General features: G+C 44.6%; 1 protein-coding gene across 1 annotated transcript; it reads left to right on the forward strand.

Annotated features, from left to right (window-relative positions):
- Positions 1-9971: 9971 nt before the first annotated feature.
- Positions 9972-232735, forward strand: NFIA (nuclear factor I A; the record flags this gene model as incomplete). The annotated part of the gene is given in 13 exon segments (XM_082003188.1): positions 9972-9998; positions 15630-16161; positions 145364-145429; positions 171307-171381; positions 180920-181037; positions 183551-183678; positions 199754-199840; positions 200880-200918; positions 209391-209519; positions 222446-222624; positions 225154-225319; positions 232526-232692; positions 232694-232735. Coding segments are annotated over 13 exon segments (1755 nt in total).
- Positions 232736-281345: the final 48610 nt, after the last annotated feature.

The following is a 281345-nucleotide window of genomic DNA, read 5'->3' on the forward strand; positions in this document are numbered from 1 at the left end:
CTGCCGTGGGGCTGGCAGAGCTGGTGGGCTGCTGCCCCCGGGTCTGCGTCCCACCGCGCCGGGCAGGATGCCACCGGCCCCAGCGCCGCGCTCCAGAGCACGTAAACCCCCGCTATACCCATACCCATATAGGTGTAGCTATAGCGTGTGTGGTTCCGCACATACACATGCAGCGGCGGCGCGGGCAGCTGCCGGCAGGCAGGGCCGGGCTGGGCGGGAGGGCTCGGTGGGCCCCCCCCGTGTCCCCCTCCCGGGAGGGGCGGTGGGGGGGCGCGGCGGCTGCCAGGTGCCCCCCTCCCTCCATCCCTCCTTCCCTCCCTCCATCCCTCCCTCCATCCCTCCCTCCGCGCCGCCCCGCTCCGCCGTGCCCGCCGCCCCCGCGACTTTTGTTGAGACTTTATTTTGCGGCGGGGGTCGGGGGGCGCCGGCTCTCCCCTGGATTCCTCCCTCCCCCTTTTCTTTTCGCATTTATATTTTTTTAATTTTTTTGGGGGGGGAGGGTGGCTCCGAGCTGGCCAAAAACTCCCCGTTTTCCGCATGTGCGTGATTTAGAGTGACATAACTGCGAGCCGGGGGCTGGAGCGGCGATAAATCAGCCCGTCCCGGCGCGGTGCTGCCGTGACTCGCCCCAGCGCCGGACGGAGACTGCGGCAAAAAGGGGGGCGGAGGGGGAAGGGAAAAAAAAAAAGGGTAAAAAAAATCCGCAGCCCGCGGGGCGGCGGAGCGCGGAGCGAGCGGCGGGGGTTGCGCGGGCGGAGCGGCGGCGGTCCCGACCTGTGCTGCGCTTCTCCCGGGGTGTTTTTTTCTTCTCCTTTCTTGTATTTCTTTTTTTTTCTTTTCCCCTTTTTCTTTCCTTCTCGTGTACCTTAGATGAAAATGGCTACCACTGGCTTGGCGAACGTTTGCGAAGGCAGAGATGGCAGGTTGCGAGATTTATTTATTTTATATTCCGCCCCCTAAAAACCAAACAACCAACCCCCCCCCCAACTAAAAGCCAGAGCAAAATCAAACAGCAAACTTTGCTTTTCTTCTTTTTTTTCCCCCCTTTTTTTCCCCCCCTATTTTCTATTCCCCCCCCCGGCGATGCGGTGCCCAGGCTGTTGCCGGAGCGGGGCACGGAGGAAGGGGAGCTGCGACGCCCATCACCGCCGCCCCTGCCGGGCAGCCTCTGCTCGGAGAAGGGGCAGAATCGGGCAAAACCGCGCAGAAACCGCCGGGCTGCGAACTCCCTTGGCGAGTAAAAATGGTGCCGCGGAGCGGGCGGATGCTGCGGCGGACACTGCGCTCCCGCGTAGGGATTATTCACCTTTTTATCTTTTTTTTTTTCCTTGTCATGCCACAGATCTACAACTGTACGTGCAAATAAAAGCGAGAAATCACGGATACCGCTTTCCTTACCAGCGAGGACTGAGTAGTTAATCCAATAAGTATATGTGTTGTTTGGGGGGGGGTGGGAGGCAGTTAATGTATCACAATATATGGCTAATATATATGAAGTGACGTGGGGAAGGAGTCTCGGCGAGGGGGCTCCTTCTGGGGAGAGGACAAAGAAGAAACTGGAAACAATCTTTTGAAATATTTTCCATTCATAAAAATGGCAGAGGGCTTATACACCAGTCTATTTCTGCGTCTGACTGAACAGCTAATATGTTATTGCCAGCTTCAAAAGATAATTGTAGTGTCGGTAGAGACCTAATAATACAGTAGCACATGTAATTTTAAACAACACCTCATTGTTTATTGGGATGTAACTTTCCCAAAGTTTATTTGTAGCATTAAGAGATTTTTAAGTGCAGAACAAATTGCAAATGAGCAGCTGTGGGGCGATGCACGTTTTGTATGGCTACAAGAGTTTCTATATTTAGTGACAATCTGAATCTGAAGAGGATAAAAAAAAAAAATATCTGTAAGGAAATGCTTATTTCCTCCTGGAGGAGGGGGGAGCTGGGCTGGGGGATCTCCGGGCTCGGCTTTTCAATTTTCTGAGGGAGGAATAATATAGTCTGTGTGTCTCTGCCCGCGAGCTTCACGACCGTACGTACACCTGCTCCATAGGCTCAGCAATAACCTTTTCATCCAAGAAGTTAACGAAGGGGTCGGACATACGCACGCGGGGTGGTGTCGTGATTTATGTGTTTTTCCAGGAATCCGAATAAAACCGTAGCTGAGCGTGTCTCTTTGTAAGGGCCACCTGTGCATCGCGCCCGGCTGTTCCGGGGGTTACCCTATGGAAATAATCCCAGCCCAGTATAGAAGTTAACACAACAGTCGGGTGAGCAGAGGATGGTCTCACCTTCTCCCTGCTGCTAGGAGAGGAGAGCAGTGATTGTGACAGGCAGCCCACACGGATTACACTTCTTTTTTCTTTTCTTTTTTTTTTTTTTTAAAGAAAAACTTCTCTTCTGCAAAAAACAAAGCAGCCTCTCCAGAGAGATCCAGTACCAGCGCAGGGTGCCCAGCCCAGGGATCTATATTGCCAGGGTTTACGATGCGGCAGGTCAGTGAATTACAGTAATAAAGACCTCAAAAAAAAAAAAAAAAAATTCAGATGCTGAGAATAACACATTTCTTTCGCCGTTTCGAAGGAGCCGTAGGCACTGGGAAAGGCAGAGCAAGCAAAACAGACTAGGTACGCTTCGCTGTGTGATTTTTTGGTGACATCTTTTAGGCAGAGCGATGGCTCTCGTGCAGATTTGAGTTCTTACAACCAACATTTGCACGTGAGGCACACACGATTTTTACGACTCACTCCTTGCACGTTATGAAGTTGCCTATAAAATTAGAAAAGGTGGAGAAATGAAAGGTTACTAATCACAGTGGGAGAGTTTTACTTTTTATTCCCTACAGTTTAATTTAATTCAAAGTTTATGGGATAAAAGTAAGTTTTCTAAAATAGTTCTACTAGATAGTGCCTGTCCTTCCAGCCAAGAACATGGACCTTGCCATGTTTTAAAGAATACCTAATTTAAGGCTGAAAATGGTAACTTTTATGGCAGAAATGAGAGAAGCAGAGTCAGCAAAACTTGTGATGGAAAACTTTCCTGCTCCGTATCCGCGAGGAACGCGATCAGACCTCACGTGTGCTCTGGGTTAGGGCTTAAACTACTTTGAAAAAATAGTTGCGGAAGAGATTTGCAGATGAATTATGTATGCCATGGACAATGCCAGAAAAGCAGTAATAAACCTGCACCTGTTACCGTGCCCTCCTCGCCAGCCTCTAACCTAGGTACAAAGTTGTCTGAGTTTTTGTCTGAAAAGGCCATTCAGATTTTTTTTTTTCCCCTCCCTTCCCAAAACTTCAGCAAAGATGAGAAATGTGAAAAATGACTTAGTACTTAAACAGATTGCTGTTCGGATTTTTGTTTGTTTATTTATTTTGGGAAATAACGCACATCTCATTTTGCAAGTCACAGACCACAGAGAAAAGCACGCAGCAAAGGGCAGCAGGCAATGGATGTTACTTAGGGTTAAAATACCACGGCTGCTTCTAAGCAGCGTAGGTGATGTTGTTGGCATTTTTGCACTATACTCCTGTTTTCTCTTAGGTGTAACTAAGTTTGTGTTACCTGGCTCTTACAAAGTCCAATTAGCAATTCTTAAGCTTTATTTTTCACACCATGTATTGAATCTCAGCTTTTAGATCACGAGCGAACCCTGAATGTGAAATGTTCTCGTATGAAAACCGGCGACAAAAGACACACTTTCCTTTTGAGAAATGCGTCGCACAAATACAACAATGCATAGATATACAATATGCTAAATAAATACTGCGTGTGTACGGGCGTATAAACATTACTTGCCACACCATGTTTATACCACCCTTGCGCAAACTTTATTCACGCAAAACTTTCATCGAGGCCTGCAAGATTAGGTCCAAAGTGTTTATGCCAAACCGTCTGATAAACCGTGGGATTTAGGACGACGGCAATATCAGTACCGTACGCTGTAATCACTCGCTATCGCTGGGGAACGATTTCGTACCATTGCGAGAGGTGTCCACCCGCTTCCCACAGCAATAACACCGCGGGACTCTGTACAAATAAAACGTATCTGAGGGCGACCGTCCGTATTTGTGTCCTTTCCCGGTTGCGAACGGGGGGTTTATCCAGGCGGATGGAGGCATCGACACGGTGGGCAGGGACTTTTAGGCGCACGCTGGCACACGGCGTAGCCCGGCTCTGCCGCAGGGCTGGGCCAGCGGACACTGCTCAAACCGACCAGTAAATCACAGCGAGCTTATTAAACCGCATTCACTTGAACTTTCATGTTGCGGTATTGCGGTTTTTTTGTTTGTTTTGTTTTTTTTTTTTCCCCAAATGAATTCTGCTCGTGAAGCAGTATTTGTGTTAAAATAGCATTACCATTTATTTTGCTCCCCATTAGAAGATCTACAGCAAAACAAAAGGGGAAACACTGCATAGCCTGCCTCTCCCCATTCTGTTTGCTTCCTTTCCGTAGTCTGCACGCTTTTGCTGGGAAGTTATTTCCCTCGCAATGCCTCTCGCAATAGACTCCAGACCCTGTAGAAATGCATTGCAAGTCTGCAGGCATTTCTGCGATACGCCCAGCTCTGGAGGAGCACCCACCCAGGGAGCAATGCCTCCGGTTACTCATGCTTGAAGTAGGAGATTTCGCAGAGAAATGGAAAGAATTGACCAGTTTTTAGTGCGGTTTTTCCTACTTGCCCTCAGCACAGTTACTTTAATTCCCATCCCCACGCGTACGTGTTGGTGATGCATCTATGGGCCCAGACCCCGAATTCTGGTGCAGCCACCCTCATCTGTCAGATGGGGACCGCAGCATCTCTTCATCCTCCCCGCTCTCCTGCTGGGAATCATGGTGATGGGCAGAAAGTGCAAAACCTTTATTATTCACCCATATTTAGTGGTGTAAGGTGAGAATGTCCATCAAACGTTTTAGTCCGCTTATTTAAGCTACCCCCTGAACTTTGGAGCCTGGAGATTGAAGCTTCTGCCCGCCTGCCCTCTCATTTAAGGGTGACGGACGTGGTGTTTATTTATATTGCATCAGGGTTTGGAGCCTTCAGAGTGAGGAGGAAAGCCCCGTTACGCTCAGCTTTCTATGTACAGGTGGAATAAAAAATCAATCTCTTCCCGGGGGAGAGTCTTACAGACTACTCTCATTTTCAGTATCTTTGGCTGATATAAATTTCACGAAGGATGGTGGGACCAGGTTAGGCACCGCACTGACCTACGGCTCCTCCGTGACATTGCTGCTGGTCTTTGGAGCTAATTCCATAGCGGGTCATGGGATGACACAGAAACGTCTGGGCATTGATTTCCATCAACCGGAATGGCATTTACGTCTCTAGGTTTGGAGATGTGAGTCGTAATAGCGTGTGCCTCTAAGGACTTGATGGGAAGGGGGTTGGGATTGAGCCCCCGGTGATTTCGGGGAGCTTTCTGGCGAGCAGCCATGGTGGCTCTCCCAAAGCCACTAATGTCGCTCGGGGCCCTGAAGAGCCCCATTGTCAGGATCAGGCCTTTAATGATCGCTGCTGTATGTTAACAGGCCATACCACATATAGACCAGCTATTGTCAGCGCTGATCCTTGTCCAACTTGACGGGCTATTCAAAGCGCTTCTCAAGCCTCTCCAAAATCCCAGCTCGTTCTACCCCGATGACAGCCATCCCTCCCATTCGGAGTTTTCTTTGTACGCTTGATAACATGGTGGAAATCCCTTATTATGCTTCTTTTAATAATGCTTTCACATGGCAAGGGGACATGATGTTTTAATTTATGCAGTACACATCATCCTCCAACAATTTGCTAAGAGGAACCCTCCCAACCTAAGCCTTGGGCCGAATAACAGAAATTTATGCAAAACCAGTGGTTTCCAACCTGTGGTCTCCAGACCGCTGGGAATTGGTGGGTTCCTTCGGAGGGGTCACCAGGAGGTAACCAAGAAAGCAGAGCCGCTGCCGGGAGGTTCAAACGCGCCGCATACGGCGCCGCGCTGTCACCAGCGCGGGGCCGAGGCTCCCAAACTTGAAACTGAAAATCACTATCCGAGGGGTTTTTTTCTTTCTTGTTTCTTTTTTTTTCTCTCCCTGCTCAATACGCTGGGGCTGCAGCCCTCTGTGTCTTTAAATACCTGCTCGAGTCCATTAAAAGCAGTAATTTTGGAGGGATAGCCATGCCACTCGTTAAGTTAGGAGAGAAGTTGTGCGAGTTAAAGTCCCACTCTGTTGTAAAAAAATAGTAATTAACCTTCAAATCCACTTGCTTCCCCCCCACCCCCCCAAATTAATTTTGCAGTATTATCACGCATCTTGAGGCTTCCAGTTTTAAGAATATAATGCTTCTGCTGTTAATGAAGCGGGTATCCACGATCAAGGGGAGCTGAGAGCTACAGACAATTGTTTGTTTGCCTTTATTTCTCACGCCCTTTGAAGGTTTTTCTTCTTTTTTTTTTTTTTTATTAAGTGACTTTAGCAGATTGTACCCTCGGAGCTGTGAATAATAGGGTTATTCTACAAAAATGGCCAAGGCTAGTTAAGACACACAAAGCCAGGAAATCCTTTCAGGGATGAAATCAGGACTATTTTAGGGGTGCCGTGTAAGTTGGAGACTTTGCAGCTCGGCGCTCGGCTGCTGCTGCATGGCTGCCAGACACGGCCGGGCTACTGGGAGGAAAGTTGTTCCCCCCCCCCCCGCGCCCCGACGAGGTGGTTGCCCGGTGCCGCGGACCGGGGGGGGACTCCCCCCGCACTCCGGCGGGGCGTGCAAAGCCGAGGGGTGTGTGGGGATGTGTGGGGGTGCAAAGCACGGGGCGGGGGGGGGCAAAGCAGGGCTGGTGTCCGTGCGAGGGGGGTGCTAGTGCCAGGTAAGTTTGCTCCTGCAGCAAAGGAGCTTTCGCTGGGGCGAAGGACGGGGGCTCCCCGCCGGGAAGGGGTGCCCATGCGGGGGGTGCACACGTTACCCGGGCAAGGGAGGGGGGCTGTCCGTGCAAGAGGGGGGTATCCGTGCAACGGGGTGTGTGTGGGGGGGTGTGTGCGTAATCCGTGCCAAGGGAAGGTATTCGTGCAAGAGGGGGGTATCCTTTCAAGGGGGGGCGTATCGGTGCAAGAGGGGGGTATCCATGTAAGAGGAGGAGGTATCCGTGCAAGGGGGCCGTATCCGAGCAAGAGGGGGGCTATCCGTGCACGGGGGAGGTACCCGTGCAAGGCGGGGTTACCCGTCGCCCTCCCGCAGAGGAGCCCTGCGGAGAACCCGGCGGCTGGGAAGGGGCTTGCCGGGGGCTGGGGGGACGGACACGACGACGACACGCAGCGGGGTCCGCCCGTCCGGGGGGTGTAGGGGATGTCCGTGAGCCCCGCCGCGCCCCCCCCCGGTGCGGGGCTCCCGTGCTAATCGCGGGGATTGCGGAAATAAACGGGGGGGGGGGGGAGGAGGAGGAGGAGGAGGAGGGGAAGGGGAGGAGGGCGGCTGCCGAATCGCTCGTAACTTCTGCAAAGTCCCGGGCGCTCGTAGCACGCCCGGCAGCGCGGGCAGCGCGGGCAGGCAGACCCCGCTCCGGAGCCCCCCCCCGCCGCCAGCCACCAACACAACCCCCAAAACCCCAACAAAACCCCCAAAACCCAAGGAGAAAAAAAAAAAAACACCACCAAACACACCCAACCACCTAACGGCAGGCGGCAATTGGCTGCGGCGTTTATTCTCTTCCGGGTTCCCAACGGTTGCAAGTTTATTTTAGCTATTAAAAAAAAAATTGGAGGAAAAAAACCCCCAAAAAACAAACAAAAAAAAGTGTCAACAGCCGGAGCCAATCGCCTCAGCCCCGGGAAGTTTCTCACGTACTCGTTCTACCTGTCCATGGTACGTGGCGCTTCTTAAACTCCTCTTTTTTTGTTGTTTTTAATCTGATTTCCATGCTTTTGCGGCGGGCAGCAGCTATTGTCTGGGCGGGAGCTGCGCGGGGTCTGGGCGCGGAGGAAGCGCGCGTGTCTGCACCGGAGTTGGCTTTTTTTTTTTCCTCCTTTTTATTTTTTTAAATCTTTTTTTTCCCAGGGATTTGAGAAAAACCGCTGAGCTTGACAGATTTCTCCCCCCCCCCCCCCGCCCCCCGCGCGACCGCCCGTACGTGCGCGCCCACCCCGTACGCGCCGTCCCGAGCGCCCGCGGCCGCGCACAAAGAAACGCGGCTGGGCGCGGGCTGTGACGGACCGCGGTGGGGGCCAATCGGTGGGGCGGGGCGGTGTGACGTTACCGAGCGCTGCCCAATCAGCGGAGGGGGTGGGTGTTGCGACGTTTGAACTCCCCCGGGGGGGAGGGGCGCGCCTTCTCCCCCCCCCCCCTTTTTTTTTTTCCTTCTTTTTTGCCTTTTCCGCCGAAGTTGGCGGCACCCCGCGGGGTCGGGGTCGCTGGCGGGGACGGCGGAAACCTCCGGCTTTAGCACCCAAAAATAAATTAAAAAAAAAGAAAAAGGAGGGGGGAGAAAGGGAAAAAAAGCATTACAAATTATTTATTTTTTAAAGCGTGCTTAGCAAAACGCTGAGTTGGGAAAAAATAACTTGCGCGCCCACCCCTTTAGTGCTGAAAAATACCGCGGGGTGTGGGGAAAAGGTATTTTTGTTCTCGTCCCATCCCCCCGCCTCCCTTTTTCCGGGGGGGGGGGATGTCCGCGGCTGCGGAGGGGCTGCGCTTGACCGCGGTCCCTGCCTAGAGGGCGCAACCAGCCGTCCCGCGGCCAGAAGTCTCCCGAAGGGCGCCAAAAGTTACTTAAAGATAATGCTGCAAACCGCAAAAGGTTGGCAACGGCGCAGCGCGGCCGCGCGGGGGGATTTTTCCCCGTGTCTCCCCACGGATGGGATTTTTCCCTGGGTCTGTGGTGTGTGCTCCCCCCTCCCGCATGACTACGCGCAGAGACCGCCTAAACGCCCTCCAGCATCAGTGGGAAGCGCTTGTTCCCGAGGTGGGTGGGGGACACGCACACGCACGACACACGGGACACCCCACGAGTGGGCTGGAGAGTATCCAAACCCCAAACCCAAAGGCTGCCGGTGCCAAAACAATGCGCTCGAGAAGTGGCAGGAGGCGCGGGGGTATTTTTCGGTTTTAAGCGCTTCACTTTTAAGGAGTGATTTTATTAGTAAAGGGGGGAGGGGGGATGCGCCGTGCAGCTGGAATTATTTTAATAATTTTTTTTTTGTAAGTGGAATAAGCACCCCCCGACCGTGAAGCGCTTGATTTCAAATGACAAGTGCCAAAAGGGGACGGGGAAAGTTCTGAACGCAGCGCCGCTCCCACCCGTGTCCGTGTCGCGTCCCCCCCCCCCAAGCGGAGTCGCAGCCGTCTGGGGAAATTACAAAAAAAAAAAAGAAAAGAAAAACCAAAACAACGCTAAAAGAAGAAAACTTCGAGCCCCGCACCGCTCGCCTCTCCGCGGCTGCCCGCGCAGCGGGGCGGCGGGGCGGGGGGAGGCGGCCGCGCCGCAGCCCCCTCCCCGCCCCTCCCCGCCCCCGCGGGCGGCGCGGAGCGCTTGAGCGGGGCGGCGCGGCCGCAGAACGTCGAGGCGCGGAGGGGGCGCGGAACGAGGGTGGCGGCGGCGGCGGCGGCGGCGGCGGCGGGGGGGGGGAGGCGGAGGAGGAGGAGGAGGACGACGACGACGACACCGACACCGACACCGCGACGGCGGAGGAGGCGCGCAGTGCTACGCTATGCCTTTAACGGCGCGCGGGGCAGGCATGCCGAGCGCGTAGTGCGGGAAAGTCGAGGCGGGGTTAAAGTTCAGCCCGTGGAGCGGCTCCGCGCCCGCCGCAGTTTGGCAGAGTTGGAAATGTGAAAGCAAGCGGCAGCGCGGGGCTCCCCCTCCTCTCCTCTCTCTCTCTCTCTCCCTCTCTCTCTCTCTCTCTCCTTTCCCCTCCTCTCTCTCCCCCTCTCCCCCTCTCCCCCGCTCCCGCTCTCCCCGCACACGCACACCTCCGCACCGCAGCCCCCCGCAGCAGTCATGTACTCTCCGCTCTGTCTCACCCAGGTAAGCGGCTGCCGGGGCGCGGGGGGGCCGGCGCTGCGCGGGGCTGCGCGGCTCTGCGCGCCGGGGAAGGGGCAGCAGCGCAGCTCGCCGAAACTAACTTTGTTGCCTTTCGCTTGTATCCCACCCCCCCCGACACCCCCCCCCTTCCCGCACGGCCATTTGTATCGGCACATGGCTAATGGCGCCTACTTATTAATGGTTTAATTAATAGAGGGGGGGCTCTGTGTGTGTGTATGTGCGCGTGTGCCCGCGGGCGCGGTGCTGCGGGACGCCCCGCACGGCCCCGCCGTGCTTGGTCATCCGCGATCGATGCTGTTGCCGCCGCCGCCGCCCGCCCCGCTCCGCGGCCGCGGACAGCGCTGCCAGCCGCTGCGCCTCTCCCAGCACCCCCCTGCCCCGGAGTCCCCATTCGGGGTTACGCGGGTGGGATCGGCCCCGCTGGCTCCCACATACACCCCCCCCTCCACACACACCCCCCCCTCCCCGGGCACGACCCGTCCCCCGCACCTGGGTACGCTCCCGCGGTGCAGCCGCCCCTGCGCGGAGTGCCCTCCGCACCCGCGCAGCCCCACGGAGGCCGCCCCAGCTGGAGAACGGACCGGGAAGGAAAGAGGGACACACACACACGACACGACGGACAGACACCCGCAAACTTGTCTCGCGTGTGTGTGTGTGTCCCCGCCCGCGGATCGGGCCCCCCCGCGGGACTCGGCGCAACTTTTGCGCCCCCCGCTTGCGGCGGGACGAGGCTGCGCGGGGGCGGGGGCTGCGCCCCGCGGTGCCCCCGAGTTGCGCGGCCGCGGAGCGCCGCCAGCCCCCCCCCCCTTCCCCGTGCGCTGCTGCAGGACGCTAAATTACACACCTTCAATTAGCAGGATATAATGGTTTAACGAGGAAATGCTTTGTGGTGGACTCAAACCCCAGATTATTTCCTCCTGCAGGAGATTTTGACTACATTATTCTTATTAATTTAATTTGAATATTTTTTATTTTTTTTCCCCTCCCGGTGAGAAAGCCTCTCCAGGCTCTTTCCGTCGAGAAAAAAAAAAAAAAAAAGGCGAGGAAATGCCGGGAGAAGGGGAGGCAGCTTCCCAGGCAGCCTCAGGAGCTGCCAAAGTTTCGTCCCCCTCCCCTGGCTGCGGTCGTCGCCCCCCCGCTTTTCCCCAGCCTCCCCCAAATTTCTGGGTGCCTGGCGAGGAGCGGCCGGGCCGGCACGCAACGCCACCGGGCTCAAAACCCCGACGCTTCGTCCAAGGCCGGAGGGAAAAGGGGAGCGGAAGGAGTTTGCGGAGGACGCGGGATGCAACTCCGGGCTCTGCCTGGCCAAACTTTGAGCCTCGGATTCCACTCGGAAAAATACCTGCTTTTTGTCGGCCCCGCTTCTGCGGGAGGGACCCCCGGCCGCTCCCCGCGGGGCCGGCGGCGGAGCGCGTCGCCTCGCGTCCGCACGTGCAGCTCCGTGGGCTTGGTAGGCCCGCTTGCACGTTAAGGAGAGAAAAAGCAATCCGTGGGCAGGTTGCTCCCCGTCCCGGTGTCCCCCCCACCTTTATTTTTTTTTTCCCCTAATAAATTAAAAGAAAAAAAAAGAAAAAAGTCAGGCGCTGTGCTTTTACTCGGTTGGGAAAATCTCGCATTCTTGTTGCACGTTTGGAAAAGTAATAGGAGGGTCAGAGGCCTCCTGACAAACTCTTCCCTCCCAGGGATCAATGAGGTGATTCTGTCATTTTTGGTAAAAAAAGGGGGCGAGCCCGTAGCAATTCCAAGCAATTTCCTATTTCTCATTTCAGGAGCTTTTATTGATACGAGTTTGGGGACAGAGGTTTTTTTTCTTCTTCTTTTTGTCTTAAGTTTTGGTTCAGCTTTAAAGGGAAGCTTTCAAAAGCGGGGTTAGAAAAGGAAAACAAACAGAAATCCTAGTTATGAGCGTATTTATCCCGGTGCTGGAACTGAAATGGCAGGAGCATTTTATGTCATCTGTCAGGAAAAATCTAAACGTCGTTCCATTTACATATCTGCTGAAGATCTAGGAAATAGTTGGGGAACATATGCACATCTCCTAATAGATTTACAAGCAAACGGATTGTAAAAATATTAACAAGGGTCCCTGTAGCTGGCTTAATTTCAAAAAGATCAGCAGAAATATCTTGTTGCAAAAGACTCCTTTGCAGTGTTACATTATTGCGGGCGCCTTTGGGCTGGGGTTTTGGGGCTCTTTTGTTGTAGTTTTGGGTTTTTTTTGTGGTTTTGTGTTTGGGTGGTTTTTTTTTTTTTTTTTTTACACCTTTCTGAGAGGCAGAGGGGAATTTCGGTATAAGCAATATAGAATCGTGCGGCCCAAATTTTAGGTGCTGCTTAGAAACAGGCTGCTCTCGGAAGAGCTGTATCAAACTTTGGAGAGTAGTGCAATGAAAAAACAAAAAAAAAACCACTTAGTTTTTATTCTCGCTTTCCCAGGTTGCTGGTGCCTTTTATTTTTAGGTGACCCATCAAATGCCGAGGGGGGAAAGCAAACGTCTTTAGCAAATACTCTGAAAGTTTCCCTTAGAGCTAACTTGGGGAAAGGCAAAGATCATCTCCTTTTCCACCAGTTACTTAAAATCTCGATATTTTGCAGCAAGTCTGCACATCTGCTAGCACGCTTGCACTGACACGTTTCCAAAACTTTTTTTTTTGGGGGGGGGGGGGCTATAATAACACTGAAATAAATAATTGTATTGTGCAGAAGCTGCTCCCCCCCCGGCCCCGCTTCCAGCCCGATTTGGTCCCGAGTGCTTTTATTTCCACTTCGTCTTCGCTAATACCTCGCCGCCGAGATTGAAGCGGTGCGATTTTTACGGAGCGGCGTGTTTACCAAGACAGTTTGAAAGTTGGTCTGAGTCACTAACCTTTTCTCCTCGTACACCATTTTGTAAAGACACATTGGAGCCTACGAGGGACGTGCGCACCTCGCGCGCCGAGCAGCGGCGCTTTTCATTTACTTCAGCCTCGGACCCTGACTTTACACCAAAAAGCACCTTTTTTTTTTTTTTTTGGTGGTTTTTTGTTTTGTCCTCCCCCCCCCCTGCTTCCTCTGTCAAGTGTTTTAAAGTGGGGTTTGTTGTTTTTTTGGCAGTGCTTTTTATTTCTTTTTTTGGGTGTTGTTTTTACCTCCCCTTTCAGGTTCACATCGTAGGAATCGGCTTTAGCGCAGGTTAAAGCGCCTCGCTCTTGGATAGCATCCAGCGTCGAGCCAAAAAAGTCCCGAGCACATGAGATCAGGCAGGACAAAGCGCTGCCGAAAGCAGAAAAGTTAAAATATTTCAGGATGTACCAAGACGCGTGTAGCACCCAGGAACGCTGGAAGCGCTCCCCTGGCTCGCGGTGGGTCTGTCGAGCCTCTCCGCGTGCACCTTCGCAGAGAAACTTCCACTTGACAAAAGGCCTTTTTTCCTCCGCTCTCCCCGAGTGGGAAAGGACAGGAGGGATCGGAAGGGAGGGTTTATTATTTGTAATAGCTTGTAGGGACCTGTAGGTTTTCTGGTTTTCTTTTTTTTTTTTTTTTTTTTTTTTTTCCCCCCGGTCCCCCCCCTCCGTGAGAGCTGTTTCTGGTGGGTGCAGCAGCTCCATGTGCTGGGATTGTGCCTCCTCTCACTTTTTGAATCTGCCGACTGGAAACTCGCAGCAATCTTTTTTTTTTTTTTTTTTTTTTAAACTTTATTGAAATTTGAAACTTCTGATCTTTTCCAGTGGGGGGGGAGGGAGGGAAAAAAAAAAAAAAAAAGAGGAATGTGCCAATCATTGGAGTGATTTATTTTATTTTACCTGCTCTATATTTTAATAATCATGCGTATTACTTGTGATCGCTGCCGCTCTGCTGTGCTACAGCGGAATATCTTGTGCTGGTTTTGGTAGTTTTTAACAATCTGTGTTTAAAATAAAAACAAATGCTGTGGTATCACCTATAGATTTTAAGTATTTACAATTCAGGGGCCGCTCAGAATAAGTGCAATGAAAGCTTTTGGGAAGTCAGCAGAACGTCTTGAATTACGACAGGATTTTGCTGATAGATATTTCTGCTATTGATTTCTCATTTTTTTGTAATTTTTGAAAAGAAAATGCAAGTTAAGGTGTTGAAAGGAAGCAAGATGTCTGTTTTAATAACAATATTTGCACTACCTGAAATGATTTGGGTAGGAAATGTACTCCAGGGGATAATTACCAAAAAAAAAAAAAAAAAAAAAAAGTTAGTTAATCTGAAAAATCCCCGGTGTTGTCTGGGAAGGGTAGGCAGCGGGTGGCTTTTACCATGCTGGGGGAAACGTTGCACAGATTACTTTATTTTTCCCTCCTGGAGGACCCAATCCTGAGCAAAGGAGGCACTCGGCCCCTGGAAGCGGGGACGTGCCCAGCACGCGGTGCTGGATCGGGCCCCCGCGGGCTATATGGGGTTTATGTGCAGCCTGGAGTTCGGTCACTCCTTTATGCAGAGAAAAGCAAGAAGCGTGGCCCCAGTATATTATAATACATTTTGATCTCTCTGGCTGATTTATGCAGTACTTTTTGAGGTTGGGGGGGGGAACCCACAACAAAATTGGGATCTTTCTTGCATTTTTTTTTTTTAATTGTCAGCATAGTTTTAACCGTGCTTGTTTTTGTGCCAAGGAAGAGGGGTGATCTTTAACTCCTCGTTACACAAAGCGAGCGGTGGCTCTGGATGGCCAAACTAACTTTCCAAGTAGGGCATATTCTTTTTAAATGTACGAAAGTACGACACAACGTGTAAAGAACAAAATAAACCGTTGCGTATTTGCACAAGTCGTGCTAAGGTTTTCTGTTACCGCGCTTTTCAATTTTTCCTGTTTATTTTGTAGAAAGGCTCAGAGTTTGATGTGTCCTAAAGTGCCCGCGTATCAGATTTTTATTTTTTTCTTTTTGACTAAATATAAACAAAACTTAAAAAAAAAATTCTGAGACTTCCCTTTCCTCGGATTTTAGCGTTAGCTCGTGCTGCGCGCGGGGGGTAAAGCGGCCGCGTTACTTTCTGCTCCCTTCCCCGGTTAGGAAACGGAGAAAAAACCACCCTTCATTGTATTTGTATATGCAGCTATATTGGCATTTTTGCTATAGTGCCTGCTGCTATTTCCAAATATATCTTGGGGAAAGTTTTACTATACTTTAGGCTTCCCCATACAAACATTGATTGGCATCCAAATGTTTAGGATTTGCCAAATTGGCGGGCATACGCTGGCTACGCCGCAAGCAGCGGGGTCAGGGAGAGAGCAAAGGGAGATACGCGCTCCGCAAGTGGACTTGCAGCCGGGTCTTTAGCTTTTAACTCCTTCTACCTTTTTTTCTAATAAAAAAAAAAAAAAAAAAAGTTCTGGGGGTTGGGGAAAGGGCCCCGTCGTGGCACCATCTCTGCCCGGGGGCTTGTTTGAAGTCGGGCCCCGCTTTCGGGGGGTGGGAGCGGAGGTTTTGGGTCGGCGCGAGGTGATGCGACGGGGTCCGTCGGCGAAGGGTACGAGCTCCGCGGTCCGTAAAACGTAGAAGCCCCCTCCTAATCCTCAGCCTTAGCGTCTCGCCAAAGCCCCGCTTCTGCAGGCTTTTTGTTGACGGTTTCGGTGACATCGACCCTCTCTGTAACTTTTTCAGGATGAATTTCATCCCTTCATCGAAGCACTTCTGCCTCACGTCCGAGCGTTTGCGTACACGTGGTTCAACCTGCAAGCCCGAAAAAGAAAATACTTCAAAAAACATGAAAAACGCATGTCAAAAGAGGAAGAGAGAGCCGTGAAGGACGAACTGCTAAGTGAAAAACCCGAGGTAAAGCAAAAATGGGCATCCAGACTTCTGGCAAAGCTCCGGAAAGATATCAGGCCTGAATTTCGGGAGGATTTTGTTCTCACAGTCACAGGAAAAAAGCCTCCGTGTTGCGTTCTTTCCAATCCAGACCAGAAGGGCAAGATGAGAAGAATTGACTGCCTTCGCCAGGCAGATAAGGTCTGGAGGTTGGACCTTGTTATGGTGATTTTATTTAAAGGTATTCCGCTCGAAAGTACTGATGGCGAGCGCCTTGTAAAGTCCCCACAGTGCTCTAACCCCGGGCTGTGCGTACAGCCCCACCATATAGGAGTTTCTGTTAAGGAACTCGATTTATATTTGGCATACTTTGTGCACGCAGCAGGTAAGTGCCTTTCTATACCACCTTCTACAACTTTTCGGTTTATCTCCGTGCCGGGTGCCGGCGGCGGCTGCATGAGCCGGGGAGGGAGCGGGGGACGCCGGTTATCGCCCTCCCAGGGCGGCGAGGGGAGTGCCAAAACTCCCCCCCCTTTTTCTTTTTGTTCTTTTTTTTTTTCTTTTTTTCTTTTTTTGTGTTTTTTTTTGTTTGTTTGGTTGGTTTTTTTCCATGGGCTTTTAAGGTGTAGCCACGTAAAAGCGGCTCTCGTTTTCCCGGGCGTAACGGCGTTTCGGGCATCCTTTACAGGTGTTAACCTAAGTGTTGTCCTAGGGAGGGATCGCAGCCGCACGCGGCTTCCTTTATCCTGATTTTGGGGGAAAACAGATAGATTTTAATTTAAAAAACCCCAAACAGCCACGAACAACGTTTGTGTACATTAGGCACGGAGTAGTCTGAGAGGGCGAGAGGTGCCCGAGGCCCCGTGGGTCAGGAGCACCGGGTACCCTCACCCCACGGGGACTGGGAGCCTAAATCCCACGGGATGGGGCTGGGAGGGGAAGGAGAAGACGGCCCCTCGGTAGCAAACCTGGTCGTCGGGTGAGGGCGGCCATGAAAGGAACCCCCGGGTGATCCTACGGGGAAAGGCAGGCCTTTAAACCCCCCTGAAACGTCACAATTTATACCCTGCGAAGCCGAGCAGGTCTCGAAACAAATTCCTGGTTTGATCCTATTGTGCTTATGGGGGGGGCTGAGCTGTTTTTGCGTGTGATGAAAGTCTCGGGATCTCTGACTCCGGCGCAAAGCACGGCACGCAGCGACTCGCCGGGCGCAGAGGACGGGTAGTACGTTGACGGGATAGAATAATACGCTATTGTAGTTCTCCTGAGGGTGATATCGCAGAAAAACGTGCGCCTGTGAAGCGTAGGCCCCGGTCTTCACGTATGGTATGCATAGGTCCCGCTGGGTTTCAGCCTGACTTGCAAGTTGAGGGGCTGGACAGGCTGGAAAAAAAGAGGAGCGGGGGGGAGAGGAGTCGCATTAGTAGAAACCCCTTCTATATAAATACTTCTGGGTAAGAAAGCTGAGCAAATTGCAGCACTGGCAGCCTGCACTTCCAGTGCCGCCTTCTTTCCGAGGGTCCTACAGAAAGTTTTGGCTACCCCAAAGTTTTTCTGTGCTGGTATTTCCTCCAGATAAGCTTGCGAAATTCGCTTTGCGCTTCAGCGCGATGCTGTAAAATCCTATTGCGCGTTTATGGCGCAGGGGAGGTAGGCAAATATTGTGGAAAATTATTTATTTACCCTGCGATTTATTATGGGGCACGGTGAAGGGAAGATCACCGATTAATGGCTAACCGAAGGGAGACTGGGCTGGGGCGTTGCGCGTCCCCTCCCGTCCGTCACCGGCCCCGAGGAGACCGGGCGCTCGCTTCCCTTTTGTCTGCCCCCGTCGCCTCCTCCGCACGCCGGAGCGGGGTGATGCGCTTAACTTAGCGGCAGAAAACTGCTACGTGCCGCTGTACGGCACGCGGGGTTTTATTATCGAGCTTTCTATATCGCGTGGGGCCGGTAAATACTGGTCCGTATTGTGCTTCCGAGGTGAAAAGCAGCCTTCTGCGGAGCGCGAAAGTTGTCTGTGGAGACCATCGGGCTTGGTTCAGCCTGCGTGTAGGGTCACGGAAAGGTAGGACGGGGATGAAAGGACCAAACCCAGGGGTGTGAGTGCTCCGGGGGGCTTGAAGGGGTCCTCTCCCTGCTGTAAGAGTTGGGCAATAGACATTACAAAAGTTCAGGACCGTGGCTGGGGATATACCGTCTTATCAGCACGCTGTCGGCAAACGGTAGCCTTGATAGCGAACTCTTATTTATTTCTGCCTTCGCCGTCAACGGGCAGCAATTGCACTAATCGTCCTTCGGACTAGATGTTTGCCGCGGAAACTTAGCGCGGGGCTTGGGCGCCTTTTTCTGGGATCGATTTGCGGTTTCGTGTAAGCAGTAACGCGCTCGTCCAGACCGCGCCGCTTCGCGTTTGCGGCCGTTGTTTGCTGATTGCACGCATCGCATTGTGCTCTTAATGCAGTAGAGCGTGTGCTGGCGTATTCCCTGCTAACCCTCACCGGGGAGGGGGACGAGATGATTTTTAGGAGGTAGCACAGCGTGGTTGCCCTCTATGTGGCTTCACAGAGGTGTACCGAAAGCCTCGCCTATAGGCTACCTTTTTTTTTCCCCCCTTTTTCCCCTTTTTTTCCCCGCTCCGATGTATCCCAGCAGTCTTTGTTACACCTGAACATTGGCCAAGTTGACAGCCATTGGTTCCCGCAGACCCGCAGTAATGGCAGCTTGTGCCGGGTGCGCAACAGGAAAATTACAAAAGAAAAAAAATATTAAAGGTCCTTTGTCTCAAACTCCATCAGACCTCGCTCCCCAAACGTATGGACCGCTTATTTATAAGGAGGAAGCCACCAGCGCAGATATTAGGTAGGCTGGTCAACTTACGTATAGCGGATTTGACAAGCATCTGCTATAGTACAGAAGATTTGTAAACACTAAACAATGTTTTTACCTCCTTAAAAGTTTTGAGAAGTTGCCAGTATTGGCAGGAGGCACAGACTCCGAAACGTGCTTGAAGATACGTGCCAAAACCATTGTGACCTTTTCACCCATAGTGCTCGCTTCTCTTTTTCTTGGTCTTTTTTTCCTACTCTTCATCTTCTTTTCTTTGGGGGGGAGTATTCTCTTCCAAGATGCCCTTATTCGAGGTGACTTCAGCAGCGAGATGTCCCTTTCCTTCGAAACATGTACGATAATTATTGCTTTGAATCCACGCTTTTTCTTCAGTAGGCACTATCATCTGTAAGGGAACACATGTGCACAGATTTAAATAGTGCTTCTTACAAAGCTACTGAAATCAATTATTCTCTTTAAGAACTGGCTAGAAAGAGGAAACAAAAACATGCAAATAGGCAAACTACATGTCATTTTCGTTAAAAAGAAAACAAAAAAGGAAAAAAAAAAAGGAAAGGAAGATCCGTGTTTTGTGAATTAGAGGTTGACCAAAAAATGTATTGAAATCTAGAGTATTGCTCTCAGTTTGCAGTTTCTAATCTGCTTAACTAAAAGCAGGCGGCTTTTTCATACCCTGAACTTGGGTTTGCTTTTTAGTTTTCACTTATTCTGTGCTTGTATCAAATGACAAGTTGGAAACCATTGTGGCAAACCGTTTTCTTTGTGGGAGTCGAACAGTAAAGCTAATTTATGACCGGTCCTTTACCAGATGATCTGTATCAGAATCTACAATATACTAGGCACGTGGCAAGGTCACAATTTAAGTTGTTAAGGTCACAACCTTAGCCACCAGGCATTTGACCTTTTAGATAAAGTTAACCTTTGTTCATTAGTAGGCACTCAACCGAGAACTTTCTGGAGTTTTTTACTGCTTTGGAGTTCCTTCTGCTAATGTGATCAGATTGGAGAACAGATTCGCAGTAGAAGTAGTTAAATTTTGTGAGAGGTCACAGTTTTTAGAGACTTCTCCAGTGGACGAAGCTGGATGGCAGGCCAGGAGGTGATGCTGCAATGCCCGATTTATTTTTTTGGACGGCCATCGTTGTGTGCTTCGGGCAAGAATTAAGCTAGCGAGGTATTTGTGGCAGAGAAAATCTTTTAATCTTTCAGAAGGACATCTAAAAATCCCAAATTTAAGAAAAATCTGGGGATGTGGTTTTATTTACATGGGCTCATTTTTCTGTTGGTGTTTCGAATAGAAGCCAGCGAAGGTGCAAGAAGTCAGTCGTCTTTCCACGACTCTGAAAATTTACTTAGTGTCTAAGTATGCTCTATGGCTAATTGCCTGGGCAATAGTGTATAGCACACGACCTTGAACTTTAAGCAGACCAATTTTATGTTCCTGTCGGCGGATTTGGGATATTTCTACTCGAACCACCACAGAGAGGCATCCATGGGAATAACCCAAAGGTTGGCCAATGCGGGAGATGACTGCAGGTAGCCAGAAAGCCCGTGGAGGTATCAGGGAGTCCGAAAGGTATATAAGGCTTTGCGCCGTAATCTTTTAGTACAATTGGTATTGATTGTTGCTGCATTAATCCTGTTAATGGCCGCGGCCGCTTCGGCGTGTTGCAGGGATGTGAGAGGTGTCCTGACGACGCTGTACATCACCAAAAGAGCTGTCGCAGCGTCTTCAACTCCCGGTAGCTGCTTTGCAGAAGTGGAGCGTTCGGCGGTGGAAGCTATTGCTGGCTCGTATAGAAACACACGCGATATCGTTTGCTTAATTATGCCGTAGCGGAGGCTCGTTTTTAATTACTTAGCTGACTTTCTCGCTTTGCTGTGATACCGCATTTATTATTTAATTTAAAATCAAAAGGGCTGCGCTACTGTTAGGTTTTGATGCGTTTTACTTTTGTTTTGGCTACATTATCGTCATTCCATCGTACAGTAATCCAGATAGCCGTGATATGCAGATTGGCCAGATGGTCATGTTAACAGATTGAGAACCCACTTCCCACTGCTAAAGAGCAGGTGTAAGATCAGTGGGCTTTTTTTTTTTTTTTTCCTCCCCCTCCCTCCTTTCCTCCCAAGTTTCGACCAAAACGGTCTTTAGACAGCTCATAATGGTAGTTAAAAAGGGGCACGTTTCAAATGGTGTTTGTTCTGTGGAGATAATACGTGATATATATGTCGGTTTTACACGTATCTGAAGACTTTTAAGACATCCGTGACATTCCCTCTGTACATAAGGCTTTTGAAAACCTACTTCCAGCCCGTGGCCGTTCCAACATACGTCCAAAATGGTCCATAAAGTTTTGTTTGTGATTTCTACAGGCGGGTTACACTTACCAAAAAGTATCATCCAGCTTCGCAGCAGGTATTTCCCACGCTCTCCCTGTGCACGCCCGGGGGAACCTGACAGTTCAGCTGAGAATTTAACGTTTGGGGGTTCATTGGGGCTTTTTTTCCTCCACTAATTTTTGCCACGGTGAGAAATCTGTAGTTTTAAAGAAAAAAGTGAAATGAAGAGGTCTGGCGGTATTTCTGCCCTCAAGGAATACCAGGAGAAGGCAGATTTTGCATTGCTTTAGCCTTATAAAAGGTGCCCGTAAAAAGTCAGTGGTGGGAGCCTGGGTCTGTATCTCTGTCGGGAGAGGCGGGGAGATGGCAGCCACAGCTCCTCGACGCCCCAGATTTCGCGCACCCGCCACGGCCCGCGCGCCCCGCGTGGCGCAGGAAGGGCTCTCCGTCTCCCGATGCTCTCCGCTTCGGGGAGCGGGGCTGGCCGCCTTCTGCAACCGCGGGCAGGGCGGTAGCTGACAGAAGCAGGATTTAGGTGGGACAACTGTTCCCCCCGTGCTGTTGTAACTGAGCCGGTGCGTATCCGTGATAATTCAGATACTAACTGGTGCGGCACTTGGGACGGTCTGCTCTATCACGAACCCCTGGCAGGAGTTCAGTCGTGTGGTTTAGCTTTCCCTTTTCTCCAACAACAACAACAGCCACAACAAATAAACACGGGATGAAGACGTGTTTCGTGTGCCCAGGATGTTTTCCAGGTGATGGGTTCGGCCGGTATAAGGGCGCGTTATTTCCATACCTCCCTGCCCCGGCGGGCTTCGAGGTGCAGAAGCAGGAGAAGCCGTTGCATGGTAAGAAAGTTGCCCGACGCTGCTGGCTTGTCTACAAGCGACTGCACTTTTATATTTCCCTTCTTTTCCACCCAATGATGAATAGCATTAATTTAGATCTATTTAAGGCGAGTGTGGGAGAAACCACAATCTTTGTTGTGGTCACTGCTGTACACAGCAGGGCTGAATGTTTCTCTTGGTTGAGGCCTCAAAGCTGAATCTGGAGAACCCAAAACATCGTGTCAGCTTTTCAAACCCTTCAAAGAGACAGTAGAATCCTAATTGTTCATAAACCCCATTATTTATTATTACAATTACGTATTTTCTCCCCATTCGGATGTAAAGGAAAAGGCTTTCCATGCCTCAAGCTTCCTCACAGCTCCTCCTCCTCCTCCTCCGCGCGACGTTTCGGGTTCCGGCACCAGCCGAGGTTTTCGCAACCAGCCAACAAACCCCGGCCCCCTGCTCTGTAAACCCTCCGCCCCTCCCCAGAAGTCTGCGCTTTGCCACGCACCTCCCAAAGTGGGACCCTGCGGGGCTGGGGGGCTCTCCTGGCGTTTGGGGCACCCTCGTTGGGAGCCGCGGGTCCGGCTCTGCCCCCGCTCCCTCCCGCGCAGGCGAGGGCTGGAGCTACTGATTAAATTACAGGCTGCAAATTCAGGGCAAATTATTTTAGCCTCCTAACAGCAGCCGACCCCGAAGGTTTCCTCACAACAGCCAGGGCTCTCGGTAGACGCGAGCTGCTGGTGGACTAAAATTCGTTGTCATCGCGTTGGGTTTTCTTTCCGTTCACGCGATGCTCTTCCTTCATTTCGTCTTTGGTTGTTGTTAATTATCACCTGCAATTACGGTAGCCACCGAAAAGCCCAGCCGGGACCAGCACGGGGCTCACGGTGCCCGTGGTGCGTGGGGCGGTGTCATTCCAGCGAGCCCTTGGGAGGGTTGCGGCATCTCATGGCCGACTGCGAGGGCAGCGCGTCAGCCGATCCCCTCGCCGCGGCGTAATTAATTTTGAAGAGATAACAGCGTATTTATGTGTTTTTCGGAAGTGTTTCTAGCTTAGCGTCGCTCCGTGTCCCCACCCAGGGGATGGCTGCGGGCGCCCGAGCTCGGCCCCGCGCGTGGCATCGGCGCGGCTCGGCGCGTAGGAGGAGGACGCGGCCCCCGTAGCGCGGGTGGATTCGGGCCGGATTCGTAGCCGCTGCTTGTGAGACACGCGAGGGCCTCCATTTTGTGTGCCGGGCTCTCACGTGCGAGCGTAAAATGGAGAGCTGCGCAGTTGGGTTTTGCCTACAGCGAAGCGTGTGGGCGTACGTTGCCCGCCGTCCCAGGCGAGGCCCAGGAGGGGATACCCCGAGCTCATGCATCCACCGGTTCCCCCTCAGGGGGTCTCGGTCTCTTCCCCCGGTCCTTAATATCCACCCTCGCGGTCCGAGCGCTCTCCCGGTGTCGGGGCAGGCCGGCACACCGGCTCCCGCGCCGGCGCGGAGGGCCCCGGCGTGGCGTTCCTCCTTCCCGCGGGCCTCGGTGCGCACGGCGCCATTCGACGAGCAAGCGAAAGCCAGGGCGGGTTTAATGACGGCTGTTCTGAGAGTTTCCCGGGCTTTATTGTTCATAACTTGGACCCGGGTCGGGCTGTTTGCACATGAGGATTAAAAAGCTGCGAACAACGGTGTGATTTTTAGGGGCTGGAAGCAATTAGCATACGTGGGTAGGAGGATGCACTGCATGTCTGCGTTCCTTTAAAATATAAATCACAGTTATTTAATTACGTTTCGAGAGGGCAGATTTAAGGATATACTGCAAAACGCATTACCTATTATACCAACACGATAATCTTATTAACCTTGCTTTCTACTTTTTAATTTTATTGTGCACCCTGTACAACTCTTACGATATCAGAAATAATTACGGGGAGAATACATGATGTCAGAGGCCCGATATGACATTTATCTTCGCGAGCGAGGAGACGGCTACCTCCTGCATGGCACGGCAGCGCGGGAGGCGTCAGGCAGGTCCGCGCCGGGGAAGGGAGGAGAAGACTTGCACCTTGCGTTCTCCATCCCGTCCCTCCTCAGGGCAGCCCCTCCCTCTCTCTTTTTTAGCCCATCTCTCCTAACGTTTGATATATGTTGATATTTCCCCCTTTATTTTGCGAGGGAATGGGTGAGGGGAAACAAATGCCATAATAATATCCCTTTTCAGAAGAATATAGTTTAATTTTGTGTGTGCGTGCAGCAGCTGCCATTGGCAAGCTGTCGTCTTTGTTGCCATGGGCTTTTTTTTGTTTTTTTTTTTTTTTTGGCATGCGTGCCAGAACATGATTGGATGTTTCAGCATGTTCATGTTTTGGGGTGAGATGTATCTGTAGTGAAGCACAAATTTGTCATGGGGTTGGTGGGTGTCCAAGGCAGGGCCGTTCAGCCAGGTGAGCTGGTTGCGCTGGAGAGGGCCATGCGAGCGTGGTACCCGGTGGTTGCTTGGTTGATGAGATAAAACTCGCTGGTGCTCTGGATTTTTGGATGATGTAAAGAGGTCGTTCAAAAACATCGCGGGAGGGTGTATCACCAAGGCTGCCTCCGTCAGGACGCCCACGGGGCGCAGCAGGAAGCCCCGGGTGCTACCTGGGGGGACCGGTCGGTGGGTTCCTCTTGCCCATCTCGTTTGCCTGGTGACCCCGTGGGAGGCCGTGTCCATCCCCGGCTCTTGCTGGTGCCGTGGGGACCTCTGTGGTGGCACTGATGAGTTTGTGCTGCCGGAGCCCCCGACCGGTGATACACGGGCTCCCGACAGGGCTTGCGGCGCATGTGGGGATGGAGCACACCTTCCACGGGACCTAAAACTAATGGGGCATCGCTCACGAGAGCTGCAGGTGACGGCAAATCCTCCGGCCCTGCCACCATGGCACTTAGCCCTGGCCACAGAGGTGTAGCTAGTGCTTTTCGTGCTCCTTGGTGTCATCTGCTTGTCTTATAATATGCATCATTGCATCATCCAAACAAAGTCTAAGCCTGCTCTGCGCCGACCTCCGTGCTGCACATCTCTGGTCTCGTCCCCGCCGCTGTCGCCCCACGTTAAGCACGGTTCGACTCGATCTTAAAGGTCTTTTCCAACCGAAATGACTCAACGAGTCAAAGTAACACACAATGGGAGAGCAGGAGGGTTCTTCAGCCCAGAAAACTCACCGCGCGGCCGCGGGGATGGTCGCTAGGTACAAAATGCATTTGCAACCTCGGGCATCTCTGTACAGCCCTCTTAGGCTTGGGCTAGTCCTAGGCTGGGAGGAAGAAAGGACGGAGGAGTAAATGCGAAGTGTTGAGACAGCCTCATTCACGTTGTATCTTTCTGCCTCTGCAGATTTAGTCTTGTGTATGAGGCACAGATGATGAGCTGCGTGAGCTTTGTCGTAAGCGTCGCGTCTGGTTAAATCACCTTTTTTGTGTTTTAAGCCGGTACGCGCGTCGCAAAATACCTTGTGATGCACCGAAAGAACAGGGATGAGCCCCTGTAAAGGTATCAGAAGACAAGTTAGGTAGTTGCTACCCTTATTGTCAAGATGAACGCTTACTGGAAATTTTAATGCAGAAGTACACCGTCAATCAGATTTCATGCTAAGAATATTCACTCAAAATTTTGTCTGATCTTTTTACCCCATATGGTTTTAATTTGATATGGAAGAAAATGGCCAAATCCTTGAATGATGCTGGAAATTCAGGGTAAAATTTAAATTTAATTCAGGTTTTTTTTTTTTTTTCTTTTAAGGCAAAGTAGTTTCAAGTAAATCAGAAGAATGAATTCTTTGTACCAGGATGCTTTTCTAAAGCCCAGCTATTGTTGGGATCCCTTTTAGGGAGGATAGCCACTGCAATGCTTTTATTGTGTGATGACGAGGAGTTTAACTGACGTGATGAGGACTTCATTAAAAATAGCCAACAAACCTATTTACATTTGTTTCTGTGTTAAAAAGTAGATGTCGCCGAGCTAAAAAGTAAATCCCGCATCATATTATTGAAAAATTCACAAACAGCTCGCCTGGCTGTGGGGGGATCAGCCTCGGTAGCGGCCGAACCCTTGTGAGCGTAGGTTGGATATTGCTGGAAAAGTTGGAAAAAACACAGGGCGGTCAGGTAAGAAGTGGGATTTTTGTGGTCAAGATCTTTTTTTTTTTTTTTTTTTCTTTTTTTTTTTTTTCTTCTTCTTGCCCCCCCAGTGGAGGAGGCGACCAGCTTCAGCAGCTCTGGTTTGGGTTCTTCCTAGGCAGCTGCAGTTACAACCACCCAGCCGGGGAGCGCGGTGCCCTTCGGGGATGCACACTTGCATCTCGGAAGTGCATCCTCAGAGCGTCTGTCCTTTCTAACCTGGGCGCGCGAGCGTGACGCGTAGGTAGACACATATGCTCAGAGCCCGCTTTAAGCGGGGACTTTGCGGGGGACTGTGCGTCTGCCGCGGGGCGGGACGCGCACGTCCCCGGCGGCGCGCGGAAGGGTGCCGCGGGCGCGGCCCTGGGAAAAAACAAGTATATGGAGTTTTTATTCCCGAAGGGCCTGTTGGTAGGGCAGGTTTTCCGTGAGGTGGGTTGCTGGGGATGCCCCGCTTTTCTCCCCGTTCCCGGCTGGATCTCTCCCCGCTATTGCCCTTTGCAAGCAGCTTCGCTTGCCCAGGGCCCGGGTCCCGCGGCAGGGGTGGGCGAGGGGCAGGCGCGAGCGCCAGCCGCGCGGAGTCGGGACGCGCGGGGCGCCGGGAAAGGGTGAAACGAGTTGGAGCTTGAAAAGAAAACCGGGTGTTTCTCACCACGTGGTTCTGAAATACGAGGCGGCAGCATCTTCGAATTGATAAAGGTGCTTTGAAAGCCTCAGAAAACTTTCTCTGGTTGCATAAGCAGTATCTAGTATTAATAATATTTCCTCATTAAAAGGGAGGAAGGATTTCTCAGGCAGTCTCGCTCACGTGCATCTTTTTTTTTTTTTTGAACAAGCTTCGTCTACCTTGGCAACTTCTCCAGGGAACTTTCCAGCTCGGCGCTGGGGCCGCTGCTGCGGCTCGAGGATGGGTCAGTGGCCGTGGAGACATTTAACATTTTAGTTGCCTTCCTATACAGATTGCTGCGATGACCTGTTTGTTTGGATTATATATCTTTTTCATATTAAAAAAAAAGAAAAATAAAATAAAACAAAAAGAAAACAAAGGAAGTACAGTGCTGTGCACAGAACAGTTATTAAAAACAGTTGGGAAGCGTATAAAAGGTACTGTTTGTGTGAGAAACGGGACAGCTGTGATGGTCTATTGGGAAAGTGTGTACAGATGGTGGTAGGGAGGGGAATGATGACTACATGGCTGATAAATGAAATACAAAAAGCATTAAATTGGTGATCTTTTTAAAGAGTACATTTTTGGTTAGCATTTTTGGTGCATCATTAGGGCTCTTTGTCTCCCTCTGATTTAGCCAGGAAGTGTGACTGTCTTCGCGCATTTGTGGCTCTGATTTTTGTTTACAAATAAGGAGTCTGCTTAATAAATCACATACCACGGAATTATTAAAGAAGATAATTAAGTGCACGGTTTTCCCTACATTGGGAATGGCACGGGATCGTCCTAAAGACCTGACAAGAGCACAAATGCAGTTGGGCTCGAATTAGTTACGGTAACACGTGGGATTTCCTGGAGCCTAAACAGATTTCTTTGTTTTGCAAGAAGTGGGACCGGCGGCGTGAGCCGGGCTGGGGGAGCGAGGCTTTGGCCTTTCGAAACCGTGGAAAGCCAATCGCTCAGCTCTTTGCCTTTATTTTTAATTAGCTTACGGTCCCGAAGGCGCTGGCACCCGGTGACCGGTGCCTGGCCGCAGCACCTGGGGGATGCAGGGGCTCCTCTGGCCCCACAGGAGCCGCTTTCGGAGGAGGCAATGGAGGAAGGAGAGAGGGCGGGAGAGTCGGAGACAAAATTTTTCCTCGTAGCTCATAGGAGAGGGATCCCCATCTTCCGATCCTTAGCAGAGCTTTATCACATCCCTTATCGTGGAGCTCATTTATCGGGGGCTAATGGGAACGGAGGCAAAATCTGCGCATTTCTGCACGCTGCTGTGAAGTAGAGGTGGTCACTCAAATGCTGCCAACCTCGGCGCAGAGAGTTTTTAAACTAATAGGTGAAATAATCCCCCTCCTCCCGGCGTTTCGCCCAGATTCCGTCTGAAATAATCCTGGTTTCCTTTCGCCTTCCCTCTCACCCGCCCATTGCTTCGTGTTGCTGCTCCTTGTTTCTAGGCGCCATCAACGGACGAAAGCGTTTTCCTTAATAATAAATAGCCTTTGGTGATGCCGTGCTTTTCCATGAAGCAGCCCGGTGGCCGGCCGCCCAGTCGGCCCCGGCCACCTTGTCGTCCCTCCCTCGGGGGGACAGACCACCGGCAACCTCAGCACCCCTTTTCAGAGTGGCTTCGAGTGCTGCAAAAAGGGGGTTCAGCAAACTTCCATAAGAAGAACCTGCCCAGAGGGAATTTTTCCAAAGCCCTATTGGTTGCAGTTTTATTGATGCTCTGAATTTTGTTGATTTACAAACCTTCCAAAACTTTAACACGCCACTTTGGGGATTATTTTGCTCTCCTGACACAATATCACAAACTCCTCTTGTTACCAGACTTGATGAACGACATGTTTCACTGTGCCTTTTTTTGGGCCAAGTAAATCTTCTGCATTTTCTTGAAATGTAGGAAAAAAGAAAGATTTTTAAAAGGTTTAATGTGAAGAAAATGTATGACAACTTGATAGATGGCTTGGGACTTCAGTGAAGTAATTGTACAAAGTAGGTTGCAATTTTTTTTTTTACAGATGCGATGTATTAAAAAGAACAATAGACAAAGAGACATAGAGAACGGGGCTGGAGTGACCATCTTGGCCAACCTCTACATATTTGCTCCAAATTTCAATTTTTACGTATCACAAAAACATATTTATTGTCGTAACGCCGCACGTTTTCTTGGCTGATCAGGTCTTGAGCCGTTTGTGGGGTTTCTGCACACCTTGTCCGTACATACGCTTCACCCCTCACAGAGAGAAGAGTCCGTTCCGTTGGCGGGTCACGGCGAAGGGATGACTTAGCAACCTCTGGGCAGGTACGGAACGCCTGGAGTTGGAGACGATTCCTTCTAATAAACGTTTTATTTTTTGACCCGCGTGAACGTGCGCTCTCCTCGAGCGTCGCTAAGCAGACAAGTCCACGAGGACTTGTAAGAGCGGCGCTGGTGGGTGCCCCAGAGGCAGCAGGAACAAGCAGCTGGCCGAGACGCTGCTGCGGTACCTCTTGCTGAGACCGGTCCCCCTTCAGTCCTGGCCTTGCAGACGGCCACCGACGGCGCGACCTCGTCGGCGGGAGACGCGACCGAGGACGCGTTTCAGAAACGCGGCGCTCTCCCTCCGCTTACCGAAGCCAGCGATGGGAAGCCAGGTTTCTCTGCCAGCGTGCGCAGAAGTGGTTTTGCCCGCCGCCCCCGAGAGCAGGATTAGCCTCGGCGTGGCTGGGGCTGGGCGCCTGGACCTCCTCCGGAGCCTCATCCGAGCGGCCGGGCGCAGAGACCGGCGCCCGTAACTCAGCCGCTGTTCCGGTCTCTCCTTTGGGACGTGCTGCCCACCACGAGGGAGCGGGCAGCGACTACATCTGTGGGGTCTCTCGATACCGCCCCGAGCCTTGAAGGAAAAGGTTAATTCTTACTGAAGCAGTGATTTCTGTCTTTGACTAGTTACTAACTTTACGCTCACGAAAATAATTCTGTCGTGATCGCAGTTGAGGGAGAGCCGGGCCCTGTTGTACGGCTGCAATTTAAAACTTTTGCGTCCAAACTTTTTTGAACGTGTCTTTTGCTGTAGGGGACTGGGTCCCGCCGGGAACAGAGGTCCCTCAGCTTCCTTTGGGAGCGAGCAGTGCCCAGCCCCGGAGCCAGAGCCCCGTCCCCGGCAGGGCCGGGCCGAGCAGCGCTCCTTCCGTCAGCGGACGACAGGAAGGCAACTATTAAAAGTAGACGGCTATTAAGCAAGTCGGGGTTTTTATTGTGCTTTAGTGTTTTGTTTAAGTCTGCTCTTAATTGGTTGATTAATGTAAGCGAAGTCCTTTTCTCCCCCACCATCTCTACAGATGGCAAATGGTAGGTCCCAACCGTCATTGTGTGCGAAAAAGGTTATGGTTCAAAGTCGGAGATGCAGAGATACCACGATAATCCATCATAGGAACTTGTCGCGCTGTGCCCGGCCAGGCAAAAGTTAGGCTCGGTAGCCATATTCCCTCCAAGCCCCTCCGGAGGAATTTCTTTACACGTTATTTCGGGGGGGACGGGTTGCTGCAAACTTCTCGCTGCCGGATGCGGGGCGGCTCGAGAGGTGCAGCAGAGCCGCCAGCGGCCGCCGCGCCGGTGAGCGTGGCCGGGGCTTTCCTTCCCCTCGGCATCCTCCTCCTCCTCGGCAGGGTCGGCATGAGAGCGGGAGGCGCAGCCCGTCAGCCTCGCTGCTAAAAAGTGAGCCCGGAAGAAATAGGAGCATCGTGTCTGCTTTAGAGAATTACCTTCAAATACGTATCTTTTTAAACTTTTTTTTTTTTTTTTTAACCTAAGAGGATGATTTATTAAGGCTAACTTCCTTCTCAGGATGAAGCGTAGAATTATGTTTCTGGTATTGATCCATAAAGAGGATTTGCATTTTATTCATACTATAAAAGTGCTTTTAATGGAGACATCGCGGTAATTGAATTTATACTGTGTGTAACTATCGAAGTATCTTTTTAATTATTTTATGTTATGTAATACAATAACTAAATCTAAAGCCTGTGAAAGGGGATGGCTGTACTCTGTCCTTAGGAGTAACATATATAGCTTTTAATATTCTAACGGTGGAATGCAGTTAAGGACATCCTTTATTTGAGGGGGAAAAAAAAAAAGAGGGGGGAGAGAGAGAGAGGAGAAAGATTTCATTACATTCAGCACAGTATGAGACTAAGTCAAAGTAGTTTTGCTAATTAAATTCAATTGCTATCCATTAGACCAATGGAATGAGATGAATCTACCATATAGCTGACACAGCACAGGTATGCAATTTGGCTAAATGGCCGTTTCTGAGCTGCCGCACGCCTTTCTCCGCTCGCTCGTTTTTCCCGACTCACAATTTCTGCGCGGCGAGAGGCCGAGCGGCCCCCGACGCCTCTCGGGGGGCACGGACGCGTGTGGCGGTCGGCAGGCTCGCCGTCGGAAAACGTGCCGGACGAAGCTCAGAAAGTCCGCAGGCGACGGGGGTTTTTTTTTTTCTGGGTTCATTCGTGGATACTTTCCTTTCCCTGCCTGCAAACGGACCGCTGGAGAGCAAGCCTGAGTTACCAAAACGCTGGAAATGCAGCGAGCAGGGCTCGTTTGGGCATGGCGTGCTACTTGAGGAGATTTTGTACGTCGGACGGAGGAAGTCTCCTACCCCGGTGAAATGACAGGAATACCTCTCACGCACTGGCGGAGGCAAAATGTTGACAGCCAGCAAGCCTGCAGCGCTGCTGAGCGCACAGATTTACACTCCCTACCAAGATTAAAACAGGCTAAACCCAAAACGGGGATGGGGGATTGTCACTTTAGGAAGAAATAACGTGTTAGCGCAATGCGTGGAGGCAAGGGCGGCGATCGGCCTTCCAAGACTTCTGTTTCCTGGGACCTCGCGGGTTCACGCCTAACGGTCGGTGTCGTCGGGTCAGGACTGGCAGGACGGGAAAATAAAAACTAAACTTAGAAGTTTGAAAAAGTTTGCACCTCCCCTGCGTTGGCCCAAGCTCCAGTCTTGCCTCTTGTTGGAGCAAATCTCGGCGAAGTCTGGGGAGTTTGGTGTGAAGGAAGCCCTTGAACTTCACTTTCTGCTTCTGATTAACCGCTGCGGTGTGTTTTCCTTCAAGCTATATTTAGCGAAAGGAAAAAAAAAAAAAAAAAAAATCACCAAGTTGGGCTGAAAAAAGGCCTGGCAGAAAACTGGTCATTTAAGCCGCTCTTTGCTATATGGTATCCTTAAATTTCCTTCCGAGCGCGTCCGGTGATGCTTTTTATGATCAATCTTTCGGGTCGGGGTATTTGCTCAATAGAATCCAGACAAACAAATGTGAAGAAAAGCATCCTGCTTTAAAAGAAGGAAACAATTAAACCTCCTACTTTGTTATTTACAGTAACTACCTTTTTTTAACAATTGTAGAAGTTCGAATGAAAGTAGCAGCGTGAAGAGGGAAATGTGGGAACTTTCATTTGTCGAGACTTTGCATTTCTTCTGCTTTATAGCCATCAGAAAAGAGATTGTTGTGCATTCTATTAAATACTGCCAGTATGATTAATTTAAAGGGTTACATTTTATTGAACCCTGGTGTAGATGTTCTTTGTCAACTCACATTCACTGCTAGTTAGAGTGTGTGTCGCATTTATCAAAACTTTCTGGAGCCCCTCTCACCTCATTAGCATGTGAATCTCTATTGAGCAGTTAATGTCCGTTACAGCGAGAGTGCTCAATTCTTGTTTTCAATAAGCCAGTTGTAAAATGTCAGACTGTCACTTACAATATAAAAAAGCAAAAATGATGGTATTTGTAAAAATGTTATCACCTCATAAAAACAAATTGTAAAGACATGAAAGTGATCTTGGTATGCTTTGCTTTCAGAAGTGAGTTAGTACAGCTGCTTTAAATACCAGTTGTCTGGATTCCCACACTTTCCTACCAATGGAGAGGTTTACACAAGCATAATTTAAGTTACAATTACCCTAATTAACATCTCATTTGCATAAATTGTTGAAGTCAAAACAACAAAGAATTGCTTAAGAAGCTTAACCCTATTTGTCCAAAATAAAGAGATGAGTTTTCACTTTGCAATCGAAATTGGCAGGTTCATTATGTCGGCGCAAGAATCCAAACTGAAGTTATACTATTAATTAATGCTCTACATTTTTATGATCGGGCTGTGCTTCTCCTATGCACGAGGTGCAAGACTCCCGAGCACCCCGCTCTCGCTAGCGGAGGTGCAGAGCTGGAAGGCGGGGAGCCCGTGGAGCGTTTCCGGAATCGGTGAAACCCGGCCCCGCACCCCTCGTCCCGCTCCTTGCCCGCGCGCCGTGGTCTGCGCCCGCTGGGACGGGGCGGAGGAGGAGGCCGCGTCCCACGCGGGCTGGAGGCTCTCGTCCTGGGACGGAGGGCTTGTAAAACGGTGCGGGGAGGCCCAGCGGCAGAGGGGACGATGGCGGTGACGGGCGGAGGGACCCTCTGTCCTCCCGTGGCAGAGCTGCCTGGTCCACCCGGGTTCTCCGGGTGTTTTCACTTTCCAAGCATTGGCCCCTGTCTCGGAATAGAGAAACGCGGAGAAAGAGAGCGGCAAAATAAAGTTTCCATACTGTTTTTTCAGTAAAAACACAACTCATCTTCCAGTTGGGGCTTTGGGGCGTTGGTTTAGGGGAGCTCCAGTGCCTGTGGGTAGGTCCCGGTCCTGCGCTCTGACCCGTCTCCCTTGAACGTCTGAGCCCTGGTCGCTGCCTGCTGCGGGCGCAGCGGGCTGGCGGGGCTCAGGCCAAAGCTGCTGAAGGTACGGGGAGTTTTTCCCTCGGGTATTTACTGCCCTGGGTAGATTAAATGTTCCCCTGGCCAGTCCTGCTGCTTTTCTATGCCTCTTAGCCGTTCGCTGCAAAAAAGTCCCTTTTACGCGCCTCTGCCGCTGCGTGCGTGCGAGGCACCACACGCGTCGTTGACGTGGGCGGTAAATGTGGCGACGCTCGGGGGTTTTTAGCAGGGACGGGACGCGGGGACGCTCGTCAGCCCGCGGGGACGGAGAGCGGCGCGGGGTTTTTGGTCGGCTGTCAGGTGCCCGTGTGCCGAGGCTGATGAAGGCGTTGCCAGGGCCGTATTTCCCTTCCCTGTATTATCTCGTTGCAGCTTCGTTAGGTAAGTCGGAGCGAATGTGCACCGGCCCAATAAAGCCCTTCCTGCACCCCCGTGATTTAGCATCCCCTCCCACCAGTGCCTTCTGGACGGGGATTGTCCGCCGGCGTCTGCCAGTAGGCGCCGGTCGGTCAAAGCCCATGAGTGAATCGCGTTGCGCGTTGAGCTCGGGTTGAACTTGGGGTTGAGCCTGTACTGGAAAGCTTTGCAAAGCAAAGACCACAGCGAACTTACGATCGTATAACCAGCCGAACCAAAGATGAATCTCGCCTACCGGTTTTACATACTCTTTTTTTTTAAAGATCGCGTTGTAATCGGGCGGTTGACTTCCGCGCCGCGCTCTTCTTTATGAGCCGGTGATTGCACAGTATACGGTGCTTACGCTCTGAACATGAATGAATCTGCCAGTTCTACTACAGTACTCTTTATAAAATAACAAGGCTTACCAGGTGGCAAGAATTGCATAATTGAATTGGACTGAATCCTGGTTTTCCCAACCCAGAGCAGTTACACTTAGAAGTAAATCACAATTAAAAGAGACAGAATGTTTCCATTGTATTAAGAATCCTTAATAGCAAACTTTTCATCCATAAGGCTCTGTTCTCTTCCCGAAGCGTGAGAGAAATTGCTGTATGTGTCTAACTACCATTAACGCTAATGGGAGGAACATACATAAATCCCCGCGCGGCGATGGCAGAACAGACCCCAGATGCCTTTAAAGAGGAAAGTGCTTGTAGGGGATGAATAGAGGCACACGAGTCTGTTGGTCCTGTAACATCTGCTCTGGAAACGTGTAAGGGCTCAATCTGAGGTGCGGCTCTTCGGAGAGTCTTCTTGAGTTTCAGCCAGAGCCGCGTTGTGAGACCAGCCCTCTGCTCCTTCAGCCGGGCGCTTCCTCCAGGGCACTGGGCGCAAGCAGATCCCTAAAGCAGATAGGAAGATGCCACGGACAGATTCGAATGCCACTAAAACCACTATTCATTTTAGTCCTTCAGAAAGTTAAAAAAACCCCCAAACCGGCGCCGTTTGCCAAGAGTACCCGAGCTCCTCGAGTTGTGCTCACCACTTCCTACCCTTCGGAGCCGGGGATATTGAGAACATCTGTCTCCAAATGCGATGAGAAGAGGATAGTCTGCTTCCTTCCCTCCTTTCCAGAGGACCTTTGGGTTTCCCTGCCTCTTTGTTTCTCTATTCCCCTTCTCCCCGGGATGCCTGTCAACAGCAATCCCCATCCAGCCGTGCAGGTCAGGCAGCACAGAGAGCAATTCCTTCAGCCATCCCGAATGGCCAGGGACCAGCCCTCCGGTCCCAGCCCTGCCCCGGCCGTTCGGGCAGGGGGGTCCTTCGTGCCATACACAATTCACTCGAGGAGGAGAAGATGCAGAGACAAGCCTCATTTTTATTCAAAACCCCGTTCTTCATGAACTTTCCGATCTGCTCTCCTCGACGGCGGTGCGGTGCGCTGTCGCCTTGCCATTAGGGTTAGGGAATTAATAGCCGCCTAATAGAAGTGAACGTAGTTGCCCAGCGAAACGAATGATGTGCGCTACAAGGGAAAACATTAGAAAGTAAAGCGGAGCTGGAAAGTGTTTGGGGGTTGAAATTTCTGCTTGCTCTTCATTAGGAGAAGCTCCAAAGAAATGTAAAGCCTGATCACATTAATCAGAAGAACTGGCATCACGCGATATTCTTCTTTGTTATTTGGCATAAGTTGCACGGCATTAAATGATTTAAATTACGCGTATACTCGCCATAATTTTTTTTTGCTGATATTTAATGAATACCGTGGGTTGTCTTTGAGCACCGGTCTTGGAGCATTTGAACATACGGGCCGGTGAAGGCTGAACGCAGTCCCTTTTCCTGGCTGATGAAGTCTGGCCTCACGCGGGCTCCCAGCACAGATGGGTAGAAGGGACCAAGTTTTGAGTGAGTTTGTTACAACCAAGGCTCTGCAAAACAAAAATGCGTTATGGATTTTCTTCCTTTCGTTCTTTTGGTTTGGTTTGGTTTGGTTTGGTTTGGTTTGGTTTGGCGTGTAGGCTTTCAGAGGGCATGCGGTTGTTTAATCCCTCACCGATCACCAGCGGTGTGGTCACTAAGAAGCCGTGGCAGGTACCAGGCTCTCACACCCGTCCCTTCCTCACGCTTTTCTCGTAGCTCACTTTTTTGAAGATGAGCCCAATCCCATGAAGAACAAGATGGCTCTTACGGCACCTCCACTGTGACAGACTTTAACCGCTATTGTAGTCGTGAAATGGCCACAAAATACCTACGACTAGTCAAAGAGCAGCTGTGTTTTTGTAAGGTCTGCTTTGAACAAGTTGCAGTCATTTCTTTCCAGCCCTTTAGAAGCCCTGGCTGACATGAGCATATATAACGTCAGGAATACCTTTATATGATTTTTTCCATCCTGGTCCTGTAGTGTAATTAGCAGGTTCAGACTTGCTCGTGCTCTGTTCAAATGCAGCTCTTCTTGGGGAAAGAAATTAAACCGAGGGATGATGTAGCTTTTCGCAGCCACTCAGATGAAAGTAAGCGGTGGTTACAATTATTCAGAAGTACTTAGAAAAGTATTCAATATGGTAATCTTTGCTAGGAGAAAGCACTGGACTGGTTAAAGCACGTGGCTGGAAATGTGCAGAGGTTGGGTCCCTTTCCAGCCCCGCCACAGCCTTTCTTTGTGGCCTTGGGCAAACTATTTAACCGGTTCTGTAATAGTACGGCTCGTCAGGAATAAAAGTGGGAGTGCTGCTGTTTCTTTTCTTCTTTCTATTTGTCTGCTTAGGATTTTAAAGCTTCCAGAGCGTAGGCACCGTGTATTTGTGCCGTGCCCAGCCGCAGCACAGATATTGATGTTATCGCCGTTGCTGGCGTTCTGGGCTTGCAGGAGACAAGTACCAGTCTGGGTCAGAGACGTAGGAACTTACTGGAATGTAGCACACTCTAAAAATACGTGGTATGTCAAAAAATGAAAGTAAATGACGCCCATTCCCCATCCGCTCAGGTGTATGTTGTGTCCGGGATATCGCTGTCCTTGTTCCCGTGAACATGGCCGTGCTTTCTCTGGTGGATGGGGCTGGGGCCATTCCAGTCCACGCATCCTCGTGCACCTGCAAAAACCCCAGAGATTTCCAGTGGCCTTTTGCCACTGGCACATCTCGTTAGCAAGGAAGTCTATTAAAAGTCATGGAAGAAGTGTAATTTTTGAGGAGTGAGTGGTAGGACCCAACCCTGTTGTAGGGTTTCAGAAATGCTCCGAGATTTGCTCCCGCCGGCACACGCATAGAAAGTCACCACATGACTTTTTATGAGAAATGTTGGCTTTAGACAACCCAGAGCTCTTCTTGAGCTTGGAAAAGTTAAAAAAAAAAATCAAAATTTAAAAGCCAGTTTTTCTTGGCTTCGGCACGTGTACTTGCAGTCTCTTTGTTCAAAGTCAGGTGCAGCACACAACCGGGGGGTTGCGCCGGGGCCCATAGCACGTGACTGCTTGGGTGTCGTCTATAAAATCTGAATGGCAAATATAAAGGGGGCAAATAAAAACCGTGAATGGTTTGTCATGCGCACTCGGAAGAGAGGGCTCGTACGCAGCATCGGGCGTCATCAGGGTAACAGTGCTCAGGGTCTGTTCTTCCCAGAACAGGGGCGTGAGCTAGTAACGGGCATGATATCATGCAAGAGAGAAACTCAGCAAGGAGGGTCCCTGGTGGGACGGTCCTGGGGACCTCAGTGGGGTGGGACTGGCTGCTTTTTCTTGAGTGCAAAATCTCTCACCCATCCCCAGAGCCCTTGGCCATGCTGTTTTCTGTGTTTCAGTAGGGCTACTGACACCCTCGTTTTGCTGTGGGTACCGTCCCCACAGCACCATCGGAGAGGGTATAGCTTCAACGGAGAAGAAAAGCAAATTCCTACAGGATGTCCAAAGAGAACAGCCTGTTAGGAGCAGCTAGACTTGAAAAAAAGGTGAGGGGAGCAAGTGGATCTCCTGGGAAATAGCCGGCAAAGAAATACCTAGCTTGAGATTTTGTTGAGTTTGTTGAAAGTGAAAATTGAGAGAGGTCTTCTCCTCCTCTGGAACCACGTTCCCTCCATTATTAACACTTAACCAACAGCGAGTGGTGCTTGGTAGGAGGAACATACCCATAACCGTAACGCTGTTCTCACAAGCCAAAGAATTTGCATGTCCAAAAGGGATGTGTATCATAAATAGACTGTTTACAGTAGACTTAAATTATATGATGAGCCATATAACAGCAGTGAATATATCACAGCACAAGCCCCTGCCAACCATGCATGACTACTATTTGCTTCTCCTCAGGCGGTAAACAAAGTTTTCAGCTGACCTACTGTTTAGTAGAAGTGCACTGAAACAGAGATAAGCAATGCGGCTCGTAATGCTGTAGTGGAATAAAATCTGGCATAAATTTGCCTAGAAAGTAGAAGGAATGCATGAAATATTATTTCTTAGTTCACATACGACTTTTCTGCCAGCACGCGATTGCGTTGCTAATAAAAGGGGGTTTATTCCTCCTTCTGGAAGGGTTCATATTCCGATCGGGTGGTCAAGGCAACATGTACCATACGAACATTCAATTCTTTAAGATGAAGCATGAATTGAATATTCTAAATTCATGACCTGAAGGAACACACGAAGTGTACGAAGCGCCTCGTGTCGCACCGAAGTGCCTCGAGATTCCCGCTGGATTCAGCCGGGCTCCCAGCAACCCCTTCCCACTTCAGGTTGAACGCGTTAACCGAACGCCGGGAGGGCACATCTACGTTCCCGGGACAGACCGAGACTTCACCTACGCTTGAAAACGGGCTGCTTGGGGGTCCGCAGGTCTGTGTAACACGCTTTGGACTAATTTTCCAGTGCCTAATGGGAACATCGTGCATCGCAGCCGGTTGTTTGTTTGTCTGCCTGCTCCTAGCCTCCCTCTTACCCTATTTATATAGGCACACATGCAAAAAATATGAGAGTTAAAGAAAAATGTCAACCATATGTAACATACATGGAGATTAGTGACAGTAACAGTGAATTCATTGTGGTTTTGGCAGTCAGGACACCATCCAGGCCATATTTTAGAGTTTTAGACAAATCCACATGTATTCCAGAGATTGCTGTGGATTTTCAATATGTGTGGCTCATTAGATACGCAATCTGCCTGCTATTCTCTCCTGTCACACAAAGCTGATGGCAGCAAACTGGCATCTTGGAGATGTTGGTAGCGCTACAGATTTTAGCATTAATGCCAGACTTGGGCATCCTTGGCGCTCCGCGCTCTCCTGCGGCGCGTGCCGGCGGTCCGTGCTCGGCGCGAGGGGTGCAGGGCCGGCGATGTCCCATGCTTGGGAGATTACGGACAAGCACGCAGGAGGGGGCCGGTGCTGGTTTGGTTGTTATTCTGCTTTCGAGCAAAACACCGTGGTTAAAATCCGGCGTGCGTCCTGGGTCGCTGTCCTTAAAGAAGGAAAGGCTAAAAAGCTTGCCAGCCCTCAACTCAGATTTTGCTTTTCCCGAGTCTGTCACCGCAGCGCACCGACCAAGCTACAGCTTTTGTACGTTGTTTTTCTTTTATCACAGTCTGCAAACACTTTTTTTTTGGGGGGGGGGGCCTATAAGTAAGCATAAATCTTTTCTTAGATTCCTAATTTTTCCAGATTCAAAAATTCTTCTCGGATTCGTAGTTTTTCCTTCAAATCTTAGCAGCTCCATATCCCTGTGAGGACGCCTGTGTAGAGGTATTGCTACCAACACAAATCCGAGAACCACGTACACATGCGCAGCGTACAAAAGCGTGGGTTCGTTTCATAGAGAAAGCGCTAAGCTCTTGCCTAAACCCATCTGAGTTCAGGCGAGGCGACGTTCGACGCGGGGCTGAGTGCTTAAATATAGGTGAAGGCAATTCTGGTCTGCTAATTTCAGCAGAATGTTTCAAACAAAGTGTTACTGTTTAATCTGGGCACATGACGGGTGAATGAATGTTTGAATGAAATGACATAATTGTTGGTTAGCCTGTATAATTTGGAGAGCGTTCGCGCAAGTTTAACTCTCTCCGGAGGCAGGGATCCTCGATGCGGGCAGGATCCTTCCATAAAGGAGAGGATGGCTCGATCCTGCCTCCTTTTCCCTGTCCCAACCTTTCGAACGACGGGCTGAGACTGGCTTAGCACGGTGTTTCGGTCCGAGAGAATTGTCCTTAACCCCTCTCCTCGCGTCGTATATGATATTTAATGCGTCATCTTTGTTTTAAACAAACAATACACAAGCTGTTGCTGGCAATGGTGGGAGGCTGGTGGTCCATCTGGAAAGCAGGGAGATAGATGAGGGGAAAAAAGAGAATTAAAACTGTTTAGGGGTGTATTTGCATGTGTAAAAGCCTGGGATGGGAGCGGGGTGTTTAACAGCTTTTTAAAAAGCAGTTTGAAGACGGGGGGCATTCTTTGTCTGTAAAGGAGTCTATCAAGAATGGACGTTGCTTGTGTAATAAAAACGCGGGGTTTGATTGAAGCGAAGCAACGCCGTGAGCCCATACCTTTAAAAAAGTTGTTTATTCATTATTTCTACCGCATCAAATCCCTTCACTCCAAAATTAACCGTTTTTCCTTGACAAAAGTTCAGAATGGTATAAAATTAACCAGCGATATAGCTTATTAATTAAACCCGCGGCAAAACAGCTATTTCAGCGTGACGGGCTCCGCGGGACAGTTACAAGTGGGGTTTCTAGCCGGTTGCTTCTGTCGTTCCCAAAGACAGAGCACCCCACCTCAGCGTGCCACTGCCCAGCGTGCATCCAATACGCCGCTTAAAACCTTGATTATAACCAGAGAAGAGTTCATTGAAACCAGAAAAAGTTGCAAAATAATTAATCTTTCCTGCCATCTTGGATTCCCCCTCTCGCCAGAATCCAGCCAGATGTTCTGCAGTCGCTGCGCGCGCCGGGCGCCGCGATCCCGTTCGCGCAGCCCGGGTTTTTGGTGCTCGCCGCTTCGCAATGGCACGTTTTGCCTCTTGCTTTGGAGATTCTCCGTCGCTGCTAAAGGGCTTCCCGGGGAACGGGGGCGACTCTTTCGGCACGAGCGTATTTGCAAATTAAACTCTTTCATGCGCGCAGCGGTTCTGCCGCCGTCCTTGGGGACCGGGGCCGAGCGTTTTGGGGAGAAGCCCCCGGCAGGAACGCCGAGCGTCGCCGCCGTTACGGTCTTGCCGGGCCTGAGGGTGACACGTGGAGCGGGTGTTTGTAATTTAGGGTTCGCTGCCGTTCCTGGGGAAACGGGTGGAAAGAGGAGGGCTGGGAACCGAGCGCGAAGGCGGCGGGAACAAGGCTGGCATTATCCGCGCCGCTCCCAGCCCGAGCCGCGCGCCGAGCCCGCGCCCTGCCTGGCTTGGGAAGCTGCATCTTCCCCCGTTGAAAAGGACCTCGGTAAACGAACAGGCGAGAGACCCGAGCGAGGGAGCTTTTTAAAAAAATATATTAAAAAAAACCCCCAAAACCCCACACCTAACTGGGGCTCACTGAGCAATCTGACATCGCGGCGGCGTCCGCTCGGAAATATATGTGCTCCGCTTTCATGGCAGCACATAGAGTACTGCTGAGATAGTGGAAAATTTTACGGGGAGTTGTGCTTAAGGAATGGCTTTAACTCAAGTTACCTGTAGAGTACAGTGTCATATGGAAACACTTAGGGAGCTGTGGAAAACTTTCTGAAATACAGTGGAATTTATCTAGCGCAGCGTTTCGCGGAGGGAGGAGGAATACGGATTACAATGGAGTCAGGAAAGAGCGGGCTACGGAGCGCGCGGAGACGGCCGCTCGCGGCCCTGCTGCCGCAGATGAAAAGTACATGTGTAACCGGGGGGGAGCATTCCTGAACGGCCGCGTCTGGGATGCGTTTATGCTATTTGCCATGCACGTAACCTCCTTATACAAAACAGAGCCCAATAACCTTAAAAAAGAGGAACGGTTAAAAAAAAGAAAGGTGCAAGGAAGCAGATCTGCTTCCAGCTTTGCACGGCGGGAGTAGGGACGGCGCGGGGCTGGGGGCGAGGGGGGCCCGTCGTCGGCAGCTCGCCGCGGCCGCGGGGACAGCTGCGGCGGAGCCGGAGCCCCGGGGCGGGGGGACGCGGGACGGCGGCAGCGCCGCGAGCCCGGCGGTACGGCGCGGCCACGCGCGCCGAGGGGAGCCGGCGCGTCTGCCGCGGGGTGTCCCGGGAGGCGGCGAGGAGAGGGGACGGGGAGGAAGCGGAGATGTTTTCAAGTGCGTTCCGTTATATATTTGCTCCCTAAATGCTGATGGCGCTGGTCGCCAGAGCATCTGGGCACTTCACAATAATTAAAACTGACAAATCCATAAACAGTAAACAACAGGCTACCCACTCGGGCAGCCAAAAACCCACTACTGCCTAAGCTCAATAGCTGCACCCATCTGCCAAACGAAACCCCCTCCACCGCCTCCTCTCGCCTGCAAAGGCCGGGGCAGAGCCGGCCCCTGCCGCGCCGTCGCCCCGCGGCGGGGCACGGCCCGACCCCCTCGCCTTCCCCCGGGCGCCTTCGCCCTGGCTTTGGGAGCGGCAGGAGTTTATTTTTAATTTTTTTTATTTTTTTTTTTTTTTTTCTTCCCCCACCGCAAAGTGGCAACGAGTAATGCCACCCTTTTCCTTCTGACTTCTTGGCCCGCTAACCCTTTCGCAACACAATGGGAAGGCAACCGCTCGCGCCCAGGGGAGGGGATTTAATGACTAGAAAATAAAGAGAGAGAATTTACTTGGAAAAACTGTGGAATTAAAAGTTCTGGACAAAACACGCATCACTGATGCATAACATTTTTGTTAATTGGGTCTTAACAGGTCTGTGACTCAGGCTGTAATTATTTTAGAAATGGGTCACACTAGGCAGCGCCGGCCGCGCGTCCTGCCGCTGCGGGAACTTTCGCCTAGTTGTAAAACTACATCTAGACGCGCGTTTCCTCCGCTCCGGCAAAGATCCTGGGCTTCGCAGGAGCGACGGCAGCGTGCCGAGCCCGCCGGCCCCTGGGCCGGGCGCTCCCCGCGGAGCCCTCCCGGCGTGGGAGGGCTGGGGCGGCCGCGTCCCGCTCCCTTTGCGATGGCGAGGAGGCGTCTTATCACGTGCCAAACGCGCTGCCCCTTTCCCTTGCGCTATTGTTTTTACTTCTGATTTTTTCACGTGTTTTCCTGACCTGCCAGAGGCACTAAATCTTCCTAATGCCTCCCTGCCCTCAAATCGCAAAACGGGCCGCGGGAAGTTTTACTTTTTCTTTTTCTTTTTTTTTTTTTTTTTTTTTTGGACTGAAGCGAGATTAATTAAAATAGAAAAAAACGCACCCAACTGTGGTAAATCATTTCTTGTCTTTGCAAAACAATTGCTGTCCGCTCAGTCCACCTCTGCTTTCCGCTGCAGAAGTATCTCCACGCAAGCAAAAGTCTTCTAACGCTCGTAAAGTAACTGAGATATTATCTCTCTAATTAGCAGCTGGGGAAAAAAAAAAAAAAGAGAGAGATCAATTAATGCTATAATTAAACCCAGTGCCTTTAGATGTGTTGTTTGTGGCGAACGAATGCTTACGCTGGCAAGAGCTGTGCTGTGTTTCTCCCCCAAAAAGTTGGAGCGGGACCTGGCGCGGGAGCCCCCTCTCCAGCCGTGGCAGGAGGGACCCCGAGACGTTCGTGGCAGCGCAGCCCACCCCAGGGTGCTGGGGGGGCTCGGGGGGCTCCCGCGGACGACCGGCCCACCTCCCTGCGTCGGAGGACGGCGTTTGCCCTGGTGCCCGGCCGGCTCTGGGGAGGTGACGGGGTCTCACGCAGGGCTGGGGGATTTTTTGGGTTGTTTTTTTGGTTTTTTTTTTTTTTTTTTTTGCAGCTCTCGCTTGGCCCTTCCCTGCTCGGGGGTAAGCTGTTTTTCATATATTGTAGCCTGGGAAAGCTGTGTTACTGTTAAAAGAGTAACCATATCCCTTTCTGAGCTGTTGCCAAGCAGATGTAGGGTTTTGGAAAGTTCCCAACAAACTTCCACAGCTGATACTTTACCGACTTGCTCCTTCTCCCATCCCTCTACTTGCACCTATTTAAATAACCAGAGGACATAACTGGAGGGAGGGAGCGTTGCTCTGCATCTTCTACTTGTTCAATATAATTAATTGAGAGTGACCCGTTAGTCAACTGCCGCGTACGGCTTCGGAAAGAAACGCAGAAATGCCAAATATTACTGTTTTTAACCAGAAAAGCTCCCCGTTTGGCACTGAAGGCGAACCCCCCGAGTCGTGAAGGGAACGGAGCCCCCTCAGCCCTTTTGCAGTACGGGGCGGCCGCCCCCCTCGCCGGGGCAAATTTGCTTTCGGAACAGTAAGTCGCGGGGTGGCTGCTGGAGGAGGAAGAGGAAGAAATAAGGGCTTTGGAAGGCTGGCGTCGGTGTGAAACCCGGCGTGGATGTGGATCCTGCTTGCCGGTGCGGGGCGGGGGGGAACGGCAGGGCACGCGAAATGTGGAGAGCTCTCACAAATCATGTCTCACAGGAAAGGTTTACGGGAGCGCAGGGTATAGCAGAGGGGATGGATGTCAGGTTTTCCTACACAATAGAGGGTCTTTTGTTTCCGCGCTCCCTCTTGGCAGCAGCCCCCATGCCACTGCTGGTAATTTCCTGTCCATCTCTCGCCGAGCGGCAGAGCTGGAGCAGGGGAGTAGTCCCACGTTTTTGTTTAGACTGTGTTTTTTTAATGCTGAGCCTTGTCCTAAGCAGGATATCCCTGTGTATGTTTGGAGTTCCTGAACTTCCCTGGAGAAAATTATCCTTAAAAAGCCCCTTCCATAGCGCGGAGTTTCCAGCTTCTCTCTTAAAAAAAAACAAAAAACAAAAAACAAAAAAAAGAAGAAAAAACAGCAAAAAGCCCTCATTTAATTGCTTTTGCTTGTGAGAGCTTGTACCTTGCGGCTTAATCCGTCTACGTCTTAAACATCCGTCGGCGTTTTCCTTCCACCCGGGGGCTGAGCAGCAAAACCAAAAAGCGGAGGCGATGCAGTTGCCAGTTTTACTTTTGGCAGCTCGGGGACGGTTCGGCAGGATCCGGACCCCACGAGGCAGGACGACGTCCGTCAGGCTCCGCGTGTGCCGAGGGCTTGAGTTCATCTGTGTTTTCCAAAGCACTTTACATGGGTGTTTTGCAGTTGATGGAGCTCAAGGGCCTGCTCGAGGGCCTGGCCGATGGCATTTGGCTGCTGATCGGGGCTGGAGGTTTCTCAGAAACTCTCCAAACTTATGGACCAGCACCTACCTTTTATAATTTTTTTTTTTTCCCCCGGCTCTCCCAAACGATCTCCTTGGGTGGCCCCGTCTGCATTTGTTGACATGGCGTAGTAAAAACAAAGTAAAAGTAAAAGCAAGGAGCACAGTGGTTAGCTTGCACGGGGAAAGCAGGGTGCGCTCACAGCCGCAGGCTCTTTCAGAGTGAAATATGGAAAAAGATATCCAGTAAAATTAAAAAAAATGAGGCACTGCCATAACGAGCCTGAGTGACGGGACAGCTCTTTGGATTTTGGACAACGCCACTGCATTTTCTGTAAAACTCGATAAAACAGCCCAGAGGAAAGCGGGACGGGGTCTCTGACCCGGTGTGGCACCCGCTCCGTCGGGAACGTGGCACTTGCAGCCAATCCGCCGTTATTTCGGACCACCCCCCGGATTAGCACGCCGGCACGGCGCGGATTCCGGAGCCGCGGCGGCCGCCTCCGCGCCGCCGGCCAGGCTGCTACGCCAGGCGGCGATTAGCCTGCGCCGAGCACGCGCCGGGAGGCTCGGCCGCCGAGGGTTGGAAGCGGAGCGGCGGAGCTGGAGCCTGCCGGCGTGCTCCCAGAAGCCCCGTGTGGGTTAAGCTGCGGCACGCGCGGTGCTGCGCCGTGCTTTACGGTGCTGTGCGGTGCTGTACGGTGCTGTATGGTGCTGTACGGTGCTGTGTGGTGCTGTGCGGTGCTGTGCGGTGCTGTGCGGTGCTGTATGGCGCTGTATGGCGCTGTGTGGTGCTGTGCGGTGCTGTGTGGTGCTGTACGGTGCTGTATGGTGCTGTATGGCGCTGTGCGGTGCTGTATGGCGCTGTATGGCGCTGTACGGCGCTGTGCGGTGCTGTATGGTGCTGTACGGTGCTGTACGGTGCTGTATGGCGCTGTGCGGTGCTGTATGGCGCTGTGCAGTGCTGTATGGCGCTGTACGGCGCTGTGCGGTGCTGTATGGCGCTGTGCGGTGCTGTATGGCGCTGTATGGCGCTGTATGGCGCTGTATGGCGCTGTGCGGTGCTGTATGGCGCTGTACGGTGCTGTATGGTGCTGTGCGGTGCTGTATGGCGCTGTATGGCGCTGTACGGTGCTGTATGGCGCTGTGCGGTGCTGTATGGCGCTGTATGGCGCTGTACGGTGCTGTATGGCGCTGTATGGCACTGTATGGCGCTGTACGGTGCTGTATGGCGCTGTACGGTGCTGTATGGCGCTGTGTGGTGCTGTATGGTGCTGTATGGCGCTGTACGGCACTGTACGGTGCTGTATGGTGCTGTATGGCTGTGCGGTGCTGTACGGCGCTGTACGGTGCTGTACGGCGCTGTACGGTGCTGTATGGCGCTGTGCGGTCCTGTATGGCGCTGTACGGCACTGTACGGTGCTGTATGGTGCTGTGCGGTGCTGTACGCGCTCCCCCGGCTCAGGCATTCTTCTGGGTAACTTGATCTTACTTCTGTCTGCTCTTAACAGATAGGCCGGGTGAAGTTATGTTAAACATGTCGCAGTAAGTTTGATTCGCACCGCTTCGGTCTGGTTTTCTCCCCTGATTAGCTTTAATCAAACCCTCCGCGTTACATGACCTTAATAAAGCTATTTTTCCCGACAAGCGAAGACCGTCTTAACAAGCAAAACTCCTCTGGCCTGAAACTAAAGCCAAGTCAGGATGGTGTTTTAGGTCCTCATTAAAGTCCACAGCGTGAAGCGAGAGGGGAAATGATGAAACGGTGCTCCACCAAACCACCTCTCCTTTACCTTTAATTAGAGGAATTATACGCAACCCCATAGATGCCTTGGGAGGGCAATGGCCACTGGGTTCGTCAAGAGCCCGGCAGTATAAAAGGGGGCAGCTGAGGCTTTAGCAAAGGGTAAATTAACACTAGGAGCTGGGCAGACTTTGGGGTCAACTAGGAAAAAAAAAATAATAATCGTACGGTGTTAATAGGAAAAGAGCTCTGAAGCCGCGCGGCCCCGCTCCGGAGCTCACGCGGGCAGCGTACAGCGACCCTGAACTGCTTCGGAGGGAAAGTTTCCAGGCGACGGCGTGTTTATTCTCCCTTCAGCCCTTTCCTTCGGTTACTGCTGACTCACGCAGGTTGGGTGAAATACCGACGGCCGCGGAGGGCCGAGCGGCGAGGCGAGGCGGCGAAGGAAAAGCCCCGGCAGGGAGCGATGCCACGGGGCTTGGCAGTGGGTGAGGAAATCAGCCACATGCAGACAAAATGCGGTCAAGCAGCTGCCCCACACAGAGGATGTCCCTTACACTCATTAGCATTGTGTTTGTAGCAGAGCTTATCAAAAAACAGCCAACAGACATAATCTGTGGTTTACGCTTTCTTTCGTTCCCCCCCACTTCTTTTTTTTTTTTTACTCTCTTGTTTTCCTTTTTTTTTTTCCTGAGGGTTTCTAACGGGATGTAATCCACTCTGGTTTTATTGGACGTGCTGCAGCTCCAGCCAGCAGTTATTCCAGCCTCTCCAGCCTCCCTGCGAAGGTCTGCGCTGCTGCTGCTGCTGCTGCTGCTGCTGCTGCTGCTGCTGCTGCTGCTGCTGCAGGCTTGACTGCTACTAAATCCTAAACCACAGGGCTGCCTTAACCCTTCGCCTCCCGCGCGGCTCCCCGGGTTGGGGCTGTCGCAGGGAGAGTCGCCGGCCGAGGGCAGCGGGGCCTCGGTGCCAGGCGGTTTGCTGGGAAAGGCTGCGCAAAGCCCCGGCTCCGGCAGCCCGGCGGGACACAGGGCCCCTTCCCGAACCCGAGCCCCCGCTCCCCGGGGCTTTCTCCCAGCTCCACCAAATTACATTTTTGCACTTTGGTGGCTCTTCTCTGCCCAGCCGAGGGGCTTGGGATCTGCCGGTCGAGCGGAGTCTCCCTGCGCTGCCGTCCCGCCGACTCCCTTGCACCTCTCCCAGCGGGCTCAGCGGGTGCCCCAAATCCACCAACGTCGCTAAACGCAGCCGGAGTCCCCTCCTTGCTGCCGGGGAGGCCCGCGGGTACGGCCTCACGCGGCGAGGGGGTCTGGAGGCCGCACCCCCAGGCCGCGCGGCAGCTTCGGCGGGGTTGGGGAAGCCCTCGGTGCTAAGGTCCCCGCGGCTCGCGAACCTGCGGTCTCCCCGCGCCTGGCACAGGCATCACCCCCAGCACCCCCGGTTTTCCTCGTCTCCTCTGTTTCATCCTTAAACTCCACGTTTCCCTCTTGGGAACAGGAGCGTCTTGCTGCGATACGCCCAGAGGCACCTTGGGCGCGCGGCTGCCTTCGCGAAGCGCTTTCCCGTCCCGTCCCTTTCCTCCGCGTCTCCCCGAATGTGGGGGTAAGCCGGGGACGCCTGTCCTCCCGCACGCCGTGAGCCCACAGGAGCGCGCTGTCCTTCCCTGCCCCGGTCCCACCGAAAATCAATTCTTTGCTCTCTTGTCCAAGAGGATATTTGCAAATAATTTCCTAAAAAGGCAATCGAAAAATGGCCCTGTTGTTACCCATATTTGTACACAGGCTCGGGAGCGACCGGATTCCTCAGGCTTGTCTACACGGGGACAATTGAAATGGATGTGAAATAACTTTAAAGTGGATTAGCTAAACTGCATTACATCCTCATGTAGACACTGTCATTTAGAAATGAAACGGCCTTAATTTGGTTTGGTTGCATTTTGCTTTAGCAATTTAATAAAGACACTTTAAAGTCTAAGCGAGTAATTTACACAGGGTTTTAATGCAGTTTAATTAATCCACTTTAAATTCACAATTTTAATTAATTAGGATGAACTTTCCTTAAGTGTTCCCCTGCTGAGATAGTGGTGCAGCATTTCCAGCCACCCGGCACGATGACCTGACGATTCGTGGCGCGGAAGAGCCGTTGCAGTGATGCACGGCCGATCCAGCTCCCAGCGCTGGGTACATAAAGAAAGTCGTTTCAAAGTCCTCCTGGTCTGGCCATGGCTGGGAAGTCCTTCCCTGCAGTAAATTACCTCTGGAGAACCCAAGTTCCTCTTATAATGAGCCACCATCCTCCCAAGTGCTTTAGGTTCTTGCGTTGCCCACGAAACCCTAAGCAGAAGCATCTGTCCCGTGTGAAAGGGGTTTGGAAGCACGTGGCCCGAAACAGAGAACGGCACAACAGCCTCCTTCAGCTCTGCGAGCGCTGCGCCGTGCCGTGCTGACCACTGAAAGGGTTTCAGTTTCTCACCCGGCTTACGCGGTGGTTTTGCAATGTTGGCAAACCCACAAAAAAACTTTCTGTGTAGGAGTCCTGCGAACCCGCCGGCACCTGGGGTGCGGCTGGCCGGGGCCGCGGAGCTCCCGTTGTCCGTATCGATCTCTCACCCGTAGCAGTTCCCTCTGTGCTCACTGTGCAGGTGACTTCTCCTCGAGGTGCTAGCCTCGCCGTAGGTTCGCATCATCAGCCTTCAGCTGCCCAAGCCCACTGGCAAGGGTGGGTTTTGTGCAGTGCTTTTGGTGGGGGGCTGCACAAAAGTTTCTTTCCATGAACTGGAACATCTTGCTCGGCTCTCCAAGACCCCTTCAGTCTCCTCCCAAACCCCTGCAGCTCCTTTGGGATTTGCTTTCCATGGGACCCCTTGGTGTTCTGGCTTCGGCATGCACCCCACGTCCTCCTGCCCAAGCCCCACAGCCGTCTCTTGTCCTTGGGAAATCCTCCAGCAGCATGAGATCTACCCACGGCTGTGGTTTTTTGGGCTATGATCTTCTACGTCCCTCTGTTACTGAGTAGAAGAGCGTTTCACTGAGGATTCAGCCCCCTCTTACAGCAGGTTGTAGGGAATACATGGTGCATGAGTGCTCGGAGCATCTTATGGCTTATTCAGAGCTTAAAAAATGCCAAAATGGTGAAATGTGATCCCCACGTGCTGCTGCCTGGTAGCTAATCAGTAAATTGTAGTTAAACACAGGGCTGTGCAGGGCTGTGTTCAGTTCCTACAGTGTTGCTTGGAGGGGAGGGTTGCAGGTAAAAGTAAGGGGCAATCAGCTGCAATTTGCTGTTATGAGGATAACAAGTCGACGTGAGAGATTAGTGGCGTACCCTTTTGCTCCTGTAACGGCACGTTGCAGTCATTCCCAAAGACCAGCAGAGAGTAAGGCGCAGTTTTACCGTAGGTTTATCCATGTGGGAGGTGGGGAAGAGCGTTCCTTGGCTTTTGTGCTCGGGCGTCTCTAGGCTAAACAAAAGAGGGGAAGTTTTCTGTTGCTAAATGCCTGGTAATCATGTGTTTATCCTAAATTTAGGGCTAGTCCATTTTCTCCGTCATGCGAGGGGACAAGGGAGTTAAAACCAAATCGATGGCAAGCATCTGGATAGAGATGGTCTTTCGAACCACCATAAAAAGATTGCCTTTGATAGGGATTTTGTTACTTAACTGTGGAAGTCATTATAAGGGAAGATCTCATATCACTGTAAAGTTAGCCACTAGATTAGCTATTCATATATTTTATTGGTAAAAAATATGACAGGGGATTATTGTGTGAGAACTTAGTGGAAAATAAAAGAGATAAAAGCAGTTTAACTGTCAGTACATTAAGGCTGTGGTTAGCTCTGCATAGTGTTACTGGATGGAAGGAGACCGGGTCTCCGAGGGCTATTGTTTCTCCGTTTAGATAGGCATGGACCACGCTAGGGGTTGCCAAGAGTATGAGCCCAGGTAATTGAAAGGCGAGAAGTTAAAAATAAAAAAGGGGTTGGTTTGGCCAAAGCGATGGAGACATTGAGGCATGTCAGCATTGATGCAGGAGCCAAGCGCAGCTTGCCCCCATGTCCTTGCAGAGGACAAGTCCTCGTCCAGCTGCAAAGGAGCTCTTGGACACATGAATGCAGGTGGTGATGGCCATCACAACACTTGTGTAACCTTCCTTGCTCATGCCTCCTGGGTTTTTTTCACCTTCTTTTTCTTTCATTTGTCCACGTGTTTGACTGCAGACATTCAGAAGTCCTGGACAAATGGCTGTGGTAAACATACAAATTGGTTGCACAGCGAGCATGCAGGGAGCACGCACGGGGCTCGCTGCAGCAGCCCACGCTGTGCATCCATCTGCGCAGCACATGTGCGCCGGGGCTGAGGCACCGAGTTGGCTTCTGGGGTGAGAGATGGAGCCCGGCTGCCCAGCCGCTCCTCTGGAGCAGGTTGACACGTTACAAGTGATTGTCATGTGAAGATCCTTTTCTGGAGGGATGCTGGATTAGCGGTGGGGAAGGTTTGAGTCTCCTCTGCTTGGCTGTTGGGAGCCTTGGGGAAGGTGGCCCACCGTAACGGGGAGGTAAGTGGGCTGTGGAAGAAGTCTCCAGGCGGGAGGCCCTTCTTTTTGTCTAGCTTGGATGGAGTGCAGGAGAATGGGTAATGCGATTTAGGAGAGTACTTGGTTTGGGGAGTTTGAGACATGTGCTTGGGTCCATGCTCTTCAGCACAGCACTGAAGCCAGTGCTTCGTAGAAAATACGGAGGTGCTGTATTGTATAGATGCCTTCATCGCTGGCTACACCCTACGGGAAATCTATGTTATCATTGTCAGCTGTGATGCAGGATCGTATTCTTAATTTATGGCTTCCTTTACATGAAATCAAACTGTTCAGCACCTAAGGCTAATGTTGTCCCTTGTTTAGAGTCCGGCCTTGCCGTGTTGCCATCCATCCATGCTCCTCCTAAGTGGAACTACAAAGTCCTGTTGTGTTTCATGGGTTGCGCTGCTTATAGTTTGCAGGTTTGGACACTTTAATGTCTTGATCAGTCCTGCTTTGCATGCCAAAGTGTTTTCATTAGCACAGCATTCATGCATGTGAGATTGTCGCTGATATAATTAACCAGTATGTCAAAGGATATTTGTTTATTGTACATGCAATGGCTTTTCTGGAGTAAAAAACCCTTTCTGCCAGCGCCGTGTGAATGAGAACACACTAAAACTGGAGGAAAAGCCCTGAGCTGGAGGTGGAAGTTATGAACAATGATTGTCCTTAAGCAAAAATAATAACACACATTTGAATGGGTTTGAGTAGATGACAATCAGTTTGTGAAGAAAGGAAGACAGGGATGAGGAAAAAAAGAGTTTGTCAGATAATTCCCACCCCAATTATTATTGTATGAGAATATAATGTTATTCAGAAATACAAGTGTCTTCTGTATCAGGTGCCATGACTGTGAACTCTTTGGGCCTGCTCTATATCATGTTGCTTTTCCATCTTTTTGGACATCTGTGCAGCTTTTAAGAGATCTTTTCAGGAAATCTTTCTTTTTACTTATTTATACATAAATATTGCTGGGGTGGTCCTCACAGTAGGACTCAGCAGTTCCTGCACTGTGAAATGTGAACTGTAGGGTCCACGTGTTAAGTATTAAAATGTGTAGTTTGTAATGAAAAGATGGGGGGGGGAGGGTCACATTCTTGAAGGTCTGAAGAAGTTTTGAGGGTTGACAGTGGTTTATATCCCAACAAATCTGCAGGATGCTGCTGCTGAAAAGCCCAAATATATGCCGAAGACAGCTCAGTAAATGTCAAAACCTCTCATCCCCTTGTGTTGCAGCTATCCCAAAATCCCCAATTAGGCTCCCTCCTCTATACCTTCTTTGAAACCTGTTGCTTCTGCTCCCATGGCTTCAGCTCCTGTAATGCCCAGTCCACTGCTCCTGTCCTGCTCTGCCTCCCTCCATTGAATCTCACGCCTCAGGCCCTTTCCATAGCTACGTCTCCAGAAGCAGTTAAACCATCAGCATTATTTAACACTATCAAAAATTACTTTCTTGCTTCCTCCTTTTCCCATCGCCGCTTCATCTCCTTCCTCCAGTCGCTGGAACCACTGCCAACTGATGGCCAAAAGCTGGGCTCCATCTTCAATTTTTTGTTCCGCAAACGTGCAAACAATTTGTACCTCCCTGTCTCTCTCTTGCCTTGCCCATCCCTCAACATATGATTGCTCTTTTTCACTAGTCACGGCTGCTGCAAAGCTGTAAATTCTGTGGCCTGGATTTTCTCAATCTCTTCCATCTACGCTGTCTCGTGTTGATGCTCGATTTTATCCGTGGCCTTTGACCCTGCCTATGCCATCCCTTGAAGTATCTCTGACTCCCAGCCATGCTCTTCCTTAGTACTTGTACGTCTATTCGCTGTTCTCCTTTCCTCTGCCCCCCTCTCCCTTCTCTCTCTTCCAGCCTTCCTTGCCCCTTGATTCGGAAGCACCTCTGTGTCTTCCTCACCCATCACCTTCCCTGACCTCATCTGGTCGTTTCCGTCCTGGCTGCAGCCTTATGACCCTCATCTCCCGTGTGTCTTTGGGCTACAGGGGTTGTTCGTGACACTACAGCTCGTAAAGAAAAATCACATACGTTGCATATCTGTGCATTCCTCCCCTTGTTAACTTTTCACCTGCTCCCTCTTAGCACTTTGTTGTTGTCTTTGGCTTATCTTGCACGGTAATCTCTTCAGGGCACAGTGGTCCGTGTGTTCCTATAATTCATACCGTGCTTGGTGCAATGCAGCCTTTATGCTGTTTGGTACATGGGAACATTTCTAATGCAAACAACTAATAGCTAGGAAGGGAGTTAAAAAATTAGAAAGGACTCCAAACCCATGTCACATATTCTTTTGCAAGGAATGGGGAAAAAAATTGTTTATTCTGGCCCCAAATTTTAATCACCCAAGGGCTGTTAAGATAAAAATAGTCAGTTCTGCCTTCTGTTTATGGTATACTTGGTTGAGTGCAAGCCAATTTTGAAGCTGAACATACTGTCTGCTATTTTTGCTTGATTTTAGATTCCACATTTTAAATAGTTTCTTTAACAAGAAGCATATTTTCACTGATACAAACTTAGCTTGAGGAGAAGCATCCTGAAGTTCCAGCCATATTGAAGATCAGTGAAATGTAGTAAACTCTGGTTTTAAGGGTTTTGTTTTCTCCAAGAGCTGAAATGAAGAGTGTGTTCTGGCAACAAGTGCTGGCACGTTGTTCATTAAAAGCTCTCTTCCGAGCCTTGGTTCCCACACACATGTGCCCTCATTCTTCAGCAGAGCTTCCAGGCAAGGGCATTGGCAGTGCTCTAGTCTGATCTTCAGCCATACAATTTGTCTTAATTGTCTACTAGCATCTAGGCAAGACTTAGCTCACGGGTGGCCACAGCAAGGGGCCACATGCAAACCGATGAGCTTCTTAATGTGGCCTGCCCGGCAATCGGATGATTTAATTATCTGTGCCCGTCGTAGGCTGCCTGGCTGCTCCCCATCCCGCCTGCCCTCAGGCACGGCGGGCTTAACCACATGCAGCCATGGGGGCAGCTGCATTTGATCTTCCTCGCCAACGCGAGGGTCCGGCCCTGACAACAGCCTCTCTGTTCGATGCTTTCTTTCTCCTTCTTTCTTTTTCCGCTTCGTTTGGCACCGTGCCCCCAGCATCATTTGTGTGTAGGGGAGGATGGGGGAGCTGGATGGCAAAAACTTAGAACATGGAGTTGGGTGTTGACAATCCCAATGATTAATTGATCCTCTGAGGATCCAAGATGATTTGCTGAAGCATCAATAATAGAAATCCTGTCATTATACACTGTTTACTTGGTCTTTCTGCGGGAAGACATCCTGTCTCACTATGCATCTGCATCGTGCGTCTCGCACAGGGCCAGCCTGCCATTCCCGGGGCACGAAGGACCGGGCTGTCGCCCCCGAACAGTCTTCCGTCACACAGCGTTTTCACGTGCTGTGGACAAAGCGAGCACGTCCAGCACATTGATTATTTTCAAAAGTCGGCTCAGCAAAGCCCTTCACTCTTGGTGCTTCTGGAAAATAACACAGTCCCCTTTAACTAGCACGGAGCACTCTGGCTGGGCTGGGTCTGGGTGGGACGTGGAAGGAAGAGGGGCCACGGTCCGGTGCCAGGGATGTTTCACTGCCGAAAAGCTGTTTGGACACTTGTGGCACATTTGCCTCTAGTGTCTCCTGCTCCTGCCGCGTGTCAAGTGAGGGCAGGAGACGGTGTGAGAGAAGCAGTAGGATCAGGATGACCTGGTGCCCAGGGCAGGGATGTCTCTGAGGATGACCTCTTGCCATCCTGATCTCCTTATCTGCCCAGGTTGAAATGCAGCCAGTCGGCTGTCTCACTCCTACCTGTGAAGTTGGCTCTACTACTGCACGTTAGCAAGGAAAGGAAAGTAGGTGACACCAGGTGGGACCGTGCTGAGCTGCGCGGCATCGGGGCTTTCCCCCGTGCGCTCTTCTGCCTGTGCAAGCTGAAGAGAGGAGAACTCTTTCTGATGACCGTTGTCGGTATGTTGAAGTGCCTGCCTTGCTTTTGTGCAGGGAGGGGTCTGCTTGAGTGCACATAGCGTATTTCTACTCTCCTTCTTAAAACGTGCTAACGACAGTGGCAGACAGTGCTGCATATCGATAGCGCTCTTCATGTGAGCATCTCAAAAGCTTTGGGGAACCTTGAATAATCCTTCTAACTTCTAGTCTCTACCACGATTGGGGTCTTGCCCCCCCTCCTGACGCTCTGACGCTCCAACCATGTAACACCAGTATCATGGATGCTTTAGAAATGTTCAGAGAAGGAGAGGAGGCCAGGCTGTGTCTGACAGCACCACGCACAGCCCTCGTGGGGCTGAGGGCACTTCCACATCTCTATGCCAAGGCAGAACTTTACCTGGGGATTTTGGGGTATTTTTCATCTGTACTGCGTGTCGGGGAGCCAAATATTTTCAGGTGGTGCAAATCTCTAATGCTGGGCCAAGGAAGACTGTCCTTCAGGTAGTTAGTACATCTCAGACGTCGAATATAAAGTCTTAAACATTATTAATGCTTTAGCAGACACCCTGGGAAGCATTCGTACTCCTCTCTGCGATTTGCTTTCATGCACGACGATGCCTGGGGTGAAAAGTATTTCATGGCGTTAGGAAAAGGGCATCAAAAGGGCTTGGTCCCGCCAGGCACCGAGCATATTTTATTCTTTCGCCGGGGTGGATCAAGTTGAGCTCCTGGATCCTGCTCGCTGGGCTCTTTTGGTGCGTTTCACTTTCTGAAAATACTGACAGTTGGTGTTGAGTCGTCACCAGGTTGGGAGGTGCTCTACCAACGTGTCCCTGCGCCTCTGGAAGTCCTCTTTGCAAAGATCCTCTGCGTGCCAGCCAAGCCCATGCCCAGGGAGAAGGTGGCTTCATGTGCCCAGGGCATTTTGGCCACCATGCTGCGGTGTGCACCGCTTTCCGCTCAGGTCCCAGCTGCGGTCCCTGCAGCCGCCTCCGTCACAGCTCCAAAATTATTCCGCGGCATGGCGTGCGAGGAACGAGCAAACCTGCGACGGCGAGATAGGGTGGCAGGATGGGACAGCTGATTTTAATTATTTTATATATAAATAACTTTCAGATAGTTTGCAAGTTTGGCAATAGCTGCCAGCGTAGCAATGTGACCTTGTTACTCTTACCCCATTCCTCTGAGTGTTTGTCTCACTTACTTGTTTTTCCGTATCTTAAATTAGATTGCAAGTGGTTGGGGAGGGGGCCGGGGCCGCCTCTGCCCCTGCGTGGCCCAGGGGGGTCCTGCCGCGGCAATAACAAATAGTGATAAAACACCGGTTTGGGATCTGTTGAGTCCGTGAGGGTATGAAAGCCCCAAGCGTTGTGTTCTTCCCCGGGGCGGTGCGGTCGCTCCCAGTCCTCCGGCTCTCCGTGGTTTGCCTCGTCGCCCCACATGAGGCTCGTTGCCGGGCAGGCAGGGCACAAAGCAGGGGCTGCCGGCATCCCCCAGCCCGCCTTCGAGGCGGGGGACGGGTGTCCTGGACTTTAGCACTTTGGGGAGTTTATTAGTGTTGACAGTGTGTGAACTTGACATCCTTTGTAATAATGCGGTTTTAAAATCTGCATTATTCATGCACACTTTTTGAATACAGGCCCACTGTGTAAGTTCGGGAGGAAAATTAATTAAATAAACGTCAGTATCCTTGAAGAGCACGTGAGATCTCACATTGCAGGGTAACAGCTCCGGCTGCTTTGACCACCAAGGGGAGTAAAGGGTGGGAAGAGGAAGGTCTGCACTTAGGTGTATATCCTCTTACTCACCCTTAACTGAATTGCTGATGAAAACTAAACAGATTAGTTAGAGAAAAATGAATCCGACCACACGGATCAGTAATATTTCATATTTTTGTTAATAATTGTACTTTTGTTCTCCTGCTTTTTATTTATGGCACAAATAAATATGTACTGGATGGGTCTGAATGAATTCATCACGGGAAACACCCTTTTGCTCTGAGGTTAACGTTTAAAATTAAACCGTAGAGCAGATGGCTAAAGGATGCACTGGCTGGATAAGCCAGACAACTGCACTGGCGGATTGAAATGTAATTACACCCATGAATATTATTTGCAAGCGTAACTGATAGTTATAAAAGTTGTGTTTCTTCTGAGGCACGCGGCGAGGCCAAGGTATGATGGGACAAGTAATGCCACGAGGGGTGAATACAAAAAGGGAATCAATGTTTTAAGTGAAACTCGTAGATATTTCTTGGGAGGAGGACTTACCGTTAGTCCTGTAGCTGGAGGCTGCACCTTCCCAGGCTGGGAGTGACAGCAGGACTGGCTGGGGACACTTCTCCGAGCAGAATGCTCCTGTGGGGTCACCCAAGCTGGAAAGAAAAAAGAGTCGGTATTGCAAGAGAAAATGCTTTGTAGTTAAAAAGTATGCAAAGGAAAAAAAACCTGCATGTTAGGTCAAATTACCACTTTATGATGATTACGCTAGTTGTTTTCAGAAGTTCTTGCTGAAGGAAGGTCTCCATCCCCGTGATGGAGATCACGGAGCTTATGGTCCAAGCCCTTGACTTTCCTCGTGCTTGGTGTTTACATTATCCTCCAAATTATTGAGGAGCCCTCTTTAATTTAATACGTCTGTGCGGGGCCTTCAAAGTAAAGTGTGCTTGTGTTGAACGGTAGAAGCCTTTCTTCCAAAGTAAAGCAGGGGAGGGCAGGACCTGAAGAACTCGCGTCTGCGCCGGCACGAGGATCAGGAGCTGCTCTTCAGGTGGGTGCACCGGCGACTGGGAAGGTCCCGTGTAAAATGAAAGATTCACGTGTAAAATAAAATGGAACGAAGCGAACTGAGAGAACTGCGGTGATTTTGCACAGGTCTGCATGGCGCGTGCTCGCTCACAAAGTCAAGTGTACGTGCAGTCCTTGCAGCACTCCAGTGATTCTGAATTGCCTAACGCGCTGGGAGCACTCCAAGCGCGGTCGCTTTGAAACTCAAGAGCCTTCGTGGTATCTGAAGCACAGCTTCGTTTTAAAGCCGAGGCAAACGGCATCCTCGTCTCCTGGTTTCGGACGCGAGGATGCGTTGTTACACACGCCCGTGCACGCAGTTAATGCGCGGGGCGGGGGGAGAGGGAGGAATCGGTGCGGGCAGGAGAGCCCGGCAGCCCTGACTGCGCTTCCCGCTACCGCTGAGAAGCAACAAAATAAGGTTGCGGCCCGTGAACGTCCCATCACTGAGAAAGGGGAGTTTAGAAATAGCCCCAAAGATAAAGGAGGGCATTTATCCCCACGATTGTTTGGCAGAAAAAAGCCATTTACATAGTCTGCTGATGGTCAATCGGGAACGCGCTGCGAGGGGCCTGCTGGTTGTCTCGGACGGAGCTGACGGTTTTACTGGTCGAGTTTTGTTTCAACTTAATGAAGTAAGTACTTTGCCTGCGTCCAGGCGCTGACAGGGAAGGTTTGTAAACTCCTTGCCTTTGTTGGGGTGACTGAAGTATTTTTTTCTTCCTTTTAAACAGCCATTTTTGTTTCTTCTCGAATTCGTTGCCATAGGCAAAGGGGACGTTTACTGTATTAAAAAAAAAAGAAGAGGGGAAAAAAAAAAAAAGGCTGTAAACCTGGTTTGCATCTTGAGTCCTGAAGGGACCATTTTTTATGCAGGGAAGAGGAGAGACTTAGAAAAGGCAGGGACGGAGGGCGAGGGGGTGGGGAGCCGGAGATTTACGGCCCTTTGAAGGCGAGCTTTTCTGCCGAGCATCCTGCCCGGGCGCCGCGGGACGAGGCGGGAGGCGCAGGTCCTGCCACGTCCGCCCCGCTTCTCGCAACGGCGCGGTTTCGGAGGCGATGACCCGGACCTCCCAGCGTCGGTGAAACTGCACCCACCTCAGCTGACGCAGATGTTTAGTTTGAAGGCATCAGACGACCTGAGGTTTTTGAGGTTGGGGTTTTTTTTCTTGATGTGGAAACGGCTGTCGCTGGTTTGCTGTCAGCCTACTTCGGAGCACCACAGCCTGCCCGTGCACGGAGAGAGGGGCGCATCGGCAGCCCAAATCCTGCCCAGCGATACAATAATAATTGAAGATATTTAAAAATGTATGTAACTTCCATCTTTCCCATATGGGCTCCTTAGGCAACATGACCTTATGTGGCCATTATCTGACCTCTCTTACACTTGGATTACTCGGTACAAAGCAAATTTATGGTTGTTTATTCTCTCCTCCTATCAGCTATTAGTGCCTAATCATATGGTCTATCGATCAAGTGATTAATCGCCTGCCTAAAGAGGCAGCAGGTCCCGGGGAATGCTGCACTGCACCAGCCTGAACTTCAACCTCTTATACAAACCGGCAGAGTAAAGGCATTAGTCACTGCCTGAAGCTCGGGGCTGGTATGCCGCGGGAACGCCGGGAGGTAAAGCCCCCGGCTTTCTTCAGCAGCCGACTTTGTATTTCCCTTTCTTAATGGATAAAACTCCACCTAGCTTAGCGGGCATACAGTTGTAAATGGGATGATTTCCAATGCATCCTATAAATAATGATCAAAAAGGAAAATATGTGGGCCTTATTACAACAGTGCCTGCTAGTGCTGCTATAATTAAGGGTCTGTCAGCATTTCTATTACAAACCCTTATTTTCAAGGGTTTATAACTCGGCCATAAAATTTTGCTCTAACTGAGACTTGGCATAAAACGTCCCAGCATGTGACCAGTTTTTCTTGTTACCAAATTGTTAAAAAACTAGTGATCAGCCCCGGTTTAGTTGTAACAACATCCATGCACCTTCGTGTTTCAGAACCGCTTTTACTTCTTAGACAAGCAGCTTACTATTAAAATGAAATTAGCATTCAAAAATCAAAAGTGTGCACCGAGCCCCTCTGCTCTTTATTTTAGCCAGACTTAAACCGAAGGTGTTTTTCCCTTCTGTGTGTTGTTGAGTTGATGGCACCCACACTGTTGCCATCAGCGCAACGTGCTATGGCCAACGTCTTGCAAGGGTCTTCCAGGGGTGCAGGGCTCGCGCCTGATCCTAGCCCTGCCTGGCTTTGCAAGGCTCGCTAGTTCCCTGGCAGGTACCTGCTCAAAGCCGCAATTATTAAAACCAGTGGGTTGATTTCAGCCGCCAACAATTCCGTGTAAATCCAGAGTAACCGGACATGGGTGCCCGGTGTGCTTCGATTTAGCCGGAGTGCTGAACTGCCTTAAGTAGATTTATTCATCTCCCTGTGATTCATGCCCGTTAACTCCTGCTGATGAGGATTACGGCTTTGTCGAAGAGGGGAATCTAGAGTTCAATCTGAGCGACACTGAGGGAATTTCACTCTAAAAACGCATATTAAATTTTAAAAACGTAAGGTTGCCATACCTGTACCTCTGTGGTTTCAATGGGAGTATGTTCCATTTCCAGAAACATGTCCTTGATGTGTTAGCAAAGGACAGCAAGTTGGCTCAAAAAGATGCAGCCACTTAAAAACATTGATTCTCCTGGGACACCACGCCAAAATGCAAAAATAAATTAAACATAAGCAGATGCTGTGCCTCCTTTCCATTTTTGGCTAGCACATCCCATTATGGGACTACTAGTGGGACAACTGAGAATGACTGACATTTACTCAAACTTAAGGCCTTATTGGACTGCCCTGGCAGAAGTGATAAAAATTCAGCTTTATGCTAGTATTCAATCTGAATGTTTCGCTGACTTGTGAAGGCATGTGTTGCATCAACATAGTTTTTTTCTTCTGTGCCAGTTTTATAGTATTTCTCTTTTTTAAAAGGAGCCGATCGAGTTTATTAACGTCGGCTTGGATTTTCAAAGGAGAGCGAGGAAAATAGGGACCCAGCTCCTACTGAAAATCCCAAACTCAAAAAAACCCCCAGAGTTCCTACCCTGGCAGGGATCCCACGGCTAAGCTCTTTCCATTTCCAGAAAAATCATTGAGCGGAGGCTAAGAACGCTCATCTGGTGCCTGTCGAGTATATTGTCTGAATATAAACACAATGATTCTGGAGCAGGGAAAGAGCCCGCGACTTAAATGGATTTACACTGGCTAAGAACCTGGCCTTCTACTCTCAACTTCTGACATTACTTGAAAGTAAACATTGAGCTGAACTATTCAGTGATTTAAGCGGTGGTTTAAGATGCGTGCGGTTACCAGGCAGTTGCTCTTACGGCGAGTCTCACAAGGTTTGATGTTTTCCTTAAGGTTCCAGGTACCCAAAGACTTCCATGTGCATCTCAGCTGTCATAAAAAAAAAAAAGCAGAAGAAAAAAGAGAAAAGCTCGAGCTTCTGACTCTTGAGAAAAACCTGAAAATGTTCCTTGCCTGCACTTTAATGGATCAGAAAGCAGAAGGCAAAAAGAAAAAAAGAACTTTGAAAATGCCATGATTTTTGAGATGTGACATATGCTTTTCCTGTGCTCCGGGTTGGCAGGAGGAGTTGCATGGTGGATGCAGCCCCGTCAGAAAGCAGGTGCGGGAGCCCAAACGGGCTGCGCTTCCTCCGTTTCAGTGGAGTCGGAGCCATCCAGTCTCCATTCCTTACTCCTGTGCCTCAGCGTGCAACAGATTGCTGCAGGTTGTTTGCAGGAGATACAATAAATAGTTGTGTTATGTGCCCTAAAATTATCATGTTGCTTGAACGTCGGTTAAGATGAGAGCCCTGAGGCTACTGAAGGGCTAATGCTGTTAGTCAGCACTGACAAGTCGTACGTACGGTTGCATGTCGTAGAGCTGCAGGAGGGCCAAAAAACCCTGGGACAGAAATAAACTCATCTGCTGGGCAACCCAAAACGCTCACTTTTATGTGTTGCGGGCCAAAAAGTGTGGGCGAGCAGTTTCCAGGGTGACGGTGGTGGCCCAGGTGCTCCTCCAGCCTGGCACAGCACGAGGTTGGACGGGAACGTGGGTTCCCAGGGGACCCCGAGCAGGCTGTGCCAGCCACCACAGGGCCGTTTCTTCTCCAGCCTGGGGTTTGGCCGGTGTAGCAGCGCGCGTGCCCCCAGCCCGCCGCCGGCCACGTGCGTACCCTCAAGTCACCCTTCAATGACTGTCCCTAAGCTGGAGGGGCTCCGCAGCGATGGTCCTTGAAGCCTTTGGTCCCTTCCCTCCATCTTCTGCAGGGATGCAAAATTTTGGGCTCCTCTTGCATCCACCTAGTGTCACCAAGGGCCAGTCCTGCTCGAGGACAAAGCCGGGCTTTGCCTCCCTCCTCCCCTCCAAGAGTGTTACTTATTTAACTTCAGATGAGGGAAGGCTCTTCTGGGCTGCACATTTTTGGGCTGCACGGCGGAGAAGAGCTAACGTCCTTATCCATGTGGGCTTGTGCAAATGGAATGCCGAGGGTAGAGTCTCAGCGGGTGCAAATTGCTCTTGCAAAGTCGTTGGGGGAGTTTTGTGGATTTATACCAGACTGGGAATTCCCCCCTCCCCGAGTCCTGGAAATGCTTTTCTCACTGCGTGAAAAGTGAGCTAAAGATTTTACAAATATTGAGTCTGGCCCCTTAAATATGATAATTTTAAAAGTTCGGCAAAATCTGGAGACTGGGGGTGGGCGGGGGGGTCGGCGTTCCTTATCAGGTTGAGGAATGGTGGGTTAGCAGCAATTTCTTCATCACAGTTAGTCTGGGTACCATTGGAAGCAGAATTTGTCAGTTCTGAAGTGCACAGATTAGAAAGGAATGTGGAATTTGGAAACGTGGCAGCTTGTAGCACTGTATGGTTTAAATTAAACCTTTTTTTGGAAAGCAGAATCGCTGTAGGCCACATTTAGGGGGAAAGCAACAGCAGAGAGGGCTGGCTGTGGTTTTTGCTTAGCTGTGTAACCGGTCCACTTTCTCTTGTTTTAACACAGATTTAAAAAAAAAAAAAAAAAGAGAGAGAGGAAAAAAAAATACGCCTTTGGACTCCTTCCGCCCAACCACAGCTTCTCTGCTGACCACAAAGAGGAAGCTTGGGGTAGCAGCCATAGGATTAATACCCACTGTCTCTTAACCCAACAGGGTGTGAAAACATTTTATAAAATCTGGGATTTTTTCCCCCCCTTTCGGATTGATAGCATGGCTGGGATTTAGACATCTTGAAACAAGCACATGGTTGCCTTGCGTTGTGTTCCTCAAGGGGGGGACACGACTCTAAATCACCCCGGCCAGATCTGTTGTTTAAAATCTGTTTACACCCATCTCCGGAGCTTTCGCCTCGCAAATCACCAACAACTTTGTTCGTCTTGCTGAAATGACAGGAAATATAAAAATGCGTCTGCTGTGAGGGCTGTGCGGTGTAGATCTTGATCAGTTGGAATATAATTGTTCTTAATGAAATGGAGATGACTAGCTCTTAACTGAACAGCCTTTTCTTCTTTAGAAATAATAAGATTAAGATTAAGGATTCTATTAATCATTTGATCAGCTTTATTCATTCATCTTATTTCCTTTACATGCAAAAAAGCCCTACTCTCTACATGCCTTTATCTTTTAAGATGATGACATTTACATATTTCCCGGCGTGGTAATGTCCCGGGCGTAATATACAGATTGCTCCGCTCCGGTATTGTAAACTGACTATTTCCATGTGCTAAGTAGTCTCGGTGATGAAGATCTTAATAATGTGATTAACTAAACTGTGTCTTTATGCTCTTCTCTGTGCCTCCCTTCCCCGCCACGGCCTCCCGGCCGGCTCGCTTACCGCGAATGGCATCAGCTGCCGGGACGTGCCTGTGTTTTGTGACCCCCGTGACAAGGAGGTGTCACATAGCACAGTGCAGAGAGGCTTGTGCGCCTCGGAGTCAAAGTGTAATTCAGATGACCCGTGCATTAAGGGAATCTGCTTTCTTGGCGTTATGCGGGAAAGATGCTGAAAGCATGAGTTTTGAAATGTTGAGGGAATTATTAGAAGAGAAATTTGTTCCTCCGCAGCGTAGCGACGGCATTGTTATTTCTTGCTTGGATGTGCAGTTGGGAAGGTTTTATTTTGTTGTCATTAGAGAAATCTCTCTGTTGTTATAACGCTTTCTATGTGTGAAGAAATACAGACATAATGTGTATCTAGTCCATTAAAACACTCTTTCGGAGCCTCCACCTGTGGCACAGCCTCACTGTACTGCCAATATTTTGCTGAGTAGTGTTGGTAATTCTTCTCCTTCTGCATTACACGGATTAGTAGTTACAGTGAGTTTAAAGAAAAAACCCCAAACTAGTGGCAGGTTCTCTATAACTTCTGTTAGCTGAACTGGAGAAGTTGCGTTGCGTCTTGATCTTTTTCATCTTGGTAGAATTATACTGTAACTAATTGAATCCATTGATCACTGTCTTGTTTTTTTCCATCTTCTTCTCAGAGGATTCATTTCATAGTGTTCCATACATCAGTCAAGAAAATGGCTGCGGTGGAATTACCAGGGTTGATAATAAAGGTAATTTAGCCCAGTTGAAATTATTTTTTATGTATATAAGTAGGGTAACGCATTCACACGTTGCTGCCTTAAATCTAGCGATGAAATACCTGCACGGTCTAGACTGCAGGATCCTGAAATAACTCTTCTTGATGACCATGGAAAATAAGAGTAGCCAACCGAAGGACCTTTTGCAGCCTGATAGAGACCGAACAATAACCAGCAACGTTAGTTTGATCAAAGAACTGGCCCAGAGCAGGATAAATAACCTCTGTTTTGTGCACTTCATGGGACAGGGAGTATTTTTGGATTAGATAGCAAGTGCTTAACAAGCAAGAATAGCAGTAAGTGTTAGGAGGAGTGGGGTATGTAGCTGGTACTTAGAAGTCTCCTATGATTCGGGTTAGAAGTAGGAGCCAAGTCTGGTCCCAGCCAGGAGGGTTTTACCATGGATGTCTGGTGGTGGCATTTAGCCCTTACTAAGTAACAGTTTGGAAAAGGATTCTCCTACTAGATTAGGGTTGGTCTTGTCAGTAATACGCAAGACAGGATGTCAGGAGATCGGAGCTGAGGTCTGCCACAGATTTCCAGTACGATTTAGGTCAAGTTATCTAATCTTGCCTGCTGACACAGTTTCACCCCGAGACAAGGTAATGGGAGAGTTTGTAAAACGTGCACTTAACAAAGAGGCATTTTTACCCTCTCATTCTCACCCAGGTCAAGGGCTGAAAGCAGGAGCACAGGCGTCTTCTGCTTGCAAAGCCACAGGCTTGCTTCTTGCTCCTGCTCCTGCTGCCGCCCTGAATTCAGCCTCCTGGGGCTGGCGGGCAGCGTGGCCACATCCAGCCCTCCAAGATGACCAAGTCCCTTGGCCAGCAGACTTCAGGCCCAAAAAGAGGGAGCCCTGCTCCCTCCCTGGCAGCAGAGCAGCAGCTCCTGGAGCTGCAGGGCTGCCTACGAGCACATGCCCTTTGCCTAGATCAGCACTTTTTTTGGACAACGTATAGTATTTGCAAATGGGAACTGACAATGGAAGAAATACAGCAGAGTGAAGGGTTTAATATAAAATATTTATACAGTAAAGATCTTTCATCTTTTGTCAGTCACAGGGTAGGGAAGTGAGGAATGTATCGGGAGTACATTACCAAGAGTATGTTATAAATTAAAATCTCAAATTGAATAATACTGGCTGCTAATGTGCGCAGCGTTGGAAATGAGTCATTTCTGAATCAATGTAATTTACTGTGCCAGCTGAAAGATATTTACAAAAGAAGGTATCTTCTTCTTGCTTTTTTACTTAGATTTTATTCAACACTTAGAGATCGCCTATGCTGTCAACACCGACTAATTTGTCATGGAGAGAAAGTCACAGCCGTTAATACAGAGCTGTTTCAAAAGCACTTAGAAAACAGAAAGGTGGGCTTTGGGACACATGAGTGATCAAACAGTTTACACTCATTGTTTCCTCTCAAATTTAATACTGGTAATTAGTAATAAGGCAATTTTGCAGAGATTAGTTAGTGGGAGAGAGCAGACTGACTGTTTGCTTGTAGAACTACTGAGCGCAAAAATGGCTGTTTCTGCTGCGTCCTCCCAGCCCACATCCTTCACTGTATTTCAGCTTTTATTCGGGCACTGTAACCTCAGTGAAGTGTTTGGTCCCATGTCTGTCAGATGGTTGCCGTCATCTCAGGAGTTTGGTCTGGTTGATGGTATTACACAGTTGAGGCCAAGGTAGGACTTATTACCTTGGAACACCCAACGTTTAAGGTGAAAAGTGGCATAGCCACAAGGTAGGACTTTGCAAAACGTGGATTTTGAAAGCTTGTTAGCCAAATGCTGTCCATGAGCTCTTATGTCTAAAAAACATTTTAGCAGGTATAAATAGTCCTGCTACAGCGCAGTACTCACGTGTGTATGGCTTCTGGTCCCTGGTGAGGGTGGCTGCTGCTATTTAAGACATTTTGGCACTGCACAGACCGCTTCATTGCATTGTGCAGACATGCCATAAGGTAGCCATATATTGGGAATGGTGGGTCAAACATCCAGGCACATGCAAGGTAACAGAAGAGAGAGGAATAGAAGGAAGCAGGTTTGAAAGGCAGTCTAGATTCAGATTTCTGCCTTGTTCCTCCTTCTGCCATTGATTTTTGCCACGTTGTCAAGAAAAGAAGGATATTTTGGGCATTTCTGTTCTAGTCTGAACAATGTGTAGATTATCATTCCGCTTCAGTTTTGCCACAGGCTCTGTGATCCAGGCAAATATTTTGTGCTTAGGTTTACCTCATCTAAGTTTATCTGTCTAAAACTTGTGTGCTTGGTCTAAGGTGGTTGTCTAGGCTGGTTCTGTTGTTTGGTGAAATGGGAGAGGCACTCCCTGAGGGCTTTTCAGCCCAGCAAAATCCTTTTGCAACCGCCTGGCACTCACTGTTGACTCCAGAAAGAGCAGAGGCACCTCGCTTTGAGATGTGCCCAACCATTAGACGGCCACATCTGGGTGAGAAAAATCGCGCCTTCAGTCTCTGTGCCCTTTAGTGTTTTATCAGTGCAATAGAAATAGTTTCAGATAAAGATGGTGAGAGTAAGTAGACTGAGAGTTAGGGGAATATCCAAAAGGAGAGGGACGCTTGCAGTAGCTCTTACAGAGAGTGATGGAACTTTCCTCTCCCTTTGCTCATTGAAGACATGTAAAGGTAACTGTAGACAGTACCAAATTAGTTGTAACTGTGGAGATGCAGGTGATCTTCTGATGGATTCATGGACAGGCTTCTATACATAATAAAATATGTATTAAGGTCATATTCTAGTAATGCAGTAGGGAAACTGGAGTATTCTTATGCCATACTTTTTGGTAGGAATATTTCTGCTGGGTTGCATCACTGTCTGTAAATTTTATTGATTATAATTAAGTCAGTCTGCATTGTCTCTAAGAACCTACACGGGTTTAAAAATCAATACTCCTTATATTCATCAGGGGAACCAGTTTGAGAAGGGATTATAGTGGGAATAAGCAATGCATTTATAGCTCTGAGTTTGTGTTTACAAACCATTAAATGCTGCCTTCTCGACAGTCCTCATTTAGGGTTCAGAAACGTTTTTTCCCCTGTCTTATCCCATGAACAATAGTGAAAATTCTCCCTCCATGGTTACCTGCCCTAGCTTGCACCCACTGCCTGGAGCTCCGCTGTCTCAGTGACCTTCCAGGGGCATGGAGACAGCCTTGGACAAGTAGGAGCATGTGTAAACATACTAAAAATGGCAGTGAAGCCACTGAAGTCCTGTCAACTGCTTCACTTCTATGGCAGCATCTCATTGACTTAAAGGGGTTCATCAGTTCTCTCACTTGGCTTGTTCCGCTACCCAGAAAATATTGCCTTTGCAGTTATTGGAAGCTCTAATGACCATACTCACAGAAAGTCAGAACAAAGAGAAATTGCAGAGGGTATCTGGTATTATTGATTTATGGATGAAGATTAAGGCCAGATTGCCCTGTCTTTATTTCTTTAACAACCTGGTCCATAGATAGACTTCCTCTAAGTCAATGGGTTCCTTATGTATGTGCTGTTTATTGAGAATAATGTTATCACAGTCTGGAGCACTAAATATGTACCACTCACCTTAGGGAGAAGATGTGAAAGATCTTTGATGGTATGAAGGGTGTGAACACTAAGGAGAGTGAAGGATAATTTAGGTTGGGACTTGGGAGTACAACTAAAACCATACCATCAAAGAGATGTAGTAGATTTGGAGTACCCCCCAAGGGTAAAATTAAATGCCCTTCAGTTTGAGTCATCTAAAAGTGGGAGAAAGAACTAAAAATGTCTGTGTAGGGATCATTCTGTGGACACAGAGGTGGGCTCGGTGATCTTATCAAGCTTTTCTACCTCTGTGTTTTGTGCTGTACTTTGATTCATATTTGATTTGGCCAATAACTGATCTACACAATGAACAACATATTGCAACAGTGATGCTGTTTTAATATTTCTGTACTGTGCCTTAGTACATACTACTGTGGATTTTACTAGATTTGATTCAATTTATTGTATCAATGATTTCAGTTTTAATGGCTCTCTAGCACAGTAATGAAATGGCACAAAACAAGGCGTACTCTTAGCTTGTGAAACCTTGCAGGATCCCAGGGGAATTAGATTCATGCATGGCTCCTAACTGCATTTGAGAAGCTGGTGATTGGAACATGTAGGCATCCATCCACATCCCCGAAATAACCATAGCAAAACTGGCATTTAAGTGACAGTATGAAAAGACCACAAAGGAAAGACCAAGGGAGACTGGGCTTAAGTGGGACTCAGAGTGGTTTCGAGATTACATGGCAAACCAACTTTCTCATCCTAGGCACTGCTCTTCCACATCATCGACATTTTGATTGTGTCTTAATGCAGGGAAGCTTAAAAAGTAACTGCCTGTTCTCTGGTTTTTGTGCAGAGCCATCTGATACTGCTCACCTCTAATAAATGCACACATATGCATACATACATAAAATAAAAAGAGCTGGATATTGCTGAAGAGACTGAAAGAATCCCATGCAAAATAGCAGAGCTTTTTTTTTTTTCTGGATTCCAGTCTAGGCAGCTGTAAAGATCTGGTCAGAGCTGGCTTTGGGCAATGGCAAAACTTGCAGGCTGGGCTTTAAAAAGCACACAAGGAGTTGTGAGAAATGTTCTACAGCTGCAGTTCTTTGAGACTGTCATTTAGATAGAAACCACTGCCCCAAGCTAGGATGCCCCAGAAAATTCTCAGGAAGATTTGAAGGGACCTAAATATCCAAGTTTACCTCAGGCTGCTGACAACTGAAGGTCTGGTGGTATCTGCCGCGACAATACTTCCCAGTGTGTTCACTCAGCTGTAACGATTCATGACAAAAGAAGTTTAGTTGTGGCCAGTAGTTGAGAATATTTCTTTGTACTCTCTTATCAATGTTTACCGTTTGCAGCAGGACTTGGCTTGTTTGTTAATATAAAGTTCTCCATTTGTTTGGAAAACAAGGTCTGACTTATCATATTGTTTGGCGGGAAGAAGAAAGCCAAAACGCAACCCCGCTAAAGCCCGAGAGCAAGTAAAAGGAAAAGTTAACTTTGAGGAAAAGTTGCTCAGCCAGTGGGAACTGGCACAGCTGAAGTAGGCAAATGAGTGTCCAGATCTCGTGTGCATCAAAGGTGTTCGCAAAATGATGGTGAAGAGACCTAATCTGACCAGTAACTCAGGAAGATGCAAGACTTTTACTCCTCAGAAGTGTTTTAAAAACCAAAACTAGTATGCTTGGACCTTAAAAAAATCACAGGCTTCCTCGATATGAAAAGTAAGATAATTTTTTCTCAGACTAGCAGTCTTGAAGTTCACAAGCTGCTGTGCAGCTTTGGCTCAGTTGTACTGCCCGGTGTAGTACCGGGTAATACCAAGGAATTACTGAAATTACTGAACTGTTGACGGGACTCTTGTAAATTTAAAGTGCACACAGCACTTTGAATTTTTCAAAAATGATCTTCCACAATGCGGGGTGGTGTTATTCCCATTTAACTGGTGAAGAAAGGGCAATGATAATTGGAATCTGCAGTGTGTGCAAAGCTGATGCTAGAGCCCACATCTCCTTAATCATAAACAATTCACTTTTAAACTCTTCCCATTGACCTTAATAGGGCCAAGGTTCGATTCCAAGTGTTTATTCTTCATTTCAAGCTCAAAGGTGCATATTTTTAATCTGAATTTGAATATATGTTTCATGGCTTATTCATGCTTGGAAATACTTCTTGGCAGAGTCACCTAGATTGAGCAAAACGAGAAGCTTCTTTTAATGCAGAAATATTAAACAATGTGTGCTGGAGCACAGAAAGCTATTTGGACACAGGAAAGCATTATAAACATAGATTTGGTTGTGATGGAACCAAAAATAGTGGTATTAAAATTAAGGTCTGTTTAAGACACTAAAAAAAATCCGCATTTTCCAAACTGCTAAGGATAAAATCAATCTGCAAAAGTATTTTAAGTTTGTAATAAAAATATCATTGACAAAGTAAAGTGAAAATAATAAAGTATATTTAAAATTACTTGGAGATCTTCTTGACAATTTATGACCTCTTTCCAATTTGAGCTCATTTAGCTGGAAAAGCCATTTAAGAGCCTGGAAGCAGACATTTTTGTGCCTTACAAGAAATAAGCTACAGGGCAAATGTTCACTTGTTTGTTCAGAAACGCAGGTACCTTTGATTAGACAGAACCTGTTGGTTTTCATTATTATACGCGAGCTGCAGTAATGCAGATTTTATATTTTCTTCGTGCAAAAATTAGTGTGATAAAGCTCACTTGCTTTACAGTGCAATGGACAGTTTAAGATCCACAGGATCTGCCCATACCAATGTGAGATCAGATCCGTGACCTTCCCCTCCCGTGCCCTCTGCTGCCAGCAGTCCTGCCTGAGGAACATCATTTTGAGAACGCCTTTGCTCGTGTCCCTCTCCCAAACACCCAGTGAGAGGGCAGCGATGGTTAGAATCAACCACAGACTGGTTCGGACCTCAGATTTGAGCTCTTTAGCCAGCAGGAACTGTGAAACTGATACCAACATCTTAGGTCGTCAATATTTTCCATTACCACAACTGCTGTTTAGCAATGTCTGGTTGGTACAAGGAGCATGTGATTGAGGCCATGTTCATCTCTTTGCAAGAGGAAGAATTATGGCATTCATAGATTGGAAGAGAGTGGGTGATAAATAAAACTGAGGCTATCCAGAAAGCCCCAGGGAGCTTCCTCTCTGCAGAAAGAATAAGAAATTTATAGATGTCTAGAAATTACAGTTGAGCTTTTTGCCTTTTCTTTTTTTTTTTTTTTTTGTTAGCCTCTTTCGGTCGTATGACTGGAGTTCAATTATCAGCACAGTAAATATTCCTGTGAATCGGAACTGTTTGTTGGCAGCAAATTTGTGCTTCTTAGAAAGGAAGGAACATTTAGAACTTATTAAAAAGAATAGTTTACCATCAAACTTGATTCTAGAGTCAGAAAGTGGCAGAGCCCAAAATATGTGTGCTAATGGGAAGTGTGTTCTGGAGGAGTCAAAAAAGGGCAGGTTAATGCAAATCTAGTTTTGAAATAAGATTTTTAAAATATAAACTATCCAGACTAAAAAAATACCATGCATCTGTATTGTTTTCAAAACAAAGCAAAACAGTTACCAAGAGGCTCTTTTTGCTGCTTTTAGCAAGAGGCTGCACAATAGGAATATCACCTGCAAATCAATTTAATAGATCAATCGTTATGCTAGGAAATACCACTCGTAATCGTAATGTCTGTCACCTAAGGTGGGTTGTGCTTGCCAGATGGGAAATGGGAGAGATTTTAGATTTTTTCCCCCATCTTGACCCTTCTGGGCTGGTTGCTGGACTCGTTTAGAGTATTCCCTGGAAGCTCTCACTGCTTCTTCAGTAGAGCACCAAGTGGCTGGGGCTGGGCTTCAACCCTGCTCCATCCTGAGCAGGAGATGAAGCGTGGAGACGAAATTTGAAGTTCCCGGATAATTTGGAGTCCTGGAACATTTTGATTCATTTCTCAACTGCTTAGGCTTGGCAAATGCTAGAAGTTCATGCCTTCCCCAGTATAGTCCATTGACTGACCCGTATTGCCTTGTTTTCAGCGCTGTTCCTGTTTGGCATTAAATTTCTAGATCTGTAAGCAGTTTCTCTTAATTTAAGAGAGACATGACTGTTCTGGGCTCAAGAAGGTCTGACAAGAGGGAGCAGAAGTCATCCCGACTGTACACCTTTGGCCAAGGGGACTGTAATTCTTGGATCCAGCTAACACAGGCTATTTTAAGAGAACGACTTGGCCTCTTCACAGTAAACTTCTTTGGAGGAGAGTTCATTGCACCTAGCAGGCCTCAGCCAGTCTGGATCAGCGTCTGATGTTTGAACTTGATGCTCTTAACACATTTGTCAGCTATACATGTACAGAGCGAGATACTAAATGCTTCGCTAGCTTCCCGTTTCCAGGCAATTCAACAAAACCTGACTAATTTTTAGCTTTTAAATTAGGCCCCCGTATATATATGTTTTATTACTATTTCAGTGACGCTTGCGTGGTGCAGGAACACAGCCGCAGTAGCACCGCAGTCACAAGAGCAGCTACTGAAGTTACAGGCACCCGCTGCAACAGTCTGGGGAGTATCGGAGTGGAATTTTACAAATGACAGTTTAAAGAGTTATGGTTGCCTAAAGAACAAGGCTGGAAAATTTGCAAAAATCTGTTTTCAATTATTGGGTTTTTTTTTTTTTTTGTTTAATTCCTCTGGAGGAGTTTCAGTGCAGTACCTTAGTTGTTCCTTTGTAATCCTGCATTCCTGTTGCTTTATTAAATACCTGGAGTTATAATCTTGTTTATGAAATCGTTATTATCTCTCCAGTTGCAAATTGCAGCATTACGTAGAGGAGTGATTATGGCACGAGGCATGGAAAAATTGCACATGCAAATGGAGCAAGTTAAGCATGGTGATGGTTCAGTCCCATAACGGGTGAAAAAAAACATCACTTTGCTTTTCAGTTGGAAGTATTCAGATTTATACCAACTTGCAAACTGACCCCATCTTTTTTATATAAATGCTCCAACTGGCTGAAACAAAACAAACAAAAGAAAAGAAAACAAAAACAAACTGTCCCAGAAAATATATTGTAAAAATAGATTCACTCCTATAAATAGAATACTTTTTCAGTGGTTCCAGAGCAGAAAACTGCATCTTTAGAAACCATAGATGCAGCAGCCTAAGCACTTTCGTTACATTATCTTGTAAAGGCAGATTTTTTTAAAAGAGAGTCATCAACTTCTGTTTTTGAGTGTACAGCATTAAAAAATAAGTGAAACCTAACACATATACCTACTTTTTTGATTGAGATTACTTCAGAGAAGTAAAAACTTAAAAAATTAAAAGATCAGGCTACCAAAATCCGTATCTACGATGTTTGATCCTTTGGCGTAACTACCTTGCTGCACTGAAGATTGTTGCCCTCTCATATTCTCACCCAGCTGCCGTGCAGTCGAGCTGGCCTTATCCCGGAGTCTCTGTGCCAGCCCTGCACGCATTCCCGTCTAATCCAAGTAGTAGGCAACCTCATTTTGAGGCTGTCTTTTTTCCCCCGCCTTGTTTTCAAGTGTAGCTTTAATGACGGGTTGCTTTGGACTCTTTTATGTCTATAAAGGGAACAGGGGAATACAAACAATAAATGAATCTTATTTTCTTGCTAGCATCTTTCCCTGGCAGTGGTGTTAAAGCTGTGGCTTGTGCTCCCCAGCATTAAGAGGATTGTTGACCAGCTTTCAGAGTTGACAAGGTCACTTGAGGTACTGTGACAGGGCATTTAGGTACAGTAGTTGATCCTGTGTAGTGTTAACCCAGGAAGCCGGGGAGAAATTGGGATGATCTTTCTCCTGATTTTTCTTGCCTAATTAAGGGTGTAGAAAAAGCAGGCATTGCAACATAACAAAATGTAATTACAGAGATGTTGCCTGGCATGTGTCCACTAAGCAGTTGCACCTCCCCCCTTTTTAAAAAAAGAATATTTTTTAGTTCCTTTCTGAGCAGTTTAAACCTTTGAACGACTCCACTGCTCATGCACGTATCACGGAGGATACAGCTGCATGCGTCGGGGACAATGTGCAGAGTTTACATGCTGGCTGGCCCAGGATTTCGGCACTGCGCGGAGTTCCCTCCGTCACTCGCTGCTGCCAGGATCCAGAAATATCGGGCAGGTTGGGCCAAGAGGAAGTCGGAGCTGCCCTGCTGAGGGAAGGAGACGTCTGGAATTCCTATTCCACCATTCACTGCCCTAAAAAGGGAGATTTTTTTTTTTTTTTCTAATGGTGCTCTGTCCCATATTTCTGCTCTGTCGCCTGAGGGAGAGCCAGAGAAGCGTGTTTCGGGGAAGTCGGTGGGGCCAGCAGATCCAGATGATGTTGGATGCTGACATGGAAGCAGCTGTGGCACTTGGTGCACTCAGAGAACACCATAGCTGTTAATTCGATAAAATAGCTTTTCCAATTGAGATATCCATCCTGGGACAGCTGATCTTTTGTACTGCGCAGCCCAATCATGTCTCTCAAGCAGCAGCAGCACCAGAACTTCCTGGAGGGTGCCTGCACTTCACTGAACAGTTTGGCAGCTACAGCACAGGCCTGAGGGATACTTTCAAATTTCCCTGTAATTAATGAGCACCTCTGCACTTATGGCAAATTACAGTGTCTGATGTAGAATGTTGACCTACAGCTGGCCCATGCCAAGTAGCCTATTTAGACCTATTTATTTCTAAATAGAGCCTGTAAATGGTAATGGGAAACTTCGCTGTTGATTCATTTACTCCTAAATGCTTCCTCTTTCAGGTATTGAAGTTGAAATAACTTTCCATAATCCTATACTTAGGCTGATCCTTAGATTTATTATATATTTATTGTGTGAAAATTCTCAAGCTATTTAACATTCCTGTAAAAGCCAAAGAAATTAGAGATGGGAAGGACTTGTTTGATCTTGTCTTGCCGGTACATAGCCTTTCCTATAGAGCACTGGTTATCTACTTTACCTCTAAATGTCCCAAGTAATGAAAAATCTTTCACTTCTCAAAAATGTTGGACTGCCAGAAGTTTCACTGACTTTTGCTACTGCCATACAACATTGCAAGCTCTTGTATAATCATCTCTTTGCTGTCATTGGTATGCTTATTTTGACATTATATTGCCTCATTTTTTTTGCCCCTGTAATTATTTGGTTTTCTTATTGTGTTTGTCCATTTTTCTGAAACTAAATTCATTTTGTGCTCAGACTGCTTCCAAACTTCTAGCACCTTTCTTTGTTTCTCTGTTCCACTTCTGGAAGTACATCAAACATCTGTTTCGTGGCTGTGCATGATTTTCATTCCCTGCCTTTTTTTTTTTTTTTTAAACAAAGATTTAAAATAAAATGGGGCTCTCTTTCTGACTATCTCCTTTCCCCGGAGTAGGTCACTAAATGAGTAGGTTCAGCTCAGGAAGTAATTGTTCAGAATTTTCATACATTACTGAAAGTTTTCAATCTGTACAATAACTTCAGAACCAAGTCAAAAATAATGCTGCGCATGCAGGATTTTATGAGAGTTTGTACTAAGTACTTTGCCAGAATCTAAATATACAACTTCTATTGTTCTATTAATACTGTAATTCTACTTGATATACACCATAGATATATCTAGTTTGTAAAAAAATATCCACGCTAAAACAGTAATACTAATGGGTTCAGGCAGCTCAGTTGTCTCACTTACGTGCTTTGATTTTGTTCTGTTAATTTTTTACTCTCTAAACATTGGTTTGGACTTTTACTGCCAGGATTGCTCTTCCCTTCTTTCTGGAGGATTTATATCACACTTACATTTTTCCAGTATTCTGATCTCTCGTTGTTTCTCCATGAATTTTTAGAAATAATTATTCATGTTTGGAAGGCTTGTTAGATAATTCAGTAAGAGTTTTTGTTCAATTAAGGACGGTAGGTTGTGGATAATAATTTTAAGCTTGATCAAAAGCCCATGGAAGCCAAGTCTTCTAAGGCTTGAACTACTGTATTAATTTTACGGAGATCTGACTCTCTCTCTTTGCCGCTGATTTTTTGTCTCACCTTTCACATAGGGCAAGTCACCTTTGACTTGGGATCATAGGTTAAAATAATGTAAATCAGCATAGGTCTGCTGAAGCCTATTGTGCCTTTTGAGGAACCAGCCCCTTAGGGTTAGGTGCCTTCCTTTCCCCATATATGCTGTTGGGATAAGAACTACTTTCCTCACAGGAGTGTTTAAGGCTTAATTTTTTATAGCATATAAAGTGCTCAGAGATGTTCGGATGAGGGATGTTGTGAAAATGCAAAGTAGTATTATTGTTGATAAATTATTTAAAATATTGTGGTCCATTGAGAAAATACTAGTTTGTAGGCAGTGAAGTGGTTAATATGATTGCATCTCTTACAGGTTTCACCAGATACACTCACTCACTTACAATGGATAATTGTTAGCTCTTGTTGTGCAGATGCTGTTGCAGATGGAGCCCTGTACCTGCATGCATAGCAAATGAATTAGACTGGCAATCCCCTTTATAAAGCATAAATATGTAATTTGTTCAGCTGTTGTAATTAAATATGTATGTGTGAAACAGCCACCATTCAGGTCATTAATGATGCGCCATGCCAAATTAGAGCTTACAGACAGTAATGTACATTGTTGTGCAATGAGGGAATTGCAAATAACATAGCTAAGCCTTTCCTAGTAAAGTGATGGATTCAGTGGCTTTAAAAGGAATATTTATATTTCCAGCATTTTGATTGCTTCGGTCTATATTTACATTGATGCTCAATGAAAAAGATACAATTGGATGAAATTTTTCCTATATTTGTTTTAGACTCTTTGAACATGATAGAATACCCATTAGGTACGTGTCACACAACATTTATTGGGTGTAACATTTCCTACCCGTTGGTAATATGCTGAATATGTTGCTATGATCATTCTTAAACATATAGTCAATTAAGACCTGGTAAGTACCTTTTCTTCTGCATAATGTAGACAAACACCATATCAAAGCACTTGGACAATTTCAGTGCTTTCCTTGTATCCGCTTTTTAATCTTTGGACTTCAAAGATATGACTGGTAAAGGAATCCTCACTGTGGTAAGCATATATATTTCCATAGAAATCCACCTGATAGAATAATTGTTGTAATGAATTAAGCTTGCCAGTGTAGTGTGTTTTTTTTAAAAAATGCGTGATGACTTAAACATCAGGCTTCCTTTCTTCTGCCTACATTATTTATTTATTTCTTTGTATTTACCAGAAAAAGGTAATTGTGCTTCGAAACAACCTCCTTGAATCTTCTTGAAATAACAAAAAGTTAACAGGCAGCTGTTGTTGCACAGCAGCTAACAAACAGAATGAAAATTCCTAACTCGCTACACCTTGAACGCATCTTAAGCGATCCTTCCTAAGTGCGTCTTCTTGTCTGTCTAAAACAGATGAAGGTTTAGCACACGTTTTGTTTTGACGGTCGGTTCCGAGTATACGAGAGCTAATCGTCTTGACCTTTCGGACAAACAGGGCAGCAGAAGGAAGCATCTCAGAGTTAATTCTGTCTTGTTCGCAGTGGGAACAGAACATTCCTCTGTGATCCTCTTTCACATGATTCGCTTGGGCCTCCTGGAAGCCCATCCTGATACTATTAGTGCCGGGCTTCTTAGGTCTAAAGGAGATCGACGGCACTGACATCACCCACCGCTTGCGGGCTGCCCTCCGGTTGGGCAGGGCGAGCAGAGTTGTTCAGACTCACACTAAATAAGAAAATGGCTTAAGAAATCTTCTCTATTTCTCATTAGATTTCAAATTTTCATCAAATTTCCTTTATTAACTCCCTCATATTTCATAAGAAAAGGGAGTAGAAAATGGGATTGGTTGATAGATTATTTGTGCGGGTTTACAGTGAATTTGCAACTTTTTAAACCTAGACTAAGAGAGGAATAAGGAGTAAAGATTTTTTTTTCCGGATGAGAGCTATAGCAAACTATGTAACTTGCTACTTTAGTGGAGAGCTACATAACATCTACTTTAGTAGATATACTCTGTGACAAAAGTAAAATATTTTAGTGGATTAAATGCCTATACTAAAGGCAACACCAGAATAATTATTTGTATAACTTTCTTCACATTTTAGTTAAATTATAATATTAAGTCTTGCTCCCTCTTTTTTCATTTCTTCTTTTCTTCCTTCCTTAGTAACTCCACATTCTTTCTTCCTGTCTTCAAGACGTTTTCCCAAAATACAGTTTTTCCTGGTTGTTCATAGCAAAGTCCGTTTCATTTATGGCAAGCACGAGTCATATGTGCAGGGTCTTGGTGTGTTCATTTACTGCATTTTAACACTACAGTTACTGGTGTATTGGGAAGCCATTTCAAGGGTGACCGCAATGATAACAGCCCTGATCACAGCCAGGCCTCCTGTAGGGTTCCCCTAGATTTTTTTTTCCTCCTTTCCTTACCTCTCTGTAGTGATTTTATGAATATTTGAAGCTGCTGATTCATGAGTTGAATTACTTGTATTTACCTACCCTTATTTGGTGAAGACTCCAAGTAATGTTTGGTTTGGAGGGTGGGAGAGGGGTGAGAAAATTTATTTTTGTATCCCTTCAACAGTGTTGCATCGCCAGCCGGCGCTGTATATTTCAAAATATATTAATTTTTGCTGCTGAAGACATCCCGTACGCGACTTCTTTTCTGTCGGTTCTTGCTAGCGCACGCAGGCAGTTGGCTCCGCAGAGGAGCAGCACTCTGCAAGTTTTTGTGTGCTTGCACGCGCGTTCGAGTCCAAGATAACGGGAACTTGGGAAGCTCAACTTCGGAAACGGGGCCGGGCAGAAAGCACCTGAACATTAGTGACATTCACTGAACGAAGGGTTAATGCCTTGGGAGAGACATGTTCGCCCTCTGCCACCACAGACCCCACATGCCAGGCCCTCAGTGCGGGCGAGGGCGAAAGGCGCGTTAAATGCATTAACCATTTCTGGGAAGGGTGGCAGGCGTGGGGAGGCGGCCAGCCAGGTGCTTTGTGATAAGGGCCGGCGGGCTGGGCCGAGGCGAGGCGAGCGGCTTGCTGGCTGGCAGTCGCTGCTTTGGCCAGTGCTGCAGTAAACATTTTCCCTTGGATGTTGGTTTTCTGTTGTGTCTGGCAGCCACAGAGGGCTGCTTGAACTTTAGCCAGAGGCAAATATTTATACATCAGAGCATGCAGTGTTCAACGGGTCCGGCCTGCGAGTGCGAGGCGCACGGCGTGCTTCGTCGCCGGAGAGGAGGCATCCCTCTTAATTGCGCCTGCAACGCGGCGAAGCGGGACCATCTTGGGGGTCGTGGCGGCTTTTGTGGCGGCGCGAGCTTTGGAAACCTGTGAAAACATTGCCTTCTCCACGCTTGGCGGAGGGGACATCCTGACAGGAGCCGTGTGTGCCTTCAATTCCTCTTGGAAAGTTTACAGTTAATATTTTCCCTGGAACGCTGTCAAGCTTTTGACAGTGCCTGAGTGTATGCTGAGCTGTGAAATTGAGACGCAGAGCAAGTTGTGAGAAATCTGTTTCTACTCAAATCTGTAAAGGTTTATAAAAACTTCAGCAGAGGGGGAAGGAGGGGGAAAAAAGAAAAAAAACGGGGAGGGAGAAAAAAAAGCCCTGCGGCTGGGGCTGGGGCTGGGGCTGGGCTCGCCTCGCCGGGCGCGCGGCAGGTCCGCCATTTTAAGAATGCAGCGAGGGGCGAAGCTCTCCGCTCCTTACATGGCGGCTGCTTCGGCTGCGGGGCCGGCCAATGGGGCGGGCGGTGCCAAGTCACGTGACATGCCACGACGGCACTGACAGCCATTTCCTCGTTTCTGAAAAACTTTGGTACCTCTGCGGAGCGCTTTACCTTGTTTTTGGTGCCAAATGTTCTCTGCCGCATGTGTCTCGCAGACTGGCATTTGTCCATAAAGTTATTTTAGTAGGTAAAAAGTCTCTGAGCACTTGAGCTCTGTGCGTTCTTTATGTAAAATGGATTTCCCTTGCTGGCCTGGGGCCAGGAGCGCGGAGCACGCGCTGGGCGAGGGGAGCGCTTCTCTGCAGAGGAACTGGTGGACTGACACACTCTAATTTTTTGGCTCCTGACCAGACAAGCTAGATGGATGCCAAAATTCAACAAAATAACACATTATTGTGTAATAGGAACAGTGCTCAAAGTGAGCAAGAGCTCACAGGAACTGAATACCAGCACTTTTTTTCCTTTCTTTTTTTTTTCTTCCTTTCTTTCCCGTTGTACGGCAGAAGCTCGGAACTGGCACTTTTAATATACAGCTTCAATGGAACAAGGAATAAATATAACCACAATGTAAAGAATGAGGAATAATGTGCAACCGGGAAGGCGATGGGGGAAGAAGACGGGGAGGAGAGAGCGAGGGAGGGAGCAAGAGAGCGAGACGGAGAGAGTTAAAATTACTTTTGTGAGACTTCCTTCAAACATGCTCCATAGTGCTCAGGGCTGGTTTAACCCTGTCTTCCCTGCAGCAGATCCCCAACCTGCCTCACATGTCCCGCTTTCTCATTTAACTCCTTTTCCCTTGGAAAACAAACGATCTCACATTAAAGGCGGCACCCAGAGATGCACGCTGCTGAACTGGGGCTATCAGAGGGGTTGGAATCGGTGCCAAAAAAAAAGTCTCTCTGGAACAAAAACTTGTTTTTTTTTCATGGTTTGTCTCTGAAAGAAGGAGAACCTACGTGAAACACTGGGTTTCCTCTTAAACTAACCAACATTACCTGGGTTTGTCATTACTGATCTTGCACTGTAGTAGCACCTCCTAGCACCAAACTAACTTTACGTTAATAAATTAATTAAGCTTCCCTGAGATGGTAAGCGGCGTTCCATAGCTTCATCTGCAAAATGCAGGTGTCTCTGGGGCTACACATGGCAACTCATGGAAAGTGCAAAGCAACACAATAGGAAGTGAAAACTAACACAGCGTATGGAAACTGCAAGGGGTCATTGGGTCAGCAGCATGTAATTACAAGAGTTGGAAGCCGGCCAGGACAAGTATGGCCATCGTGTTGGAGAAACACCATGTGCCCTCAGGTATTGAGAACTTTCTGGTTTCAAAGCAATGCCTTAACATCTCCTGGTTCCTCCGGCCAGCGGGGAGCCCAGGCGGGGAGAGCGTTGCCGGAGGGACCGTGCAGGGCAGGAGGGCAGGGCAAGCTCCCGGGGGGTCGTGCGGGCCAGGGCTCAGCTCCCATTCCCCACCGAGCGGTGGTGGACGTGCTTGCAAAGAATGGGAAACAACCTTCTTCAGCTCCAGAACTGCCTCTTCCTAGACCACAAACTAATGAGCATAAGCCTTTTCTACCCTCATTTTTTCCCTACCCTCTACATCTCATAGAGGCAGCTTGGTTTCCCCCCAAACGGATCAAAATCCATTGCAGCATAGGCCGATTAATATCCTCTTAGTGCTCCCGTTGGATTTATCCCTCTTATCAACCCGGTATATTCCTAAGAAGGCAGATACTGCTGCCATAGATAAACACCAAGACCTAAACCAGAGACCTTGCTGGGATTGCATCTTGAAATCTGTCTAAAGAGGGCAAATACAATAAGAGCATGCACGGTTCTCGTGCTGTATCTCAAATTTGACCTGCCAAAGAGAAAAACAGGGCCTGTGTGTTCTTGTTGCTTTATTAAAAAACCGTACCATAATTTTTTTTTGAGGAATATAGTTGCCAGATTTTTCATGGGAGGGATGCAGGTAGCCGCAGAGGGTGCTGCTTTGGGTTGAATCCCTGTGGTGCTGTGCACCACTCCTTCCCATTGCCCCTGCTCGGAGTTGCTTACAAGCGAGAATAAACCAAGGGTAAGCAAACTGGTTTGGTGTGTTTGTGGCCTTGGGGAAAATAAACTGTATTAATGATATGTTATATTATTTAATTTGGATTTTTTATGCCTTATCAAGTACAGAATAGAAAATGCAAAATAAATAGTAAATAAAAAATAATGATATGGGAGTTAGAGTCATCCTGGTGTGCAGTAACGTTAAGTGTGGCAGTAATTATGGTTTGGACTTTCCATGTAAAAAGCAGATTTTTTTTTCCTCATAACTGATTTTATATCCTTCTGGAACAAAGTTAAAAAAATCTGGCGGCTTTTTAATTGAGGCTTTGTAGCTTTAATGGTCTAACACTATAAAGAAGTCAACCCTTCTGCCAGTTTTTTAAGGCCAGATAAGGGTTTGACATCGTGTTAAATGCGTGTGTTTCTCTGCGTACATGTATCCACACACTTGCTCCCTTTCTCTTTCTCTTTCCCTCTCTGATTCTGGTAGAGGGAATAGGAGACCTGCAGAGCAAATATTATTACAGGATTCAGAATTGTAAAATAAGTTATTCTTCCCTCAGTGTATTTGGATTGTTCTCTCCGTGGAGCTGGCTGGATATACCTGTGGTATTATAGAAGTGAACTGAAGTGCTAAGAGGACATTTCTGAGAACCTGTTTAGGCAGATTACAGTTACTGTGTAAATGACTGAACCACTCCACCTCCACAGATAACTGCAGCACTGCAGAGGGTCCGCTGCTGCCCTACAGTTGCCTTTTCAGAGCAAACTCTTTCCCCAGCAGGCAGGGAGATACCCGGGACTCTGCGTGCCTGCTCTGGAGCTGTGGCTTTGCAGCCAGGAGAGCATTAGAAGTTAATACAAATTACATGAGCTTTACACTCAGAGATCTAACTTGCCTTGGGTTACCATTTTGGCACATAGGGTTCAGGGAACATCCAGCTTTGCAATGTATCCTCTCTGTCCGGTGTCCAGCTTTGCAGTACATCCCTCTGCGTGGTGTGCTCTTCCTCAGGAAAGACCTGGCTTTCAATACTTTAGAAAGCTATCCAAAGAACCCAAACAACCAAAAGCCCGAAACAACAAAAAAGCAGTAAATAAGGGGTGAGAAAAAGTAACTTACAGGGAAACACATGTAGGTGGTGTGCCCTGATTCTGGGTAGCATCCAGGCAATAATGTGGCACAGTTAAAGGTGTTATACAGTGTGGATGGCACAGGAGTATCATTGGACCAGTGTAACTCCGTCATCTTCAGGGACGAGTTTGCATGGATGTGATAGGAGAACCTTGTATTACTTCTCTCTCCTTTTTTTAACGTGCTCATGTGTTCTTTTTTACTTTAAAAAAAAAACACTTCAATAACTGAAAAAAAACCCAGGTGCAGTAACAATAGCTGATCCCAAACAAACAGTAATTCGCTTTTGCCACTCTGCAAAGATAAAGCATGTCATGTACATTAGCAAAAGATAACTGACATTAACACAGTAGGCAAGGTGATTACGTACCACACTATTGACTCTGTGTGATCATTATTGCTATTTGGTGGGTTGCTTAAGTGGATACCTGAAGGTTAAGTAATAACTGTAGTAAGAATGAGAGGGAAGCAGAGAGAATGAGAGAAAGGAAAAAGAAGACAGAAAACATTGACACAAGGTTAAAATGGAGGAAAGTGGATAAGTGGGGGTGTGGATGTCTGAGGAGAAAGGTGAGGTGGCTAATGCCCTGGTAAGTGATATTTTAGGGCTGGTGGATAAGTAAATAATGCATCCAGTTCTCTTTTCCTTGAGGTTTTTATATTTGTAAAATAACAGAAGAAAGACACAACTTTGGGGTAAACCTTTGATCGTTAAGAGTAAAAGCCAAAAGAGAATCATAATCACTTTCTAAATTTTCCGAGAGGCATTGTTCTCTCTGCGCAGCTTTAAACAAGACCCGAGAGAGTGCAAGCTCAGGATGTAGAGGTTTTTTAAAAAACTAGCCCTCTTTTAACCTGTCTAAATTTTTGTGTCAGCCTTTGAAAATGCTTTGTTTGTTTTCATACTCGTGAGTGTGTGTGGCCAGAGAATTCATGAGTCTTAGACGGCTCGCATCCAGCGCTGTGATGGAAGTCAATGGCGCCGCTCTCACAACATGCAGTTAAGGGTGCTTGCAGGGCCTAGTTAAGCCATTGACAACAACTCTTCGGGGTGGCGAGCATCTTCCTGTTCGTGTGGACCATGTAACGTTCTTGTGGGCATTACTGCTTTATGGTGAAATAGTAACTATATTCTGAAATCGATGATTAATGCCAGCTTTTCCTCTGGAATGCATTTCTGACATTACAATATCATGCCGCGGAATCAAGTTTAATTTCAAATTGTATTAACCTATTTACGAAACATATCAAGGGGACATTTTTCAAGGGAATAGTTCTCTTCTTTATATAGATTGGGAAATAAAATACTTCTTTTAATATTGCCTTCTCCAGGCACTAGGGCTAACTATTTCACTGAAATTAATATCTAAAAGGGAGTCGTTGCAAATTTTATATTGACATGCAGAATGTAACGTTATGGCTTTTTAGGGTGGATATGCACAAAATATGTATGTGCATTCCAAACTAGCTAATAGTTCTGCAACTGGTGAACATAAATTTTAATATCTATACTTCCCAGCTTGCAGCAGTGTTGTCTGAAGTCTGGGATGACTGATGTTAATCTCAAACTTGTTTGTGGCTTTCCAAAAATGAACTCGAAGTAGAATAAAATGTGATGTAATTCCCATTCGTATTTAAATTTCTAATAGAAAGTGCTATGTGGGATCTGTCCTCTATAATACTGCTTAACAAAACTTTAAAATATAGCCGTATTCTTGCATTGCAAAAGGAGGAACATGCACATATGTTAGCTGTTAATTGCATTGCTGTTCTTACAGCTTGCACTTAGATGCCTCCCATATCATAAATTCATCCTCTAGTGCTCTGAAGTTTGGAATTTTAAAACATTAAGCAAAAGAAAAGAAAGGTGGTGGTAATGCTGCTATCTCAGTTTCTTCTTGGGGAGCAGAATTTGGGAAACGGTGTCTTATTGAGACACACATGAGAACTCTATAATTTCGTTTTTACTATTTCTCTGGAGTTAGACTGAAATTACACAAGCCTTGTAGTTGAGAATTTTATAGGTAATCCCTTTGAAGACAGAGGATGAAAGCCTGGCTTCGCTGAAGGAAAGAGGCATTTCTGATGTTGATCTCAAGCTGGCTCACGAGTTGCTTCCTTGGTCTGTCCGCAGAGTAAGACATTACGCAGCGCAACGCTTCCCGGTATATCCAAATCCATGGCTTTTGTTAGGCTAAGGCGCGTTTCATGGCAACATAATGATTTGGAGCCAAATTTCAGAGATGCTGAGCCCCGCTCCTTTCTCTCTGCAACTTGCATTCAGGTCAGTGAAGCCGAGAGTCGAACCCTTCCAAACGAGCGGCGCGAGCGAGGCAAGGGCTCACAACCTGCAGGAGTTTCTTGGGTGTCTCTCTTGCTCTGTAGTTTTAGCCATGAGCGCGGATTTGTTTGAGAGCAAACAGAGACGCACTAATTGATGAGAGTGTTATGCAAATAGAAAAGAGAAATGGGATGGGTAAAATAAAGGAACTGTAAAACACTTCATTATGCCTGGAAAGCCAAGCTAATCCCAGAGGAATTCTGCTAGGATAAAATGTTAGCTGCTTTGACATTTTAAGCCTTTAAGAGTTGTCTTGGAATTTTCTTTTTCGTTTGCTTTTGTTACTTTGTTAGATCAGTCTACAGAAACATGGCTTACGTTTTCCTCCCTCTCTCCTTTTCTTCCCCCGTTGGCTGAAGGTAGCTGAGCACATGCTTGGCTTGCAGTGGAAATGAAATGGTTAAGCGAGTTGAACCTCAGGTGCTTTGTTCTTGTGCTGGATGCCTGCTGCTCAGGAGGCAGGCAGAAACTCCTCGCACTGAACTGCAGTGCTCCTGCCAAGAGCCGAAGACATTGCTTACCCTACAAGACCACAAAATGAGTGGCTGCAGTTGAGTAACCTGAGTATGCTGCAGAGGCTGAAGCAGGGCAGAAAGTGGGTGCATTAGCTCAACTCCTTTTGACCTTTTCTCTCACCATTTCTTCCACCTTGCTTGGACTTTATCCTTCTTTCACCTCAGATGGGTAGGCAGGCAGGCTGCTTTAATGAAAGCAATACTGTGTCAAGAGGGATTGCTGGCAGAACCCTTCCCAGCCAGTCTGACCTAGCACCTCAGCAATGTTCTTGGCTTTGGCCAGCAACAGCTTGAAAACCCAGGTCTGTTTCTGAATCCAGATGGTGGTGCGTTGCCATATGTCAACAACACATGTCATCCTGATTAAAATTTTAACCACATCCATTCTGCCATCCTCATAAACCATCCTCGGCCCACTGCGTGGCAAAGGCTCCTTCCACGCTGATCCTGTTCCTCCAGCAGACATGCGCTGTTGGCATCAGTGCAGGCGAAACCATTACTTCTGCAGTGATATCTGCCATTCCATCCAGCTCGTTGCCTGTGAGCTCCACCTGTGAGGGCGTGTTGTCCTTATCAGCACTGCTGGAGCAAGGTCTTTGCTTCAACTGACTCTGGAGTGCGGGCTTTAAATGTTGGAACAGAAAAGGAAAAGAAAAAATTACCCCCCAAACCTAACTTATTTAATCACTTGTTAGGGCCTGTTGAGTTGTCTGTTAGGAAGTGTCCTGCCCAGCCTTGGAAAGAGAGATAACATATTCCTGTTGAAATACAACCTTGTCAGGTTGCCACTGAAAGACATTCTGAAGTTGCCGATGTGTTGAAGACTAGCCCATGCTGTTCTGTACCTGGGGTGAACGCAGCTCCATTTGCTTTGATTTCTAAGCTCTAAGGTGTAGCCCTTTCCCTAAGCCATGAACGTGAATCCCTGCTTCTCCTGGGGCAGGGAAATGTCCTTCAAGGGATGTGCATAGAAAAGCTTGTTTGCTCTTCCCTTTGTTTGAAGAGACGGGGCTGCAGGGACAGAGCATGCTGCAGGCTGCTAAATTCAGACCCGGGGACTCACTTCGGTCAGTCGTTTGGGGACTGGGATAATTTGTGAAGTGGAAGTGGTTTCCCCAGCTGTGCCTCTCAGTTCTTTCACGTTTTAGCTTGGTTTCTGCAACAGCTTCCCCTCTGTCTGTAGGTAGTGCTCACATAACATTTATCCCTTTGGCTAATTTCATTCCAGTGTGACAGACAGATAAAAGCTCTCAAAGACACCAGGTTTCTACTTTTTTTCATTGAAAATGGTGGCTGAGCAGGGAAGAGACACCCCCATCCATATCCTCCCGGGAGGAACGTCGGCAGAGTGAGCCTCACCTTTGTCTGTCCGGCGTGTCCATCAGCAGGCACGGAGCTTGGAAGCAGCCACACGCAAGCTGCCTCTCGCTTCTCCAGATGTGAGGGCCAGAGGTCGGGAAGGGAGGAATCGCAGGGAAGGGGAAGATGAATCATAAAGGGTTTGGGGGAGAAGTGCAGGATGTTGTCCTGGAGGAATGAAGACATGCGATGCAAATCCTCAGGAAACGAGGCTTTGTTTGCTCTGATGGTTGTGGAACAACTCCTCTTTCTGAGAAGAAGAGGGACAACAGAGGAGGGGAAAGAAGCTGAAATAGTTCTGATTATTAAATATTTTCTTTTCTATATGTATATTTTTTCCCACCTCTTTCTAGTGTGGGGGATCTTACAACCACTTTTTGAGCTCTCTTCTGGTAAGGCATGCAAATGTACTATTAAAGTGTCTGGTCCAGAGCTTTTAGAAACTGGGAGAAATTGGTGGTAGACATCAGTTGTCCATATTTGAACTTGTTTACAGACTTTATGACCTGGGTTGTTTTAAAAGAGTTGTTTTAAAAACTGTGTTGCTCCTGTCCCCAAAGGGAATCTGGGGTGTTCACCTTCTAAACATAGGCATGGCTTGTGTGAGCAACCTCCCGAATCACTGCAAATTATTTAAAAGGTATATTATGAAACTTATAAGAATGAACCTTCTAATTTCCTATGGAGAGAAAAAGAAAAAGATGTTTTGAAAGCCAAGGGTGGTGAAGTGCTGACCTGCTCTAAGGTCTGGGACCGCATGAAGCACTCGCTTCCAAGCTTGTGTCTTCCCATTACAGAAACAAAAGTGCTATCCCTGTCCAAAGAGGAGCCCAAAGGCAGTACTTGGGCTGGACGTAGGATTTTGGATGAGAACTTGTAGGGAATGAACTCAGTCCCCTACCTCCTGTTGCCAGTTTGACTGCATTTCTAGACAGGTACCCCCAATGGTATTTTCATTTTCACATCACAAGTTGTAGAGCTATAACATACAGCCCTCAGTCTTTGTTGCGGTGCTGTCACACCTATCAGCAGAATTCACGAGGTACCCAAAAGAAAAAAAAAACCCCAAACAGACAGAACTTCTCTAATGCATTGTGCACGACTGTCTGCACAAGGAAAGGGATGTATTTGGATCTCATTTTTCTGGGCAGTCTCATTTTTTCAAGACAATGCCAAAAGCGTGCTTTCAGTTCTCTTTCAGCAACCGCTTGCGGGTGGGTAGTATGCCAGTGTAGAGAGATGCTATTTATGCAGCAGAGCTCATTGCCGTTTTTTATTTAGCATATATTTGTACCAGCTATTGAGTTAGATTCCTGGCTAGCATAATACAACACAGCTCCGTTGGCTCCTGTGATTTCCATAGTTCAGAGTCTGGCATATGTTTTATTTTCAATGTATATTGACTGTCCAGCCTGTTCAAACTCTTGCCATTAAGCCTATGCTGTTGTGTAATACACTGTACACTTTTTGCAGGGCTGCTATGAATAGTGATGGAGGAAATTAAGTAGCTGTTAGGATGACTTTTCTTACACTTTATAAAGTCTGCTCTAATTTGATATGAATACCAAATGTAAATGTCTTCCGTAAAGTTAGACATGGAGTTTACGTCCAGCAGAGAAAACAGCTTTTATGAAGTCCAGTCCCAGTTTTGCCTTTGACCTGCTCGGGGGTTTGGGGACTTGCCTGTGTTTCAGTTTCCTCTTCCATGAAATGGCAATAATGTGTGAGGATTAATTAGTCAGTGGATGTCAAACCCTGGATTTTGTAAATGCTGGTGTTACTGTTTCAAAAACTTCCTTTTCTGGGTTAAAAGGAAACCAGTCTAGGATTATTGAAGTCTTAAGCAATATTGTTGGATGTTTTTTCAGTGACGCAAATACAGATCTCATTTTTAAAAAGATCAAAATGGACGTCGATGGTAAATAAAATTGCCGGCCAATAACTTGCAGCAGTTAAAACAAATTTGATTAAGCATTAACTGTGGAGGAGCCTTCTTAGAGACAAGTACACTGTAACCCTTGGCTTACGGCTTGTCTGCATTTCCAATATATGCATATATTCGCAAGCTACTGAATAGCGTGCTGCTGGGGTGGGTCCCTTTGGGGTGCTGAGTTTGGGTGCTGTGCAATCGCAGTGAGCTCAGGCTGGATCTTGTTCCTTGTGTCCAAAAGCAGGACACTTGAGTACACGGAAGTCCTGGTGGGTTATTGCTGGCTGCAGAGAGAGGCTCTCAGGAGCAGTAAATGTTGTGTGGCTGTGGCTTTCAGGCTCGGCTGTACGCGGTAAGACAGCCTGACACTGGTTTGAGGGCTCACTTCCTTACGACAAACCTCCAGAAACGATATATAAATAATAGCCATTGTCCTGCTTAAACTCACAAAGTGGTGTAAACCTGAAGGAAAGGCCACTCCACCTTCAAGCTAATCCTCAAGGACTTGTTTGTTGCGCGTCCACAGTGATAGGTGAAAAATCACATTATTTATACCCCCTGCTTGCACCGGCCTGTTACACTTGCTGTCCTGACATCAGGCTTTGGGAGCCCACCTCTGAAATTCCTGCCTTTTTGCAGGCTTTGGGCTCATCTTTTCTTGTTTTCTGAATGATGACATTTGTGGTGTCATTCTTACCAGATTGTTTTCTTGAATTTAATGAGTTTTATCCTCCAGGTTTGAAAGGGAAATCCTCCTTTGGTTTTCTCAGAGTTAGGTGTTTTGTCACAACAAGTCACGTGCCTGTGTTTTTCGTCGGTGGAGGGAGACGGATGCAGCTGGAGAAGACAGCTCCAGCCCATGCTTGGAGCCGCGTTCGGGATAGGAAGGCTGTTTGTCTGCTCCCTGTCCACTGGTGTCCTGGGAAAGCTCGGGGAACTGGCTTTGACCGCGTGCCTCGCTGTTGTGTAGGTAAAGCTAGACAGCACACACTACGAAGGAGGCAGAGCTGTTGTACCTATCATACGTGCAGTTTATGATATGAAGGAGTTAAGTTTCCCAATCTGACACAAGGGTAGCACCCTGTTATTTGCTTAACAAAGATTTTTGTGTCTGCGTCTTTCTAATCCAGTGTGTTTTAAATTCACTGCAAATAATTCTTTCAGCTGTTTCCTAGACATCCTGTCACGCAAATGGATAAAACAATATAGCCAGCTCAGTGGAAAAAACAATAAATTATACAATAAAAATGTATACAGTGTACTCTTTGTGTTAGGGCCTGATTCTTCACTGTGTTACTCCAGTTTTACACCATCAAAACTTGGGAGTTTGCACGGGCAAAGAGTGGAGTGAGACAGTGGTGCATCAGGCCAGTGACAGTGAGAGTACGCTGAAGGAACAAAATACCCACGAAATCATGCATATGAAGTTCATTACTTACTGGTAATGGTGACTTCGCTAATATTAACATTTATGAAAATATTTCTTCTTAGAACATTTTCATATGCAGATGTAGAAACTGGAAATCCACTGTTTGCACAGGAATGCCATTAACGTCATAAATCAAACTGCGCCATTAAAGCACATACTCGAAACTCGAGGAATTAAGAGAGATGGTCTGTTTTTTAATCAATAAACCAGAGTAAAATTACTGTCCAGGCATACGTATTGCTACTTCTGCAAGCCATAAGCAGCACGTAACTCCATACAGGCAACGAATTTGGGTGCTGTCATTTTCTCTCTGGGGATACTTTCCTCTCTCCCGTGGTTACGTCTGGTATTGAGACTCCTAAAAGCAGGCATGTGGCCAGGCACCTGATGGAGCTCCAAGTAGAGGATAATTAAGTAAGTAAGATGAAATCCTGACAATTTTTATGGAGAGCGAAACTCAAATGTACAAATTACCTGGGAATGCTGGAAGTTGATTGTCTCCCCACGAGGTATGGCTTTGGCTCCTGGAGCGGGGAGGTGCACGTGAAGGACCATGTCAGGTTTAACTTATGGCAGTCACGATTTACAGAATGCAAGAACGGGGCATGCAACACGGTGCTTTAAAAGATCTTTGTCCCTCTTCCAGTTTAATTTCCTCCCCACTCTCCGCATACACAGGCAGCCCCTTTCCCACTCGATCTCTACATAGAGGCGAATGAAGTGTGTGAGGAGAGCTGAGGAGGCCGCTGAAGGGCCAGCCCGGCGGCAGTAAGTAGGTGATGCAGCGTGCCCCCCGAGGCGTTCTCCAGGCTGCTGCAGGGACCTTCTGGGAGCTGGTGGGAGAGGTGACTTTCCAGGCTGAACTGGGGCTCGGTCTGTGCAGAAACAGCTCGCGAGGTACCGGGCTGTGCTAATTATGGAGGTGAACATGGGTTGTGCAACCTTTCCGACGGGCTCAGGTCTCCAGATACCACATTTGTTTCATAGGAACCACGGAGCAGCCACCGAGCATTCGGTGTCAATCTGCTTGTGTTTAAGCACTGATCTGCCGCGAGGAGTGGGGGATTGGTGGCCCGGCGCCAGACCTGGGCTGCCAGAAGAGCTCAGAAGTTTCCTGATCCCGCTCCCCACCTCCCGTCTCCGAAGGGAGCTGCTGCCTCTTTCCCATGACAGCTTTGTCACCCGTCCAAAACGCAGGCATTTGTCAGGATGTTCTCTCCTTTCCTGTGATGGAAGAGACTCCGTTTCTGCCTTGTGGCAGGGAAGGAGTTGGGCTTTCGTGCTCTTCCCATTCACGGGCCGGTTATTTTAGGGAACGGGCGGCAGCGCGGCCGTGCTCGGCACCAGGGCTGCAGCGTGTGCGTGCAAAGGCCCCCAGATTGAGCCGGGCCGATTCGCTCACATGCGTGTGCAACGCCAGGATCTTGCGGGAGCGCGTACGAGAGCTGCCTTCATCCCCAGCCAGTTGGCTTCCTGAGAACCGATGCGTTTGCAAATATCCACTTAATCTTTTTTTGCCACAACATAGGATGATTTTCGGTGTATTCTCAAAGTCAGCATTTAATCCCCAAACCCCGACTGCACTTTTACTCCACTCTACACGTGCCATTTTAACTTTAGCCCACACGGATTCACGCAGGATAAAGAGGAACGGCTGCTTTTGCTACATAAAAGTAGACACGTAAGTCTGTGTTAGTATAAACACAAAATAGTAAAAAAGAAAAGTGTTTACTTTTCAGACCAAAGATCCTAGAAATTGGTTTACTGATAATCTCAGTGCCTGACCAGGTATCCCTTGCTCATGCCGGGACCAAATAGCAACCCAAGTGCACAGTGCACAGTCGGGCCCTCATTTACTAAATTATATAGTTCTCACTAATGTTACCCAGGTCAGTGGGTGAAGCAGCTGTGGGTTAGGACACTACAAATCTGACAAGAATTAATGCATTAGTAATTCTTCTTAAGCCCATAATGTATCCACAGCTTCCAGGGGAGGTATTTTCAGATAAGAAATGTAGAAGTCGGTTGTTATATTAAGCTGGCTCTCATTAATGGGAGCCTTTCTTACCGTCGTTTCCGATTGCATTAGTGGCAAATTCTGCTCTTTCAAAGATTAATGGTCTGAGTGTAATCTGTAGCGGAAATGTGGCCTTGTGGTAGAGGTAGTGGCCGGGGACACCAGTGAGTTGGCTTTAGATCATGCTGGGCACGTTGCTCGGGGAGGATCTCGGTACTTGGACTTGTGTTACATGGCACGGACGTGTGTGGATGGGCTCCGGGTGCTCGGGAAGCCCCTCTCACAGCGACTCGGGCTGAGAGTCTGATCCCAAACAAGCATGCCTCGGCTTCCTTCCCTGCAAACGGGGAGTAAATTGTTACAGCAGTCTCCTGCAGAATGGTCTCGAGGAGTTATATTAATTTCCGAGGTGAGCGATCCATGTTTGATACTGGTTATACTGGCAAGAGTGTGTGGGTGTGCATACGACACATATCCTCCCCTTCTGAGATCTGAAAATTCCTTTAGCAAAATCCCTGTGGCAAAACCGTGTCTCCAACAGCCATGTGGGAATGATTCTCCCGGGTTAACTGGTGTCCCAGGACTTACAGACCCATACGTTTTGGAGAGGAACGGGCACATGGCTGTAGCAGGGAGACTCCTTCAAGATCTTAAATTGTTTTCTGGCTGCAGAGATATTCATGATTCAAAATTATGTGCTTCAGCTGACTGATGAATATTGTCTCCCAAAAAAGCCATTGAATACCAAGTGTACTTTTCAAACAGGATATAGAAAACTATCTGTATGCAGGCAGTCCCACAATTCTGTTGTAAACAAATTTATTCTCCTATAGCACACCTATGCTGTGAGTCAAGGTACTGTCATGTGCAAGGTGTCTAGGCAAAGATGCCTTTGCAAACCCTTGTTGCAGCCTGCAGAAGAGCTCTTCAGGTGTTCCCAGATGGTTCTCTTACGAATCCCTCTTCAATTACGTTGAATTTTTGTGGCACTGACTTGTTAATATGTCTCACTTAGCTGTCCCTTATATTCAGAGCTCCTGTCTGCTTTTGGAGGTCCTCTCCTTGCTGCCTCATCCATCACAATGGTGTTTTCTTAGATACGTTGACTAATAAAAAGCCAATTCACCCCCAACTGCCCTAAATCATTAAACTAAGAACTGTCATTAGAAATGTGTACTTAGAAGAGTAGGGGAAGTGGCAATGGGAAAACGTGTCAACACATTTCTCATTGTGTTTTAAGTACAATCATGTCCCGTCTTCTTCATACAGATAAAATGTTTTTGTAACATTGAATTTTCATTAAGTCGCTGCCTTCGTTCACAGGCAGATGCAGGGGATGGGATTGCAGCCGGCTGTTGGGCTCCTCTGCAGTTGTCTGAAGGAGCCTTCAAGTTAGGCAAAGTTAGTTTTGCCTGGTTTCTGTCCCTTTTACCCCACAGCACTGGTGGTGTAAGAGGGCAGTAAACTGACTGAAACGGGGCTTAGGAACTTCAGTTGTGTAACACATCTGAGGAGCAAGCAGAGTGTGGTGGTAAAAGTGGCTTACACGCATTGCTTTGTGGTTAACAGTTGTGTTTCGCTCCGTGTGTTAGAGCCCACGCCAGGCACCCTCGGCTTCGCCCCCTTCCTCCTGGTTTCTTCCTTCGCCTTCCCTTTCCTCCTAATGAACTTGTTTCAGCATTCAGCTACCGTGTCCTCTGCCGGGCTCTGCGGCGTGAAACCTCCTCCAGATCTGACGTGATCTGGCAGGCGCTGCCATCCCGGGGAGCTCTTGACTTGTGAAATAGCCAAGTGTGGGACCGGTGATGGCTGGGGACCCAGAGGAGCTGCGTGGCCAGGCTGGCCCAGCCGTAGGGAAGTTTGTGCAAGATGGGGATGAGTTTGTAACAAGGCTGCTCTGCCGGCTGCCAGCGTTTCCCAAGGGCTGGTTTAGCAGCCTGGCCATGCCAGGACCCTGGGACCTTCTCTCCGTGCCCACTGTCCCCCAGCCAGCGGAGGAGGCGGTGGCCGTATGCCACGCAGGGATTCCCTTTCCTCGGGGCTGCCAGGTTAAAGCAGCTTAGTTCCACTGAAGCAGAAAGTAGCGGCGCTACGGTGAAGAATTGGGGCCTTTCAGCGTGTAAATAGCTAACGCCGCATGTGGATTTGATTTTCGGCAAAGAGGTTTCGCCTGGGTTTCTTTTTATTCGCTAGTCCAGACCCAGGCCTGATCTGCCGCTGCAGCAGAGCTCGCCTGGGTACAAGGCTGTCCCTCCGCCGGCGAAACGAAATATTTTCACGCTTTTATCTGTGTGCAAATTAAATGAGTTAATATGGTATTAAAAAAAGCGTTTGTTTACATTGTTGTCCTCCTCTAGGGTAACAATCTACAAATTGATCTAAAAAGATTGTATTTGCTTCAGGGAAAAAAAGAAAATTGTATTAAGTCACAATCGCACTAATTATTGACCAGGGGGAGCTGAGCTCTGGGTATGACTGAGATTATAATAATTAGATGGAGCTGGTTTTTAAAAGCAGTATCTTACATGGTGAAAGTTTTAAACCAGACTTCATCTCAGTTGCGAGTTGCAAGGTCTGGGTGAAGAACAAACAATAAACTAAAAAGTAATAAAAGATAAAAAAGATAAATATGAAGGAGGAGTAAAATAAGCGTAGTCTTTCAAATTAGCATTTGATCTGAACCCACGGCTACAGCAGAAACTTTAGCTCAAGTAATAACATTATGTATTACTTCTAAATTTGTCATTTTGTGTACAGCATTTGTGTACTGGCAAAAGGCTTAGTGTTAAAGGCATTTCTGTCAAAACAACCCGTTGCTTTGGGGGACCTAGTATGAACTTTATTGGCAAAAGCATTTTTTATTTGTATAAGGTACAATTACAGTCAAGTAGTTTGCCAGCAGAGCCGTGCAAGGCATTTCTTTGCCAGGCTGACCTAGCTGATAGACTTTTTCAAAGTAGCGGGTTGTACGTGGGGTTCGCTCTCCTCTTGTTAAGAGCAGAGCTCCTTGCGTTTGCAGAGAGCGCGGGGTTCGCGCTCGTCACTGTGCTTGGACTGTGGAAAGGCGCCGGTGCCGACGCGCTCGGTTGTGGTCCGTTGCTCGTGCTTCGCCGGAGCCCCGCTGGCTAAGGCAGCCAAAGCGACTGCCCTCCGTGCCAGGGCGCGATCGGGCCGCTCGGTGCCCGACCGATGGGCTGGTGCTTTGCCACTGGAACCGGCCCCATCAGCACCCATCAGCCCGCCCTGTGCCCGGTGCTGCGCCGAGGGCTGGTGGTGGGATGCGAATAGCGAGAACACTCTGGAAAACTGGAAAGGAGCAAGGTTTTGGTTTTTTTTTTAAGAAAGGGAAAAAAAGAATAGCTTACGGTAGTGGTGATCATTTAAGAACGTAGGCAGGACAAGGATCATACATGGAGGCATGGCGTTTCCCTAAACTGACTGGTATAATGGGAAAAATGAGACAATCTTCCAGGGACACAAACTCAATTAAAATAGATCTTTATATATCCCACTTCAGCCATTAAAACTTAGCCAACTATTGTGCTTTTAATGTGGAACGGTGTCACGCATCCATCGCATTCAAACATGCAAGCGATGTTTTCACCGATACGGTTAAGTAACCCAATACTTTCTATAGCTGAAAGATCAGTCGAACAAAGTATCCACCTAATTAAATCTAATCAGTCAGTGCACAAGCTTACGTTGTGGTCATCGCCTTGGTATGTACGGGAGGTTTTGAAGCAGTGAAGCAAGGGGCATGAGATTGAAGAAGTGTTAGATGATGAAAGGCAAGGGTTAAAAAATTTCAAACTACAGTGTTAACATTTCTTCCCTGTCATCAGCTATCTGATATTTTGGTATTTTGGGGGGGGGGGCGTGGAGAGAAAAGAAAAGAAGAAAAGAAAGAACAAACGAACTATGCATGGCATCTAGATCCTGGGTACAATGCAGCGAGTGCTCTGTAAGCTGCAGAGCGTCTAAGTTGCGTCTATACGCAAAATTAGTTGCATCCTAGCATTGTGCAGTAGCGGCTTCCACGCAGTATAATGATAGCACTGTTTTAATGCTGGGAAGTAACACTTTTTTACCTTTTCAGATTTTTAGTAACAGATTCTGTGTGTCTCAAGCAGGAAGGTGATTGGTCTCTTTCAAGACAGTTTTATGGAAAAAAGGTTAAAGTTTGATGTCAGGAGCTACAGCACACATAGCTCCATCTGATATAAATAATAAATACTGCTAATTTCATCTCTTATATCCAAATAAGCCCTCTTTACAGCAGAATAGCAAGAGGCCCTTACTAAAAATCTTCGTCGTTTGGTTTTTGAGGCTGCTTCTAAAATCTCACCCAGAGCTTCAGCAGCACGAGGACAGGCCAAGCCAAGGGTGATTTTTCGCTCTTATGCAAGTGGGCAAAATGGCACTTCAGGGCAGACTTTGGCCATAAACTTGTTGCTCATATGAACTCTGACCATGTGGCCAAGGCAAACCTAAATAACGTTCGAGTGGTTTGGGCGGGTTCTCGGTGCAAATCGATGCGGGTCTGCAGAGATAGACAGTGTTCTGCTGGGGATTGATGCTACGGGGCGGCTTGGCCCCTCGGCACATCTCCGCTGAAGTCCCAGGGAGGCTCACCCCCCTGCAGATCTCTTTCATTACCTTCTTCCTTCTCGACTCCGCGTTAAATGAGCCGGGGCAGCCTAATCCGGTGGCGTGGCCGAGGGCTGGGCTGGAGATGTTGCAAGGCTTCTTTTCGCTCCACGTCAGAAGTGCTGTTTGCTGTTGTACCTCTCTGGGTCATCTTGCTCCAGACAGGTAAATAGAAACATGGGACTAATCCCGTTCCACAGGTCCAAAAGGGATGGTGTATGTTTAGTCCTGTCTTTATCGTTCTACCTGTGCTGGAGATATTTTCCTTACTGCTGGGTAAGCCCAGATGTACACCATCTGCTTGTCTTATGATCTTTGACATGATTGAGAGGCCACCAAAAATACCCAGTGATTGCATACTTTTCAACTGACTGGTATAAAAGGAGAAGATGTTAATAATCAAGTGAATAATATTTGCTATTTTGGGGCCTCCTGAAATTCTGGTGAGATATATTTTGAAAGTAGATGCTAAACATTGTATGTGCATAAGCCTTTGCATATATCTCTCCCCTTAGCCATATGTTTGAATACACACAGTTTTAGATGAAATATAGCAGAGTCTATTTTAGGTGCATTTGAAAAACTCAATAGCCTTAGATTGGCTGCCATAGCCTGCTCTTGTCAGCCGTTTCATTTCTGACTTTCTGTGGAGTCACAGAGTCTCAAGACCAAATATCTGAAATATGCCTTATACCTCTTGGGTAAAAGGAAAAATATCCTTCTCTGTACACTTTTGAGCAAAATATTCCATCCGTTACCGTTCGGAGAGAGCTCGCCTCGGCAAGGCTGGAACGCCTGTTGCCAGTGCGGAGATCAATAGGAGCCCGAGTCCCTCAGCATCTTGCCAGAGCCCCGCTCCAGATGTCCGATAAAACTCCACGGGGCTCGTGCTTTGAAAAGAGCGTGGGCTATGTGAACCGCTGTTGCAATAATAAAATTGCACCTCTTCCAGATCTTGTCTTCTCCGTCCAATTAGAGGAGCATGTTTTCTGCTTATGGTTCTTAAAAGTTGGCTGACCAGCTGGGTTTCATTCCTTTCTCCGTTTTTTTGGGGTTGGTTTTTTTTTTCCTTTTTATTCAGTATTTTTTTCCCTTTTTTTAATACATAACATTTGAATCGATGTTCAGTGCTGTTCTCTTTGATAGTTCATATGCTGGTTTATGAGCATGGCAAAAACAAAAAAGGTCAGTTAAAGGTTAAGAAAGACAGTTATCAGGCCTGTATAAGCGAGGTATTTTTAAGGCTCTGCTAATTGGCAGCACAGTTAAAGCATCATTCATAAAATAGTGTGCATTAAAATGACCATATCCATTTTTAAGAGTGTGGAGATTATTCCTTTGCCAAAAGGATTAACTCTACCTTAACATCACCGCCTTTATACCGGGGTGTTTTTCCATGGGAGAGAATAATTTTGGGCATTTTGCCTACAATGTCCAAGCTTATACCCCTCGCTATTTAACTGTTACAGCTGGGAAAATCTGGGACTGAAAATGTAGCCATATAATATGGCAACAGCCAGAACAATAAGACAGGCAAATCTTTTAAATCTGTACTTTATAAAACATCTGTTAAAGAATATTAAGTCAGAAGTTCTGTTCACATATTTGCTGTGTTTCGCTTATTAAACTCAAACATTACAGCCTGCCTTATTTTTCTTAATAGAGTTACTGGTCGGGCTTAGTAGAAAGATTTGGAAGAAAAAATCCTGGTTTTTAGCCTTCTCTGAAGCCTCTGGAGTAATGACCCACACATACTGGCCCGAAACTCCAGCAGATTTTACAAGGGCTGCTGGTTATAGTCACCTGGTTTGGAGGGAAACGTAACAGATTTTTCTCCTGATCTGTTTGCCCGCGTGCTGAAACGCTGCCATAAACCGTCCTCGTTTTGTGTACAGCCTGCGCTTCAGCCTGCACTCGTTTTTCTTTTGTCTTTCAACCATCTCTCATTCTGGGTCAGCAAATTCTGGTTTTCCCGAGAACTCTAGTGTCCAGATCAGCACCTCAACCCCAAACTAAAACATCTGCAGGGTCTCGTGCGTCGGCTTGACTCGCAGGAACTATAAAACTGAGAGAGGACAATCCCCAAATTAACCCAAATTTTTCAAAATGTTTACAGTGTGTTGGCTCAAACCACGAGAAACACAAACTCAAAAGTCTTTCCTCCAGGTGAGTTCCTTACCACCCACAGCCACTACGGGAAGTGCTGACAATACTCGCCCTGGTCAGAAACCCCGCGCGCGACTTCGGGTTTCCAACCGCGAGTCCCACTGTAACAGCGGGGTGGGAGAAGCCCCTTCGCCTTCGTTTGGCGTGCGGGAGACGTGCCCCGGTGCCGCGCGCGGGGAAACAGTTCGGCAGCTCCTGGGACCCCAGGCTCAGTCTTGCTCCGTAACCCGAGTCGTTGGAGGCTGTGCTGATGGATAACGTACAAATTCCTACAGTAGGGAGATATAAAAATTGATTATCCGAAAAAGCCTGTTGCTAACTTTTCTAGCACTAGTGTATAATAATGACTAGAGTGTCAGGGCAAACAAATGCTTAGAATATTTAGGATACACATATATCTTGTGTCTTGCCACCTTTTCACGTAAGCTGACAGCTTACAAATGTCTTATTGAACTGTATTACTTAAAATTGGGCAGATACTCCTGGGGAACAATTTTCTACATTTGATCAGTCTTGCAAAAAAGGCTGTAGGTATTTGTGACTGCTGGTATATTCATATTTTAAACATATGTTTTATGTAAGAATTTTACCATATCTTATTCTGTCTGAGGAGCATTGTGTTTTGTTTTTTTTCCACCTGGGCATACTGGAGGGTGACTAGTGTTTTATACCAAAGCATTTAAATTCAATAACAACATATATTGACTTTACTAGATGCTTTCCTAATTTATTGTGGCAATGTGGTATTTAGACCACTGTTTAAGTGAAGTTTGCCAGTACAGTTAAAAGAAATTAGAGACACCATCATTGCTAAATCACTTTACCATTCAAAGAAGAACTGTAAACATATGCATTCATTTAATTATAATAGTACCAATTATAAGAGAAATTGTAATGCCGAGAGTAGTAGCTTTTATGTGATCATAATAATGGCATATATTTATCTTGGTTTGGCAAGTTAGGTCTTTCTTTAATAGTTGGCTTTGCTTAAATAGAATGTGGTTTGTTAAAACCCACAGTAACCCCCACACCCTTCCATTTGTTATTGCCCAAATAATGAACAATAATCATGTGGTATAAATGATTAATGTATACATGGCTTAGCAAGTATCTTTGAGGTTTAGAAAGTGTTTTTATTTTCATTCTTGCACTGGACCAAGCTACAGCCCAATTACATGTTATTCTTTGGTGTTGGAGAGAAAATCTCTTTGCTTCGGTAGAAGTGATAGGACCTTGAAGCCTGAGTCCGCTCTCTTTGAAGTCGATCAGAATTCCAGTGCCGGCCTCCGGAGAAGCGAGCCCATTGTTTTTGGGGCAGTTTGCTTTGTGCGTGTTATCTGCTAAATCACAATTTACCATCACGTTTCAAAACAGCCCGCGCAGGAGAGCCAGAGCCCCGCACTCCATTCCTGAGCGATTAATACGGTCCACGCGAGGAACACCCCACGGAGGTAGATCTAAGAAGTCTTCCAATTATCCTCCCCAGCTAAAATACTCTCACTCGGCAACGTGTACGGCAGCGTCTCTTAACGTGCGTGTGCAACTTCCAGACCAAAGTTTAGCAAGTTCTGTATCTCAGTTTTATTTACATCTGATTTCTTTGGAGCCTAATCAGTCCCAGTGATAAAAAAACCAAACAAACTCTTCCCTTTCAAGATTAATTTTTGAAGCGTCAGCCGTACGCGACTATTTTCAACAAGATTACCCCACGCAAATGAAGGGTGCTTTATCTTGTGCGCCACGGCGAGCGGCACAGTGTTGTCACCGCGCCGCAGACAATGCCACCCATTTATAAGAGGATTCAAAGAGTTAAAAACCGCGTTACTTGAAACTTGATATAAAACCTGTGGCCAAAGCAGGCTAGGGGCTGGAGCACTTGATTATTCTTTTATCAATAAATAAGAGCGGCATACAGTTAATTTCAGCACTGTAATTGAGCGGTGCATTCTGGGAAGCTGCAAAGCACTGTAAGATGAGGAAATGTTTTAGAGACTAATCACGAGAAGAAAGGAGCCTTTCATAGCCCTTATGATGCTGTTGTCAGAGCTAAAGGCAGATAATGATTCAGTAATAATGGCACATTGTGAATATTTAAGCTGAAAAGATTGGGACAAAATGAGCAGACATTGTTGGTTTGCTAAACCGAACGGTTGGTCTTTGGGCTCCAAAACTATCTACAACTCAAATTTGGGGCTGAGAAGTTGCAAAATTAAAAAAGAAGGATGTTTCCAGGACGCTCGCCTGGCACACGGGTTGTGCGTGGAGCCTGCACGGGGCCTCCTCACTTACTTTTGAAACCTGAAATGGATAGTCGAGGGTTTTTTTCACGACTCTCTGTGCTGACAAAGTACAATACACTGCAGACTGTGTAAATCTCCCTCCATTTAGGTGCCAGAAGAAATCACTTTGGAAGAAAATCAGTTTTAGTAATGACCTAAAATATTAAATATAAAATGGAGAGTGTCATATTGCAAATAAGTAGACTCATTTGCATTTTGTCTCCGGGGCATTGGTAGCGCTATAAAGAGACATGCAGCTGAATTTATGTACATTGTCTTTTTTTCCTCATTACTACATTCTGGATCTGTTAGTTGTCTTTCTTTAAACATCTGTTAAATGCAGTTTCATGAAGCCGTACGTTCCCATATGTTTGGGAACGGTATCAAAGCGCAGGGCTTTTGGCCTCCTTTACAACCTTTTGTCTCGGAGAAAAAGGTGGATGAGCTCCGGGGCTGGATTCTGCTGAAGCCGAGGGCCAGCAGCTCTCTTGCTTTCAGTAGGAGCCGGATAAGTTTTCTAAAAATGTAACGACCAGCGCTGATAGGGACAAAGAATATTTCAGCCCTGGACCTCGGTATGTACATTTTAAAAGACTGGTAATTTTTTTTTGGAAGGAAAAGTGCAAAATTTAAAGAAAAAAGCAAACACCAAACTTCTGAGGTTCTCGGGGCAAGTTTTACTCTCCATAATTTTCTACATGTTAAATCTCAGAGAATTCAGAAAGTTTGCCTGCGTGAGGACGGGCAGGAGAAACTGTCTCCTGCACTTTTACAGGCACAGTAAGCACTAATTTATTATTATCTTTACAATGACATAAACTATTCCAGCTCTTGTATTTCTTTGATAGAAACACTTTTCATGCGTACTTTCACAGAAAAGAGAAGAGGAAACAAACTCCTGCATCTATACATCTGTTTTTCCTTGAGGAAAAGCAATTACTTACAATAAACAGCTTCAAAACTTTAATCAAAATACAGTTAGAAAAAGTTTATCTTTTTGCAAAATTCTTTTTAAAAACATGCCTCGTGTTTATAGTAACACTCGTTTTTATCCATATGCTTTAAATCTGTGTATTTACTTAGCTAGGCAATATTTTTAACATTTTTTTCCAAGTCTTTATTTTTAATGAAAAGTTTCTTACAAAGTCATTTATATATTAAGAAAATTTAAAATCCCAGGACCAGGTCCTCCTCTGGGGAAAAGAAGCATTGCTGCAATAGTCCACAGGCGCTGCAGTTGTCCGCAATAAAAAGAGAAACCCAGTTTCTTCATGGTTTCCAGGGCCCCAATCCTGCATACTTACGCACTTACTTCACTTAACTACTGGAAATGAGATCACCCGCCGCTCTCGTGTGTGCCTCTGCCGTGCAGGGAAGGGAGGCCGCACGGTGGGATCGCTCCCGCCACCACAGCAAGCTCCGGCGGACCCTGCCCGAGGCTCTCGTGCCGTTAGCCGTGTAGACGAACCCGCGGTGGCCTGAATTCGCAGCGCTTTGCCGGGCAGCTTGCGGGCTTGGCCCGGCGCCGCGCGGGCGTACCGGCGTTTCCGGAGCAGCGGGCTGAGGCGCGGGCAGCGCCCGCGGGCGGGCGGCAGCAGCTGGGGCGTGATGTTGCCCCCTTCCCGTTTCGCTTTGACTTCTCAGTTTGTTACAGTTCCGCCAAGTTCAGTGAAGATCTGGCCCACAGGCCCCTTGCCAAATGTAGTCAGATCTGGATGCGGAATTTCAATATCCCTAGTGTTTGGGTCGCTTTTGATCTTTGTTACCCAAGTGATGAAGGTACTAGAAGAGCAGATTAGCGTTGGTCCATCTTAACGGTTAGGAGACACGTTGCAGCCCTCGTACAAATTGCAGCAGCACGTATAATCCGTGCTAATAGCTCACTGCAGCAGGGAATTCAAGGCACAAATTTCCCCTTTGCTGCCGTCATCAGAGCCTCCGGTTCACGCCGTCAAGAGAAATTCGTAACTGTCAAGTGCTCGGGCCACGAAGTCTGCGCAGGACAAACAACAATCCCGATGTGTTTGTTCCACCCGCTCTCTTCCTCCGTGCAGGCCGTCCGAGTTGTCTGAGAGCACTTCGCATGTTGCCCTTGGCCGAGGACGGCTCTGCCTGGAGCATGTCCAACTTGGCGTGGAGACGTTCTAATAAAGCTCCAAATGATGCTCGTTGCCAGTGAGGAGGGGGATGAGGAAGGTGAAGGAAAAGATGGCGCCAAGGTCATCGTGCTTCGGCCTGTAGCAGCGTTGCTTTTGCGGAAAGACGCGTTTCTCTCCCGATTTTACTCTCGAACACCGCTCTTAACAATGGTGATGATGATTTCATCAGTGTCGCTGATACTTGATATTTCTCATTTACATTGCATGTTTCATCTTCAAGGCTCTTGAAGTAATGAGCTAATCCTCACAACATCCCTGTAAATATTATTCCCCCCTTAAAGAAACTGAAGCAAGGAAGTTAAGTAAATAATGTACGCTATTTATATTATGATGGCTTATAGGGGTTCTGGTGAAGGTCAGGTCCTCCTTGTATGTAGACATTATATAAATAAGACTCTATATAAGTAAATTACTCTCTGACCTGATGATTTCATACTTCAAATATACAAAACAAGAAAAGAATGGGGGAAAGGGAGCCCTATCAAAAAACCCCAAATGACAAGGAGATTACATGATTGAATGGAGGTAGTGCCTGGAGACCTGGGCTGAAGTCAGCTCTGAACCCCTGTCTGCTGTGTGTATTTGTCCTTTCAGAGATGAGGATTGTAAAACCTGGATTATTAGAACTTACTCTTACTAGCAGGTGACGTACTTGCCTTTAAAATGTTAACAAGACCTCGGTATTAATTAAAACACATTAGTGTCATCATTAGGGATGCTGCAATACCTGTGGGTGACACAGGAATGGTACCTCACTCTTAGCTCTTAAACAGCTTTTGGAAAAGTTTTTGGCTTTCTCTTTTCAGAAATTTTTTAGCTGCTGAAGAACTATACTTAAGAGTCCGTTAAAATGAAACTTAGGTTATTGTCTTAATTTAGCTCACGGCACTTGAAACTTCAGTGTCCTGTTTGTGAAACAGAAAGGGGTTTCAGTGGGATAAGGGTGAGGAAGCACATTTTTTCTGGAACTGAGGAGAATTATTTCTTGGTTCTCATTAACTGAGGCCTCAGTTCAGCAAAACACTTAAGCATTTACCGAGCTTTCAACAGAAGTCCCATTGCTTTTAATTTAGAAGAATTTACCTTTGTCACAACCTCTGCTTAGAGTCAGTGGCATGTAAGCACCGGCTTAAGAGTTCGGCATGTGTTAATTGTTTAAATATGTTTCGCCCTTTCCTCAAAGCTGTTGTGAATATTTAATGTGGTATTTACACTAGCCTTAGCACGAGGACTTGTGCTGTAGGATTGACGCTTAAACATAATTGAAGCTATGGAGTATGTGTCAAGTGCTTCGCTTGAATTTTCTGAGTTTTTAAATTTCTATTGGGACTTGACTAAGTTTTTAAGAGAAAGCACTTTTCAAGAACAAAATATCATTTAACGTTTAATAAAGGCAACTATCTGCCTAAACCTCAGAGTAACTGCGAAACCGGGAGGAGCCCTGAACATCTGCCGTAGCTTCTGCGTGGTGGCGGCGGCGCAGGACACTGCTAACGCGCCTCTCAAGCGCCCGACTTCACTGCAAATGCAAGTTATGGTGTGCTAAGAGCCTAAATACTGTGCTGAGTATTTACCCCTCAAAAGGAGTACGTGTGGAAAAAATGGCATATTTGGTACTTCAGGAGTTAACAAAAGGGCAGATCCACTTAGAGAAAGGGGGGTGTGTGTCACTTTTCTGTAAGAATTCATTAAAAAATATAATTAGTTTATTTCAATATAGTTATCTCTCTATTATTTAAAGGAAAAGGTTACGTGCCTTATATTTGGGGGAAGATTTTATTTAACACTTGGATGCGTTTTGCTCTAAAATGAATGCTTGCTCAAGAGTCTAAGAAGGCTTCATGGGAAGAGCAAAGCAATCTAAGCCATATGTATTGGGCAGTTTGCCAGTTGTTTGCCAATATGCCCAGGCCACCTGGCTATATACGCAGCCAAGTATGCCATTCTGACTAGCCAGCTTTAACCTTCAGGCTGCTTCTTTTTCAGCTCTTAGGAAACTCTAAAGCCCTCCAAAGCGCAGTGCGTTTCCCCCATGCCAGTAGTTTGTGTGCATCCAGACGCGGGCTGCGCGGTCGCGCTGACCAGACAGCTCGCAGCACCCATTTTCAATGAGTTCGTCTTTTGTCTGGAGAGCAGCTCAGTAGTGTTGAACCCGGGCCACGAGATGAGTCTGGAGATAGCAGACTGAAACCTTTACCCATATGCCATAGTTAGACACTTTGACTGACAAGCCACGGTTTTTGTTCCCGGTACTGTAGAGACACTGTTTTATGGGTGTGGTTTAGGAAGGATTTTGTTTAATGTACTTCACCACTATAATTTCTTTTCCCGAGTATTTGCATGAATTGTAAGAGAAGCGAAGCATTTAGCATAGCTCAGGCATTAGTGGCATATTGTTTCATTATTGGGGTAATTTATTTAAATGTTTATTCATTAAATTTCACTCGCAGCCAAAAATATCTCAGCATTCTATTAATCTTTAGTCACATTTTGGGTTGTGGGCAAAGCCTAAAACAAGTACAGTATCCATGGCAGCAATTTAACATCTAGTAGATATCAGATATAATTAAGCTATTCTAAATATTGAAATTAAGGTAGGAAGAAAAAAAAGATTATATTCAATTCAGTAAACACAGCATGGGAAGTTTTGGTGTAGCAGCCAGCAAAATCTTTAACTGCATCCAAAGTAAAGGGCGTGCAGTCTGCCGTAATTGTCTTCTGTTTTAACAGAAAGCAGTTTGGGGATGGTATAACGTGGGGACTTTCCCTCGCGTTATAGCTGTTAATAAATACGGCGGTGAGAGCTGCGCTTGCAGGCTGGGGAAGGCAGGCGTGCTTCTTGGAGACACATGCTCTATGTCTGCTTCACTTTGCAGAGGTACGCGTATTTTTCGGCGAGCGTACGCGCGCTACAAAAACTTTCTGTGCTCTGATCCCGAAGTGGAGCCTGCGGTTCAGATTGGAAAGCTCCGGGCAGAACTCGCTCAAAATGGCCACGGTTTCCTCCGTTTGCACACCGAAGCCATAAATCTGACACAGCTTCATTTCAAAAGTTCCATGAACCTGAGGGGCTGATATTTGAAACTCAGCTTCTCCGTTTGCAGGTGGGATTATTTGTGGAAGTAAGCGAGAGCATGCAGGCATCTCGCTGCCCAACCAATCCCCCGCTCAGGTGGCAGCAGGACTTTTTTTGCAGCCTGGAAAGCCGGGTATGGAAAAACTGACACCCACTGCCCCCCCCCCCCCCCTTATTTTTTAGGCACAAAACTGAAGATTAAACAAAGGAAGGGAGGTTAAGGCTTTTGAAAAAATTGGGCCCCGGGGGAAACTTTGCCAAGTTTCTCATGAAGCCCAAAACAAGCAACTTTACAAGGAAAGTTTTGCCGCGCTCGGCTCGCCGCACATTGTTCCCATCGCCCTCAAAGCCAGGCTGCTCCCGCAACCGCCACCTGCGCCCGCCCCGCTCCCCGACAAAGGCGAACCGAGATCAAATGTGGAGCCCACCGGCACTGCAATTTAATCCAGCAGGGTTTGCTGTTGAGTTGCATTGAGGTGTTCTTTGTCCCCACGGGTGTGCTGCCTTTGGGGAGCCAGGCATATTGAACTGCTTTAAATCAGAACCCATGCTGACACGTTCAAGGGATACTTTTTGGGGAGGCCCGTCTTGGGTTTCCCCCGTTAAGAAGCACGTTGCGGAGCTGCGACTTGCTAGCGGTGCGTGGTAGCTGTAGCCGTGCGGCGTCGGTGACACGTTCAATAAAGGCCCGGGGAAAGGCGCTGTTGCAAATGCACAGAGACGGACATAAAGGGAGCGGGAAAGCGTCCCGGCGGGTTTTGCAGTCTGGCAGGTGAGATGCAGCTGCAGCCGCCCCATCTGTGCTACCTTGGCCTGCTACGGCTGTCAGCGTAGGTAACTCGGGCTATGATGGGAGAAGCAAAGCAGAAATTGAGACGGAGAATAAAAATTAAGGTTAAAAGGGAGAATAATGTTCTACGGGCATTCTGGGGATACTAACAGGTCACAAATTTTCACTTTAAACGTTCACTGGGTCCCATTTTGTGTATTGCACTAATACATGGCTGGACAAATATACCCACCGCCATTTGTATCATTTGTTTACTCAGCCTTGTATCAATCTGCAGCGATTTCCATATAATATTTCATCTAAGTGATGGGCTTTGGGCCCCGTATTAATAGTATCTTGCCTATCACACGCTTCACTATTGTAAATCTGTTTATTGTTTTTCTGCGTGGGTGCGTGCTGCGCACGCACGCATTCTTTCTACATTGTTACTCTGTTATTGTCCTTTTATTTATTTGGACCCGTTTTTGCTTTCAGATAAAAAGATTAGTCATAAATAGCAGCTTTGACATCCAAGAATTTCCAAGCACTTAAATTTTGAAAGGTTGCTCATGAAAAGTTGTTTAAATGGGAGCATTATACCACCGTATAATATTTATAACATTAAGCATCTGCAGTTTAGTGTGATTGTTCCTCGCCTAAGCTTTCCTGCAAAAAGGACTGAGAAAAATGAGGACTGTGTATACTTCATAGCAATACTAGCCTCTAAGGACCGGCCTTTTTCTTCTAGCATTTCTCGCCATCTTCCTCTTCCAACAAACCTTCCTCCCATCCCAACCACATACTGTATTGCAAATATGCAAAAACACTAAAGGCTTAGTTCCCCTCTGCTTGTAAACACAGCGCTCCCATTAGCGGTGAGGCTTCCCATGCCTTTCAGGGTGAAAATGGACTCCGAAATGCTTGGGAGAAATAGCAAAGCTCTCATTCATGTGGCTTGGGTTGAAAAATTGAACCCACTCTGCTTATTTGCACCTCCATGCCAAAAAAAAAAAAAGTGCTGGTGCGCTGGTCACAAGTGCAGATGAAGCAAACTAATACGGATTTCCGTGGTCTAATAACAAACAGGGACGTTCGGACGCTGTTGCCAATTCTGCATGATTGACTGTTAAGTCCAGAGAGACAACCCTGTCCCATTGAAATCAATAGGATTTTTGCTGTTGGCTTTCCTGGGACAAAGATTTCATTTCCAGTAATCCACCACCTGATTTTAGGCATGTCATTTAGTGACTGATTCGCTGCCAATTTACAGGAGAAACTTCCCCTACTGAAGAATATGCTCTCTTTTTCTTTTCTTTCTCCCTCCTGGTTTTTTCCCCACTAGCTTTCCATCTAGTAATAGTTCTTTCACAAAAGGTATCCATTTTCCTTTAGGTTTTTTCTCTTGTTTTGTTCTGTTGGGCTTTTTTGGGGTTGTTTTTGTATTTTACTACATATCATAACATGGGAAATAGTCCCTCCAGGCATGACTGTTTCAGGCGAGGATATGGTAAGTTGGGGATATGTGTTGTTGTGTTGAATTTCATCACGCCTCCGCACATCCTTAAAGCATTGTGACATGCACCGACTTGGAAGAGCTAATCCACACCTGGTGACAGGCTACATCACCGTGGCTCAAAATTTCAGCCTCTTCCCTCGTGTGCGGGAAGAGGTCATGTTCCCCTTGCCTGCTACAGGATGCTAACAGATATAATAGTCAGGACAGGGAAACAGAAGGATCTGTTAAAGGGAGTTGTCGTGATAAACAGGTGTGAGATTCAGGTTGCTACTTCAGGGAATCTCGGGAAGGGAGGCTGGATAGCTGAACCCCAAGCAGATGGTAGGGCTTGTCTTTGCACAAGGAGCAGCCTGAAAAGAATTTTGACTTGGTTAGACTGAGGCAAACCAGGGCTGACTTCACAGGCTGGTTTAGGACTATGTAACGGAGAATAGCGCGAGCTCCGTAACTTGTTAGAATGTTGTGGTTGAATTTTATGTCATTATAATGCTGACAACCTTTGAATGAATGCAAATGACTGCAGCGTGTTAGGCAGCCCTGTCATGGTTCAGACTCTCTTGGGTGCTGAGGTTCTCCACCTACCACAGTCCCAGGGCTTGGCTTACTACTTGGTCTCCAGGTTAGCAGTATGTGACTGCTCATACAGACCTGTTTGTGGGTTTGAGAGCCGATACTTAAAGCTTGGGATTCACGTGCAAATATGAATCTACGGAGGATCTGTCTGTGAAAAACTTCTGAAGTCAGTAACTTAAACAATACTTCAAAAAAGAGGAATGAAAAAAAAATCTCAAAGTATAAATTAAGGCAAAACATGAAATTAATAAGAATTGAAGGCAGAAATATGTAGCGTGTTAAAATAAGAAGTCATTTTGTGCACATACACAATTTATTAATTTACAGTTACATTTCTGGAGGCAGTATTTCTGTTCGTAGCTCTCAGTTACTTCAGTATAGGAGAATGTTGATTTCCACTAAAATTCTGTCAGCACTGATATCACAGTTTTATCACAGTTATTTATAACCCATATACCAACCTGAATGTAATTAACTGCATATAATTTGTAGGGCTTGCCAGATAGTGAACAGTTATTTGCGACCCAAAGTATTTGTGTAATTAAAAAAATGTCAGCTAGTGTATTAGAAACATTTCATACAGCTGGCTAAATAGTTCAGAATGTATTGGTGAATAATATATTAATTCTCTGATGTATTACATATTGAATAAACTATTTTAATAAGTTAAATTGCATTTGACTCATTAGAGTTGACTCCAACTCTGCAAAGTATTGAGTACCACCTTGAGTCAAAGGGAGCCTAGGGCACTACAGAGGAGGCTTTATCAGGTTGTTAAATATTGGGACTTGCGAGTACAGCAGTTAGGGGTATGCTTAGAGCGCTACTGAATGAAGAATACAGTTCTCCAAGACACTGTTCTCCCGAGGTCTTTCAAATGCGGTAACTAGAACCCTTCTTAGGCATAAAAGTACTTTTGTACTTTTGCATTTGCAAAATCAATATGGTGCCGTTCATGCGAAGTTCACTTTTCCAGCCTGTAATTACTAAGGTCAATATTATACAGTCATTATTAAATAAAAAAAAAAAGTTCCCACCCTGTATCTAATCAAATTTCAGGTCCTGCATTCTGTAAGTTCAAGTTATAACTTTGCCATATTAATAAGGAGTTTGTGCAGCAACCCTGGCAAAGTCGTGCAGCTGTATTATGTAAGTGTTTTCCCATATGGTGAGCCTTGTCTGCAGCAGCATATAGCACTTTTGTCTGGTGTAATGCTCTCCTTTCCCCAGGTTTTATATGCCTAGTTCAATAGCAAGAGAAGTCTAGTGAAAGGGGAAATCTAGCCCCTGCCTTGTGGCTGCTGCGCTGGCTGTCTCTCTGTCCTTTACCCGTGAAGGTCTTAAGGCAAGATGCCTCGGGAATGAGTTTTTGTCGATGTTTTAGGTCAGTATCAATTCCATGAGATGCGTAAGAGGTTTTGTGGCTTTCTACTGTGCTTTTATGCTGTATTCAGAGCAGGGAAGCAGTAAATTCAGAGCAATAATAAAATGGGTTTCTGTATTCTCAGTATTTTTAATAAAATTCAGTAATTGGAGTATTATAAAGTCATAAAATGGTGTAGTTTTTACTGTCCATTTGAAGAGGGCTCCTGGATCGCGGCAGCGATAAGCAGGCAGCACTGTCTGTTGGGTTACTTATCCGTGGCACCAGGATTGTCTGTTGTTCAGATGTGTGAGCTCCGGCCTCGGTTTCTGTTCACGGTTGCCGTGTATCATCGCAAGAGTGATGATAACGCCTCTTCAAGGTGGCATTATAGTGACAGTTTAACATGGCAAACTTCTGCTTGGCAAACAGACAGCGACTGTTAGCCAATATTGGCTGAGACTCGCTGATGATACCACATAGTGTATCCTTAAAGAGGATAGTTCTTTGGACTTGATCCCGTTCTGTTTTCTTGTCATGTGCCTCTCAGTCCAAGGAGAAAAAAGAGCAAAGAAAAGTATCCGCCCTCCTTTTTATGGGTGCGTTCACCCTCCTTTTTACACAGGTGTGCTGAGGAATGGTTTCCCGACCTAAGCTTTTTACTTACTTTCCTTCTAGGAAATGGTCTGGAGCTTGCAGAGTTACAAAGCTTAATTTTTTGTGCTAAGAAAGGGGTTTAGCATAACGTTTATCATCTTGATCACAGGGAGTTACTTGCTATTTGTGAGAGACTGAGAGTGTGTCCCAGCGAACCCTGCAAGGCAGGATGGAAATCTCCTGGCGGGTTTTTTCGGTTAACCAAGTTAGGGTAATCTCTGGCCTGTGCTCAGTAACTCAGCCCTGAAACTCTGCAGCTGGAGACTTCAAACATTAAGATTCTTCTGTCCAAGCATGCTGTTCTGTCTTACTTTGCCACTAGAGTACAAAATCAAACAATCCACGTGTACCGCTTCTTAATCTCTATTGTTAACTTCTGTTAAATAATGCATTCAGTATTATTTAAAATAGTCGCTTTGTTACCGATGTAACTTCCTTACAATGCTCTCCAAATGCCCCTCCGTCAGTAGAATAACTGCGAATGTTAACAAGCACACTTTAAATATGCTGCTTCTATGTATAAACATAAGTTAACATCTTAACAGGAATTCCATTTTAGTATCTATCGTAATGTTTTGATGATCCCTTCTGATACTGTCTGTGTACTAAGAATCTCATTCCTCAAGTAACACTGTATTGTTATAAGGTTATTCTTATTTTACAACCTCGTTTTGTGGGCTTGGTGATACAACTGGAAGCGTACGGGCCCCGTTTTAGGCAGCGTCTGCTACGATGGCACCTGTAACTTAATGTCCTAAAAAAACAGCGGGGTGCAGATTTGCAGACGTAGTTTGCCAATTGTATTGAGACGTTTTTGAAATTTCTGCACCTTTTTCCTTTCTTGAGCTAAGCTTTTGGACTCCCTTTTGGCAGCTGGAGTACTTGGTGGATGCATTTTCCCGTGCTTTGGTCACAGGCCTCTGGGCCCGTGCGTGGGGTTACTACGTGGGTGGAAGTGGAGTCGCATCTTGCTCAGTTCAGAAAAACATTGCTTCAGAGAAACTTTGTCTCGGTTTGTTTTGGAAGGAGCCCTCATGGATCTTGGCTTGAGGCAAAGCTGTTAGGGCGAGGGTCATGACAAGCTGTAGGACAGGCGATGAGACTGCACGAAAGGCTTTGTCACAAGCCAGAAAAAGTGCGGGCGGAAGCTGAGTAGATTTATTTTATCCCCACTGCAGCTCAAGTCAGATTGCCTTCTCTACAGCTTCGACAGGAATTTACCGTCCCTCTTATGTGTTAGCCCCTGACACCCCAGGAGGATGCATCTTGCCACATGCCCTGTGCCATCAGGAATGAGCAGGGACTATTCTCTTTCCCAGAAATACATTGTGAATTGTTGGGCCAAAATAGAACGTGTAAGTAAAGCTTAGAGGTAATCTCTTCTTAAGCATTGACCCTAGGCCTTAGATTTATAAGCTTATTCCTCCTGTCCCACCATAAAACTAAAATACCCACTCCAACATGCAGTATTTACGTAATAGTTTCGTGTAGCTTTATGTATGCACTCGTATTTTCTTCTTGCTCTGGGGGGGTGTGTGGAAAAAAGGTCCTGAGGACTTCATTCAGGCTGGCTGCTCAAGTGCAGTGCAATTTGATCGCTGTATCTCAGAAGGTGGATTCATCGCCTGGGGAGAGTCACATCACTTTCTTGGGAATGCCATGAAGAAAGCAGCTGTAAAGTGTCTGCAGGGCTGCCCAGCCAGCAGCTGCCTCCTGGGTGTCCAGCCGCAGCCCCACAGCTCTGCCTCCTCTTCCTCTGGGGAGGAAGATGCGGGTGCCTCGCACTTCAGCAGCACCCCCTTGGGGCAGGGTGGCTGCTGCCGGGAGCCAGCACCTCAATGTCTGTCCTTCGGGGACCTGGAGATGAACAGAACCCTCTGAAGTTCGGAGGGAATAAACAGCTGCAAAGTGAGTTTTGCAATAAAAAATGTAAAATATGTAGTATATAAAAAAGAAAGTTATTAAAAACTTAAGATAAGATCAAAACATTCCAGACATAATGGTCTGTGTTCCTGCAGAGCTGTGTAAAAAAATGCTGGAGCTTTACAAAGGGGAGCAGCAGAAGAGTTCATATATGTCAAATACTTTGGACCTTGCAGCCCATTAACGTAACAAATCAAAAATAACAGATGATGGTCTTACTCTGACACTGTAGCATAGTCGCATTTTTAAAGGCAGGAAACGTTTCTGATTTTTACAACAAACTCATCAGGTTTTTACAGAAGATCTTCAGGGGTTTCTTGAGTGCTTTGCTAACATTGTGTCTTTTGGTATAAAATATGCACTGGGATTTACATCCTAGCCATACACTTTATAATTGGAAAAGGGTGTTCCTGTGGTTGAGGTTCAGCTGCAAAATCCATGGGATTCAGAACCAAGTTTTCATTTTGAACGGGGGCCATGCAATCTTCAAATTAAACACGAAAATACTAGCTAAGATATGAATATAATGAGTGAAACAGATGATCTGCAGCAAACATAAGATATTTCCTTTTAAATTATGAATGATCAAAATCACACCTATAGTTATTATTTTCCCAGTCTCCAAGTAAGGTCAAAAGTGCCCTCAGCTACATGAATGCAAATCTGGAATACTTTCAGCAAAGTTCCTGAAACACACAGCAGACTGATTTTGTTGACGAAGAAAAAGAGATGAAAAATATATGGCCTTTTTAACACCTTCTTTCCATACTGTGAATTATTTTAAGGTTTATTTAATCCTTACTGTATTTCATATTGGCTGCAGAGAGTTTTTGAAAATAATCTCTTTTAAACCTGTTGTTGCATTATATGATCAAATATTTTAAAGGCCAAGGTTGGGTCTTGCCAGTTGCAAAGAGTGCCTCTCGATTGCCTAAGTATGAGAGTCAGATGTCCTCATATGCCATCTGAAAAGATAACCATATTTTTTTTCAGCTGTAGCCTCCATATCTTACTGTCAAGAAGCTTCTTTTGGGACCGAGACAGGTCACGTTGGAAGTCAGTGGCTAATCAGCTCCCACTGCACATTGTCTGCTTTCAGCTTGAATTATCTTAGGCAGACATCCTGGCTAGCTGCAACACAAACCTCTGATGGCTTAAGCCTGAGAAGACCTGAGTTTGGCAGCCACTAAGTTAGCGATGAGGAGAGGAAAAGAAATCCTATCTCTCCTGGTGCTTTTCCCGTCTTGGTTTCCCCACTAGAAATCAATAGGATGGTCGATAGTTGGTTTTGAGTTGTTCGCTACATGCTGGAGTTTTCTGATGTAAACCTTGGGTGTCTGGGTTTCAGACGCTCTAATGTGTCAGAGGAGGTTTGATAGCTGCCACAGCCATCCCAAGTTACACTTTATTTCCAGTGACAGCCTTTGTAACATGAGAAGGGAATGAATTCAACAGTTATAGGTATAGATCAATCTTACACGCTTATTGCTTGGAGGGAGGGGACAGGTTAAAATTTTTAGAGAAATTGATTATGGTCTTTTCTGAACTATATGCTGAAAAAATGCTGCGTGAGGTAGGACTGCATTTTGGTAACATCATTTTCTCCCCACAGATATTTCTGGCTTCATTCAAAAGTCCATGAGTATTGGGGTTTTTTGCTGACCTCTATGTAGAAATTATTCAGCATGAAGGTACAGTGGACTGGCTGAAAAAAGTCGTTATTGATTAAAAAGCAACCCATTCAGGGTTCCATAACCAGAACAGCTAAAATAGTAAGAATATTGCATATGTGGCATTTTACAATGTCTGTTTTCTCTGTTCACGTGAAGGACCTGTATCCATGAGGGAAGCTTGAGTTGTGAGAAATGTGCAGGTCTTTTCTGCATTTAGTGAGGCAGTCTTATCAGCGTTGGTACAAGAGTCGTCTCCTGTGCATCTCTGTAATACGGATTTGTCTTTTGTGACAGTGGTTTGACGTCTCTCTGTCTCACCTACTCTCAGCTTTTGTCTGATCTCCCCTGCAAGAATACATTTCCTCTCTTGCTTCTTGAGGTGACTCGGTTATTTATTCCTAACGCACTAGGGTTAGGATGCATTTTCTTCAGCAGCGTGCTATAAAAAGTTTAAAAAGAGGATTATTAGTTGTATGGATGACTACCTAGAAGTACAGTAAGTTATGCTAACAGCATATTGGGAAGGAGATTACACATGAGCAGAGGAGTGCTGATGCCTCTACATCTCATTGTTGGGGAATCCATGCAGGTTGCTGCTGTCTGTCTTCTATCTGCTGGCAGATTTGGAGAAGGGATAGATGGCTGTGCACCACGTAGCAGTCCTGTGTGACAATAAGACGTTACAGGCTCCTCTTTACTTCATCTTCTACTCTCTCTTTATTCACACCTTTGGCCTTAAGAATAGCTGTTTGCAGGATTGGACACAAGCAGTGAGAAGGAAGTTCTGTCCTTGGGTCTACACGTGGACCTCATCAGTGGGATTCAGTGGGAGTTGACTTCAATGGACAGCAGCTGAAAACTGAGCCTGCACCATATGTATTTGAAAAGCATAATCCAGTCCTCCTGGCCTTTCTCCTAACGCAACTGTTGGTAGCCTTGGCAGGGAGTTCAGCGAGGGTACCTGATCCTGTAAAGTGTCTGTAGATTTCAAGGAAAATGTCTAAGTTGTCCTGCCTTACATGAATATTAATTGCAAATGTGGTTTTTAGATGTAAGAAAATCAAAATGCTTAAAGCGGGCCTAGAAAAGTCTTTGAAAATTGTGACGATACATCTTTCATATTACCAAAATGACACTGTTATTTAAAGCACTGAAACTGCTCTTTGAATTCTATTTCAATATTTAACCAATAATATTTAAAGACGTGCACATGAAGCAAGTATCTTACCCCAGTACACTTTTAGATATCAATCATGCTGTATTAATTGAAAGGATTTGGTCTAATCTCATAAAGAAACAGGCAAACTCTTGGCTTTTCTCTAAAGTAAAAATATATCACTCATGTCATCCATTACTGTGCTATAATTATGGTAAGTGAAGCAGAACAGAATCGATGGAGCAATTTATCAATGCATTCCCAACTATTCCAGCACGGCTGACGTCATGCGGCTGCAGATACTGTCCTTCAATATAAAAGATATCCAGCAGTGTCAAGACTTTATTCTGATCTACTCCGGCATAATATTTTCATATTTAATATTGTCATTTCAATTATGGTTTAATTAATTTATTTCATTCACTATGAAATTACATTTAATTAGTTGGCTTTTAATTTTTTTCCCCCCCAAATTAAAATTTCAAAAGGGCAAAAAAAAAGAGGGAGAATAAAAATACAAGACATTATTTAATTCAGACTTCAAGGTCAAAAACCCCTTATAGTTTAAACTTTATGCTAATAGAGCATAAACTTGATCTTTTCTGTTCCACTTCTTTAAATTATTTCAAGATAAGAAGCAGAATATAATGTGTGTAGTAAGCATTTCCAACAGACATTTGTCTTCAGATATTAAACACTTCCCCAAAATGTCGTTTTAATACTCGGATACTGTTTAGTACCTTCAAATATTTGCCTTTTTACACACTCCGTTTTCCAAGTGTTGAATTTTACCCATATATTATCTTTTTAAGTTTTATTCAAATAGGCTGACAGACTTAGAGCTCGTGTAGACTAAACTTTAGCGAAGCAGTCCTGGAGATAGCACTGTTTGTTCTGTAAAAACACTCACCCTGCATTCCTTCTGAAGTTATTAAATGTGTTTACACTACATTAAATATGACAAATGAACTTCTTCAGCGGTGGGGTTGTTTAAAATGCTGGGAGAAATATGGCCGGAATACCTTGCCATACCCCCTGGCCCTGAGGAGCAGTGCCGAGGCGCTTCCCCCGGCTCCTCCGTCCCCCTCACGACCGGAGCGCCTATCTGCGAAACGCTTCTCCTACTCCTGGGCCCAAGCGGTTTCTAACAACCGTGCCTTTCTTCAACTGGCACAAAGTCCTCCTTGGGATTTTGGCGCTGTCGCAGTCAAAAGCGCTTGGTCCAAAAACACACTGATCTTGTGGGGTGGGGAGAAGAAGGGAAGTGTATGTTTACAGCTCACACTGGCATTAGGCTGTCCTAATAAACCGGGCTTCGTTAAGATGCCTGGCTCCTGGGATGACTTTTTCTCCTCAAACTTTTCTTTTTCTCTCTGGGAGAGGAGCGCACGGAAAAGTTCATCAGGAAATTAAAGCTGTGAAAGTCGTTTTTCTCACACAACAGCTGCGGGTTTACGTGTTGTTGTGTACGGTCTCCCTGTCATCCCCGGATGCGGCATTTCCGTCTCCGGAGGGGCCTTCGCTCCCTGGTGGGCTTTCCGGGGCCTCGTTAAATGGCGATGAAAGGCAACATGTCTTTTGTATCCTGCCGTCCACGGTCTTCCCGTTTCGCTGCCAGCCCCGGGGGGAACACTCCCTCCGTCAGGGCTGCATGGGGGCCTTGGTGCTGGGGGTTCTGGCGGGGCTTCGCCAGCACCGTGCCTGGGAAAGGGTTAAGGCGCCTGGGCGGCCTTGAAGGAAAGCACAATGTCCCTCGCTCTTTAAAGGTGTACTTGTAAACCATCGTGCTGGGTGGATTTATGAAGGGTAAGTTTACCTGATATTACGTGGTATTGTTTAATTTGGACTATATTTAATCAGCGCCGTGTTGAAACAGTGTCGGCGAGCTCTGAGAGCTTGCCAGGCACATTCTCAAAATGGTTGCCAAGCTGTAAGATGGCTGCCAAGGTCTGACTGCACTGAACAGGTCCAAAATGGTGACCAACTTCTCAGAATTTTCCTGCCGATTTTTTTTTTTTTTTTTCTTCCCAAAATAAGGAAGATGCTGGACTTGGCACCAGCCTCTTGGCACTACGATTTATAGTGTCATCCAGAGATTCAAGTAGTTACTGTGTTCTTGTTTCACAGCACTTGGCAGAAAGCTGCGTAGGGGAGGACGTGAGGTGAAATAGCCAGTGTAAAATAACATTAGCGTTTTCCTTCCTTGGCTAAAAAGTACCAAATACATTGCGGGGAAAAAAAAAGTTAAAAAAAAAAAAAAGTGGAAGGTAGGCTATTTGAAAAGAAATCAGCAGAGAGCAGCTTTGACCAAAGCTTCAGACTTTCCTTTTGGGCTGCATGTCTAAAGTGGTGCAAACTTTATCTCCAACAGGTTTAAGATACTTTTTTTAAAAAATTTTTTTTCCTGCATTTGTTTACTGGAGTTTATAGCAGTTTCTTTCTGGCAGTTGTGCTGCTTAGCAGATTGAAATAAAATCATAAGGGTGAATTAAAACACACTGCTGTTAGTGCTGATTAGAATTTTAGCTTAGTGTAAATACCGGATGCAGTGTCCAACTTTTCAGGGACTTGGCATAGACTCAACAGGGATCTCCGGGCTGCACAGGAGACAGTGTGTGCTTGCAAGCTTTTTAAATACTTGGATAGGTGAGACTTACTGCTTCTGCTGGCGTGCTAGCTAATTTGGTGTCTGTATAATGCATTATGTAGTCCAAGGTGGCCATAAAAAAAAAGAAGGAAAAAAGCAAAGGATAAGAATAAAAGGCAAATAGTTCAATCTAAGAACGTTATATATACAGATTTTTATCTATATTCTGACCATCCTGTGCTAAATGCTTGCCTATGCATACAAGCAGTAAATACAGTCCTAGCTAATTTTTGGATTGCACTTGAAAATAAACAGATTGCCTAAGGACAAGTAATTTTGAAAATATTAAATGGTTCTTTATGCAGCTGGAAAATATTTGTAGTTACAATAACAGAATGCTAGAGTCCTCCTTTCGATGCAGATACCTATATTCAGGTGGATTATATTAGAAAAACCTCCGTTTCTCATAGTCTCTCTCTCAGCCCACAACTTGCCAATTTTCATCTATTAGGAGTTTTCAGTGTCTCGAATTACCTCTGTATATTTTCACCGTTTAAGGAAACAACGGAAAAGCAAGCATTGTCATCCAGGGGTGATGCGACAGCTTCCCTCAGTCAGTCATTTGGAAGGTATTAAACCAGCAACATGATCAACACCTAAGTCCAAATGCTTCATCTGTGCTGTTGCGTATCCTCTGCTAGTGTTGGGTCAACAGGCCACATCATTTCTTCTGCAGGAATGGCAAGGACCCTGAAATGTACTTTGCCCTTATCCACTTTCTTGAGGAAATTCGCAAGGATGCAGATGTCTTTTGCAGTGATATTTGCTGTTTATATCCACATTTCTCCCATAACCTATGCCTTTATGTCTTTGTAGAGGTTGTAAACATCCCTTTAGTTCAGATTCACCCTTTTTCACTGGCAACCTATGTATCCATAGTACTTCCGCAGAACAGGGTTTTATTTTTAGTGATGTAATTTGAACTTTTGATTCTGTGGTGAAAAGATGAGATTAAGACACACAGCCTCTAAAAAAGGTATTGGATACTGGTCAGGGCACATGGAGTTTAATTGAGACAGATGCATTTATTGAGTTATATACCAGATTCTCTGCAACTTCTTTTCAGGATATTTTAATATTATGCATTACCAAAACTTAGACCAATCCAAATTCAAGAAAAAAAATCAAGAGAAGTCTTGCTTATCTAGGTGATAAAAAAAAAATCCTTGTGGAAACTAGAAGTGTTCACTGTTGTCCTTAGTGAAGACTTTTAAAGAAAAATTAGAGCAGGATGCTGTTGTCATGTTCTCAATTTCATCTCTCTTTCTTTCTTTCTGCCATCTTAATCAAAAACTATGAATTTAAAGGATAATGTTTCATTTGCTTTAAATAAAAAAAAGTGCAGTATTTAGGAAATTCTAAACGTAGCGACAGCATGCACACCAGCATATAAATTGTGCATCACCACTTTTTTGATTCAATCTAGTAGTTCATTCTGCTGTATGATTCTTGCCTTTGTGTTTGAGGTCTAGGTAGACAAACCCTCATCATCTGCTGCAAACCTAAATTTAAATTGCTAAAGTTGACTATATGTTTATTTACATAAATATTCAAACATGCCTAGTTTATGAAAACTGGACATAACCTTTGAATGTGAAAAATTTGGGAACCATTAGGACACTTCTCTGTTGTAGCTTGTACTAAATCATCTCTGGGCTATTTTATCCCCTCATATTAGTGCAACTCCTGCATGTAAAAATTTTCTTTTGATTTACGCACCAGTAAGTAGGAGGAGAATTAGGTCTATGGTACTTTGCTTTAAGCAGCCATTATTAGTTCTAGATTCTGATGTCGTTATACTCTTGTGTAATGGAAACAACTCTATTGGAACTAATGAAAATGTGGAGTGACTATTGTGAAACCGGTAGGACTGAGAAAAGGATCAGGTCTTTAGTTTACAACTTTTCAGACCTGTGAATTTATCTCCCATGAACAGAAATGAAATCCTTCGGAAGCTTTTGGCACTTTTGCTTGTTTGTATATTCTTCATGTACACATCATGTGCATCTGTGTGCGTCTATGTGTACGTATATATGATATGTGTAAAAGTACTTTTTATATAGTAACTTTCTGCATAGGGCAACCCAAACAGCTGTTATTCCTTTTTATAGCTTCTTTAATCTATGTGCCAACAAGTCAGTTTACAAAATCTGTTTTGTTGATGACTGCTGCGATAATAATTGTGGTGTTTTGTGGCTTGGCAAAAGCCTGGGGTCTCCTCCGAGGACTCTTGCCAAAGCCTTTGAAGGGGTTGAGGTGGATTCACTGCCAAAATGAGTCACCACTCTCTATTTTATTTAGTGTCCTTCTGCCAAGGCCTTAGACACTTTCTGTTTTCATTCTTTTGTAGGCTTTCCTTCCCACATTGTGGTTTCCTTCACAGCCAGAGTAATGTGTTTGCCAGCATAGGTGAGAGAGTGTGGCTGACTCTCCAAATGCCACTGCTAGACTATGCTTAAGGGTTAGTGGTTTAGCTATTGTGCTTTCTCAAAATGAATGTGCAAGATTTAATTATATGCCTATGAATTATAAATAAAAAAAAACCTGCTGCATCTGATACAGCACAGTGCAATAACCTAGAGTAAGGTCAAGGGATTTCAGAGGTCTGTCAGTGTTCACTTCTCCAAGGCTCTGTACTACTGCATCCTCTGAGTTATTTTACTTGTGATTGTGCTGGTCAAATCAGAGATGTGTTGCTCCTCTAGAATAAATCTTCTTTTTTTTTGTTTGGGGTTTTTTGTGTCTGAGGCTGGCCTTCCTACTAACTTTCCTCTCCATCCGGAAGCAGATAATCATTCTGTTCACAGCAGAATAACAGATGCATGGTAGTTATCATAACACTTTGCATGTCCCACCCAGATGTCTCAAAAAATTTGAGAAACCAAGATGAATGGATCTGACATTCTGACATCCTTCATACAGATGTGAAAACTGAGGCACAGAGGAGTGAAGTGATTCAGTCAAAGTCACATAGGAAGTCTGCGTGAGGCCTGGAAACAGAACCCACATCATCTGACTCATTGGCCTTTGCTTTAACCACAAAAACTTCCTTTTTCCCACTATACTGAAAGTGATATGTTTTGGCCTTATTCTAGATAAAATGTTAGATGTAGAGATGGCCTAGATATCCTTACAGTAAAATGTGTAATTCCTGCTCGGGTGATGTTGGATGATATGAGTCATGACTTATTGCAGTATCTGTGGTTTTCTTAGTGCTGTGAGGTTTTGGTATGAATGAGGAAAGCAATATGGGGATTTCAGTTAACTGTTAAGCAAAATTAGGGTGGAAAAAACACGTGGTACTCTAAAGAGTAATGGCAGTATTGGCTTTTCAAACAGATTTTCTGTTCCTCATCAATAAAGTGCTACACCACAAGGTAGGCAGCTGGACAGTTGACTACTAACGTACAAACCTCAGTTTTAAAGGACCTAAAGGAATTAGTCACTGTGTTCCCCAAAATCATGCCCTTAAGTGACTATATATACACAGAGGTGCATATAGAGGTGATCCTGCAGGATTTTGTGTCACACCTGTCTCTCCAGTAAGGATCTATGTGGGACCTTACAGTTCTTCCTCGGTATTTGCTATCAAGCAAAATTATTCTAAGTGTGTATGTTTGAACATTAAAAAAATACAAATGTTACCTGGCAGCATAGTCCTTTGTATAGTTATGGAGCAGAGCCAAATCAGGAGAAATGTTTTCATTTGTCCTTTTCAGTTTATTTTGCTATGTGTTTCACTATTTCTTGGTTGCCCTCTCCCCAGCTTGGGAGATCAGCACAAAGGCTGTGCAGCCCTCAGTCCTGTTCAAGTCCATAAATGACGTATGGACTTGACGTCTGGCAGTCAACCAGTCAACCTTTACGCAGAAAACAATTTAAGCCCAGGTATTTTCTGTGTCCTCAACAATGCATAGATCTCATAACCCCTCCATACAAGGAAACATTTTAGCCTTCATCCTCACACTTCTCTGACGTGCTTGGGTTTTTTCTTTCTTACTGCTTCTTCCTCTCTCCCTTTGTCTCCTTCTGCATCACTCCTTTATTTGCTTCATACAGCCACGCGCCAGCTGCCCATTTTTATTTTGTTGTGACTGTCCGTATATGTGCTGCACATTTCAAAGCCTTCGTTCTCCACTTTTATTTTTGAGAGTTTGCTCTCCAGGCACAGGGCAGCAGATCATTGTGTCTTGCTCTACCTGAAGTGCCTTCAAAAGAGTGAAGCTGGCAAAAATGATGAGTCCTGATGAAGTTCACTTAGCGGGAGTCCACACAGATAAAATTCCTCCGCCTGGAAGCACTTTATTCACCCAAGCCATTTGTCATTGCCAATTAGTAGCGAACGTTCAGGTTGGGTCACTTGCTATCTGCAGTTAGAGTGGCAGTGATAAAATTGTGCACCCTTTGGAGACTGTGAGCCCAGGTCCCTCCTGGGGTAACCTGGCTACACCTCAGCAGAGTTTCTCAGGAGTGGTTTTGGGTTTGCAGATTTCAAATTGAAGTTGTAATTGGAAAGAAGAAACCACTCTCTGTTTTACAGTCTGAATTAAGCTCATGGTAAACTGATCAGGCCACTCTCTTTTCCATGTTACTCAATATCAGAAGATAGCGACAGGTCTTGTGTCCTGAGTAATATAGTTGGACTAGACGATCTCCAGAAGTGAAAGGAATGAGGAAGGAAAGGGAAAGGGAAAGGGAAAGGGAAAGGGAAAGAGAAAGGGAAAAAAAGGAAAGATGTGTGACTTGGGAAGATTTCCATGGACACTGTATCTCTGTCCTTGGGTACAGTATCAGGAACAAGTATTCTGCCATTGCCTGTATGAGACACCTTCTTGCTTTTAAGGAATCTAGTAATCTTAATTTTCTTTTAAGAGCTGTGTCCTTTTTTCTTCAGAAAATAATGTGATGTTCTTTACTCAGGTAATGATTAAACTTTATATGGAGTCTGGATGATTGTGAGTGAATTCAATTTTAAGTAAAATTTAAGAGGTGATTTGTATAGTTCAGCAGCAGCTTGCCTAGGTTGTCAGTGTGCCATGGGTTATGGAATTTGCTTCACCAGTGACAGCATTAACAATGCAGGCTTTATTTACAAGAGGTTTATAGTGATACCACAACTGATAGAAATCTCTGCAGTTCCACTAGTTTTAATGGAATTATTCCAGATCTACCTGCGGATCTGATCTGTAACACAGCACTCCACATTTTAAATTAACACTACAGTTTAGGAGAGTTTAAGTAAATTCTAGGACCTAGTGCATACTATCACTGGGAGAACCTATTATAATTAAGAGGCAAAAAAACACTTTGTCAATGGAGTTAAATGAGGATTTTTCACTCACTGATCTGTATTTGTTAGCAGCAGCTAGACTGAGTCAGCCAGACAGGGGAGGATGCAGAGACACCATATATATTTATTCCCTTTTTCCCCTCATACTGTTTTTAAAGCATTTGCTAAGTATGGTAGCTCTTATTCAGAAGTATAGGAGACAGTAAATTTTAAGAGCATGTGATATATTCTCCATCCTGTAAATGCATTAGTTAAAGAAATGATTGCTTCACCTACAGATAAGTATCATTACAAGTAGAACAGGAAGAAAACTTTCAGTTCAGTAAAAACTCCTAAAACACAATAACGGAGCCTGCACTATATCATATTAGGGAATATATTGCCTACCTCGCGGAAGTAGATTGAGGGTATTCATGACCACTGGTGAATTCCCTCGTGTGTAGTAATCTCTGATTATTTGCACCTGAAATTCTTCACTAGCGTAACGTTCTGTAGCCAAGGCTTATATAAAGTTCAGTTTTTATTAATTCAACCTTATAAGCACAGTACTTGGTTCACATTCATGATTACAATTATTTATTTAAGTAGAAAGAGATATCTAAAAAACATTTGGTGGATTATTCTCAATCTCAGAGGGCTCTTTTATATACAATGTTTAATGAGCACTCTACTTTGGAAAATAATTAGATTTATTGTGGGTAGCTATCCTTTACCCAAGTGATGTGGTATAAATAAAGTGGAAGCCACTTTTTAAACTATTATAATAATATGAGCACTGAAAGAAATAAAATAGAAAAGGGTGGGGTTTTTTTTGTATGGCAAGCTATAAAATGTACAATGGCGCAGCAGAATGAATGAGTGCCTGTTCAGAAGGGAAACTTTCTGTGCACCAGAAGGCTAACTGCTGAAATAATGGAGCCATTCACAAATATATTTTTCTGTGTAGCAAATAATAAAATAGTTGGACAATGAAGTCTCCTCAAGTGCATAATAGATAAAGAAATTAACTGCAAAAAAAAGGGAAATAAAGTTCCATCTTCAAGATCATGGTTGGATCAATTAGAAAATATTTGTAAAGGCTGATCCTTTGTCTGCATGTCTGTGTGTGCACTGGAGCCTGCTGATGCTCACAGGATAGGCTGGTTTTTGCACTCCTCAGAGAAGCAGAGGCCCAAGGACAGGCGCACCCTCCAGCCTGCATGGCCCATCACGGCTCCCAGGTTATCCTTCATCTTCATGTCCAGAGCTTTTTGACCTTCCAGTGCCAGGAGGGCAGCTTTGGCCAGGAGCATAAAAATGAGATCTCTTGCTCAGGGTGCCACAGCTTGTTAGCAGAGTGGGCCTGATCCGACGTGTGAGAGCATCAGTTAGGGGGACCCTGTCTGTTAAAAAAGGAAAGGCCTAATCAAGCCGTGAGTTTTGACCCAGTCAGTCCCGAGGACATAAATACTCAGCCAGCATTTATTCTTTTTGCTGTTCTTCACACTCAGCAGTAGTTTTAGGCACTTTTTAGATGTGCTCCGTTATCTATGCCTGAAACAGGAGGCCAATACACTGCATATCTTATCATATTGCATTATTGACACTGTAGTTAGAGCTGAGGTGGTATTTTAAGTCTAAATCATATCTGCCTGTGGTTTATATGTTTATTAAAGGACTTAGATGCATATAATATATTTTTTCCTTGATGGGTTTGAAATGAAACAAAGTGAGAATTACTTTATACTTTTTTCCATTTTTATTTATGATCGGTTGGAGCCAGTGCTCTGAAGATTTATGCTTGGCAGTAGAGTAAGATGCTGTGCTTGTCCTGCTCTCCTGGTAGGCCTAGTAAATCGTAAGCTCTTTGAGGCAAGGGCTCTCTCTTTGTTCTTTGCTTACACAGCACTTAGCAAAATGGGGATCTGCAGGGTGGCAGTCCTAGGTGCAGTACTGATAATAATTAGTGATACTTGGACTTGGCAGTGAGGTCCCTGTACAGGGTTAAAGGATAAGAGCCCTTTCCTAGATCATGTGGAGCAGGAGCAGTCCGTGGGTGTTTGGACAGCCTCAGATATGGGAAGAGTTTCTGCTTGGATTATGGTACCTGTGTAAGGTTGATAAACCTGCAAAGTCAGATATTTGGTGCATTCACCCCTCCAGTGTCCTTGCTTCTTGATCTCAACAGCACACAGCAAATTGTCCTGGAATACATACTGGGTATTGCTTTTGAATGAGGAGTGGAGAAAAATCAGAAAAGGGTTTTGCCTGGTGGGGGAGTGTAAGACAGTCATAATTTATTGCAGGCTTGCCTGTCATGACTAATGGATTCAGCCCCTATTAACTGAGCTGTGACACTTAAACTGACTATTTTTCTTCAGCTTCTTCCTTCAATTTGGACCAAACTGTGTACCTAGCAAGAAAGACATTCTTCTTTTCTCCAGGGTAGATTTTTGATGTGTGAAATGAAGGGGGACTTCAGGGACAAAGTCCACCGCCACACACATATGCCTTAGTTGAGGTTACATGGCACCATTACTTCTGCCCCGAAGTTTGAGTTTCAGAGCACGTATATAAAACCATGACTCTGTTAAACTTCTGTAGTATCTCTGGCTGCCTTCCCTCTGCTGCCCTTTCCCACTCTCCCCTGCTATTCCTGTTTTACTTAGCCTGCCATAATAAAATTAGTGTCTAGCAGAGACTAGGCAAACAAGAGCCCTGCAATCGTGTGCTGACTTGGGACTGCAGATACCTCGTAAGTTAGTCAATAGGATAGGCACTCCCCCTTGCTCACTGGGATGGGCATGGGGCATCCATAATGCCTTAGTGATACTAGAACAAAGCGACACAGGGAGAAGCTAGGAGACATTTGGAGGAAGGATCTGTACTTGCATGGTTTGATTTTATTTTTGCGAATTTTTGAGATTATTTTTGCAACTTCTTCAGGATGAGAAAACTGTTGCAAGAGGACAGGCCAGATGCTTGTCACTGAGGGAAGTTGTCGGGCACTGCAGTGCAATGAGGAATTGGGTTTTATAACTTCTTTCAGTTTTCGACACTTATTTTTAGACTTGGGTTTGCTAAATGGAGAAATTCCTCTTTTGGAACCAGCATGAAATATCTGATTTCTGAGCATGTTCACAAGACGATTTACTTTTGATAGGAAGTTGAAGGGAACAAAAAAGCAGACTATTTTAAAGTCTTATACTTTTCTAACTAGATCGTGGACTACATAGTAATTTTAGGAAGGGAACGCAGTTCACATTTGAGGAGTAAGTTAAAAAAAATGGAGTTTGAAATTCATAGGAGGAGAGAGACATTCCTGCTTTATTCTTATGGTTTGGCATCAAACCAGTCATATGCAAATTTTAAATTGTGCTGCTAAATAGTTAAATAAGCAGATCTAAAGGGTGTAAGGTTCCCAGATCCTTTGTAATATCCACACACAGCTCATTTTATATCTTCTACCAATACATTTTGAATCACTTTTCTGATTTTATTGAAGAAAATGTCTGGAATTTTGATAGGAAGGACTTGAAAAAGATAGTTGAATCTGGATAAAATATTCATAGATATAAGAAATTCTAGTACCAGGAAAAGGCTGCTGGGTGCCTTCATGACTGTTCTTCTAATTTCCTAATTTCTGTTTTCCCTGTTTTCTGTGCAGTGTGTTTAAATAAACTCTTCTGGTTCTGTCTTTCACACATCATTGCTTTTGGCTTCAAAGGCTCCTTTTAATAACTTACTCTTTGGTTTAATTTTCTTTTGAACATGAATTGGGCTTCACCAAACACTCTGTATACAGCTCACACCCACAAACACTGAGAGCGAGGTTGATTCAGTTTACATGTAATTTTGTGTAGGGAGCTTACTCTTTACGGCATTGGCTGATGGAGTTAAGTTTTCAAAATAGTTTCCATCGTAGCTCCTTCTTTTACCAATCCCATGGTTGGGGCTGCAACTTTTCCTCCCTCATCTTTGTGGAAAACAGACCACACTCTAGGTTTGCACAGAATCTCTTCTACCATATGTTTTTAGTAATTGTATAGTAGGGAAAAAAATTACTTTTCCCTTGTCAGACATTTCTAGCAACACTTTTTTTTGTAAAGGGCTTCATCAGAAGTGGATGAAATTTGAGACTATTCATAGAAATAGTCCTCAGAGAAGGTTAGGTTTGAGAAAGAAAATGGAAAAGATGGTTACGCTGTGATTGAAGAACTTCTGAGCATGGTTGTAGGAGCATTGCCTTAGACCCGTAACACTCTTTGTTTTGTGGCACTGGGAAGCAGTCCGAGGGCTCAGCCGGGTGGAGCGGACGCCGTGTGCTGGCTGCTGTCAGGACAGCTTTCCGGAGGGTGTTGTTTATTAGCCGCAGTGGTAGAAACTTTGCTTTGCACTCAGTAATTTTTCTGCTGTTGCACCTGTGCCCTTTAGTGGGCAACGTCTGTGTCTGTTGTCTGCTGAATGTAGATGAATCATATGGCACTTTGTGTGGCTCTCTAAGTATATTTCCCTACTTTTAATTTGCTTTTTAGCTTTAATTTTTTATACCTTTTATGTAAGTAAATGTATCTCTCTTGCTGTTGTTACTCCTCATCTCTTGCACTGGACAAACTACTGTTGGTGGCAACTTTGTGGTAGGGAAGAAAGAAGAAAAATATCCCATTAAAAAAATATGATAAGCTACTCAGTTGACAGACACAAATAGGGTGTACAGAAGAGGCAGGAGGAAATCAAATGTTTATTTACATTTTGGGATGAGTTGCTCAGACTGTAGATAATCCCATTAGAGTAGCAACAATCCTCTTGGATGGTGAGGTCTGTGCAGCACATACGGCCTTGGGACCAGGTTACTGAGGCACCTGGGTGGTAATGGGAATTAGTAATAGTCTTAATATCATTCATAGTTTCTGTGTTCCAAAGGGTTTACAGGTTATGGGAAGAAGTGATTAAATAAAAGGTAGTGCTGGTTCTTTGCAGCTTTCCATGGTCTATAATGGGACCAACACGAGGCCCTATAAATAGCTTTGAACATTTTCATCTGTAACATTTGGTGTAAATTGTAACTTTCAGAAACTTATCTTTTATGTGGTGCAGTTTGCTTTTATGTCCCTACCGTCTAATCTTATCTTCCCATGTGCTGAAATATAAAAATTCATTGCAATTATCTTTCCTGTAGTAAGATATCAAGGAGTTGGTACATTGTAAGGGGACAGGGTTGAAGTACAATCAACACAAGTTTTTTGTATCTAAAAATATCAGTGCTTCAAAGGTCAGCTAAATGATAAATCCTGTTCTAAGTGTATATATAATACATATGAATGCACACTATAAATTTGTTTTATAGATTTTCCTTGAAGTGCTTCACAGTCTGATGATAATTTCAAAATGTTTCGAGTTTATCTGAGGTCGCTGATACGGTGAGCGAGGAGGGAGAGAGGCGACAGGAAAGGTGGCAGGAGGAGGTTGTGTCCCTTTCGGCCGAGGGGAAAAGAGCGGCTTGCGAGCATTTGCCTAGTGAATATGGTGAAAACCTATCGGTTTTTTTCTCCAAGAAGTCAGTTGGACAACAGCAGCCTTCTCCTACGGCCAAAGTCACTCCTGTTGATTTAAATAGGAATAGGCCCTCGTATTGAGCTATTGACTTCTCCTTTGTTTCTCTGAGAGCCCATAGTGTGAATGGGTACGGAGCACAGCTGCTGGAGATTGTGCCGCCACCGGGAAGCTGGAATACTTTCCTGTGTGGACAGTGTGATCCATAACCATCAGCCCACAAGTTAACAGCATTTCTAACAGACAGAATGTAGAAATCCTTCTAGAAGTACTCCCGTAGCACGCATCGACTCTTGTGCTCTTTTTCTTTCCATGGGAAAAGATGGGTTCAACCAAGGCATTGTATATAATATAATTGACTGGAGGCATTTTTAGATGCACAAATGCTAAAACTGATTTTCTCTAACATATAAGGAGAGGAGTCTTTTATTTCTCTCCAGGTGGTAGAATTTATTTAAGTTTGGTGGTTTTGATATGTCTTTATTAGGAGTAAGAGTTACAGTTGAAAAAGAGGTAGCAGTCAAGGAAACTTAAGGACTCTCATCCCTTTCCCAAAATAATAAGTATTTTTAAGTAGACCCAATGTTTCTTGTACCGGACTAAATAAAGCATTCCAGAATAAAACAAACACATCTTCCCGTTTAGGCTTTCATTGCACAAGTCCTGTTGAAATTCCTATTAAGAGGGCTTGAGAATTTCCCTCCCATAGACGATCCCAGTGTCCAGCACTGTGTCCAGCCTGCTTCGTGCTCGGGGACAAACACAGCTGGGTGCTCAGGTTTGCGCTCACAGGAGCTTCGGAAAGAGCCGCCGATGGTAGGAGCTCATCAAATGAAAACGTCTCACGTGCGTTGTCTGCGTGACTGCGAGAAGCAAGTCTAGTTTTAACTACGCTTTCTGAAGTGTTACAGGCAATACAGTTGCTCTTTTCACTGGATAGTGCTTACTTTTCTTCAGGATCACAAATATTTGAATACAATTATTCAGTCAGCTGGACATCTTTTTCTTCCCATTTCTGCTCGAACAGTAGTAGAATTTAGTGTTGATTTAAAAGACTGTCTGCCTTAAAGCAGATTGCAGAGTTTGCACACTGTGAATTGTAATTAAAGTGTAAGGGGTGCTTATTATGTCAACAACTGGCATGAGAACCCCCGAGCAGCAGGTGACCCCAAACATGTGACGTTTGTGACAGCTAGGATCCTTCTTTCACTGGTTTAGCAATCTGAAAGACCAAATTGAAAGAAGCCCAGAGGCTGTATATTTCATTAAGTCCCAAGGGAAGTGTGGGATACAGCTTCCTTCTGCTTTGCTGGGACGTAGCCAAAAACTTTCTAGAGGCTCTGTTTTTGACAGAGGCTTGCTGAAGGGGGGGAAAAAACCTTCCACCAATCACCCATAGGACCATAAATTTGACATTTCCCACAGTTTCTTTGAGGCACTGATGTTGCTGTGTCAGCAGTATGTCCCAAATCTTGTGTTGTATTGTTTGAAAAGGAACAGTCAAACTTTCAGGGGAGCTGAAATGTTTTTCTTCATTGTCCAACAGTTCCTCTGCTGCAAAACCACAAAGGATTATAAAACACACCTCTCAAAACGGGAGCTGCTTTTATCAAAAGTAGGTACTGCGCACATGCACAGAGTGTACGTCGTTTTCTGAGGCGGCACAACATAGATGATAACATTTCATCCGTGTTACAAAGCAGACATGAGAATATCATTAATAGACATACACGACCTGATTGCAGGAATGATAAGAAAAGGACCTGTATGAAAATGCTGCGCTAAATTTATCCTCAGCGTAATTCCAGTTGGATTATGTCAAGAATATGCTTGGCCCAAAGACCGAATTACGGTTTGTAACACAGCCTGTAATTTCTTTTTAAATAATTGTAAGTTTAGTGTTAAACAAATTCTTTGCCCTGAGACCCTGCACCATACCCCACCAATCTTTTTGTGGGTGACACAAGGTGCAGCCGGTAAAATCCTGCTCTTTGTAAGCTCGGGGCGTAATCCCTCCACAGCGACAGCCTCCGCAGGAGAGCAGGCAGTACTTCTGTCTGCCGGCATTTCCCTTTCTCACCAGGCTGTGCATGTTTCCATGGGACTTTTCATCTTCATTAAGAAAGTTTGACTTAATTTTTTCCAAAAGGTTTTGAAAAGGAAAATAGCAAATGCATGCTCGTTCTCTTCCTATATAATTTGTTACCCTCACACACCTATCTATCTGTCCATCTATCCTACACTACAACAGCATTTCCTACCAGCTGCTTTATGTGCGTTCTGATTCCAGATACTTCACTTACTTTGGTGGCACCTTAATCCCATGACAGTGCGAGGGGGGGGGAGGTGTCCTCCTTCAGTCAGTTTGCATATGTATTTTTTTAATTAGCTTAGGAAGGAGGAAGAGTTTGCGATTCTTGACTCCTGAACATGATCATTGTCAGTTCTGCCACTGATCTAGTAAGTATTTCTGGTCAAGTTACTTAACCTATAGAGTCATGCTTCTAGACAGACACTACAGTAACTAGCATTTTATAAAGAAAATATATCAAGTTAGATAAAGATAAAATTGGTTTAATAGTACTTTTATTTCAAAGGAATTTTTTGAGTATTTATGAAGTTCTTTGATCTTAGATGAAAGATGCTTTAGAAATGTAAAATATCTTTGTTATTTGTCATCTCTGTGGCTGTGAAATTTTTCTCAGAAATTAAATTTTTGAAAACAACATGCAGAAGATTTCGGTGTAGCCCTGATTGTTTAATTTTTTTAGTAGAGTTTCAGAAAAAGTGACTGGGTTGTTTGTGATTACACATAGCACAGTATGTCAGTGTAGATGCAAGTAGTCTAGAGTTGTTAATGCAACTTTCCATGTCATTCCTCATTTTGACATCATATTTTAATGCTATTAAAAATGTAATAACATTACTAAAATGCTGAGATTTTGAAAGTAGTTTCTGAGCCCTTCCTGCCTCCTTTGCCTGATACAAAACTGTTTGCTGCGATCATTCTCGCAGGATTGCATTTTTATTTCTAGCCCTACGTGCAGAGTGCAGTCAGACTCTGCAACAGAGACAGAATTAGGTCCTAAGAAGTACTTCAACAGAATCTTTGTCGTCTCTCAGCTCTGTCCCAGGGCAGTGGTAGCATTAAATGTCTTTGCATTTTGTTTTAGTACAGTATGATAAAGACCTGCAAACAACCTCCTCCCCGCCAGCAAATGGGTGAAAGTACTGTAAAAAATGGCAGAGGAAATAGTCATAAGTCCATGAGGTTGTTACATCTGGTCTATTTTTAATTTTTGGACAACCCTTACTTCTTTTGAAAAGTCAACTTCAGGTCTGTTTCTGATAAAAAAAATCAGTAATATTTTTGTCCAGGAAATTTTAGCTTTTTTTGTCCAACTGAAGTTTTCAGGCTTTGTAATGTACTGCTTGCTAAAAGGCACGCTCTACAATGCATTAAGTACAACAGAATATTCCTTTGCAGGATTCCTTTTGTTGCAGACATTATTTATGACATTTTAGTCAATATTTGCATGGCAGACTATCCAAAATTATTTTGTTTTAGGCACATCACTGATAACTGGACCCATACTCTTTATCATTCTTTTACATTCATTAGTCACTCTGTAGTGTTTTTAACATTTTAAAACACTCATGCAATTCAAAGGAAAATAGATTTCAGCCAAAACGCCTTCAAAATTATCTTTTTTCCTTTGAGTTATTCAGCGATTTTTAACACTTCGTATGTTTGATGTTTTTTTCTTTAGTCTCAGCAAGGCAAAGTTTTTGCAGGCTTTGGCTATGCTAAAGATAGGATTTTGATAGAAAAAATGTGAGGTAAACTGAACTTCATGTGAAAATGTTATCAGACGTGGTGTAAGGTGTAGCCGGCCAAAAAAACTGGCTATTTGCCTTCTGTGTAAAAGGTAATTTTAAAAAAAAATTACAACAAAACTAATTAGCAGATATTCTAATGCAAGAAAATGTTGCTGTTAGTAAAGTTTCTTCAATATGCCAGAAAGCAGATGGTGGCAATGGAATAGCGTTTTCTTTTGCCAGCTTTTCTATATGCTTTCTAAACCTGCAAGAGCTTTTGCTATTCAGTATTCAAATTTCTGACACTCTATGATCTTTTTCATCTTAAAACAGAAATAGAAACTGAAACTTAAAAATGTAATCAAGTCAAGCTGTCTGTTCATCAGATCATAACCATGGCTTTAAAAGTTTGATTAAAATTTTGTCTACACAGTGTAGTTCGGGGTTTTGAGAGCCCTGGACTTTTCTGCTTTTAATTTTCATCCTCAAAATTTAGTTTTGCAGCACTGAGACCAAGTGAAAATGGATTTTATGTTGTATTTTCAGAGTCAACACATTAAGCTTAATCTTTTTCAGAGTGTGTGTGTGTGCGTGTGAGGGAATCCTACCTTATATATATATGCCCAACTCTTTCATATATTTGTTATGATCCACTGTCCTTTGAGATGTAGATACAGTTCCATTATTTATGGCCATCATACCTTAGATTTTGCTGTAACTCAGTGTGGTGGCTCTGTACAGAGCCTGCAGGATGTTACTTCTCTTTGAGTTTTAACTTTATCTTCCACTTGTGTGGCTTACAAACACAGCAGAAACACAGAACAAGTAGGCTGCTTACCAAAAGGCTGGTTTTTTTTCTGCCCGAGTCTATGTTGTTGATGCCAACATGATACTGATGCAACAAAACATGTCCTGATTTTTATGGTAATTTTCTGTTCTTCTTCGCAGTCTACAATATTGTGAGCGTAGAAACATATCCATGGAGCAGCAATCAGTGGCAATTCTTTGTGGGCTAAAGCCTCTGACTTGTCAGTTCGAGAAAGGCTTTGGACTGATAGCGATATTTCTGCAATTATTTTCAGGAAAAAAGGCAAGAGAGAGGAAGGTAGGGATGGAGGAAAGGGAACTATCGAGCAGCTTTTTCTGCTCTATAATTTTATATATCTATGTATTTTTGCCATCAGTTTAATTTTGCATAAAGCTTAAGAAAACCTGAAATGAAATTTTTTCACATGCCATGTTGAACTCCTCAGAGCGCACAGAACAAGGAAAAGGCATCTGCCAGGAAAAAAAAAAAAAAAAAAAAAAATTGGCCACTATAAGCAAATATGTGTTTAACAGGGGCTGAAATGGGAGCCTAGAGGAAGAGTGTCAGGTACATCAAAATGAGAGTGAGTTGTGAAAATGGGGCTGCTATTGTAGATACATAATAAAAAAAAAGTACCTAAACTTTCTTCAGATTGCCCCATCTGTAACTTGATATTAATCTGTTATTGACAACAACAACAAAAGTATTAGTTCACCTTTTGTTTATTCCTTAAATAACCACACGTATTTTTATTATCGGCATCTTTTTTCCCTGTGTGAAATAGAATACTCCTTAATAGGGAAAATGGGCCCATTTTTTGAGATATTAGTTCTTTTAAAATATTCTTTATTCTATTTGATGCATGGATTCCTACTTGAATTTTCAGGTAATCATTGGAAAATTTTACACCCGTCCTTTAGGAGAAAGAGAAGCTGGAGAGGTTGAGAAAGGAGGAGGAGGCCAGGGGTTTTGTCCAGTTTGTTGATTTGGTGAGGGTTTTTCTTTGTTTTTGCTGGCTGACAAAGTCTTGAACAGCTCTAGCTGCAGAGAGAACTTAGCAAGAGGCACATACTAAAATATATGAATGCTCTGATGGTCTCCAGAAACAGCTAGGTTATTCGCGTGATGTTAAAAAGGTGAGCTTTGGAAAGCAGTTTAAGAAGGCTGTGCTTATTGTCAGGGAGTGGGTTTTATTTGGCTTTTTGATGGAGAGCAGGTTTGAAAAATTCTTTATTCCTGTCTCCTATGGAAAATCTAGAGAGCCTCCTTGGTCGTGACCTTGTAGCACTGTGCGGCTTGGCCAGAGGAGCGGTACCAGACCGCCAGCTACTGCTTGGGCAGCGTGGATAAAGAATGAGGATGGGCACTGATGAGAATAGCCTGGGAGTACGCAGCTCCCTGCCTTGGGTCCCATAAGGATGAGTTTGTCACAATAAATAAATAACAAGGGGATGGTGGGGGGATAGAGATTAATTGGGTGACCATACTACCCGCCAATGGAGTCTTACCATATGGTGGACATAATCCTGCTTTGCTGATGTTGGTTTAGTCACCAGTGTAAAGTTGCATAGAAACAGACCTGGAGACTTTGACCAAAGCTACCAGATCTGCTCATCACACAGTTCCATCTTCACTTGCCTTTATACATGAAGTCAGGCATTAAAAAAACAGCTATTTAGTCACCCTAAATACTGTTGTTATTGTTAAATTGAGTTAGAAAATACTCCGGAGAGGAATGTAGAAATTATTTCTTGCTTCCCAAAATACTTGATGATAAAAAAAAAGGCAAGTGAAACAGAACCTAAGGGTGACTGGAAATATTCCTTCTAGGTGACTTTGGATCCACTCTAACAAGCAATTTTCTAGATAATGTAGTTGAAAGCTTCCTAAGCAGGCACTGCCGTAGCCATTGTGATGGCTGTATTGGTGGGAATGATACTTTATTATCTAGAGCAGCGGCTTGAAAGCTCAGCCCTGTGCTTTTTCCTCCTTTTAGTAACTGTGCCTCTGAAGGTAAATCACTTAACCTCTATGTGCCTCCTTCAGCCCCGAGTAAAGTGGGCATAGTTATGCTCACCTTTCCCACAGAGGTACTGTAAAGCTTAGTTTAATGTTAATAAGATGTTTTAATTTCCAGGATAAAAGGATGTTCTATAAATATACATTAGAAGTAATAATAGTTTTAATGTATGCCATTATTTTATAACAGTGCTTTTCTAGTTTTAGAAATTTTTTAGTGGTTTGAAATTATTACAGAATCCGTTTTTGTTAATTAAAGATTGACATTCGGGCAAAATTTGTTGAATTGTTCTATAAATTCAGATCCGTGTGCACTGAGCATGCCCAGAGCCCTGCTCACCTGCACTTTGGGATCATCACTACGGCCCTTCGGCTTCTAAAACAACTCTTTGATGCATGTGCTCAGAAGTTTGATGGCTTCTAAATAGAATGGTTCAAATATTTCAAAGCACTTGAGATTCGTATAGTGTGAAGCAATTTAAAATTATTGTACTGCAATTAATTTTAAATAACTGAGCACTGCATATGTCTAGAAACCCATACAGATCCAAATGGAAGCTCTCTAAAAATTGAAATGATTCAATAAATTTAAATCACTCTGAAGAAATGGATGTAAGTACTGTAAATCATTTTGTGAGGGGGATAAGCAAATTTTCTAGAAGTGAATCTGAGGGTAGAGACTCTAATTAGATTTTTTATTTTGGGGTTTATGATGATGAAATGTAGGTTAATTTATATTTCCCAGAGATATGAGGGCAGCTCTTGTTGATCCATATGGTTTCTTGTATCTTTTACATAGACTGCTTTTTTTTATTTTCCCAGATTACAGAAACTTAGCAATCCAACTTTGCACATATTTTTTTCCATTACAAATATCTTTCCCTCCAAATCTGTATAAAAAGACATGAGAAAAACACTGGTCCACAGCTAGAAATGCCAAGTGTATTTTTAAATGCAGCTAAAAAAATACTGCAGAATTAAACATTGTGCAGCATGGAAGCTAACATTTTGTGGAGCTGGGCTGCTCAATGAATATGAATTTTTATATGCCTAAATCCAGGTACAACCTGTATCTGTAGGTACCAAAGTGGATTACCGTCTGATAGCTGTTCATTAGCTTAGAGCATGTTCTCTGTCCTTCCCTTACAGATGTATTAGAAAGATGCTATCTAATGTAGGAAGGCTGGTAAAAATACTGATGCGAGACCTATCGGAAAGTAATGTCATTTCCATTGGCTTCAGCTCAGCTCCAGGAAAATCCACGTGCTGGTTCCTCCTTCTGCCGCAGCAAAGCACGGTTGTGCGCAGCTCTCTGCGCCGTGCGCTTAACTCTAGGATTACAATTCCTCCCAAGTATCGGAGCCAGAAATCAGAAATTAGTGCTACTGCCAACACTTGCCTGACCCTTCCAGTTTCACTGTAAGAGCCGCAGAAAAAATAGGACAGTGCAGTCCCTCCTCGTGCAAGTGCTCGGCACTTGCCATTGGCATTCGTGCATCCTCCAGAGATGTTGCCACCTCTCGGCAAACGGCTCGCCAGGGTCCGGCCACCGTCCCGCACCAGCACCGAGGCGTCCCAGCTCCTCGGGGTGGGACAGAGCCCCGCACGGCCGAGCGTGCTGCTCCGCCAAGCTAGGCATCGTGGTCTGGGGAGAACATTTTTGAATTTCCTCCATGTCTGGTGGGCTCTTCCCGGGCAGAGGAGCCACAGAAAGCGAGAGGGGCCCCACTGCAGGGTCTTCCTTAAGGCCTTACCTTACTTTTAGACAGTTGTCATTATCTTTGTCTAAAGGTCATGGGTAAATTGAATAAAAGGAAAGCTGTGTGTTCCTGTCGATGCACAATGGCAGTATTGACTTTCCTAATCCAGTTTGCTGAGGGGTGAGAGAATTAAATTAGATATCTAAGCACAGAAATTGAGAGCCTTTGAAAACAAAGATAAGGAGACAGCCTGTATTTTCCTTTTCCTGGGAGCTCTGGGCTCAAGATTTTGCAGGTGTGTCATCTGATCCATGGCTTGCATCGATCAAAACTGTGCCAATGCATATTTAATTAGCAAGGGGACCCTGGATGCATTATGGCCATCATCCCTATATTGAATGGACTGTCAGACTTTCTGAATGCTTCCCCACCCCCCCGCTTCGTTGTTTGGGGAGCTTCTGCATTTTGTCTGAGCAGCTAAAAGTTTCTTTGTTTTTAGCTGGTGATGCATACAGCACCACTGAGGAGAATACAAACAAGTAAAGTCCTAAAGTGTTTATTTTGTCTAGGAAAAAGGGCTGAACCAATTTGAATCCTTTGGGTAACGGATTTTTGTATCTCTTGGAATTAAAAAAACACAGTCGCATGATGTTTACTTTAAGAATATTTTATTATAACAAATAAAATCTGTGCTCTGGGATTTCTTAAGGAAGCCTTTGATGACAATTTGAATTAAGTCAAAATTAACGTTTGCTACTGCAAAGGAATAAATAGAAAATGTTCCAGAAATGAATCAGTAAGCAGGAATCAAAGGCTGTAAACTGTTTTAAAAACAAACATTTAGAAGTGAATCAAATACTTGTTTGTAATATCAAGGAACAAATATGGGAATACACAGATTCCCCACATTCTAGGCTATCACACGATAGCAGTAAATCATTTATGGGCTTGTGAGAACAAAGAAAGTTGATTTAAAATGAAACAGTTTCGATACAGCTTTAGGGTCTCGCAGCCTCTCGGTGAAGTTTCGCATTCTTATTCCCTATGACTAGGAAAGTAATCAGGAATTTCTGCATCCAAAAAAAAGTTAGCCTGGGAGTTGTGGAGATCTTTGTTTGCATCTACCTTGGTACAAAGCCACCCCAGCAGACAGAGTGTTGCCTGATAAACAGATGTAATACACAAAGTCTGCTTACAATACCGAGCAACAGACTGCGGGCACATGTTTTGGTCTCATTCAAACTCATCAGCATAGTCTAGCTAGCTGTTTTGTTGCTAGTCTACTTACGGGGTAGCTTAGTAGCGTCTTACTGGTGAAGTAACAAGGAGGGTTTTTGCCACAAAAGTTTTGTGGCAAGGGCTCATGGGAAAATCATTTGCATACATCTTGTTACAAAGGCTGACTACTTCCTGGCTTAGACAAAGTGTTGCCTGATAAACAGACTTAACACACAAATGTCTGTCTGGAATAAACAACAGCAAGCTTTGATTTACATTTCCATTATCAAAGATAATCTCTTTCCCAGTGTACAGGAATTAAGAGTCCTCGCCTTATAAAAAAACCCCAGGCTGGCACCACGGGGATTTTACCAGCGCAGAACCTTATTCGAGAGCGGCGGGGATGGGGCATACTATACCGGGGGGGTATAAAATAAAACTGGAAATCTGGTACGGTTATGTACACGTGTGACGGTGAGGTGTATGATAATGAAGCACTTTGAACTCCCTATAAAAGTTGACTTGAAAGCGATGGCTGGAGTTAAACGGAGAGCCAGGCCTTCCTTAAAAGAAATAGTAGCAGCCACCAAAATAACAGTAAATAATAATTATAGCATATATGGAGCAATCCCTATGTGTTTACATTATGATGTATAATGAAGGGAAAGTGAGTGTAAAAAAGCGTCAGTCCTGGTGCTGGTTTCTGTTTGTAAATCCCTTAAGCTCTCCACGTAAGACTATATATAAAGGAGCATGATTTAGATATGTATTTTTTTAACATGTATAAATCTTTGGTAGAATCCATGCCCAAAATTATAGATGAAAAATTTATTGCATGAACACAACCCAGCCATATAAATATTTTATTACAAATAGGATTCTGAAACTTGAATAAAATATGTCAGTTTCTTATACAATATTTCCCGCCCCCAAAAAATGATATGAATGGAAAATTTAACTGATGTACTTCTGCGGTGCTTCTGCGAGGTGCTGGCCTGGCAGCAGAGGAGAGAGAGCCCGCTTTATTGAGCTGCAGAGCAGGCTCAGCATGGGCAGTGGCAGCACAGCCTTGATCATTTGGCATCGCCGATGATTTTTTTTCTCCACTATGCAGGGATCACCTTTACTGTTTTGAGGATAGATGCAGTTGCACCTGAGTTAGCACGCTGGCTGCTAGTGAGGGCTCAGTTTCTAGTGGGGGCTGGCTTTACATAAGTAAAAAATAATCTTGACACCCGTTAATTCTGTTTGCGCAGACCAGCAGATGATAAGGCTGGTCCCTGTAGGTCGCTGCCATCCGCAGCTGGATTCAACACGCCCTGGAAAACACGGTGTGTTGAGGAGGCGCGAGGGCCCAAGAAAGTGTCCCGTTTCTCCCAAGTCAGGTAGCCATGAAGCGGCTTAGCACTGGGAAGTGCCATGACACTCAAACCGGGCTTTTTTGATGGAGGAGTGTAACAACTCTTCACCGCCTGTGTCACGGTCTACAAAAAAGAACAACATTGTCAGTCTGTTGACATTGGTCCTGTCCACGGGCCAGACTTTCCTGGGAAGGTTTTATTCTTTCCAAACAATGGAGTGCTCCCTTCCAACGCTGCGAGCCTTGCTTCCACGCAGCCGTTGTGCAGCCCGGCTGGAGCTGCGCTCCTGCTGCAGCTGAAAAGGAAAATTGCGTATTGAAAGTCCAGAGCTTCTGTCCTGGAGCTGAAGGTCCCTGCCTGCTTATGGATTGAGATCAGGCAGACCTGGGTCTCGGGCATAACCATCTTGGTCACACTGGGGTAGCACATTGCTTAAGAAACAAATCCAGAAAGGAACAGAGAATAGAGACGTCGTAGGAACTGCTACTTCAGAAAAACTAGCCTGTTGTGTTGTGGTTTTTTTTTTTCTTTATCCCTTAATCATAGTTGATTCTTGGAAGTAGAGAGTAAAATAGCTTTGACATGCTTTTTATCCTGTTCCCCCGTGATTACAGTTGATACCAGATCCCCTTGAGCTTCTCTTGTCCGGTAACCTCGGCTTCAGTGTATGTACTCGCACTAACTCTGGCTAGTTCAGGGTTAAAAATTCCAACCACTAACTTTTCTTTAACTAAAAAAGCCCCCAAATAAAACCCATTGTGCTATTCAAGGTTAAGCTTTCTTAAATATAAAACTAGATTCCTCGTTGATTTTTTTTTTATTTTTAAATCAGCAATCTTAATAGTGGTTCCTCACTATAATATTTCCAACTCCATCTGAAATCATTTAAATCCTCCCCTTAATAACATGCACTTTATTGTAATATACAGATTCTTTGGCTTCCTACCAGCCTTAGCTTAAGGCACCAATGAAACTCGTTGCCGCAGGGGGCCGTGGATTCAAGAGGGGCTCACATCTACTGTATATTTTGTTTTGTATGTTTTCCAATGGCTCTAATTATTGCAGGTGGTAGAATTTAACTGGCAGTGTTGTTGCTAAAGAAAATAGGCATAAAGTGTATACTGTTTTGCAGAATGACTATCAAATATATAGAAAAGAGAAAATCAAATGAATTGTTAAACTGCTCTATAGTAAGTGATTTTATTGATTTAATGCAAATGCTTATGAAAACGATCTTCCATTTATATCAATTATGTATGGGCAAAAATTAATTTATTCCTCCGGTCACCTGTTTGGCTAACTGACTCAGCAGGACAGACATTCCCCCTCCTGTTGTAGCCGAGCCCGCAAAACACTAAACATTCAGAAAGCTGGAATTTTAAAGTTTCCATGTGCAAAACAACAAAAAAGCCCCGACAGGAGTTACTGCCAACTGCTGAAAAAGCAGAGAGCGAGCGGTGGAGGCTGAGCAAGACTCTCTCGTCCTAGGCAAGACTGTAAAATACAACGGCTCTGATTTTGCCAGCCCCTTAACCATGTGGTGGCACATTTATATGTACTGGATCATCTGCGGCATCTGAATAAAATCGGGGAAGCAAAATTCTGCATATAAACATTTTGGCTAAGTGCCTTAACTCAGTCTTCTTATCTGGGGTTTCCACAAGATGCCACCTTGCATAACAATGCTGAGCATACACTTGCCCGGTACTTTTTTTCGGTAGCCTCCCGTGGTCTCTACCGCAGTATAGATTGGTTTTAATTCTACCTCGTCCTGCATTTTATTGCCCTGTGCCCCTCCATGAAGAATAGTGCTTAAAGCCTCTGTTGTCTTTTTTAGAAATTTATATTTGGTTTCAGCAGAAGGGGTGGTTTACAGGAAAATGGAATTGGGAAAAATGTTATCACGGTAGCCAGAGTAATGAAAGAAGAAAGTTAAGATGCAGTATGCAAACAAATGTCCTACGGCCAGTAGAGTCTCTCTCCTGCCACTTTCTTTGGTGTTGGAAAAAGAGCCCTCAACACAAACAAAAGTACTTTGTTTCTCAAAAACCAGGAGCAGCTCTCGCCCTGTGTGCTGCCCACCGGCTGCAGGGTTGTGCTGGGGACCGAGGGTGCCAGGCTGGGGGCTGAGCGCGCCAGCGCCGAGCCCAGCTCCTGTGCTTGCTGCTGAGCCCTCGTCCCTCTCCCTGCTTTGCTGGATTGCTTAAAATTTTGAAAGGAAAACATGCTTCGATTCCCATATTTCGGCAGTAACTTTTTCAAATACAGCAATTTTTGTGGTATTCTGACCGTGCTTTAAACATAAAGCCCAAATGCTGATTGAACCATGGCTTGCTGGAGGAAAAGAAAAACCTAAAAAATAAGCAAAAGCCTAATGCCTGCCCTGTAAAATGAAATCCGTTGAATGTTGACTTTGAATGTTAACTAAATACTTTACATTCCTAATATTTTACCTTTGTTTCTACCTTTGCGGTATTGGAAACATGAAACTTCTTGCCAAAATCTAGAGACTGGAATATAACAGTACTGTGCATATTACTCGGTAGTCTATCTGCTGTCACTGATTTGAGCTTCAGTTAAAGATAACTCAGAAGATCAATATTTAAAACAAAATTGCAGGAGTGAGAATAATTTTTTACGGAGCTTCATTGGAGAAATTATTAAAAATAATAAATACGAAAGAGAGGAAATAGATTCTGGACACACTGGGAAACATCACTTTTTTGGAGAGTTTCAGTGATTTTAAATAGAAGTGTCAGGACTGAAGCTTTCTTTGCTAAATATTCTGAATGTTTATATTCTGAAATTTATCAAAATTTGTTTTGTGAGCTCTTTTTTTTACCGGTAGTTTTTAATTTATACAAGATTGTCCTCTAAGCTTCTGAATGATACCTAATGCATACAGTCAGCAGGTAAAAAAAAATTTGAATATTTAAAATAGGCATTTTCTTTATAGTGCTCTGCGGTAATTAAAATCTTCATTTGCTTAAAAGCAAGGAACCTTTCTAAAGCAATAAATTAGCATTGCTTGACCCAAGGTCACTAGTAGTACTGCTTCTTCCAGCGCTATTAATACCTCAAAGAAAAAGAAGGGGTGGTGTTATCACTCTGTTGCAATAGAAGTAAGATTTTCAATTTAATCATAGTTAAGTGTCATGACCTTTTGATCTTGCATTGACTTCTCACTGAAATGTGGTCAAATTTCAGACAGCTAATTCTAAAATCTGCAAAGTCAAGGTGAAGTCAGAAAATAGGTTTGCCACGATTGGGGGTGTTTTTGATGCAGTAGCAAGTGGTTTCATTTCTTAAGTTTTGTTTCACAGCAAAAACTTTGTTAATGGGATCAATAAATTACTGAACAATTTCTGAGGGGAAAAAAGAAATCTTTTCCTGTTTGTATTACTTGCAAAAACAGCAATTGGAGGGATTTTTAAAAAAAATATTTTTCCAGGCAGGTAAGGGGACCTTTTTTCCCAATTAATAGTCATAAAAATAATTAAGAAGGAAAATGCTATGTGACTAAAGCTTCTACTAAGAATAATTTTTGAGCCAAAGAGTGATCATCTTCACAGAAAGTAGAATTAATTATGTGTCAAAAATGCAAAACACTCATATTTACACATATCCTTTTGTAGGTCATTTTATTATTTTAGGCAAATAAATCATGTTTATTGGAGAGTGTTAACTGGGAGTTTGTAAGACCCATTATTTGTGCAAGTTCTAAAGCAGTTCATCCAGTATCTGGTCTCATCTATACCACTGCAGACCGGGGCAATGCCGTACATTTCAGTGATCTCATAGTACTATAACCACTGTGAAAGTATGACAAAAAAAGGCTCTTCTATCAGTTTTGCAGATTTTGTTCCAGAAATGCATAGAAAACAATCTCCACAACTTTGTAGTGTTGCTTAGTTACCTTTATATGCCTGCTTGAAAATATGTTTTGAGACTTTACTATGTGTTGGATTAAGGCTCTGGTTTGTATACAACATAGAGGCTGCATTATAAAAAAACATGTAGGAGAGTAGTTTAAATATGCCTTCTCTAAAAAGAAGGTTTCTCAAAGCTTAATTTATGCTCACACACACCCCAAGCACTCTGTGTAGTGCCATAAACAAGTTTCCCTTTTTTTTTTTTTCCTAGCAAAAATATTACCTAAGCACGGGACTTTTGCATTATCATGTCCTAGTGCAACACTCCTGTCCTTAGTTTGTACTCTCAGCCTTTTGAGGAAGTCTGGCGCCTCTGATCTATTTTCCACAGCAGACCCTGTAATTTTTGGCTGTATTTTATGTTTTTCAGATTCAAGTCAATCTGAAAGTCCCAGCCAGCCAAGTGAAGCTGATATTAAGGACCAGCCAGAAAATGGTAAGTTCTTACCTGCTGCTCCTGCTTTGGGATATTAAAACAGCCCATATTTATAAAGATTTTTTTTTCCTATGTCTAATATAAAAAGATTATTCAGAATAATTGACATGGGATAGCTACAAACAGGTTGTGTACTCTCCTCATAGTTAAAATGCTATTGTTTCACTAATCTAAGGTAGCATTTGTTTCTCCAGTCCTGGAGAAAAACTTTTTTTTTTTTTTCATTTAAGAATAATTTTAATTAGGGAGATGCCACTGAAGAGCCTGCTGTATGCAACCCTTATCCTTATTCCTCCATAGCAAAGGCTTTCAATCCCTGGGCCGTGAGTCATGACCCCCTAGGGGGGTGTGCTTCATCGCTTTCATTTTTATCTATGTGCTTTTAACTTCATTTTGTTTATTGATGCTCTCACATGACACACTGAAGTACCTAACTTTCGGTATGCGGCCAGCCATCATTTTAGAGTGCAAGATCTCAGACAGTCCCGCAAAACAAAATGGTTGCTTTAAGTATGTTTCTGCAGACCCATTCTCTACTGCAAAAATCTCCTAAACAAAACTGAGCTGCAACACTCCCCAACATCGCAGTTTCAAGGCAGGACTGCACACCTATAAACACAGCAGCTGCTCAGGCAGGTGCCTGCTGCGGGGCTGATACAGGTGCCACCGGTGTTGTCTGTATTTTTTATCGGCGTGCTCTAAAGGTTGTCGATACTAATGGTAAGCAGGGCAGGGAGGCTCAACTAGAGCTTGTTGCTTCTCCTTCTTCTCTGTATGTTCACAATACCATTGTTTCAGGCGGCAGCGGCTTATTTGGAAGTAGCAGCAGGACTGTGACTTTTGGGAACACTAATATGTTTTGAACTGGGACTGTTTTAAAGTAGAAGCAATAGCTTCTATTGAATCAATGGCTTGCATTGTAAAGCAGCCTGAAAAAAAAATCATTCAATAATAGGGAATTTCTGTAGGGACTGTATGTGAAAGGATAAGTATGTGTGTAAGGCAACAGCTTCTCTTCCTTTTTATGTTTAAGTAAGGTAGACCTCAACGATTTTTGTTGGCCCATTGGCAACTGAGTTTTGTTTTACTACTTATATTTAGAACTTCGAAATAATGTCTCCCAAAGTGAAAATGACTATTAGTAATAGTTTTTCTTGACGTTTTTTATCCATAACCAGATTTTTTTTTAATACATCTAAATGTAGATGGGGGATCCACTGTATGGGGGTCTACTGTGCATACATGGAAAAGGATTTGTGTGAAGGATTTGTGTCTCTACGACCTGTCACCATTTTTGGTACATTTAAATCCATTGCATGCAGAAATATTGTTCCAATAATAATACAACTGCGATTGCCCTTTAACAGAGCAACTAACTGGTTTTGCCTCAAATCTTTGCAGTATACCCCTACAGCTGTCTGTATGTTCAGTGTGTGTTTGGGGGACTTTATTAGCAATTGAACAAGCTGCAAGTGGGAGTGAGGATGAAGGGCTGTATTCACATTTGGACTCCATTTGGATCAGGGTTTAAATAGCAAATAGAGTCAAGGGAAGAAGAAAAGGTTTAAGAACACAAAAAACATTAAAATACGAACATACATCATAGGACATAGAACATAGGGCTCATTGGGCTGGTAAAATTTTGGCTTTTGAGGTTCCTGTATTTTCCTCCCATTGAGATATGAAAGGTTCCACATTTTGATAGATTTTGTGCTGCTCATCTATAAACGTACCATCTTAAAACATTTCTGTTGTTTCTGAAAGACAGTGCCTAATTTCCCTTATCAATCCTGTTCACAGAAATTCTAATTTGTAGCCAAAGGATTGCGAGGTTAAGAGAAGAACTGACTAAACTGTGATTTTTGTTCTGCCAATTCTGGGGTTTTTTTTTTGTGGGGAATATGTTGCCTATGTTTATTAAATCATATTTTAATTTAGAATGTATTAGGCACCAAGCATGTTATTATTTCGTGTTTAGATAATATTCTTTCGCAGCTATTAAACCACAGTTGTTCTTACCCTGCAGTGTTAAGGAAGCCTGTTACTTAACAACCGCCCAAAAAGCAGCAATATCAGTGTTAAATAATGTAAAATCTGTAAGAGCCTAGAGAAATGAAATATCTCTGATTTGGAGCCCGATCTTCCTTGTAAAACAAGCTTTTAGTGAATTCTTGGAACTTTACTGGTGACTTGCACAAGGTACTTTTTTTTTAATAAACAGGAAAAGGATTTTGCTTTTTCTCAGTTTTACTAAAGGGTATTTTTCCCCACCGCAGCAGAAGCCTCCTAACTGATTACGCACCTTTTGCAGCGCCTATGTGGGAGATTTTCTTTACAAATACATCTAATGCAGTCTGTTGGCCCTAAAGGGGTTGCTCCCCCTGGGCAGACGCTGAGCTCATTCTCGGCGCACACAGCCCCCAGCTTGCAGTGTACCCAGTGTGTAGATCAACACGGATCTGCAGCTCTTATCTACTGAACGTGAGGATGAAAGCAAAACTGCAGGCTTTAGAAAATGAAAAACTGCACGCACAAAAACGGACACAATAAATCATATTAACTGCGTTGTTCTACACTTGCTGTAGACCCACTTCCACAGGGCCTGATCCAAATCCCTCTGGAGTCAATGGGAGTCTCGTAATTGATTTTACTGAGAGTGGGAATGAGCCCACACAGAGAGGAATTTTTTTTTTAATCAAAGCAAAATAGTATTGTGAATAATCTTATTCCCACTGACGCTAACAGCAGAATGACCAGATTGAGGGCAGATTTGGAATCATTTTGCATGTGGTTCTGGAAGGCACAAAGAAGAAGTGTATCGATTAAGTACTACCTTTTACATGCATGCATTCCTTCATTTTAAAAAAATAAATCTTTAAAGGCCTTGTGAGGGTTATACAGCCTCTCTACTTGCCTGTTAATATCCTTTCTGTTCCACTCCATAAATTCTAGAGCTATTTATTATACACATATATTCTGCATACCTTGAGTAATGTAGGTTCAAAAGGGTCAACTATACAGCCCTGAAAAAGAAGGCCTCCTACTACAGATTTTAATTTATCATTTTAAATTGTATGTGTTATTTTGGAAGGCCTGTATGTCTAACCTTCATTAAAGTGAAGTTCATGAGAAAAAAAGCTTTTCTTTTTCAGACCCACTCCTTTTTTCCTAGTGGGATTTACAGTTGCATTTGCTGGAGCAGAATCATCACAAGCAGAGAAGATGGTTCCATCTTCTGCTCTCAGTGGTGGCTTTAACACCAACTCGAGCCTTTTCTTTAGCCTTTGTTAAGCCAGAATAGTTTTCAGGCTTTCACTTACCTGATCACTACTGCAAAAATCTATAGAAATACTGAGAATTTATTTTTTTCTAGAGAGAGAGAGAGATCCAGCATGATGGTCATGAAAAGCAAACACGTGGGTGAGACAGGGCTCGTTTGTGCATGTATGGTCCAAGGTCCGAATGTCTTGTCCTGGAACTAAAAACACGTAACCGAATGGTGTGCACGGTGCGGCTGCCTCTCAAGTCCATTAGCATGGGAAACAGCTTCTCGGGGAGAGGAAGAAAACCCAGAATTTGTCTGTTTGTTATATGGGTGAGGAAATTTGCAGGAGGGATGATGAAAGAGGCCAGCAACTTCATTTGAAAGGCAGGAGCATGTTCCGATGTCCTGATATTTTGCTCAAATGAATTTTTTTTCTGACCAGCTGGGTGGAACACCCGTGTGGAAAATTCCCCACTTTTGTAGTTGCCTAATGGTATGTAAAAGCTTCATTTCAGTTGGCACCGCAAAGTGATTTTGCAATTCATCCAATCAAAAAAAAAAGGTTATTGATTTTAAAAGCTTGTTAAATCCACTGGTTTGGTGTTGTATTTTATAAACAAACTAGTTTTCAGTGAACTGAGGATGACAAAATGGCTAGTCTGATGTAGTAAAGTGACTGCATGCCTGGGGATCAGGAACAACTGAATTCCCGGCTCAGCACTGCCGTGGACTCTCTCTAGGGCTTTTATTCTCTCTTTCCGTCATGGAAACGGCTATCGGATAGATTTTCTTTTTGTAAGTAGGATTATTTTAAACTTTTGTAGGAAAACTTTTCAGACTTTTTGTCTGCAAAGTGGGGGTATTTGCAATTCTAGCGTTCAGAGATTCATAGAATATGAAAAGTCAAATCCTGCTCTGTCCCAGCAGGAGTTTAACTCTGGAGAAAGGCAAGGAGGGTGTAGCACAAAACTGGTTAATAATTGTGGTACAGCGCTGTGTTACTGCTGTCAGTAAATGGATGTCAGACATCCACCAGGCAATGTTTGCATTTGATGTGGTAGTACTGGCAAATTAATAACTGCAGCGTAAAGGTACACACACAGTGTGCTGTGTAAAGCAGAAGAACGCTGTGTCATTTTCTGCAGACAACCGATGTCTCTCGAGCATGTGGTATTGTGATTTGATAACTCAAAGTTGGTAGCACACCACTTTAATTGTAGATTAGCAAATTCTTGTTAAAAAAGTTGGTAAATTCTCCCATTTCAAATGAGCAAGACAGCAGTCATTATTACAGCTGATTACAAATGTGTGCCAAATGCATTGCTCAAAAAATTTCTGTAAAGGGAGAGGCATTTATCTAAAAAATAAAAATGTTTAATGCCCAAACAAAATGCTTTTTAGTTTTGATGTATTCTTGCTGCTTTGAGCTGCAAGTACCTTAACAGCACTGCAGGAAATGAAAGGCACATTGTTCTTTGTAACATTAAAAAAAAAAAAAAGAAAAAAGAAAAACAATGATGTACCGTAACTCACAGAACTCGTTTTTCAACCCTGCAGTAATTACACTGGACTTGTAAATATCATCTGTGAATTCTTTGCTTAAGTAGGGCTGGACTTGAGTATTAAACCTTAAAAAAAAGTTAAAGTATATGCTTACTTTTCCATGCCTGAAAACGTAAATGAAATTCTGGTCCTCAAGCTGTGGGGGAAAGAGAAGGCAGTACTGGGAACATATGCAAAGAGAAGTTTCCTTTTCTTCTTCTCTAGGCAAGGCTGGTCATGGCAGGCGTAATACAGCTTTGGCTGCAAGGAAGGAGGGGATTATGTGCAACCTGGTAAAATGCAAAAGCAGCTTGTGGAACAACCTCTCTGCCTTAACTAACAGGCTACAGAATGCAGCCCCTTTTTGCATGCTTTCTTTCTGGTCCCAAAACCTGGCATTCTTGTTTCCTGCAGTGGGGTAGCTTCAGCTGGTGGAAGCTGCCTGTCCTGAGGGTTAGGCACTCTTGTCGGATGCAGAGTTCACTGTTCAAACTGTTCTTTGTGGTTGTCCCCACCACTCAACTACGCTGTAAGTTAAATGCTAGCTGAGAGACCTCCAATTCCTTTGAGAGCCAAGTTTTTAACTAGGAAAAACAGACTGTCTTCCAAAGCCTTCCCTTCTTCCCAGGCCGTGCCTAGCCTCCCGACTCCACTGCTTCGAGGTGGAGCCCAGCTGCCTCCCGGGCTCTCTCAGCTGAGACTGAATGTGATGCCAGCCAGCCTTACACTTACTCACAAGGAGGTGCTGCAAGTGCAGCAGGACTGGAGGAGTCTGGAGGGTCAGCTCTCCTCGGATAGGCCCCTTAATTCCCACCTGAGGAGTGCACAGCAGCTCTCTGAACACGCAATGCTGAAACTGGTACTGTTAGCAAGTACGTCGTCTCAGATGACTAACATTCCTGAAACACCTCATTTGCAGCAGATAACCAAGCCTTGCAGAGAAAGTTTTCTATCAGCTACAGTTGCAAACAGGATAATACAGTAATGGCAGCTTTTATTAGTGTTCTTGTTCATGAGATCATTTGCATCAGAATCTTATAAATGCAAGAAGACTCTCCTCTCTTGTTTACAGAGCAACACTGAGGAGTTATCACAGCCTGAGGGACTAATCTAAAATTAACTTTGCTTCAGAAAAAGCTTTAAAAAAAAAAAGCCCTTAGCATTTTCAATAAGGAATCTCATAGCTGGTGTTGAAGTCAAAGCTCCTGGTGATGTCAGCTTGTTTGCACCTTTGTAACTTGCCAGGACCAAATTCTGAACGGATTTGCACCCTTACGGATCACGTTGTCTGCCGGGAACAGCAATGGGGAACTTTGTCCAGGCTTGAAAGCTATGGCCAAGCAGGGGAACACTGGTGGGGCTGGTCTCTTCTGCCTTCCTATGGGTTGGACAGAATCGGCTGTTGACTTTAACAGGACCCATCAGCTGATGCAGGTCTGATGAGGTCCAACCTGTGTTTCATCACCCCCTGAGAGAGAGTGCATGTAGGCAGTTCTGAGAGCCAGCATTTCCCAAGGAAACAAAAGCAGATATGTCTGGTTATAAATTTAACTTATGTGTGATTTAGTCTTGCATTTTTTTCATCTTATTTCATTACAGATAGATTCCAACAAGAACTAGAAATACAGTATTTTAATTATAATAGTCTAGAACTGAAACTTTGCAACATCCGGCTGTATTTCCCAGCTAGTTTCATGACTGTCATGAAGAAGTGTCTGAATAATTAGGAAAGAAAACACCGTTTTCCCTATATTACCATATTTTCATTGAGATTCGCACTCAAAGTCGAATGATTCTGTGGTCCAGATTGTGAGGCACAGTTAGACTGTTTCCAGGATTTAGCTTTTGAGTTTCCAGGTCCTCTGCTAGGCTCAGGATTTAGCTTGCTTATCAGTAGCTGGCACTCTCTTGAGGGGACCCTGTGATGGCACCAGTGAAGGGTGTTGACTGTCAATCGGGAGAGATACACGGTCGTCAGTCAGGGTCAGTTCTGCAGCCTCTGCTGGGGCCCAGTGAGAGCCTTTCTCATCAGTGACCCGCAGTGTTTGAGACTTGAGGACTGACAGAGGACTTCAGTTTTCACTGCTGCTAACCATTAACCTTCACAAGCAAAGCATTCCCACAAAAAATTCATCCAAGGCGAGTATGACAGGAAATATTCAAAGCATGAAATGAATGCTTATAGCATGACAAAGCAGTGCTTGAAAGACATGAAACGTTCATTACGCTTGGAGTGGCTGAATGCTGCAAAGGAAAGGAGAAATAAAAATGTGGCTAGAGTATATATTTTTATTTCTCCATATGTGTGTACAGGAAAAAGGCAATGAACCTTTCCAGTGGATAAGGTGCGTAAATACAGCTGCGATTATTCTAAGTCATTTCAAAATATATTTTTATTCTGTTGCTCTGTTCCATTCCTTTCCGCGTATATTTATCCACAAGATAACAGCAAGGGCCATCTAGAGGGCAGCCTGGAAATGGGCTGGCCGGGAGCTCCCTCCTAAGAAGCTCCCGTGCCTCGGTGAGGCAAGTTTCCCTCCTTTGCTCTGCAGGACTAAGGCTTTTCTTTGCCCCACAGCAGTGCCAGGTTGCTGCCCACTCCTGCGCCACAGCAGCGGGCTGGGGGCAAGCAGCCATGGCAAGGCTCTGCCCCCGTGCTGGCTTCTTCTACGCGCATCCCACCTCTGCACGTTGAGAGGTACCTCGGTGCTAACTTTAGCCAGTCCTCCTGGTGTCCTGGGAAGGGCGTCTGGAGCTGTGAGCAAGCTCCAATTTTCACTAAAACTTTTTTTTTTCCATATGTTTTCTTGAGAGACCTGCTGTTTAATTAACAGCTGAGAGTTGTGTTGCGTCAGAGTAATTGCTACTGCCTGGGCGGACCACAGGCTGAAGGATGCTTTTGAATACCACACTTGCCCACCAAGAAGCTGGGCACTTAGGGAAAGAAGTTTATTTGTGGTATGGGCATTGTTTTAATTTTCTGCCCAGTAGAAAGGGGAGTTTATTAGTGGGAAGATAATGTGGTGCCAAGGCCTAACTTGCAAAACAAAACCCCAAACCTATCTATTTTGTCTTTCGATGTAAGAATTTCCTAATGCCTGTAATGTAAGACAAAGGGAAAATTTTACTTGCAGGAAAATTGCTTCCACAATAACCAAGAAAAAAAACACAAAACGCCCACACCAGAGCAGCATGATCCAAAATGTGAACTTTTTACGCCTCCCCAACCTTCTAGGTTAGGCTTCCAACCAAATGATCTTTTATTATCAACATGATATAACCTTGACATAATTTGGCGCAGCAAAGCTTCTTCTGCTGAACTCGTGATTTCATTTACTAGATCTGATGAAAGTTCTGTGAACCACGGTAAAATGTGATAATTAGTAGTTTAATTCTTTTAGGGTGTGCGTATTAATTGAAAAGGCTTGAACTATAAATACAGGGCCCGTGGATAAAAGCACACTCTGAAATCAGTCGCTTATCCGAAGTACTCATTACTTCACATCTATTTAGGTAGTGTCTCTCTGCAGCAGTGCCAGTCGACTGTTGAAGTGAGTGGGAGCCCTGCACTCAGGGATCGCAACAGCAAAATCCAGCCTGGCTCGCCGCGGCTCTCATGCGATCGGAAGCACTCCCTGGCCAAAATTTTGCCCTCTGTGGTCAAACCACTGGAAGTTAAAAATGCGTGCTGGGAGCTGTGCTCTGCCGATGAGCTAGTGAAGCGCTGGCTCTCTCGCTGTGCAAGCTGCAGGAGGCAGAAGGGGCTGACGGCAGCATTTGCTGACCGTCCGTAGTGTCCTCCTCTCCCGCTCGAGGTGGAGCGGTGGCGGTGCGGTGGTGGGTGGCAGGCTGCCCATCTCCGGCGGCCCAGGGGGAGCATCTTGCTCCTGCTCAACAAGTCTACCCAGACCATCAGAGGTCCCTCACGATTCGAGTCCCAGGCAGCCTGGCACTTTATGACAAACTATATTTTTCCTCCTACTTAGACACTTATCCTTCACCATATTTGGGACCATCAGCACCTAAAACTCTGCTGCTTCAGCCAGAGCTTGGTTCATTCAGCCGTGAATGTCAGTGTAGCACCACTGAGAGCTGTGATAAGGGATCGTGCTTTCTCACTCGCGCTCATATGTTCTTTTGTTCCGACTTCCTGACCAATGCAGGAGGTATTCTGTTGACTCTAGGCCTTTCCAAATATACATATAAACTGTGAAAATGTATGTCGCTATTTCACACCTTCTTCTGTTTTCTGTGTGTGGTGTGGTGCCTGGATGAATCATACCTGGTTTTACAGGTACAAGGTAATTTTCATTCAAATAGATTCCAACCTTCATACTCATACTTGGTTTGCACACTCAGATAAAATCCATATATCTGCATATACTGCAGATTCTTGGGTTAATCAGGTGCTTTCCAAGTAGCCTTAAGTTTGTAAATCTGAAGTTGTGTACATGAGCAAAGAGGTGCACATGAAGAGCAATGCACAGCTCCTGAAAGCTGTATGCTGGACTGTTGATATTGTCAAGGGAGGGCACTTTGGTGAGACCAGGGTCCCAGAAAAAGCCTTATAATTTCTATAGCTAATCAGATACTATTTTTTTAATTGCAGATACTACTTTTTAATTGCAAAAGTTACTAGATAGGAAATGGAAAGAAAGTTTCAGGTGACTCTCACAGAGCTGTGAGAATAAAATCCCCTCCAAAGCCTGGCTGTAGTGTGACTGAAATGGAAAAATACCAGATCCGTTTCTTGGAAAGTGAGAAGGAGACTTTTATTTGCAATGGTTTGCAAATATTTTCCCAGGAGCGAGGTAGCGAGTGTGGCAAAAGGGGGCAGGAGGAAGGTGAGGCGAGTGAGCCATGCTTGTAAACATACTCCTTTAACTCTGCTATTGTTATCTTGCACACAAAGGGCGCCGCAAGTTGTTTACAGCAGCTCATGTTATTCATTTCTGCTCCTTTTTCTCCCGTCAGTGCTGTATCTTCAGTTATATGACTTTTTTTCTGGGTTGTGATAGTGTCCGGATAGATTTTGGCGGTGGGGTGGTAGAAAGGTGCCAGTTGATTAAATGTGCTGCTTACTATGTGCATTTAATGTCTGCTGTCTTAACATTTTTTTGTTAACCACTGTTGCAACTGAAGAAAATGCTGAAGTTTGACAGTTGGGAGTTACTGCCGAGTATGTGCTGTAAACTATATCATCCCTCTGCCTTCTCCCTTTCTCCCCCTCCTGCTGAAACCAAATGATTTATAAAATGCCTTCACATTCTTGAGTGAGTTCACACTATCACCTCCAGGCACTGCCCTGAGGAGTCTTAGGAGTGGATGGGAAACACAGATCTGATAGCTGGTATTTTTTCTCAAAAAGAAAAAGAAAAGGGGCTGATTAAATTTAAAGGAGAAAAGTTTCCTGCTGTGCCCCAGAGTAAATCTGTAGTCAGGGAAGCACTTTCTAGTAAACAAGAGATGAACGTGGTTATAGTGGGTTTTTATTATTACACACTGCCATTGTTTTCCATTTTCATAAGATTCAATTAAAGTAATCATTTTAGAGTGTCTCTAATCATTACCTCTCACCTTCCCTCACTTGTACTTGAAGCAAGGGGTTCCGCTGCAAGCCACACTCTGGTACGAGGAGCCAGCACCTCACTCCTGTCACTGGCAAAAAGGAGGCACAAGAAAAAGACAGGGCTGCTGCTGGCACCTGCATGTTTTTCTTCTCTCTCTCTGGCCTTTGCAGAACGCATGGCCGGCACCCCAAGCCCTGCCACGTCACCCCCAGCAGCCACCCCTGCTGCAGTCGGCTGCAGGGCAGGCTGGCAGAGGGAGAAGTGGTGCTCTGGAGGTGCAGCGTCCCACTAGGCGAGCCAGGGCACGGGCTGGCAGCCTTGCGAGCTTTTAGCCAGGGACAAGGATGCCGACACCATCGTTCAGGCCGCGGTGGCCCAAACCCTTTGCTGGCATTTCTTCTCCCAGGATTGTAAAGGGAGGACTGCTTCTTACATAGCTTGTAACACTCGCGCACAGAGAATCTAGACCTCTGTCCCTGTTATTTTTCTGCTTCTGTTCCTTACTCTTAAAATCGTATCTCTAACAGAAGGCTCTTTGACAGCTGCATCCCCATTTGAAAACCTGCTGGTGTTTAGGGGGTGTCCCCACCTGACCAGCTTTGCAGTGCAGACCACCTGCGATTTTCCCACATGTTATACCTCAAAGTCCTTAAAAATCAGGGAATTTGCTTTCAGGAAATTTCCAATAGCAGAATGCAGAGAGCTAGCCGTGTCCCCCATGCCGTACGAAGGGGAGCCAATGTTATCATGCAGCAGAGCGTGCCATAGCTTGCGAGAGGAGGGGAAGAGGTGAGAAGCAGGAAAGGGGGGACAGCAGCTTGATGAACTGAGGTAGCTGTGGTTTTGAGGCAGGAGAGGAACCCCACAGATTTTTGTGAGGGAAGGCTTAGAGGAGTGGTATGGTAATGGCCCACAGCTCAATTTAAAGCAATAATATATGGGATTGGAAAGGGTATGCCAACCTGAGCAAACAGCTGAGGGATGAGGCAGCCCAGCATTAGTGAATCCAGATTTCTGTCTGTCATGGCCATGAAGGATGCATTTGCAGCAGGACAGGGAGCCATCCACTGTTAGAAGGAGAGAGAAGTAAAGATCATCCCGTGTACAACATAAATGTAAGTTGTTATTACTACTATTGCTATGTCAGCCGTAAACTGTTCCCACGAGAACAGAGATGCAACATCATTGAAAAAGAATGTCTTACTGTGAAATGTGCAGCAGAAACACTGTGGCATTATCTGCCGGGTAATGAATTTACCTTGGTGACAGATCATTATTTCCTCCTGCAAATGAACCAGATGAAGGACAGGAACACAAGGATAACTCAGCAATACTTGTATTTTACAGTCTTCTGAATTAAAACAAACAAACAACAAAAAACGACAAGTAGCCAGATAGATATGTAAGGGTAGAGAAGCATAGCATGTCAAGAGATACTGCCTGTGGCAAGATATGGGGAAGAAAGCAAATTTTCTTTCAGGTCTATGCTAATATGGTATATAGACTTCTAAGGCTTGGATTTCATCCCACCTAACATTAGGCATTAAAATGAGGCACCAGCTATGAACCTAAAATCCTTGCTCTCCCTCTATAATCAGCAGAGATACTGGGTCTTTGGGGAATTCATCTCTCTCTCTGTTGAACCTCAGGGAGATTTAAAATGGAGATGTTTCAGTTTAATGCTGCAGTTGCTCTGGACCTGAGATTCTGTTGCTTGAGGAATTAACCCACCCATCTCCTGCTCATCCTAAAAAGCAGAGTACACAAAGAGTTTCCTGCAAGAGCAGGGCACGTTGAGTTGGTTGAATGATTCCTTCCCAGTAAAAGAGTGGCCAGTGTATCTGCTGCCCATGTGTACTTTCTTCCCTTTCTGTTTTTCTCTTCACTTCTACAAAATGGGAGTTTCTTAGATAAATTATCATTTTAGAGAAGTGTTTATGTGCTCTGTGGACAAATTTATCTAGGCATGGGCATACTGTCAGCAAGAACTTTCTCCTCAACTCTTCCAGTGAAGTTTTATTCTAAACTGCCCAAATGAAGCCATTATTCAAAACTAAAAATGTTCTGTTCCATTTCTTGTTTTCATTCTTTTATGTGTCTGGGGACTAAACTGCTATGAAAAAGAGCCCATTCTCACAGGATGTCTTGCCTAATTTTGCAGACAAGAGAGGTTCAGCTATTCCAATTACGATGAGATAAGAATCTGAAATGTTGGGATCACATCCATCCTGCGTTGAACTCTGAGTCTTCCAAAATCCATCCATCATTATTTTTTCCTTTATTTCTGTATTTCAGTAATGCAGGCAAAGAAGAAAGAGAGAAGAAATGGATGTTTATGCATTATAAACCATAATGGATGGATTTCCTTCTTACCTGAGTTGCTTTAGTTTAATGTAAAGGTGAATTCCTGTGACTGGAATTCTTTTTCCATTTTCATTCTTTCTGCCTGCTCAACTGCTGCTCATCAGCAAAAGGTCTGCTTTTCATGTAAGTCAGTCATGGTACAAAGTCTCATAGTTTACATGCAGAGTACTGTTAGAACAAGCCCAATGGTGAGTCAAGCTGCTAAGCATGGTCCAAATTTGAAGTCCTAGCCCCTCTTGTATCTTCAGATTGTCTCAAATAGAAGCAGACAGGGCATTTGACATAGGGACTCCATCCGGCAGCCACATTTCTGCATCCCTGTGTATCGCACTATGCCACACAAGACTGACTGCTGGGGAGGAGTAAGAGGGTCTAGGGAAGCAAGCCTTCTACCATGGGAAGAGGACTGCATAGGCTCAGCTGACCAACGCAGCCTCTAGCAGCAGATTCATCTCAGGTCCTCACCTCTATACCAAGAGTGTGTCTAAGTTGCTGGAGGCGGCCTCCTGGGGCGAGACATCCTACCTCTGTCATCTCACTTCCTTGAGGCACCTCTGCTGGAACCACCATATCTGCCACTCATGGGATGAGCACATGAAATTAGGTAAGGACTAAGAAGGTCCCTCTCTGCCCCTTCTGTTTATGTTGTTAATCTTGAATCCCTCACAATTAGTGAACTTGGAGGCCCTCTTTGGGCTACAGTCTGAGCAAATTACACAGAGAAAATAAATTCAGTCCGTGTTCTGGCCTGACCTTGGCCTGAATCTGAGAAAGTGAATGCCCCTATCACACCAACATGTGTCTATAGAAGAACAGTAAACACAAACAGGGGTCACTGGCCCTTTCTGTCGTACAGTCCCAGGCCAGGAGTCTAGAGTTTTGGGCTGTCCGCCCAAGTACTTGTTAATAAATGTCCATTCTTAGTCTGTAAAGGAATGTAGACAGGGCATCCTGCCCTACAAAACACAAACTTAGAATAAAACAGAAAGAGAGTCTCGGTCATCGTGCAGAGCTCTGCTGCTGGTCTCCACATCCAGCAGTCTCTTCCCACTGGACTTATGCTGCTAGTTTTGGACTTGGCTGGGGGAATTATCCACTAATACATGGTGGTTTCTCCACCGCCGCCTGTAAGCATAGTTGCCTGCCTAACCCCAATTGCATCAGTCCTTGGGACGTTAGTCGATAAGTCTGTGGGGCTTCCTCATCAATACTCGGAGGAGGCAGAGACCCAGCATAGCCTGGGCAGAGCCTGGGCTATGAGACAGGAGAGCCTGGATCTCCCAGTGGAGGGGTTGTGTTGCTTCTAAGGGGCATGATAAGGAGGTGACATGTTCCTTGTGGAGACTCATTGGTGCCTTTGCTAGTCATTCCACCCTTTTGTTCTTTGGAGATGTCTGACGTAACCCAGGTGAAGTTGGTGCAGACCTTGGTGGCCACCCAGAGATTCTATGCTCAGTGGAGACATTTTTCTCTCCTCAAGCAGGCAATGAGGACAACCCCTTCACTTCCCAGCCCTCAGTCCATAGTGCCTCTCTGGAGAGGATGACGCAGCACTGGGTGTCAGTCTGCTGTCTGGACAGGAGTTGCGAGCCCATACATGTTAAGCATATGGTGTTTGCCTACAGTGCCCTTATCTGCAGCCATAAGCATCAGGTTTTGTGTTCTAGGTCTTGTGCAAGCTTAACATGTCCCTAGACAAGCATTACTGTGCTTTCACACCCATCCCCTTCTGTCTTCTCTGCCACCAGTATATCAGAGCTTTGTTCCAGAAACTTACCTTGGTACCCTGCAGTCCAAGGTGCTGCTAGAGAGAAGCTTGTGAGGTTCCCCCAGTCTTCCATGCAGGGATCTCTCAGGGTGGCCCCAGCTGAAACTTCATGAGCCCAGTGATATGGACAGTCAAGGACAGACTGTATGTGTGTTGCCATGCCGTGACTAGTGGAAAGTTTCTTTTTCCTCCCCAGCCACCAGGGTAACTAACCTGGACACTAGTGGAAGTCAGCTGACTTGGGACTAAAAGTTACCAAAGTTAGGAGATTTTTGTTCTGTACAAAGAATAGAGGACTAACAACCTTCTGGAGAGAAAACTCTTGAGTGATACAATGGAAGGGACAACAGGTAAATAGAGTAACATAATTTGCATGGTGTTTATTGTGAATTAAAGTGTGCTCACTGGTGGTGTTGGTGGAGGAGGTGTAAGAAGCAACTCTGAAGGCAAAGGAAAGCCCATGGGGAAAAGTGGAGGTGGCTGATCCTTTTGACTTAGCTTTCATGCCCAGCATCCTTATTTTCATGTTGCATTTATACAATCTAATCTTCAGCAGATATTTCTACAGCTTTCATTATCGTGCTGTCCAGACGCAGTCTTTTAAAATGCCTCGGTGTGAAGAGAGAGGAGTGCCAGGAAGGGAGGATGAGAGGAAACAGCTGATGAAGTCGCCAGGGTTTGTGTCCATATCGCCCAGCAAAGTGGGGCAGGAAAGCTGCCCGCCCTCGCCTGACCCTGGCCCCAGCGGCTCCTCCTGGACGCTGGGCTTTTCTAGAGAATTCTGCCAAGTGCTCTGAATACGTGGATTATTCCTGTAACTATAAACTAACGTGTAAATTAAAAAAAACCCCAACACGTCTTTTTATAGCCCCCTAATTCTGTGTCCACAGGGCTTCAGACTCCCTCGGTTCAGCTCCGAGCATATCTGCAGAGTAACCTTGGAGGGTACACTTAGCTACCACCAGCTGAGGGAGGGTTTTATAGAGCCTAAAATAATTACAGCATCACTGAGTCTAGCTGTATAATTTCTTGGCAATCTACTAATTAAAACTAGATATTTACACACAACACTTATTTAAACTTAAGACTTATTTAAAAGAACCTGCATACTTACAATAACTGTACATCACAGCTTTATTGAGGACCATGTTTTTCATGCAGATTGAATTCTCGAGCGCTGTTATTAACATAAATGAGCCCATGGCTTTATGTTCAGGGCTGAATACTTCCAGGGCATCTGAATCATCCTGGTATTTCATTTCACCATCTAAAATTATTTTTAAAATACTACATTTTTTAAACTTGCTGTATTATGGCAATTAGAAATTGCTCTGTGTTTACTAGGAACAGAGAGTCCAGCAGAGCTGAGTGTTTAATGTGATGAATAGTGTTAGGAGCTCAAAGAAAAGTCAGATGTGTGTCAACACTTATCAAAGCTGTTCTGCTGCTCAGAATGACTGTTCGTGATACTTGTTTCATGATAAACTTCCTCAGAACATGATGTTACTGGAAAAAAAAAGATACACTCTGAGAAATACGCAGGTGACACAGTTGAGTCAGCAGCTTGCAACAGTGACACAGGCTTACGTTTATAAAAATCCCCACTGAACTTTTGTCTTCTGCGTGCGTATATCATAGCCTTAAAATCCGTTGCCACAAAAGCGCCCCGTTTCTTGTGTTCACTCGTTAGCCCTTTGAACTAACAAAAATCTTCCCGCTAGTCTGTTGAAGAGGTAGATTCCTGGGCTTAAAAGTCTTAATAGTCACAAAACTTTCCTCTTTCACAAGTAATTCACCGTATAAATGTTAGCATCTCCAGCGACCACTGATACCGCTGGGGAAACAATAAACATGGAAAAATAACAGACCACTGTGGAAACCAGAAAATCCTACCTCCCGTACGAGAGGGTTTAATTATTGAAGTTGCAAGCATTTCCCCGTGCACAAGCATCTCGGCATTCACAGGTGGAAAGTACCTCATGCTGTGTTTGAAATATCAACTGGATTTAAAAGAAGGCTTTGTGCTTCACCACGGACCTTTCTTAGCTTCCTGCAGATGGTTCCTATTGCTGAAAAGAGACATGACTTGTGAGACGGGGAGACCTCCGTGCCGTTTTTTCATGCTGCTCTAATCCTGCTTTACACCCATAAAGGACTTCAGTCCTTAAACCCTTACCCTCTTTCTCCAAATATTAAAATTATTTTCCTCAGTGTCATACCGTATTAAAGCAGAATGAAAATGGGTTTAACAATTGCTGGCATGGGGCTTCTGTACAGCATGTGTGTCACAAATCATGTCACTTTTCAGCAATAGGGCTGTTGCCAGCGGGAGGCTCAGAAACGCTCATGTTAATCAAAAATTTTAATTTCAAATCAAATTGACAGTTTACACATGGTGAGAAATGCTTCTCACCATGTGATATTTCAGTATGCTACACTGGGCAAAATGGGTGCACTTTCCTGTTAAGAATTTTGACTGCAGTATCTGCAAATTTATGGGTTTCAGTGTATTGGGTATGGTGAGTAGTTGATCTAAGGGAGCCCCTTGGAGAATAGGAGACAGAAGGGTTTTCGTGCAGCCTGGCACTGGTGAGCTGCTGTTGGCACATGCTGCTGGAGAAATGACAGGTATTCAATAAACATCACTATGGTTAAGAGGAAGATTTAAAGGAGGGAGGGGCTGCAGTGCTATAAACAGGATTTGAAACAAATGTGCTTATTTCAGCCCGTGATTAGTCTGAATACCTAAGTATTCCACACCAGTTTTTAAATATCCTTACATTTATTTTCACACTGATGTTCTTCACACAGCATTAACAATAATATTTACGGCATTAATACTGTAGCTAAATTCTAATTTGTAATGTAAACCCAAGTAAACTCTGCATGTACCGAGGCACACTCCATCAGAGTGAAGACCAGAACGTGGCTATATGTCACACTTACAGCGTGCAGCCCCAGCGTTGGTCCTACAAGCCTTTACTTCTGCCAGCAGCTTCCTAGAAGTCAGTGAACAAAATTCAGGAGGCAAAATTTCTGTTGATACTTGCTGAGGAGTAAGAGGAGCAACGACAGTGGATGGAGCGTGTGCGGTCGGCCCCAGACAAATGAGTTGTAGAAAGTGATGTTTTCAGGCTGTAATAGGATGCTGACATTAAAAAATGACCCGCTGGAAAGAAATTATCCTTACATTATTCTCTTTAGGAGGTTTTTCAGCTCTCTGGTGGGTCCTGAGGTTAATGTGATCCCTAGCTCTTGACATTGGGGCTTTCATTTTACAAAGGCCTTGCAAGGGGAAAGGAACAGGGACGGCAGTACCCACCTTCTCCTATCGTCTCCCCCACCAGTGCCCGTATTGATCACTCGCCTGTAAGGCTGAGAGGGTGGGTGGGTGCCCGTTGCTGGCAGCCCGGGGAGCACCCTGCAGCATCACATGCCATCAGCATCCCCGGGAAGCTTAGGGAAACCGGGTGGTTTCTCTTGGCTCATTTGGACATTGAGTCATGCTTTGAACTTTGAAGCTGAACTGGCAGTATCACCACAGACCTTGGAGATCACAGCTGTCATTGCTCTTGTAACCAGGGTTGATATGAAAATGTGAAGATAAATAATGCCTTCATATTATTATTTTCAGGGAGGCAGGCTTTTCTTTTTATTACTCTTTTTATTGTTGGATGCCATAAATATTCCAGAATTATTATCCCAGGGTAGATTTCATCTCGTTTACTTCGAAAAGCTTTTGAGGAGCACATTATTTTATAAGCTGCCAAATGAGTATGACCATTTAAAATGATTTTTCTTCTTTTCTTTAATATTTGCTTTTTGGATTGAGGACCCGAAACAGAAATATGCTAATTTAAGACATCTGTTGTTTTTCAAGCTATAGGCCCCTATCAGTATTAATGCGGTTAGTTTATTTATTGAATTTCGTATATGGTAGAGAGGGAGATTCTTAATTTTTATCAGTATATCAAAAAACTGTATTTAACTGATTTCTCACCCACATGAGTACTGAAAAGTACCCTACACCGTTAGGAGTCATCAGAAACGAAAAACCACACCAAACATCTTAGATCTTGGAATGGTTTCCATTGCACAAGGTCCTTAACATGAACTCGAAGTACTTTAAGTGTTTCAAGAAGATCATTGTCTTCAAGAGAAAGGAACTCTCCTTGTGCCCTCCGCTTGGACAAAACCTGACATGATTGATTCCAATTTGTAATCGGTTCATTAACGTTAATAAGTTGCCATTAATTCCACTATTTCTGCACTTAAAATCAAAGTGAGCTGAATCTCCTAAGAGCTGAAGCTGCTGTGGACCCGTGCAGGATCAGGCCGGTGGTGATGCAGCCAGCCTGATGCCACATTTGCTGTGGTCCACATTTATTCATTTGCTGCCCAGACTCTGGAGCTCAATGTGACACATACTGAAATAATAATTAGGCATTGTTATTATTAGAGATTCTAAAATGGCGCGAGCGTGAAAGGCGACGCGCAGTGAGACGTTACATGCGCGCTTCGGTGCTGATTCACCTCGGGAGAACGCCCATCGTGGCGGTCGGGTGGATTCCCCAGTGAGGGCATGAGAGTCCTTTCTCCGAGCCACCTCCCAGCGCCCTGAGATGTGGATTCCCGACGGCCACCGAGAGTATACAAACCGTGTGGAAACGGAGCTGAACTTCAGCACCCACGAAAACTAGCACTGCTTCCCAGTGTTACTGCCTGCTAGATACAGACATTTTAGCTAAACCCCAAAAAGGCAAATCATTTACCAATGGTTTTGCATATTGTGAAGGGTTAACAAAACTTTCATTATCACACTCTATTAAGCCAGAACCAGGAAACAATTTCTAATCAACACTCAGATCTGGGCAGGGATTGTGCAGTCTTTTGTAGGAGGCCTCAGATCTGTGTTCTCTATTCTCACATGCTCACTTCCAGCTGTTGTCATTGAAATCCCACATAATCTCCCCGGGTCAAAGGGCAGTCATCCATGACTGCCGCTGTTAGGAGGTTATGCTGATTTCTGTTGTCAAATATTGGCCCTTTTCTCTTTCAATCACTCCCATTCTACTTTTTTTAACAAGAAAGATCCAGCCTAGAATTGTATTACATGACTTTAAAGTCTTAAAAGTGTTCCTCTATTGTACTAACACGACATGCCCTGGACGGTCTAATCCGTCCTGCTATGGGCCACAAAGAAAGTTCTAGTGCTTCTTAAAACCTCAGCCAAAGGCAGGTAGGCGAGCCAAAGAGAATAACAGTGTATGTGACATGTGACCCAGCAGTTATTTCATAAGAAAATGTGTAATTTGTCCAAGGTGAGCTATTGCTGTGGCATTAAAATTAAATTGGAAATAACAAGCCGAAATAGAAGTGGGAGCATTTGTCAGGGAACAAGAGAGTTTCTGTGTCACCTTTAATGTATAACATCTTGCTTAACTCTTCTATAAAAAGTCCATGAATTAAAAATGTGGTATAATTTACCATTAAGGGTTTATCACTTACAAATTTGAGGAATGCATCTTGTACAAAGCAATTAAAATAAGGCTGTTCTGCCAGCTCTGGAGATTGGTATTTGGGGTCTGTTGGTAAACGCAGATTTCGTTACAGTTATGTGCAATATTCAGGCTTATGTGCAGCTTCCTTGTGCTCTCTTCTCTCTTCCATCTGAATGGGAGAGACATTCACTTGGACAGCGTATTGCAGCTGGGACAGATGGTCTCTTCCATCTCCAGATTTTTTTTTAAGATACAAAGTCAGCATGTGCGGTCCGGCCTCATGGATCTAGCTTTCCATTTGCAGCGTGGGGTGGTGACCAAGTATCTCTTGGTGAACGTCACTGCTGTTGCCCTGGGCCAGGTGAGCAGGTACAAGCGCTTGGGCAGCAGCCGGTCTCAGCCCGGGGCACTCCCCTCGGCCACCCACGCTTGCCCTGGAGGTGGACGCTTCCCAGAAGCGAGGTGCACCCTCCTCCCTGCGCCCATGGCACGCACCCACTGTGCCAGACCGCCTGCAGCACCCCGTGTCTGCGCAGAGGGATGCGTTTCTGGAAGGGAATGCAGCTGTGGGGTGCCATGGCTGGGTCAGCCCAGGCTCCGTGAACTCTCCCTCCAGTTAAGCAGAGTGCAAGGGTTATGAAGGTCTCGGCTGAAGCATGCATATTCTGTCCTTTTCTTTTTGCTGGAGAACACAGATTAGGACTAATTCTGCCACTCCCATCCTGCTCAGCCAGTGCAGCCGTGGAACAGCTAACCTTTTGGGAGTCCTCGGGGTGAGCCGGGTTCCCTCTGATAACATCCCCTCTCTCAAGGCCTGCATGTGCTGTGTGATACAGACATTAATTTTCTAATCAATATTATTGCTCCACATCGTTTGTGAAACATGGGACTATCTAGATAGAGGATAAAACCAAAAGGAATCAAGTTGCATTTTGAGCAGAGAGGGCTTTTCTTTTAATCAGGCATTTGGTTAAGATAATAGGCTTGAGACCCTAATTGATTATCACTATTTTAAGGTTTTAAGATGCCTATGTATAGTGAGATGCTGAACATGAAAAGGGCTTTAGAAATGGTTTCGGTGCTAGTTTGGGGGACTTGTGTAACTTCAAAACACTGAAAAGGAATCAAAGTCTCCAAAAAAGCTGTTCTCCAAAGCTTAATACATTGTCACTCGGACTGTAGTGGAAGAGAAGTAGTTGGATTTGGACTTTTTCATCTTCAAAGGAATAACTCTTTCCCAGTTTTATTTAAGCTTGGATTTCAGGAAGCCAGCTGTATCTCTGTTTAGAAAATACCTTGTATATTTATGGTGCAATCTAACTATTTTATAATAAAAATAATACTGTTAGATAGCACAAGGAAGCCTGCTAATTAAATAACAGTAATACCTTGAGCACCTTGAAAACATCTTCTGATATTCAATTAAGGAACAATAACCCGATGAACTTTAACCTATAGACCATATTCAGACTTTCTACATAAAAGTAATTGCATCAGTCATGATTTTCTCAAGCTACAACACAAGCTCTTGATTGGTAGCTCAACGTCTGAGACTCCTTTTTACAGCATTAATTGGGAAAGCAGACAATACTGTCCCTGTAAACTAGATTTTAGGACGAAGGTTAGTTGCCTTTGTACACATTTACTCATTGAAATAGGAATGTTTGCTTAATAATTCAAAACAAATAGCATTAGACAACAGGTCCTAATCCTGATTTCTCCTCTGCCAGTGTAAATTAGGAGAAAATTAGGTGAAACTCTATTTGATCAGCATAGAAAGACTTGTTTAAAACTTCTTTGAGATCAGAATAAGGCTCCAGCAATTCAAGCCTTTTCTTCTGGCTTCTTTACTGGGATTGAAAAGAATAATATGTAAATTGCATTATGAATTTTCTCCCCCATTAAAGCAGTCATCAAGCTATGGAAAAACATTTTTCATGTGGTACTTGTTACAATAGTGTTGCATCGCATTTATACGCTATACCAAACATGTGACTGGATAATGGCATATTATTTATCAGTTAGTATCCTGATCTGCTTTATTCAGTTTGGTCTTATGAACCCGGGGGTTTTCCCCCTTGGGGGAAAAATGATCATCCTCATGAGCTGAAGTGAGGTCTTGTGTAGGGAACTAACTCCTACCGGAACCTAGTCTTAGGTTGAAGGCAATCATTCAACAATATATTTAAATACCTGCTTAACTTTGTCAGCCCATCATTATTTGGCAGGGCAAATAAGCATGTGCTTTAGTCAGGCATGTGATTAAAATTAAGCACATGCTCTTAACTGCTTTGCTGAGTCAGGGCCTGCCTTGGCTAGCCAGGTGTCTTAATTTATACCCAGAATTTCAGTGAATGAGCTCCGTTAGTTTTTTATAAAATGAGTAAAAATTCTCTCATCTTCATTTTGAACACCTGCTTTACTACCAAAATGTGACTGTCGCGCAAAGCTGCAGAGATAACCAGATCATATACAACAATTTCAATGTTCTATCTTTGGGAAATTTAGCAAAAGTATCACAGTGCACGTTATTTCAGTAAAGTGCTGCATGAAAAGTAAATCTTGCAAGCTTTCAAGATGTTTAATCATCTTTTCAGTAAAGGAGCTCGTTAATGCTAACAGCTGCATATGTAATTGCTTGACTTTACCTATTTTTTTCTCATTCAGAAATAAGTGGAAGAGCCAAATTGATATATTTTTGCATTTTGACCCCTGTTAATAGGTGCAAAAGGTTTACTTCACATATTTTGTCAGTCCAGCTATTTCCCAGTCATTCTTCTTTTACATGTCTACCTTCTTTGTCCTGTTTCTCTCATTTTCTTTTGCACTGTTATCACAGCTCAGCAAAAGCTACAGTCTTAGGCCTGGATTTTGCAATCTGAACCATCCAGGCAAACCTTTAAACTTTCATGGAGTTCTACTGTGAACTGTGAATTCGCGGACCAACTGTGCATCGAATTGAGTTAAAGATAGAACTCTAAGCCAAGGGCATTGCTTTTATGAGTATCAAGATATTATTAATGATTGGCAAAATGAGTCCCTGATTTCCTAATGTTTATAAGTAAATAACAAATTGGAGAATTGTGAAATTCACCTTTCATTTGTGAAATGTTTATTTTCAGTATTGAAGGATGAAAATCTAATCACTCTCATTGCGTGCTGTTGTTTAATGATTACTATTGCATGTACACGCATAAATGTCCTGCAGAAGTTAAGTAGACATTTCAGGTATACACAGCAAAATAAGAGTAATGAAGTTAGCAGGGCCAAGCTAACTTATTCAACTTTTGTCATGCCCTGCGGCACCCTGAATGTATTTAAAAACATTCTATGGCATCTTCATTGCTAGTTTTACCTGTGTTTACTAGGTTGAGGTAACACAGCCGTGTGACAATCATGTTTTTATTGGATGATTACAAAGAGCTCTTTCCTTAAAAAATCTGCCAAATGTCCTACCGTAGCTGTGATTTGTTTTTTACTTCCATATTTAAATTTCACCTTCACTCTTAGCGCAATCAGAACCTGCCTGGGAAATGCAGGTGGAAGTGGACGCCAGAGCAGAGCCAGTATGGTGCACCGTGAGAAAACAACACGTGGCAGATGTTCGTAGCGTTGCTGAATGCGCTTCTGGAAGTTGCTCAGATACTGCCATGATGAGCACAGTATGAGAAGTTATATAGCAAAGACTGGCTTCCCTACGAAGGGCTCTGCGGAGTAGTAAGCATCCTGGCCCTGATCCAGCAAGGCACTTAAGCATATGCTTAATTTTAGGCACATGAGTGGTTTCAGTGAAGACCTAAGAGAATTATTTTTAATTCACAGATCATTTAATTCAATAGGCAGGTCTGCTGCAGCATATGAAAAGTAGATCTTCATATTAAAAATACTTGGGAAATTGTCAATGAACAAACGTTGTGTATGGCCAGCAACCATTTCTAAAAAGCAGAATGATATAGTCATCACCTTTATTATGGTAAAATATAAAGCAGATCAAGCAGAAGCATTTACAATTATCTGAGAGCTGTTTCTAAGTTGAAAATAAGGAAAAATAAAAGCTTGTAAGACCATTTTTTCATTTGAAGTAGGGAAAAAATTATTCTCTTGATGTAAATAAAAACCTTGTTTGCAGATTGAGGAATTTGTTTGTGTTGAATTTCAGCATCAATTTCAATATTTTATAGTACATTTATCTACAGCTGGAGCATGACAGATTTGTGTATATTTATATGTTTGTGTACATAATACATATGTATACACACATACACAAGGATGCCCAAAAATATACATATACACAGTTTGAAAACTCATCATTATTGCTGAAGTATAAAAACATGCCTGATGTAGAAACTTGTCTCAAGTCTGTTAGTTTAGCGACTGCATTCATCTGGCACCATAGGATCCTCACAGGAAGAGGGACGTTCTTCTGTGTGGGAGCGGAATCCGCTGAGGACTTGGCTGGAGATGAACGGCTGACCTCCCTCCAGATCTCTCCCAGACCTTTCCCTGACACGTTCCCTGACATGTTCCCCTCTCTAGTCCTGCACACAGGATATATTTCTTTTACTTCTCATTCTGCAGGTAGAAATGGCAATGGGATATGTTGGGTTTTTTAAACAACCTCAAAAGAAAGACAGGAGAACAAATATGCAGTTTGCATTAGTCCTATTGCCCTGGTCACTATAGGAAGCGCACAGGTATTGCCATGATGAGCGTGGTGTATGGTGGTATATACTGAATGTAGGGAGATTGTACTGAACCTGACAATGAACAATGGAGCAGATGGTGCCCCTGCAAAACGTTCGATAATGTACGTGTGCGTGCACTGGAATCAGTGACTCTAAGTAGGACAGCCTAAAAAGGTATGCCACTTATCCTGTGGACAAGTAGGACTTTACAGTTCTTTTAATAATCTCTTTATCCTGAGATTTCTCCTTTGACCCTGATTTCAAAAGCAGGAGGTCAGTCTGGCCGACTAACTGCAGACCTCTAATTGAAGTCCAGATATGTCCCGCGTGAACTGCTGTATCCCACTCTGCACACTCACACTGGGTTGCAGCCTGAAAGCTGCTCCTTTTGTAATTGATCATACCCGTGAAAATTAAATGAACATTTGGTGGTAGGCATGTTTTCAGAGAAGAAGGAAAATACTGTTATGTAAAGTGTAATAACATTTTGATACCAAGTGTAGAGGCATTCCTTGCACAAGGGAGGCGAGTGTGGAAGCGTACGCTCTGGTTCCTAAAGACAGTCCAAAGCTCAAAGTTTCTTTTCTTACACAGAGATTTATTTTTCTTTTCGAAAGCTAGTTTTAAATGTTAGGATTTTTTTTTTTGTGGGAAAGGTATTAATTTAATTTTTTTAACCAGCTGCTATTTTAAGATTTCCCCAGTGTAGCCTTAGAAAATGAAGAGTACATCTTTAAATCTTGTTTTGTTTGAATGAATGGGTAGATAATCCTGATCAGATGTTTCTTTAGAGAATAATGTTTAAAACGATTATGGAACTTAGCTGTCCTCTCTGTATCCTAGGTACAGTATTTTCATTTCAATTGTGAAGTCATTAGGGGTCATCCAAGGTAACGGTTTATTAAAATAGTCCTCTTTTGTTTCAGATTTCCTGTTGAGATGCTTTAACATGTAAAAATCTCCCTGCTGATGTGTCATGTTAGCTTTCCTAACCTCTAGATAGAAACCACAAAGCAGCCTACATAGCTGTATGACTAGTTACCCACCTACATAAACAATAATTACTGCTAAGTGGGAAATTAGATGTCACATTTTAAGTCTAAATGAAGGTAAAGTATTTGAGAATACTGTCATTAAATGCTTAAAGTTAATCGCAGTTCTCTCACTCTGTTTGTTTTGTAGGACATTTGGGCTTCCAGGACAGTTTTGTCACATCAGGTGTTTTCAGTGTGACTGAGCTAGTAAGAGTCTCACAAAGTAAGTATCCTTTTGTGGCTGGTTTATGTGGTTTCTGCAATCCCAGTTTTTTCCTTTGATTCTTATTGTCCCCTTCCCCAGTTCAGAAACAGCGTCTTGAAAACTGAGAGTTTCTTCTCCCCGTTTCTCGCCAGTGGACAATTTTTATGTGCCACATCATCTAATGTGGGAAAATAAAATAGCATAATTTTTTAAAGTAAACAAAAAAAATTAATTCTGCAAACTTGCATGTGCAAGTTGTTAAGCTCATCTGTTAACCAGCTGAAAATGGGCAGACTCTGTATAAGAGTGCAGATAAATGCCTACAAAGATCAGCTTACCTAGTGGATCCCTTGCAAGATCCAAGGACTGTATTTTAGCCAGACCTCTAGAAATGACATGACCTATACACATAAGCCTGGAATTTTTCTTATGCCACTTTTGCATGTTGTATTCATCCATGCCATGCATACATATGTTTGTACACCTGCAAATTGATGGACTCGTTAATAATGCCAACAACTGTACCAACTTCAGCTCCGATAATCTCGGTTGTGCAGAGGCACACATCCTGACTTTGCAAGGCCTGCGTTTCCCATTAACTGTATGGAATTCTATCTTCTAGAATGATTTTGGGTTTGACCTTTAAAGAATGCTAATGCCCCCAGCATGAATGACACACTGCAGCATGATCATTACAGACTTGTCAATACTCGCTAACAACAGTAAATTAAGAGTACCTGTCACCACCCTGTTCCATTGATCAAAGGTGCATTGATTGTATTTTGCTATGACATAATCCAGATAGTCCAAGGAGAGCGTGTGGACAGGCTCTTGCAGAAAGACTACTGGTAAGCCAGGGCCGTAGGTACTAGTCCTTTGGGGATCTTCTGTGCAGCTAGTGTAGAGCTAAGCAGTAACATCACATTGTCACCAATTGCCACTGCTCCAGGTGAACCACTCAACTACGTGCCCCTTTAAAACCTTAGGGTTTGTAACCGATCTCCGTAGCACAGCCAGTGATAAAAATGGTTCTCCTCCTAGATAGCAGGAATGTTTGTTTATGTATTGGCTCTGAGCATGTAGTTTAAGTCCTTCTGGGGCTGGAATCTAACTGGCACAAACCTAGCAGAGAATCTGTGGTTTTGAGTCAGAACACAAGAGTTTCTGTAAGGATTTTCCTGTTTTATTACCTCTTTTGGAAAGACTTACACTAGCTAGTAAATTGGCTTTCTATTGAAAAATAGGATGCTACAAGGAAAGCATGGCAAGTGGGAGAATGTCAGAATGTGTCAGAATGTCAGAGAAGTGTCATGAATGTCAGAGTTGTATGTGCTGGAGAGAGAGACAGAGGGAGAAAAAGTTTAAGGCAGCAGACGTTTCTCCTCAGTTTTCTTCCCTAACAACTGGTGGGAATTCCATGAGAAGGACAAGTTAAGAGGACTTGGAAGTCAAGAGGAGCTGTTGAGTGCTCAGCACATTTGCAAATCAGTTCACTTACTGAAGTGCTTAAGTAGGGACTTTGACATATAACTCACTGTACTGTAACTTGCTGGTACCTGCAGCCGTGGTGGACAAAACCAAGTTATCGCCAGTCTTTGAATGTCTCCGTGTTATGTCACTTTATTTCAGTGTGACACTGTAAGGCTTTTGAAGCCAAAAGGATCCACCCTCCCCCTCTGCAAGGCATCCCATTTCGCCACAATCTTATCTTCACTGTAGGAGCCCTACGCAGCAGAACTGCCTCTGGACTCTGTCAGCCGTGCTTATGTGTACAGGACGGGACTGCTAGAAAAGTGCCCCCGTTCAGGACTTCAGCCTTCACAGCCAGCCCCAGTCCCAGCTTCCCTGAGAGTTTGGCATTGACCTCATGAGCACCATGTTTCATGCCAATTAATCTTCCATTATATTTTACTGTAACTAAACTAAAATATTGTGTATCAAAAATCTTAGCATTCAGCATGTTTTGCAAACTGCGCACCATGTCCGAGATGTTCCCTCTGCTTGCCATTGAAATGCATCAGCTCCAAGGGTAGGGCACCTGTGTGCAGGAAGAGCAGGACGGGCATGAACTTTATCGGAAGTAAGAAATGAGGTGTTGGTGGGCAAAATGAAAAGATTCAGCTTTTATCTGTTCGAGGCACAGGGGTTTGCACTCTTTTTCATGGGCTCTTTAATAATCCTGGGAGGTCAAGACCTCAGTTTTATATCCTGTCTGCAAGCCAGCACCTCTACCAAAAATAGTGTCCCCAAAGCATATCGGGATATCACTTCAGAACTGACTCAGAGGGAAGAGTGCCAGCAACTGATTTAGCTACACTGCTTTTGATAGCACCCTGGATTTTCCTTGGAGATGCCCCAGACATGTACTGACCAGCCGTAACCTTGTTTACTTTGTGAGGTCTGAGAAGCCCACAGCCTGACATGCCGTGGCAACCCAGTAGGATATGTTTAGTGTAGAGTCTAGCAACAAATTCCCAGCGAAGTCAGTATGAATTCGCATACTAATATTCAAGGAATTGTTTAACATAACGGAGCAACAAAGTAATTGCTGCGTATTTGCCTAAATTGGCAGGCAAGGTCTTTTAAGGAGTGTGCTTTTCAATATAACCCTTGCTGAGTTCTCTGTATGTTCCCATGTCTCAATTTGAGACCACTACGTGGGTTACTTTCATTCTGGGGAGCTCAGCGTATGAACAGCCACCAGCAGCTACTAACAGTCTATAGCTTGAGTAATCAAAATGTCCTCAGTCCATTCTCTTGTTTTTACTTTCTGAAAAGTCATTGCTCCTTCAGAAGCCACCATGGCTAGGGAAGGGGCAAGCCTGCCTGTCCATAGTGGGCCCTCACGTTTAGTCTCTGCTGTCTTCCCAAGTGTGCTCTGTGTTTGCTTTACAAAGAGGTCATCTTTGTGTATGCCCATTGTAATTTTTCTTTCCATGCTTGCTGTTGATAATATGATAATAGAAATAAGTGATTTCCCACAGTTTTAACTGGCCTGTGGCTTGCTGCCGTTACCTAAAATTGCTCTTATGAAATAGTGTTGGTAGCAATTATGTGCCAGGTTTATTTAGTGAAGTCCCCAGAGCTCCACATGACAAGGATTCTCAAATAATAGGCAGTTGCCTCCGTCATGCAAATTTGGGGAATGAATTAATCAAGCAAAAGGTCAGCTGTTACCATTATCTATCTATCTTGCCTATCAGTGCTGATCATCACAGTTTCTATGAGCTATTGAACAAGTCTAGACTGTTTTGGTAACAGAAACTTGCTTTCTTCAGTCTCATAGATGCAGATTTTATTTCGAAATGCTACCCAGCTACTGAATCTCGCAGAGCCTAGTAAAACAGAGAAAGTAGATCATAAATGTTCATCTGAAAAACGGATAGATAGTTCCCTCTCCACCCCATCTGATATGGATGTTGCAGACCATGCTGTCAGTGCTCCTACGTTATTAGCAGGCAGAGGGTGTGAGCTCCTTTCTAAGTGTTGTCTCTCACCCCAGATACTGGGGAGACCCCTTCAGATAACAGAGACTTCGCTCTTCCATCTCTGGAGAGGTTTGGGCTCACAACAAAAGGCTCTGAAGCAGAAGCGTCAGAGATGTACAATTTTTGTGAACTGACAGCCAGCTGTTGGCAAAGAAAAACCTTCTCCCTCTCTACCTTTGTTAGGAAAATATTCCACTCACTCTGTGCCATAGTCCACTCACTATCTGCAGGGCACTGGAGAATCCCCGCTGCAAAAGGTGCCGGCAGAGGGGTGGCTGTGGTGCGAAGCCACTGCTGAGCGTACAGTCCCATTCGGCCGGCAGAGGCTGGGAGGCCGTGGCAGGCTGGAGCAGGACGAGGGGCATGGGGAATGCAGTTCCCCTCTTGGCTTTGAGTCTGCACCATGCGCGCTTGTGCGGAGAGCTGCTGGGAAGATCTCCTCCCCTGGAGGTCCTTTAAGCAGCCAGATAAACTGCACTGCCCAGGATGTGAAGAAAGATTTAGGATTTATGAACATTCGCTAGAGCCAAATCAAACATATTTGTTTTGTGCTGTGTTATTTGTCAAAATGACATCATTCTTCATGCTGATAAACAAGGGAATTCTGACTGCGCCCTGGACGGAAAATGCCACGCTTTGAGGTTTAAGATGTTAGCTGTGTGCAGTATGGAGCTGTACGGAGCAAGTGGGGTGACTTTTAATCCTTCTAATGAGCCAGTGAAACCACAAGCACACAAGCATACGTGCAGTTGCTTACGGCTCCTGTATAAACACAGAAACGGTCCAGCTAATTATCCCTGAGACAGTTACGCTAATTCCACAGGTAAGAGGTGCTTCTGTGGCCAAGGCGTTTTGAAAAGCTCTGGATCTGCAACACCGAGGCTGCTGGATGGGGCGGGTGCCAGGTTTGGTTAGCGGCTGCTTTAGCAATGGAGGCAGGCGGATGAGTGCTAGAAATGAAAGTAGTTGTCGCCGCTCCAGGCACAGAGCATGGGTGTGACGAAGGAAACAAAGCTTCCTCACGCCTTTCATCCTGTGGCCAGGTACAGCCAAAAACAAACTTCAGGGAAAGTCCTGTCATCCCCAGCACGTACCGGGTGCCTATGGCAAGGTGTGGGGTGCCCCAGCTCCTGCTGTGGGTCTGGGCCAGGCAGGCGGCTGCAGAGGGCAGGGAGGATGCTGCTGCCTTCCTGTAGCCCGCGAGAGGAGAAGAGGCTCTCCTCCACGCAGAGCATGTGTGCGAAAGCCATGGTATAATAAACCAGCACTCTCTAAACAGCAGCCTGTATGTTTTCTGCTATACTAAGCATTACAGTAGTGAAGGTAGTTAAAGTCACCCACATGAAAATTAACATTTAAAAGATACTCTATATTCCTTAGCAAAGCACTGCTATCCAAAACACACTGTTTGGGCTTAGGTATGAGAGGAAGAAAAAAAGATTATAATAAAAAATAGACTGCAGGCATAGAGTGAACAGTTGCCGTGACCTTGCCTTTTGTATGCCATTACACAATTCAATGGCAGTCCACTCAAACCTTGCTCTCGATCAATATCCTATTAAAGCAGCACAAAAAGTCTCTATAAACTTAGTGGTTAGCTATGTTTATAAATGGAACTCAGCATAATTAGATGGTCAATAGCAGGCTGTACTTGTGATTTTAAAATGAACATCACACATTTCATATCTGTTGTATTCGGCAAAAGCTCTTTGAATGTAACGATACAGTGTGTAGGAAACAAAGGCCTTGCAAAAAAAAACCCAACAAACCAGCTCCCCTTTCCTCTCAGCAGCAGCAGCAGCAGCAGCACAGTGTGTTTCCCTTTGTTTATGGAGTCACAACACAGGAAAAAGTTTATTAGTCAAATGTCATGTTTCTCCCATTTAACCTTAAACACATTATCACTTTGCTGCAGTGTTACACATGTAATGATCTTAGTCACATCCCAGCCCCTTTGTAAAAATAAATACATAAAAACGGGAAAAAGAGAAACTAAATATTAACATGACTAAAAGAGAGTGCCGTACTCCAAGGAAGACAAATGCCAGCCTGGCTGGCTTTATTTAGTGGGTTTCCTGTTCTGTAATTCAATAAATTTTTCAAAATAAATAATCCAATTGGGTTAAGTCAGAGGGCTTTTTGTTAATTTCTCTACTATTTTTCTTGACATTTCGGGTGAAGATCTGAGCTAACAAGCTGGCAGCGGAGGGAGCAGGCTGGCAGCAGGGCCAAGGCTGCCCCGTGTCCCTGGGAGCAGCACAGCACTGGTGCCCAGGCAGAGGCACCCACCTTCCTCCTCCTCTTTTTGGGCAAACTAGCTCCTCCTGCCCCTCAGAGCGAGCGAAATGTGTCCCATGCGCCCAGGGATTTTGTTGTGATGCCAGCAGCTGGAATGGGAGCAGAGGCCGGCGCCAGTTTGTTTGCTTAGGCAGCCTGCGCATATCAGCAGGCTGGGGGTTAGGGGAAGAGAGGTCTGTCCTCCTCGCCCCCCGCCGGGTCGGAGCCCTGCGTCAGATGACATCTTGATGCCGGCACGTAGGTAGAGACTATTGTTTTGACTCGCAATGGCAATTCTGACATCCCTTCCTGTTTGGGAGATGTTCCTGAGCTATCAGAAGGTCACTTTGCTGCAGAGCATTTCTTAGAGGGGAAAGGCAGATTTTTAATGTCGGTGGCCTGGAGTTTCTGCAGGCTGCAGCATGTACACAGCCGGCTGTGCTGGAGTGGATCTTCCCAGACACGCTGCCGCTTGATGTGGGACCGGAGCATGTTCCCTGGGTGTATGAACAGGGGTGTAGGGAGCTTGCATGATGGATTGTCAGAAGCTACAGTTAAGGGGTTTAATTTAGATTTGCTTTGCCACAGTTTGCACCCCTTTGATCCCTTTGCTTACTCTCTGGAGCTGCAGCCTTTGCAGGGAATCCTGCAATAAATACAAGTGTTCCCTTCCCATTGCCCTTGCAAAGTGGGCAGTCCAGAAAGGCAGCATGAAAAGCCATTTGGAGCAGGCTTAGATGCCTCCTGGCTGGGCTAGCTGCACCATGCCCACTCACGTGGCGCGTTGCACCACCGAACGCAAGGGTGATCAGAGGAGCCAGATGCCAGGCAGCGAGCTCCCCGCAGCCAAAGCCCAGCGCAGGAGGTGCGAGGTGTGGCTCAGCTCCACCAAGGCTGAAGCAGAGACAGACTCATGGCTTCAACCAAATTCCAGCTGGGAACAGGAAGCAACCTTCCGCCATGCAGATGAAAAACATTAACCTCTTGCCGGCAGCCTCAGAGTGAGCTCTACAGTCAGCGTGTTGCTATGTTTTTGATAGTAAATGGGGTAACTGCAAGCAAATATTGCAGTTGCTGAAAGACCGGCACCAAATATCTTCCTGTCAGGCAGTCAGGAGAAGGGATTTCAGAACAGCTTAGCCCTGTATGACGTTTGCCACAGCACTTCTAGAGCCAGAGATCCTGAGTTGGCTGTGACAGGATCATGGCTCCTGTGTAAGGACTGCCAAGGGGCTTGGGGTACTCGCCGCCATAGGCCAGCCAGGCACTTGAACCTCTGCTGCTTCGGTCTGTTGGTATATATCAGAGGTGGGATTCATTCTTTAACCCTTAGGTTGCAAACAGGCTCTTGAGTGTGGCAAGGTGATTTGGCCTATAACAAACAAAGCATCCTCTGTGTTTGCTACCCGGGCGAAAATTACTGTGTGCTTAGCCCTTTCTACTTTGTGCTGAGTTTACACAGCGTTAGCAATACGTTGTTCCTACCTCACCCTTGCTCTGGAGATACATCTCATTTTCCTTTAGGGCCAATTCAAGGGTTGGAACAGAAATGTCCAGAATTTGGGGAGAGAACGATAAACAGAGAGGGGGTGAAAGAAAGAAGAGAAGCGTTACCTACGTACCAGTTTTTCTTCCATAGCTGTTTGGAATAAAACTGTTTCATAAATCTTGCAATGCCTAGGAAATTCATCGTGCCTCAGAAAGAAACGGTGCTTTAATTTAGTGCTTGCCTTTTTATGTTCCTGTTTGGAAAATAGCATGCTTAACCTGTAAGTGAGGCTTTGGTAGGTAGAGGGTGCAGAGGAATTGATCAGCAAAGGGTTTGCAGAGCACAAATCTGTTTGGCGAGGAAGTTGCTGAAAACTGTGCAGTAGATGCTGCAGAGAGTACCTTTATGATTGATTTCCATTCAAGTCAGACTGACTGCAGTGTGGTCATTTTTCTAACCCATAACTGCTCACACTGCAGCAGTCTGCTATCTGCAGGGTGTCTGAATTATAGCAGTCCATGTCCGTGTTACCTTTTACACAAATTACTTACACCGGTTTCTTTTTCCATGCAAATTCATCAGTTTTACGGCCTCTTGTAGCTGCTGTCAGGAAACTGTTGCAGAAAGCACAAATTGATAAAACGAGTTAATTTTACTATGCTTAATTTTTCTTTCTTTCTGTTACATACCCTCTCATATACCCAGTGTGCAGGAAGCGTATAATAGTTAAGAGAATATAACAAAGGATTTGAGTGCTCTTGTCATAAATTACTTCCCAACTTCATTCCTTTTAATGACCATTCCAGATTTTCTCAAGTTTTAATGGCGTTGTGTATTTTCCATCTCATGCTTTTAAAAGTCCGTGGCTATCCAGGCCATTCCCTTTCTGTCTCAATGACGTTCTTAAAAGATCCTTGCCAAACAACAACTAATTGTCTTGTGGGGATGATGAGGCAGCTGCAAAGCTACATTATTCCTCTGTCAAATCTGACATTGTGAGCTCCTTAAGACTTGGGGTGAAATACTGGCCCCATTACAGTCAATGGCAGCACTCCCAGAAGCCTGCGTTTCGGCCCAGGCATGTTAGCTGGGTGATGGGAGCTATCCTGTCTTCATTTCCTCACTCCTGCCCCGTCGGAGTGAAAGATTTTTTCATGTTTGAAAATGGGCCAGATTCTCAGACCAAAGATTAAACTTGGCTCAGCATCCTTGTGTGGCACTGAGACTGCTTCTCCTTTGTTGCTGTGAATCAGGGAGCTCAGACAATACGTTCCAGGCCAAGCTTGTGCATTTTATTGTGCAGTGCCTCCTTTTTCAGATGTCTCTGAAATGTGAGAGAATATCATGATCTGTAGTTGTCAGCTCCCAAAGTTGTATTGTCCTGTAAAAAGCACTGGAACAGCAACAGTGGATATGGTACCATTTGCTGTATAGTGAGTGGCGTTTTTTTTGTGAAATGCACTGTCTGTTGACTTGTAACATTAAACTGCTCTGTTCCTTTCCTGTTCCCAGAAGAATGCGGCACATGGAGTTCATAGCCTTCTGTCTGCAAATGACTTCATAATGTTTTAATATAAAACTAAGGTTCTAGGACAGGGAAATTAAAGGTATTCATACCCCTTACAATAAAACTTAGGTGCTGGGTAGGGCAGTGAGAGGTGAACAGTGGAAGCTAACTGCTGGATAAAAGTTTTTGAGAGTCATATGTCTCTAGCTCTGATTTAGCTGGAGGAGAGGCCAGAGGAAAACTCAGATGCTCACAGGCCGAGAAGAACTCGGGTTTCTCATCTGCTTTTGTGCTTTCCCCAAGGAGCATTTGTAACCTCTGTCCTTGTGGATGTACATCACATATATACCAAAGGTCCTGAGGTGTGTATTTCCCTGCCTATACTGCTTATAGATTATGCCAAGCACACTACAGGGGTGATGCAGTCTATTTGTAACTATGCCAATAAATGCAACATTGTCCTAACAGTGAAAGCAACAAGTTTCATTAAATGTTAGAATGATATTAACAGAAAGGCAGTGCTTAAAGAAAGTCTTCCCATAATTGTTTAATTTTTTTTTTCCATTTTTGGAGGAATGTAAGAAAGAGTCTGTGTCATCGAACTTTGCATTCTTGATAAAATTTACATCTTCTTGATTGCAATGCCAGTTACCATTAGCATTTCCTAATTTCCACGTCCCACCTGTTCTTGTTGTAAAACTAAACACACTCATGAGGAAGAAGAAAGTGATTTTGAAGTGCAATTCATGCCTTATTCACATGACTTACTGACTGCAATCTTTTTTGTTTCCCCAGCACCGATAGCTGCAGGAACAGGCCCTAATTTCTCCCTCTCAGATTTGGAAAGTTCTTCATACTACAGCATGAGCCCAGGAGCAATGAGGAGGTCTTTACCTAGCACATCCTCTACCAGGTAATTTAATCTCTGCCTAATACCAAGTTACTTGGAAACCCAGGCCAGCATCATTACTCATCTGGGAAAGTAACCATTAAATTCTTTGACAAGCTGTTTGGGGGCCTCAAGATGTGGAGCTGTTTCAGATTCACAGAGCTGAATGTTCAACTGGATTGCTGTTAAAGTTCTTTTTATACATACAAGCTTTGAAGAAAAACTGCAGCATTGACTTGTGTAACTTCTGGCTTGTATCTCAGTGAAGTTCCACTGGAATTGTTGGAGTGTCACTTGTGGCAGAAGAAAATTGGGAGCATATTGAGATGTGCGACTTTTTCCTAGCAGTAAAATCGTAAGATAGACATATATGCATTCTTTATCGTAAAAAGTGCTATCTGTGAGACTAACATCATTTTAGGACCTTGGCCTATAATGCATTCTAGTTTTGATATAGCATTTAGAAATTTGTGACTCAGCCTTTAGAAAACTGAATTGCTAATGCAGATGACTATCCGGTCTGATTTTGATTTTGGCTTAGATGCCAACTATCAAACAAGGATATTTTTTATTTTTTACCTTTGACTTTAACCATCCACGAGATTAGATTTATAAACAAGCCCAGTCACTCTAGTGGTCTTGAACACTATTAAGGAACCAGATTGATTTTTTTTCCCCCCACAGCCAAAATAGATCACTTATTTCAAAGACATGACAAGAAAGTCTAACTTCATCCCAGGTTTCTTTTACATTTTTATGTCAGTCTGCAGTGCCACCAGCTTTGCAGTAAGCAAGTACACACGTAAAAAAGTCTCTATAGTTTGAATATAGCTGCTTTTTTTATGAAAAAAATATATCCTTAAAGACAAGCTCTTAGCAATAACTTCTTACAGTTTTCAGTGTTTGGAAGAACATTCTACGTCTTGCACTTAGTGTGCACATTATGAAGCTCCGTGACTGCAATTCCCGTTACACGTCAAGTAAAAACTTTGTGCTCTTTCTTTCTTGTGAATAAACTGTGTACCCTACAGTGCTCATCATTAGCACCATTCTCAGGTAGAATTTAGTTGTGACTCCAGAAGCAAAAAAGTGGGGTTATTAATGTTACTTAAGAGCTCGGTTGTTGCTCTTCTATTCTTCTGCAAATAGCTACCACTGATAAGGAGCTAATTATAAACAGCATGGGTAGTTAATAACTTGGTAATATGTTTGTTTTCCTCTCATTAGGCTGTTCCCAGTCAGAAAAAAAAAATATTCCTTAAATACACAGACTCAGCAGAATTATCAGGCGGTAATTATATTGTATGCACACAATTTCCCCTATTGACACATAACAATTCTCTAAATTAAGGAATGGCCAAACCTGCATTCCACGCATACCGCAAGAATTATTATTCCTGTTTCTCACAAACTGATTTTGCATACCCACCAGCTCCTACCTGTGCAGAGGTTCGGGTGGGGAGCTGCAGAGAGGCTGCAAGTTTTAAACCAATAGAAATTGCAGTGGAATATTTTATCTCTGTTAAATATGTTCCCCCTACACAGAGGAGCCTGTTCTTGAATGCCTTAAGTCTTAATAGAATACAGATTTGGTGAAAAAAGTGAGCTGACCCAGCCTTGGAAAAGTACTTAGAAGAGAAATTCTCAGTAACGTCCCCACGCAGTCTGTACAACTCATTATAGAAAACAGAGCCAAGCTAAGTGTCTTTGGCTTTGGGATCCTCTCCCTGCAAAACTACTGGAGTCTGAGTCAGGGGCCACCAGAGACCACTGAAAGGGCTCTTCTGTCTCCTGAGCCTTTGGTGAGGGAGGTGTGATATATCACAAGGGAATTCTTTAGTACTGACACTGGCCAGAGATACCTGTTGGGGGCTTTTTATGCTTGGTGGCATGCAGTTGCACAGTAAAATGCTTGTACTTGCAGGATTATGTGAACATTTGAACCAAGAATGTATTCTTCCATCATTCGTCTACGCTTCTTCTTATGGGACTGAAGTCTGGGTTAATGTAATGGCTACGGTTAAAAGATTGAAGATATGTTTGACCTGATAAACGACTTTCTGAATAAGCTGTGGAAAAATCTGACAGTTAAAATAAATCTTGGATGTCATTACCATATTCGCTCAAATTGCAAAAATTATGCAATACAAATGAAATTCTTGCCTTTTTATTGACCTCTGTATGCTTAGAAAAACATCCTACTTTCTGATCTGTAAAAGCCTAAATGCTAAGCTATCTTCTAATTAAACTAACTTATGTTTTGGGTTCAGCCTGGACTCTGTGAGAGGCTGTTTTGTATCTCACTGAAGCTTAAGCTATTGGCAATGAAGCAAAGCAGAATCAAAACGTGGATGCCAAGAGGTTGGGTGGGCAGGATGGCCACACAGAACTCATACAATCCCCTTCTCAGGGCCCTAAATCTGTTATAGTTTCCATAACCAAGGTAGTCTCAGGCCGGGCTAGCAAGATATGTTCTAAGAGAAGTGCCTTTGTTCCTTTCCATACATGAAGTATGTATTATGTTTTTACTTTCTCAGCTCTACAAAACGTCTCAAGTCTGTGGAGGATGAGATGGACAGTCCTGGTGAGGAGCCGTTTTATACAAGCCAAGGGCGCTCTCCAGGAAGCGGCAGCCAGTCAAGTGGATGGCATGAAGTGGAGCCAGGTAAGCCACGGCTTTCAGCAGCCTGAGAACATGATCTCCAGTTGCTCAGTTTTGTTACCAGAATACACTGAATGCTGCATAGAAAGGTGATCAATTCTAAACATCTTGTAACTTCTTCTGAGAAAAGGTCAGTCTAATGAAAACACTGTAGTGGTTTTATTGCTCCTGCAGCTGTGAATGTTTCTATAATGTGTCACTCCTGTATTTTGGCCAAATATCTGAAGTATTTAAATAACGCAGCAAAAGATAGGCAGTCTTTTTCTGTCAAAACATCCAGATTCAATTCTGGGATAGCAGTGACAATCGCTTAGCAAAAAGCAGTACCTGCCTGGGCTGTGCCCTACAGTTATACTGTTTAAATAAATATCCCTGAATTTATAAAAGGTAGAAGGGCTTTTCAGGCATTATACAGCACTTGAGCTCACTTGGTAATGACTTTTAAGGTACTTACAGAAGGAGTTGTTTTATTCTGTAATACCATGAAGGATGATTGGAGGCTTCATATCAAAATAGATATCACCAGGTGTAGGTATCAACCTTCATAAGGTTTAGGATGCAGCTCTTCTGCCTTTTCTGAGTTAATTTTTGTGTGTGATCTTTCTTGTTGATCATCTTTTGGGTTATGTTATGTTACATACTTAACTGTCCATTGATCACTTATATTCATATCATCTGGGTGCTTAATACTATTGAAAATATTTTTCTTGGTCAGTGCTACATGCATAGGTGAAGTTAATACCTCAATTTTGCTTACAGCTAAATATTCAATATTTATTGCCAATAAAAATAACGGAAGTCTTATTTGTTAGATGAAGGCAAGCAGTGCTTTCATCTTCAGCCTCCTAGTGTTTGAGAAGGCCCTCTAAACAGCCCAGAGCATCTTCCGCAATACTTTTTTTTTTTCTTTGTTGTTTGTTTGAATTTAAAATCATATGTTTTTGGTTTGTTTTGAAACAACACATGCTTGTGCAAGGCACTGTGTATAATGAACCATATAGCACAGAAAAGTAAATTCAACCTGAACAGCATTAAAATCCATTCTGTGGGCACTTGGCCAGCCACCTATATCCTTCATCATGTAGGAAACATACCCACAGCTTTCTCTGGAGACTCTGTCAAACAGCTGTCCTTTACAGCATGCCCAGAAAGTCACCAAATTTGGGCTATTCCAGACTGGGAGGGGACTGATTCCTGCACCTGGGAGCCCTTGGAGAATCCCCTGCCAGCTGCCCTCTCTCCTCTAATGAGGAGGAGCCAGCTTGTGGACCCTTATTGAGTGCAGATGTGGCACTTTGGCAGGAGGAGAGGGTGGACCTGCAGGCAGACAAGTCCCAGGCTTCCCATGAATGCCTTGCCACCACTGTCCCCAGGGCTCTGGTGTTTTCAGTGAGGTGTCCTGCTCAGTAGACACCAGGAGCTGCTTCCTCCATCAGCTTCAGGCTCCAGATGATGTAAGGCAGAGCTTCACCTTGTACTAAACTAGTCTGCTCATGGAGCAGCTCTCTGCTCAGAGCCCATTGAAAAGGAGAGATCACAACCTCCTCTGCAGACACAGATGGCTAAAAGCTGACTGGGTGACTGCTTCTACATCACTGTCAGACTGGGGGCTAACTCCCCCCCAAAGTTTGGGGTACTCTTTGTTAATGACAAATGTTCTCCATTTGTGCAACAGCCAGAGGTTGGCGATTAATTTTGCTGTCACGTCTGGTGGTTTTCCCCACATGTGGTCATTACCTCTGTCTCATCCAAGTCCTGACTAGATGGTGGCACTGAGCTGGACGAGAGAGTACCTAAAGCCTTACGCCTCCAAAGCACCTCTGCCACTTTTGGCACCACTTGAGTGCCCGTCATGAAGAAGCACAACTGCCCGTGTCAAACTTTCTGAGGTGCTCAGAAAGGCAAGAACAAGCCAGAGGAGATAAGGTTCTTCCTTCCTCATGACCTTTCTCACTTACTACAGAAAAATCCCAGGTTCTGCTTAGTCTTGCCTGTAAAATGGCAGAAAATCACCTTGCAACATCAGGGACTCAAGCCAGGTACCAACTAGATACAGCTCAGATCCACCAAGCTATCTATCACTGTCACAGCTATGAAGAAAAAGAGCTTTATCCTGCCTGCGTGGGATGCACTTTCAAACCATCTTTGTGCTATATTCACGCAGCCCCACCCTAATGCTTCGGTCGTGGCTTTCCAGCAGCCTGTCCTCTGAATTCATTGCCTCAGCTTCTCTGTAAAACAGGGTCGCTGGAAGATCACAGCTGGCAGAGAGATTACCTAAAGAGCCACAGCTTATCAGCAGTGAAGGACAAAACAGTACTGAAGTGTCCTTCCATGCCAGGGTAACAGTGGTATGTCACTGGCACAAGGGGCTCCCCCTGAGGGACACATCCTGCTGTGGTCTGTGCACAGTGCTCAGCCTTACCTCAGAACTCACACGTGGGTCTGATATAAACATCTGACCCTTTGTATTTGACATGGGTGCTCTATCTCCAGAAGCTAAACTGTTTTATGAGTCATCAGTGGGGTGTCTGCCTAGAAAATACATTGGTCATCTCAAAGCTGTACAAATGATGTTAAATCTCATATTACCCAGTGGCTTGCCACAGCGTTCCTCTCTGAGTGGGGAGCTTTGGAGCCTGGACCTGTTTCAAATCCATCCTTTCCGATGTCTCTCCTGTCCAGAAAAAGGCCTTGCAGTTTATTTAATCTGCAGTCAAAATGATGGCACAGTTTTAACATACAATAATCTCTGAGCTGCGGTGTTTTGGTTTTTTCCCAGTGAAATTTGCAGTAGAAGTTTAAAGACTAAAACGCTCTTTTTGTTTGACTTGGCGTTTCTTCCATGTGGTTCATTTTGTGCTGCGTGGGATAATGCAGGTATCAACGGTGCAGAATGATGCTAGTTCGGAAGGCAGGCTGAAGTTCTATCCTGTGCTGGCAGAGTAGCATAAGCCAGGTTTCCAAACTCCATAATTAAACCCTGTCCTTTGGGTTGCCGGCCAAACAATGGGAGGAGGAAATCAGACCAAGGAAAGGAAGCTTAGACTTGTCTGTGGGATGGCTGTTCTGGCTGGGAAGGAAAGTTCAGAGAGGAGCCAGCAGCCAACCTCCCAGCCCAGTAGGATCCACACCAAAGATAATAATATATCCTTTGGCTTTATTGCCTTTGTGTAGATTGCTTCCTCGCAGGAGATTTAGATTTACGCAGAGATAGCTTCTTGGCCTATATGCCTTGACAGGTTTATGGGAGCGAGAGGATGACTATTCTGTCCGTGTATGTTGCATTTGCTAATTCGGAGGTGTGCACATGAGAAAAAGTGGGGTCTCTAATGCAGGAGCAGGTGTGAAACACCCATGTGCTTATGCACATCTAGAGACAGAGGGAAGTGCATGTGGCACAGAGACTATGAGAGGGTTGTAGCAAAAGGTGTTGCCCGGGACAGTGCAGGGAAGTTATGTCTGCATGAGAGGGAGATGGGAGAAATGTCACACTTGAAAGAGAGCACAACGTAGAAGAGAAAGGGAAAATAGAATTTTAGACCATACAGAAGGGAAAAAGTATATAGGGGAAAGAAAAAAAGAACAAATGCCAGGAAAATGAAGATTTTACTTCCTAGAAAGGAAATATGAAATGGAATATGTGAACTCCTCTTAGAGAGAGAGAGCACTCCAGGCAGAGGGTTATTTACCGCCAGCCGTGACTAGTCGCTCTACATCTGTCTCCATTTTTTTCTCTTGAACAAATTCCCTTTTTGGATACTTTCTTCCTGCTTTGCTTCCCTGTGATTGCCCCTGTAAGTGGTCTTTGGAGGGCAGGCTGTATACTCAGAACATATGTGCAAACTGGCAGGAGAACAGAAGAGGACAAAACCACTCTGTGTGCTATTTAGATTAGGCAGTGGATGCTTCCCCTGTGCCTACTCTTGGGGTCTCTGCTGCACGTAGAATACAGCCTGCACCTATTGTCCATCCACAGTCCTTCCTCTGCGCTTTTATGTCACGGGCTCCTGGGGCTCGGAGCACCCTGACATCTGTCTCACGTGGAGGCTTTTCTGGGTGTAGATCCTACATGCTTCACCCACCAGCAACATGACCTTTCCATTCGTGCCATTTCGAACCATAGTAATGAGCAGAGGACTTATCCCTGTGGTTTTTACATCTAGATCCTTCTTGCAAGCAAGGACGTAGCACTTTCCTTATACGTCAGACATGACAGCCAGAGCAAAAACCAATATGAATTCCATGTTCCTTATACTGTACTCCTGGAGTCTCACATCCATTTACCTGCACTCAAAAGCTCCTGGGGAGCTCTCAGGCCTAAAAAGGCTGGGATCTGCCAGAAAAGATGAATTTCCTTTCACAACAGGAAGGCTTAGGAAGTAAAACAAAGCAGACATGTAGTAAATTACTTCTGTTTTTCAAATACCTTTTGCGATACCCTCCTTACCATTACTTTATCTCAGCACTTTCAGTACATAACTCTTGTTAACTGAGAAGAAGGGCAAGAGAGAATAAAGATGATGTTAGTAAGAAAATCAGGCAACATCACACTAGCTTTGAACTCATGTACAAAGCTGTCCCATATTCAGTTCTGTGGCAGCTCTGCTTGTAATGGGGGCAAGCCATAATTACAGGTATAAGTTTTGTAATTCCATAATAAGATTGAGTTAATGTATATCAGTATTCCGCTTACGCACTTCTTAATTAATTCTCTTGATTCAGTCCAACAGTAATGTTCACACTGTGCTTTTCAGTCATTTGGTAGTGTAGCATATGGATGGTATTTGCCAATTCTACTTCCATTGTATTTCTACAGTGTGGCATGGAAAAAAATGTTTAAGATGCAAGTTCAGAGTATCCTGTTATTTCTTTACTTAGATCTTCCTGGTACTTGTATTTCCACAAGTTAGTTAGGTCCCTAGAGGACAGTAATCCCAGGAAAGGTACGTTTGTATTTCTTGTGCTTCTTGTGCAGATATCGGAGATATCTGAAGGGACATTTAGCTCTGCTTCAGTTGTGGTCCTGACCAACTTACAGCACTGCAGCTGTTTGCAAAATGGGGGCAGCTCTGTGGTCCTCCATCCACTGAAAGGCTGATGGGGCTTTTCATACTGTGGTCATCCACCTTCCTTTGCCCTAGCTCCACCCCAGCTATTCTGCTCACTGTCACGCTGTGCTAGGCTTTTGTGTGTCTTCACCTTGAAAATCCCGGGAACCAAATGAGACTTTCAGTGCAGAAACCTTAAGGAATTAGTAATAACACTTGCACTGCATGACTGAAAGACATATTTACAGTTCCAGGGGCTTATGAAGTTGATAATATTATATGAACCTGCAGTAAGCTAGAGAGCTCCCTGTTAGACTGCTGGACACGTCTTTGGTAGTAAAGGTGCTATTAAAGTCAGCCTCATGATTGTGCACTACACCACTCAGGCTGGTGCTGCGCGTTCTCATGCCACCATCTATGGGACTGTCTGAAAATAATTTCCCAGCAATTTCTATGCAGCTAAGGAGCCGTGATCCTTTTCTGGAGTATTTTCCTTGCAGTGACAGTGACCCCTAACTTAATGGTACCATGTGTCTCCCTATTGCTGGTTATGGAAAAACCACATGCAGGCAACCAGTCCAAATTCTTCTTTAAATAACCTTTTTCTTAAATCTGGCATGGGATCTCTTCTTAGCAGATTCTCAGCACGCAAAAAAATTTCTTCTCCATATTTACCAAGAAACTTTTATTTATGCCTTACACATCAGAAAGACTCATTCAGGCACATATCAGACAACCACAAGAGTTTGTTTTCAAAGTCGTTTGGAATTACATCTTGGAAATGCCAGAGAAAGTGGTATAAGGGAGATCCTAGATTGTGTTCTTTATGCCCAAATACAGTTGTTGCCTTGCACTACCTAGAAGATAAAAAATATATAGTATATCCCAGCATCAGTGATGCAGAGTGCATCTGATGTGTCCTCAGGCAAAAGGTCTATGGGCTCATCAAAAGACTTGACGCCACACACTAACTCAGAGCTCAGAGAAGTTTCCAATGATTGTGCTACATTACTGCCAACGCTTCAAGGGATTGACTGTAGAAAATATGATGAAAAACATAAGAACCATGTATTATACAAAATAAGGAATAGAAAAATAATCCCTTTTTACTGGGAAAACATTCAACTGCAGACCTGGAGTATTCAATATCAAATAATTCTCTGGCACTACTTTTCAGTGACTTGCTGTAGTGGGCAGTTTTCACTGGATTGTAACTAGACACAGGAATTTCATGATCTTTATTAATTTCCTTAAGCTGAATTGTTTGGATACTCATAGACCTATTTAAGAAAAACAAAACCAAGGAAATGTCTCTTTTCCTTAGACCAGAGGAGGTCTACATCCAGGATCCATGCCAATTACATTTACTCAGTGTTTCCCAGATGTGACATTGTCTTGCCCTCCAATTCTCAGTGTGTAAAGAAAAGTCAGACTGCACGCTCACATAGCCATTAAGATTGTACCTGCCTTGTGCAGCAGCTTCATTACATACCTTGACACATCTATCAGCAGGCACCACTGCCATTTTTTCCTCCATTGAACTTAATATCTTAAGACAGTGGGAATATTTCGCAACCAGACAAGCCTCCAGCCTACATACAGCATAGTTTGGCTCTTTGAATGGGAGGTCAGAAACGGATCATGTTTCTCTGGTGGCCAGAATATTTTGGTTTACGGCAGAGACCTAATTTGTGCCATTAAGCTGAAGAGATGCCATGAGCGGTACAGCAGACAGAACCTGTTGCCTCCCAGGCTCATGCAAACTTCCGCTGCTCATTTCCTCTGAAGAACTTCTGAGCTTTGTTAGACTGTATACTGCGACTAGGACTCCTGCTCCCGTTGACCCCATTTCCCCGTTCCCGTTCAGACCCATGCTTCTTCTTACCTCCAAGGCTTTATACGCAGTTTCCCACATTCTCCCCACTCTTACAGTCTTCCAACATCCTTGTTCTGCCCTAGCGGAGAAGTAGAGTGTGCTTGGGCCTGTGCTACCTTTCGTGCTTCCATTGACTGGTACATGGACTTAAAAATGGCCCTGTGTGCATGCTGCCACCAAAAGAGTTGGTTTCAAGTGAACAGGTAGAAACCCAAAGCCAAACATACAATGGGAGCATACTTCAAGGAACATCAGCTACTGTGGAATACAGAGCTTTTCTTAAAATTTTTTTGCTTTCATGGAGTCCATGTGTTCTCTTATCCCTGCTCTCTGCATTACAGTATCCCATCAAAACACAAGCTGCCCAGTGGTTTTCAAGAACATAAGATTTTTCTTTTCTTCTAAGAGCAATAACACTTATCAACTTTTACTGAAATACCATATCGGCTCCTTGTCACTGGCAGTCTACAGTTCCTGCCGCTAAAAGTTTAATGCATTTACAGGAGCACTTAGGCATCAAGACTTTGATATCACAATCTGTTAGTCACAGGTGCTACATGATAGGTTTGTGTTAGCACATTATAGATCTTTTATCAGATACTGCACAAAATGTGTGTTTCTCTGCCAGGCAATCAGAATCAGACTGCTGCATAGTTGATGAGTTACTCACCAATATAAGTTGTTGTTTACTTTAAACAGGACTTTTCCAGAACTGCACCTTAATGGATAACTTAAACTAATTGGACAAGGCCAGCAAAGATCAAGAACTTAACGTGAGCCAGGAAAAATGCAGCAGGTCAATAGTGGTGCTTTGAGTATTGTCAGTCTTTTGCAATAGCATTCATCAAGTCAAATGATTAACACTACTCATTTGCTATAAGACACAGCCATTTTGACAGCAGATTAGAACTGGATCAATAGCTCAACTTTTCTTTGGCAATTCACGTAGTAGCATGAGACCTGTGACAACATGCCGTGCTGCTGGCATTACTGTCTCAAAATCATGCAAGGACGTTAGAGGTAGGGAAAGAACTACTGATTGAAAAGTCAGTTCAGACTGAAAAGTCCTAGATGTTTTCTCACCTCTCAAAGGCTCCTTTTTTTCCAGACACTGGATAACACAACAGACTTGGCCCTGAGATTCGGCCTAAATTGTACTTTCCATTTTTAATAAAACTAATAATCCCATGCAAGTGTTAGAGCACATGCCTCAGCTTTGCTGTAATCCCCTGAGGAAAATATCCCTTCAGCATGGTCCCGGAGAAGTCAGTCAGTCAATGTTGTGGCTCTGCCTCTTGCATCCAATTCCACATGTCAGGACATGCATAATTTAGAAATACGTATGGAGGTGTAGGAGTTCTGAGTTAAAAAATGCAGAAAGTGTTTCACTTCAGATACCAAACTAAAGCTGTATTTTCGACTGGCCTGGTGCTAGCATCATCCGTACATATTATTTTCACTGATCTTAATGACTAAGTTAAAAGCAGATCTGTGTGCTGTGACAATGATAAGATCACCTGAGCTATTTCTGGCTCCACACACAATTAGCATCATCTGAATCATTCTTCAGATTCATAGGAAAGATTTAGCGCACGGAAAACTATTCCCTGACAAAGGTTGGAACAAGGCTTTCTGATGACGATGGGATTCCTGTGATGGGAGTGCTGTATTGGTAGTTCATGGACCTAATGTTCTTCAGACGTTGCTGCTGGCTGAGCCATATTCTACTACCCATTCTGTTTAACATATACACATAAAGCAAAGAGAGTAATATGGTTTGTGCTCCACTTTTGACACCAAGTGAAAACCATAAGCTGCCTTGGTATTGGGACAAAAGCAGACACTTTCTACGTCTTTTCAGAGGTGAGCTCCAAAGGACAGAAGCACCCTCTGTTTGAATATGGCTGTGCATTTCTTGCTGATTTGGAGTCTGTCAAACATGAATCTTTGTCAGCTCCAGGTGGGTCTCCTCTGATGCAGTTATCCTTGAAGATCATCTGATAGTGTGGCATGGGACTGTTTAATTGTAAAATGGGATTAAACACATTGAAAGTATTGTACCTGTCTTCCTGAAGTTGAACTAGTTTTCTTGTTTGCTTCTGGGACCAATTCAGGATGTTGACTTGGATCTATAAACTCTTCTATAGATTAGATCTCGGTTAGGAAATGGACTGCATTCCTTTCATGTGCTGTCTTAGCAATTGAGATCAGCAGACATGCTTTTTCTAATGTGTTTGGGAAGCAGAAGCAATATTTTATCTCCTGTGGTATGCTGCTGGTACAGAAATGTTCAGGCTTATTAATTCTTCAGGACACAGGAAAAGTCTTCATCACCTGGGTAGGCAGTCATGGGAAAGGACCCACTGCAAAGACTGCATTGAACTCTTTTTTTTTTTTTTTTTTTTTTTGGAGGCAGCTGGAAAATATTAGTAGTCTTCAGAGCCAATATGCAGTACATATTGAGAGCCAGTAAATGATGCATATTATTGCAAATTCCTGTGCACTTCTGCATTTTATAAAACAGATAACTAAAATACTCACCTAGCCAGATTGGTTCCCCAAGGGATGCACATTTCTAAGTAGAGGACAAACCAAAAACACAGAACAGAACACAAATTAGCCAAATAGAATGGCTAAGTAGTTGAAACAAATGATTTTAGGATCACTGAGTAAAGACCATGACCTCCTTTTGCATCAGTCAAGGCAACTGTGAAACTTTGTGAAAGAAGCTCACCACAAAACAGATGCTGGGCTATCTTAGGTAAATAAATTACAAAAAAATAATAATAAAAAACTCCCCTACACATTTTACAAAGCACAGCTGTGTAAATATTGCATGAGACAGGGGAGAGGGGGAGAGATGTAACATACACCCTTTTTCATGCAGAAGTTCTGCTCTCGGCACTGTTTATTAACATTCCCAGTACAACCATCCCTCCACTGCATAGCATACAGTGCAGCTACTGTACTCCGTGCACACGTTTTGATCTTTGCTTTAGAGGAGAAAACAGGCTTTATTTTAAAGGTAACATTTTCACCCAAAGTTAAAATGTGCAATGAGAAGTGTTAGGGAACAGAGAGAAGATGGTACAGGATCGGGAACAGGCAGCAGACCGTATTACATTTTTTTTTCATTTCCTTTCCCACACTGTGTCTGCCACACTGACTTTAGATGTTCCCCTAGTTCTGCACAAAGAGAGGAGCAATCCTGAGATCTTAATTTCATTGAGCTGGATACCTACTGCAATTTTCCTGTTTCTCAGCTGCCAGGTACAGCACATTCCAGTGTACAAAAACTGTGGATCTGCCCACAGAGAGGAAAAAATGGCTCTTCTCAGCTGGACTGAAGTCTCACCTAGCCCAGTGTGCTGTATCTGACAAGAGCTGGTAGTGGACACTTAAGGAAAGAATACAACAGCAGGACAGGCATCCAGTGATGCTTTTCAGAGCACAGCTCCGTGGATTTTGGCAGCAAACGGCTTGGTTTCATGAGCCAGAGGCCCTGTTCACATCTTTGTGTTTGACAGTCTTCAGTGGACTTTTCTTTCGGAGATGTGCTTGGATGTTTTTAACTCATTCTTTATTTCGGCCTCTAAAACATCCCATGGCTGCAAGTTCCAGTTTTACTCAGTGCTGTGTAAGGAAAAACCACTTCTTTTGTCCGTTGCCTGTTCATTTTGCTTGATGCTCCATAGTAGGTTTTTTTACTGCCAGAAGTAGTGAATAAATCATTCCTGGGTTACTTTCTTTCAAGTTAAGTGCTGCCCCAACACTTTGACCGCAGCAGTCCGTGAGCATAGGAAAGCAGAGAAATCTGTCTAGCAGCCTGTTAGCTCAGGTAACAATTTGGCTGAGTGGCTGCAGAGCCATCCTATACCTCCAGGAATGTATATGTGCTGTGACAGCAGCTGTGTTGTTCACCCGGGGTGGGTAGCCTGTAACCTTGACCCATAACCCATATGGCATGAATGCAGTGCTACCCCGTATAGCCGAGCCGCGCTGGGGTGACTAGTGAATAAGGATGCTACAGCCTAAATAAGGGATGCTGTTTAAATACTCAGTTTTCTTTCATTTTCCAGCTTCAGAAAAACTTAAAGTTCAGCAGTGTCTTCATCTAGTATGTATACTGGCTACAGTTTATTCTGATTTCACTGGTGTTTTGCTCAGGGGAGAGCAGGGAATCCATAGCATCCTCCACCTCTGCTTGCCCGCACCGCTCTTGCACAGCTCGAAGCCCTAGTGAGATCATCCTTTCTGCTGTTCACTCACATCAATGGTTGCTGCTATTTTTAGTGTGATATACACCAAAAAGCATAACATAAGAGATCCTGTTGCTAAAATTAGCTGGAAAATTATAGGCTGTTTGACTGTTTTGTGCACAGTCTTCATTTGCCTCGCTGGGATTTGCGTGCAGATCTTCAAACCCCCAAAAGCCAGCAAGGGGAGATGGTACCTGCAGTCCTCATGTCCAAGAGCAGTACTCTTGAAAAGAGTGGGACTGTTTTATATCAGCAAGGGCTGGAGACAAGGCCTTGGGTCTACCTATAGAAGGGAAATACATCTTATTTTGAAAGTAAGGATTTACAGTCAATGAGATTTAAAAAATATAAATGTATGGATTAACTTTCTTTGTGCTTCATGTAATGTCCCATTTTATTACAGCAGCCCACGTTTGTCTCCAGGAGTATTATCTGTGATGCAGTACACTAATGCACTACCTTGCTCCGAACAGGAGAAAGCACTTTGGATGTAGTCCAGATTTAACCCTGTCATAGGGCTTGCCTTTACTGTTAACCAAAATAACAGCAAATGAAAGTAGAGAATCATCCTGACTCTTCCTCTGAACTTGGCCAATCCTAGGTGTGAGGTGCATTTTTGAGGCAAAGGGTAATAGTCATTCCCACTTGTTTCGTCACTCCTCTGCCTCTCTCTGCCCTTTCAGTCCTTACATCTCTTTTCCATTCCTTGAGTGAAAACTGCTTGGCCACACCTAATCTAAACACGCCGTGCAAGGAGCTGCTTCTGAAAGTTTGACATCTGACATCAAAATGATTCCTGAAAAGAGTCCTCTCATCCAGGCAGAATTGCAAATTCTGACCATTTGGAGATTTTAAAAATTAAAAGATCCCCCAAACAGCTGTATTTCTTATGCAAATTCCTAGCCAAATGGGAACTTGTAAGTGTTAAATAAATTGTTTGCCCTCTGTTAAAAAATGGTCATCTAGAAACCCAGTAATTTGGGGGGAACAGGTTTTAAGAGGACAAAGCAGTCTTACAAACAGCATTTCTCCCATGTCCTGAGAATTGTTGTGCTATTGTCATTTTACGGTGCTATTTTCTCTTAATTTTGCAGGATTTTTCTCTTTAATGTTACGTGGAAAACTGAACAAAAACTGGCACTTAATTCAGAGTAAACAGTGGCAGCGACTGAATAGAAACCTGATGTCAAACATACAACCACCCTGGGAAAGTGAAAAACCATTGCTTTCTCATCTCTTCCAGTTGTTGTCTTCTTAAATGTATGATTCATAAAATTAGCGATTTAAAAACGCATAGAAAGATTATTTTTTATATTCATCGCATCACTTTAAAAAAAATGGTTAAAAATCGATTTGCTGGCCTCTTGGGGAAATGCTGTAATGTTTTTGGCTGTCTCCTACTTTCTGCTGCCAGCTAAAAGTACCATCTGGCTTGTTTAGGGCCCTTTTCCATATCAGGTGCTTCCAAAATTCTCCCCAACCAGAGGATTGTTTCATTGGGTTGCTTTGCCTGCTGAGGCATGTGTCCTGGGCTGGGAATCCTACTGCTTCTGTTCCCTGCCATCTTGCTGACGGTGGTGTGTGTATGTTTGGGCACAGATCTTGCTGCCTCTCTCCCGAGGACATTTGCATCATTGTCAGCTGCACATATTAAATTGATATGCAGGGCTTAGAAACACGTATCCCGTCTTTTGTCCCTTTGTTTGTGCAATTGTTGTGGTTTTAATTCTTCTTTGACACCTGGAATATCACAAAGCTGCTGATAATCTGTTGGCTACTAAGGGAAATGACATTGATAGAAGGATAATGTGTGTCAGACTTATATCTAGATAATTGCAGACACACCCCAAACCCTCGCAGCTCAGGGAATGAATATCCTAAATCCATTATTAATTTGGAGAGTCATATGTGGCAGTTGGCTGCGGTGTCATCGTCTCGCTGCAAGAGTCACTTGCAAGGGATTTTAAAAGACAGTTTTGGTTAATTCTGCATTGCTGGGTCTTATTATTGCCTAATAAGAGTCAATTTTGGTACGTTCTTGCTGCCATTTCGTGGCAATGTGAGGAGCTGTAACAAAATGGGGTTGATGTCCTAACTCCTCACTGAAGGCAGCTTCCCATGTGCCGCCTTCTGCACAGCCATAAGATACCGAGAAGATGCGAACCGGTGTGCTGTACGTGGTACCAGTTGACAGTGACACCTCCTTCTCAGGATTCTGTTTTTCAGATTTGCTGTTTTGCTTAGAAATAGAAATCTACCCCTCCAAGGATTTATGAGTAGATTTGAAGCATTGTAGTTGCCAAGTATAGACTTTTGATGTGACCGTATGGAAAGATGGAGCGTGTTTTGAAATAGATACTGCCGTAAGCTGTCTTGTCCTATTTCTAAAATGATCTGTGCCATACACTGCTGACTTTTCCTGTCCATCCATTAAAAAGTGAATTATGAAGAGTGCTGAGACAAACGGATAGTAGTTTAACCTTGTTAGTAAATATCAGGTAGCTGATATATACTGCTAGAATGTTACATCACAGCCTTTCTCTTCAATATAGGTTTATGAAATTATCTTGTTACTATATAAACTGCCTTCACTGTGTACATTCTTCCAGAGGTTTATTGTTCTTTGTATGTTGGCACAGTAGCACGACTCTGAAGAGTCAGTTCACGATGCAGTGAATTTTAAAGACTTGGGAGATGGCCATACCTATTTTTTATCTATTTTTCAGCAAAGAAATGAAAGCTTTTTTTTTTCCTAAGGTATTAAAAGTTTCAAAAGATGTGCTGAAATAAAAAGGAAATAATAACTAAAGACTGGATAGGAAGTAGTGCCTCAGAATATTGACTTAGTTTGTTTGCTTGTTTCCCCAAAAATCTTAATATTTTAAGTACAAGTTAATATTTTAAATCAAATAAACCTGTTTTGTGAACTAGTAAGATACTTGAACTATATCACACATTATTCATTTATTTTTGTGTGAGTGCAATAAAAATTTTACAAGCTCTAATCTTATTCTTTTAATAGAGAGAAAACTATGCAGAATATGTTGCTTAGAGTATTAGATAAGCTACAGCGTGTTAATCAAATATTTTCGTGATATGAGGGCAGTTGAGAAAACAGTACAATTTTTGCTAATGGCACTGGTAAGTAAACGGATCTATCATTACATTGTCATGAAAAGTGACATTGAGCAGAAACACCCTGCCAATCCCTAGAAGATAAGTATTTAATGTAATTAGACAGACACTGTCTCCTTTGTTGAACGTAGCATTAATCACCCAGAGAAGTCCAACTTTATATGAAATGGCTTTTTCTGATATGTCTTTGTATTAGAAAGCTTCTTACATGGTTTTGTCATGATGATATATTTGAAGAAATGACTGCTATAGCTATATGGTTTTCTTTATGACATACTTGCTGTTCTGTGTTCCATAATATTATTTTTTTTATTTTAGCAATGTTACATTATATAGCTGTGATTTGTTTCTAAGTCTAGAAACCTACAGGCATTTGGAGCTGAACCTCTTTGAAATAGTTAATGCATCCAACTTATGAAATATAAAAGAAACACAAATAGCTTCCATTATGTTCTTCAGTTCTTCTTATGTGGTGTTAGCGCAGGTTCATTGTTATGGTATAAGCAAAATGCTTCTTGCCTCAAATGCTAGTTCATAATATCACACACAAAAAAAGAACTTCTTTCTATGAAAATCTTGTTGTTAAATTGACGAAAAATGTTGCCCCCTTCCAGAATTCATTGGCACTACATTTTTTTTTTTTTCCCTCCTCTGTTGCTTGTAATTTGTACTGTGAAATGCTGTCTGGTTATGAACTGGTATCAACTTGAATCAGTGCACAGCTGTGTCTTCCCACCTTCTCAGTGGTGCAGAGGGCTTTGAAGGGAAAGAATAGGGTTTAGTCAAAGATGACAGCAGACTTCACCAAGTAACAGGTGGAGGTCAAGTCGGTTTATTTGTTGGGATGAACAGAGTGCAGAGATGAAAAATCTTTGCCATAATAAGGTTTAGGAAGAAAACGCTGACTAGTCTAAGCTTTGATTCTAGCTGACAGATCCCTTTCTAGTGTTCATTACTTGATTTCACAGTTCAGGCAATTTTAAGAGGCTTAAAATTATATTTCTGCTCTCCTCTATAAAAGTTTTCGATCACTTTCTAATTTTTGCTTTAACTAAAGTTATAGGGACTCCCTAATATATCACTCCTGCCTTTAGACTTTTACAAAGTCAATATACCATCAAAAATTAAAGGATAAGCTTTTTTTTTAGACCCCTACTTTTACCAATTCTTTCAATAAATGAAGGAGAAAATTCACATGTAAGCATCAATTCGATCAGAAAATTAAAACTTCAGAAAAACTTCCCCCGAAAAGCGGACAGTAAAATAAGCACGATGCTTAAGAAGTCAGTGTTCCTTTCTGGGCGTACGGGATTTTTATGTTACTGGTAGCAGCATTAATGAAGCTACGCCACCCCAGTGTGCTAAGTTTCAATCACCAAGTGCCGGTGAGCCATGCTCTATCCTGAAAGGGAGTCACAGCAAGACCCCAGATAATCAGAGCAGAACGTCCTGACATTGTGCGGCAGTGCTGGGACTGCGATGACCTGTCGGCATCGTTGCATATCAATGCAGCATCACAAAGGGATTTCAGAGGGCTGAGTTGCGAGTGTGCAGTCTCTCCTAGGTTAGCCTCCTGCCCTTCCCCTGTGCCAGCTGCTGGGAGGGCAAGGTAGGCGTTTCTCCTTTCCCACCCTTTTTCTTCCACCACCACCACCTGCTTCCTACCTGCTGCAGTGGGCAGAATAGGAGTATCTTTAGCCATTTGCTAAAATCTTCCCCCTCAGACTTTCTATTACTTCTGCATTCATTCTTTGCAGGAAGAGGAAACTCACTGGTCAAACCCTTGGACACCAGAATAGTTGCATGCAGTTTCCCAGGGAGCCAGATAGCTCTAAAGCTTCCCAGTGAGTGACAGTTTCTCTCTTCTATTCTTCTGAAACATGTGTTTTACACATATACTGAAAAATGTTAATATCAATTTACAGCCAGATTCTTGCTTTTTCTAAAAAATATATAAAATCTCCTAAAGTATATACACTTAGAGCACCTCAGCACACATGTCACTTTTTTATGTAGGAAAATGTGTTGGATGCTCTTATACACATAACATCATTGGGCTTGAAAGCTGTTAGCTCATTCAGAGTTAGTGGCAAGAACACTGGACTTGCCAGCACCAAACTGTGAAACCTTTTTTGTGTGACTAGTAGAAATCTCATTGGGGGTAGAAATCCAAAAAAGGGGAGGAGGGGGTTGTAAATCTGTGCATTTGGATTCGAGTATCTTCAATACCATGATACCAACTTTGTCCTGGAAGTCCTTGAATCACAAATCGTTGGAGGCTGGGAGAGTATTTTGGAGAATTATCACTGTATGCTTTCCCTGGTCTTTTACTCTTTTCTAGGCATCCATTAGTTACCACTGTCAGAGAGAGGATACTGGGCTAGGTGGATCCCTGTAATCTGATTTGGCATGGCTATTTTTCTGTGTTCCTAAGCTCACGAGATCAAGTTATGTAGGATTATTTCATAATGCCAGAGCAGCAGTTTCTGAGGTTCGACAAAGCTATCTAGGAAAGTGTCTAATAAAAGAAAGATCCTGTCCCATACTGTAGCTTTCTTGGTCCAGTGAAGCAGCATCCTCATGCATACAAATCTTGTAAAGTTGCTTCTGATAGCTCCCTCTGTCCCTTCATTTTTGTAAGCTAAAGTGCCATTTTCCTTTTTACAGCTTAATTGAACCTAAAGACACCCATTTTCTGCAATGTGGTATTTTGGTAATTTTACTATTTGCTCGTAAGTTTTCCCTTAAGCAAACTGAAAGCTTCCCCTTTATCACTTCACTGGGCCAAGATTTCACACAGTATCCTGCTTGCTACAAAATAATGATAGTGTTCTCTCTCACCTTGTTTCTTTTTTCTTCTTTTACTTTCTTTTATAAAATCAGGATATCTAAGAAACCCCGAACACCGCGGAGCACTACATGGTGGGTGTGCTTATTCAAACAATGCCAATGCTCTTGTTCTCGGTGTGCAGACATTTTGTGTTGGTTGGGGGGATGTACCAGGTGTCCCTCTCGTGTGAATTCTCTGGTGTCTAGTAAGGAGAGAGCTCATGCTGAGCACTTTGCCAGAGTGACAGCACTGGAGGGAGCACTTACACATTACCTCTGCCATTCCCATGCCTGTTCTTATGAAATTTGCAGGGACCTTTTCCCTGCGAGCCCTCTGTCTCTCTGTCAGATGTGTTTTAAGTTGTTCAGTAGATGAGAGAGGTGTTGGGCAGATCACACAAGCAGACCTGCAGGTTGTATGGCCATACACGGCTCCTCTGGAAATGATGCCAAAGCCAAACTGCCGTGCTCTGCCTTCTCTGCAATGGGAACATTTTATTTTTTCCGGGGGGATTCTTTGTTCCTCCCAGAATCCTAAAGCCATTGGGAATGCAGAAAAATGAGGCTGATTTCACCTATCCCATATCACCTGCCTGAGAGCCAATCTGTTGGAAAGCAGTTTAAGTCTCTGCTGCCTCAGAGCTGCCAAGCCATCCCCAGGAGCTGCTGGTGGCAGGTCCAGCACGCGCTCACCAGCGTACAACTGGCGATGGCCACTTTCCAGTAAAAGAGCACAGCAGTTGTAGGTCAACTACAAATTATTTTTTGTGTTACGGAGAAATGAGATGACTGTTCAGTCCTGTGACTGTCAAACCTAGGCAGTCATACCGTAAAAATACCAAGAAGCACTGGATAGCAATACATAACAGTTCCATGAGTACACTCTTGACCTGTCAAATTATAAATCCATTTCAGTTTGGTACAATGCACATGAATTCAGTTTGCAACTCTTTTTTTCTTTGGAATAATGTATAAACTCTTCACCTCAAATTGTGCAGAAATCAGGTGACTTTACAGTGCATGGTAAATGACCTGAGCTATTTTCAATCCTGACCACAGCTCTTTTATTAATTAAAGCATATGTTCAATAGCAGTGTATACCAATTAAGTCTTCAAAACCAATATTAACACCAAACTTAGTCTTGTCATCATAAAAGCCACCTAAAAAGATTACCATGCAGTAACTGAGGTCACAGGTTGAAAAAATCTGCATATTTACCCATCTCCATCTCATGCCTTCGGCGTTTAGCAGCCATCATTGTTATATATAGCCTGGATAGCCAGTGATCTTTTGATGACATGCAAATAATGAACAAATTATTATTGAGAAAATTAAAAAAAAAAAAAAAAAAGAAAATTTGACTCCATCCTCTTCAGTTACTAAAATTCCCTTTAGTATCACTTGCAATTTAGCATCCATATGCATCTCGGAAAGATATAGTTGAAACATAAATCTATTCTGGGTCTTTTACTTGCAAAAATATCGTACCTCAGCTATAATCATATGCAAAGACTTTTTAGAGGGCTTTGTAAATGCCATCCAAATTTATGATGGCATTTTTTGCCTTACAGCTATAGATGTTCCATCCCCAAAGCACTCACATAAAGGTATATTCTCCTATGGATGGCTGCAGTTTGTCCCTGCTGCTATATCTAATCTGCCAAGTATGCTGAAAAACTTTCAAATAACATTTGAAATGAAACAAATGTAGTCATGAATTTTAGACGAGATGTCTAAAGACGTCATTAGAAATTTTTTTTATTCATATTACAATATATATTTATACAATCCAAAATTATACTGAACCTAACATTAAATCAAAGGGAAAATTGAACTGTTATCTTGCTGTTTATTATGCTTCTCATTAAAGTTTTTAAATATAAAACTGGTTAAATTATATTTTGAAGATATTGGTAATATGTTGAGTAGTAGTTTATTAGTTACTGAAAGAACCACTTGGGTGACAAAACAGGAATGAAAGCTAACTTAAGAGATCTAAAACAATCCAGATGATGCTGTAAACATAGATACGAACAGATAAGGTAATACACTCTATGGGAACATTGCACTAAATGATTTAAAGCAGATTTTAATGGGGTAGGATTTTAAAATAATGGTGACTATTGTAGCACTCACTTTTAAAATTCTGTAGGCAAGATTTTCTATCAGTATTGCTGATGGAAACTGATATTGCTCCTTTGTAAATGGAGCAGTGTTCATTTGCAAAGGAGAAATTTCAACCTTCTTTTTCCTAAGTGACATCAGAATTTTGATTCTAACTTGAATTATCATTTTTGGCTAAAAATTGCTGAGGAGTCCAAAAGCATTTAAAACCTAAAGCCATTGAATCCATTTAATGCGCCTTTGGCACCTCTCTCTCAGTCCTTTTTGAACATTCTGGTCCTCATTTTAATCAATCTCTTTTTATTAAGTTCTTTGGCTCATTTACTTGTACGTGCATTTGCTTTATTTTATTTGGAACATTTCTTTTGTAGTGTCTTGAAAAAGAGTTGTGACATTTCTTTTGGATAGCTTCTTAAGTATCTGGCAGTCACCTATGATATGATGTTGATGGGTATGGATAGATTAGCTCTGTTTTCCTGATGATCTGTCAGATGTCGAGTTCTGAGGAAACTGGTTGTGTGTGTTGGTGATGCATATGCAGTAGTTTGATAAGTGGATAGAGGGGAAGCTTTCATTTTTCTTCTGTAAAATCACTGTTTATTAAGCTGATTTTAGTCTTCTGAAGCGAGGTACTCACTGGCAGGTAGTTAATCAGTGATCATCGTAACTCAGAATGTGACCAGGGGAGCAAGTATCCATTCAGAACGTAGAAACTAAAGAGCACTTCATTAGGATGAATGAATTTCCATCTGCATTGTATTTTGTGTATACTGGAACAACTAATACAGTAAACTGATGGATGGCAGTTAGTGGGATCATATCTCAGCTGATGACAAATAAAGTTTGCTCAGCACTAAGTAGAACAGACTTGCGATAACTGACAGTAGTGTAGCCATCAAAATTTCAAGAAGCTTGAAATTAAGAATTCCTCAGGAAATAAAGCAGCTGATCAGCATTTCTGTTGATACTGATTTCAGTGAAATTGCTGGAATAATTTGCACAGAAGGATGAAAGTTCCTTGAAAAATTCTTCCCGTATGTCAGTTTTTTCTTCAACAGCCAACTTGTTTTTCTGCATCATCTATTTGTTCTGCATGTTGTTGAGTTCATGATCCACCTGGTAATATCTGAGCTTCCATGATTCCTTTTCATAGTGTCCCTTGAGAATGAAGATCCAGGCCATATTTCATTCATAGCTTTTGTTATGAAATCTCCATCAACAGTCTAGTGGCAGAGAGCTACTGGGATATATTGGGGTAATTATCCGAAAGTTGTCTTTGGAGATGAGTATTAGCTGGTCTACCAATGTGGCTAACTTGAGATGAAGTTATTGTTTAAGATGTGTGCAGTCAGAATAATGTTGGTAATTAATCAAGTGAAATTGGGTGGGTATACAGATACAGCTATAGCTTTGGAGAGAAGGGGAATTGTTCTTCTCTTACATTGCTGTGACTCCATTCACTCCATCAAAGCTATCCTAATTTCAGTACCTCTGTTAGTAAGGTGCATAGATACATGGAAAATAGGTTCATAGATACTTATTTGTTCTGGGAAGGATTTGTGCATTCAATTCTCATGCATCATTTTCTGGTCCATTTAAATATATATCAGCCTCATACATGAAAATTTGAAGATCTTTAGCTGTACTCAAGGAAGACTCTTATGTGGTGCGTTTCTAGTACTGGCAAACATAAGGGGGTAGAGGAATTAAAACCATCACAGTGCTCCAGTGCCCCTTAGAAGATGAGGAACATGAAGTATTCCTGTGCATTCATTGATTAAACTTGGGCTGGAGGTTTGCGAAGTGCAGAGTTTTGGAAAGTCTTACTGCGGGACTTCAACATCCGTGCAATGGCTCCAGTAACCAGAGTGTCTCAAGGACAAGGATCCCATTTACGCTTGCATTATGCATTGAGCAGAAGGGTGTGATGCATGATGTGGAATGAACAAAATAACTTGTGTGTTTAGGGAAATGCCAAATTAATGAAAATTCAGAAAGCTCTAATGTTGAAAAGGCACACAGATTCCTTGATAGAAATATAATGCTGCTAACAGTTTCAAGATTATTGTTGTCTGAATTTTCTGCTTATTGTGTACTGCAATTAAAATTCTTTTCAACTGAAAAACCAATGTCAAATTAATATTTCCTTTTGGAAAAAAATACGAAAGTACACATCTTGTTCCATTTAGCACCATCATGGTCTTTGATCTGGTTCCCTCTGTCCAGTGAAAAAAATGGATTCATGTTAATGGGAGCAGACTAAGACCATATATGTTTGGCATACATACACTTACAGAATCACATGAACACAAGTACAGTAAGTTAACACACCCACTCAGACTTCCATCTGTGTTTTATGCCACAAATCCCTTTATTTTCTCTTTTATTTAGCAATTAACTTTTCCATTTTTTCTGTAGTTAAAAGCTGCCATAAGATGAAAATAGACTAAGTCTGATTTTCTTCTCTTGCACTCTAAATAACATTCAGAGGAGACTCAGACCTGAATTATAAAATCTGTGTTTCCTAAAAGTGCCAGGTGTGACTGTGATTTGGACAACAGTCCTATACACAGAATAGTAAGGAACACTTTCAAACCCCACCTGGGTTACCCAGCCGTTGTGTTCTGGTTGTTCTTGTTTATTCCTTGCTCAGAACAGATGGATAGAAAGAGGCAGGGAATGGGGAGGATCGTTGGCTCCATTCCCTATTCACCGGCCAGCGCAGCTGAGACCGGTTGGGGGATATTGTAATTTGTTGCTGCCCTGCACCAGAGAGGAGAGAGAGGAGAGTCAGGACTCAGAGGAGTCCTTATGAGTTGGCACTACCCCTTCCTTGGGGCCATGTGAAGTGCCGAAATCTGGTCTTCAGTGTAGTGGTCCCCAATATTCATTAGCTCTTGGGAACAACACTGAGGAAAGCCATGCAAGGCAGCAGCATCCTCCCTGGGCTCTGCCAGTTTTAACTTTTTAATTTCCTGCATCCCTGAGCAACACAGGAGGGGAAGCTGTGGACTGGGGACCACTAAATGTGTTAAAACTCATTAGGTATGAAACGGAAGACCTTTAAAACTAACCAAGAGTCTCAAACATGGGTGCCAAAAATTAAACACCTAATTCCATATTTAGTCATTTATCTTCGTTCCTGCCTCAGTTGTTAATATACACCATGCCATCTCATAATTGGCCTGATTTTCATCGGCACCGGGCACCTACAATGCTAACAACTCAAGTGTTGAGACTGCTTACCTAAGAGTGAGACTTGTAGTATCAGATTCAAATTTTTCTGGGTGATTAAACCAAAGTCCCCTCACTCTCGCTCTCGGCTCCTGAAGGGAGCTTCGATAGAATGACCAGCATTGTAACATATGGCTTAGCAAGAGGGGAAAAAAAGAAAATGAGTATTAGAAATGGATGGACTAAAGAATACGCAGGATATATCAGGCACATTAACCAAACATATGGTGCTAAATGAGATATTTTTTTAAAATTGCAAAAAAATTGACATTCCTGGCAGTCTCAAGGATAATGTGACATGGCTGTGATAAATTTAGAAGAATGGGACATATTTTGGCTTGTTCTTGGAAACCTTTTTCTTGCATGCCGACTGTATTTCTTCTTTTATTAACCCGTTCAAAGAATGTTTGAATTTTGCTGCTAGAGCACCATGCTAGTGCAACATAAAATGTGAATGATGCTAATTGCTTTGCACTGCCTAACTTTCTGTCATACCCTCCCCTCTTAAAGGACAAAACATGCTTTGGAAATGAGCTGGCAAGCTCATCTTATTCTTTCTCTTGGTCAATATTAAGTGATGTAATTAAGCTCCTGTTTGCATATTCTTCTGAACTAGGAAGCAGCCATTTTTTTCTTGAGATCTGATGGATATGATCACTCAAAATAAAATGTGTCATTACAAACCTCAAACAAAATAAAAACATGGTAGAGTTGGACTGTTCCAAACCAATACATCTCAGAATACCCTGAAATAACCAAAAAAAAAAAAAAAAAAAAAAAAGAGAGTGGTGGTAATAATGGCAATCAGAACGGTGATAACAAACAAATACAACAAAAGTAGGAACCAATTATCAGTGCTTCAATTTGGCCTTCTATTGAATTTTACAACATAGTGTTACATTAAAATCTCTATTTTCACTTGAAAACAGCTGCCCTAAAATCCATCCCCATACGAACACGTCTCTGCTCGGCGCACAGACTTAGAGATCTTACTCCTTCCATGAGCTCCGCTGCTTGCCCAGGGCACAGGTACTCCTGTACCCTCCTGGATCTCTGCTCATGGGCTGCGCAACCATCACCTGCGTGCGGGGCCTCGTGCCTCCACGCAAGAGTGCTGCAAGACCTTGCAGTTAGAGAAGCTCGCAAGAGCTGTATTTTACCGTGATAATCCCTGTGCATAAATAGTCATTTGTTCTGCCCGTGATATTTTGCACTTAGAGGGATGGAGCCTGCTATGGTAAAACCTTCCTGGGGGGCAAACCTAGCCCCTTCCACAGCTCAGCCCAGAAGAGATGTACCCACGGCCTTGCTGCCAGCAGCGTAGTTCCTCTACCCCTCCCCAAGCACAAATATTGCCACTGACCCTTGACTTTGTGTTTAGGGCTGGGGTTGACACTTCTTTGGTGTTTCCATCCCTGGTTCCTCCATCATAAGAAAGTCTGGGTCAACAGCACCGTTAGCTTCTTTTGAGTATCCTTGTCCTGAATATGGGCACTCAAACACAGGGCAGTAACTAAGTTACATCCCAACATGCCATTTGAGCAGAAATTCAGCAGGCTGCATTGGAATATCTCATTGAATTACCTTAGTTTAGTCTCCTTTTCTCTCTTACCCCCAAACTGAAACAACACTTTTTTGCTTTTGTCCCTACTCCAAAGTCCTTAAGACCAATATGAAAAAAAACCCAACCCAGTATTTTTCTTGCACAATAGCCTGTCAGTTCGAAACTTTTATTTTTAAATGATTAAGTATGTAACCTTTCTTGCTATGAGGAAAAAGCTACCACAACAGTAAACCCTTATAGCAAACAGTTTAGAGACAGAAAGCTGCAAGTACAACACTGGAACTCTAACCACTCCTTTACTTTATTTAACTTTCTGAAATATAAACTGCAAAACCTCACTGAAACCATTAAGACCCCAGCAGTGCAGCGTATAAAGTACAAGAAGGCTCCTGCATATTACAATCAACATCCCAGGGACTATAAAACTAGTGTTATTAAATATAAAGTTAATAATAGTGTCCAGAGATAATATTGTCCAGGCCTGTCTCTTTACTTTTTAACAATTAAATTCTATAAAATAAAGAGTTGGAAATAAGGATGAATTACTTCGCTAGTGGAAGTTCAACTTCCACATTATCTGATATTTTGCTTTTGCACCTGAAAGCTCAACTATTCTGGACCTTTGTTTTGCTATATCCCCACGGATATGCAAAATGTCTGATGTACTGTATGTACTGGAAATCACGTGTTTTTAGAGTATGTGCAGATAATCAGAATACTCCTATGCCTCTAGAACTATAAAAATACAGAGAATAATACAGATACACATACATATTCTTCACCTACATGCAGTAATATTCTTTTATCCAAGCATAAATCATATGGAGAAAAGGCTCAAATTTTAAGAGCGTATTGCAATATATTCATTCCACTAATTTCTTCGGTGCCATGGGCTTGATAGGATATCAACAGGAATTATTCTTACAGCGTATAGCAGACCGGTCATATTAGCATTACACCATTTCTGCCTGTCCACGGGAGAGGTTTCACCCGATGGCAACTTAACTCTGATTTTCATTGGAAGCCTTTGATATAGTTCAAGGGCATAATAACAACTCTGAAATAATTCCAGTGTGGCTTCTAATATCAAGACACAAATACCACTCACCCTTTAAAAATTTTGAAAGCAAAAAGGAACCACATAAATATATTACTTTCAAATACCTTTGAAGTCAAGAGAGTAAGGAGAGGCACAGTTTGAACTCAGAAAACTTCGTTCTCTAGTTGTGCCTTGAGTCGTGCAGCACATTTAAAAGATCCATTTGCAATAATCTACTAAACCAGTGAGTGAAAGACAGAACTCATAAAAAGCCTGTAAAAATCCAAATGCTCCAGCTATTACAGATTTCTAAAAATAAAGCAGAGTAGGTTTCAGTAGCAATAATAAGCTGCATCTTATCCATATTTCAGATTTAAAAGAAAAATATGGCTGCCTTTTAGTACTCATTGCTCAGAGCAGACCATGGCCGCTTCTGCCTCAAAAAAGACCACAAATAGAAGTGAGCTTTCTGCTTGCTGTTGTATTCCATTTCGTTTGTCCTTTAAGTTTATCTAGCTGCTTCTGCACCCACTTTCACAATGCATAGGCTGTCGTTCCATGACCTAGCATTATTAAATTGCACTTATCAATCATTCTTGCCAGGAATGCCATCGCCAACTACATTAAAGAAGTCAGAGAAGTCTGGTTTCAGCAGTCCCTCGCCTTCGCAGACCTCCTCCCTTGGAACGGCTTTCACACAGCACCATCGACCTGTCATTACAGGACCCAGAGGTGAGGCCTAACCCAAGAGCCCCCAGGCAGCTTAAACATTAGCCACGGCACCCAGTACCCGTCCCAGCGCCTTTTCACGGAAAGTCATCGCCACGTGTGACCCACCCAGTGAGAGGCTGTGCTTCAGAAGCTTGATAACCCGGAGGTTTTAGTTGTCAAGACCTGCGTTTGGTTTTGCTAGGCTGGGCTGTTTGGTAAAACTCCTGATGACGGTTCAACAGTGCCTAAGGTGGAAACGCTGGTTTCTGGGGGCTTGGGTTTTTATTTGAAGAGGGTGGGGAAAGGGACAGAATGTGTTACAGAGAGTGTCTTCTGCCTGTGCCATTTATAACACAGATTCAGCCTAACTCCTCGAGATAGGGACCCATCATTCACTTCTGAACCACGCCTGTCTTCCAGCACTATGGCTTTGTTTCTGCCAGTCATTTAGTGCTCGTGTTGTTGGTATCAGTGTGCTGAAGAACCACCCTGTTAGGGGACTCCTTTGAAGTTGGCTCCTGCAATGCTTTGGCTTGTTTTCTTCACAGTACTATTCTGACTGACTTTCCAAGTAAAAGAGATGTCCTCTGGGTCTAGATGTGCTTATACATTTTTGTTAGAAAGATGCATTTGCGTTTAGCCTAGAAAACTAAATGCAATACTCAGTTCACATTTGAAAAGGAACTCACTTGGGCATAGTAATATACACAAATGAATGAATTTTCTTACAAACCTCTTTGGAAGATATAAAAATAGGAATGAACGGTTGTGACATGTTTCTTTCCGCTATGAAATTTTGTCTCATTTAGAGAAGATTATTAAGGAATTGGTCGAATGGTGAAGCATAAAAAGGCATATTAGCAATTCATACTAGAAATTATTTTGAAATGTCTGTTTGGCATTGGTGTGGTTTTACTGAGGGCAGCATAAACCAGGAGGAGCCTCTTTGTCTGCACAGTCCAGGTGATGCGGTGTGAAGTAGTGGAATTGCTCTAAGTTGAAGTGAGGTCAGAATTGCATTTCTTGGCTATTTGTGCTCTGTTAAATCTACTTATTTTAGTTTGATTTGTTGTAGTTAATCCCATTAAAAGTATTTATTACCCTTAGACACACATCTAAATCCTCAGAAGATATTTAGGCACCTAAGTTCTATACAGATTTCCCTTGAAATTTGGATCTGAGCTATCTGGCAAATATATCGTCTTTTAAAAGCCTTGATAATTGGTGATATAAGTATGAATAATGTGAATGTTCCATTAACATTATATTCCATGCACATCAGCTGATTGAATTCCTATCTTTTAGAAGTTCAGCCTTTTAGATTTGAGTTGTTGATTGATCAGTTAATAGGCCTTTCTGTATTTAGCTGTATTTTACCTCACACTTAATTTTTAAGGTCATTTAATTACTTTTTTTGCCCCTGTTTAGAGCCTCTGTATTTTGGATTTTTGCGTGGTTGAGAGAGGAAATGTATCACTGGTGACGTCTTGTTTAAATCTCATCTACAGTCTGTTTTTGCAAGACTTTTTCAGTGCATCAGGGGATATCCATTGGCTATGTGAGAAGTGCATTCAAAGACAGTCAGAATTTGAAAGAGCAAATACAATAATTACAGTTCCCAAATGTTGTTTGTTTGGAAGGAGATGTCTTTAGTAACTCCATAAAGAAGTAACACAGTTTCTAATCATCATGGTCCCCAACAGCTTAACCAAAACTTTTCTGCAAGATCATTTAGAAGAATCTTCTATTTCATGTTTGTTCACAAACAAAGTCTTACAGACTTTCAGGAAAAAAATCCTTCTGAATCCATCTGTGGATTCTAAGTGTCATCATCCTGGTAAAATCTTGTTCCAGACTTCATTCTTTGTTCTTTTTGGACATTCCTCTTCAGTATTCTTCTTCCACAGTACACTGGCCGTGTTTGTTTCTCTTCTACAACAATCGTTGTTAGGAAAGGGTAATATACTGAGATGGATTATTTTCTGCAAATCCAGCTTTGTTCTTTATCCCATTCCCTCCAGTGTACTTTGGGGCAGTAAGCAGAAGAGAGAAGCTTTTCAGGTATCAAAAGTGGCAACATAAAGAGTATAACACAATCATATAAGAGGTTATAATCTTTAAGCAATTCATATCCACTATTAGTTACTGGAAGTTGTACCTTTCAGCAGAAATGATAGGTATAATATAGTAGTACATACATGTTGCATTCTCTTTGGATACATATGCATTATGTAAATGGGCAGTGGCAGGTCATTCTGAGTGGTCTTCAGAAAAGTAAGGGCAGGATTTAATCTTCAGTCTGCAGAGATATGTCAGAGAAAGGAAAGTCATGAGTAAGTAGGCCACCATCAGAGTAAGCTCCTCAGCCAACTGAATGATTACAAGAAGGTTCAATCTCCTTCTGATGTTCATATGTGCAAGTTTATCACTTGGATGTGTATATGAGATGCATTTGTAACGCATGATCAAAATAGACAGCAGAGAAGAGGCTGTAGACTATTCATGGCAGGTGTTGTCATTGACAACCAGTGATTTGTAACTTCTCGGGAATATTCCCAAATCTTTCACGCACTTCCAAACATTCCTTAGAACACTGTGCACGTCTTATGCTGGGGTATCCCAGGATACTGAGTGCCCTTCCCAGTGATCCCCACAATGAGTCATTCTGGAAACAAAACTTGCTTGGAGGAGTAGATCCTTAAGAGGATTTCTTAGTTATAAGGTGCTCCATTCAATGAACCAGTGGGAAAACCTCTGTTCTCATGACATTGTCGATACTGCACTGTGTTGTGGAAGGCTGTGCTCTGGTTTCCTATCTGCGTTGGTGCTGCTGCCAGTACTCAACCCAGCTGGGCAGTAGCCAGCAGAGAGGATCTGAGCTGGCTGACCAAAGGACCAGATGTGCAGTGAGTGCTGGCGCATGGATGCCAATGCTTCAGTGACTCCTCAGTAGTTCCAACAGATGGTGGTAAGATCCAAGTTTCTTTGGTGATAAGCTAGCAAAGTGATTCATGGAGCCTCACTTGATGATGGCAGTTTTTTGGGCATGACTCTGTGAATGCACCATATGTCTTCTCTGGACCAGTGTGGTTAGCATTCAGTGTCTGGCAGATGGTAAATTGATCACCTATAGGGTGACTTTAGCTTTACTATCAGTTTTCGAATTTATTTCAAAGGATAGAAAATTCAAGCAGTTAGATTTCTGTCTCCTACGCAGCATACCTGCAAGTTAGATTATTTGGTGGTCAGTGTATCTCACCACAGTACTCCAGTATTGCAAAGCCATCATGTATTGCTGGCATCTTAAGAAGTTTCCCAGACATTAGCCCGCTTGAACTCTTTACCAGACAGTGAAGGATTTAAATACTATGGGTGACAGCAGTATTTACATAAGTGGTTTTAGGTTTCCATGTATTGCTACTTACACTCCAGTGACTTTATATCTGGAGCTGGCTGAAACGTTAAATTGACCACGATCTTGTAGACCTAGGATATTCGGCAGCCTGTGCTGTGGAGCATTCAAGCATTTCCACGGAATATGACAGCATAGATCCTGCAAGCCAAAAACCAAGGAAGAAAAGACAAGGAAAGAAAAAAAAAAAAAAGTGAGATGGTATGTTAGGAAGATAAATGAAGGAGAAACACCATTACAAGAAACAAGAAGTACAGCACAAAGGGAAGAACCCAAGGAAGTGGGGGTGTGAGCAGAAAGAGAAGAAGGGATGAAAGTCAACTAGTGGAGTGGTTCCCATTATATTAATCTCCTCCATAATAAGCATTGCCATTGAGATTTTTATCAGGACAAGGCCTACCAAGGAAACTCCGCAGGATAGTACTCTGTTTGTGCCAAAGTGGCAAGAACTTTGTCACATATCTGGGAATACATTGTGCCCTTCTCTATCAAAATTCTCCACAGGGTCACCAAAATATCAGTGCCTGTTAGCTGTCCTGTCAGCCAGCTTCAAGTGATTCAAAGTGATGATTCGTGCTAACTCGCTCCAGAGCTACTCAGTGTAAAAGGACATTTTGTAATATCCGTTCTGTACAACTATCCGTGGCTGCTCCTTGATGCTGTCAGCTGGCTGACTAATGTAACCTTCTATTTTCCTTTGAGTTTTGACAAAAACAAAGCGGTGCAAGTTCATTCGGATACAGACACCTCAGATCAGGGGTTAGTAATGTAAGACAGACAAAAGAGGAGAGCATAGCACCACAAGCATAAGAAAGTTGAGGAGAAACCATAAATAGCATAACGCTGACCAAGGGACGAGCATTGCTTTTGCAATGGTGAAAAGCAGCACTCCAGTTTACAATGTCCAGATAGCTGACTGTAAAGGTGAAGATTTTTATTTTCTCCGCTCACTTCGGAATAATACGAAGCTGAAGGAAAAACAGTTTCCTAACAGATGGCCTCAAGGTCAGGGTTTAGTAATTACTAGATACCCTACCCAAACTGCCTTCTACTCCCATATCCCAGGCCAGGGACAGCAGAGAGGAAGGCTTGTAAATGGTTAAAGCTTCAGCTAAACAAAAGTCAGGAACCGTGTAATTAAAACTCTACCTTTGTTGTATTGTAAAGAGTTAGCCTGTGACATAGGAAATATTTAAAGGAGCAGGCTGTTCAGCTAATTTGTGTGTGAGTGAACTGCTTAGACAGTCCTATCCTAAATTAACTGTAAGGCCACCCACTGAGATTGCCTCATAAAGGGCCATGATTGCTCAGCTTCGTTTTGTATAACCGTTCAATAATTACTAGATAAATGCATAACTAAAAGCTCTATTACACTAATAATTTGTACTGAGATAGATGTGTGGGACACCATGCTGGGTTAATTTGTCATCCCTGCAGCAAACTTCTAAAGAGGGCTCTTTTGCAGAGGAATTGTGTTAATATGTTGCTCCAGTGAGGACATGTTAGAGCAACAAGATGACTTGGTCGCTTAATCTCCTAAAGAGCCAAAATGCCTGGAGGGTAAGTGCCAGAAAGAAGAATGGGGGGTGATTAACACAGTGGACCCAGATTTAAACTCATCCTGACAAAAGGAGCTGATCTAACTGAGCAAAAGAATGAAAAAAAGGGGAGTGTTAAAAATACTAATAGGATTTCATGCATCCCTAAAAATAATATAAAAATAAAGTGCTACAGGACCAAAGTATTTTACCCATGCTTTTACTGATTCTGTGTTCAGTTTCTTTGCTCTCTTTGATGTATCTGTGAAGTTAAACTATATGCTTTAAACAGTGCAGTGAACTATAATATTTTTATCTCTGCTTTATGCTAAATTCTTCCAGCTTCAGACACACACAAAAAGCACATTATTGCTTTAAATATGGAACCCATGTTTAAGCATCAGAGCTCTGGATTTTCAACCTCCTCTATTGACAGAACCATAAATCATGTTAAAGTTAAGTGAATTACTGTAGCGTGGAACTATAGCTTTAACAATGTTTATGTAGTATCAGCTTACCATCTACAGAATGAAAGGGGAAAAAAACACTGATATTAGAAATGGGAATGTGGAGTCCTATTAACTTAACAGCAATATATCACTCCAAAGTCACAGATTCCATTACCATGCCCTTTTTAGTATCAAAGCAGAATTATATCATCACACACATAAAGGTTGTGGGTTTTAAGAAAATTTACATTTCTATTGTAAACTTATCAACTGCATTTCATTATAAGAAAGGCATGATGTATTCTCCTAGCAGTAGTTTTTATCTTCTGTATGGGAATACATCATGTGTATTAGAAACAATAATAATATGCAAAAGTTGCCCACATTTGATGTGAAGTAAGAATTCTACAAAGAGGTTAAATTAGGTTTTTTGACCTCTAGCTATGGTCTTGTAAGGGAGGAGTGCTTTCTTTAGGTATGATTTTTATTTCTATACCTATGTAATCAGCTCTATAGTATTCTGATCTCCCAAAGGCAGAAGAATTTTGACATGTTTTAAAACAATCTGCTCGAAATAGCTAACTTAACTGGCCCCCTGCCTATGCCAGAATCTGGAACCAGTGCTCAGTTCAGCTCTACAGGTTTTCAAAAGCAGCCTGTAACACTCACAATCCAGAATACACCAATAAACCCTGTGCCCAAACACAGCTTTAAGCGTATTTTCTTTTTGCTAGGAACTCCGTGGGCCCTGGCAAAATATCCTTCTGCCTCCCACTTGCTACTGCAAAATCTCTTAAAGAAAGAGTATTTCTGAATAAAGGGCCAAGTGCCTTATACCGCTCTTAAGGGGAGCAAAAAGGGGCTGATAGCTAGCCCCCACTTGGAGATACCATGGGTCTGTTTTTTCAGCAGTGCTTAGCCGACCTCCTGCACTTGACTTCTGGAGCTGAGAGGTGGACATTCTGCAGTTCAGTCCTTCTTTTTGATGTCCATCAGCAGAAACAGATCCTCCATCCATCATATTTAGGGTATTTGTATATCTCTTGCATTGGTCAGCTGCTTATATTATATTTTGAATGTTTTATCTATGTTTGCCTACGTAATGTGGAAGTAAATATCAGTGATACCTAAATTTCACCCATGCTAAGAGGCTAAGGCCTATTTTTGTTCTCCCACCCCATGACTTCCCAGCCTTGTCATTGCAAATGGGAATGCAAGACAGGATCAGTTTGAATTTAGCTCATCCATGGACCTGACAGACAGACCTAAAGAGCCCTTTTGCACAATACTTAAGTTTTCCACTGATCTGAATTCCCTTCAAAGGTCTGGCCCTAGGACTGGTCAGTCCTACACTCAGCAGCTCAATATTTAAGTAGAGGCAAGTCCTTGCTAACCTGAATAAGAGATTGCTCTACACTTATCACCCTAAAGTCTATTCCTAATGGGCAGTAAGAAAAATGGGAACTTTCAGAAACCTTTGAAAGAGTTACAGGGACGCAGCTCCCATTGAAATTCAATAGCAGTTAATGAATTCTCTCAGGACCTCTGCAAATCCCAGCCCAAGTTTCTTAATTATTTTTTTCTTGTTTGGGTAACTGCTTTAATCACAAAAATCTGTGGGCTTAAAGCTATTGTTTTAGGCTTCTATTCTTTACCTCTTGTATTGTATTATACACAGAAGTGTAAGTTCCTTTCAACAAATTTGGATTATTGCCAGATCTCCTTATTAAAAAGTCACTCTTCATATTTCCGATAAACACAGCTGTTTCATGGTGTTTGAAAGCATTTCACATCAGCCAGCATGGTGGCTTAGCCAATTAGTACTCTAATATGGTCAATTTTCAGAATAAGTACCTTTGGGGTACAAAGGGTGGGATACATCTTGCATAATTTGAACTGGCACTTGCATCACTTAAATGCTAGGAGAAAGCTTACGGCATGCAGGGAGTTAAAGCAACTTAGAATCCTGAAGTGAAAATATCTACCAGAACAAACTGTTCTATAACATTTCCAGGGAAATGACTTTTAAAAAAATACTTTCTTAATTGTAAGGAAGCCAATTATAATGGCCTCAAAAACAAGCTGATAAAAATGATCCTGTTTCATTATGATTATAATGTTACTATTTCTAGGAAGATTGATCAATGTTTAATGAGCTATTAGTAAACTTAATTATCACTTTATAGAGGCGGTATCTGAGCATTGTGCCCTAGTGAAGCCAATCCACTGTTGGCCTGGTCTGACAGACTAGCCCTTGTGCCTCTGAAGGACAGTGGTTTTGATTCCCCAGACCACTACTTCTTTGAACAGGCGAGGAGTGCAGGGGATAGTAGGCTTTTCCTGAGTGGGAGAAGAGCAACACTAAATGATCCTTTCAAAGACTTGAAACAACTTTATGAAGAAAGAAATTTCATCCAGTCATCTGGACTTGAAGGGTTGGCAAGGCTTTTTGGAAGAGGAGATAGAAGGTGGATGGGTCAATATGTCTCCCCCATATGTTGGGCTGTGCTGGCGCAGAAATCTGTCTGAGCACTGCAGGTGTGATCGTGAAGTCCCTTTACCACATCAGCGAGCGTTCCCTGGGAGAAAGGATCCCATGCGTCTTTATTAGGACTGCTCCTTTGTTCCAGGAAAAGGACCTGAGAAGGCTACTAAATATCTGAAGAAAATTATAACCTGTTTCAAATTAACTGATTCTTTATTATCTGATCATTCAGTTGAATAGAATTCACAGTTTTGGCTCTTCTTCCTTTGCCTTGGACATGTGAAGTGCTAACCTAATCAACGAATGCAACTTATTTTATTGGTTAGTTTGTTATTGGCTACTACAAATCACAAAGGGAAAAGAGAAGACTGGCCTGCGTAATCAGATGTTTGAATTCAGCGTTCTGAAAAATCCTCTTACTTCTGTACTGCACAGCACCACAAACTCATAAAACACTAAAAAATCCAGTATAGCATGCAACAGCTGTACTGCATAATTACTTGGCCCAATAGCAGCAGTTTTAAAATACTGGTATATCTGTTGCAGGCCACCATACATTATCATTTCATTTTCAATAAAAAGTCTGGGATGTTTCAGATGAGCTTCAATGGAATTAGAATCATGTGTGCTTTGAAATATTTATGCTTGCCTTGAGATGGAAGGATAGTTCCTGCCTCCAACCTCCCCCCATCAAATAATAGCTTTAATAATGCCAGATAGTCCAACTCCTCCATACCTACAGCAGGTAGAAATGAAGTTCTGATCTGGAATACACATATTTTCATAGGTTGTAGAACTTACATTTTATGTCATTTAGTGAGGTCAGTAATAAAATATAAATGTCACAGGCTGAAAGACGCCAAGAGAAATATGGTTTGGCAGCATGGAGCTGCTTAGGGATACATAAATAATAAGTCAATAAGTAAATAAATAATAGACAAAGACCTGTTTTCTCTTCCATTTGAAGATCTCAAAGAATTTATAGTCACTGATTGAGACTTGTAATATCCCATCAGAAGCACATAAGTAGTAATAGCCCCTTCTTATACACAGGAAAACTTGCATCACTCTAGGCATGGCTTTCAGAAGCAATGCCTTAATTTTTATTACGCGTTTCTGAAAGCCATGACTGAAGGGGTTTGTTCGTGGTCACTTGCCCCTTTTGGAGGCAAACAAGGAAAATAGCAACCTGCTCCACTACCTCATGTCCTTTAACTGATTAAAAATGTTTGTGAGGATCCATATATTTGGAAACACAGTTGTGTTCTGCACTCAGAATTTGTTTGAAAGGCTGTTTTTGCATACACCAGAGTGACCACAACACAGCTATCAGCGTAATGGTCTGAATCTGGGCTAGCAGCTTTTAGATTTTAGCATTTAATTCCCTCTTTCTAGTATCAGGCAGGCACACTTGTGATCAGGCACACTTGTGATCAGGCACACTTGATCAGTTTAATAGTAGTAGATTCTTCCTCTGCTCAAACAGCCCTTTCTTTTGCCACTTGAGAAATTTGGTATTTCCCAGTTAGAGACTGCAAAAACAAATGTTTTGGAGATCCTTATTACATTCTTGATTTCTTCTGCTAATCCATCTACTATGAGAAAATGAACCCTGCACGTCAGTATATGGCACAGACTGAGGACTGATGCCTATTCGGTCTTGTTTCCTTCCCCCAGATCAGCCCCTTCGAGGCCAAGACTCCAAAGGGGAACCGCTTTCTCCTTCTTGCAGCACTTTACTTCCCTGAAGTACTGTTGATCATTTCTGCATTCATTTTTCTTCTCTTGCTCTCTTTGAGAAGATCACCAACAAATGCTTTTCAATTTGTTTTCTACCCTGACATGCTGAGGACGTCGAGGCAACAGAGAAAGACCCAATACTTACAGGCCTATGAGTATTTCTAATAACCATAACACGTCTTTCATATAGCAAATCAAATTACTAAATGAAGAGCCATATCTTGGAAAAGCTAAATAGACTGTGGTCTCAGGCCTAGCTATGAATTTCCATGTTCCCTCAGTACAATTTTTTATTCCATCGTGTTTGATTGAAATAGTGTTTCTATCTCTTTTTCACCCAGTAGAAGAAAAGGAATTAATTTGTTCCCAGATTTGGACAAAGGACAGTGCAGTTGCATAACAATTTTAAATAGTATTAACAGAACTGGTGCTAAATTATTTTTTATAAATGTTCAAAAAAAATCCCAATCTATTTTTTGCTTAATTAGATGTTTGCCACATAAATTTTCATTTCTCACTTTTATCTTCATCCTTCATCTTTCATTTGGCACACAAGGAAAGGGGGAACTCTAACAGGAGATACGAAGGAAGAGAGGAAGGATATGTTTTATATCAAAAAAAGTACCGAAATGTTGTATGCTAATGGAAATTTTGTTGTAGTCATCAAAATGATTACCACCAACTTTTGTTGAACGAATATTCGTGGCAAAATATTTTTACAAGCTCCAAAATGACTGTTGCTTCCCAGAGGAGGTGATGATACATTCATACCTGTAAAGTGGCTATGACGTAAGTGTCATTAAAGCAGTTACACCTCAGGGGTTGGTGTAAGTGAGATCAGAGGCTGACGCTTTGGGTGGAATTCACCTAACTGAAGGTGTGTGCGTAGACTGGAGGTATCTGCCTCGGAGCTAGTACCAGTGGGCTCCCTTCACATCCACTGGTAAGCCAGTCAGTGTGGTCAATGAAGTACAGTCAAAGGCAGTGGTCTATTTTTGGATGAGATGAACGGCTCCTTAGACACCATTAGTTCTCTTTAGTTCTCCATTGATTCTAAGATAATTAGCTCCATAGTAGACACCCACATTTACTAAGGTGAATCTCATGTTATCTCTACCTTTAATAGCACACTTCAAAGTTACAGCCTCTCCCGGAGTTTGGGGACAGGAAAATAGCCTTCATTTCTTCCTTTGAAGATTTGGGTTCTTTATTTGAAGAGTTTTCAAATATAATTTAAGATGCAAACTCAGAACAAAACTATTCGTCTTAAAAGCGAATAAGAAATAATTAACTAGGTTCGTAAAAAAACAAGAGATAAGCCCAGATGTGCAGACAGGTTGAACAGGCTGGGCACACAGGTGTTTGCCTTGGCCATGGAATAACTGTCAACATTTCCATAACAAGGAGTGTGGGATATGCTGCTTCTTGTTCCCTTCTCCCAAGTGCAGCATTGCAGAACTAGCACGGCTGTGGGAAGACACTGTTTTCCAGTTCAGCCCACATGCCACAATATCTAGCTGTTACGAGATAGGTATAGCCCGTGCTATCAGAAGAGATTCACTGGATATACATCTACTTTGATGAGAAGTAGCTGAAGGCTTCTGTTGTGAATATTTCAAAGAGCATTAAGGGGAGCAGAATGGGAAGACCAGTGAGGTTAACAAGGTTACAGGGGGACTTTTTGTGGCAAGGACGAGAGCTTCATATTCATCCCATATCAGCACCCCAGGTGTGAGTGCTGCTCTTTTTGGTGGTGGTGTCAAAGCAACCATTCCTATCCAGTCGTGGAGAAAGAAGTACGTAGAAGTGCTGCCCAGCCAACCCTTAATGAATGTTTATAGCATAATGCAGGACGTTTCCTTGCTGCTGTCTCTGACTACATGTTTTATCCACATCTTCAGGCTCTGAGTTTGCTAATGGTTTAATTATGCTTAAGAAGAAAGTTATTAATAAATTGTCATATTTTTAAATGTGATGAACAAGACTAAGAAGCAGATTTTAGCTTTTCTTTAGCTGGGGATTTTTCATAACATTCATCATTAAATGAGTGTTTACTCGGTTGTATTTGATTTTAGTTAACTTTCCTGCATCTCTCCAATTTTTCCAAAAGTGCCAAAGGCTTTTTTTTCCCTCTTGTATACTTAACCTACTTCAAAGCCAACACATGAGTTTCTGTAGGACATTACCTCCCTTGCATAGCCTTTATCTAATCGGATATGTGTGGTGTACAAGTGCAGTAAACGCACATGGACACGCTTGAAAGGTCACTAGGATAACATGCTAAGGGAGCAGCAGGGGCGTAATGATGACTGGTGAGAAATAAACTATGAGTTACAGATGAGCTTCTGCTTAACCAAATTAATTGGCCATTCGAAAGGAAAAGTGAATTCTCATTTTAGAGGGGAAAGGGAATTCATAACACTATGAATGGCAGCAGTTGCTACCTCATGGTGACAACTAACAGTGGAAAGTCCTGTCACCTAACAAGGGTCCGACCTGATATATCTTGAAGGCCAAGGAACTGGGTAAAGGTGTCACATAACGTAGGAGACCATAAGGCTCTTCAGCTGCACTTGTAGGTCTGCTGAAATCAGCTGAGGGTAAAATCTGTCATTGCCAATGGGCTTGTGTACATTACACCTTTACACCTTCACTGTAGTACATTTTCCAACTGGCTTGTTTGCCCATAAATTCACCAAATTAAACTCCATCCCTGAATGCAAGCTGGGGGCTTGCTGAAGATTTGAGCCTAACGTTATTCAGGAGAAATGTAAATGTAATTTTCAAAACAATCTTGCCACTTTGTGCATGTTCATTAGATGAAAACACGTTACTTAAAATAAACGTTCCTAAACTGAGGTGGAAAAAAAACCCCAACAACAGGAAGTGCTAGACCATCTTTAAATTATCAACCATTTATAGTACGATATAAAACCGATTCATATGTGCAAATCCAAGTTACATGAAATGTCAACTAAATCAGCCCTAATCTCCCAAATACATTTTTTTATTGCCTGATTGATGAGGACTGCTCTTAAGGTGATGAATAGTTTTCACTTTTACAAAGGACTGCTGATTCCTTTATACGTGTCCATTAAAAACACAGAAAATCCTTTAAAATGTCTGGCTCCATTTGTTTTCAGGACCTAGATGAAGTGAGTGTAGGACACAATGTGGTCTAATATATTAATTGTGAAGATCAGATGTATAAACAATACTGTACATTTTAAAAAAAAGACTAAAAGTAAAACTACGGTAGATTTAAGCTGTTTTATTTTCCAAAGGCAAAACTCTATATAACTTCTTTGTTTTCTTTCCTATAGCAAGTCCACATGCAACACCATCGACTCTTCATTTTCCAACATCACCCATTATTCAACAGCCTGGGCCATACTTCTCACACCCAGCAATCCGCTATCATCCTCAGGAGACTCTGAAAGAGTTTGTCCAACTTGTCTGCCCCGACGCTGGTCAGCAGGCTGGACAGGTGGGGTTCCTAAATGTAAGGAAGCCGTTTTTATTTCTTCAGAAGTGTTTGTCCTATGTAAAATTAATCATGGGATTATGGGATTATTTTAACAGCATGTTGCATAAAGGGACACACCCTGAATAGTCGTTGGAAGAAAAAAAAAACGCTGCTACTGCAAAAATATTAAAACAAAAACAACAAAAAACCTGCCCAAAAAACCACTCAACCACATTGTGGTGAAATTAACTTAAACTGTCAGAGAAGCTGGTGATACAGTGACCTTTTGGGTCCCTCCACAGATGACTTTGCTGCATGTGTTGTAACCCTAGTGGAACGAGGGTTAACAAAATATGAAGGCAGAATAATTTTTATTAATTATTTTTGAAGTTCAGGGGAGAGTGGGGGGGAAGGAGCAGGAAAAGGGAGGGTGAGAAACAGATGTTTCAGATCAGCTAAGTTCATTAAAAAAAAAAATACTGCCTTATAGCACTTTAGATCAAGTTGACCAGTACTTGAACTCAAGATGTTAAAAGTACAGTTTATTATGGTTTGTTATTTCTGTAAGCAGTTATCTTTTCCCCTTATCTCTATGAAAAATTAAGCAGAGTTCCAAAGCTTCAAATAACCATTTTCATTTTTTTAAATCAAATAAAGTGAATCATCTTGCTATTATTGAAACAGCATTCCGGTCAAATACAGAATTTATAAATTTTATGTAAATCAAATCTAAAATAATGCTCTGAATATTTCATGAAATGTAATGCATGTAACTGTTTCCAGCCAATGAAGTAATAACTGGCAAAATTACTGTTTCTCTCCTGACATACATACGACTGAAAGTGTTAATAAGAATTAGTTTAATTATTAGCATCTAATTTATTACACTTATTTAATAAGCTATATTGTTCCCGGTGCTTTCCTTTCCCTAGCAGAAAAACTGACTCTACTTACCCCAGCCAGTACTGGCTTTGAATAATGTCTGCAATATGTTAGCAGATACATTTATGTCTAGACAACAAATCAATATAGTGCTTTTCTTTTTCCTTGAGTATTCATTTGCTTAATTTATCCCAAACCATTCAGCATTATGAACTGTTAGCACACTCACAATGAACATACAGCAGGGGTCTTCTTGGCAGGAAAGGGACCTAATTGTGAGACAAGATAGTGTTTGAGAGACGTCACTAATATATTAGTTTATTAAAGGTACTGGATGTTGGAAAAATAAATATCCCTGAAGGATTGCTTCTTACCGCAAACAGTGGTAACTGCAGTCTTTGAAGTCAGTGGGAGTGCTGTTAAGTTAAATGCAGATGAATTCAAGTTTTCTTTATGCCCTGAACCATTTTTGCTCTAGCACAAGTGTGATTTGCACCGGCACAACTTTAAGGCCTTTTGTCGGTGCCAAAGCAGGTGAAATGAAAAGAAGGTCCCAAGCGCTTGCCAGTACAAGTATTTTGTCCCCAGTAATTTAGGCTAATGGAAACCCTAACAGGAATTAAAATATTATTTTCTTTAGCAGTACTTACAATATGGATCTGTGTTTAAAGCTGAGCTTTTATCATCAGTGGAAAAGCCAATGCTCAGTGCCAGAAGAACTGCAGTGAGATCAATTTGTAGAGTGCTGTCGAAAGTGATCTCACCATTTTTGTCACTAAAATGGAACACCTGATTTACAGGCTGTCCTACTTTCTCTTTATAATGGTGTTTGGCATCTATTTGTATGGTTTTCAAGTGTCCAGGCTGTGTTACATTTAAAATGTAAACTTAAGTTGGGGGAAGGGATGGCATTTTTTAAGCCTGCTTCTTGTTTTTGTGATACTTGAAAACACTTTTACTTATGGATAGTTTTTTCTGGTGATTAACTGAAAGACCACACTTACATAGCTGAGCCCATCCTGCCTGTGACTGACCGCATCCCAGACTAAATGGAGGGGGTTTTTGCCTAATATGTAGAATGAAGCAAGTTCAGTCTTTTCTCCATATGATCCTAATGGCAACTAAACTGTGAGCTACCCTATTGCTAACTCAAGAGAGATGTGGGAGAGCAGTTACTTTAATATATACTCTTTCATTTTCCTGTAATAAGATATCAGCATGACTTTTAAGACCACCAAAAAAGCTTATTTTTTCTCTTAATGAGCAGTATCTTTAAGAAATTTACACTCGTCCTAGGCACTGATATCATAAGGGTATAACAGGCATGAAACTGGGGGACTTAAGGGGTCAAAAATACTGCTTTAACTGTCACTAAGCATGAGTTGTGGCTCATGAGCATGACAGTGGCTGTAAAGAGTAGTAGAATCTAATCCAGGGCAGTTCAGACCAGCTGCTAATAGGAAAAATGTTTAGAAGTGATAATTTCGGTAGTTTCACAAGGTTCACAGGGTTTGGGACAAAGTTCCTTGAAGTCAACGGAGAATTTGACCCAGCACTTTCTTTGCCACCTCTCAAGTAGTTGTAAATGTATTGCATATAGCTTTCAACTAGATTGTTATTACTGGAGGTTCCTAATAGCTGATTTTTAGTATAATTTTTGTCTGTTTGCTTGTTTTTTGGCAGCCCAATGGTAGCAGCCAAGGCAAGGTGCACAATCCATTCCTTCCTACCCCAATGTTGCCACCACCACCTCCGCCACCAATGGCTAGGCCTGTGCCTCTGCCAGTGCCAGACACAAAACCTCCAACTACATCAACAGAAGGAGGGGCCACCTCTCCCACTTCTCCAAGTAAGTATAGACACAGCGGGAACCAAGGGCTAACAGCAGCACGCAACATGCTGCGATCACTGTGTATCAGCTGTTCAGAGATGAGGACTGGATGAGCTCTCAGGAGTAGGAGAGCTCTCCACTCTCTATATGATGGACAAAATTCTGAGCTGCTTCTATATTAACAAGAAAAGAGTTAGCTTGAGGTTATAGTTTTACTTCTGACTTTGTCGGCATATCACATAACGACGTATGAGAGAAATCAAGGCCAGCAGCTAAGCTGTGACATAGACCTCGGATCTTTGGGATCTTGTTTACTGTCATAAGGAGGCAAGTTGGTATCTCAAGTCAGGGTTTAGAGGATAGATACTATATGGAAGTCAGACAGATAGCTTCATCAAAAACATCGCCGCTTATACATACTGGGCTACACTAACAACTCTTTCGAGTTCACTTCATTTATAGGTCGTTTGGGAATAAATCTTCCTAGATTAACCCAGACGTCTTTCCTTTATGACTCGGTTCCCGAGCCCTGCATTTTGGGCAAGAAGTTACGGTATTTCTTAGGCCCAGGGAGAAAGCTTTAATCCTCTCTCCACCACCCACACGGCTCCCATATGTATTTTGTGTAGCCACAAGTCAAATATACAAATTCCTAGATACACACTTGGGGATACCACTTTGGACTTGCTCTTCTGGGAAACAAATGCAAGTCAGCTGGGTTTGATGCTTTGAAAAAGTCTGGATGTTCAGGGAGTTAATTGTGAAATGATTTAATGAAGCTATGCTCAAACTGACATTTAAAAACAAAAGGGAAGCTTTCAGTGCTTTAATGGCAACTGTAGGGGACTTGTTCCACAGTGAAGGGAGTCCAAATAACATCCACAAACAAAAATCAATCTAATCGAAAGAGCAAATCCCTTTGTGTGCTTTTCAGGCTTATTATTGAAATGCTATATGCAACCACTGCTCGATGTGCAAGAGGTATTCGCTATTCAGACCATGTGAAGCCTACATTTTTAAAGCTTTATATACTGTTCAGGAGATTTGCACAGGTTCCAGGGGGCATTTTTAAAATCTGGTAGTTCTCAGAGTTTTGCATTGCCTTCTGCTACGCGGTAGTGTACAACTGCAAACTCAGCAAGATGCTCCAGCTCGCTTCAAAATTAAAATGGGGTTTAGTATGAGACAGTCTGGTAAGATTGTGAACATGATCTTCTAGAATCAGGACTTCTAGAATTGATCAGCAGATTTTTGTTGAGCTAAGAAGTTGATTCATTCCGTCCCCTGCGCTCCTTTTTCTGACCTTAGACCAACACTTGTGCTATCAAGAAGTTTTGATGCTTTAGGTCCTATCAATAAGATTCGGTGGTGGAATCTAAAAGGTTAATGTTTAGTCATAGTTATCACTGAATATAGTCAGCAATACCTTACTATTTCATTGGCTTCAGAACCAGGAAAAATGAAACTAGGTCAATGTATATTTGTCATTACAGTTGTGACTCAGTTTACTGGCAGTGTGTGGTGTCTAAAAGAAAAAAATTCCCAACATCAATTTAGCAGTAATCTTAATACTTAATTTTTATGATACTGTGTTAATGTAAACAAGCTAAATGCGTGTCTGGCCTGATTCTCAGCTGGCATAAAAACTGGCACTTGGCCGCTGAAGTTCGCAGAACACCACCCATCAGTATCGGCTCGAGCTGGTCACTGTGGCTCAGTGTTCAGCAGACAGCTGCCACGTTAATTGGGAAGCGAGATTTTCTCAAGAGCAGCCAGTTAATGGTATTTAAACAAAAGATTAGGAAAATAATTACTGTTTGTTAATTAGCTACGCTGATGTCTAAACATATAGTTCTGTACATATTCAGGCGTGCATCTTCCTTTTGGTAAGGGTTTTGAATAATAGTGACTTGAGTTGTAAAGAAGCATATAATTTAATTTAGGGACAAATTTTACGGAAAAGTAAATTATAAGAAATATTTTCTAAGAAAGAATACTACATATATATCAAAGCCAGTGGAAGTAGCTGGCCACATAAAGAGTAAAACAAACCGAAGTTCCTAGCCTTGCCTTGCAGTGAGAGCTTACCAGAAGGGCCCACTGGACTCCATTTAGTGTGTCAACCAGTACCAACTCTCCATTTTCGTCGGTGTTTATTTTTTTCTTAACTAAATATTAGCCTTCAAATAGCAAGTGCAGATCCACCAGAGTTTCATAGAAGCCACACAAAAAGGTGTTTTCCATGGTTACGAACTGCTCAAGTGCACCGGTTCTGGGAGTGTCGCTGGGTTATGGCTGACTGCCCTGCAGAGCTTGAGGATATTGGAAAGTCACTTATGCAACAAAGGCAGGAGTGATGTTAGATTTTGGCCAGACTCTCTCCTTCACTGTGTGGAGGAGAATGAAGCCCCCCCCAAGGAAATGGAGTGAAAGGGGTTGGCATTTGCTCCATTCTCCTTCCCTTTTTTGGTCTAGCAGAAAGCTCTCTGCAGAAACAAAACGCAGTTACGGCCCTACCAAAAATTGGAATATGGCCCTCCTGAGGGGTGCAGGAGCCAGGAGCAGCTGTTCAATACAGCATGGCCTCCTGGGAATGAAAGCTAAAAATCACAACAAGGTGGTTAATGATTCTCAGAGCAATAGTGAAACTCTCCAGCTGTGACATTAACCAAAACATGAACATTAGTGCTGTCCAAGGAAGGAAGAGCCCCTGGAGATGCACACCGGGGAGTTGCTGCTACTGGGTGGCCAGGCATGCCCGGGGACTTGAAAATTTCAGCTGTGAATCCTATCCCTTTGGCAAGCCAGCATTTTCCTCAGTGAGATGACACAATGGAGATGGGATTCATGAGGTTTGGGAGGGTTCATTTTTCCTCCATAAAAAGCCTTTTCAATAGAACACATCCTTGATATCAGACGCAGCCCCAAAATTATCTTATCTCAGATCTTGTCTCAATTTTGTTTGGTTGGTAACCCATAACAAACACAACACAATATTTTCCTGAACTTGACAGTTTCTGGGTTTAATACCTCATTGCCCAAAGAAAACACCACCTCCACTGCATGCCAGTTGGACTTTATCACTATCATAACTGAATCTGAGTGTTAGAATCTGTGGCCCTCATTCCAATGCAGAGTCTAAGATACTGCCATCCTGTACGCCATGATTTTTAAAGAGCTTTTTAAAACTAAATGTTATTTTCTAAGGTTCACATCTCTACATGGGGAGAAACTTAGCTATTTTCCCTTGTTGGGCAAGATCATTATCAGTTAATGTCCCTTTGCACAAAGGAGTTTTCATGTTAAACAGCATTTGTGTCAGGATGAGAAGAATGATCTTGTGGCTGTAGTCCTGGATTCATAATCAGATTGGATTTCTCTCCCTTTCTCTGCTATGCATTGACTGAGCACCCTCTGGGCAAGCCATTTCAGCTTTCTGTTCACTCCTTTCCCCATCCATAAAAAGAGGGTGATGACTGTATCATTTAATTTGTTAGAATTTGCAGTTCCCTCTCAGATACTCAGCTGCAATGCACTGCAGCAGGAATTGCTGTATTGCACTGCGTTCCTCCAGTTAATTCGCTCACTACAACTCCACAACGGCTAAACTGACTCTTAGTCTTTTGCAAAACGGTACAGCTCTTCATGTCAAGCACACGTACCTGTCATCTTGGCCGGTAAAAGAGAGACCTAGTGGTACGTTAGGTTATTGTTTACCCAAATCATCTTTACCAACCAAAAGTTTATCCTTTTAATCCAGAACTGTCTGATAAATGACACACTCCTATACTTAAGAGAAATTATTTCAGGAATGTGTATTTTAAATTAACTTTCTCCTACTCCAGGCAACTTTAAAATACATAACATTCCCAAAACTGTTTGTTTGTCTCGTCTTTCATACGATTTCTTGCCATTTTTGGCTAAATATCAAAGCTGTCTGTGTGAGCAAATGTTCTTTCTCTGCCGGCTCCTATTTTGCTTGTTCCTGAAGTGAAGCATCATAGCAGATTTGTGGCATCACATTCATTTCCTTGGCTATGGGCTATGATGTTGCAAACAATCCTTAGTGAATTCCAGTAGCAGAAAGACTAGGCTGGGCAGGAAGATGTTTCTATTAAAGCCCAACAGGCCAGCTATCAGCTAGTATAAACTAGGGTAGATCTATGCAGTACCTATGGAGCAAAGCTGATAAAGACCAGGAGAAGATCTGCCTAAGAGACTTGGCTTCTCTTCCTTCCCATGCTTAGGCTTTTCCCTTTCCCTCCTAAAAAGGAGTTTGAAGACTCCACCATATCTGTGTATACCATAATATAATATGACCCAGCTTTAACCAGTGAGTGGTAGGACTTCCAAGAATCCCACCTCCATGTCAAACGAGAGTCTTTATATGAAGACAATAAGATATGTCTAGAAGCCATGTTGGTGATGGTCTAAGCCATGTTGGTGATGGTGATGCTCCCTTTTCTGAACCAAACGTCACTGTAACAAGAGTCACTGCTAATGTGTATCCCATGTCAATTTAATATTCTGTGCCAAAATGGCCCCTTACAATCCGCAAACATCTCGTGACATTTTACAGTGAAGTGGGACTAGCATCTTGGGAGAATCCAGTGTATATACTCTTCATATATGTAGTTTTGGTACTCTTCGCTTCTTGGCTGTAGACATGTAATTAAAGGCCCTTAAGGAAATACCAAGCTGACATCGGAGCATTTTCAGAAAGCAAGTTAAATGTAGTTTGGAGCATTACAGAAGAAAGGTATACATGGTAATTCACCCAGCAAGGTTTGAGGGGACTTTTGTGCATATTATACAGTTTTCAAATGCTTTAGAATTTTTGTTTGAACAGAGAAGCCATTTAAGACAGGATTCTGATGGTTTCCCTTTGATTTTCTACCAAGTATCACAGCAAAAGTGTCTGCCAGTAGGGAACTGTAAACAAGACCTTGAGTTCCTTCCCTTCTGGGTGGAACTTACCTGTTCCAAGGGATTAAATGCCCTCTCCACTCATTCTGCTTCCTTAAAAGTAGACCAGAAGAACCAAAGAACAGATGTTTGATTTTTGAGCTTTAAGTCAATTTTCCCTACTGCAGAAGAAATCTTTATGCTTGCGCAACATAGGGTTCATTCGTTAGTTAGCTTAAAAAAAACACCTCACTGTAAAACAGTACAGAAGAATCTTAATACATGGCACTTACAACAGAGATATATCCTTTGCAAATGTGTGGCTTCTTTGAATTATTAAGCAAATTAAGATGGTAAAAAGGCAAGGAGAACATCTCACCAAATCTACTCATTTCATTTCTTCCTTGATTTGCGGATATGAATAACAACCGATGTGCCTGTTCATCCTGAATATGCAAGCTGCACTGCAATTTGCAAAATCATCTAGGAAAGATGAATTAGTACGCTTAAAAATTCCTTTAAAACTTTGTGAAGGAAAGGTGTTCCTTGCATGATTTTTGCAAGTACTAGCAAAGTGTTAACTTTTTGGAGAGAAAAGCTCACCTCACCAGAAACAACTGGGAAGAATTCATTCTTAGAAGTCAGGAGTGCCTTATCTCCCCTCGGATCAGTAAGAAATGAAGATATGCAGTTCCTGGCGTGATTTCAGGGGAATGCTCTTTGAGAAGGTGAAGCTGTCTGATTGATAGAATTGTAAGAATTAGGAGCATCATGAGATGTTTGTGAGACTTGGGTAGAGAGGGAAGGGAAGGATGCGGTTCTGTATGCTCATAGACTTGGGAACTCTTCACCAAAGGGCTTTGTGGGATGCAGAACGTTTGCATGAGTTCAAGGGCAGATTGGGCATTCATCAGTGAGAAGTCCCTTGCAGGCCATTAAATACAGGGAGTCCCTGAGCTGAAAATAATCAGAGGGTGGGAAAGAATATGAGAAAGTAAATATGTGACCTGTTTTGACTCTTTCCTGTGCATCTGCTTATGGCCTCTGTAAGAGAGAGGACAGTGGATAAGGTGGAGCATTGGTCTTGATTCAGTACAATCTTAAACAAAAGGCTCCTCCAGTGTAATGCCTCTTCACCAAACATTTTGCCTTCAGAAAGGCAACAGACTTTCATCCACACAGACAACGCAGTGTCTTCTCCAACTCTTACTGCACTTTATTCTTCTGTAGCGTTGAGGCCTGAACATTATATTTAGCCTGACTGGAATTTGGCAAGTGACTTTCCTCTTAACATTGTTTTTTGTCTCTTCTTTGGATAGTTAGATTGTCTGGGGATTTTATTCAGCAGAATGCATTCCCATAAATATATTTAAAATAGACAGAATCACTGTTCGTATTAAGGCGTCTGCTTAGGTTATTTGAATTTAGATCTGAACATGCAAAAAACTGAACAAGGGAGAAGATTGCATGGGGGATTTTCAAATGAGAGGAAGACTGAAACTGCATTGAAAGCTTTTGGATGTGGAAGTACGTGGCATTGTGGACAGTTGCAGTGGAGAATATAATGCAACAATAAAATCATTAAAGTACTTCAAGTTTGGAAGTAATCTGGGTTCTTGGCTTGCATTGCATTTAATAGCTTTACATTTATGGGAGCCATTCCAGTTTTTAAAGGCAGCTTCAGCCTTCAGACTGATTGCACTTACCACCCCAGTGAAACTGCAACCCATTAATTTTTTACCGAAAGGATCTTCCTAGTTTGTCAAACACGTCAAGTGAACATTTTAGAGAGTGCAGACTGCAGCAGTATGAAAACCAAAACTTTGTACCGAGAGAGAACGCTGGACTAGCATGAAATAAGGGTCTGATTCTGTTAATAAGCAGCTTAGTAAATTCACTGCTTTACAAAACTCCCACTAAAACCAGAGGCTCCACCTCATATTGGAGGGAAAATAGTCAGGCAATAGCAGGTCCTACAGAAGTCTCTTGTGCGACCCCAGCACGGAAGGCCTGCAGCAGTTCTCCTCGGGGATGGAGAGCGGCGCAGGTGACGCCGGCGCACTCCTCCCCGAGCGCACGCGGCTGCCGTCCTGCCCGGCAAGGAGCCCTCTCCCAGCAGCCCGGTCCCCTCCGTGTTTATATCCCCGTCGTTAAGACCAAACCTTTCCAGTGTCTAAAACCAAACTCTCGCTCTCTAAAACGTTTGCACATTTCTATGTTAAACATCTGCTTAGGTGGCTCTGAGACAGTGTGTTTTGGTGTTGTTCGTGTGCAAATCTAGTGCCGCTTCCTCAACGCATGTGTCCCTTCCCTTCACAGCCTACTCGACACCCAGCACCTCCCCCGCAAACCGATTCGTCAGTGTTGGACCACGGGATCCAAGCTTTGTAAATATTCCTCAACAGACTCAGGTGGGCCGCTTTCGACTTCTCTGTATGCCTGCAGCCTCTTCTTCTTCAGTGCACTCTAACGTGTCCCCGCGGAGCCAGCTGCCTTGCCGCTGTTACTTCACCCACATGGTCTCAGTAACTACAGTGAAATGTCACTTGCAGTTTGTTTGTCTGTTGTGTTTTTTTGGGCTTATGTAGTAATAACGCTGCTTTTGTAACTGGAAAGAGCTCTCTTGCTTTCTAAGATACTGGCTGCTAGTGCGGTTTTTTCCTCTAGGACTGAGTTCTCAAAGACTTTTGCTCCAACCTGTTCCCTAGGCAGCGCGTTTAATTGTACGTGCAGAAGGAGCTGAGAGAGACCCGTCGGGTAACGGTGCGCTTAGTTCCCCACCAAATATGACGGGAGACTGCTCCGATGCCTCCCGTGTAAAAAAATAGGCTTGAATTCCTGGTTGGCCATTTGCATGGTGGGCTTTGAGCGAGCAGGAGATTTTGTGATTGCGAGCACATCTGGTTCCTTACACAAAGAGAAAAAAGTCCAGTTGAGGCAGGCCTATAAAGCTGGGTTAACTGAATTCATAGTCCTGCTATGGTCAAATCAGAAGCTCAAGTAAACATTTGTGTTTCTTTAGGAGAAGGACGAGGTTTAAATGTGCTTTTTCCAAGCTGTATCAAATTCCCAGGGTCGATTAAGAAAATAGTTGTTGGCAGTTTTGTTAGCAGCTAATTTGAGCCAGATGTTGAAAAAATTAAGTCTGTGCTTAATATCACGTTATCATGGGGGAGAAGGTATAAAGAAGTGAGCAAAACTAGTGCTTTAGGACAACTGTAGTTTGTAGATTTAAGTGATTGCTTGACTACGTTACAGTTCTTTTAAAAGTCAACAGCAAGAAATATTTGTAATTTTGTTTTAGCTGGTTGGGATTGCTAAAAAGTAATAATTCAAGTAACTAGCAAATTGGGGAGTACTGCTCTTAGCTCTTGCAAGTTCTTTCAAATAGTTTCTATGCATCTGAATAATTAGTGTACAGATTAATGGCTGTCACATGCCACAGTCCAGTATATGCATGAAGACAGACACCTCGTTGCGATGGCTTCAGCACCTACGCTGTCAGTGAAACGCAAGTCACTCATTACCGAAGATTTTCAGTTTAGAGGGCTGCAACCAGATGCCTGTGAACACAATATGTTTTCTTGCTATCTGTTCTTTGTGTACGATTTGTTAGGGGCTTTAGTTTATAGCTCTGTCGACAGCACAGGTTAAACTACATCGAATCTCAAACCTTCTCTGCATTAAATAGGGTCACAGAAAGTACACCAGCAGTACAGAGCGGGGTTTTAACCCATCAGGTTCTGATTTTTTTTCGTGCCTTAACAAAACGCAGCCTGCACCCCACTTTTCAGGCCTCTTCCTTTATTCGGTTCATGTACGTGACAAGTTTTCATGCGTCTTCACATTTAAATCATATTTCTCCAGTCATTTTGGAAGCAACTGGAATACACAGACGTACACTGAAATTGGGATACAGGAATGTTAAGGTATACTGTTAAAGTCCTTAAGCATTTGGTCTTTTCCTTCATAGCTCAGGAAACTTGAAACCCTTTGGAGAATGCTACTCTACCTTTTCCAGAAGACTTGAAAAACTACTAGTTGGTAAATTGATTATGTAGTAAGACACAATAGTATTAAGTCTCCAAAATATTTTAAACTTATTTGCACCCTGCAGCCTAGGCTTCCCAGATAAGTTTGTTGACTGTAAACTTTTATCCTCCTTATTTATGACTTAAATAATTTTAAAGTGCTCTAGCTTTACTTTAAGTGCTTCTATGTAATGCAGTATAGTGAATAACAATGCTGTACAGTGAAAAACAATACTCAAGCACAGCTTTCAATTAAAGTCAAACATGCTGCAGTGGGTAAGGAGACTGACTTCCAGTCTCTGACTCCAGCTGCATCTCCGTGCTTCTATACATCATTACACCACCACAACCCTCTTGATACTAAATATATAATTTATTAGCAAAACTCACTACTTATTCATGAAACAGCTCTGAAGCTGACGGTGTTTTAAATCAGAGAAGTGAGGTAAAAATACTAACTGCAATGATTTGGGATTTACTTAGTGTTCCTCTAAACAAAGACATGCTTTTGTACTCTGTTTGCAGGGCATTAGTGTATAGGATGATCGCTTAGGATATTTTCAAAATGAAAATATAAAAACACATAGGACTGTGTTATTAAAAGCAGCTGGGGTGGCTGCTTTCCATCGGGGTTTTTATAGTACGTTCAGAGTTGGCCTAAGATATGGGTCCTGAGGACCACTAACTGCCAGGCCACACAGCCCCCTTAGACGAGAGGAAGCAGTGAACACTCAGAGCTTCTCAAAGTCAAGCTTAAATGTAAGGGCTAAGCGACTCTTTACTGCTGCAACAACAAAACAAAAATTAAGACTATCTGCACATCTGCTTTTTTAAAATTACGGTCCAGCTACAAGCTATAAGAGAACGTTACGGTCAGCGTTTGGATGCCTCTGATTTTCTCTTCCAATCGGTGGGTCATTTGACTACAGGCAGTAGTTACGGGTCGTCGTTATTAGTCTGAAAGTGCTGCAAAAGTGAGTCTGTGCACAGGGATGTGACAGTGCCGTTCAGCAGAAGTCGCATTTCCCATACATGGGCATTCACAGGCTTTCACAGAACATGGGAATAAAATCGCAGACAAATGTACAACAGCATGGCTGGGTTTGAGCAAGGATCGTTCTGTCCTGGCCCGTTTTTAAACAACCAAAACTAGTACATGCCTTTCTTAATGGGCGTTATAAAAATGAGCAGTAGACGTTTCCATTAGCAGCGTGTTCTGATTTATGTCACATTGCTTCAAATATAATCCCTTAAAGGAATTTTATAGAATATATATAATAGTTTCTTTAGAAAAAGGCCATCTTCCTGTGTCAACAAGGGTTGTAGCAGGATGACAACTCCATGACAGAAGAGACCAGAAAATAAAATTAAGTCGGTAGTTCTGATTCAGTAATGAAAGCCCCAAAAGGGCTGTTGGCTTTGTCTGGTTTTAGCAGCTTCAAAACTTTTCAGTTGGTTTGTTTTTTCATACACTGCCTCCGCTCACCCCATCCATCACTCTGCCACTCCGGCGGCTCACCGCATAATTGTCCTATCTGGGGGGTTATTTGAATCTAAATTTCTGTTTGAGCTATTAGAAGAAACACTTGACTTGGCATCCTCGGTATATGTTGACAAAAAGGCACAGGTGTTGTAACCTTTGCTTGATAAATCATTTACTTTTGCTACTTGACTCGCAAGCAATATGGGGGCATCAGCTTTTTAACTGCCTTTTCCATATGCAAATCAGAAATACAGTATGCCTGGGGTACGCAGTCTTTAGTTTCAAAAGCAAGTTGGGCTAGCTCTCTCATGGCTTAAGTAATAGACACGTCTCCCGTATTGCCAAGGACTTGTAATAAGGAGAGTGGTAGAGGAATGGGAAATTACATCCCATTAATTAGGGACTAGCCTATCAGTAGCAACACCACTAATAAAGAATAAAGGGTTCTGGGTTTTGCGGTGGGGTTTTTTTCCCAGCCAAGCGATAAAAGTAACTGTGAAACGCAGGATATGCGCTCAGAGTACGTGCGGCTGCTAACACTAAACTAGCAACCTGCTCTTTGTGACCGGAGCTTGCATTGTCACTCGCCGCTCTGAACAGTGTTTGCTGATCTCTAATGCCCTTGCTTTGCTCTGTAGTACAAAATTCCTTTAGAGATCATAAGTATTCAGTGTGCTGCAGCTCCACTTCACACCAAACGTTGTTTACTAGGCTGAGTCCTGTTTGCCACCTACTTACCCTACAACTTCCTGGAAATTGTACTTCGGATGCTAAAAACAGCTCCTGAGCAGCACATGCCTGCTCCATCTAATCCCTCCTACCTGCCAGTAGCCCACGTGCCTTACACAGTGAGGTTACGAGGATGCACCGAGCAGAAACTGCCTCCCACCGCAGGCACCCAGGCAGAGCATCAGCTGCTTTACCACCTGTGAGAAACTAAATGGTTTTCTTCTCTGCTTAAGAAAGTGTATCGTGCACCCTCTTGACCAGCTGTTTCAGGAAAAATCCCTCTCTAATGTAAACATGCTTTATAGCAGATCCATCCCAGTTATCTAAAACTTAGTTAAGCACAAAACCAAATATTTTATTCCCTTACCTTTCTGTAGGAAAAGATAAAACTATTTTCTAGAAGCACAGAAGTAGAAGCTCTTGCTGCTTCTGCCTTTGCAGCATCCCAAAGCTACAGTTAGATCATGGATAGTAAGCCAAGGACTTGTCTTTTCACAGTTTCCCCGGTGGGGCCCTGGTAGCCACCCAGCTACAACAGTGCCCTGGGTAGAGCTCAGCCTTTATAATGCCAAATAATTGGAACAAAAGGCCCATAACTTACCTAGCACACCGCAGTAAAGGATTAAGAAAACCCCCAAAATTCAAACAAGTTTGTCTAGGCAGCAAACCGACCAGTGTGAAAACCAGCAAGTCCAGAAGCACAGCTCTTGCTACCAGCCTTATAAAGATCGGGTACAAAACCACACGCGGTGAAACACACCTATAAAAGAGTAAGTTAGGGGGAGAAATTACTGAAGTTTAGCAAAATGTTTATAGTATAAGGAAATCGCTAGCTTCTTTAGATCTGTTCCTGTTCTCTGCCCTTCCTGAATTAGACAGTGGTATCTTTGTAGCTTCTTTTAGGATTTTATTTATCTCTAAAAAACCACCTTATGCCTCAGGTGCATATACAAACTTAATTGTACAATTACTTTCTTTTCGAGAGACAAGGGAGAGACTATTTTACTTCCCCGCAATCCTTTTAGAAAGCACACTGCAACCTGCAATTTTTCACTGGCAGCACTTTAAAACAAAGGGCAGGAGAAAAAAATGAGCTTTATGCTGTGTCCTGTAGGTTAACAGATGCGAGCTCTGTCAGGCAAGGGAGGGAGGCAAATTCTGGAGTAGATGGTCCTTCTGTGCTAACAGCCAGTCACTGCTGCCTAGACACTTAATTCGGAGGAATGTAGCGCAGGTGATGCCCCTCGCCGAGGCTGGAGGCGGCGCGGGCGGAGGGAGGCAGGGAAGCAGTCTCGCAGGTACCAAGGCCCGAAACCGTACAGGACTCATAGATCAAAGTCAGCACCTTGAATCGGAAGCTAACGCGGTTCCTCCAGAACTATCGCTCGCGCAGCTGAAACTGCGTAGCTGTTTTGTGCCCAGGTTCCATTGCCACCCTATGGAAGAAAGAAACCAGTGCACACATTTTTCTTTTGACAACTGAAGCATGTGCCTGGCTTCACGGGGGTTTTCCATTTTTGCTTCTCGCAGACCCCTGCCGCAGCGCCCTGCCCTTTGCCCCGCCAGAAAGGGGGCACAGCGCGTGTTGATGTGCTTTATTAACGAGTACCGCAAGCTGCCCGTCCTTTTCGGTCTCTGCACCCTCCTCTCTCTCTCCCACGTCCCAGCGCCCGGGAATTGCTCCGGCCAGACAGGCAGCACCTGCTGGCCCTCGGGCAGGAGAGGTGAGGTCAGGATCTGCTGGTATCGCTGCGGCGCGCTAACAGCTGAGCCGCCGCGTCGCTTCGTGTTCAGAAAAAGTGTAAGGGGCGTGTGTGGCTCGTACATTGCAGCGGACGTGCAGAGAACATGAGAGGCTGCAGGAGCAAGATCAGGCCTTTTATTTTGGGGGTTCTGAGCAGAACTATTTATAAGCCAGGTCAGCACTACTTGTTGCTTAGGTGACTGTTCCTCCCCAGGATAAGAATACTTATCCTCCAGGCTAAATGCACCACTTGTGTTTGAGCGTGAATGAGGATGAAGAACACTAATTTGGAAGCATTTGTTCAAATCAGTTCAGCCCCCTGAGAACTACATATTCCATAAAGTAACCTCCCTAGGCCAGCATGCATGGCTCTGGAAGAAACCCAAGCTGCAAAGCACTTTTAAGCAGACTTGACTGCGCCTTTCCTTTCCTTGGCCCATAGCTGCAAATGTACTGGCAGGTTCAGAACATCATTTAAATGCAGGGATAACATCTCTCCTGGGTACAGAAATCTGCAGAGACTAGATAGAAAAACACAGTCTTGGGGTGTGGGACTGCTACTTTCTAGAGCTACTGAAGTTAGAGGGGTGACTCTCTTTCCAAACCCAGCAGGGATCTTTGCCAATATGGACTTTCCCATATCGGCAATGGGAAGCGAGGGCTGCTTTCCTCCAACACCCGGAGCAGAGTTACACAGTGCCTGAAGTGCATCTGCATTTTAGATTGCTCCTGAGTGTGTGTGGGCCCTCATGGATCCTCATGGATCACTTTCCTACTAGAGATTTACAAGACATGCAAGAAATGGAGCACACAAAACAGAGATCAGAAACAGAACCATTATAACGAACAGCTGAGTGTGTGAGAAGAGAAAGTTGTATATGTGACCACTTCATTTATACTAATTGCCGGGGCTGGAGGGCATTGAAGAAGGATGGGCTCTTGTGGGCTTGTGCCCTATTATGACCACTGAAAGTTTTGATCCATGAGCAAAAAGTGTTTTGCTGCAGAACCAGTGGCACCAAGCTACTGATTTGTCACCTGAATGTTGATGCTGTCTTTCATCTTCCACCCAGGAAGCAGCTTTACTGGCTTGATCTTGAGGGTGGCCTGGAGATGGCTCTAAAAATGTAGTATCAGAGTGTACATAGAAAAATGCGGTGTCAATCTCTATCACACATCAGCAGGTCTCACACCTTGGGAAGATGAAAGAAGATTTCAGATCCTGCCTTTGCTTTGTGGTTGGCCATATTAAACTCGCTTTTCTCTTTTGTTGAAATTAGTCAAGGCAATGTTGGCAGAATCCATCGCTGAGCTAAAATTCAGATGGTTCCACCATGATGGGAGCAAAGAGCCCACATGCGGTCGTGGTGCTCTTGATGTGGCCCTGATCACATAATAGCTCCGTAGCCACACGTCCCCAGTGGAGCATGAGTGGGAACGTGCTGCTCTGATCACAGTTGCTAATGACAGTCCAGAGTGTGCTCCACTGAGAGGAGATACAAAGGTGACCAGAAATCAGGGTCACTCCCCAACTCCCCTTCCCTTCACTGTCTGTTCAGCTCAGTGCACAAAGCCCGTTTAATTGAGCTTTCATGCAGAGGGGCTGTATGAAATTTTGCTCTCAGATCAGTTCTTAAAAAGCAGCGGAGAACAGTATACCTCAAGAAGAAAGCACATAGTGCACTATAAAGGTAAAGATTCATAGAAAACTTCCCAGTACCGTCATGTGGCCTTATCTTCAAAGTGGGTTGGAGCCAAATCAGTCCAGAAATGCCTGGGTTAGTCCTCAGCAGGGGGGATCCTTTTTCCTGCGCTTTTTCTTCCTCTTCCCTGCAGGCTCTGGTGAGCAGTTCAGACTTTTCTTTTTTTTTTTTTTTTTTGGAAACTAACACTAAGCATCCTATTTCCAATAGATACAGCATACAATTACTTACAATGGACATAGACGAATTTCCCAAACTAAGCAATTAAACTTATTGCATTTCCCCCCCTCCTTACAATAAACAGGAAGCCTGTGCGTAAGGCACCCTTTCTGGGGGTTTTATGGCCATTACTTATGCTCCACAGTAGGGGAGAAGAGAGAGAAGAAGTAAGTGTGGGCCTGGTGGGAAGAGTTGGCAAATGCAGAAATATGATGAATGAGCTGGAGAGATTTAATTTCTTACTAAATTCTCTACAAGCTGTGTAACCTTTCTTTAGCTAAACAATTACTCTAAAAGGCAATGATTTTCTGCGTTTTCATTGAAAAGTCTTCATAATAACAATGGCCTATGTTCTCCTTCTTGAAGAACTTCTGCCAAAAAACAGTTTTCTTTTTTCCATTCAGCAGGAAACTTTCTTTTATTTTTATTTTTTCAATCTCATATTCCCCGCTAACATGGATTTACAAGGCCTACCACTTACTGCATGGGGCTGGGAAGAAGCTTCCCCCCGGGCCAAATCATTTTGGCCGGTCTCCTTTATAGGGATTCTTGCATCTTCCTCCCAAGAGGCGAGCAGCCACTGTCAGAGACATAATACCAGACCCAAGTGACCATTTAATCTCACAAAATGTGACAGTTCCTATGTTCACAGGTACAGAGTACATGGAAAGGGACTCCCACATTTGTGGGAGCAGGTACTGACTCCGGTGTGGTGGGGGAGAGAGTTACCAGGTCTTTAAATTCATTGGTGACGCTGCCGACATGACTAAATCAGTGTGGGAGCTGATCCTTGCTGAACCACAGGGTCCTGTGACCAACTGGAGCATCGCTAAGGACTTTGGATGTTGTAAAGGACTTTGGAGATGCAGCATGGGCAGAGCATTTCCCTCCTGCAGAGCTGCGCATTTGTTCAAGATACACACATGCACACATACACACACACAAATCAAACAAGATTATAGTTATGTGCCTCGTACTGCTTTTACTTGACTTGGACGATTTCCTGGCCACCTCATGCCCGTCCCCAACCTCCATTGCAGATAATGCTGTATTGGATTAGTCTGCCTCGCTGCTGCATCAGGTCGCAGATCGATTTATTGACTCTGTCAGAGTGGCTAGTACAGTAATTGTTACAAGAGCAGAATAGAAAGCAAGAATGTGTCCACATAAAATATAAAAATGACGTTTTGTTCGTTCTTTCCTCTTTTGCCCTATAGATCTTTACGTGTTTACACAGTGGAGAGCACTTTACTTAAGTTAATAAGGTCCTTCTACATTATTAATTGCAACAGTTAGGGTGCTACATGGCGGCAAACATATTATTGAGAACATCGATCTCACACTCACAGTTTGGACCTGAGTAGGTTTTGTATGCCTTCCCTTCTTTTGCAACTGCTTTAGGGTACTATCAAATCACATTTCCCTGACTGACAATATGCCGTCAATACCATTGATTTCAGAGAGGGGCAGAGAGATGCGCGTGAGAAAGGAGTGCGCAGAGGTTCAGTGTATTCTGTAGGCTTGGAGAGGGGTTGTTGGAAGTTGGCAATCACAATAATTACATGCCTGGCCTGATTTCTCTATTTTGTAAAGAGTAATAATTTAAGAGCTGAATCCTAAGCGTTGAAGATTTGCAGAGATGGCATGATGAGACCTTTTAAAATGCATGTAGAACGTACCCCCTTAAAAAAAGACATACTGACTTTTTACAAGGGTTTTGGAAGTGCCTTTGAAAGACATTTCATGAAAGTTCAGCTTTCGCAGCTGATACCTATATGAGCTCCATAAATTCCACACAGCCTGACAAACTCCAGTGGGTGTCACATGTGACCTGGATGGAAAAGGTCAGCAGCTAAATTTATGGCTTTTGCATTTACTGGAACATTAAGATTTTTGCCAACTGCCATATATACTTTTTAACAATGCTGCAATCAAAGGATTAGGACCACAATCTACAATGAAGGTCAAAAATTAAAAGCCACAATCCCTACATCCTTCCCAATGGAGAGGCATTAAACTACCTCTGTTCTAAGAATCACCTTTGCTTAATGGCCTTAACACGGAGGTCAAGGAATAAATAAGCTCCAGAGGTGAACACCTTGCAAAATAGACTATCTTGCTCTGAAATTAATGCTAAATTCCATAAGAAGGGACCAAAAGATGAGAAGCCATTTCTTAACGGAGGAGGACTCTCCAGTTTGCAGGAGATTTCATGTTCCTGAGACACTGAGTGTCACCTCCCCTAGTGCTGGATTATCCTAGAGAAATGTAAATAGCATACAGAGGAAGGATTGGGGCTTCAAAAGAAATACAGCAAAATGATTGCAATTTTCTTGAAACCTGTTTATATTTTAAATTTACCAAAAGTGTCTGTTCTTAGCAAGGATTAGATTAGGTTATTAACAGCATGCCAAGTTGTAGCTTTCAAACTTTACCTGGTTTTAGTTCAGAACAACAAAACGTGTTGTGCTGTTTTAGGCATTTGTTTTTACAGTATATTCCATTTGAACAGAGATAGAACTGGAAAAATATAATCCAAAGCCAGGATATTTTTACAAAGAAAAAATCTAATATGACTAAATCAAGAGCCTAAACGTGAACATATCTTGTAGGCTTAACTATGTAACTTTTAGTTTTGGTTATTAATATTCAATTTGAAAACAGTACTGACACTATAACCAAAATATTTTCAGGCATATTCACTTGCATGACCCAACTCTTACATCCTCTATACAAATGCTAGTTATTACACGCTAAGAGCTAAATACATTTCAGAAGCCAATGAAATGTAATTTTAATTACGAGATATGAGTGACAAAAATCACTCCCAATAAAATGCAGCCACCTCTGAGGCTGAACATTAATCTCTGCATTGCTTGGAGCAGCTTTGTACAACTTTAGATAAACTTTTGTGCTTTTGCTATAACAAAATCTTCTTTAGCATGACAACGGAAAAGGCATCTCTTTTTTAAAAAGGGAATAAAGTTAGGTAGGAAATTTACATGTGGGGTTGGGTTTTTTCATCCTTGCATGTGCTATACGATGAGATTTGAAATTTTGCAGGAACACCTTTACACATAATGTTCCTTGCTTGTCTCATCTCTTTTTTTTTAGAAGCCCTTTCTTCTAGTCTTTTGGCTTAAAGGTTGTGTCTGTGAATCTATAGTATTGGACCCGACTGTACATTCGTTGAAGTAGATGAAAGTAGGAGATGGATGATTTGTTATTGGCAGGAGTTTGTTTTAGAAATACAATAATCTTTTTATTTAATTATGTTTGTGTTTTGCTTATAGTTATGCACAGTAGAATAAATCTAGTCTTTTTCAAATAAGATAAAGGTTAAAATTCACGTTTTCTTTAAGGAGAGAGCTTGCAGTGTAGTTGTCATGTGTCTCTAGAGTTTTCATTTTGTGACTATAGGTATTACCTCTCAGTGACTCCAAAGCAGTCTTCCTTGATGTAGAGATGGGTTTAGTTTTGGGGTTTTCCCAAATTACTGGGCCTGTAGGCTAACTCTGAAAGTATATGCCAGGTTATGTTCCGTCTGGTTCATTCCCAGCAAGGGAGGCTCCACAGGCTCTTTTAAACTTGTCTTCCTAACAGTAGTAACAAGGGCAGAATTTCTCCCAGTAATGGCAACCGCTTTATCAGTCCTGTTGCTGTTGCGTGAGTCAAAACAGAGTTCAGACTTTTCTCTTGGAGGCTTTTCAGGAACACGAGGAGTAAAAGTAGTAGCATTTAGAAAAAAAGGGGGGAAAAAAAGATGAGGGAAGAGCTGTAATTCTCTGTACAATGGAGCAGCTTACTTACTGAGTACAAAGAGCCACTTCTATACAGTCTATTTTCAGAGAAAAGCCTCACATTCAGTGACTCATAAAAGCTAAGAGGCACTTTTTGATTTTAAGTTCAAGGTTTACATTAGTAATTTTGTCTGTTTTCTCTGTTAGTATTAATTACATTGAGATAGCTTAATTAGTATTACTAAATTTGATCATTAGTAGTAATTCATTCAGCCTACCATACTGCACAAATATGATGAAGCAGAAATAACTGAATTGTTTAATTTCATCTCATTTAATGACTTTACACTCCACCAGGACTTTCATTGGCATTTCACAATATGTGTGAAAATCACTCCACACTAGGCCAAGACCCAACTCCCTTTAGCCAACCATGTCTAATACGTCCCTCCTCATCCAAAGGCAGATCATGTGCTGCGAAGGCTTTTCCCATTTCTCCACCGGAGAGGTGGCTACCTGTGAAGGCCGGGGTGGCCCTTCCTCGCCCCGATCACCCAGCTTCTCTGTCATCCCGACCCTGATGGTCTTGACGGAGCTGTACCGGACTCATTGGCCGCCACGTCCCTGGCCCGGGGCTCCCCACGGTATAATGGGAGAAGTCCCATCATCGATCCCCACGGCCACACACCCCAAGGCGGAGCGCTGAGCACAGGCATGGTGCGCGGCCTTCCACTTTTCTTAGAGCAGTTTGTTCAGTTTAGCAAGGTACAAAGCATCCGGAAAAACGCAGACATCAAAAGTTCTTGCATTCAGGAGGCTTTTTTTTTTTGTTCAGCTCAATGCCTTCTCGGCTTTCTTTTTTTAAGGGGAGATTCGGGGAGGGGGGTTCACTGCTGAATTGGTTCATTATTCCTCCAGCTCAATGTCTACTCCAACTTTAAGGTCATCGTGGCAAGAACACTGGATTTGCCTCCGTGCCCCTATTCCTGTCCATGTTAATTTGGAAACTGGTTTTGGTCTCCTTGTCCAGTACACCTAGGACTTGCCAAAACCCCAATTCCTCTTCCCTTTCTGCAGTCTCTAAACCCCAGCCTTCCTCTGCCCACTTCTGAAAACACACTGTTGTCTTGGCCCCCTCAGCCCAGAGTCCCCAGCTCCCACGCTGTCCCTCTGTCTGTCTGCGTGCGCCCCGCCAGCCCCGCTGCTCCGGCTGCCCCACAGCCCGGTTCCTCGCCTGCGCGTCCCGTCCCTCCGCCGAGCCGGCACTGCCTGAATTTCGCCCTGCTTTCAGCGGGCTGCGCACGCCGGGCTGCTCGGTTCCCTGCTTCACCCGCAGACGCCCGGTGCGGGCAGAGACCAGGCGCTGGAGGCTTTGGGGGGCATTTTGGAGGGAGCGCTCGCTCGCCCCTCCAGCTCAAGTTGTTATCTTCCCTCGCTTTCCTCTCGCATCCGTGTATTCTAAAGTACTCTCAGGGCAGTCAAGAAAAGGGGCTGAAACCCACCTTTTGTACCCCAAACTCTGCGGAGCAAAGAGCCAGAGCCCCTGCGGCAACGTGCTGGCAGAGCGGCCCGTCCCGCTGGGACCCCTTGGCCCCGCGGGCCCCTCACGTAGCTCCAGTTGCTCCGTTGCTCCCCGCCGGCACGGGACGGGGAAGAGGGAGACTCCCAGGGACAACCCCCCGAGCGCGTGTGTGTGTGTGTGTCTGTGCGGGTGTGCGCGCGCTCAGGCTGTCTCGCTGCAAATGGAGCTTGGGAGGCCCAGACCGGGGGTTGATTTTCTTTGGATGACTTTCCCCGATTGTCTAAAGCAATAAAAGTAAAGAAACTTTGGGGGAAATGGTGGTTGCGGGGAGATTATTTTTGCAGTCCTGGTGCAGGCGAAACTCCTGAGGCTTCAGGCGAGTTTCACTCGCCTGAGGACTGCAGGAACTGGCTTAAATTGAATAAAACTGTAAGTACAGTATAGGGGACTGGGTAAGAAAGAGTTCTGCAAAAGCAACAAAACCAGAGAGCACAATGAAGAATAGAGCGGGTTACGCCGCGGTGAAAGTATGTACTGGTTGTTATAACACCGTGCCTCTAGAATAAATTATGTCCCTTTAAAAAGTAATACTTTAACTGTGGAGCTATATAGAGACAATTAAGACGATATTGTTCTCATTTCCCTCCCCCCCCCCGCCTTCCTCCCTCTCTCTGCAGTAGCTCTGTGGAAACTTTTAATGCTGCAGCTTGAAACTTGGGCCTCTGGGTCTAAAATGCCTGAGAAAGCACTGCGGGCTCTAACTGTAAAACATTCCTTCGGCGGGCCCTGGAAACGGGGCGCGCTGGCGCGGGCGAGGTTCAGAGGGATCACATGTAAATGAGGGCTGGCTGCAGACTCCCGAGGAGCGTTTTATTTCGCTTAAACCTGAACTTGAACTTGCAACCGCGCCGCCGGAGCCCGGGATGGGCAGACCGTGGTGGCGAGGGCTGCCGTGCGCCCGCCGGCGGGGCTGGGGGGTCCCCGTGCACCCACCGGCTTTGTGCCGCGTCCAGGGGCACAGGGAAGCGGAGGACGAGGCAGGCGCTGTCGTTTCGGGAGCGGGCTCACGGGGGTTCCTGAAGGGCTTGCTTTTTTCCCAACAAAATGCTGGAAAGCCCGGCCGCAGCAGCGTGTCTGCCATCCCAGTTTCCACGGGAGTTCCCGGCGTGAAGTTTTAAGTGTATCCAAGTCCCCATGCACGCTTTATTTCATAAAGGGAAAGAAAGAAATGAGATTTAACGTAAGAAATATTAAAGCGTTGCGCTCTTTAGCAAATTTAACTGTGCTTCCAGCAGAGGAAAATACAAGGCTGTCTAAAAAGCGAGGCATAAAGCGCAGAATTTAAAACCCCCCTCGCACATATTTACTTTTAAATCACAATAGTAAATGTAAACCGTGAGGCGGGTTTTAAAGTTGTCTTAACGCGTACTGCTGTTTTCTTTTCCCTTGCAAAAGGCGATGTGTGCACCAGGGGAGCAAGAGAGGTGCCGATGCCGGTGAGTGTAACCCAGGTGTGGTGGCAGAGGTGGCTGCTGGCCCGGCCGCGGGCGTGGGGCAGCTTCCTCCCCCCCACAGCTGTGCTTGGCTGGTGGGTCATATTTTGGTCATTTCTGATTACTCCCGAACAATTTTGGCTATGTTTATAGCAAAACTTTGAAAGGATGAATGGGCAAAAAAAAATTCTTTTTGGCAGTAACTCAGGAAATATCTACAAAGATGTCTTTTCTGGAGCAAGATATTATTTCAGGGTTCGTGTTAGGATCGTTCTTATTCTGTGACAGCGCATAAAAGGACCGGGACAGAGCAATGAGGTCTGGCATAGCTAAAATCCCTTCTGTGTGTGTGAGGTTATATAGTTTATCAATGCAGAAACCACCATGGGCTTTGAAAAGTAAACAGCTGGCTTGGGTCTGTGCGCTGCGCTTCGGAGTTGTCTGCTGGATTTAAATGGCTAGCCGGCGATTTTTGGAGTGGGGCAAATATATATAGTTTTTCTTTTAAACATGTTAAAAGGTTTCTGCAGCCATTTGTTTTCTTAGTTCCTTTATTTGTTATGTATTTCCTTTCTGTTTCATTTTGGTTTATTTTGCTTTTACAAACATCTTCACTGCCACCAGCAAGTCTACAAATAATTAAAAGAAAAAAAGTTTCTATCCCAGTCAGAAAACCTTATGGCAGCCACAAATATCAGAGAAAGCTATCGTCTCTCTCAAAGATTTCATCTCACCATCCACTTAATCCGCTTGCTGTACCTCAGATCTCAAGTAACTTTCATACTGTGGGCTCACTTTAATGGATAGAATCTATTTTTCATGAAAAAAGCAGGAAATAAGCTGTCTTTCGTACAAAGATTTACAAAATGTAATCATTGTTGAAATATTCTCTTTGAACTGCCTTGTCCGCAGGGGTGTCTGGCTCCCAATACCCCCGTTTCTTTAGAACACCCTTACAAGTTCTTCTGGTAGATCAGGTACACTGGTGGTTCTGGTCTTTGATGTCTTGAATGAATGAAAGAAAAGCATAATAAAAGAGAGCTGTTGATCAAGCATAAAATACTCTTTAAGCTGACAGAATGGCAGAGTTAACACATTCTAAGCTGCTTTTAGGTTTTTCCTTTTTTCCTCACATTTTCCTGTGCTTTGTGTACAGTGGGGGTTTTTATTTTTTGAAAAGTCTCTGATCTATGTAGTATGCCGTCCTCTAACAAAAACCAAAATGGGATTGTTTCTCTCTCTTTCTCCCTTTCTTTTTCCTCTCTCTCTTTCACTCTACTATCTTTTTTTTTTTTTTTAAATAGCAAGGGTTACGGTTTAGCGTTACTGCAGTTAGCTTTCAGCATACGATGCAAAGTTTAGAAGTTATTTTGCAGATTTCAAAGTCAATTTACTAACAAGTTAACTTCATCGCTTAACTATTTAGAAAACTGGAGGAAAACTGTAGCTCGCAAAATGTTCCTGAAGTAAAAGGAAGACTCTCTGTCTAAAAGCAAAATTGTAAACTGAAAGACAGACATAAAAATGAGCTCATTGTGAGAGAACTTTCTTTTAGAGTCAGAGAAAAGGGAAAGTTTTCTTCCTGTAGATCTAATTTAGATCTTAAGTTCCCATACATTATTTATACATCATATTCAAAGTGCCAGCCTACTCTGCTTGCTGGATTACATTTCAAACATTTGCCATTGATAAGTCTTTGCTGTATTATATTCAGGCTAAATGCGAATATGTCATAGCGCAGTCAATCTTTAATCCGTTGAGCTTCAGGTTCGGGCGGCAGGGGGTCCAGCGCTCAGAGCATTGCTTTATACTTAAGAAACATCTGGGGCCAGCTGGGACACTTTACTGGAACATTCAGATGTCTGGAACAACAGCAGGAGTTACTGTATGAGTGTGTTTTCATAGGTTTGGGAGGGTTTGGGGTGACTTAGTTAAAAACACTAGCTGTTCCCAACTTGAGGTTTGAACCCAAGCAGAAATCTTGCCTGAAGTGAGTTTGTTGGTCCCAGGAGAGAAGTGGTTTGGACTACTATACATTTTTAATAGTCAGCAGGCAGAAGTCCATATTACAAAATTATTGCACGTAATTTAATGCAGTTTGCCACAATTGGCATTCTCGCAAAAGCTATTGGATGCAGAGCTACTGTACACATCGCCTGGAGACTAGTGTCCCTCCCGGGACGGGTTTTATCTTCCTCGAGACAGTATAAATATGCTCGTAGTGGGGCGTGCGACTCTCCTGGGTGTGGATGTTGGACAACCAGAAGATTCACTCACTGTTTTATGTCCCTTTGGGGATGACCAACATGCTTCTTACGTCCCTTTTGGTATTTCATTTTGGAAAATATAATTACTAAATAATTAATCCCAGCTCTAAGAAAATAACTTCCATAGGCACAAAGGTGACCTTGTCTTTAATAGTCACCTTTCGGTTTATGCAGTAGGATCAGATTTCATGCCTGGAGAAACTCTGGAGAAACCAATAGAAAAGTGGGACGAATTCAGACATGGGGTAAAGCAAAGGCAGTTGCTTTACCTGCAGAGCCCTCCAGCCAGTCGCACCAGCAGCCGAATTGCCACTGCCTTCACGCGCCCTGGCAGCCCTTTTGAAACTGCATCAAAACCCCAGTTTTGGCCCCTTGCTTTCAAACGACCCCGTGTGGGGAAAAAGCCTTCCCGGGACCTCTGGCAAGGTGATGTCTAAAGGACTCGTTAGCCCGATTCACCTTCCCGGGGTTAATGTTTTTGACTGCCTTGAAGTTCTTGAGGTGACTGAAATGTCATCCCCAAACGAAACAACTGAACTGGTGCGCCGTGATGAATTCTCGCAGGTGCCCGACGGTCGTGGCTCAGGTTCAGCTCGGCTGCTCAAACAGCCGCTTTGCCGGCGAGCTCTAAAGCTGCAAGTTTTTTTTATTTAGGCTCTTATCAAAGGTGGATTTTCCCGCCTGGGCCCGTGCAGCAATAGCTTCCTGCAAGCGCAGCCGTGCCCGGGGCAGCAACGGCCGCAGCACCGTGGCGGCCGCGTTTGAAGTCCCGATGGCACCGACGCATCCTGCTGCCAGGCAGCCGAACCGGGCTCAAACTTAAAGCAAATGGCTAGCGCAGACCAGGTCTTAGCCCCAAGTGGATTAGGTGAAGCAAAAGCTCCGATGTATGGAGTTTGTCAGAGTTTCAAACGTGTGAATGTCCTTAAATAACCTACATCGCCTGGAGAAATAAGCCAACTGTCACACCCAGTTCTGGATTCCACATTAACAACCTCCTTCCGCAGCGTTAAACTTTGCCCTTGAGGACTTTTGTTTAACTTTTTAATTTGAAAAACAGATAGGGCCGCTTTACAACCCTCACTTTTTGTGCGAGCTGAAAGGTCTCATTGTTAGGGCGGGAGATGTGCAGGTAGGAGCAAATTTAACAAGTTTGCGTTTGATTGTCTTTCTGGTTTAAAACACACGAGTGGGGCTCAGGGTTAGGCTTGGGAGCCGGGAGTGAAACGCGTCGCGCAGGAAGGCTGGTTTAAAAAGATTTTAATAAACAATGGGCCAGTTTCTGGGCTCCTGACGCAGGCAGAAACTGCTACCGGAGTCAATGAGGCACTTTCAACTTTTTTCCTTTTAAATATCCTGAATCACGGAGTGTTTCCTCGCTGTTCTTCCCATACAAAGGCCCCGATTGTCAGAAGTGGCTTGAGGATTTTTGTGTCTCTCTGCTATCTCCAGAAGAGCAGAAGAAACAAATACAGTTGCGCTATCAAAGAAACGTAATTGCCATTTCAGATTTCCTGTTTAGGATTCAGTCAAGTAGATATTGTTTATGGTTCATAAAACCTTACTACTGTGAGGATTCTCAGATACTGGCAGCGCAGAGTTTCAACTTTCATGGTGCTGTAAATTAGGAAAAAAAAAAAAGTGTGATAATACTCCTCTGAGAACAGTAAAATAGAGCTCTGCAATGGTTAAATGGAATTTTATAAGCACATTCGGTGTGGAACTGTTTTGCATTACATGAGTTGAATACCTTAGAGATGACACACATCTGCAGGCACTTTATTAAATCCTTAGTCAGCACTTTTCAACCTGATGAGATTACTTCTTCATTTGACTGGAGAAAGATCTTGTACCGGACTGCAGAATTCTTTCTGATGTTTCACCTTGAGCGCTGGGGAAGGACAGCGAGATGCTCGGCAGGACAATACAGACCCGTAGTGGCACCGACAACTGTGTGGCAGTAATTTTACTGAGTAGGACCTTTAGCTCCGGTGGATTCATTTAGCTCTAAACTCGCTGGGAGAATAGTACTGCAAAGTAAATAGAGGGGAAATAAAACACCGGCTCTTCTACGAAAACGCGCAGAGATAGTATCGTCCTGTCCGTATTGTGATAGCGCACATGACTTAAATGGAGATTTTAAATTAAGAAAGGCAATACACCGTTCTTCGTCTGGGTGCAGTCGGGTAGGTTACAGAATGCGAAGGGATAAAACGGGGAAGGTGGTTAGATGTGGGCACGCAGCCTGCACCCTGTCGAGCAGAAGGCATAAAATACCCCAGCCATCCGAACATAGGGGTCTGGGCTTCTCTTTTTCCTCTCTAAGCCCCTTAATTGTGCAAAAAAACTTGACAGATCCCAGCTATCAGGGCTGCGAATGCATAATACGCTTCCTAGACGTTTTCATTCGACGCGCGGAGGTCTCCTCTCCCCTCGCAGGGAAGTTTCACAGGTGCTTCAGAAGGACAATGGTGCGCTTCAGACCTAATCCGGGAAGACTTAGACATGTATAGGAGGCTTGAGGGGGATATGAGATCTTAATATTGAAATGATTAGTAGAAAAGGAGGATCATTCTGTGTGTGCGTTTCAGCTGTAAGACGCTCTAAATTAAAACGGTATCCTGAGAGCGGTGCTGGTGGGATCTGATGGGTAAATGCGCTCTCTGTCTCGCTGTTCTGCTGCCTCAGCCCATAAAACATCTCATCAAAGTGGGGTTGCAGAACAGGCGAAGCGGGATGCAGCTGTTTGCGAGGTGCTCGGAGTCCGGATCCCGTAAAAGCAGCTTTTCAGTAAAGGCGATCCAGAGCCCCGGCACGGAAGTTTAAAAAATAGCCGTGCGGTTTGGGTCGATCTTGTAAGGGTTAATTAAGTTTTTCATTGGTATTAGGGCCGAGCAGTGTCTGCAGGAGTCATATTGACACCCTAGTGCATGGTAACTCTACTCCTTTATTGACATGTTGCTAGTCGGGAGCACAATAGCACTCTGTGTCTGCAAATCATTGCTAAAATCATCTCAAGAAAAAAAAAAGTTTGAAAGCCCAACGCTAGACAAAGGCCCCAGAGCTGCACTGCGCCGCTAAAAACTCCGGAGTCAGCAACTTCTATTGATTAAAAACTAACCTTTAAAGTAACTCGCAGAGTGTGTGGTTAGCATTTAAATTTAAACATGTCATGAGTTGATTTGTGTTACTGAATACCAACTCAGAAGGAGTTACATTCACATCAGATTTTTTTTTTTCTAATTCCCTTAAGCAGCTAAAGTATTTCATGAAATGTCAATAGGGCAGGGGAGAAAAAAAAGGTGTTTTGGAGGGAGGGGACTCACACCCAGCCTCGCCGTTTCTTTTCCCATGCAAATAGTCACCCCAAAAAGAAAAGTGTGGGGAGCGACACACAATAATTAGACCTTTGTCTAACTTTCCCAAGTGCCAGAGAAAGACAGATTAATTAAATATACAACAGTGTTGGTTTTTGGAGTGGGGGTCTCTCTTGCTGTGGAGGTCATAAATTAGGCAGAATAAATACTTCAATGTGTTTGCAGCGGGGCTGCTACGTCAGAGCGGCTGGCGGGCGGTGGGAGGGCGCAGCGCGGCTCTTGCTAATGATAGTCACGTCTGGGGCTGTCTGGTTGCCCCTAGCAACGAGACATGATGTAACACCAGGATGAACTTGAACTTGGGGGACTTGAAAAGGGAACAATAGACCAGAGCAATCAATAAAGCCTATTTCAGTGAAGGATTACAGAGCCGCTCTGGGGTAACCTTGTCTGCAAGGCGCAGGCTTAATAGCAAGATGCGTGAAGGAGCGCGGTGCCGTGGGGGGACCGACCGACGGACCGACCGACGGACCGACCGACGGGCGGCGGGGAGCCCGGCCCGCAGCCCGCTGCCTGCCCCCGCCCCGGGGCAGCGCGCCCGCTTCGCCACCCCGGGCCTCCTCCACCAACAGCCCCACCTCTGCAGCCGCGGCTTGCTCACTTTTTGCCTTTTTTTCCTGCCCTTTTTTTTTTTTTTTTTTCCCTTTCAAAAACCCGCTTTTGAGGCGAGAGAGGAGTGGCGAGGCCGGAGCAGCTCCCGCCATCCCGGTCGGTGGGCCATGTGGCGGTGGGAGCCAATTGGACATCTGCAATATAGATTTGAACCGTCGGCTCTGAATTTTTAACCCCTCTAACTCCCTGCGGGCGACTTCCACAGCTCCCAGCCCAGCCAAAGACTGTCACGCTCAAATGACAAGCGTAAGGGACGACCCTCCAAAGTTCGGAAGATTTTGCAGCCCGCGGCGGTCGGAGGTGCCTCTGGCACGGCCCGCGCTCGGCTTCCCTGCGCCCGCCTAAAATCAGTAGGGCCCAGCAATCGGGGAGGGGAACGGGACTTGGCACTGCTTCACAAACCCTGCCAGAACTTTTCTCTGTTTATGAACTTTACATATGAGAACTATTTCGCTTAATTGCAGCCTGCGTAAGTCTAAATATAAGATCTGTAGGCAATAGATGGAGCCGATACGGGACCGGTGTGTTTGTATTCAGAAGGGTGAGCGGAGGAAGAGTTGGTTAATGAGGTGTATTGGAAGCAGGACAACTTCTCCGATCGTGCTATTTATTTTACTGGTTCCTACCTCCATGGCAAGACCACATAATCTCCAAGTCCCACATGAAACTTGCCTCAGAGTCTTCTGTAAATGTTCATAAATCCTCCCCGGGTTGATTATGCTATCAATCACGTCAGACGCTGAAAAGGAACGGAGGAAAAAGTTGGTAAAACTTGTCGTCAGTTTATACACGCACACGTATGCACCTCATATATTACGGGAGCCAAAGTAAAAACGTGGGGTATCGGCAACGGCTCTTTAATACCTGAATCTTTCTTCTTGTATTACTTTACTTCAGGCTAAATAGTTGCCGCTTGTTGGTGTATTCCCACAGCAATATGTCATTGCCAAGTAGCATCCCCCCGCGCCTACGGTCCCAGGGCCTAACACTGCTCTTATTCATCCCGGGTTCAGGTTGATCTGACCTCGCCGGGGCCGAGTCGGGTCTCCCCGGTGCGGTGGCACTGCCCCGACTCCAGCAGAGCCCACTCCGGCTCTCCGGCGGTGTTTATTTTCCTATCGAAGAGCGAAATCGCTTTCTGTGCTCCGGGCATCTGCGCGGTTGGGTTAAGGACGATATTGTTGCGGAGCTGAAATCCCAGGGAATTCCCTCCCTTTGCGGGGAGGGAGAAAAAAGAGATTTTCCCAAAGAAAAGCTATTAGTTGAGGTTTTGTTTTGAAGCACAAGTATGGCCAGAGATACGGGACATTTTCGCTGATCCACTTTCCCCCAGATTTGCTTTATCCCGGCTTTTCTCTAGCGATCCACATTTCTCCTAAGAAAACAGCCCTGTTGTTGAATTTCAGCGCATCTGTTCCAGTGAGACAGTTGAAGCAGGGCAGTATAAAGCAACAGATGCTTATGCTGGCACATGCCTAAATACCCAAGAAAACCCGGACTGCGGGGTGATAAATGGCACGGAGAGGCGAATGCGTATCGCCTTTTCAGGGGATTAGACAAAAGTGAACTGGAGGGATCTTCAAGCCATAATCTATTAAAAAGATTGATAACTTGTAACGTGACATGACCCCCGCGTTCATCTGTAGCTATGTCCAGCGACTGTCGGCCGAAAAAAAAAATATTGATTTGTACAGTATTTTTAATTAAGCTTTGTAATTAGGTCGATTCGTCACGGTCTCAATTAGCCCCCCTCTTGGCGGAGGAGGCTGGCGGCGATGCCCGGAGCCCTTCGGGAAGCAGCGAAAGCGGGCGGCGGGGCTGACGCTTCTCCCCTCTCTTTTGCAGTCCTGGTACCTGGGATAAAAGTCTCCGCTTCCCACCACCCACCGGACAGACCACCAGACCCCTTCCCACCTCTGTAACACGGAAGCAGCAGCAACGCAGCGCAGCGACTTCACATCGGCGGAAGGGGAGGCGAGCAGACACCGACAGCAAACTAGTACATGGAAATGGCAAACGTTATGGTTGAATGGCAAAGGCCGTAACTTTTTCGAGATTTTATTTTTTTTTTTTAGACAACTTAGGACTGTTGTAATTTCTCACATGGTGCTGGAAATGGTTGGGCTTCATAACTTTTGAAGTGTTTCATTGGTAGTGTAAGCGTTAGGTGACACTGAGTAGAACTAGCCTCTGCTGCTGCTTACCAACTCGCTGTTGTAACACACTTTCCATATGGAGCCTAACTGTTTTACAGTATCCTCATCGATTTTTCCCATACAGGTGTGAGACTTCTTGAGAAATCATGAAACACACTTAAACTATAACTTTTGTAGTAGCTGAATTCTGCAATATATAACTTACCGGACAGACATAGAGCATGTTTTTCTGTAACATATCGGAAGAATAATTGCAGGTTTTTTTGGTTGGGGTTTTTTTTTTTTTTTTTTTTACAGTCAGCACTTAGATACGTAACATGAACCATAAGAGCATTGTCAACAATTTTTTTCCACTCAATTGCAGAGCGATTTAAAACATCAAACTACTACTATTCACTAAAAAAAAGAAAAAAAAGAAAAAAAGTTTGAAATGCTGCACTTACATTTAAAAAAAAACATTTTTCAACAATTTTCAACAATTACACAAAAATTCACGCAGAAATGGGGAAGTTGGTCTGTTTTGACAGAAACTGACAGGAATCAATCAAAACAATCTAATTTTGAATTGAGTAAAGTGCAATTTCATTGGATAGCTAAATATCTTTGTAAGATAGAGATTGTTGAAAATTCTATTTTTGTTTTCCAAGTCCTTCCACCCCAGGACTCTAAATTATTGGGGTAAAAAACAGCCTTGCAAGAAAAAGGGGAGCTATTTTTGCTTTTTATGTTTTTTATTGTTGAACTTGTATCCCTTTAAAACTGAAGGAAAAGTAAAAAAAAAAAAAACAAATCTAATGGTGCTTTTACCACAATATGTTAACTACATTAAATGCTAATTAATCATTTTCTGTTATCAAAGCACATAACTAAAATGAAATCATAATATCTGTTAATTTTATAAGCTAAAAGTCACTATAATGGATTATGCCAATTCTGACAAATTTTACGTGTTTCCGGCAATATAGGGTTTATCAGTTCTCAAACACCTTGGGAATAAGAGAGAACGGTCCAGAAAGTAAAACACCTTCGTGTCCCTGAACTGGTACATTTTCTGGACTGCGAAAAAAAAAACATTACAGAAACGAATGATGCTGATCTTACAACTTATGCCAGTTCAAAGCAAGGGCACTTGCTGAAGAAGAAAAAAAAGAAAAAAAAAAAAAAAAACAAAAAAAGTTTGGACCCCAAACGTCCTGTATCTTATGTACAAAAAAAAGGAAAAAAAAAGAAAAAAAAAAAGAGTGCAAGTGATTTTTTCTATCAGACAGCGGAGCACCCCTTTGCTTCACATGCAACTTTAAGAAGGTTTCCTATACTATACATATATATACGTTCTGGTTGGCGAGTCCAGCTAATCAGAGAAAGTCTCTGCATGTTCTAGTGTTAGTAACTAATTTTTATATAGTTAATGTAGGGTAAAGTAGAGTGCATTAAGACACAATATTGTAATCCCTATTCCAGGCACTTGCCTTTAAACTATGTTTGTTCGACCCTTCAGAAGGGTTTCTACTACTGTCCTATACAATCAAGTAACTGAAATTCTTGGGAAGACACTTTGCTCCTCATCTTTTCCCTGAAACAATGTTTTGTTTTGTTTTCTTAATTTGCACGAAACAAAAAAAAAAATTCCATATCAATGTGCCTTGCCCTGGATAGCGATTATTTGTGGAATTGTTGCACATGTTCCTATATTGAAAAGGGGTTTTTCCCTAGTCAAGCATTTGGAGACACTTTTTGTAAATGTGACTTTTATGTCAGCCATTGTCAGTTTAAACATCTAGAATTAAATAGGATGTTAGTTGTTCCGCAGATAGGAGTAGTGTTTATTGTCCTGTATGGTCAGTGGCAGTGCTATTCTGAGATCTGTAGATGCTAGATTATCAGTATTTTTGGATGTTGCTGCATTTTACATTTTATTTGGAGTCTTCCTTTTTTGTTTTGTTTTCTCCCAGATATATGAAAATATGCAATACCTGCTTATATCATGTAGAAAAGCTTAGCAATTATTAATTTTTCTTTTAATTTTTTTTTATTTGACCAAAGTTGGTGCTGCACTTGACGCAGTGTGTTTTAGGTGTTTGTCTTTGTACTTTTGTGATTTTGAATGCACATGCAGGAAGGGCTCTTCTTAGAGAAGCAGTCAAACTGTGAAGCACTAAGCTGAACCCTGCTTCAAGCAATTTTTGTTTTACAACTGTTCCTTTCACAAGCAAGCCTTAAAAAAAAAAACTTCCTTTTTCTTCAGATCCCACACCCATTTTTATTAGCAGACTGCAATCAATCCACATTCAATAAAAGTATATAATGCCCATTTTTATATGCACGTTTTTAAACTTCCAAGTTCTGAAAATTGTTTACTGGTTATTCTCTATTTAAGGAAAAAATAAAATGTTTTGGATTTTCATATGTGTCTGATAAGTGGTTGAGTAGTCATTTTGCTCTATTGTATTGTGTGATTGTTAGTATATGGTATCACATCCTCTAGCCAGCATCCTTTGCCTTCCCTATAGCACTTAGCTGGGCATTACTTTATTAAGACATATGTGCACTAAAAAAAAAAATAGCAGCTTTCAGTGCTTCACAGTGAAGGGAAAAAAGCCTAGACAAACATTTTGTCAGAACCTTGCTATGAGACAAGGTATTACCAGTAAATTGGTTGTATATACAATAAAATTGCACCCTTTTTTAAACAAAACAAACTAAGCAATAGTTTGGGCAGTTAGTTGTTTTTAGTGAGCATGTTGTAGTCATGGCTGCAAAGAGAGAGAATTAAACTGCCCACTCAGAAGATATGTAATTTGTATGTTGTATAGTTTTATTGATTACACTGATTTATTCTACCCTATTTTATAATGCAGGACTTTTGTAATGTTGTTTAAATGAGGAAAAATTTCTGTCAAATTAGCTTAGTGGAATTTCTGATTGTTCGTTATAAAGGCAGCGTTCATAGAATTGCTTTTTTTTTTTTTTTTTTTCCTTTGGGAACTGGATTTAAGTTAAAAACTTTCCCGTTTCCTTTTTGTATGTATTTAAATACAGTTATTTTTCTTCTCTCAATGGTATAGCATATTCCTATGCTTGAGAAGTATAGGCTACTGAAGAACCATTGTAAATGGACATTACAGGTATGCTGTATTTTTGAAGGTATTTTGTCATATTAAGTTTGATGACGCTAAAGTTAGGGAACTCTGAGCAGAATTGCGAGAAAAAAAAATGTTTTAAAGGCTTTAAAACATTAGGTAGGCGGTCAAGGGTGTTAACCAACAGGGGTTGTAAAGTATTACACACTAAATTAAATTTTCGTTCACCTTACTCTCACGCAGAACACACAGCAGTTCCGTTCTGTGCAGGTGTAGAGAACAACCAGTGTTTTAGTCCCCCGGGTCACGCACGGAGCGGGGAGCGGGGCAGGAGGGTCCCGCCGGGGTGTGCGGGCAGGAGCGGGCAGAGTGGGCAGGAGCGGGGCCGGCGGCCGTGGCCCCTGACTCCGCGTCAGGTTACGCTCCCGCTCCCCTCCGAGTCGCTCCGGTCGTTCTTTTTGAGTCACGCGAACAACTTTTTCCCCCCTCGCCCCCCGTCTCCTCTCCAGAAACGTCAGACGCACAAATACTCTGACCTGCACCCACCCCCCCACCCTCCCAAATTTAAAGCCCTGGAAATGGCTTAGCGCGAATTGACTTTTTCCCAAGTTAATTCCTTTCTTTTTTCCTCCTTTGTTTTTTGAGCGAGGGCACTTGCTTTTCTCATGCCGCACACCCCAGCAATGCCGTTATTATTTATTCTTCTTCCTTTATAATAAAAACTTTCGGGCTTCGAGTTTAGGCAGCCATGGTACACTTTGTCTCTGTTGCTTGTTCCCCCTCCCCTTAAGGTCGAAGGGGAAAAGAAACACCAAGTTTTCTCAACTCCACAGTATTCAGTCAGCCCACAGGAATATGCAAAATCCCTCTAACATTTTTTTTTTCTTTCTCTAGTTCTCTTTTTGTTCCATATATTTGCAGCTTTGTAGTAACAGTGTTATAAAATATTTACTGTACAAAAATACAAAAAAACCCAGATACATAGCCTAAAACAGTTTTTTTTTCCTTGTGGTGAATTTTTTTTTTAAGAATGTCAGTTAATATTGTACTTTGCATTGTGTCTCTGGAAATATCTTTTTTTTTTTTTTTTGGTAGAAGGCCTCCATCGAACAAAATTAAAACCATAACCGGCATAACAATGTAAGGAGAGCTTCAATGGCACCTAAACAATAAATAAATAACAAAATAAACCTCATGAGGTCTGTCGGAGGCAGGTCTTGTGAAGTTAACACTGCCTGCTAGGCAGGATTTTCATTAAATCAAGCTTACAATGCCAATTTTGTCTTGAAGTCAATGCATGTATTACTGTTTGACAGTAAACCCAGCTATGCCATCATCAAGTCCAAGGCTGCGCAATAGTCTAATTAGTATCGAGTACATTTTCCTTTTATTTTTTCCAATAAAAAAGCAGTGGGATGAAAATTGCTTTGATATATAGCAGGTAACATTGAAGCTATTCCATAGCACTTAACTGTAGTGAATACTGTGTCACCAATTCTGAAATCAATTTAATGTTTAATGCAAATCCATTACATGGTGCTATTACAGGCTGGCAAAATGATTTACAAAAATGTGACAACTTGGGCTCAATTCACTCTGCTTTCCAACAATGTAAATGCATAGCAGTGTTTATCTGCATGGAAACTATGCACTAATCTATCTGAAAAAAAAAAAGAAAAGAATATATCAACTTTGGTATCTACTTTTCCGTTTACTTCGATCCTTGCCTTTTCGGTCATTGTTATAATGCCAGCTTTAGGACAGAAAGAATTATAAGAAAACCAGCATAATACCTGATATATTAAAATGTAGTGCCTGTGAAATCTGTATTATATTGCTCTTCTGAAGTAAGATTTTTCTACACCGGTAGCCTTCGCTGTCTGTCAGAACCTTCTGATATAGGTGATGTAAAATAACCGTACAATATTAATGCATGCTATTCCATAATGCTTAGTAGCTGTATGAATATTACTCAAAGTTATGTTAGTCTTTTTTTCTGACTTGGTTCTTGTCAGATAGGTTTAAAGATATTTCACTGAGAACGCAAATTCTGTCTTTTCTTGATTTGGGGTGTTTTCAGTATTTTGGAGGTATACATTACTTAAATTCAGTATTACTTGTGTTTTGGGTTTTTTTTCTTTTTTTTCTTTTTTTTTCCTTTTCTTTTTTTTTTTTTTTTTTTTTATTCCCCCCCCCCAGAGGGCAGGACATGGTGTTTGAGACCAGAAATCCGTGCCTGGTAAGATTTTTGTCTCGAAAAGCTACCCTAAGAATTCAGAGAGCTTGCTCTGAAGAACAGACGCATAAAGTTCAAATTTAAGGGACAGTCCTTTAAACCCACAAATGAGATTGAGCTCACGTTGCGAGAGATTTCTTAATGGGCAGCGGTTAACCAGGTACCCATGCTTGACCCTTCTTCACACCAGACTTCCTCATATAGAAAGAAAAACCCTTTAAAAAAAAAAAAAAAAGAAAAAAAGAAAAAAAAAAACTCATGTGGTTGTTTAGTTTCATGCACAGTTGCAATATTTTTCTTCAGACAAACTCTGTACAAACTTTGGGCCCGATTCATAAAAGCTCCTTTGCTATTAACACGGGAGGCTGGTGGACTTTTCTCGTCCAAATTGCGGATGGCTTTCTTCCCAAGCGCGCGCTCCGGCGAGCCCCGCTTTCCTCGGCACGCACGCCCGCTGGCGTCCCTCTCCCTCCCTTCCCCTCTGTGCCGCCCCCGACCCCGGAGGAGAACGCAGAGTGGTGGGAAGGGGCCGCGGGGCAGGCGAGGCGGCACAGGACCATGCTCCGGCGCCCCAGGGGCGCAGCCGGCAGCAGAAAAGGGGGAGGCACAGGGCGCAGGACGGCTCCGTGCCGCGCTCTGGCCGATGCCGGGGGCTCGTGACACGGTGGTACGAGGCTACTCGATTACAAAAGAGATCTTGTCCCGTACCAGAAAAAGACGCTAGATCGCTACCTCTGAGCGCTGGAGAAAACCTTCGCAAAGGCGAACGCTCGTACACAATGCGAACTTTTGTACTTTGTATGCTTTTTTTTTAGGGAAGACTGTTTTCCACTTAGTTAACCTTCTATGCTCGAGCATGAACAAAAACGATTGTGTTGGGTGAAATCGCCCCCCTTTTATCTGCATCCACAAATTAATATGAGGGGAGGGAAAAAAAAAAAAGGAGGATGAGTTTCTAGACGGAGCATGGTAGGAAGAGAGTGCCCGGCTTGGCACCCGCCGCCGCCGCCTGTTCTTGCTGCTGGCGCCCCGCACCCGGCTGCGACTGCTGCCTTGGGGAAAGGTCTGCGAAATTCTTTGCTTTGGAAATACAATCAAGGAGAAACCTCCGTTTTGGCTGGCTGTGCGGTTTCTCCGCGCGGCTGAGCTCTGACCTAGCCCTGCCCCGCTGCCCGAGACTGGCCCAGCCAAGTCCCTCGGCGTCAATTTGAAATTCGGGGCGCTAAAATTTCCACCGGCCGTGTGAAAGATCTGCTGCAAATTCACTTGACACCCGTGTTAATACCATGTCGTGTTCATTTTTTTTTATGAGTCAGGCCCCTCGTGCCTCTAGTATACTTGTATTGACTCTCATAGTTACCATTTTAGTTTTACTGTGTTCTGTGAAAAAAATTGTAATTGGTTGAGAATCACTGTGGGCATCCATTCTTATTCAACTAAGTCTCCGCAGGTTTTTTGAGCTGGTGTGGATTAGTTTAACTCTTGTATTCAACCATTAGTGCTACCACCTTCTCACATTACAATACAATTACTGGAAGCAAGTACTGCATTTCCTATGCAACAAAAAAGGAAAATAAAAAATTGCTAATGCTAACAGGCTGTGTTGTCATTTACTTTCAGCTGGGCATGGGGCGGGTGTGCGGCTGCAGGACCGCGGGCGTCGCCGCTGGTCGCGGCATTGACCTCTCCGGGTGCGCGGCCCTGGGGCCGGCACCGGCCCTCCGACCTGGGCAGGCTTGGGGGTTCCCGGGCAGCAGCTTCGTCCCGAGTCACGGGGACATTCGGCTAAATCAAGTCACTGTTGTCACATCGGCCGTGCTTTCATGTGCTGTCAGTCGATTTTGTCGAACACAGAATCGTTCCTCGCACGGTAACAGGTTAATCTTCAGCCAACCTCTGCAGGTTAAATTATCCCAGCTGAAGACACAAAGCACATCTAGTAAAGACTGAGGAGACTGATTAATTCTGCAAATGGTACAACTTATCTTTAAAGGTAGCTAAACTTTCAAAATATTACCACATTTCCAAAAAGCAGTACCAGATATCAGCCGCATCCCCGCGGTTGCTGTCGCGCTTGGCCTTGCAGCTCGGGCGGGCAGAGCCGCCCCGCTCAGCCCCTGGCCATCCTGCACCTCTCTGCAAGGCTGCTGCAGGTGACCAACAGGAAAAAACAGGTTCCTTTACAACCTTCCAAGTTTTTTTTAAGTTTTTCACTGTGCGACACCTTTTCCTTAAAAGATAGGTGCCGAAACGTATTTACAGCAAGGCATTTTTTTGCACTTAAGCCATTCCGCCTGTTTTGTACCTAAAAGCTGGCGTGGAGGCTGAGGCGAGGCAAGGGCTGGTGCAGCTCCGCCGCGTGGCCTTGGGGACCGGAGACAGGGACCACCGCGGCACCCAGCCCTTCCCGGGGCAGCACCAGCTGCAACACCAGCGCTTCCATTTTATTTGAGGGGAAATGAGTGTTGTCTAACAAATAGTTGCCCGATGCTCATAAACCACTGGTATTTCCTTTCTCACACCTCCACATAGTTTCGGTTTAGGCTACAAAGCCAGGACGGGAGGTTTGCGCTGGGCACAGCTCTAATGTCACTTCTCCTCGGGGGCCCCATCCGTGCCCCTCAGCTGCGTCCTGGTCGCTGCTTCGGAAGCGGCACCTGCGGGCGCCGATGGACGGCGTGGCAGCTGAGGACAGGTCGGAGCCCATTCAATTTAGATTTTTTTCTCGTGAAGGGGACAAGACGTTAAGGAAAAGCCAAATCTGCCCTCGCAGAAAAGACAGTGCCCCAAGCTGGGGCTCGCCAGCGGCGTTTGCCCCCTTTTGCTCTGTGAGCCCCGGGAGGAGGCGGGCAAGGAGGAGGGCAGGGCTCCCGCTGCCGGGCAGAAAGCTCATCTCAAGGCTGCACAAACGAGCCTAAATGGTGGCGGTGCTCATCTGAAGGCTTGGAAAGGAGCCCAGGTGTGGGCCAGCCCGCCCCATGGCACGGTGGGAGCTGGATGCTTCCTCCAGGCAGCGGCGGTGATCACAGGGCGTGCAGGGGTGGAAGGGAGGGACAGGGACCCACCCCTGCCCATCGCTGCACAAATACACACAGAAACGTGAAAACATGCTTTTAAAAAAAAAAAAAGTGCAGTTACCCTACACGGGGAAGGTTTCTCCCCATCGCCCCGTCTGCGGCCAAGGCGGCCGCTGCTGTGCGCTCTGACAGCAGCTTCACACTCCCCCTTCCTCACACTCGGCCCCTGCCCCTGCGCTCTTGGCCGTCGCCTCCCTCCTACAAAAGTCATTCACTATGATTTATTTATACCCTTTCTTATCAAGGCCGTTGGGCTGAGGCTGCCCTGGGATTCAGTGAAGGAACCATGGGGGGCTCCAGGAGGGCGGCCGGCCCCTGCCCTACGTGGGACGAAAGCCGTGCTGGCAGCAGGCATGCACGGGGTCGGGGCTTGGGCACCATCTCCCGCTTTCTTGCTCCTTTTCTTGCACCTTTTATTTCATTCTTTCTTGCTTGCTTTCTTCCTGTGGAAGAAAAGGTCTCCATCAGCATCTAAGGAAATAAATCCCATTTATTATTTATTGCTATCAAAACGTCTCAGCTTGCCTTGGGACGCCAGAAGAATACGCAATAGCCCGCTGACAGAAAAGTAAAAACTTTGGGCGGAGAAAGCACGGAGTGGTGGTTACGCAGAGAAAAGCGAGCGCTTTGTTGCTCTGCCTCGGAGGGAGCAGCGACGGGACGTGCTTACAGGGAGACGCGCACGGCGCGAAGCCCGTCCAAAAGGTGCACGGCACGGTGCGCGGGTGAGAAGCCTGCCGCCTCGGCGCTCCCTCTTTTAGTGAGGTTTCATTTCTCACCCTTTGATTTTTTGTCAATGGAAGAAATAGGGGCTGAAAACCCCGTTCCGGCCCTAAGCGCCAACCTCCGCAGGCGAGCCCTTTTTCCCCTCGAAAGGGATGCTCTGTAGCGTGGCGGGTGATGAAGTGGCCGTGAGCGCGGTGGTGACAAAGTATTTACACCGACTTTCGACACGTTGGGCGTTTCTGCCTTTCTTTCCCCAAATGCGGACCGTGACAAATCGCTTCTGTGTCGCCGACACAGAATCTTCAGAAATTTTCAATCTTCTCGCAAGCTGATTGTTATTGCACAGGTCTCCTGAAGGGATTACTCACACGTCAGGAAGCAACGGCCTTTTTCCTGTTACTGGCAGATCTGGCTACTTTAATCTCGTCCTTAAATGTAAATGTTCTCGATGGTGCGACAGGAGAGAGACTTGGGGAGCGTTACCACGGCGGTGGGTTCGTCCGATGTCTTTTATCTGCCGAAGACAAGCCAAGACTGGAAATATTTATTGGTTCAGTACTTCAGCAACATGGTATTAATTGCCTCTGCGTGTTTTGATAGGTAGTTAGCACAAGGGTATTAATGAAAATAGCACCACTTCATTTTAAAATTAACTGCTTGGCCATTCAGCAGCATGAGCTGATAAATTATGGCAATAAATTTGCGACGGAGATTTATGCCACCGTAACTCGCGCTTGGGCCCACAGGCGTGCGCCAGCGGGGATGGGGAAATGGGGGGACGGGGGGATGGGCGCCACGGCTGGCACCCCTCACCTCCCTTACCCATAGGCAGCTCCACGTTTCTTTAAAATCCTGCCGGATATTTGGCTCCAGGAGTTTCATGACCTTTGGGTCAGTTTTGGGGCTCCTTTAAAGTAAATGATGCTGCGGGGGCCGCAGGCGTGGCTGAGTCTCCAGCGGCCGTCGGGATGCTCTGAGCCACCTCCTGCTCCCCCGGACAGATGGAAGCGGAGCCTAGCTTTCCCCGGTGTTATTTTTATCGGGAAGGAAAGGGGTCACCTGATAAACCGTGCAATCGTCCTCGTTTACCCAAAAAAATCTTTGAAATACAGAGTCAGGCTGCTGGTGCTGCACACTGCCAAGATCTATCATCATAATTATTATTATTAATAATAATAATAATAAGCCAGTGAATGGCCTCTCCTCGCCAGCACTGGACCCAGCATGTATTTACCTCTGTCTCACTCTTCCCTCCCACGGGGCAAAGCGAAGTGTCGCCGCGGTTCAGGTCAGACCCAAACCCAACCCCTTCTCCAGGGTTTCACTGTTTTGCACTGCTGGCTCGGGCCAGGCAGCGACGCGCGGGCAGGGGCCGCAGCCCACCCCATGCCCAAGAAATATTCAGCTACGGAGGATGAACGGCAGCTCCCCGCCTTGGGCGGCGAAGAAATTGGAAAATGTTCCTATAAATGTGATTCATACGACACACCACCTGCCTGCACATTGCATTATCCGAACCTATTAGGATGAAGGAGACGGGGCCAACTATTTGGTTGTATGGGGTGTAATCCCCCCGCATTGTTCATTATTTCCCCACAGAAATTTCAGTGTCCTTTTTTTTCTTTCCAAAGCTCAAGAAACGCTCTTCTTCCAAAACGCTGCTTTTTGTTACTGGGTGGAAGATGCACAAGTTTTACAGAAACTTCAGCTGGATGTTGCATTTATAAATAAATGTGACAAATTTAATAGGGTAGGATAGGTATTTGAATTATTGATTGTTAAATATTTAAGCTGCGAGTCCCCATCCATCAGCATGTGTGAGAAAGCTCAGGGCAGATTTATGACGCTGGAGTTTTCCTGGTTAGCTGGCACTTGGCATTTCCATTAATTATAGCCCACACATTCGGGGTTTTTCAGGATTTGTCAGAAGTATTTATAAAAGATGTCCCCATTATACCATTTCAATATTGTTTGTGCAACTGGAACGTGTTTTCCATTGGGGATTAATACACTGTTTGATTTAGGGGAAAATTGAATTAGAAGGTGTAAGTCTCGGGAGACGGATGCCTTATTTGAGAAGGGTTTCCACCACTGGAAAGCACAAAGTTTTTCTTTTATATATAAATATTTGGCTCCGGGTGTTTCCCGGGGTCTGCGGGCGGCGGGAAGTCTCGAAAGTGCCCTCGGCGACGGGGAGCGGGAGAGGAGGTTCGTGGTGGGGACGGGGCAGGATGAAATACTTTGTATTTGGTAAAATTAAGGGATTTAGGGCCTCCCCCTCTAACGATTTCCCCGGGAAGGATGCGAGCCCCGGGGCAGGAAGGGTCTGTGCGGGGGAGGAAACCGCCTGGGCCCTCGGGTCAATAACGTGCCTCCAAAAAAAAAAAACCCTCCCGAAATATGTAGCTGTATGATAGATTGTAATTGCTCAGGAAGAGCCATTACGGCCGTCAGGCCAATACTCTGCATCTCCGAAGTGCGTTAATTAATACATATTTACGTCAGGCAATAGCGGGGATTTCTCCGCGCCATGGTATTAGGCCAAGAAAGGCTCCTGGCGTTCATGATGGGGGGGGGGGGGCACGAGTTTAGTCTCTCGGCGCTTCACTGCACCTCACAAAAACGCAGCTTGACGTCACGAGCAGCAAGAAAACCTGGCTCCGGCGCGAGCGTCGCGTCGCGCCTCGCCCGGGGAGGCCCCTCGGGGGGTCCCGCGCGGCGTGGGGGGCCGCGATGGCCCCGGAGCTTGACCAGCTCGCTTCTCCCCGCCCCCCCGCCCCGTCCTCCCGCTCCCGCTCATTCTTTGAGAGTGACGAACAAGTTACCGGCGAGAGAAACGGCCGTTGCGGCGGGCGGCGCGGCGCGCCGCGGCGGCCGGGCCCCGCGGGGACGGAGGAGCGTCCTCGTGTGGAGCGGGTGCTGGCAACTTCTGCTCGCAAACGACGAGCCACCGGTCCGGCCGGCGGGGGCCGCGGGGCTCGGCCGCCTCCCGGCGTCACCCGCCGTCCTCGCGCGCGCCGCGGGGACGCTGCGCGTGCGGTTGCAGACCTGCCCGTACGCTGCCGCCGGCCGGCGTGCGCCGGGGGCTCGCGCCGCTGGCGCCGAACGCGCGGGACGTCGCTTTTCCCGCCGCGGTGATCCCAGGCGCGCGCCTTGCCCGGGAGCCGCCGGCGGGCACGCGGCCCCTGGCCGGGCTGCGCGTGGGCCGGGAGCTGAGGTAACCCTAAAAATATAAATGCTGTAAAGTTACTGATTTTTTTTTTATTTTTTTTTTTTAAATTTCTTTTTTCGCCCCGCGACCACAAATTAGAAACGGCACTGCTAAAAATCACTGGTCTATCCACAAATTTTAATTAAATCCCAAATAAATCATTTTCGTCACTGCACTTGCATATAAACAATGCGGGAGATGGCACACGTACAGCGGCTTGTCAGCGTTTGGTGACTAATGAGTCGCTGCGAAAATACAATCTGAAGGGCCGGAATTGAAAGCAGATTCCTCGGCTAACGAAGGGCACATGCGACCCCGCCGCGGCCATCGCGGCAGAAGGCACCAAAACCACCTCTGGGGGCTGGGGCGGGGGGGGGGGAGGAAAAATTTGGTTAAGGCTGGCAGAACGAGTCTTTATTAAATAAAGCGCGGCGCTGTAATGCGATATCGCAGCTGCAGCCTTTTCGCCACGTTACGGAGCGATGTTTTCCCCTGCCCTTGCAGCAAACAACAACCATATGCTGGATTCGTTACCAAATGTTTATTTTATTTCTTCATTAGTACACAGCGAGGACTGGGAAAAAGGGGGTTTCGTCACTCCAGGACCGGGGACACGGATACCTCGCGGTGCCCTTTGGCGTCGCGCCGTGCGTCCCCGCGTCGCGGGGGGGGACGTCGGGCGCGGGCGGGAGCGGAGGAGCCAGGACGGTGCCGTCCGTCGCGTTGTTCCCCCCACCCCGGGGCCAAGCGAGACGCCAAATTAAACAAATTCTTCTCCTGCGTTTTACAAACTCTCCCCGCGCGAGGGGACGGGCAGCGCCGCGGCCGGCGGGACGGGCGGCGGTTCGGCGCAGCAGAAGCGCCCGTCTGGTTGCGCGCTGGAGCAGAGACCTCGCCGGCGAAGCCCACGAGCTGCTGACGTCCAGCACAAGTGGGAACCCCAAGGTCCTGGTCAGCTGTGGCTCTCAAAAAGCCTCTGAACATGGACCCCCTCGTCCCCCATGGACCACCTTCTCTCCACATGGACCACCTCCCCCATGCACAGGCCGGCAACCCCCCATGGGAAGGTGTCCTCCCAGGGCCAGCGTTCGTGTTTCTACCAGTAAGTTTCCAGAAATGCTTTGAGTTTGACAAAACACCATTTTTTCTTAGGGAACATTTTCTCCACCAAACGTTCAAGGCAGACCTAAGTTTCAAAGTTTGGGATTTCCCGCCCCCCAAGGGACTGGAGCCTCCGGGCGAGAGCTGCACCTCCCACGCACGCGCGCGGCTCGGAGCCACGGCTCCCCAAAAACACCCAACAGCACAAGGCGAGCTGCAGCCCCGCACGTGCCGGCAGCCCCGCGAGCCACAGCGAACATTTTCCAGCAAAGACCGAAGAATTGTCTTGCTCCCAAAATACCCAAGAACGATGCTATTTCCACCAAGAATGATGCTATTACCACCAAGAATGATGCTATTTCCACAAGAACAATGCTATTTGCACCGAGAACGCTGCTATTTCCACCCAAGAAGGACGCCGTTTCTTTTTTGGGGTGATGGAAACTCACCCCAGAGCATCCCAAGCGAGGAAATGCCTGGAAACAGAAGCTGGGCCACCTCGCTCGCCTTTGGTTTTGGGGTTTTTTTCCCCCTCTAAAGCAGCCTCTTGAAAAGAAAGAAAAAAAACCATGTTGTATGTGTTGCTTCTGCAATTCAAAACCCAGCCTTGATGGGGGAAAAGAAAACTAAAAAAGAAGAAAAAAAAACCACGCAAACCGCTCCCAACTGCAGCACATGCTCATGGAAACAAGATGTGGCACACATGAGGCTGTCCCAGGGAGAAAGTTTGCTAAAAATAATATATGCAGATTATGTACATAAAATGTCATGAAATATCGGCACATGAAGCTGTGTGGTAGCTCAGGCTGTTGCAATCACAGCTCAGAAGTGCCAGACGAAGGACGCGCAGCCTTCGGTGCGTCCGCGGCGGGAGCCAGGCGTGGGGCCAGCTCCTCCCTCCAGCCGCAGCTCGAGGCGCCGCGGCCTCGCCGGGCAGCGGCAAGACCCCGCCAAAACGTAAGGGAACGGGGCTTGTCATTATTTTCTGGCTAAGGAGGGAGAGGAATGGCCCCTGGGCTGCCTCTAAAGCCCTTGTGCCTACGAAGGGACCGTTCTCTGGGGCTGGGAAGGGACTGGGTTGGGGTCTGCTCCACCGGCCAGGGGCAAACCTGGCCATGGCCATGCTGGAGCAGCCGGAAACATCCAGACGGGAGGATTTGCCCCAGGGGAGGTTCAGATTGGATATTAGGAAAAAAATTCTTCACCGAAAGGGTTGTCAGGCATCGGAACAGGCTGTCCAGGGACGCGGTGGAGTCACCACCCCTGGAGGTACAGAAAAGACGCGCAGATGTGGCGCGTGTGGACATGGTTTAGTGGGGAACTTGGCGGTGCTGGGTTAGCGGATGGACTTGATGATCCTAAAGGTCTTTTCCAACCTCAAGGAGTCTATGATTCTATGATTTCCAGTTGCTGAAGTTCACCTGAACGCCTGGAAAGCAAATCTCAAAAAAAGGTGATGTTTTTGCCCAGAGCATCACTCCTCCCAGGTGAAACAGACCCCTACCAATTACTCTGCCAGAGGAAAGATCCTGGTAACTAATTTTGCTCTGCGTATGGGAGGATCTCATTGCACTTTGAGGCACTAACGAGGTCTGCCAGAACCCCTTAAGGTCCTTCGGGGTGGCATTATAAGGCAGCTGACATTTTCTGCACTCCCTCCTTCATCTTCTGGCTGCGATGTAGATTTTCTTTGAGTTCTGCTTTTGAATATTTGCATGCATCTACACACCATTTGTTTTTACACAGTGACCTACATAATTCATCTTAATACGTACTGAGGCAGCAGGCTTGGGCTGGAGAGGTGTCGGGGAGGATGCAGCGGCTCCGGCTGCAAGGAAACCATCGTTTCTGTGTTTTGGCAGAGGACAGCAGGGGTGATGGTATCCACTCTCTTTGCTGTCGTGCTGGAACCCTCCGTGCTGGTAGAAAATCTCCTCTGGACAGTCTGGATCAATGGGCCAAGGTCAACTGTATGAGGTTCAACAAGGCCAAGTGCTGGATCCTGCACTTGGGTCACAACAACCCCATGCAACGCTCCAGGCTTGGGGAGGAGTGGCTGGAGAGCTGCCCAGAGGAAAGGGACCTGGGGGTGCTGGTTGACAGGTGGCTGAACATGAGCCAGCAGTGTGCCCAGGTGGCCAAGAAGGCCAACAGCGTCCTGGCCTGTATCAGGAATAGTGTGGCCAGCAGGAGCAGGGCAGGGATCGTGCCCCTGTACTGGGCACTGGTGAGGCCGCACCTCAAATCCTGTGTTCAGTTTTGGGCCCCTCACTACAAGAAGGACGTTGAGGTGCTCAAGCGTGTCCAGAGAAGGGCAACGGAGCTGGGGAGGGGTCTGGAGCACAAGTCTTATGAGGAGCGTCTGAGGGAACTGGGGGTGTTCAGTCTGGAGAAGAGGAGGCTGAGGGGAGCCCTCATCGCTCTCTACAACTACCTGAAAGGGGGTTGTGGCAAGGGGGGTGTTGGTCTCTTCTCCCAAGTAACCAGCGATAGAACGAGAGGAAATGGCCTCAAGTTGCACCAGGGGAGGTTTAGACTGGATATTAGGAAAAATTTCTTCACCAAGAGAGTGGTCAAGCATTGGGACAGGCTGCCCAGGGAGGTGGTGGAGTCACCATCACTGGAAGTGTTCAAAAAACGTGTGGATGTGGCACTTCAGGACATGGTTTTAGTGGGCACAGTGGTGTTGGGTTGATGGCTGGACTTGATGATCTTAAAGGTCTTTTCCAACTTTAATGATTCTGTGATTCTGTGAAATGGTGTTGGGCTGCTTCCATTGGTGGCCAAAACCATGGATGACCTCTTCTTAACTGTCCATTTTAATAAAATATTCATTTGTATTTAATTTCTGGCCCCTCTTTTTTCTTCCCTGTTTGCTCCTGGTGAGCTAATGGCTCCTGTTAGTGGAAACACAGCGATGCTCTGGGAGCTCCCCGTGGCAGGGAAGGTGCGGGGGTCCCTCTGGCTGCGTATTTCCAGGTATATGGGAATATGTATTTTGTTTCACAATTTGTCCTCACGTAAGAGCCATCAGGACGTGCTGCTGTTGCCCTCATGGTGAGCCCAGCCTGGCCCAGGTCACCGCTTCTGCCTCTTCTTCACTTAATATTAAATATTAGTAGGTAAATATTAGCAAATATTTAAGAAAAACGGAGTTGGCTCTGATTTGGGAAAATCATAAGTTATCGGAAAAGCCAGGGGGGTGCAGGGACACCTTGCCTGGAGGGGGCAGGTCCCCCCAAGGGCACTGTGCCTTGCTCACAGCCTGGCTTTGGGAGCTTCTCTGTCAGCACCACCGGGGTATTTGGGCTGAGACCTCTCCGGGCATCTCGGTGGTGGCTGGTGGCCAGCGCCCAGGGGGGAGCCAGCCTCTGCCCTCCCCGATGGGTGCCAGCACCCCCCAGCCCTTATGAACTATAATATTCTCTTAAATTACCCATGTTACACATTTTAATCGCTTTTCTAGAAAATAAAGCTTTTACCCAGCTAATTGGCCAGAATTAAATTACTTTACGACAGACTTTTTTTCCCCCCAAGGATGCTTTTTATTTCACGCAGCCAACGCACGCTGCTCCGGCAGCTCCCGGGGCGAGCAAGGCCCTTTGTACGGCATACGGGAAAGCACCATGATTCATCGCTTTCTCATTATTTTGTCCTTTTGCTGGATATTGCCAGGGATTTGGGGTTTTTTTGGTGGTTTTTTTTGCTTTCTTATTTTTTTTCCTCCTCCTTTTCTTTCTTTCTTTCTCTCCAGTCCGCTTGCAAGGGGCTGGCGGAAGGAGAGGAATATTCATCTCCCAAGTTCGCTCACGTGGCTGGCGGCGGCTCGGCAAACTTTCCTCGCCGCCATCCCCGCGCGCCGTACGGTGTGTGCCGGCACAGCGGCGCTTGGCAACCCCGGCGCCGGGACAGGCGTGTGAGGAATGGCACTGTTCGTTTGCTCCACGTCCAGCTATTTGTCACTAGCCATTTCGCCTCCAAAGCTTTAATATTTCATGAGATCCGGGCCGGCCGGGCGCTGCGCAGCCATGGCCGGGCGCTGCGGCTCGGTTTCCTGCAGTGCGGGGAAGGCTGTAGGGGCTGGGGGGGCGGAGTGAGTTGTGTACTGCGGCAGATGGGATTCTTTTTATTTCGATTGATTTTCAGTTAATAACTTTTAACCTCCCGAACCGAGGCGGCTGCCGACGGGGATCGTGCGGTGAGCGGCGGGGATGCAGCCTGCGAAACGCCAGGGGCTCGGCTGGGGGGCACGGGCACCTCTCAGCCCGGCCGGGGGTGCCAAGGGGACCCCAAAGGGGAGGTCTGTGGCTTGAGGAACACCCCGACGGGGCACACGGTGGGTTTTTATTTAGGAAACATGCACCTTAGGGGGGAACCCCCAGGCCTCCCTTGCCCCATCCTCAGGGGTGCCAAGCAGCCTCAGTTTCTCCACGCAGGGAAATGGGTTGATTTTTCCTTATTAAAAAAGGACAGGAGGGACAATACAAAGATCCCACGCAAAAATCTTCCTAAAGGTCCCCTCTTCCCTCGGCACCCCACACCAGAGCCCTCCCACAACCCACGTGGATGAAGAAAAAGCCATTTTCCCAGCATTTTCCCCACATTTTCTCAGCTGGGATGCTTCCCCAGTTGAGAGCCCATGTCATGGGGCTGTGATCCCCCACCTTTACAGCCCCAGAACTGGGGTTTGGGGAGGTTTTCCTTATTTCTGAATAATATTTTTGCACCGTTTTGGAGGTGTTTAAGGTGGGGTTTTTGTTTTCTTTCCGAAGGAAGGTTGGTGTTGTCTAGCTCAGTTATTGTCTGATGCATAGGAGGACGAAATAGCTGAGGGCAATTCTTTAAAAGGCAAAGGGTGAGCTTCTGATCCTCCAGAAGAGTGAAGAGCCTCCTCCCAGTCAACGCATGCCCTGCGCTGCCCACAGAGGACGCAGCATTCGGGTGCTCCGGCGGCAGAGCCAGGAGACAAAGGAAAATCGGGTAAAATATACTTCTGAAAAGGATTTTGAGGTGAGACTCATGACTTTTTAATGGACCAGACTGATTTAACTCCCTCTGTGTCGCTGCCGGGTGGTGCAGCTCCGGCTTCTCTCCATCCAGTCGAGCCAAGGGTCCCTCTCCGCTGCCCCAAGCCAAACTCCCGCGGTTCAGCTACAGGGAAGGGTAAGGCATTCATCTGGGTACGTGAAGCAGTACACAGTGCAGCCAGGAGTGCGTTTAACTCGAGGTCAGCAGTTCAACATCATGATGTTACGCCCATCTCGGATATTTCATTCCCTGTCTAAGTCCTCATCATGAGAGGAGGCACAGCTGGTTCACGATTTGCGGGATTTCTTCTTGGATGGTGCTCTGGAAAGGGACTTCAGAGTGCTGGAAGAGGACCGTGGGGCATGAGCAACCTGGAGGAGGTTTGTTTGGTCATCCGGCTCCAAAAACAGAGCAGGCTTGCGTTCCCTCTGTGTGGAAGAGCTTGCAAGAGCAGCAGTCACACCCATGCTCGCCCCTTCAAAACCAGTTTCTTCAAACAAACACCGCTCCGGGAAAATGGCTGGTTGAGGTAACAGAGGTTTTGGGTGCTGGAGGCAGTTGGCCTTCACCTTTCCCACTACGTGCACAAAATGGATTGTTATCTTCCACCCACCACATACACCCGGCTTTGTTACCTGCTGTTGGCACAACGGCTTTTAAGGATAGTCTCATCTTTGTTCACCTAGGAGAAAGTAATTGGTCAAATTTAATTCAAAGAGAGATCAATTAGGAAAGGTTGTGATAGACAGTTAGGTCACCGGCAACTCCTATAAATCGCGGGTAGGATTTCCTCCGTTGCCATATACCAGTTTGATGTAGAAAATGGTTCACTTGCAAGCGAAAGGTTTAATTAGGAGAAAAAAAAGGTCAGCAGAGATCAGATGTGAATTGCAAAGTGCTAAAGAAGTTTACTGCAGCAATGTACTTATTGAGAGCCATGCTATAGATCTGCTCCCTCTCCGCCCAGAATGCTAATAGCACCCCTTTGAATTCTCCCTATCAACAGAAAAATCATCGATAATACGTGGGGTGCTTTAAAACTGCTTGGCACCTGCTTTCTTTTTATGATAATCAAAGGGCTTTGCTAAGACCCAGAGACTCCCTTACCCATCTTGTTAGTTGTGGATCCTTCTTTCCTGGTCGGGTTTCCAGAGTGTGACACCTTTTGGGTCGCTCTTCCCTCCCACCCATCGCAATACGAGCTTTGCAGAGGGTATCTATTGCTCCTCCTCACCAGGGACGTAGTCACGATGTCAACTGTGCCAGAAATACCCATGTGATGAAGATTCATGGTGTTTCTTCCTCACCTCACTGTGCTCCGGATGGTTTTCATGGGCGTGCAGACCGCAGAAATGGAGAGTTCTGTACAAGCTCTCTTACGGGGAAGCAGCAGCAACGTGATTACGCAAGGTTTTAGCTCGTCGGCGAGAGTGCTGACTTGGCCCCTGAAGTCAAGCCACGCCACCCACCTCGGCTCCCAGCATCACTGCGGGCAGGGCTTGTTTCAGTGACCTTTGGCGCCTGGGGGAGAGGGGTCCGGGGGAGGCTCGGCAGCGTTTCAGGTGCTGTCGGCTCTGTGGGCGGCAGGAGGAAGGGCAGCCCCGCGCGTTGCTTCGGACGCTGGGATGGAGCGGGCCGGCAATACGCCCCGAGACGCTGCTGGCCCCGCAGACAAGGGAAGTGTCACCCCTTCAGCTGCACCTCCAGCCGCCCCGTGAAGGGTCCCTCCTGCTGCCCCGTCCCCTGCGTCTCCAGGGGGTGCCCACCGGTGGGGATTGGCGTTGCCGCTCTCGGTGCGGCCATGCCGCGACCGCCCGTCGCTGGGACCTCGCCAACGGGCGCAGACGCAGCTTCCAGCCCGATCGGCGCTGCAGCTGGGGCTGGGAGGGGTTCAAGGAGTGCTGCTTCTTGGCCAGCATCACCGGGGTCCGGGCAGCCTGAGCCGTCACCAAGAACACCATGGCCTGGGACATCATGAGATGACATACGTAACTAATGACTCTGCGACAGCATATGGCAGGATGAACATTGCAAGGGTGCAGAGACAGCCACCAAGGTGGAGGGAAATCAAAATGGCAGCTGGGCCTGGCTGGGAGAAAAAGAGCAATTTTTGCAGTCACTTCCATTTGTTCCAGTATCGCTCAGCCGTACACGCAGTTTGATCAGATTGCAATTTTGCTTTAAGCAACACTACACGAAAAAGGATGGAGAGCAGATCAGATTGTAAACTGATGTAATTAAACAGGCAATGTTAATTTGCAGCACCTGAGACTCAAGTCCTCCGCGCAGTGTCGATAACAGTAATTTCAATAATTTCGGCAAAGCAAACTGCACGAACAAGAGGCGGAGGACGGAGGAGGCTCTTCACTCTTCTGGAGGATCAGAAGCTCGCAGCAGTTACCAGTCAACAGTTCCAGCTGCCTGGTAAACTGTTAAGACTAAACTAAACACATCACGGCTCCGAGGCTGGAAACAGAAGAGCTGTAATTATTTTGAAGTTTAACTATTGCCCCCATCTCCAGATACAGGGAGCGAAACGATGCAGACCCCGACGCATCCAGCTTCCGGCAAAGGAAGCTGGTGGTCAGACTTGATGATCTTAAAGGTCTTTTCCAACCTTAATGATTCTGTGATTCTGGGACTCTGTAAAGATGTGTGATGCTCCTCGTGCAGAAATTCAAGGGTGCTTCTAGGACGCTTAAGATTCAGGTGCGACATGCAAAAAGCATTAACCATTTCCTCCTGACAGCAGACAAAAGCCGCATTACCTTGGGCAAGCCACGTTCCTGTTAAAAAATCGGCTCCTCCGAGCCTCGTAAGAGGTTCCCTCGTCTTTGCTGAGCGCATGGGGGAAGTTCAGCCGTTCTGACAGCCAGATCATGTCTGGTATCATCCAAGCTGACTCGATAGAGATGTCAGACGGGAGAAGATAGCAGAAGGCTGCCTCGCAGTTTAATCGACTTACTTACGCTTTTGTATACCCCGTTTTAAAAGTAAGGCCTTCAAAATGTGCCTGGGACGAGTGAGGCGCATGGGGCTCTATGCTGGGCGGTCTCGCAGCCTTCTCAGTGACAAAAACAGTGTGCCTCTGGACACGGGCTGTGTATACGGTTGGATTTATGGAGTATTCATTATTTTAATAGCCTTTATTGACTTAGGGTCAAATATCTTTTTCCAACATTTTTTTACTTAAGGAAAGAGCCCGTATGTCACAATCTCATGCCTCATCTAATTGCATAAGTGTTTCCTTTGTCCTTGAAACCGAAAAGTAGACCGCGTATCCAGGAGCTACAGAATGAAAAAGCATCTGCCTTTGGTATTTGGCATGCCTCAATTAAAAAACCCGCTGCCTGGGCTATCATTTTTTTTAATTCTGACCAGAGCACTTCTGCTCAGATTCAAGCGGACAGTTCTGAAGGTTGAGCTAGGGATAAAACCAAATCCTTTGGAACAATATATAGGACATTAATGTTTTACATACAACAGAAAAGAGGCCCAGATCCAGCAAAGCCAAGTTCGGAGTCATGCTGGAAGCACGGGAACGGCTCGCGTGCTCACTCCCCTCCGAGCGTTTCTGTAAGCTCCTGCTGGAGCGGAGCTCACGTCTACTCTCAAGACATGAGTCCTCTCCCTCCCAGTCCCACAAATCTAGCACTCAATATGCACAAAACACTTCCATCTTTAAAAAATAATTGAAAAGGTGCACCCTGAAGTTCACTGGATCGATCCCTCTGAATTATTTTATTTAGAAGACACTTCATTGTGTCAAAGATTTAATGGAGAGGTTACGATGCCCAGCCTTCAGAATGTCAATGCATTAAAACGGAGCGTTGCAGGGAATGTTAAAATCCCCAGTAACATACGCCTGAGAAAAACCGCCAGATTTATGAAATATGAAGATTATTATACAGAGTTTAGATAAGACATAGGCTGCTGGGGAAAAGCAGTATAGGGGCCAGAATCCTTCCGCATGCGTCTTATAAGTAGCGGGATGAAATTTAGCAGGCTCGCTATGGACTCTTTCGCCTTTCCCTGACATCCCTTTGAGCGTTCACTTCCCCAGCTGTACCTTTTGAAATGCGTGTATTTTTGTGCGAGCAGTACTTCCCGACACACTTGATTAAATACCTTCCCTTGTTATTTATTGCCCATTAAACAACATACCTTCTGCCTGTACCTTCGCTGGACAAAAGATCTTTGCTACCAAATGCAGACCTCAGCACGTCTTAGGCCAGAGCAGTTTACTGCAACGATCTCTACGCAGGGCTGCAGCTGAGCAGCACTGAGAAAACTCTGGCAGCACAGATCAGGGTTCTCTGCTTATTAAGCGGCATTTCTGGTATCTGTGAATTACCCCACTTTACCACATTTTACATTTCTTGGTGCATGCGATAAGGTTATAACACAGAAGATGTCCAAAGCTTTTCCTCTCTCTGCTTGGGGGATCTCTCTCTTTGGGTGCTGCAGGAACAACTGCGATCCGCCAAAGTACTGCTAGGCTGTAAAGTTTCAAGTGAAACGGAAGGGCGGGGGAAGGAATGACAAGTCCTTTTTACTGAAATTCTCTCCCCAAATGGATTTGGCAGAGCCCGGTTCTGCTGATCTTAAAGCAAGGTTTATCGTTTGTGCAGGCTGCTGCCTGAAGGGGGAAAAGATCTTTGAAGTGGCTGAATGATGGAAGGGTCTCCCCCCTCCTCTCCCTCACACACATTTTTTGAGGGTGGAGACTGGGAGATGCTCAACGGCCCTGAGTCAGGAAATTACATGACAAATTAAACAATTATGTGTTTTAGTGCTGAGCATCTAGTTAGACATTTAGTGTCAAACATGCATTTAGCATGAATTCCACGGGTATTTATGCTTTTCCCCATCACCTGTGATTCTACACTGCATTATTTTACTGCATGTCAAGAGCTCCCCCAGTCCAGTATCTACACCTTGAAGAGATTTCTTTATCTTCTAACTTTATTACAGAAGGCACTGCCTGGACACTGTTGGAGTGACAAGGACTATTTCCTTAATTACTGTACATTGATAATAGCATTTACTCTGGCAGCTCCAGTGCTATTCAATCAAGCAAGATTCAATACAAAAAAGCTGATTTGCCAAAAAAGAGATTAGCATAAGTGCCTACAGTCACATTCTATTTTTGAAGGTAAAGCTACTGTGTCTGTGAGCTTTCTTGTGGGAACTTTATAAAGAGAGATTAATCTAGTTTATCTCCTTCAAAAGATATTTGGGGAAATAGCAGAGAGTCACTGTTTAGGCTCTTTTGGTAATAATTTTCTATAAACATGTAAAATAAAGAACTCACAGAAAGTGCTAATCAGCAGCAGGAAGGTATATTTTTTCTCTTATGTGGATGTAGACATTTGTTGGGAAAAAGTCTATGTTCTCCAGTTTGCTATTGCTGTGCTTTGTCATTTAATCAAGTGGTGACTGTAGCTGTTGCACTTTAAAATTAAATGCTATTATTTATGGTAGAACTTGCTCTAGTTAAAAATGCAGACCTCAGCACTGTGTACATTTGTAAGCAGAAGGTTAAGCAGGACATTTTAAATGGTAAAGCAAAGGGCTTAATCAAGGCTGAAGAGCAAAATGCGGCGGGACAACAGATATAGTAAATAGGCATTAATCACCATACAGGCTTAATCCAGGTATTAGGCAGTCTTGGAGCTAATACGAAGACTCACTTGCATAAGGAGTCATCCTACCAACCCTTAAGGAAGTGAGTAACTTTATTCTCGGGAGAAATTTCACCAATGTCAAAGGCCCTTGCAATATCAGGCCTACCTTATGTCTTTGTAAAATGATCATCACACAATTATTTTGCCTGAAGGGGATTTCTGAGTTAAGAGGCACATGGGGGTATGGTTCAAGAAAGGAAAAAATTGAATGGCCAGAGGATAAGGAGCCACTTTTCCATGTTTTTTTTTTTTTTTTCCTTGACACTGTCTATTACTGTGACATCAAAATCCAAGCTAAGTACTTCTTGCCAAAGATGGACCAGATAAAATCACGTAGCCAGTATCATCTCATGGGAGACAGCTCACTGTCTTAGCGACAAATTTAGTGACTACAAATCCAGGCTTAGAACATAGTCCTTCCCTAGTCATAATCCAGTACTTGCACACTGGATTTGCATTTGACTACTGCTGAAATAAAATTTCAGTTTCAAGAAGATAATCGCACATCCATAGGTACAAAATTCACTATACAAAAGTTCCTTTATTAGATGCTTAGAAAGATTAAAGTGCTTCCACGTTTAATTTGACATCAGAAATTCCAAACTTTTGTCCAAACAGACATGTCTCATGTGCTGACACACCAGCACACAAACCCCAGCCTCCAGTCCTGGGGGGGTTTGGCACCCTGGTCAAGCTTGCCTTACCTAGCCCTGAAACAGAACAAGCAGGCTCACTGTAAGCATGACATGAACTAACCTGAGGAAAGGGGAAGGAGGTGGAAGTGGGTAATGGGGTAGATAGATAGCCACGGTTTATCTATTCAAGGAATAGCAAGATGAAAAAACATCCACAAACCTTTAATTGTGAATGTAGGAGAGGGACAGTGATGTAACTGTTCCCAGGGAACACTATTCTTATTTTGTAGAGGGAGGTAAGCCAAGATACTTAAGCTCTAGAGAACCTTTAACACAGGAAGCTATTTATCATAACAAGCTTGGTTGATACTGCTCCCATACTGAACCAATTAGATTAGCCTATTTCGTCATACTTCATAACTTGGGATGATAGGTTTCCAAGCATGGTACAGTGCAGTAATTGAATTTTGATCAAACACACATGGCCCATAACCCAGTATGTGAAACTTTCAGAACAGTTCACAGCTTTTAAATATCCAGTCAACATGTTGCCAAAAGTACAGGATGTACTTGATGCAAGTGGGAGAGGAGGGGGGGAGCACGAGTCCACGCCGTAACTTGGTACAGCTGTAAAACAAACATTTTTTTGTTCCGATTCTGTTCCTACTTTAGCAAAGGAGCTGGGAGGAAGACAGTGAATGTCAAGTAAGTCGTTTTTCTCCCCAACCCCCACGCCCCCCAGGCACACACTTCCCTTTTAACATTCTTAGATTACCACAACCTTTTAAATTCACTGTACTGTACTTTCATACTGTATTAGACACACCAGCAATTATGTTTGTTAGCATGACACATCCATTGCTTACACTTAGTTAACAAAATAACTTAAAAGTCGCATGCATCATCCTCTTAATAGGGTTATAATCAATGGGACCATGGAATGAAAGGCCTAAAAATTACCCCCCACCTCTGCATTCCCCAGGCTTCTGCCTCTGCCAACACAATCCATATGGTGGGCAGTCTCGTCAGGCTCAAGGTGAACATTCAGTCAGTTCTTTGCAGGCAGTGATCTCCTCTTACATGTTCTTGCCATGTTTTCCCCATGGTAAATCCAAGGAACTTTGAAGAAGACCCTGTGTAAAGGAAACAGAATACATTAATAAATTCATTCCTACAGCTCTACTGACTAGGGGGCAAAGCACCCGCCGTGGAACAGGTTCATGACATGGAAAATGCTGTGCCAGACTTTCTTTTGAGCAAGTAATGGCTATCCATATCAAAG

Source organism: Phaethon aethereus, assembly GCF_964289735.1.
Source record: "Phaethon aethereus genome assembly, chromosome: 8".
NCBI classification, from domain to species: Eukaryota; Metazoa; Chordata; class Aves; order Phaethontiformes; family Phaethontidae; genus Phaethon; species Phaethon aethereus.